This window comes from Megascapheus bottae, chromosome 19, assembly GCF_031878675.1.
Source record: "Megascapheus bottae isolate mThoBot1 chromosome 19, mThoBot2.hap1, whole genome shotgun sequence".
NCBI classification, from domain to species: domain Eukaryota; kingdom Metazoa; phylum Chordata; class Mammalia; order Rodentia; family Geomyidae; genus Megascapheus; species Megascapheus bottae.
In genome coordinates this window covers 35,303,715-35,592,072 of record NC_143527.1, presented here as the reverse complement: position 1 = coordinate 35,592,072, position 288,358 = coordinate 35,303,715, and the positions used below count along the sequence as shown (strand labels likewise).

Here is a 288,358-nt window from a genome sequence, read left to right as displayed (position 1 = left end):
AAAAGCCAGAAATGACACTGGTTTAGGTGGCAGAGCACTAACCTTGTACAAAAAGTGTCCAAGGACAACGCCCAGGCCCTGAGTTCAGCCCCAAGACTGGCAAAAAATAAAAAAATAAAAAAATTTAAAAAGAAGGTGCATTACTTCTCACAAGATTAGTTTCTTAATGTCTTAGGCCTGTCAGCAGACACTGTTCATGTTTGAAGCTAACATTACTTCAAATCAAAGGGTGTTTAGATAAAAAAGCAGCATCAATTTGTGGAATGCATGATTCCTACATTCCAAGGGATTGTTTTCTTTTTCATAAGTGGAAGAAGCATTCATTTTCTTTTCTGGTTTCAATTTGTGGCTTAAGATGTCCTCAAGAATTAGCATTGTTTTGTCATAGCTGCATACAGTAGCTGCTGAAGTGGCATGTAATTCCTTGATACTTGGGAGGCTACTGCAGGAGGGAGACTTGAGCCCAGAAGTTTGAAACCATCCTGGAAAACAGTAAGACCTCCTATTAAAAAAGCCAAAGGATGACATCAGTTCTTGTTGCTCATAAACATGTATAAGTTAATGTTAGAAATAATATGTTGTTTAGATAATCTTGGTGAAGAATGGAATGCAGCACAGCATTTTTATAAACTTTTATACTTTGCAGTTACTTTATGTGCTAATTTATCCTAAGGAGTCTCATTATAATCGCGGATATAATATTTAAAATTCATGGCTATCTACACCCAAATACTTAATGTTGGAGAACAATTCTTCGTAAATAACAGAATTCTCCAACTCTGTAACTCGTTAGGCAAAGTGATCTAATTTGGTATTACAAACAATCTGTTGTAAAAAAAAAATAATTTTAATGGTTTTGCTAAACCAAGAGAAAAATGTATGGGAAAGTCAGAAAGGTGATTTATGAATTGTCTCTACATAATGTATTCAGGCATTTCCAGCCCATCACCAGAACAGCGAGACCCATGTAATGATGAGTAAATGATCACTGTCATCTTGCTGACATTTGCTCTTAATACAAACTATATCTTTTATGGGTTGACTGGTATGGAAGAATAAAACAATACAGGAAAAATAGAGCACCACTTAACAGCTTAATGTACAACTTTTTAAATATTTAGGTGTGGTATATGAGCCCGTTTCTCGATTGCGTAAAAATGAGAAGCGGATCTGGAAGCTCTTTCCTCAGTCCCCCAGTGCCCAGCTCTGGGGGAAGGGGTCTGGCAGGTGCACGCAGGCCCCGCCCCTCGCCGCCCTGCTCCTCTGGGATTGGCTGCTTCGGTCCTAGTGGGCGGCTCTGGGGTCGGGATGAGGTCTGGGGCGCGGGCAGCCTAGGATTTCAGGCTCTCGAGGTCAAAGCCACATCCCCTGGTCTTCAGCCGGGCGCGCGCTCGCTGTGGGCCAGGTGCAGCTCCCAGTCTTGTGGTCAGGCCGGCAGGCCCTCCCACTGCGCCCCTCGGGGGGGGGGGGGGGGCGGGGAGGGGGAGCGATCCGGGGTAGGTGGAAGGTGAGGACCCCGGGGCCTCCGGGGCGTGGGGACAGCCTGGGAGTGTAGTGGAGAGGCGCAGTGTGAGGACCCCGGCTGGGGCTGCTGGAAGCGGCAGTGGCAGTCGCCGGGGGACCGGCTTAGTGGGGTTGGAGATACCCGGAAACGCTTTCGGCTCCGGTGCCCGCGTGCGAGCTGCTGTCTCAGAGCGAGCGGTGCCGGCGCGCGGGTGGGGCTGAGCGATCCCGGAGGCGGGCGGCGGCGGCGGCCGAGCGCCCACGTCCCCCGCGCGCGCCGCAGCCGGGCGGCGGCTCCTCCCTCGCCCCGGCCCCTCCCGCCCCCGCCGCACTGCTCAGCCGGCTCGGCGGGGCTCGGCGCCAGTGGAGCCAGGCTCCGGGCGCGCGCGGGGGACCGCCACCGCAGCTACCTCCCGGAACTCGCCTCGGCCCAGCGCGGGGCCTCACGCGCCCATGGCCGGCTCGGAGCAGCAGCGGCCGCGGCGGCGGGACGATCGAGACTCGGACGCGGCTGCCGCGCCCCTGCAGGACGCGGAGCTGGCCCTGGCGGGCATCAACATGCTGCTCAACAACGGTTTTCGGGAGTCGGATCAGCTTTTCAAACAATACAGGTACCGGCGCGCCCCTCGCCCCCGACTCCTCCAGCCCAGGCGCGCGCCGGCCGCGGGGCCGGTTCACGCGCCCTGCCCGAGATCGCTGCCGGGTCGCCAACCCCGCTTCATCTGCAGCCTGGTGCTTCTGCGCCTTGGCCACAGTGTAGTCCCCCCGCTTTGCGGTTGTTCTTTCCTGGGGTCTCCCCTCACTTTATCCCAGTCTCTTCCCCCCCCTAGGTGTCCCCCCGTGCGCGCGCTCCCCCTCCCGGTCTCCTCTCCTCTCTCCTCTTTCTCTCGCTCTCTTTTGCTTTCTCTCTCGCTCTCTCTTGCTTTTCTCTTGCTCTCTTCTCTCGCCGCTCAGTCCTAAGTCGGTTTTCTTTGGAAAGGATATATTTGAGGTGGCCACACGAGGCTGCGACTCCAGCTCTGGGGCGGCCCGGGTGGCCTTTGTGACACGGAGCACACCAGCCGCAGAGTGTGGGTTTCTTGAGCCTGACATTGCTTTGCAGAGTTGTGCATTCCAGACGCTTTTATTGTTAGAAAACAGCTAAGCCCTATAGGAATTTTCAGCCCCTCTCTGCCGGCCCATCTCACTGCTTGCTGGGCATCGCTCCCCCCCGCCCCCCCAAAAAAGGAAAACGTCCCCAGATCTCTTGCTAAGTTTTAATGTCATCCACGCAAGGGGTATTTATTAGGATATTCTCTAAGGTAAAGAGAGGAAAGAAAAAAAAATGGAGGGATGCGTTAAGAATGGAAAAGGAAGCACGCGAGTTCCGTTATTTGTATGTGTGCATGTGTGTTAAATAAAGTGAAAGAACTGAAGCCCCTTTCGTGTGGGAGGAGCTTTCATCTCACTGGGGATTCAGATGGTCCTTGTTCTGGTTTTGGAAGCCAGTTTGTATTTGGACAGGACATAAGGACGCTGAGTAGGGGCCAGGAGCTTCACACTTTTTAGACCCCCAAGAGTTGGGATGAAATGAGTGTACCCTAGTGTACTTGTAGTGGACCGCCACCCAGTATAAGAAGAGACCGGAAAGATGCTGGCTATAAACTCCCAAGAAGCGGTTACATTCTTAAAACTGTGACCTTTTCACTAAAGACATTGTACTGTTTTTTTGGCTGATGGTTTTGAGATGGTATGGAATCCCCAAGGTTGGCCTCATACTCTGACATTCTACTCTGTACACTGGGGGAGGAGGGGCGCGAGGGGAACTACATCCAACTCTAATGTCTTTAAGTCAGTTTCCTCTCAACCCTCCACCCTTTCCCCTCCCTTCTCTTGATCTGAAAATGAAAATGTTTTCCTGTTACTCAGAATCTTTTTAAACATACAGGTCTGGTTTCAACCTATAGCTTCATTGAATTTTTCTTGTCTTTCTGTCTTGTCTTGGTCTATATCTCTCTATCTCTGTCTGTTTCTCCCCCCCCATTCCCTTCAAGTCATGAATCATTTTCAAGTCATGAATCATCTCAGTGATACTATTTAGGCTGCCAGTTTGTGTCCTATGAGAAGTGAGTTGAGAAAGTCTTAATCAAATTTACTGTTTCCTTGCCCAGTGCTTGCCTATTTTAGTTCTTGCTTTGAAATCTTATGCAGTACTTACAGACAAACAATCTTACTCCCATTTCTTTCCTGCATTTAGTGTTTTAATATTGCCTCATGGTCCTATTGCCATTACCTTGAAAGCACAGAAATTTTGCCTTATCTAGATAGTTTCAGTCAGATGCTCTGGTGTCCATAGGACACCAGGTATTTTTCTCTTGATAAATACCTTGGATGGTATTTGTCTGCTGGGGAGAGAGGGAGGGAGGGAGAAATACGTGCCCAGACAGGATTTACTGTGTAGCTAAAGAGTCATGGCTTTTAAAATGGGAAAGGAAAGTGAAGAAGAAAAAATACTGTAAAAAATACTATTCTCTGTCAAATAGAACTTCCAGACACATTCCTTTATATATAGGCTTCTTTTTTAAAAAAAAAAAAAAGACAACAGAAGAGTGAGGCATAACAGATCATGGCAGTTTGTCATGAGGGACAAACTCCATATTTGACCTGGACTTGGATAGAAGACTTGTAGTACTAAAAGTCTTGAATTTTACATTTCTTCCTTCACTAAGTTTATTAAATAGGTGTAATCCTGCCACCTTACTTTGTGACACTGTTTAAAAGCTTTTTTTAGGAGTGGCAAGAAAGGAGACAAACGGAATGATCCTGTCAGCTTTTCCTTGCTCCATCTGCTATGTTTGTGGCATGGAAAATGATTCTTTCCCACCTCTACACTGTGCTTCTCGTCTACATTTGGGAAGTACAGTTGTACAGAGGTATAGGTAGGTAGTGTCCAAACACCAGGATTCCAGTTTTGCCACTTTTGTAGCTGCTGACTTTGTTCAAGATCCACTTGTTTGCCTGTAATGTAAGAGTAGTGACAATATTCCTGCAGTCCTATGGGTGGTTGCTCAATGGAAGAATCCATGGTTTGGGGCACAGTATAAACACTCAGCACACACCAGCCAGCTTTGTGTTGTTGCTTCACCACTAATACTGGGTTGTGTTTGTGACTGTGTTGTTTTTGTGTACGACAAATTATCCTATGTGTGGGGGAGGGGAGTATCCTTTATGTTTAAAGCTCACTGCATGTATTACATTGACAAAACTGAAGCTCCTATTCTCTGTTGGGAAATGTCTCTTCCTGTCCTAGGCGTGAGTAGCCTTCTGGAAACTCAGCACCAGGCTTCATGAAAAGTGTCTGAGGAACACTCTAGATGTGGTTATCCACAAAGAGAGACCACTCATTTACCAGTCTCCTTCAATGCCGTTTAGTTACAGGGTGCCTCTCTCCCCTTTTGGTGAACCTTCCAGAGTTGAACAAAGACACATTTTGTATCTGTCATAATAGTAACATTTGTATTAAAGCTAGAAGGTCATGTTCTCATGCCACCTTACTGGGATAAGTTACCCCAACAGCTCCCTAATGAGAAACAGAAGAGCTTGATATGGAGGTCATTACAAATTCTGAATTGTACAATTCAGATATTATCCCTAGAAGAATTAGAAGTATATATGCAGGAGAGACTTTTTCAGATGTTGAGTGGGGATTTTAAAATGGAGTGGCCACTTGTGATGATGATGATAGCACAAAACCAGGCTACCTGTTGGTGGGTGAGGAGCAAGGCTATTAGATTTTTCTTGTTGCACTGTGAGTGAGATGGATAGTAGCAGGAAATCTGGGAGACACATTCTCCTGACTCTCTAGCCTATAGGCTTGGAGAAAACCAACATTTAGCTGAGACCGGACATTTTGCAGAGAGAGTGATGCCTGGGCTTCATGATAGGCTAGGAGTGAGTCTATTGAAGCAGGAGTCGGAGGTGTGGAGTAAGGAGAGGAGGAGGTGGTAAGGCTCAAGCTACTTAGGTGAGGAAGTGGTAGAAAAAAAATCACACAGTTTATATGAGCTGGCAAATTGCGAAGCGGGGTAAGGACTGAACGTTGACCAGTAGTACTAGGTTGTTGCTCTGGAAAGTGTTTTCCATACCTGTTGTTTCCTCCTCATTGGTTGGCCCAAGTCCTCTGTGAGTCAGTGCTATTATTTCTAGGGTTATTTGGCTATTAGGCATCGAGTGAACTCATTTTGGACCATTGCCATTGGCGAGAGTATGGCTGCCTCTAACCTAACCATAACATCCGTAACAGTTGACTCCGAGAGGGTCTCTGGGTCCTGTTATTATCTTTTTTCCCTTGTGACCTGACGTATTTCTTTGTTTTTAAATCTGACTGGTAGCAGAGGGGAAGCACATGGAACTCTGAGGAAGACCAGAGATGTTTGGAGGTCCTGGCTTTTACTGGGGCATCTTTCTTGATCCTAAAACATTACTAGTTCTTACCCTGACATTCCCACTACTGATTTCTGGCTGGCTATGGATGTTCTTAAAAGATCATTTGAAATTAAAATAATAAGCACGTTAGAGCATATGCCTAGTGTAAGTGAAACCTTGGGTTCAACTCCTGATAATGTAAAACAAAAGGGTAGAATGATTATGAAATAGTCACAGCTACATGCAATTAATATTTGATATGAAAGTAACACATGGTTGGTATAACAAATTACGTTTTTTCTCATTTTGTTTTAGATTATAAATGTAAAAGTATATTAAAAATAATAAAGAGGATCCGGGAATTTAGCCTACTGGTAGAGTGCTTGCCTAACTTGCACGAAGACCTAGGTTCAATTCCTCGGTACCACATACATAGAAAAAAAGCCAGAAATGGTGCTGTGGCTCAAGTGATAGAACCCTAGCCTTGCAAAAACCCAAGGACAGTGCCGAGGCCCTGAGTTCAAGGGCCAGGCCTGGCCAAAAATAAAAATAAATAAAAAATAAGAACAATTTATGCTAAGGTGTATGTGTTTATATGTCTGTGTGTGTGCATGTATATGAATGATTGGATAGATGGGTCGATGGAAGGAAGGATCCTAGATTTCTCATTATAGTTAACATACAACAAAGCCATATAACTTGTGGCCTTATTTTAACATCATACTCATTGTGCAGTTAGGATTGCTATGAAGAGAGTTCAGTATAGTCCAGAAACTTAGTCATCAGTGGTCCACAGCCAAATCTAACCCAATGCCTGGTTTTGTAAACAACTTTTATTGGGACACAGACACACTTACTTGATTTTATATGGCTGATGGCTCCTTGGGCTTTACACCTGCAGAAATAAGTGGTGGTGACATTATGATCTGAACAGCTTGAAATATTTCCTCCCTGGTCTTTTGCAAGTTTTTTGGCCCATAACAAACTATGGACCTTCCTGTTAAACCTCAAAGGTCTGAGGAAGACGGAGTTGGGTGGGAATCCAGCAGCATTTACATTTCTAATTCTTCCTCCCAACCAAGTCACATACTTGGGAGAATGGAAGCACTTTCAGATCCACTGGCATTTTCTGGATGCTTTGGCTGCTCCTCCGGGACAGCCAAAGTAGTTCTGCCTTGCTGTTGGACTGTGGGTGACTCTGTAGATGCAGAATGCAAGCAAAGGAGAAGCTGTGAAAAGCAGAAATGATTTGAAGGAACTGATGGGAAAGACAGGCAACTCACTTGTTCACTTTTTCCAACCTCAACACAATGTTTCTAAATGTTTAAATAATGTTTATTACTATTATTATTATTAATGTTATCATTATTGGGGCTGATACTGGGGCTTGAACCCTGGCTTGAGTGCTGGCTGTTGAGTGAAAAAGCTAAAGCTGGCGCTCTGCCACTTGAGCCATACTTCCATTTCTAACTTTCTGGCAATTAATTGGAGATAAAACTCTCAAGAGTTTCCTTCCTCAGGCTGGCTTTGAACTATAATTCCCAGGCCTCAGTCTCCTGAGTTAGTTATGGTTACGGTGTGAGCCTCCAGCACCCAACTAAGATTCATCTTGTAACACCAATAATTGTACTATATGAAAAGGTCCCCATTAAATAGCCATTAAATATTCATGTAGCTTAACTCAGATTCTTAAAAAAAAATGCAGCTCCCTGCAACAGAATGGAAGGCTTTGGAGAAAATAATCAGCCAAAAAAGAATACTTAATGCCATAGTATGTGTATATATACTCTTGAATAAAAAGAGAGCCAAAGATGAAAGAAGCAGTGTGGTGAGTCACTTCTGTGTTAATAGCTAGTTGGGTGAGGTTACCTTTCTTGAAATTTGCTGAGAGTACTAATAAAAAGGGAAATAAAATATCAATGAGGCAGAGGTCCTTTTAAATTTTTATTTTTTAAAAGGACAAGTAATATTGGCCCATGGAACAATTTCTCTTCTAGATACACAAAGCCACTTGTGCATCCCAAACATCTCCTGGTATTTCAGGAGTGTGTACCTTCACACAGGCTGTTCCAGCCTTTAAAATGTGGTTTTCACAACCAGTCTCCTTGGTCAAGGTGACCCTCCTACTTACTTGACAGCAGCAGTGTGACTTAGAAGAGGCTGATGCTCAGAAGGATTCAAGAAGAGTGAAAAAAGCAGCACAGATGAACTGGTGGCTGCCCTGAGGAAGGGATGGGTGTTTGAGGGGGAGGAGGAATCGGTTTCTCTCTATGCTGTAGCCCCTCCTTCTCTGTGGTTTCACTTGGTACAGTTTCAATTACCCACAGTCATGCATGGCTTGAAAATACTGTGTGGAAATTCTAAACCACTTATATTCTGTTTAATTCTTGTATTTATTGATATTAATCCCCTACTGTGCCTGGTTAATAGTATTATACAGGTGTTTAGAGGCAGGAAAACATGGTCTATACACAGGGTTCAGTTCCTGTCTGTTGTAGGCATCACTGTGGCTCTTAAAGGAATGCATGACCAGGTAAAGGTACTGCAGAACCTCTTTTCAGCATTTCCCAGCATCCTGAATTTTCAGATACACTACTCATGGTCTGTCCTGGGTCCAGTTTGAGATTGAATAGGCCTATGTACAGAAAACTATGGGAAAATGCATTCCAGTCACTAAACAAGTGACAGTGAAGGCATTTTTGCAGAAAAGTATCCATAAAGTGGCTGTAAGAAGAGCAAGTCATGACTTCACAGCGATTTGAAGCTCAAGATGGGGCTTCTCTTCTTGTGTAAAGAGAGTTGGTGGTTTGCCAGCCTTTCCCTGTGGCTACAGTTGTTTTCTCCTCCTCCTCTTCTTGTCAGTAATTTCAGAATATCAAAAATACATGTAAGCACCAGGTGGTACTCCTGCCTTGCAGAAAGACATAAAGTTTATCCCCACAAAGCATCTAGGAAATAGGAAGGATGTTTCTGTTAGTCCACAGGTGTTTGTGACAAGTCAGTAGGGTAGACAGGACAGAGGAGAGAAGCTGGCTTTTCTTTGAAGAGCTGCTATTCACTCACTGTCTTACATTCTGAAATCCAGCTCAAGAAGAGTCATTCCAGTACTTGCTCTTGTCCCAAGCTGTCAACCTGTAGAGCCATTGGTTGAGGTGGCTTTCCTTCACGTACATGAAAATTAACAATCCTAAATCAAGATGGGGATTACTGGATACCAGGTCATGCCACACGTCTTTGGGCATTGTGTTCTACAAGTAGCTCTGTTCTCCTGCTCTGTTGGAGGGTGCTGCATTTATCTCACTTAGTACAGAGCCAGTCTTTTGTTCAGTGATCCGAAGTGCCTGTCCAAGGTCCCACAGCAGTGTGGGAGTGCTGGGTAGAAAACAAGTCTTCCGGTTCCAGAGAGGGTGTCACCTCTCTTTTCTAACTTGGAGGACTTTCCATGGGCGCTGTCAATGCTGTTTTGTGGCCAGTTCCCCTGGCAGTATGCAAATAAAACAAACCTAGAGACTCTTCCATCAAGCCACCAGACAGATCTGTCTTGAGATCTTGTGGCTTCCAGTCTTCTTGTGGCTCTGTCGTTCTAGCCCCCCTCCCTCCTGGTGCTGTTCTTGCCCCTTTGGCGTCCAGCCATTTATCTCTTGTTCTTCCAGACACTGCTCAGCTTGCTGAGGAAAGGCTGTTGACTCTCTGTGCTCCTGTCATCCTCTCCCCACCACTCTCTGGGACTGTGCGCAGTGTCATGGATTCCATCTGATCAGTACCTGGTCTTCCACTGCAGCTGTTCTGGCCTTTCTGAGGTTGCCTGAGGTTGGTGGGGTCTGCGACAAATTAAAAGTAGAGCAGCTCTCCCTTATTTTCCAAGAAGGGCAGTGTTTCTTATGAACTCATGGACATGTCTCATAACCGAACTAGCGGTGTCTACAGAGGCCCCCAAAATGATGCTCATACTCTCATCAGCAGACTTGCAGAACTTCTGTGTGGGCCCTTAGCTCTTTCTCATGGTGTCTCCCAGGCTTCCCTGCGCTGAGGAGAGCAAAGGCTCTGCTGAGTATCTCTGAGACTGGACAGGTGCCGCTATGGGATGACTGAAATTCTAGTGAGGCCATTATGAGTGGCAGCTGAGCAGGGCCAGACAGATGTAATTGGGATCATAGCTGGCCTTTTCTTGGTGATGTGTCCAGTGATAAGGAATTCAATGTCACTGGTGGGCTTTTACTTTTTCAATCTAGCTGCTATGGCGGCTCATTCTTCCTGCTATTAAAAATCCTGCGATGCTTTGCCTCTCTGACTAAAGAAGTCAGAAGCTTAAGTATCTCCAAGAGAGTGAAGAACTGTCCTGAGTCTCAGGAAGAACTGGTTTCTGAAAGATGCCTGGTAGCTGGGAGGTAACGTTTTTCCAGAGCAGTAATTATTAGACTCAATGGTGACAAACATTTTGTAACTCCTTTGTGATCCTAATGTGAAATTGATAGATTAAAAAACTGCCCACATAAATGTCTGAAATCCATAAGATGCCTAAATAGTATAGAGATGTAAAAATTTTCCTGTTACAGGTTGTATAATTTTTAAATGCAAATGCTCAGCATATCTTCATCATTAGAGCATAGACAGTTGTAACTGTGTGTGTGTAATGAATGAATTTGAATTGACAATGAGAAGGGCAACGTACTTTAATACAAAGGAAGCAGGAGCAAATATATCTATGTTAAGGGTGAGGAGGAGTCCCTACGGAAAGGGAGTAGCTCTCAAGGACAAACACTAACAGTTTAAGTGAAGAAAAAAACTCTGATATGTGTGCAGTGAGCCAGACCATCTCTGTCAGAGTGTCCTGTATTAGGACATGGGAAACATGGTGCCAAAGTGTCTCAGAAAGCATAGCTTACATCTTGAAATTCTTGCACAAACTAAGAACTTTAGGGACATTGACTTTTTTTTTTTATTTTTGCCAGTCCTGGGCTTGAGCTCAGGGCCTGAGCACTGTCCTTGGACTTTCTCAAGGCTAGAGCTCTACCACTTGAGCCACAGCACCACCTCTAGCTTTTTGTATGTATGTGGTACCAAGGAATCGAACCTGGGTCTTCATGCATGCTAGGCAAGCACTTTAACCACTAGGCCAAACTCCTGGCCCCGACATTGACTTTTTTTAATTTATTTTTTTTGTGCTGATACTGGGATGTGAACTCAGGGTCTGGGTACTGTCCTTAAACTTTTTCACTCAAGCTGGAAGCCACACTTGAATTTTCTCCTCCTCCTCTTCCTCCTCCTCTTCCTCCTCTTCCTCCTCCTCCTCTTCCTCCTCTTCCTCCTCCTCCTCCATCTTCTTGTTAAGTGAAGACGAGAATCTCAAGGACTTTCATACTTGGGCTGGCTGTAAACTTTGATCCTCAGATCTCAGCCTGCTTAGCAGCTAGAATTACAGGTGTAAACCACTGGTACTCAGCTTGTAATATAAAAAAAATTGTGCTGAACTGAAATTTTTGTCATGAAAACTACATATTGAAATTATTTCATGTTTGATTCTTTTTTTTTAACTTCAATGTTAACCGTACTTTTTTATTTTGTCAATCCTAGGGCTTGAACTCAGGGCCTGGGCTCTGTCCCTAAGGCTCTCTGTGCTCAAAGCTATCGCTTTACCACTTGAGCTACAACATCACCTCTGGCTTTTTTCTGTTTATGTGGTACTGAGGAATTGAACCCAGAGATTCATACATGCTAAGCCACATTCCAAGCCCTTAACTATATACTTACACTACATAATTCACAGAAAATTATTTTTAAGTCACCCATGTAGTTCCACCCTCAAGCATAACATCTGTAGCAGGCCATGATACGTGTTCAGCCTGCTCTTACATGCTGATGCAAAATAGTATTCCTTGTTGGGTGGGGCTTTTCTAGAAAAAAAAATTCCATCTGCTTGGTTAAGTGTTATCTGTTGCTTGTTCCATGCCAGTTTACTTATGATAAAGACAGTTGTTCTTTGCTTTGGTATTGTAGTTTCTGGGCTTATCTTTGCAGCAGTATCCGTTGAGTTTTATTTTATATAGATTATTTATCTGTAGAACAACCATCCAAAGAGAAATTTGTAAAATATTTGTATCATTTTATCTTCATTTTACTGTTCTAAAAGGGTATGTCGAAGTTGGGATTGTGGGGAGTGACATTTTACACCCAAATCCAAGTGGTATTTGCTAAATGATAGGTTCATTCAGAAACAATTGGATCAGTATCACCTCTTCAGGATAGTTCCCAACTGGATGAGTCATTGTCAGATCTTTGAGAGCTTCTTTTGCTCTCTCAATTTGAGCAGTGAATTGCAAAATTTCAAGTTCTGTATTGCCAATGTATCTGTGGAACAAGAAAGAACTTGATACCCTGGTTTCTTGCAAATCAAGGTTATGTCTTCTTTTTTTAAGTGTAAAAGAAACATGCCAAGTTCACCAGCAATGGGTTGGTCAGATATGCTTCTTGAGCCCTCCTAGGCTAAAATGAAGTCATTTGGAGGCCTGAGGTGGTTGAAATGTGACTGGGCTTCTGGCTTTTTCTCCACATCATAGCCAGATTGGCATATGTTTAATTGTTCAGAAAAGAGTTGTGTTTACATTGGAAATGTCATTTGCCTCAGCTGTCAACCATGTGGTTTCAGATGTTTTGGTTGATTCTGTATTGTCATTTGATGAGATAGAGATAAATATTCAGTAATTTGGGTTGTCAGAATTACAAATAGAGCTAGAAGTGACTCCTCTGGAATACCAAAGGGAAGGGGCTGGTTGGGAAAGGAGTCATGGATGGGGAAAATGACCACCCATAGCAGTGGGCAGAAGTGTGTGGATGTGTGATAGTGCACTTCTCAGAAAGTCTTACTCTGGAGAAATGACTGATTATAATTGCAGAAATGCTAAGAAAGGAGAGGATGCTTGGCTGTGTTTCTGTAGTACTGTGAGGAAGCCTGGATCTGAATTTTGGACTTCTAGAAGTTCAAGTGAAGATGAGCTTAAAACTGGGAGCTTTTGTCTTGATAGAAGAGGATTGAATTATGAAGCAACAAAATATTATCAAACAGTTCTTTTATATAAACTATAAAGTTTACAAAAAATGAAGTATCCTGATATGAATCTGTCTGGAGCTTGCTCTACTAAAAATAAAAGAAAAAATTTAGCTGCCTTGGGGGATAGCAAACATTTAAAAAATTTCATCAGTCTAGTAACCAGATTTAGTTTACTCACTTTTTATTTTTTAATCACGAAGACTATATTTCCTGCCGGGAGCATGGTAGAGTGTTTACCTAGCCTGCGTGAAGCTCTGGGTTGATTCCTCGTTACCATATACACAGAAAAAGCCAGAAGTGGTGGCTTATGTGGTAGAGTGCTAGTCTTGAGAAAGTTCAAGGAGAGTGCCCAGGCCCTGAGTTCAAGCCCCAGACCTGGAAAAAATAAAATAAAATGCATTTCTAACTTTTTTTAAAAATGTATTTTAGTTCTAAAATAGTGACATTTCCTAAAGGTCTGAAATATTACTTAAATTACTGTTTGGATTGCTTTTATGAATAGATGAATATGTTTAATCCTCAAAGTATTGGTGCAATTTTCAGATGACTGCCACCTATAATAGAGACCACTTCACATCTTAAAGATGAGAAAACAGTGAAATACCCGGATCAGCTTTGTTACTTTAAAAATATTCCTTGTTGAAAGGTAGGTTAGAAAGACTTTGCAGTGAGGTGATAGGATGTGCTCTGGATCTTCTCTTTGTAAGTTGCTTTTCAGTCCTGTCTTCATGTAGTATTGAGTGGATGTGACTGTTTCTCCAGGCCTCTGGAGAAACACACACCTGGTCTTTCAGTGCCTTCTAGATTTATGAATGGTACAATTTAAAACATACAATCTAGAAGGCAGTCCTGGTTTGTCTGTGTTACCTACCAAGTGTTCAATTCATGTGCTTCATTTTCAACATTTCCATCTAGTCTAAGCCACTATTCCTTCTCACCTGGACACTGGCTCTCACCCAGCCAACTTCCTCTAACCTTCTGCCTCTCCCCTCCCTCCAGCAGAATGATCTTTTCAATAGGGAAGTCTGGTAATATGCCTTGCCACTAAAAACCTCAATTCAGCAAAGAGTCCAACAAAGGATATCCACATCTTGAACCTTGGCTCCTTTGTTACATGGAGACCTTAAAATTGTAATTCAGACTGGAAAAATGATCTGGGATTATCCAGACCAGCTCTAATTGCAATCATCTACTCCTTAAAAGAGGGTAGTAAGAGCGATTTTATTTGCCACCGGACAGTTGAGCAGAGAGATTGAAAACAATGATCTCAGCAGTTGGCAGGGTGGTGGCTGTAGTTGTGGATTGTGGGGCGGTGGTCGGAAAATGGAAGAGAAAGGCAATGGCTTCTCTCCTAAAACCTGGAAGGTGTGCATGAGCCTTGCCATCACCAGTTTCATCCTAGGGAAACCATATGCCAGAGACTTCGGACCTCCCAAACTGTTAGAGCATAAGTTGTGGTTGTTGCCCGGCGCCATGGCGCTTTGTTGACTTATTCCAGTAGCAACAGAAAACTAATGCAGCTCCTGTTACTCTTATGAGTAGTGTCTCATCCTTGGTGGGATCTGTCTGGCATAGCATGGTCCTGCTTGGTCTGCCCCTTGACGATCTATAGTTTTTATCCTTTTTTCCCCTTAAATTTAAGCACAATGTCTCTATCTTACCAGGTTGTGGCGCTACAAAGAAAACCAAGTAATCTCAGGCTGTCAAATAAGTCCATGGTAACTTTTTATAAAGTTGACTCAAGACTATTTTTAATAGTGGTTTACCCCAAAATGGAAAAGTAATAGGGCTTTGAATGGACAATGATTTTAGTTTTAACCAGGCTAGATTGTATATCGGCTTTCATTTTTATAATATGAATCCTTTTGTCTAGAGATAGCATTCATTTTTATCGATATATTTTTTTTTTGCCAGTCCTGGGCTTGAGCTCAGGGCCTGAGCACTATCCTTGGACTTTCTCAAGGCTAGAGCTCTACCACTTGAGCCTCAGCACCACTTCCGGCTTTTTTTTCTATGTATGTGGTATCGAGGAATCGAACCCAGGTCATCGTGCATGCTAGGCAAGCATTCTACCACTAGGCCAAACTTGCGGCCCCCTTTTCCATATTTTTTACAGCATATTTTTTAAATTGTATTTTATTATCAGGGTGATGTATAGAGGGGTTACAGTTATATTTGTAAGGGAGTGAGTACATTACTTCATGAACATTGTTACTCCATCCCATGTTTTTCTCTCACTTTCCCTCCCCCAAACCCTTCCTAAGTTGTAAAGGTCATTTCCAACATACTGCTTTGTGAATATCACTGTTAAACTGATTCATCCTTTGGTTTCAGTCTCATCTTGTTTTCCCCCTTCCCTGATTCAAATAAGCAAGTAAATGTATATAAAATACACCAGGTACCAAAGTCAGATGCAGCAACAGCAGAGGATAAATCATAAGAGGAGGGAAAAAAGTGAAAAAAAAATGAGTAAAGAAATAATGAACTTCAGGGTAGGGAAACAAGAGATTTGGCTTTGTGGTTGTTGCTTTTAATATAGTATGTGAAATTATTATTTTCTCCTTTTTGCTTGAATTTTAAAAATTTCATGTCCAAATACCATTTTCAAAGCCAATGTCAAACTTTTTCATGTTTTGTGACTATTGCAGTGGGTGTGTTTTTTGGTCATTTGTTTGTCTTGAATTTGAAGCCTGGGTACTCTGTACATGAGCTCTCTTGCTAAAGTCTAGTGCTCTACCATTTTGAGCCACAGTATCACTTCTGAATTTTGAGTAGTTAGTTAATTGGAGATTGAGTCTCACAGAAAATTTTGGGCCCCAGGCTGGTTTCAAACTGCAATCCTCACATCTCAGCCTCCTGAGTAGCTAGGATTACAGGCATGAGCTACCAGCACCTGACTGATTGTTGTAGTTTTTTTTAATATTTTTTATTGTAATTAATAAAAGGGTTACATGATATTTGCCAGATAGAAGGTGCATTAATTCACATACATTGATACCCTTTCACATGTCTTGGTACCCATTACCCTCCCTCCCACCCCCCCCCCCCCCCGTCTTGGTTTTCCCCCCTTCCCTATCAAATTTCAAATAACCAAATACAAATAAATTCAGTATATCAGACAACAAAGTGAGATACTGTAACAATATGAGATACCCAAGGGACAGCAAAGGAGATGAGAGATAACATAGTACATTAAGGACAACAATCATTCGTTATATGGCTTTTGTTTCAATATCCTGGAGGTCCTTTCAGTTAGCTTCATACTATATGGCCTTATGTATCAAGGTTTTGCTCTATTGCAGATCTCTGCTAGTAGAGCCCAAGCTTTCTACTGATTATGACAAATGAGGGAAACCATTGAGCCTAAGTTCCTTTGAGTCTGGCTTACTTCACTTAATATGATTTTTTCTAAGTCTTTCCATTTCCTAACAAATGGGGCGATGTCATTCTTTCTGACAGCAGCATAGAATTCCATTGTGTACAAATACCACAACTTGTTGATCCACTCATCAACTGAGGGACATCTAGGTTGGTTCCATATCTTTGCTATGGTGAATAATGCTGCAACGAACATTGTTGTGCTAGTGGATTTAGTATGCCCTAGATTCTGGATGGTTGGGTAAATGCCAAGTAGTGGAATTGCTGGGTCATAGGGGAGTTCTATGTTTAGCCTTTTGAGGCACTGCCATACTGCCTTCCATAGTGGTTGAACGAGTTTGCACTCCCACCAACAGTGTAGTAGTGATCCCTCCTGGCCACATCCTCTCCAGCATCTGTTATTATTCGTTTTCCTGATCCTGGCCATTCTAAATACCTTTTTGATGAAAACTTTAAAACCCTGAAAAAGGAAATTAAAGCAGAACTAAGGAAATGGAAAAACCTCCCATGCTCCTGGATTGGAAGAATCAACATTGTGAAAATGGCAATCCTGCCAAGGGCTATCTACAAATTCAATACAACACCCATCAATATCCCAATGGCATTCTTTAAAGAAATAGAAGAGGCAATTCAAAATTTCATATGGAATAATAAAAGACCCCATATAGCAAAAACACTTCTTAGCAGAAAGAACAGCGCTGGAGGAATTTCAATTCCAAACTTTAGACTCTATTACAGGGCTATAATTCTCAAAACAGCTTGGTACTGGCACAAGAACAGGCCTGAAGACCAATGGAATAGAACTGAGGATCCAGATATTAAACCACAGACCTATGGCCACCTAATCTTTGACAAGGGAGCCAAAAATATAGAATGGAAGAAAGACAGCCTCTTCAACAAGTTGTGCTGGCAGAACTGGTTAAGCACCTGCAGAAAACTAAAGTTAGATCCTTCTTTGTCACCCTGCACTAGAATTAACTCCAAATGGATCAAAGACCTGGAGGTAAAAGCTGACACACTGAAAACTTTACAAGAAGGAATCGGAGATACACTAGGCCTCCTTGGCACAGGTCGAAACTTTCTTAGTAAGGACCAAGAATCACAACAAATCAGAGAAAGGCTGGATAAGTGGGACTGCATTAAACTGCAGAGCTTTTGTATGGCAAAAGACATAGCTAGTAAATTAATTAGGAAGCCTACAGAGTGGGAGAAGATCTTCACCAACCAAACAACGGACAAAGGCCTCATATCTAAAATATATCAACAACTCAAAAAATTGAATCACTCCAAAAGTAATCTCCAAAGTAACAACCATCCCATTAAAAAATGGGCCAAAGACTTAAAGAGAGTCTTCTCTGAAGAAGAAACAAAGATGGCCTATAGACACATGAAGAAATGCTCAACATTTCTGGTCATAAAAGAAATGCAAATCAAAACAATTCTATGATTGTTGTAGTTTTAACTCGTATGTTTAGTCTTTGATATTTTTTTTTTGGCAGTACCGCGGTTTGAACTTAGGATCTTGCACTTGTTCAGCTGGTGCTTGTTGCCACTCGAACCATTCCTGAAGCCCAGCTTTTTGCTGGTTAATTTTGGAGAATGGAGTCTCATGTTTCTGCCTTAGCTACCTTTGAAACTCAAAATTGTGAATCTCTGCCTCTCAAGTAGCTGAGATTGGCACTGCTGGTGCTTGGCTCTTTGATCCATTTTGAGTTTTTTTCTTTTTGTTTGTGATGTATCATGAGGATCCATTTGTTCCTATTCCAATATCTAGTTTTCTCCAAACTCTTGTTTGTGTTTTGCAGTATTGTGGATTGAACCTAGTACCTAGAGAATGATGGCAAGCACTTTTTTCCTTAAGCCACACCCCACACCTCTAGGCCTTCAACGTGTGTTTGTTGAAAAGATGTACCTGTCTCCATTGAATGAATAATACTGGTGCTCTTGCTGAGTGAGCCTCATTTGACAATGCATGTGAAAGTTTATTTCTGGGCTCTCTCTTCAGTCCCATTGTATACCTGTCTTTATGCTTGTGCACGATGTCTTGCCACAGATTTATAGAAAGTTTTGAATTCAGAAAGTCTGGAAGTATACCTTATTTTTTTAAACATCACTAGGGACCCTTTGAGATTTCATGTGAACTTCAAGACATCTTTTTACAGCAATAGAAAATTATTGGTATTTTGACATGGATTATGTAGAATCTGTGGATCATGTTGGGAAACACTGACATCTCAACATCAAATTTTCCAGTCTATGATTATGGGATATCTTCCCATTTATCGGTGCCTCTTTTAAATTCTTCCAGCTGTGTCATTATGTGAGCTTTTCATTTCTTTGGTTAAATTAATTCCTATGTATTCTTTTTGGATGCTATTATAAATGGCTGCCTTTCCTACTTTCTCGTGTATATGTGTATGCACATATATGCTTGTAGTAAGTGGTTATTGTAGCACTTTAATGTTATCACTATTATTTGGACACTGGATACAAACCCATTTGAGTAGCAAATGCCATGATGCATATGAAGTGGTAGATGACATGCTGCTATTGTGAGCTCAGTGCTTCAGAGACAGCAGAAAGGAAGTTGGTACTTTAGCTGGATGGGACTGTGGCAGGCATATGCTATTGGTCTTTTCAGGAGAGAAGGACATTTGAATGTTTTCAGGCTGCATAGTTTTTATGAGTTGGGATTTCATCATATTCAAAACCATAGAGTTTTAGCCTTGAACCTGGGGATAGTTAAGGACTCACAGGTGGCTTCTGAGCAGAGGAGCAGCATAAAACTTTTGTTTTGGAAGGGTTATTCTGGGTATAGTGTAGTCTGAAGTCAAGAGAACAAGTTATGGAGTAATTGTCATAGCTCAGGTGGGCACCCAGGAGGGCAGAGACGACACCTGAGAAGATTTCAGGAGGTGGAATCAACAGGACTCTGCTTTGGTTTTGATTTTGGGGTTGTCAGGGAAGGAAGAAGGATGACCTAAGTATTCTGGGCATCACTAGTAGATGATGCTGGCTCCTCAGGGAAAGAGAAGAAATACAAGTATTCACAAATGCCAAGGGTTAATTAGTGTAGCAGCTTAGCCATTTGTCATCAATTGGGGAATGCTATCGCAAGTATTTGTTACTGTCAAGGAAGAAAAGTAAAAAAAGAAAAGTGTATGTCACACTGAATTTCAGAAAAGGATTGAAGTAGTGGAGTGCATGAAAGCCCTTAGAGCTACCACGATTGCATCATTAGTGATGAATTTCAAATGTTGGTTAAAGCAAAAGGTTACCAAAATGATCTAAGATCCAATAAATGTTCAGTTGTACTTCTGACATGGCTTCTGTTTCACTCTGAGTTGGCTGGTGGATTTCAAGTTGGCCTTGGCTCATGTGCCAGGTCTAAAACATTCCTGTGGCACTTTGTATTGGGCTTCTTGGGGTGCAGCAAAAGGGTCAAGACCTTTGCAAAGTAACTTAAAAGTCATCTTCCCTCCTCAAATCTTTCCTAAAGCATTTAAATTTTTTCATATAGCTAATACTGTTTCTCCTCTTAAGACCATATATGTACACAATAAACAACGGGTCATATAACTGTAGCCATAAGGACAAATTGGGAATTATCTCTAGGCTTAGGATAGTCCACTCACTCAGTATTCAGTAGGTGAAGGGCATCTATTTCCCTCCCTCTAATGTTGGCTAATCTGGAGATTTAAGTGGAGATTGTCTAAGTGAATTTCTACTGAGTGCGTGTGTGTGGGGGGGGGGTCATGTAGATGTACAAAAAGCAAAGACAATTACAGACATCTGTGTGAAATGATAGAATATAACCCTGAAAACTACAATACTAAGTTCCTGATTGTGGCAGTTGTAGAAAGAGGAAATGTAGGATGTAGGGGGAACCATTAAGCAATGGCAATTTTAAATGTAACTGGTAGTGAAATTTGTCTTCAGATGTAATTATGAAATGGATTAAATTCAAAACAAAGTGGAAGATCTGCAGGGTTATCAGAGACAGATAAACTCAAGTATTTCTTCTTGAAAGATCTACATATACCAGTTCATAATTTATGACTTCTCAGACTCCTAATGGCATCAGTTGAGATGGTCATTGCTTTAAAGTAAGCCACCACCAGCTGCAGGCTGAGCTAAAAGCACAGCTAATTAGAGCTTCAGAAATAGCATGCACATCTAGTCCATTATAGGAGAAACTCACTCATTTTCCCTTGGTGATGGGATTAGAATTGATCAGGTAACACAGGAAAGAGGGCTGGTGGATTTTGAGAGTGTGTGGCTCCACTTGGAATGAGCATATGTCTGACAGCTGTGGTGGACACCTGGCAGTGGAGGCCACACACAGCCAGTGGCATGTTCATGGCACAAGAGGAGACACAGTAGAGAAATTTTACAGTTTCAAGATTGAGACCGATGCAGCAAGTTGTCTGGTGTGTGGGCTAGCATGTGTATTATCCTGGATCATTAGTGTTAGGCATAGTAATAGAGTTGGAATATCATAGGGACCTTTTCCTTCTGTTTCCTTATTTGCTTTTTGTTACTTCAATAATAGAGAGAAATTGAGATTATCAGTCCTTCAACAGGCATATGATACTGTTGGAACATTTTTAAATTATCTGAAGCATAGAGAGAATATGGTACATCTGAATGAATGAAAGTTCTTCATACTTGGAATGAACAAATGCTAGCCCCTGAGGTTCCCTTCATATTTGTCTCAGAGAAAGCAACCCAGATACAGACAGCAGATAGAGTTCAGTTTCCTCTCTTTTTTCATATATTTTATTGTAATTAATAGAAGGGTAATTGCATTTGCTAGATAGAAGGTGCATTAGTTCACACACATTATACCCCTTTTCATGATTTTGACCCCCTCCCCTCATCTTGTTTCCCACTTCCTTTTCCTATTTCAAATAAAAAAATAAATGTATATATAATATACCAGATGACAAGGTAGGATACCATAACAATATGAGGATAACCAAGGGACAACAAAAGAGATGAGAAATAGCATAGTACATTAAAAATAACCATCACACATTACATAGCTTCCATATCCTGGAGGTCCTTTCATTTAGTCTCATGCTATATAGCCTATGTATCTAGGTTTTGAGCTATTGTAATCCTCTGCTAGGAGAGTCCAAGGTTTGTACTAATTATTACAAATGAGGGAAACCATTGAGCCTATGTTCCTTTGGGTCTGGCTTACTTCACTTACGAATGGGGTGATGCCATTCTTTTTGATGGCAGCATAGAATTCCATTGTGTATAAATACCACATCTTTGTGATCCATTCATCTACTGAGGGGCATCTGGGTTGGTTTTACATCTTCGCTATGGTAAATAGTGCTGCAATGAACATCATTGTGTTAGTGGATTTAGTATGTCCTTGTTTCTGGACGAATGGGTAAATGCCAAGTAGTGGAATTGCTGGGTTATAGGGAGCTCTATGTTTAGCCCTTTTGAGGAACTGCCATACTGCTTTCCATAGTGGTTGAATGAGTTTACACTCCCACCAACAGTGTAATAGTGATCCCTGCTAGCCACATCACTGCCAGCATCTGTTGTTATTAGATTTCTTGATTATGGCCATTCTAACTGGAGTGAGGTGGAATCTCAGAGTTGTTTTGATTTGCATTTCTTCATGTGTCCATAGGCCATTCTTATTTGTTCTTCAGAGAAGATTCTCTGCAAGTCTTTGACCCTTCTTTTAATGGGATGGTTGTTTCTTTGGACATTAGTTTTGGAGTGATTCAATTTTTTGAGCTGTTGCTATATTTTAGATATGAGGCCTTTAACTGTTATATGGTTAGTGAAGATCTTCTCCAACTCTGGTCTTTCTATTTAGCTTGCTAGCTATGTCCTTTGCCATACAGAAACTCTGTAGTTTAATGCAGTCCATTTGTTCAAACTTTCTTTAATTTGTTGTGTTTCTGGGTCTTTATTAAGAAATTTTCAGCCTTTACCAAGGAGACCTAGTGTGTATCTCCAATTCCTTCTTGTAAAGTTTTCAGTGTATATGCTTTTACCTCTAGGTCTTTGATCCATGTGGAGTTAGTCCTGGTGTAGGGTGACATAGAATGATCCAACTTTCGTTTTCTGCAGGTGCTTAACCAGTTTTGCCAACACCACTGAAGAGGCTGTCTTTCTTCCATTCTATTTTTTTTTTTTGCTCCCTTATCAAAGATTAGGTGGCCATAGATCTGAGGGTTGATTTCTGGGTCTTCACTTCTATTCCATTGTTCCTCAGGCCAGTTCTTGTGTCAGTACCGATCTATTTTGGTTACTATAGCTTTGTCATAGGGTCTAAAGTTTGGTATTCAAATTCTTCCTGCACTGTTCTTCCTACTAAGAATTGTTTTTGCTATATGGGGTCTTTTATTATTCCATATGAAATTTTCGATTGCTTCTTGTTTCTTTAGAAAATGACATTGGCATATTGCTGGGTATTGCGTTGAATTTGTAGATAGCCATTGGAAAGATTGCCATTTTCATGATGTTAATTCTTCCAATCCAGAAGCATGGGAGGTTTTTTTCCATTTCCTCAGTTCTGCTTTAACTTTTTCAGGATTTTAAAGTTTTTATCATAAAGGTCCTTTATATTCTTTTTTTCATATATTTTATTGTAATTAATAGAAGGGTTACATTATATTCACCAGATAGAAGGTGCATTACTTCACATACATTGATACCCTTTCTCATGTCTTGGTCCCCATTTCCCTTCCCCCCACCCCCACCCCTCATCTTGATTTCCCCCCTTCCCTATACAATTTCAAATAACCAAATACAAATATATCCGATATATCAGATAACAAAGTGAGATACTGTAACAATATGAGATACCCAAGGGACAGCAAAAGAGATGAGAGATAACATAGTACATTAAGAACAATAGTCACTCATTATATGGCTTTTGTTTTTATATCCTAGAGGTCCTTTCATTTAGTGTCATACTATATGGCCTTATGTATCTAGGTTTTGCTCTATTGCAAATCTCTGCTAGGAGAGCCCAAGGTTTCTACTGATTATGACAAATGAGGGAAACCATTGAGCCTGTGTTCCTTTGAGTCGAGCTTACTTCACTTAATATGATTTTTTCTAAGTCTTTCCATTTCCTTACAAATGGGGCAATGTCATTCTTTCTGACAGCAGCATAGAATTCCATTGTGTACAAATGCCACATCTTGTTGATCCACTCATCAACGGAGGGACATCTGGGTTGGTTCCACATCTTTGCTATGGTGAATAGTGCTGCAATGAACATCATTGTGCTAGTGGATTTAGTATGCCCTTGTTCCTGGACGGTTGGGTAAATGGCAAGTAGTGGAATTGCTGGGTCATAGGGGAGCTCTATGTTTAGTCTTTTGAGGAACTGCTATACTGCTTTCCATAGTGGTTGAACGAGTTTGCACTCCCACCAACAGTGTAGTAGTGATCCCTCCTGGCCACATCCCCTCCAGCATCTGTTGTCATTCCTTTTCCTGATCCTGGCCATTCTAGCTGGAGTGAGGTGGAATCTTAGAGTTGTTTTGATTTGCATTTCTTTTATGACCAAAGATGTCAAGCATTTCTTCATGTGTCTATAGGCCATTTTTGTTTCTTCTTCAGAGAAGACTCTCTTTAAGTCTTTGGTTGTTACTTTTTAGATTAGTTTTGGAATGATTCAATTTTTTGAGCTGTTGATATATTTTAGATATGAGGCCTTTGTCCGTTGTATGGTTAGTGAAGATCTTCTCCCATTCTGTAGGAATCCTATTTAATTTACTAGCTATGTCCTTTGGCCTACAGAAGCTCTGCAGTTTAATGCAGTCCCACTTATCCAGCCTTTCTCTTGATTTGTTGTGTTTCTTGGTCCTTACTGAGAAAGTTTCGACCAGTGCCAAGGAGGCCTAGTATGTCTCCTATTCCTTCTTGTGAAGTTTTCAGTGTGTCAGCTTTTATCTCCAGGTCTTTGATCCATTTGGAGTTAATTCTAGTGCAGGGTGACAAAGAAGGATCCAACTTTAGTTTTCTGCAGGTGCTTAACCAGTTCTGCCAGCACAACTTGTTGAAGAGACTGTCTTTCTTCCGTTCTGTTTTTTTGGCTCCCTTGTCAAAGATTAGGTGGCCATAGGTCTGTGGTTTAATATCTGGGTCCACAGTTCTATTCCATTGGTCTTCAGGCCTGTTCTTGTGCCAGTACCAAGCTGTTTTGATTATTATAGCTTTGTAATAGAGTCTAAAGTTTGGAATTGAAATTCCTCCTGGCTGTTTTTCCTACGAAGTGTATTTGCTATACGGGGTCTTTTACTATTCCATATGAAATTTTGGATTGCCTCTTGTATTTCTTTAAAGAATGACATTGGGATATTGATGGGTATTGCGTTGAATTTGTAGATAGCCCTTGGCAAGATTGTCTTTTTCACGATGTTGATTCTTCCAACCCAGGAGCATGGGAGGTTTTTCCTTTTCCTCAGTTCTGCTTTAATTTCCTTTTTCAGGGGTTTTAAATTTTCATCAAAAAGGTCCATTACATTCTTAGTTAAGATAATTCCTAGGTACTTTATTTTTTGCGGGGCTATTGCAAAAGGAGTTGCTTTCCAAGGCAGTTGATTTTCAGAATTAATTTTATACCCGGCTACCTTGCCAAAGTTTTGAATCAGTTTAAGCAGCTTGGGAGTGGAGTCTATAGGGTTCTTTAAATACAGAATCATGTTTTCTGCAAAGAGGGATAGTTTTATTTCCTCTTTCCCTACTTGGATCCCCTTTATGCTTGCTTCTTGCCTTATTGCACTGGCTAGGAATTCTAGTACTATGTTAAAGAGGAGTGGAGAGAGTGGGCATCCTTGTCTCGTTCCTGATTTTAGAGGGAATGGCTTTAGCTTTTTGCCATTAAGTATAATGATACAGCCTTTATTATACTGAGGAATGTTCTGTGGATTCCTAGATTCTCCAGAGCTTTTAGCATAAAGGGGTATTGGATCTTGTCAAATGCCTTTTCTGCATATATGAGATAATCATGTCATTCTTGTCCTTGCTCCTATTGATGTGAATTATAATTTTCAGTCATTTATTAATTGATTTGCATATATTGAACCAGCTTTGCATCCCTGTGATGAATCCTGTTTGATCATAGTGTACTATTTTTTTTTGATTAGTTGCTGAAGAGTGTTGGCCAGTATTTTGTTGAGAAGTTTTGCATCAATATTCGTCAACGAAATGGGTCTATAGTTTTCTTTCTTTGATGTGTCTCTGTCTGGTTTTGGGATGAGGGTTATGGTGGCTTCGTAGAATGAGTTTGACAAAGTGCCTTCACTTTGAGCTTCATTGAAGAGCTTAAGTAGTATTGGTGTGAGCTCTGCTTTGAAAGGCCTTATAGAATTCAGCTGTGAATCCATCTGCTGCTGGGCTTTTCTTGAATGGGAGGTCTCTTATTGCCATTTCAGTGCTTGAAATAGGTCTGTTTAGGTGGATTAGGTCTTTTTGGGTTCAGTTTGGGTACATTAATATTGGCTAGAAATCCATCCATCTCTTCTAAATTGTCAAATTTGTTGGCATAAAGGTTTGAAAAGTATTCCTTTATGATGCTCTGGGTCTTGGTAATTTCTGTCATGATATTTCCATTTTCATCTGTGATTTTGTTCATTTGGGTGTGCTCTCTTTTTTTGGTAACATTTGCTAAGGGTCTGAATTTTGTTAATTTTTTCAAAAAAACAAGCTCCTTGTTTTGTTGATTCTTTCTATGGTTTTTTTTTTTGGTCTCCCATTCATTTAATTCTGCTTTGTTTATTTGGAGTCTTTTTTTCCATATATTTTTTATTGTAATTAATAGAAGGGTTACATGATATTTGCCAGATAGATGGTGCATTAATTCACATACATTGATACCCTTTCTCATGTCTTGGTCCCCATTTCCCTCCCCCACCCCCACCCCTCACCTTGTTTTCCCCCCTTCCCTATACAGTTTCAAATAACCAAATACAAATATATCCGATATATCAGATAACAAAGTGAGATACTGTAACAATATGAGATAACCAAGGGACAGCAAAAGAGATGAGAGGTAACATAGTACCTTAAGAACAACATTCATTATATGGCTTAGTTTCTATATCCTAGAGATCCTTTCTATCCTTTAGCGTCACACTATATGGCCTTTTGTATTGAGGTTTTGCTCTATTGCAAATCTCTGTTAGGAGAGCCCAAGGTTTCTACTGATTATGACAAATGAGGGAAACCATTGAGCCTAAGTTCCTTTGAGTCGAGCTTACTTCACTTAATATGATTTTTTCTAAGTCTTTCCATTTCCTTACAAATGGGTCGATGTCGTTCTTTCTGACAGCAGCATGGAATTCCATTGTGTATAAATACCACATCTTGTTGATCCACTCATCAACTGAGGGACATCTGGGTTGGTTTCATATCTTTGCTATAGTAAATAGTGCTGCAATGAACATCATTGTGCTAGTGGATTTAGTATGCCCTTGTTCCTGGACGGTTGGGTAAATGGCAAGTAGTGGAATTGCTGGGTCATAGGGGAGCTCTATATTTAGTCTTTTGAGGAACTGCCATACTGCTTTCCATAGTGGTTGAACGAGTTTGCACTCCCACCAACAGTGTAGTAGTGATCCCTCCTGGCCACATCCCCTCCAGCATCTGTTGTTATTAGTTTTCTTGCTCCTGGCCATTCTAGCTGGAGTGAGGTGGAATCTTAGAGTTGTTTTGATTTGCATTTCTTTTATGACCAGAGATGTTGATCATTTCTGCTTTGGTTTTAATAATTTGCTTCCTTCTACTTGAATTGGGATTGGTTTGTTGCTCTTTTTCCAAGAACTTAAGGTATGCCATTAAATTGTTCATTTGCAATTTTTCCAATTTGTTAATGTAGGCACTCAGAGCTATAAATTTTGCTCTGAGTACTGCCTTTGCTGTGTCCCAAAGGAGCCAGTATTTTGTATGCTCCTTTTTGTTAAATTTCATAAACTGTTGAGTTTCTGTTCTGAGCTCCTCGATGACCCATTGGTAATTCAACAATGTGTTGTTCAACCTCCATGAGTTACAGGGTTTTCGTTGGTAGAGATTGTTGTTCAGTTCCAATTTGATGCCCTTGTGATCTGAGAGAATGCAGGGAATAATTTCAGTATTTCTGAATCTGCACAAGTTTGCTTTATGCCCTTAGATGTGATCTATTTTAGAAAGTGTTCCATGTGCTGATGGAAAAAAAAGTATATTCCGATGTTTCTGGGTAGGTCTAGTTGGTCTATACAGTTGTTGAAGTCTGAGGTTTCTCTGTTGAGTTTTTGCCTGGTTGATCTGTCCATAGGTAAAAGTGGTGTGTTAAAGTGACCAACAGTCACTATGTTTGGATCTGTGTGTGGTTTTAGTGTAAGTAAAGTTTGCTTGATGAAGTTCAGTGCTTCGGCAGCAGATGTGTAGATATTTTGTATAGTTATATCCTCTTGGAGGGGAGATCCCTTTATTAGTATGTACTAACCTTCTTTGTCTTTTCTCAGTAATTTTAGTTTGAAGTCTATTTTATCTGATATGAGGATGGCAACTCCCGCCTGTTTATGGGGACCCGTTCAGTTTTCTTTCACAGCAAAGTTCAGTGTCATTTCTGTTTGCTTTCTCAGAGGCACTACTGTCTTCAAATTTGATGTGCCTTTTTCATCAGCATTTTGTACATTCATTGAATGTTTCTAACTACAAACATCATACAAGTTTCTGTTCCTTAAAAACACATGAATGGCCTTTGTAGCCTGGATTTTTTCACTTATTAAAAAATGTAAAGTCTACTCGTGTAAATTATGTAATCATTTTAATAGTCAGGTGAGGTATCTTGCCTGATTTATGTGAAATAAACTTATTACTCTATTAATAACCATTTATGTAGGTTCCATTTTCTTAGGAAGCCTAACAGTGCTTTGGTGAACATCTTTATGCATACTTTTTACAACCTGTAGAAAATGTATATGTCTAGATATATACATGCATGTACATATACCTACATGCATTTTCCCCTCTCATATGTGGAATCCAGATTCTTTTCTTTTTAAAACTTCAAATAGTTTTTACCAGGAGCGGGGGCTACAACTTAAAATGTTCATTTGCAGTGAGCCCATCTTGATCAAATCTCCCCTGTTTTTCTCCCCAGAGCCATGTCACATTTCATTTCCACTTATGTACATTGAGCATCTTGAATATTGGTCACATTTCATTTCCCATTCATCTTCTCCCTCCCCATTAACACTCCCCTCACTCAAGCTTGATATTCTTGATATGCATTTTGTGAAACTAAGGCTTATTCTATGAAATTTCACAGTTGTGTGTGCTATATTTGATCACATTTACACATGTATATACACACATCTGTACATATATGCACATATGCTTACATGTATACACATGTGCATATATGCATGTGTATGCAAGCATGTGTACATGTGTGTACATAGTTGTATTCATGGATAAATGTGAGAAAGGTAAGCATATAGATAGGTGAACAGGTGAAGGTTCCAGGACAGTTAGCACCCTGGGAGCAGGTCTAGGAGTGAGCTCCTCCTCCTTGGATGCTGCCCAGAGCAGGTCTGCTTAATACAAAGGCAATAATATTAACCAGACTGGTTAACACCTTCAAACCCAATGCCTGCCGTCCTGCTCTAAGTTCTGGCCCACAAACAAGAACCATGAAAGATGTTCATCAAGGATGCTTTGCTCATCAAAGATGCTGAGTGCCTGTCACAAATCCATTTAGTAAATTGGTAATGGGTCTGCTCCTGAGAACTGCTCAGTTTGACACTGGGATAGCTCAGCAGTCTTAGCTGACGTATGGATATTTTCCCGGTGGACTGACTCATTGTTGAGAATGGGACAGTCTGTCCTCAGCCTGGATGATCAGAATTGTGTCATCACAAGGAGAGGATTCAATGGGCTGTTGGGTTTATTGTACATAGAAGCATTTTAATATTTAATTCAAACTGATTATTATAGGTACTAGAACAGAGTTCTGCCATAAGTATTGTTGTGCCTTGTTCAGTGCATTGTCAGTTAAAACAGTATATAACTATAAAAAGAACTCCACAGAAAAAAGCTAGTGCTTGGAACCTAGCTATATGTGCTCAGAAAATATTTGTGATACTTAGAGTGAATAGATGAGATTAACTTAGATCTTCCGTATTTTGAGTACTTCTCCTTCCCTCCCTCCCTTCCCTTTCTGCCTTAGCCTCCTCAGTGCTGAGATTCTAGGCATGCACAACTATGCATGACTAAGTCTTATTTCTTTTTAAAAAAATTCTTATCTTGAATACTTGTTAAACATGTCATTTGAAATACTATGTAAAAATCAATGTTAATAAATTCTTTAATAAAAATTCTATTATAAAGGTGATGAGCAGAAAACTTATAAAAGTAAAGAGTACATATTGAATAATGCCACTCCTTATTTCTTGATTCTAAATATAACACTGTGAATATTTTTAGATTTTTTTCTGCATTTCCGTATTCATAGGGTAGGTACTTTTTTGTATTACCACATTTTAAAAAATTGTATTTTATTGTCCGGGTAATGTATAGAGGGTTACAGTTACATTTGTCAGGTAATGGGTACATTACTTCTAGAACCTTGATCCCCTTCTCATGTTCTTGCCCCCCTTCCATTCCACCACCCCTCCCAGTCATCTTGTTTTCCCTCTTCCCTTCCTATTTCAAATAAATAGGTGTATATACAATATGCCAGGTAACAAAGTCAGATACATGAGATTAACCGTAAGTAGAAAAAGAGAGAAAATAGCTTCATATAGTACATGAAGAACAACAATCAGAGATAAACCTCTTGTTTCCATAACTTAGAGATCATTTCCTTTAGTCTCATCTATATGTACACATGTTCATAGCTTTTGAGATATTGTGATCCTCTGCTAGGAGAATTCTAGATGTGTACCAATTTTTACAAATGAGGAAAGCCATGGAGCCTTGGGGTCTGGCTTACTTCACTTAATATGATTTTTTCCGAGTCTTTCCATTTCCTTACGAATAAGGCAATGTCATTGTTTCTGACTCCCATTGTGTATAAATACCACATCATCCTGATCCACTCATCAACTGAAGGGCGTCTGGGTTGGCTCCATATCTTCGTTATGGTAAATAGTGCTGCAGTGAACATCATTGTGCTAATGGCTTTAATATGTCCTTGTTTCTGGACAATTGGCTAAATGCCAAGGAATGGGATTGCTGAGTTATAGGGGTGCTCTCTGTTTAGTCTTTTGAGGAACCACCATACTGCTTTCCATAGTGGTTGAACGAGTTTGCACTCCCACCAACAGTGTAGTAGTGATCCCTCCTGGCCACATCCCCTCCAGCATCTGTTGTTATTAGTTTTCCTGATCCTGGCCATTCTAACTGGAGTGAGGTGGAATCTTAGAGTGGTTTTGATTTGTATTTCTTTTATGACCAGAGATGTTGAGCATTTCTTCATGTGTCTATAGGCTATCCTTATTTCCTCTTCAGAGAAGTTTCTAAGTCTTTAGCCCACCTCAGAATGGGATTTTTTTTGAGGATTTGTTTTTGAAAGATTCAATTTCTTGAGCTGTAGGTTTATTGTATATATTTGATCCTTGTCTGTTGTATGGCTAGTGAAGATTTTCTCCCACTCTGTTTAACTTGCTAGCTATGTCCTTTGCCATACAGAAGCTCTTCAGTTTAATGCAGTCCCATTTGTCCAAACTTTCTTTAATTTGCCCTGTTTCTGGACCTTTATTAACAAAGTTTCATGGGGGGAGGGAAATGGGGACAAAAACATGAGAAGGCGTATCATTGTATGAGAAGTAATACACCTACTATCTGGCGAATGTAACTGTAATCCCTTTATACATTACCCCGACAATAAAAGATAAAAAAAATTTTAAAAAGAAAGTTTCAGCCTGTATCAAGGAGTCGTAGTGTATCTCCTATTCCTTCCTGTAAAGTTTTGAGGGTATCTGCTTTTACCTCAAGGTCTTTGTTCCATTTGGAATTAATTGTGGTGCAGGGTGACATATAACGATCCAGCTTTAGTTTTCTACAGGTGCTTAAACAATTTTGCCAGCACCATTTATTAAAGAGGCTGTCTTTCTTCCATGTTAGAAAAAAATGTAAGTTTCTTGAAGAGATGGATGGATGCTTTTTCTAGTTCTCAACAGTCACTCTAAATGTTACAGTATGTATTTAGCATGTGCTGCTCATGCTTTGGCAGGGGAAAGGCCAAGCCCATTAAGTGTTTTCTTTTTGCTACAAATATTTTATATAATTTTTTTACTGAATTGTCGAGCTGTCACTGAATATTAGCTTCAATAATACACTGAATTTCAGCATGATATTCATGTTGCACAGTTTAAAACTGGAGTTTATTAAAAACTCACAGTTAAGATCTACATTTTACTAAAGTATTGTCTTAATTTTGGAGTTCTTAAGTTCTGAAATTTTCAAATGAATGTGCACCTTATTAAACTTGAAAGTATGTTATAACCTTATTCTCAAAAACTTTTACATCCATATTATTCTTAGATTAGTGTTTTTTCCTCCCTCCCTTCTCCCCCACTTTGCTCTCCCCCTCCTCTCCCTTTCCTCCCCCCTCCCCTTCCCTCTCCCCCTCCTCTCCCCCTCCCCTCCCCCTTCTCCCCCTCCCCTCCCCCTTCTCTCTTCGACCTCCCCTTCTCTCCTCCACCTCCCCCTTTCCCCTCCACCTCCACCTCCCCTTCTCTCCTCTTCCTCCTCTTCTCTCCTCCTCCCCTCCTCCTCCTCTTCCTCCCCTCCTCCTCCCCTCCTCCTCCTTGTCCTCCCCCTCCCCCTCCCCTTCTCTCCTCCTCCACCCCATTCTCTCCTCCTCCCCCCTCTTTCCTAGTCCTTCCACTTCTCTCCTTTCCCTTCCCCCCTTTCCTCCCTCCTCTTGGTGATGCTGCTGTTTGTCCCTTCTTATGGTGGAAAGATGGTACAGTGAGGAAAACCTAGATGCTTTCAAAGTGAAAGCAGCCCTTGCATAGAGGTAACTTAATTTGATACTTTAATAAAATTATCAAAAGAAGCCACCCCCTGCTGCTAGTGTTACAGAGTCTAGACTAATTATCACAGAATGGAATAGCTGCAGTCAACAGGAAGCTGGTGGAGTGGAATGAGGCAAGTAAACGGAAGAAGACACACCACTACCTTGCTCAGCCATGCTTTCTCATGCTTTTATTTTTATCTATACCAAAGCTTTTGCAGAATATCACAGCAAGCTCTGTTCTAGAAGAAGTATTTTTATTATCAAATAAATGGCTTGGTAGGTTTCATTGGTGTATGTTGTGGTCTGATAATGTACCTACTAAGTTAGAAAAGAATACTGTACTTTAACAATTTTGTCAACACCAGTTAACCAGTGAACTTGGAAAAGTGATATGTGCTTGCCAAGGTGTATTACAAATGTTTGAATACTTGATAAGCTAAGATGTACAAGCAGGAGCTAGAATAGAATTCGTGTCAGAATAACTTAGAGTAAATATTTTTTTGGGTACTATACCCTAGTTAAAACTTTAATGAGCTTTCTCAGTGTTGCCACTTTCATAAGAAGTATCTGTTTTGAGATTGTTATATTTACCCTTTAACGTGAGTTTTCCAAATTCAGGAGTTCTCTTTAAGATAGGGTTGACTATCTGCATATAGGTAGAAAATGGCCTTTTTTGTGTGTAGTACTGGGGTTTGAACTGAAGGCTTCATTCTTGCTAGACATGTCCTTTATCCTTTAAATTTTTTTCATAGACCACAGTTATTCTATTGATACTTCCCACATAGCTGAGACTACAAGCAGGGACTGCTAGGCTCATCTTCTTTGTTGAAATGGAACTCTTCCTGACTGGCCTTGAATTATGATCCCCTGTTCTCCATCTTCTGAGTAGCTAGGATTACAGGTATATACATAGCATCATGCTTGGTCCTAAAACTCTTCTGTTCTGGGATATACATATATATATATATATATATATATATATTGTGTGTGTGTGTGTGTGTAACTGCCTATTCCTTTACATTGTAAGTCATTACAGTTGAAAAATAGTTATAGAATGAAGGCATCAATACATGATTATATAGTTGAGATGTGTTTGCTAACTCCAGAAAAGTTCACAATTATACCATGAAATGAATCCTGTTTCATGAAACTGCCTTTATAATTACCAGAACCCAACAGGTAAACAACTTAAGAACTGAATGTGCAAAGTACTGGCTGACAGAACTATTAGCAAAGGCAGGAAATCACTTGAAGCATTTTGTGTACTCCAGGGACCCACCAAGTATTAATCTTGTCAGGAGGAGCTTCTTAGGCATGAAAAGGCTTTTCCTTATTTAGGGCAATTCATTATTTATTATCTTCCCTCAGTAAATACTTACAGTAGAACTGCTATGTCCCAGGCACTGTTTTAGTCAATTCTTTTACTCAGTAAAATAGGTTTACAACATAGAAAGAAATACAAACAATTGTACCTATCACAGAGCTGCCACAAATAGCATATACTTTTTATTTGTTAAGCCATTCATTCACTCCTCTGTGTATCTATTCATCCCTCTCTCCACCCATCTCCCCTCCCTCCTTGAGGACAGTTAAAGCTGCTTGGACCATCTGACCCAGAGCCCTGGGGCAGGACAGCTCTCTCTATGTAAACAGCTATTTTATATTTATTCACAAATACTCTGTTGCCCAAATAATCACAACATTTAGATATGTAGTTCTAACTTGAAGTTGACCGTGATTCTCCAAGTCTTTGAGACTCAATAGGGACAGTGCTCAGCTCTGAGCTGCCTCACACCTGGCCAAACTTTCCAGTCCCCGTCTAGGGTCTTGGTCCTGTCCTTCCAAGTTCTAAATGGTTCTCCTATGCCAGCCATCTTTTCCTTTGCTGGATAGGAGACAAGCCACAAGGGAATGTCTTCGTGATCTGATCGTACAACGTGTCTTTTAAAAATCCTTAGTCACTTCTGAGAACTCATCTTGCCGTAGCCAGGAATATCAAAATAAGCCTGTTATTTTTAATGTTTTTCACATTTTTCAGTGGATGCCTATCTATGTGTCAAGATAATTCAGTATAGTGTATCGAGATCAGGTCAGGGTAATTGGCAGTCTTAATTATAGACATCCTAGAAATTCAGCAACCAGACCTTTGTCCACAGGAAGCCAAGGTCTTGGTCTAGTCCACACTTTTTCAGGGTGCTTAGTAACGGTGACCACAAAGCTGTAGGAATTGGCTGTGGAAAATTCTGTTTGGCCCCTCTGTGGGGGAGAGGAGGCCGTTCCTGTTCTATCCCCGACTTACTCCATGTTCAGTCTGCTACATACAAACTGTTTCCTTGCTCTGGGTTAACCATTTCCTGGCTTTTTAGTATTAATTGGTGAATGACAACATTTTTCTCATCAGATGCAAGGCCACAAACCAGGCAGTTCCTGTAGGAAAAAGAAATGTTAGGAAAATACTGTGGCCGTGAGTGAAGACAGAGCCACACATGCAGGGCTTGCGCTGTGGGAACTGGTACCCTTCCTGCCTAGTTGCTCCTCATCTACGGGGGCCCTGGGAAATTGGGTGGAGACTAGACTCCCTAAGAAAAGCAGTTGCTGGGGCCGGGAGTTTGGCCTAGTGGTAGAGTGCTTGCTTAGCATGATGAAGACTGGGGTTCAATTCTTTGATACCACATACATAGAAAAAGCCGGAAGTGGTGCTGTGGCCAAGTGGCAGAGCACTAGCCTTGAGCAAAGAGTGTCCAAGGACCATGCCCAGGCCCTGAGTTAAAGCCCAGGACTGGAAAAAAAAAAAAGGAAGGAAAGGTAAGTAGGTAGGTAGGTAGGTAGGTAGGTAGGTAGGTAGGTGCTGTGTACAAACCAGCCTGAAGGGAAGGCTTGATCCGATTCAAACACTTAATAAGCCAAATAATTCAGAGTCAATGACTGTGAAGATCCATTATTTTAGAGACACTTTCCCTCAGATAACGCTTCCTCCAGGATCATGTTTTGAGTTGTGTCTGAAATGTTAATGGAGCCTTTGCATGGATTCCCCACCTCCCCCAACCCATGAAATTTTTGTTCTCTTAACGAACATGTGTGGATGGAGAGTTCACATCTGATCTTTTCCTTTGACCTTGTGGAGGAAACAGTTCACCAGCTGAAGTTCCATAGCACAAAGTTGGTGGGTTCATTACACAGCAAAGATGAGAGCCGCAGTTTTGGGGACTTTACTGTCAAGTACACTTAGTGCTCCAGAAATGGAATGTGGACATCGCAGTGACCGGGGGTGTCCTTTAAAAAGATAGAATAGCTTTATCTGTGAAGAATACTGTGATGGTGGGATGTCATTTGTCAGTGTGACAGCCATTACCCCATCTCCAGCTCCATTCATGAGAAGGGTTATTTGGCATGTTGCTTTCTGGTTGTTAAACCATGCTGTATAGACCCCTGAAGAACACAGTGTCCTCATCCATCTTTGCCTCTCCAGTGCATAGCACGGTGCCTGCTTGTATATGTGCGGTTTAGTGAAGTTATAGATGTAGTGAATATAGTTTCGTACCATTTCTTTAACTTTTCTCTAGTCCTCTGGCAAGAAGTCACTTACTGTTGAAACCAAGGAACATTATCGGAGTCACATTATCTAAGTCACAATTTGTGTGTGTGATTTTAAGAACCCTGTTGCAAGTATTCTTCTGTTGTCTTTGCGAGGATAAATATGTATAAAATGCTTATATGTGCATACATATGCATAGAGATACACATATACGTATGTGTATATATGCATATACATATATACATATGTATACACATATGTATATGCATATATATTTGTATTCAAAACTTGGATGTGTGATTTTTTTTTTGCCAGTCCTGGGCTTGAGCTCAGGGCCTGAGCACTGTCCTTGGACTTTCTTAAGGCTAGAGCTCTACCACGTGAGCCTCAGCACCACTTCCGGCTTTTTTCTGTATATGTGATACCGAGGAATCAAACCTGGGTCTTCGTGCATTCTAGGCAAGCACTCTACCACTAGGCCAAACTCCCAGCCTGGATGTGTGATTTTAAAAACCCTGTTGCAAGTGTGCTTCTGTTGTCTTTGAGAGAACATATATGTATAAAATGCTTATACATGCATATATAGAGACATATACACATATGTGTGTATGTGTGTGTATATATGCATATGTATCAACATGTATTTGTATATATGCGTTTATATGCATATATATTTTTTCTTCTATAGCTTTGTCGATGGAGGCCAGGAGCAGCCTAGAGAACCATAAATCACTTCTTTGACAGTGAAACATGTTGCTTTGGTTTTGTACCATTGACCCGTGGGAGGGGCCAATGGTACATTTGCCGTTGAAAGAGTTGATTTTTTACTCCTTCATTAGAAATGGCCCTGAGTGCTTAGAGGATGGGCAATGGATCACCTAGGCTTTGGAGCTGGACTGGGCTGAATCTGTCTCTGGGAGTTCTTGAGAAGATGACCTAGTGAGTGGATGAGAGCTGCTGGGATTTCGCCCCAAGAGATACTTAACTAGGCAAACTACCCACAGTGGCTTTGATTGCTGTAGCCACATTCAAAAGGGAGCATTCTTCAGATGTGCTCGCCACACACATCTGAGTCTCAAAGGATAACACGTGCAGTGTGTAAAGGAAGCATTAGAATACTTTTTAAAGAAGGTGCTTTGAGAATAAATGAGATTTTTTTTTCACTCTTTGGAGAAATTTTCCTCTTACTAAGAAAATTTCTTTTAAATGAAACTAATCAGTTTATTTTTCATAGCTACCACGCTGGAGGGTGGTCTTCTCAGACCTTTGGGCCTAGAGTTTTAGCTTATGACTTCCTTTATTGCCTATGGTAAATGCTTTTTTTTTCTTCTTCTTCAAATTGTTCATTGGATGAGTACTGCCTGAAGGAGGTGCTGTTTTTCCCGTTGCCATAATACAAATAAGCATAAGTCCAGTGGTGTCATTAGCAGGGGTATGATTGTAAGAGCATCTTCACTCTTTGACATAAACAGCCTAGATGTGCCTCCCCATTCGTTAGCATAGCACGTTCTTCAGGTTAAGATGGAAACCTCCAAGCAGCTCACCATAAACTTCTCCATAACCAAGTGGTGTGGGAAAGTAACTTCAATATATTTATAAACATATAGCTGCCTAAGTAATCTTGTCTGTGGATTATTACCATAGTGCACTGAAGTTGGAGAACATGAGATACAGAACAATACAAATACAATCCAGCAACCACAGTGCTGGCTAAGTAGGGGCTACACTCAGCCCCTCATAGTCCTGTGAAATTGAGCACTTTCAGGGTTTTGTTGAGTCTGGATGTGCACACACATGGTTAGGGAACATATGTGTAATTAGCTTTTAACTCTGAATTAATCATATTTGTTACTATAAAGCCCTTAATTTGTTTTTTTTAACAGAGGAGAGTAGAGTCAGCCAGGTGGAGGGAAATTTTCACTGTTAGAAATGGAAAAAAAAAGTTAGGAAGAGAATTAGTGAGCTGGGAGGGAGCCATGATTCAACAGGAGAGCACTTTCCTGAAAGAAAACCTAAAACCTCAGTACTACCAAAGAGAGGTAGGAGAAAATATTACTTCAATGACAAGAACGTGTCTGATCCTATTTGATGACCTAATTGCCTTTTAGTCTTGCAGAGGGCATATAAAACTGATTATTTTGAGGGGTATGGAAAATGATCCTTGGGCTTCCAGTTTGCTCATCAAGCCCTCTACAAGTGGAACAATGTCCCCCAGCACTTTTGCTTTTTAAATCCGGCCTCTTGCTTTTGCCTAGGCTGGTCTTGGGTTGTAATTCTTCTACCTCACCCTTGCAAGAAGCTGAGATTACAGGCATGCAATATGGAACTGGGCCCCAAATTTTATTTATACTGCATACATGGATAATATAAGAAGCCATCCCCAAGTCATTTTTTAGTTTTGAGGGAAAGTAGGGAGCAACCTGACATGTGCTTTTCTTTTCATTTGTGTTCAGTTCCATGCTGGCCTGGGCACACTGGGGCCTCAGCTTTGAATCTGCTCATTATTCTGCTTGGTTGACTGTATGATATATTCTACTGAGAAATTGTACAGTAATAACAGCTGAGTCACAGAGTATTTGGAGCAAGGCTAGACTCCAGTCACACTGATGGGGGAAGCCAGAGGTGATGAAAGCAGGTTAGTCATGGATCTTTATCCATCTCACACATGCACCCTTTTCATTGGAGAAAACATCCTTCATCTTATTGTTGACTTCCATTGCCACCTGTGTGTTGCAGTAGTATTCAGAGCTTGTGTTTGTGTATCACATTCTACTAAAAATACTTATTAATCCCAATATCCCATCTGGTTATTTTATGAAGCATTTATTCTATTGAGGAAAGTTTTGGCTGCTGGTGGTGTTTTCCTGTGAAGAACATTTTAAACTCCTGCTATAACATGTAGCTGTGTTATTATGTTTTTATAGCATAAAATTTCTTAGCTATGTGTTAAGTACATGGTTTGGTGGTAAAAGCATTTACAGTATTCTGTAACAACCTCCAGAAATTTTGATCTTGTAAAACTCAACTTTTATTCTCATTAAACAACCACTCCTCATTCTTCCTCCTTCTCTAGCTCCAGCTCTTATATTTTTAATATCTGTGAATTTGTCTATCTTGTGTAAATAGAATCATACTGTATTGGTCTTTTTTTTGCCAGTCCTGGGTCTTGAACTCAGGGCCTGAGCACTGTCCTTGGACTTTCTCAAGGCTAGTGTTGTACTACTTGAGCCTCAGCACCACTTCTGGCTTTTTTTTCCTATTTATGTGGTCCTGAGGAATCAAACCTGGGTCTTCGTGCATGCTAGGCAAGCACTCTACCACTAGGCCAAACTCCCGGCCCTGTATTTGTCTTTTTAAGTTGGTTTATTTCACATTGCTTATATCCTTAACATTCATCAATTTCCTTTTTTAAATCAATAATTTTTGCATGGATATAAATGCTGGGACTGCTCTTACTTTTTGGCCATTGTGACTTACTGCATCATATGGTACTATTATTCCTTGTTTTTAAAAAAGGTACAAAAAGGTTCCAGTGTCTCCATCTTTTCTAGTATTTGTTATTTAGTTAGTGGGCATGCTAGCAGCTGGCTCATTGTGGTCTTCGTTTGCATTTCCTGTGATTAGTGACATTAGTATTTGCTTAAGTGCTAATTGGTTATTTGTGTGTCTCTGAGAAAATGTCAGGGTTAGCTATTTTAAAATTTGTTGTTGTTGGGCCACAAGTTTGGCCTAGTGGTAGAGTGCTTGCCTAGCATTCACGAAGACCCAGGTTCGATTTCTTGGTACCACATACTTAGAAAAAGCCAGAAGTAGTGCTGAGGCTCAAGTGGTAGAGTTCTAGCCTTGCGAAAAATCCAAGGACAGTGCTCAGGCTCTGAGCTTAAGCCCAAGACTGGCAGAAGAAAAAAAAAAAGTTGTTGTTGTGGAATTGTTGGGAATTCTTTATATATTCTGGATATGCCAATAAAATTCTCCTGTTCCATAGGCTGGTTACCTTTCAACTCTGTTGATTGTCCTATGTGTTGTGTTACAAGATACAGATTGTGTCCTATGATACATAGATGTTTTAAATTTTAAAGTATGGCTCGTCTATTTTTACTTTTATCATCTGTGCTTTTGGTGTCATAGCTTTGAAACATTGCTAAGTCCAAGGTCATGAAGCTTTCCCCTGTGTAATTTATTAAAACTCAGTGTTTTTCTTCTGGCTAATGTTGCAGTAGATGGCTTCTTGCACATAGCTGCTTTCTTACTCTTTCAGAGGAAAAGAGAAAGATGAAAGTAGTCTTGTCAAAAGTCATTTTTGATAGTACCAGGCAGAACAGAGGCCACCTCTTGTCCTGCTGGCAGAAACTGTGTTTCTGAAGGCCAGGTCAGGCATGCTGGAGAGGTATTCCATACTGCCTTTTTTTTAACAAAAAATTAATTATATGATGGTAACTCCAGTGGTTTTTTTGTGGCTATGATTTTAAAACATGTGGGTCAAAGAAAAGATAGCTTCTATTAGGAGCAGCAGGGGTGAAGTCATTTGATTTTTTTTCTTCAATCTTTGGATGTGAACTGTCATACCTGCAGGGAAAGAGACAGGCCATGGCTGTCAGCCGACGAGGGTCACCTGACTCTCAGTAATCCACAGGGCATGTACTCTCCACACATTTGGAGGAGAGAAAAATCATTCTGGAGAAATGTTTTTCTAAAAACTCGGCATATAAACCCAAAATATTTTCAGAAAAAGCAAACAGAAGCTCATAAACTTCTAACCATTGACTGTTTGTGGCAGAATTGCATTTGAAAAAAAAGTCTTCCATTAGAGCCTGTCTTATAATGATGCACAGTTATCTGGTGGAGAAATTTTGTTCCCTTAAGAATGAAAGGTATGTATTTCTTTCCCCTGTATTCAGCAAAGTAATCTTCATCAGTCTAAATTAAACTATCTGGGAGGAACTTTAAAAATTTCCACAGCAATGTTGGTGTAGGAATAAATGATAAATTCCTTATATCCTGAACAAGTTTTCTATACTTAGGTGACTCATACAGACTGAACAAAATGTAGAGACAATGTATTACTGATGGTTCATTTTAACAAAGCAAAATAGGGAGGCAAAATAAGCCTCCTAGAAAGATGCCAGTGACGCCTGCCTATAGCTCTATCTACTCAGGGAACTGAAATTTTTGGATTGCAGTTTGAAGCCAGACTGAGAAGGAAAGTTTTTGAGATTTTTCTCTAGTAATCCACTCAACAGCCAGAAGCAGTGGTAGAGCCCTGAGTTCAAGCCTCAGTACTCTCTCTCACACACACACAGACGCCTCATCATTAACGGATTTCCTAAGAATACCTTATCTTTTGGGGACTATTGAAAAAAAATCTTTTTAAGTAGTTATACAAGGTTTCGTTTCAGCTTGTTAATTTATGAGCACAGTATATTTTGACTAGTGTAATCTCTTCCATCATTCTCTCTTGGTGAATATATTTATTTGTATTTTGTAGGTTTTTATTTTTGAAATTTTTATACCTCTTGAAATAACCAAGTTAACTCACAAAACAGAGCTCATAGTTTTGGGGACCTGCGGTTGGCAGAAACTCAGATCTGGTAAGGCCATCTTGACTTCCTCACTATATGGAGGTGGCCATGACAGGAACACGTGATTATTTGGCAAAGCAAGCAAGAGCAGAGTGCATCTGTGTGGGGCTGGGTAAGGCTTCTAGAACAATTCTTTGCAGAAACGAACTAGTATCCCACAAGAACTAACCAGATTCTGTGAGAAATACCCTAATACTTGTGAAGAACAAGTGTGCCATTGGCCTAGGTTCCACACTTCCTCTACCTCACTACACTGGGGATCAAGCTTAAAGCATGGAGCTTTGGGAGGCCAAACCACATCCAAACTGTAGCATACCTTCTAGATAAACTAGCTTAATGGATGTTTAATACATGGTTGCAAAGTCAAACCTAGGAAGATTCTCAAAGTCAAATCTACCAATGTGGGGCCAGGAGTTTGACCTAGTGGTAGAGTGCTTGCCTAGCATGCACGAAGACCCAGGTTCAATTCCTCGGTACCACATATACATAGAAAAAGCCAGACGTGCTGCTGTGGTTCAAGTAGCAGAGCTCTAGCCTTGAGAAAGCCCAAGGACAGTGCTCAGGCCTTGAGTTCAAGGCCCAGGACTAGCAGAAAAATAATAATAAATTTTCTTTAAATCTACCAATGCTGCACCTTTTGTTTCTTTCCTGCTCCCTCCTTCCCTCACCTTACAGATATGAGCCTTTAAAATTTGTGGTTTGAATGCTGTGGATTCTCCATTGTAGGCTCCTGAGATAAGCCAGGCTGTTCCTTCTCCCCCTCTAGTGTTGGTTGTCAGTAACCTTCCTCGTACTCTTAAGGAATCTTTTCAAAAATCTCTAAAACCTAAAGTTTCACATAGGGACACATGTGTGTCAAAAGTAAGGTACAGTGAGTTATACGCAATCAATCACCTCAAGTACGCTCAGTTAAAACCCCTAGTGAACCAAATGAGCCAAAGCAGGCCGTATCCAGCCCTCTCAGCAGCCAAAACCAGTGGTATACATTGGGCAATGCTTTTAAATGATGATAAGATGGCATGTGAAATAATAAGGGCAAGGCTGGGAACCATGAATAATTAAGTACCATCCTCTCAGCAAGCTAATTTTAGTCAAGAACCAGAAGCAAAAGTGGCAGCAGTTAGGCCTCCGATTCTGCTTCTCTCTTCTCTCCTTGGTCCTGTGGGGCAGGGGAAGGCTCTGGTCTTGGATGGTGGGTCTGTCTCTGCCTCCTCAGGACTTTGTACCTGGAGCTCCCACTGTGTGAAGGGCACTGGGTGCAGAGCTTGGAACATGGGAGCTAGTGCTGTGAGGCCCCAGCAGTATATCAGTACAGCATGTGTTTAAAAGTGGACTCCATTGCAGTGTCTTGTGTGGTTGGGGGTTTGAGTGTTTGTTTGGGATTCTTCACCACTGAGTAGACCCTCCTATTTTTTATAGTTGCTTTAAGTATCCTATTATGTAGGGTAAACAAATTGTTAATAACTATAGAATTTAGGTAGGTACTAACGCACTCAAAGTTGATGAAAAAGGTGGTGGCATAAGATTTGCATTAGAAATCAACCCAGTCCCAACCTCCTAAACTCCACTATTCCCAAGAGCAAAAGATGTGCTCACCTTCAACTCTCATGTCACCTTCACTGGTTACCTGTTACCTCAGCAGTAGATTTGGTATTGCCTGCAAAAAAAAAAAGTATTTGCATTATGTTCATCAAGCCTGCATATGTGTGTATGTAGAAGGTCACATTTTTTTTCTCCTTCTTATACATACATGCATTTCCATAGACCAGTCTAAATGTCTGGTGGGAGATTGACTAAATCACTTTTAGATTGGCCATATATTTTAAAATAGTTAATGATGTTTTTCAATTAAGAAAGCAGTGGCAACTATGTTTTTCTTCAAGATTTATAGAGATCTTAGAAAAATTAAAGTTTGTATTCTTTAAATTTTTTATTATAAACGAGAAATAAGGGTCATGAAGGGGGAAATAGGAGAAAATGAAGGAGGGGGTAACACTATTCAGAAAGAAATGTAGGGCTGGGAATGTGACTTAGTGGTAGAGTGCTTGCCTAGCATGCATGAAGCTCTGGGTTTGATCCCTCAGTACCACAGAAACAGGAAAAGCTGGAAGTGACGCTGTGGCTCAAATGGTAGAGTGCTAGCCTCAAGCAAAAGAGGCTCAGGGACAGTACCAGTCCCTGAGTTTAAGCCCCAGGACTGGCAAAGACAAAAAGGAAATGTATTCATTACCTGACATATAAATGTAACCCCTTTGTGCATCCCCTTTACAATAAAATTTAGCAGGTGATAGATGGAGGGATTACAGCTATGTAAGATGAGTATACCCTTTCCCTCACTCTTTCCCTGTTTCCCTCCCATCCCCATCCACAAGCTGTATAATCTTTCTCTCTCTCCCTCTCTCTCTCTCTCTCTCGTATGCATATATGTATGTAGTATGTATATGAATGTATGTATGTATTTGTGGGTCATGGGGCTTGAACCTTGGGCCTGGGCATTGTCCCTGAGCTCTTAGCTCTTTAGCTAGCGCTCAACTACTAGAGCCACAATGCCACTTCCATATAGTTCATTTTCAACATAGTATCTAGTGAATACCACTGGATGCATTTGTTCACCCTTTCAAAGTTTGGATTCTAATGTGTGATCAGTTTATTTGCTGCTGGTCTGGTCTGATCTTTGGTTGACTACAAAACTTGGTAGTGACTGTGCTGTGGTGGGATTGACTAGCCTTTCGGGAGGCATTCATCTCATTGGACTTAGTGTTAAACCCTGTGGTACACTCTGGAAAAAAATACTAGTTTTGAACAAGTTTTGTAAAATTGAATAAGTTCAAACATGATGGTATGTGCCTGTAATCCTAGATACTCAGGAAGCTGAGATGGAACATGGTTTGAGACCAACCTGGGCAAAAGTGAGATCCTGTCTGAAGAAAATAAGTGGGGCCTGGTGGTATTTACGTATGTTCTCAGCTACTTCAAAGGATTGGAGTTTGAGGCTGGCTCAGGGAGAAAGCATGAGAGTTTGTTTGAAAACAGGGCTGAAAACAAAAGGGCTAGGAACATGGCTCAAATGACAGAGCACTTGTCCAGTAACTGTGAGCTGTGAGTATGAGGACAGTGTGAATGGACTAGACTAAAATAATACCACTTGCTTCTGGCCAGGTTGAGGGATGTCAGATTGTTTCTACCATCTTTCTATTCACTGTCAAACTTTTTAAATTAAAGAATTATAATGATAGTTTATGCCAGGTGCTAGCTATAATTGTAGCTACTCAGGATGCTGAGATATGAGAATTGAGGTTCAAAGCTAGCCAGTCTGGAAAGTCATCTCAGTTAACCAAGTCACTCTACCATTGTGACTCAAGTGGGTAGAATACTAGCCTTGAGCAAAAACAAAAAACAAAACCCTCAGAGATAATGCCCAGGCCTTGAGTTGAGGCTCTAGACAGGCACCCCCCCCCCCCACACCCACGTGCACATCCATATACATGCAGTTTACTGAGGCAATCCTTGTTGCAATTTGGCCTGTGTTGTACTTTACCCTGAAGAATCAGGGGCGGCATTCATCCTGGCAGGTAGGATTATGAACCATCGTGTTTAACTTTTTTTAAAATATAGTAATTTAGTCTCCCTGATGCCCTCATTCATAGGGTTGTGTTGAGATCCTGATATAATTGTGTTTAAAATAAAAGTTGATAATTAAAATAATTTTACTTTGTTTCCTTGGCAGAAATCACAGCCCTTTAATGAGTTTTGGAGCCAGTTTTGTCAGTTTTTTGGTAAGTATATATCGAAGGAGAAGAAAATTCCTGTTACTGGATATAGGCTGTATAAGCACATTATTGTAGAAAAAAATTTTAGTGCTTAAAATTGAAATGAAGTTTATACCCATTAACCAGTGCTATGAAATAACCCTTTTTCTTTTTGTGGAGGAGGGGTGTCATGGGTCTTGAAATAGGCCTGAGTGCTGTCCCTGAGCTCTTCAGCTCAAGGCTACTGACCAACCCTTGAGCCAAGCCCCACTTCCCATTCTAGAGGTTAATTGGAGATAAAAGTCTCAGGTCCTTTTGTGCCAGGGCTGGCTTTGAACCTTGATCCTCAGATCTCAGCCTCTTGAGTAGCTAGAATTACAGGTATGAGCCATCTTACCTGACAATAAAACTTTTTCTGAGCATTACAAATAAAATCTTTTTCTAAAAGTTACAAATCAGACAGTTATATCTTGTTGGAATAAAACTTACTGAGAGAACTTGAAAAGGTTAAAACTATAATATACTATGTGGAAAAAGAACTTTGCGACTTGTAGGCAGAGATAGGAGGGGGTGACATTGTCCAAAAAAAATTGTACTTACTACCTGACTTCTGAAATGGCAGTCCTTTGTGCAACATCTTCATAATAATAAAATTATATTAAAAAATAAAACTGTCATTAATAAAGGCTTGCTTGAAAATTACTAAGTAATGGTATAGGAGAAGACAAGTTAAGCCAAGTGAAAATTGGTGGGTTAGTATTTCATTTCCAAATAGTTGTATCCGACAGTTGAAGGCTAGGGTTTAGTTGTGTTTCAAATGCAAATGGGAATGCAGAAAATTGCACGCTTTCATTTTGCAGAAATGCAAAGCACTTAGAAACATATACAAAAATGATTATATACCTGGGGGAAAAGTATTGAGTAGAAGAACAAAACGGAAAATGCATTTAGAATTGAGATTTAGAACGAAACCAGCCAGTGGACATGTTGTACCCAACCTGCCTTAGGCCTCTCTGAAGTGTGCTGTGATTTCCTTGAAGCTGCTTATTTCTTTGTTTCAGAAATTTAAAGGCCCATTTTCTCCATTCCCCCCACTCCAAAACTATGTATAGTATAGTTCCATATACCAGGAAAAATGACTACTGCTTGTCAGGAAGACAGACCAAGGTTGTCTAGGTAGTGAGGAGGGATAGAGAGGCAGGTTATAGAAGGGCTCTTGGACTAGGTGACTTGTACATGGTACAATTCACAAATGCTCAGTGGATACTTAAGAATGTCTACTCAGCTACCAGGACAAAAGCTACCAGGATCCAGTGCCTAAAAACAATCTGTTAATGGAATTTTTCATTTCAAACAGTAGAAAATGAATCCAACAAAAGTTCTCCACAGGAATTGCCCACCTGATTAGCCCCTTCACTAGCAGTATTTGATGGAGCCAGGGGATCTATTGATAGGTGAATTTGGATTGAGATACTATTAAATATAAAACTGAATTGAGCAGACAATCAGAACTGATGCAGAAGTTTTGTTACTAACCTTTTTTTTTTTGCCAGCCCTGGGGTTTTGAACTCAGAGTTTGAGCACTGTCCTTGGGCTTTCTGAAGGCTAGAGCTCTACCACTTGAACCACAGTACCACTTCCAGCCTTTTCTGTGGATGTGGTACTGAGGAATTGAACCTGAGTGTTCATACATGCTACGCAAGCATTCTTCCACTAGATTGAACTCCATGCCCCTATTAACTAACCTTAATAGCAACAAAATACTGTAGAACCATACAACACTTGTTTCTGTGTTTTTATTTGCTGATGTAATAGAAGTATATTCTTGTTTCATATTGAGATTGTAGGGTTTTTTTTTAGTATATTGTCACATTTGAATGCTTTTGACTTTCAACACATCATGAAAATTACTTTCTACTTGGGAATTTTGTTCCAATAGTAGGTCAGAGGTTCCAGTCACTAACAGATTCATTCATGTTTTCCTTGTTTCTTGGAAGAATGCCATGATGACATTTGAAGAAGAAAAAATGCAGTTGGCATGTGATGACTTAAAAACTACGGAGAAGCTGTGTGAAAGTGAGGAGGCTGGAGTCATTGAAACGATCAAAAATAAGATTAAGAAGAATGTAAGTAGTTCAGCCTTGGACTTACTGTGCCATTCATTTGCTTGGATTTTGGTATGCAGAGTATGGTGAGAAACAAACTAAATGTTGCTCTCAAAGCAGTAGAAGCAGAAAGGTTAGGGAATTCTTTTGGTGTTTTAGAGTGATCTTGCATCATGGTCTTGTCATGAGCAATATACATACATATATATATATATCGTCTCTATATAAATATATACTTAGTGCTCTCTGTCTATATATTTATATATTATATATATGTTAACATACATGATAGAAACTGAAGAATAATTAAACCATTAAATTTTCTCAGACCATCATCCTCCTTTTAAGAACTTTGCCTTCACCTTTCTGCCCAAAGCTTCTATGGAGAATGTAGTCTTACCTTGACATTTCATGGGCTGCCCAGGGATCTCACAGATGTAACTAACACATTGGTTTCAGTGTGTTTGATAACATCATCAAGCTGTCTCCCCTTCCTGTAAAATAGCCATATCTAGCCTTGCCTCTTTTGCTCATGGCACCTTTGCTGCCTTTCCCCTCCTTCCCCATGGAGAAGCCGCTGATGGGCCAAAAACAACCGTCTCCCAATGCTCTAGACGTGCAGGGGTTGTGTCTGCTTCCTCTTTGTCCAGACGAAGTGTTTAATCAATGTCCAGAGGCAATATTGGGACCAGTTTGAACTCAAGGCCTGATCTTGCTAAGGCAGGTGCTCTGCGGTTGGGTCACACATTCAGCCACTTACGGTGCTGTTTATTTCCAAGATAAGGCCTTGCCTGCCCCAGCCAGTGTTCTTTTTTACCGCTTCCTACTCACTTTTTCTTTTTGTGCCTGTACTGAGGCTTGAACTTAAGGCATGTGGCTCTTGCTTGGCTTTTTTGCTTTGGGCTGGTGCTCTACTACTGAAACTACAGCTCTCCTAACTTTTTACTACTTAATTGTACATAAGAATCTCTCAGATTTTTCTGCCCAGGCTGACTTCAAACCGCTATTATCGGATCTCAGACTCTTCAGTGGTGGGATTACAGGTGTGACCCACTGGTGTTTATAGTTTCCTACTCAGTTTTTAGTCCTTCCTGGATGTCATTTTTCCCAAGAACTTTTGCTGAGGCTCCAACCTTGCTGAGTGTGTCTCACAGGTTCTGGTCATTGCCTGTAGTTTGCCCTTGAGCACTAATTATTACATGGCAGTAAGATCCGTATTTCTTTATTAATTCTAAGCTAATTTACATGTCCTTCTGCAGCATCTACCCTGCCTGACACAGAAGTTAATAACATTTGAAATGGTCCCTGTGATTTATAAAGAATTTTCAAATGCAAGACCTCATTAACCCTCGTGACCATGGCTGTTTCTAAACTCAAGAAAGGAAAACACTGCCGTGTAGATATTTCACCTGAACTAACAGGGAAGTGACTTCAGGGCAAGATACGAATCAACAGCAACCATGAAAGACATGCTGAAATAAAAAAAAAAAAGTGAAATGTCATATTACTCTACCATGTATACTGTGTCTACAGTTATCATATTTGCAAAAAATATGCAAAAGCATAGAAAAGTTATTGAACTTCTTTCATTTATGTTAGCCTTGTGATAAGAATGCAGTGGTCACTTGTGATGGAGCCCCCCCTATAATTCCAGCATTGGAATTAGGAATGAACAAGATTGAGAGCTCAAGGTCCAGGCTGCATGACACGTCCCTATCTTAAAAACAAAAACAAGTGGTTCAAATGTTAGAGTGCCTGTCTAGCAAGCGTGAGGCCATGAGTTCAAACCCCAGTATGCCAAGAGAATGAACCAAAATGGCAATTAAAAATAGGCAGTGTTGTCTGTCAGAGTGATTTTTTATTCATCTTGAACATTTTTTTCCAAGATGATGAATGATTTTCTGCTTATTTGAGTTAAATTTCAAATCTGAATTGTGATTTTTTCCGAAGGGATGGTTAAATTCCAAGGCATTTTCTCTTCAGGGCACATGCCATCAATTTCCACTCTCACCTCTCAGTCACATGCATAGAAGATTGCTCATTACATGCCTGAAGACATGGAGCTGTACAGCTACTTCTCAGGCCTTCTCAAGAATAAGTTGTATCTTCAGTGATGTTTATTCTGGATCAGTAAAAACTTGAATTATTTATATAGCTCTAAAGTTTATGTTGCCCATACATTCCATTTTATTAGAAGATTGTTTTTGAATGATAGTGTTTTTAGCATCATATTGTCAGCCAACCTAGAGCTGAAGAGAATATGGCTGCCAGCCTTCTAGGTGAGTTTGGTCTTGGCATTCTCTGACTGCCATGAGTCTCATGTGCTATGGGAAACTATTTTGTATCATAAAGTAGTGATTGGTGTAAGAGTGTGTGGATTATTGGTGTAATATTTCCTGCTTTCTACATAGGTTGATGCTCGAAAATCTGCCCCCTCTATGGTTGACCGGCTTCAGAGACAGATAATCATAGCTGACTGTCAAGTTTATCTGGCTGTGCTGTCGTTTGTAAAACAAGAATTGTCAGGTATGCCAGAATATTATTTTTAATGACATTTGCCATTCAGTGGACACATCAGTAACATGCTTTTTTTTTCCTTTTGCAAAAAAGTTCTCATGTGTTGCCATTTTGGGGAATGTTGATAATTTTTAGCTTGGAAAGTCGAAACTTCAAGAGCTTAGTTGTATTTAATAAAGTAGTTTGCCCAAATCTGTCTTTAATCCCCTTATCTCAAAATAATAATTCTGTCTTACATGGTAAGTTACTACTGCTTTTTATATATAGGTAGATGTATAATACTTATTCTTCACAAACATCATGTTTTGGTAGTCATTTTTAGAGGGAAATCCAAGTGGTTGAGGTTTTAAGTTTTTCAGGAAATAGTTACTGAAGTGGTGAGCCCCTTCAGAAACTATTTCTGAAATATATTAAAAAATCATTGAAGATCATTAAACATTTCCTAATGGACTTGGATGACTGACCAACCTTTAGAGAGGAATAGCAGGTAATTTGTAATTTATCCAAGTCAAAGTAGTGGTGATGAGGGACTTGAGATGGCTCAAGTCAAAAGTAGAATTTAACTTTATTTTGACTTCATTTATTTTTACGTTTTTGGTGGTACTGGAGTTTGAACACCAGGTCTATACTAGCTAGGCAGGCATTTTACCACTTGTACTACGTGTGCCTTCAGCCCTGTTTTGCTTTCACTTATTTTTCAGATAGGGCTTCCCATGTTTGCCTAAGGCTAATCTTGATCCTCTTAACCAATGCCTCAAACATAGCTGGGACTGGAATTGTATATGTATCCAATTCTATTTAGCTTATTTGTTGAGATGGGGATTTCACTAATTTTTTAAGTCTCAACTCTACCTTCCTGGTAGCTGGAATTGTTAGACATGTGCCACTGCTGCCACCCCTGTCCCCTGCTTTTAGGCTTAATACAAACTTTTTTTCAGAGAGTCTGTTGATAGTTATGATTCCTTCCTTCCTTCCTTCCTTCCTTCCTTCCTTCCTTCCTTCCTTCCTTCCTTCCTTCCTTCCTTCCTTCCCTTTCTTTTCTTTCTTTCTATTGGTTGTGGGACTTGAACTCTGGGCCTGGGCATTGTCCCTGTGCTCTTCAGCTCAAGGCTACCACTTTGAGCCACAGGGCCAATTCCAGTTTTCTGGTGATTAGAGATAAAAGTCTCACAGACTTCTTAGTCCCCATGCTGGCTTTGAACCTCGATCCTCAGATCTCAGCCCCCTGAGTAGCTAGGATTACAGGCGTGAGCCGACAAACCCAGCTCTATTTGTTTTTTAAATATAATTTTATGTCTTCAAGTACTTGTACATAGGAGTCATCATTCAACAAAGCACTTTCTGAATACAGTGCATCTTGATGAACTCCTTTCAACGTTTTCATTTATTTTTCTCAACCCACCGTTCTTACTTTTCTTCTCTTAATTTTATAGGATGTACTTTATAAAAGTCAAGGTTGAACTCTTCACTGCATCCTCCCCTGCCTTCTTTTCTTCATTTGCTTGTCCTTCTCCCTTTGACCACATCCCTCTTTTTTGAAGTGCCTGTTTCCTGTTTATTTTGTTGGACTTTGCCTTTGCCTTTCTAAGGACTTACATTACTGAATCCACTGCGTTTTAGTTAATACAGTTGGATGTAGTTGCATACCATCCAACAATGTATTTATATATTTATAAACTGATTCTAAGTGGGGGTGGGGTAGGGGAGGTAAACTTAGTCTCTGTGGGCCTGACGAACTTAACATAACTTTTGGCTCCTTTTCTTCTAAAACACATCCTGTGATGTATTTACACCATTTTCTCTGGTTCATCATCTCCATGCCTGATTTACCTAATGGAGAGCGCCTAGTGCTATGAATTCCCTATAATGTAACAGTTTGAGATCCCTGATTGGAGCTCACACTGGCTCTGTGTAAGCTTTGGAGAAGCTAAGAAAGCTGAGCTCATCACAGAAGAAACAGTTCTTGGGTCAAGACTGGAGCTCTGGGTATTCTGAGATTTTTATGCAATCATATCCTGGTGCTCAAAGACTTCTGAGAAGCTCATTTTAGTTGCTAAGAAAATGTTGAGAGAAAAGTCTAGCCATATATGATGGAACCTGCTTGAACCTTCATTGGCTGCTTTACTAAACAGTTACAGAGTATACACTTTGTTACACATTGTCTGGGAAGCAAATACAGGCTGTGGTCCCTACCTACATGAAGTAGTGAGTAATGAGACTGTTACTTCTAAAACTATTCCAGATGTACATCCATTAAATATTCTGGAACATTTTGTGATGATGAAGAAGTGCATATTAAAGCAGGTTACTGGATTAAATCATGCTTTCTCATTAATCATTTGTTTTATGTGTTTCTCTTGTTTATTTTGGTACTACTAGGGTATAAATCATTGCCTGTGTCTCCTGCTCTGGTTATTGTTGAGATAAGGTCTTGCTTCCTGAATATCTGAGCCTCAGGCTGCCTACTTTAGGCTAGTTGCTGGGATCACAGGCGTGTGCCATTGTGTCTTGCTTTCCTTTCTAGAGATGGAGTATGGAGAGTTTTCTTTCCAGGATGTGCTGGAATGTCAGTCCCCCCAGTCTCAGCCTCCCATGTAGTTCAGAAAAGCAAGCACAGGCTACTGTGTCGCTCCATGGATTGAAAAGTGGGTCTCATAATTTTCTTCCTGGCCTGATGTTCAGCTTGGATCTTTGTACTCTCAGCCTCTTCAGTAGCTAGGCTTACAGGCATGAGACACTGGTGCCTGCCATTCAGCCTGTTAATTTTAAGTAATACTTTATAGTGCTGGATTTGAAACCATGACTTCATGTTTACTTAATAGGGGCTACACTACAGTTCTGTTTACTACTACTACTACTACTATTACTATTATTATTTATTTGTAGTAGTAGCAGTTGTAATTTTTTTTTTCAAGTCCTGAACTTGAACTCCGGGTCTAGGCACTGTCCCTAAGCTTCTTTTGCTCAAGGCCTAGTGGTTTACTACTTGAGCTACAGCTCCACTTCCCTGTTGTTTTGTTTTCACCTAAAACTCACTTTTTCAGTCTGCTTTTGTGGCCTTTGCCTTTTCTTCTCACAGTTTGATGTTAATCGGTTACTTAATTCTGTTAGTTGGAGATTTCTTGACAGTATTCTTGTTTTTGTTTTGTTTTTTTGTTTTTTTCTTTGTTCTGAAGCCCTGTAAAGATTGAGTGTGATAAAGACATGGAAGTGAAATTCTTGTAGGCATAAATGTCTCATCTCCTCAAGTGTGTGTCATGGTGGTTTGCTCTATGAATAGCACCATATTTGTTTCAAATGAACAAAAAAATAGCCAATAATGTGCTTTGTTTACCTGTCAGGCACCCAATGGATATTAAACTATGAATTCCTTTATGGTTGTGAATCTCAGATAGATGGGAGGCAGAGGTTAGGAAGATAGCTGTGTGGGGCTGTCCCCAGACAAAAATCATGAGACCTATCTAAACAAAAAATAACAACCTAACTCACAAAGCCTGGGAGCATGGCTCAAGGGGAACATGCTTGTCTAACAGGCATAGGGCTTTGAGATCAAATCTCATTGTTGCCCAAAAGAAAAAGAGTGAAGGTCTGCTTTCCATTTTGTGTCCTTGAGCCTTGATTTGGTATCTCTTCCTTGCACGTGGTGGGTGCGTGGATTTTGTGATTTCAAAGGATGAAGGAAGGATGATGTCATTCAGGAAAGGAAGAAATTGAAGTATAACAGAACACCTATTCCAAGTCGGCTGACTGGGAGTGGAGATAATGAGGAAGGCTGTGGGTAGAAACTGAATCACCTTTTGTCCTTCATGCTCTGTCATTTCCATCACTCCAATGGCAGGCCTGAGCCGACTCTATTGTACAATTAACTGGGTCTCAGAGCTGGGCAAGTTAACAGACACAGTGCTTGCTACATCACATGCTGCCATAGATACAAATGACAAAATTCACTTCAAAATAATGTTTGTGTAACTGGATACTTTCATACTAGAATGTAGAAGTTCTTCCTTCTTAGGAAAGACTCTACCCACCTATGAGTTGGGATCCCTGTCTTCCCTCCATCTCCCTTTGGATTAATGCATGTCCCTAATAGGATTGGGTGAATGGTCTTTGATCTCCTGCTTTCTCTGTCTTCCTGCATAGGCAGAGAGAAGGGAAAAGGGAGGGGGGGGGCGGAAGAGAGCAGTATGGCTGAATGATTTATATCTGACCTTCTAGAGGCATGGCAGAAGGCACTGCAGTGCACAGCTCTTGAATACTGTGTGTTCTGTGTGTTGGGAAGATGTACACTCCTTGTGGACATGGCTAGGTTGGACGACTGCACAGCTCTGCTGGCTTGAGCAAGCCAAGTCCTGAGCTGTAATCCATATGACCCTCACTTCCTCCAAGGCGGTCCAACCTCACAGCATTCTTCCTTGTGGTGGATGTAGGAGGACACTTCAGCATACAGAAATCCTCCTCCTTCAAACGTGGTGATGACGTTAGATGATCGTAGATGTATTTTCCATGAGAAGGTGGAAATATTTGCAGAGAAAAGGCAGGCAGCCGGATGTGAAAGCCTGGTAGAGGATGCTAACTCCCATGCCGTCCTACCCTTAAAGTCTTCTCATTTTATGTGGTCTTTGTTTTTAAGAGGGCTCTACTAAGAAAAATGGACCCAAATGAGCCAAGAGTAGAAGTGATTTTTGAAAATAACGGAAGGGGGGGTAACTTGTTCTGTGTCCTCTTGTCACCCTGGCTGCCTGTAGAAGAGGGGAGTAAGTGAGCAGATCTAACAGGACCGTACTAGTCAGGTGTAGTAAGCCATCCAGCAGACACCATATACAGGTATTTTATATTTTTTTGTACTTTTGCACTTAGCATGAACAGCTGCTTTGATAATAAACTGGCCATTGTTTACCAAGTCAAAGTGAAGGCATCCTCTGTATTATTTGCTTGTATTATTTTTTTTTTTGGTAAGTTGCCTTACTTGGTAGCTGGAAATAAACTTAGTGGTGGAGAATTTCCTCTGGAGGACTGAAAGTACAGGATAGACAAATGCAAGAGTTGTTTAAAAAAAAAAAAAAGACCTGAAAAACATTTGGACTTAAGTTATGTATCTCTTCTTTCATTCCTCCCTACATTCTATAGCAGGCCTTAGGAACTGGCACGAGAGAGATACTGCTTCAACAACCAATAAGAAAAGCCCATGTGCTTCTTGTCACATGCTCATAACGATAGAGAAAGGATATCAGCAACAAACAAGAAAATTAAGCACTGTGAAGAAAGCAGGGTGCAATGATAGCAAATAATGTTGATGTTTTGATTGGTTTTCCTTTTCAGATTGTTTCCTAATATTTTCCATTACTCAAATGCGAAGACTTCTTTGAAGTCCTGTTCTTGACTGCTTCTCTCCTTTCTCTTCCTAGCATACATAAAAGGTGGGTGGATTCTTAGGAAGGCCTGGAAGATTTACAATAAGTGCTATGTGGACATCAACACCCTTCAGGAACTGTATCAGAAGAAGTTAACAGAAGAGCCCTTGACTTCTGACGCTGCAAATGATAATCACATTGTGGCTGAAGGGGTGACTGAGGAGTCCCTAAACAGACTGAAAGGTGCTGTTAGCTTTGGATATGGCCTTTTTCACCTTTGCATATCCATGGTGCCCCCAAACCTGCTCAAAATCATCAACCTGCTGGGGTTTCCTGGAGACCGCCTACAGGGGCTTTCTTCACTGACGTATGCAAGCGAAAGTAAGGACATGAAGGCCCCTTTAGCTACGTGAGTAGCTATATTGCAATGCTTTGGTAGATAATATAGTGATGAAAGTAAGTAAACGACAATCAGACTTTAAAAGGAAGCTTCAGGGAAAATGCTTGGTTAGCTGGCACCATACTGTGCCTTTAATAGAACACCAAGGACTGTGTTCTGTGGTGGAGGAGGGAGTTAAAAGCTGACTTTACTCAGAGAGCAAGGCACTGGGCATTGTTAAGACTTAGGACTCCTGTGTTTTAAACAGGTAAGATGACCTCATTATTTATCCTTTATTGGTTTCATAAGCAGTTTTTGTGATTTTGACCACAGTCCACAAGATGCATGATCGTGATTCTTAAACTTGTAAGACAGAAATTTGATAAGTCTCTGTCTTTCTGATTTTTATTCATAGTAAACATCCCCATGTTGGATCCTTTTCCTGGATTATATTTGGTTGCATGTGGCTTGGCTGTGTCATGCAAATACACTGTCAGGATTCTAGGCTCAGTGTGAACTTACAAGGCAGTTACTTAAACTAGGAGAGTGAAGTGAAGCTGATGTCCTGTTTCAAAACAGGGACTCATGTATTTGCATATCAATTCAAAGTGATATGCTTTTTAAAAAATTTAGTCTTTGTTGGGCAGCACTTGTAAAGTCTTCTGAAAAAAAAAACTTTGCTGTTACAGAAGGCTTTGTAAGATATACTTGGATATTAATTCTTAACCTGTAAAAAAAGTTACATAAAATAATTAATTTTCATCTGGAAAATATTTGCCTCAACTCACTAATATCAATAGTCATCCTATATTTTGCATTAATAGTTGTGTAACTTCTGATTATTTTGTTTGCGTCTTAATAGTATTTTTGTACTTGCCTCTAATAAAGGAGTGAATGGGAATTAATATGTAAATTAGTTCAATCTCTGTAAAAGAATCAAATTTATGGTAGATATTAACATTGATAGAAAGTATTGACATGCTGGCTAATTGTTTTTATTTGTTCATTAAAGCACATTTCAGTGACTTTTCTCTGTTCACCTAAGTTAAGTATGACATTTTTCTCCAGTAAGTTTTCAAGTAAATTTTAAGTAACTTACTTTGTTTCTGGGCCAGTACTAGGATTTAAACTCAAAGCCTTGTGCTCTCACTTGGCTTTTTTCACTCAAGACTAGTTACCTACCACTTCAGTTATCCTTCCTGGGTTGTTTGTTTATTTGTTTGTCCTGGGGCTTGAACTCAGGGCCTGAGCACTGTCCCTAAGCACTTTTGCTCAAGGTTAGTGCTCTACCACTTTGAGCCATAGTTCCACTTTCAGGTTCTTCGTGGTTAATTGAAAATTGTTCTGCCCAGGCTGCCTGTGAACTAGGATCCTCAGATCTCAGCTTCCTGAGTAGGTAGGATTATAGATGTGAGCCACTGGCCCCTGACTGTGAAGTTGAGCATCTTCCAAGGCTAGAGAAAATGCCCCTAATATGTTCCATTAATTTATTTTAATTTATGGCTTTAAAGTGGGCTTTTGTGAATCCATGAGAAAGCCACATTTTTGTTGCATAGAAAGTGAAGGCTGGTATTACGAGGGGCCAGTAAATGTCTGCCGCTTGGTTACTGCTCCTAATCGGTGCACTGGAACAGAGGGATGTTAACCTTGAGCATGTTCCCAGCAGTCCATCTAGAAGCTTCAGAAAGCTAGATGCCTCTTCTCTGATAAAACTGAGTATGTTGATTTATTCCTTGTGCTCAAGTAGCAGTTTTCAGCACTGACGAAATTAAAGCAGGGAAACACACTGACGTGGCTTCTTTGAAGCTGCGTAATAAGGTTTCTGGAAAGAATGTGGGGAAGAATAGCACATAGGAACAATCTCTGGAACTCAATGGCGCCATGTCTCTCTTCTTGCAGGTTAGCTCTACTCTGGTATCATACCGTTGTCCGCCCATTTTTCGCCTTGGATGGCAGTGATAACAAAGCAGGGCTTGAGGAAGCTAAGGAAATTCTCCTCAAAAAAGAGGCTGCCTATCCAAATTCTTCCCTCTTTATGTTTTTCAAGGGACGGATCCAGCGACTAGAGGTAAGGCACCTTTTTTTCTTTTTCCTCCAGGAAAGCCTGTGATGATCAGATCTTGGATCGCTGCTTGGGAGCTAATGTTGATGAGCCAGAGTGTTGTGCTCTGGAACACTCTGTTCTTGTGCCTGTCACTGCATCATTGCAGAGGAATACTCTTCCAGGAAGCCAGGATGTTAGTCAGTTACCTTCTGTTCAGGCATGTGGGCGAAGCTGGGTGAGAGTCCTCATTCAGAATGAGAATGATTGGCGTACTTACCATGTAAAAGCAAGGGAGCATTACTAAAGTCCTTAGGTGGAAAACAAAAACACAGCTTACCCTTCTATAAGCTGCTAGTAATTGATCCCTAAATTTTGATCTTAGCTAGCAGCTGATTCATGCCAAAGTTGTTGTAAATGTCAGGACAGCATCAGCTTCAAAATAATAGTAGCTTTTTTTCTATTTGTCTTTGCGTGTATTTAATTTGGCTAGATACTGTGTAAGAACTTCATACATAAAATCCCATCTGATTCTCAGATAGGCATAGATATAAAGTGGTATTTCAGGAGCCTGTGGCTCACACCTGTAAGCCTAGCTGCTCAGGAGACTGAGATCTCTGAGGATCAAGTCTGAAGCCCAGCAGAAAGCCTGTAAGACTCTAATCTCCACTAAACTACCCAAAACCCTGCTGAAAGTAGAGCTGTGACTCAAGTGGTAGAGAACTAGCCTTTAGCAAAAGAATCTCAGGGATAATGCCTAGACCCTGAGTTCAAGTCCCAGGAACCACATACACCCCAAGAGTGTAAGAAAAACCAAAACAGCCAGGCACTGGTGACTCAGACTTATAACCCTACCTACTTGGGAGGCTGTGATTGTTGTAATGGCAGTTCAAGGTCAGCCTAGTCAGAAAAAAGTTTGGGAGACACTTTCTCAATGAAGACTACAAGCAAGAGCCTTGGCAAATGCCTGGAATACTATCAGAAAGCCTAACAGGCAGGCATGAACCTAGGCAGGAAATTAGAGCATATCTCAAAATAGGGCCAGAGGATAGCTCAGTTGTAAGAGCACCTGCTTGGGAAGTACCAAGCCCTGAGTTCAAATCTCATACTGACTAAAGAAAACAGGGCTTCTAATAAATTCCTGAGCTATCCCAGCCCTGAGCCCAGCCTCCCAATCCAAAACCAGGTCATGTCCTGGCTCATGGAGGCTTACCTCCTGGCATCTTTGCTCAGAGGGTCAGAGCTGTGTAAGAAGATTAAAGAGAAGAGAGAAATCATACATATGAAAGAAGGTATCTATGAGGCCATGCATTTTCTTCCCAATAGTTATCAGTGAGTCAATGCAAGGCCTTAACATAAGATATCCCCCAGCGACCCCTCTCTCCTCACCCCTAAAAAATACTCTTGAGTATTTGGAAGATTTCCATAATGCATTTTTGGCATCTATATTCTCTAATTTATTTTTCCTTCATGAATAATACCTTGCAACATGAAGGCTCCCCAGCTTTAATTCTCTAGGACAGATAAATGTGAAGGCTTATTTTTTGGCAGCTAAAATTGATACATTTATAAGTACAACATAGTTCATAAAGTTGATTAGGATCTGACTTGCTTAAATTCATGTTCAAGTGTTTTTTTTGTTGTTTCTGCTTGGACTGTTTTCTTTGCCCTTGGACTCATGGGAAATTGGTTGTATTTCTTTTTTCTGTTATTAAAAATACAGGTCTGATCATCTCTTGTTCATTCAGGGTAGTTAATATTCTTTTTTCAAAGTTGGGGTCTCAACCCTGCTTGCAGGAAAAGTTTCTCTCCTATCTTGGGTTTATATAGTAGGGAGTAAAACTGAAATTAAGTTGGTACAGAATGAGTTGTTTCTTAGACCTAACTTTCTTAAAAGTACTACATGTCAGATTTTTTTTTCTTTTTTTTTTTTGCCAGTCCTAGGCCTTGAACTCAAGGCCTTAGCACTGTTCTTGGTATTTCTCAAGGCTAGAGCACTACCACTTGAGCCACAACACTATTTCTAGCTTTTTTTTTTTCTATGTATGTGGTACCAAGGAATCGAACCCAGGTCTTCATGCATGCCAGGCAAGCACTCAACCACTAGGCCAAACTCCCGGCCTACATGTCAGATATTTCTATACATTGATACTGGTGATGCCTATATCAGTAATCTAGAACCTGAGATACTCTAAAATGTGAAACTTTTTGAGCACTATCACAATGCCAGAAGTAGCAAAGTCTTTACCTGACCTCATAGGAGGGTTGTAGTCAACCCACAGAAGCAGTAAAATGTTGTTTAGAATTACCTTTGGATGAACTAGGTGCTGATGGCTTACACATATAATCCTAACTACCCACAAGACTGAGATCTGAGGATCACAGTTCAAAGCCAGCTCAGGCACGAAAGACTTTGAGACTATCTTCAGTTGACTACAACGAAACCAGAAGCGTGCTATGGCTCAAAGTGGTAGAGCAAGTGATAAAAGCTCAGGGACAGCACCCAGGCCCTGTGTTGAAGCCCCACAACCTAAAAGAAAAATTGGGCCAGGAGTTTGGCCTAGTGGTAAGAGTGCTGGCCTAGCATGAACGAAGACCTGGGTTCAATTCCTTGGTACCAGATACGTAGAAAAAGCTGGAAATGGTGCTGTTGTTCAAGTGGTAGAGCTCTAGCCTTGAGAAAAGCCCAAGGACAGTGCTCAGGCCCTGAGTTCAAGCCCTAAGACTGGAAAAAAAATTACCCTTGGATCACACAAGTGAATTTCATGATTAAATTTGGGTTGTGTACCAAGATATCTATAGATATAGGTCAGTATTCCAAAATCTGATAAAAGAAAATCAAAATATATCCCCAAACATTTCAGAAATGAATACTTAGTCTGTATTATGTTCAGTAGCTTTGGGCTGATTGGAGGGGTATGAGCACCTGAAATTTAATGTGTGTGCAGCCCAGCCACAAGGTACCAGTGTTAGAATTTTCACCCCTGCCTTCCTTGATGAATGAATGTGTACTCTAAATTGTGTTTTGAAAATGCTGAACAGAAATCTAAAAGTCTGATTTATATTTTGTTATGCTTGACACTGTTAATTTTTCTTTTTAAAACCTTCCTTCCCTACCACTGCCCCCCCCCAAAAAAAAAATCTTGGGGAGAACTCAAGTAATGCTAAATGTAAGTGGTCATTTGTGATTGGGTGGTTGTAGAAATAATGGGATGATAGCGCTACAAAGATTCTCCTACAGGTGGCTTTTGGAAGTGCATAGTGGATTTTTGTGATTAGAGTGTAGATGGCAGGTCATAGAGCCTTCATGGTACAGCCCCTTGCTTCCTTCCCTCGTATTTGATGTGAAATGGAAGGATATAAGATCTCTTGATATTCTTCATTTAGTTGTTGTCTTGTAGCTAAGCAGATTAAGTGTGTGTGGGGGGGGGTTGTTGTTGTTGTTTGATTTTGTTATTTTTCTTCCTGAAGCTTAAACTCAGGATATGTGCAACTCTCTACCATTTGACCCATACCTCCTCTTGTGGCTTCTTGGGGTTGAATTGAATATAAGAATCATTAGTATTTATCTTTCTCTGGCTGGCTTTGAACCAGGATCCTTAGATCATAGCCTACTAAGTAGGTTGGATTACAGGCATGTGCCAGTGTCATCCACCTAATGAGGAGTGATTTTGTTTGGTTCTTTGCAAAGGCTCAGAGGATGAAAGAATCTTAAGGCTTTCTTGAAATAGGATTGTTGCTATCTTCAAAGTGCACAGACACTGCAGTTCCCCCAAGTATTGCACTTGCCAAAGGTGGGATGGAGACTTTCACAGGTGCCCCAAGTTTTCATGGAAGACACAGGCTCAGTCATTGACTTGCTTACAAAAGAGCTTTCTTTCTTGTCAGTGAGCATTTATTTAGTGAATATAAGAGCCCCTTAGATCCTTTTATAGCCATCCATGGCACTTGGTAACTCCAAATTAGGTAGGTGCATTTCTTTTATCACTTTTTTTATCTTCAAGGATGCAGAATCCTCCATACTGTTTGGACAGCTGCTTTGGTGTAAACTTGCTCTCATGTAACATAACCAGATTAGTAGGTGACCGCCAATTCCATTTTGGTATACTTATTCTTTATGAGTCATATGCAGTCGCCGGCTTTCTCTTTGTATTTGATTACTCGCTTTCTACAAGCTTTACCCTTCATTGTTTGGGACAGGGAAGCAAGTTTTCTTGAGCAGATCTGCAGTTGCCACTTATACAAACGTTTCAGGCAAAGCTGTGTGCTTAGACTGTGTGCTTGTAGCCCTGCTTTTATCTGACTGCACAATTTTTTTTTCCCTCACTGCCCCTCTGGTCTCAGCAGCAAATCTGTGCCACCTACCTCCTGCCTCCTTACCCTGCTGGTGGTATTATCTTACAATTTATACTGTCTTCTGTGTGACTGAGCTCATCATAAGGAATAACTGCACCAGTGCCTACCTAGCACATGGTGACCTCGGGCTACGTGATGGTGAGTGAGATCATGGCTGCTGATCTTGCTGAGTGGGAATTAGGGTGTGATGGCCTATTTTGATTGTCAACTTGATTGGATGACGGAATGCAAATCGTAGATTATTTCACCTCCTTGCGTCTGTGAAGATGTTTTTTGGAGAGAAGAGGACTGGACCTAAGCGATACTTGCATCCATTGATGGTTTCAAAATCTGAATATACATTTGAGAGGTGGTAGGACTGTGGAAATTGTTCAGAGCAAGTAGACTGCTGATGGCATGTCCTTTGTGGTTGTATCCTGCCCTATTCCACGCCCCCCACCACACCCATTGCCGCTGCACTCTACTTCCTGTCAGGCCTGATTGGAAGCTGGTCTGCCTCAGCTTCCCTCTCTCCACCCACTTACACACCATTCCAGATGGACTGAAGCCTCTGAAGCCATGGGCAAAGAAATTCTCCCATAAGCCAATTATGACAGGTAATTATGGTCTTACCCAAACCTAAGTACTGACTATTCTTTTTCTACTGGGGAAGAAACTTACTTGGTTATTCGGGGCTGGCAATGAAGCTGGGACAACGATTGGCAGGTAGATGTGTGTGTAGCCACTGGAGCATATTGGTACCATCCAGGCATTTCCTTTTTCCTGAGCTTCCATAATGCAAATGAAGAAGTTGACCTACGGGTGGATTATCTAGCAGTGTTATTGAAGCTGTGGCTAAAGAGTAGAACAACAAAAAAAAGGAAATAAAACCATCAGGGACAAGGACAGCATTCAGGTCCTGAGTTCAAGGCGCTGAGTGGACTTGGCCCTGGGGGGCGGGGAATTCACTGATATACGTGTGATTAATGATTATTTTTCTCCTTTGATAGGGTTTAGAACTCTGGTCTTTTGAGCTTGCTAGGAAAGTGCAGTAAGATTTGAACCATACCTTTTACTTTAGTGGGTTTTATCCACCCCCCCATTCAGGTAAGGTCTTGAACTTTTTGCCTGGGCTGGTCTAGAACCAGAAGCCTCCTCTTTCTCCCTTCTACCTTTTAAACAGATGGAATTACAGGCATATACTAGCAAGCCTGTTTTTTTTTTTTTTTGTTTTTTTTTTTTTGCCAGTCCTTGGGGCTTGAACTCAGGGCCTGAGCCCTCTCCTTGGGCTTTTTTTTCCACAAGGCTGGCACTCTGCCATTCGAGCCAGAGCACCATTTCTGGCTTTTTCTATGTATATGATACCAAGGAATTGAACCTGGGTCTTCGTGCATGCTAGGCAAGCATTTTACCACTAGGCCAAACTCCTGGCCTCCTAGTTCGTTTCTTTTTTTGAGATAGAGATTCACTATTTTGTTTGTTTTAATTTTTGACTAGGCCTAGCTTTGACCTATGATCCTTCTCTCTACCTTTTAAGTGGCTGGGATTACAAATGTGCACCAGCACATCTGGTCATCTCTTGACTATTTTTGTAGTCTCACATTTACATTTGAACAAAAGATCTTAATTTCTCTCATGTTTTTCCTGTAAACAGTTTTGATTTACACATGTTTTTTTATTTTGTCAGTAATGGGGCTTGAACTCTGAGCCTAAGTATTGTACCTGAGCTCTTCATCTCAAGGCTAGCACTCTACCACTGGAGCCACAGCACTACTACACGTATTTTATTTCATTCAGTTTTAATCTACTTTGTAACATATGTTTGCACGTGTCTGGCACACAGTTTCATGTCTTATGTGATGTGACTAGCAAATACAACTAATTTCTTTTGCCAGTCCTGGGGCTTGAACTCAGTGCCTGAGTATTGTCCTTGAGCTTTCTCAAGGCTAGTGCTCTGCTACTTGAGCCACAGCACTATTTCTGGCTTTTTCTGTATATGTGGTATCAAGGAATCAAACCCAGGGCTTCATGCATGCTAGGTAAGCACTCTAACTCTAAGCCATATTCCGGCCTATGCACACATTTTTTAAGGAAATTACTTAATTGCTATTATGCAAAGTCTTGAGGACTCTTTACTTTGAAGCTGTCTCCTGAGCTTGAGCCCATATTTTGTGAGTATTCTGCATACTTGCCGTTTTAAAACCTTGTGATTGAGTTTGGAAACAGGTCTGAACCTAGCCCAGAAATGACCTGCTATGTATATTTGCTAAACAACTAAGAGTCATCTCTTGGCAGCAGATCTGTTGAACTGTGAATATTGTCATTGCCAGCTATAAGTGTTACTTCTTTAAGAAGAGAAGTTGGTTATCAGAGACCATCTTTTTCTTTTGTGGGGCATGAGAGAAAAGCCTGTATCTGAGGCTAGTTCCAAAAGAGAAGGTGTGTGTAAGTGTGTGTGTAATTTGTCTCAACACTGGGGATTGAATTTAGGTCCTTAGTTTGGCAGGCAAGTGCTCTATCATTTGAGCTAGGATCCCAGCTTGAGAAATGTCTGGACAATTGGGAGAAGAATGGCCTTCTCATTAGGTCCTGAATCAGATACAGTGATCCTTCAGTACCTATGGGAGGTCAGTTCCAGGATCATTTGCCAAAAAGCGATGGATGCTCAAGGTCTCTAAATAGAATAGGGCAGGCTTTGCATATGATCTATAGCCACACATTCTCACATATAACTTAAATAATCTCTATTAGTCTCTAGATTAAATACACAGGGTAAATAGGGGATGTGGGGGTTTTCCACTATTTAAGATATGACAAAAAAAGTCTATACTGAGGGGCCGGAAAAAAAGTCTATACTGAAAATGTTTTCAATCTGCATTTGCTTGACCCTGCAGATGGAAAACCAGAGGTAAGATTTGTGTTTAAATTCTGAGGTGCTGGCTAAAGAAACAACTTCATTTCTTTAGAGTTACATTTTATTTCAGAAGTGCTACTCTAAAGAATTGACTTAAATACATGTAAATGAGGTCAAACGAATGCATCCATGCAAAGCTCTGCTGTGGTGTCTGGGTAGACTTGAAAGCCCTTTCCACAGCTGGGGAAGGTCTCACGGGTCTAGTGGTACTTATCCCAGAGGGCCTAGAGGCCACGGGAAGAAGTGTGTTTGTGTGTGTCTGTCTCAGTCTATCTGAAGTGTGTATGTGTCTATGTGTTTGTGTGTATGTGTGTGTGTGTCTGTCTTCCTTTCCATCTTCCCATCTTCTTGTCTTCTGGCCTGCCTCCTTGCAGCCGTCAGTGTTGAGCCTGCATACCCAGGCCATTCAGGCTGTCAGGAGTAAGCATTGAGGGATGAGTAAAGATGGGTACCTTCTCCTATTTGAAATGATAGACATGGCCCTGTTTCTGGAGCCCTCAGTGCCATAATTGTCCTCTTGTTAGCAATTGCCTCATGTGTCTGTTTTTCTTAAAAGTTGTGTCATTCTTTAAGTATGACATAGACTCCAAACCAAATTTGAAGGTAGTAAAAGGATATTATATGACAAACCCTCCTTTCTGTAGTTTGAGGAAAGGGAAACATGAAAGTTGAAACAAATTTAAAAAGGCTGTGTCACTCTATGTGTGGCCTGCCGCTGTTCTGGGCCCTGCCTTCCCCTTGCCCTAGCCTTCCCTCCCCACGACCATATGACACCTTGGAGGACTGATCTTGACTTTATATTATCTGGCGTCCCACTTGCAGGGAAGTCTTCTGACCCCACAAAGCCCCATATGGCAGTTCCAGGGGTGCCTCTGAGTCTTGTTGAGGTTTGCTGGGAGAGATCCTTTTAAAATTGGCTATAGTGCTTTCGTGCTGTATTTTTTGTTGTTGTTGCGATCAAATTGTAATTTTATCTGGGCATGGTGGTGCCTGCCTCAAATTTGGGAGGCAGTGTCAGGAGGATTGAGTTTAAGCTAGCCCCAACAAAAGTAGCAAGCTCTTAGACAACATGCTGACTCAAAAAGGACTGAGGGTTCAGCTCAAATGATAGAGCACTTGCCTCACAAATACTAAGGCCCTGTCTTCAAGCCACAACACAGGAAAAATGAAAGCACTATGCTTTCTTTTCATCGCTTCCCCTCACCCTTTAGCCCACCCATTCATGATTCTAGAGGGACAGACAGTAGGGGAGGGTGGCTCCCTGATGATATTAGTTTTTCAGATGGAGAAAGGGAACCAGGCTTATAAGGAAGGGTCTTAGCTAGCAGAGCCCAGTGCAGGACCACACACAGAGGGCCCAGCCCTGCCCCCAACTCTGGACATGCTGCCATTGTCAGAGTTGTCCAGTGGTAGAGCTGTTCTGACCAACCTTGTCAGCATGATGTAATGTTGTTATTTATAGGATCAGGAAACAGGCCATGCAGGAAGAGAAATCACCCTGGGAGGTTCTGTTAATTGTAGTCTTCAATTTCTTCATCCTACAGTTCCCTTAATTACTTTAGGCACCAAAATACATAAATAAATAAATAATAGGGGAGGTTGCCATTTATTCTTAGAAGTACAGAAAAGGAGAGATTGATTTCATCTGCTGTAGGAGAAGATGGAGGGTGTATTTATTTTCTAGTGAGATAAATTCCACTTTTTGTGGTTTAATGACTGTTCGCTGGAATGAGAGGGTAATAGCAGCTCAAATTGATGAGGAAAATGCCCCATTCTCCTCCCAGCCCATCTTTCAGGCTGTGAGGTTGAAAAGTGAGTGGAAGACTGATATTGATTCCCCCCCCCATGCATCCACATCCCTAAGCGGATGAGCTTTCTCTTCCCTCTGTCAGCTGTGGTCCTAAGGGTGAAAGTCAAGTGCATAATCCATTGCCAGATGCCCTTGGGGAAACCATTGCTAAAGCCATTTTGCAGCTCAGCAGTGTGTTGTGCAGCAGTCCATGGAAGTGGGTTTTACCTCATGGCTTTCCTAAAGGTCACAAGCAGACCCTCTCACTTAAAAACGTGTGTGTGAGTTATATTTTAAAGATGTTAAGCAGCTTCAGAAAATAACCCAGTTATTACATCCTAAGCTTTCTTTTGTTACTTCAATTTAATTTGAAACCTTTCATCTGCATGAGTGTAAATGTAGTGTATGTATTTTGGTTACAAATCACAAATGTTCATGTGCATTTAAATAGTCTCTATGAATAACAGGTGTATAGGTGGAAGTGTTTAGATTTCCATTGTGTTGGTAACTTGGTATTTTCTTGGGTAAGAAATTATTGCTGGGATTACTGATTATTGCTTCCCAGTATTTCACTGTGGTAGCAGCGGAATCTGTCATATCTTTCATAATGATATAACCATAGATAGTAAGGCTAAAAGAACATGAACAGCCCTGTAATGCTTCTTAAATGTTAAGTGTTGTACTAAAAAAAATCAGGCTAGAGTATAGCAATTAAGTCTTTTGTACCTGATACTGGATTAAAGCAGTCTAAAGATAGTAATATTTTAGAAACTAAAAGGACACTCAAGTTCTTACATCAAAAACCTTGATATTAAGATGGTAATTCTTCCCTCACTGAATTATAGATCCCTATCAAGTTTCAGGGTGTTCTCTATTAGAATTGCAGTGTGGGCTAGATGCTCTTGGCTCGTGTGTACAACCTTTGCTACTAAGGAAGCAGAGACCTGAGACTGCAATCAGGATTTAAAGCCAGACTGGTTAGACATAACTGAAAGACTCTTTAATAAACCACCAAGATAGCTGTAAGTGGAAGACTGGCTCAACTAGTAGAGCATCAGCTTTGAGTTAAAAAATCCAAGGTTCTGATTTCAAACCCTAGAACTGGCACACACGTAGAAAACTGCAACTTGGATACTTGAGATACAATTCAGTGGTAGAGCACTTACCATTCATGAAGCCCTAAGTTTGATTCTAAGGACTGCCAAAAACAAAACCAAACCACAGCTTACTTTGTAGAAACTAGCCATTTCAAGGGACCCAGAATAGCTTTAAAATAGTCTTGAAAGGGCCGGGAGTTTGACCTAGTGGTTAAAGTGCTTGCCTAGCATGCATGAAGACCCGGGTTCAATTCCTTGGTACCACATACATAGAAAAAAAGCCAGAAGTGGTGCTGAGGCTCAAGTGGTAGAGCTCTAACCTTGAGAAAGTCCAAGGACAGTGCTCAGGCCCTGAGCTCAAGCCCAGGACAGGCAAAAATCAAAAAAAAAATAGTCTTGAAAAAGCAAAGTTGGAAGATTGATGATTCCAATCTTAAAAATGTACTGCATAGGGGCCAGGAGTTTGGCCTAGTGGTAGAGTGCATGCCTAGCATGCATGAAGACCCGGGTTCGATTCCTCAGTACCACATACATAGAAAAAAAGCCAGAAGTGGTGCTGAGGCTCAAGTGGTAGAGCTCTAACCTTGAGAAAGTCCAAGGACAGTGCTCAGGCCCTGAGCTCAAGCCCATGACTGGCAAAAAAAAATGTACTGCATAATAATCAAGATAGTGTGGTATATTGGCACAAGAATAAGCATAGCTCGACGAGAGCCAAGAAAGAAACCTTACACTTGAGGCTAAACAACTTTGAGCAAGGGCACCAAAATAAATCAATGATTAAAAAAATATTTTCAACAGATAGACAAATAGTACTGAAATGGCTAAATATCCACAGGAAAAATAATGTAGTTGAGCCCTTTGTTTTATTTCTTAACTCAGAGCACAGCCCTAAATGTAGAGTCTAATACCATAAAACTCTTGGGTTAGGCGGCAGTTTCCTACACATGTTTCTTAAATGTAGAGACAAAAGGGAAAGTAGGTAGGAGTTCCATTAAAATGGAACACGGGTTTTAAACAAAACTATTTAAGGACGGAAAGAGAAGTTAGTAGGAGAGGTTATTTGCTTGTGTTATATCTGATAAAGGGCTTGTACAGAGAATATGTAAACAACTGTAACAATTCATTGATTAAAAAAGACAATGCAATTTCAAATTGAACAAAAGATCTGAATAGATATTTCTCCAGAGAAAATATGCTACTGGATAATCTACCACCATATCCAGATATCCATAAACCTTTAAAAAATGCAACTTTAAAGCACGTGTGAAGCTGACCCCCAGTGGCTCGCACTTACAAACCTAGCTAATCAGGTGTCTGGCTCTTCAGTTAAGCACCCAAAAGCCACAAGAAAAGATGTTGCTCAAGTGGTAGAGCCCTAATTTTGAGCAAAAAGTGCGTAGAGATGACATTCAGGTCCTGAGTTCAAGCCTTAGGCGCAGCACAGAAAAGAAGCCTGTAAGATATTACTCTAACCCCCAGTCTAACTGTAATAATGGCAATAAAGACAATAACAAGTGTAGGCCAAAATGCAGAGATACAAGAGCCGCAATCCATGGCTGGTGAGAAGGTAATGTGGTATCGATACTTGGAAAGCGCTCTGGTTCTCTTCAAGATCTTAAATGACCTGGCAGTTCTACTCCCTGCAAATCCTCATGTGCAGTGAGTATTGCTCAGAGCCAGTACTCAGGTGTTGATTGTAATGATAGTGGGCAATTAATACCAGTTGACTGCTGTTACAGTTTCACTACTAGAGATAAACAAGGAGAGAGTGGGTCAATAGGTGGACAGACTGAAGAAGGTGCAGCTAAGCTTAGAAATAGAGGTGCCAGAATGTAATGGAATCTTTCGTCAATGGTTCAACTCCCACAGCTAGGTAAGACCACCCAGGAGTGAGGGTATTTTCATGAATTCTTGGAAGTGAAAGAAACAGCTACCCACACCAGGAGCCCTTAGCTCAATGGCTGGGGAGGTCATGTGAAGTAGGGTGACACAGAACAACTGAGCTATTTGGACTGTTGGGGTCTTCAGTCTAGTCAGTGTATTTCCCTTCTTTTAGGTTTGAACTGCTTTTTTCATGTTTGACTGTGGATGTGATGCATGTGAATTGTTCTTGCAACTCTGCTCACACATTTTGGGCTAGACTTTCCCCTGCATCAGACCATCTTTCTGTTCCATTTATTTATCTGTTAGGGACATTATTCGCACACATTGCACAGTTGTAATTTGTTCTTATTCCTGTTGTTTCTTGCTTTCCTGATGTGAAGTCCTAAGGAAGAGTGACATGTGGTGTGCGTTGTTTTTGTTTTTTTTCCTGGTACTGGGCCTGAACTCAAGACTTGGGCTCTGTACCTGAGCTGTTTGGCTCAAGGCCAGCGCTCTTCTACTTGAGCCACAGCTTCATTTTTTACTGGTTAATTATATGTAAGAGTCTCATAGACTTTCCTATCCAGGATTGCTTAAAACTTCGATCCTCAGATCTCAGCCTCCTGACGAGCTAGGATTACAGGCATGAATTATTGGCACTTGGGTTTTTTTTTTTTTTTTGCCAGTCCTGGGCCTTGAACACAGGGCCTGAGCACTGTTCTTGGACTTTCTCAAGGCTAGAGCTCTACCACTTGAGCCTCAGCACCACTTCCGGCTTTTTTCTATGTATGTGGTACTGAGGAATCGAACCCGGGTCTTCATGCATGCTAGGCAAGCACTTTAACCACTAGGCCAAACTCCCGGCCCCTACTTGGTTTGGTTTTATGAAATAGTTTTCTTCACATTCATCTTCACTGTCACTAGTGCTTCTGTGACCATTTTCGTAGTATATTTTTGTCACGTATTTTTAATGATTGTGGATTTTCCATGCTGAAGCACATCGTTGTGAATTCTGTGCATTTCACTTTTGTTACTGTGGGAAGTCCTCATTACTCTGGATTTTTTTCCTTTTCTGTTTCAGTTTTGAGATGGGAGAGTGGTAACTTTTAGGTATTTTGAACTTTTAGGCATGATTTGAGCCATGCCCCAGTCTTTTTGCTTGTCATCTGTTCTTTTCAGATGGCATATTACACTTCTTCCTGGGGCTAGCCTGGCATCGTAGCCCCTCCTACCTTCACCGGCCTCCTAAGTAGTTGGTATTACAGATATGAGCCACCAGTTTTCACCTCTGATTTTCTTTTTGTTTTTAGAAAACATGTTTGTTGTGAGAACTTGCCCACATACAGCTTCTGACTTTATTTATTTATTTATTTATTTACTTTTGCCAGTCCTGGGCTTGGGCTCAGGGCCTGAGCACTGTCCTTGGGACTTTCTCAAGGCTAGCACTCTACTACTTGAGCCTCAGCACCACTTCTGGCTTTTTTCTATGTATGTGATACCGAGGAATCGAACATGGGTCTTCGTGCATGCAAGGCAAGCACTCTACCACTAGGCCAAATTCCTGGCCCCTGAGTTTTATTTATTTATTTTATTTTATTTTATTTATTTATTTATTTATTTTTTTGCCAGGCCTGAGCTCTGTCCTTGGACTTTCTCAAGGCTAGAGCTCTACCACTTGAGCCTCAGCACCACTTCCGGCTTTTTCTATATATGTGGTACCAAGGAATCGAACCAGGGTCTTTGTGCATGCTAGGCAAGCACTTTAACCACTAGGCCAAACTCCCAGCCCCTGAGTTTTATTTTTAATGTATATTTTAAGAAGAATGTTGGAATAGAAGTCTGTAAATGTGGCTTTAGCTTTGTTATAAAAAAGTTTTTAAGATATACTTCCAAATGGTTGCTGTCTCACAGGTCTAACCTTTTTAATGTGACAAATCACGGCTATCAACTCTGCTGTGGAGTAGAGTTTTCTTCCCCAGATTACTGATTTGATAGACTACTACTGCATGTCCCATGAAAAGGGGCTTCATGTCAATTTAGGGGGGAAGTCCTGGGGCTTTGTGGGAACTTTAAGGGATGTTATTAAATTGTGTAGGAATGCCATGTTCCGTTTATCTGTTACGGGAAAAGTGTTATACCACAGATTGTAAAACTAATAGGACATTCTTTAAGAAGTGGTAGATCAATTTTATTTCTTCTTCAAATGGTATAGCTTTATGAACAAATGAAAGACTGCTAAATCAAGTACTTTAAAGGGATGTATTTTCTAGTTTGTGAATTATATCTCAATCTGTTACCAAAAGAATTCTGGTTATTTTAAGAATATGTATACGTACACATACTCACTCACACACACACTTAAAAAAAGAAAACAACAAGAAAAAAACCCTGACAGAGGAGCTTGCCTGTTCGACATCCCTTCAGAGGAGACTTTCTAAGGTCAGCTTTCTGGTTATGACTTCTGTCTGTTTCTCTCCTAGGAGCCTCTGTGCACATTCGATTGTGTCTCCATCCCCAGTTTGCCTATTTCCCTGGAATTACAGCCTTCTTTTGAATAATGTAGGCGTGTTTCTAGACTACTAGATTCACTACTTTTTTGGATTTCGGTTTTTCTGCGCTCGTTCTTTGTATTAGCCTCTTGAATATTGTTTTCATTTTTTCTTACAACATCTTTAATATGAGTGCATTTCTTTTAAATTTCCTGTTTTTTTCCCAAATTCCCATGTGATGGTGAAAGGTATTTTGGTGCAGTGGTACACATTGATCAGGCTTTACCTTATCACCAACTCTTGGGCTGTAGGTGTAGCTCACAGGTAGAGCACTAGTCTGGCATTATCAAGGCCTGGGGTTTGATTCTTAGCACTGAAAAGAGAAAAAGGAGCTGTTCTTTCTGGCTGGACTGAGCTACTGAGCCTGAACCCTCCTCTATAGAAAGAGGACAGCAATTGCCATCCAGAGTGGAAGCTAGCCTTCAAGAAAGTCATTTGATTTCCCTCCTTGGAATGATTAGTACGCGTCTAGGGTTTTCCTAGCAGAGGAATCCAAAAGTTCAAAAACTATGTGCATATGACCATATAGGATGAGGCTAAGCAAAATGGGAAACAAGGGATTTATCCTTGTGGTGGTGGTTTTTAATGTACTATGTGAAGTTTAAAAAAAAATGGAGCCAGGTGAGGTGGTTCAGGCCTGTAATTCTAGCTACTCAGGCGGTTGAGATCTGAGGATCACGGTTCAAAGTCAGCCTGGGCAGTAAAGTCTGTGAGACTCTTATCTCCAATTAATCACCAGAAAATCAGAAGGGGTGCTATGGTTCAAGGGGTAGTGTGGTAGCCTTGAGCTGAAGCGCTCAAGAACAATGTCCAGATCCAGAGTACCTGGACTGACAAAAGTACCATGACTGACAAAAAAAAATGCAGCCTGAGAATATAAACCCACTAAAGGCATGGAGACAGGTAGGGTTGCCTGCATTTAGACAGAACAGGCTGTCAACTCAGTGGCCTTCAACAAAGCCTTCAGGTGGTCTCTGACCCAGCAGCACTGCTTGGCCACCTTTTCAGGGGCTCAGCTAAGAGCAGCACACATTGACACTTTCACCATGCCAAGGAGGGAAGACCAGCTAGGTAAAGAAGCAGCATTGTTCCCAGGCTGTTGAATCACCTCCCTGTAATCCATATCAGAAGGCAAACTTTCAGTGACTATGTCCCATTAAAGTTGATACTGAGAAGAGCAAGGCGGAGTAACTACTTACTAGAATTGTCTGTAGGAGATCTGTATCTTCTAACAGCCAATGTAAGGACTCAGAAAGGCCTTACATCAGAAATTTGCACAGAGCAGGATAAGCAAGTGAAGACCCCCAGATTGTCCCCGTGGCATAAATGACGGAGTGTAATTCACCAATCTGCTTTCATGTGTGTAGTCAGCAGCAACAAACCATACTCCTGGTCCCCTTCTTTGGTGTGCACTGAAATGCACTACTCTTCCTAGAATATTGATCTCAAAGTCAGTAGCACTTTAGTGTCTCTTGAGTCCCTTTCCTGTTTCATGTTCATGTTGAATAGTCACTTTTGCTGCTTCTCTTGTTTTTCCTTTGGTACTCAAAGGTTGAACTCAGGGCTTCACCCTGGCAAGGCGAGTAGTCTTAGCCCTTAAGTCACACCTCCAGGCTTCTTTTGATCAAATTTTCCAATAGAGCATCATATTTTTATCCTAGCTGGCATGACCCCGTGCTCTCCTCTTTATCTCCTCAGTAACTAGGATGGCAGGCATACTCAGAGCACTTAGCTGTTGGTCAAGATAGGATTTCACTAACTTTTTGCCTGAGATGGCTGAGAGCCAGAATCTCTTTAGTCTCCGCCTCCCATGTATCTGGGATTATAGGTGAGTAGTCAGCTTTCTTGTAAATGAATTTGTATTAAGTAGTGATGAGTTCAGTGCCTCTTCTTTCTGCCCTTCTCACATGCTGTATTCCCTTCCCTGTCTTGAACCCACAACCATGTTCTCTCCCAAGAAATACTGTATCTCCAACTGGACTTCTGTTTTTGCTCTTTGTGTCTTAGTCTCTGTTCTTGCCACTCTTAAGTGGCCCTGTAAGCACAATTAAATTTAAATAAAGTTTAAGCCTCATTATCAAAGCCCTAATTCTTTTAGTGGCCTCCAAGACCCTAGAAGAACTGACTCCTGGTACCTCTGCAACTATTGTCCTCCCCTGTGTCCATCTCTGCTGTCCTCCTGCCTCATAGCTGCCTTCTTACCTCAAATACATAGGGCACACTGCTGCCTCTGGGCCTTTGTACCTCTGCGCCCCCTGCCTAGGACATTTTTTTTTCCTCCTACATCGGTTTCTGTTATGGACTCAACTTCGAGGGCTGGATGTCATCTTTGGGGAACCCTCTCCTGAGCCTTCCCTCGAGTCTGGCCAGTCTCATTGCTCTCCATATTTCCTGCCCGCTTCATGACCAATTCCAATCCTCGTGGAGTACACCTGTGTGAAATCCTTATTGTGCATTGTCTGTCCCCGTTAGAATGAGAGTGTACATTCCAGGAGACCAACTCTGACTTTTCTTCAGCACCTATAAATCTTTACTTCTTTTTCAAATGCCTGTGCCTGGCGCAGAGTTGTGTGTATGAAAACTTAAGTCTCTTGTACTTCCTCTTTCACATGTACAGTAATGATGTCTCTATAGTTACAGGATCCCAGAAATTTGTAGCATATTGAATGTGTCCCTAATTATCAAAAATTCAAGGATTCCACATCCATGGAACTATCAAAAGGTCTCTCTGAAGGACATTCTAAACATAACTTTAAACCTAAGCATATCCAGGAAGACAGAATTGATCAAAACACTTAAATAGATAAGCAGCAATCTAAGATACACACATGGTCAATAACACCAAGCTCACGGTAACAAAGAAAATGCAAACTAAAACAATACGAGAAAAATGATTGGTTTACATTAAAAGCATTTGGTATTAAAAGGCACAGGAAAGCCTGCCCCCAGACACTGCTGACTCAGATAATTTGTTCCAATCTTTGCAGCCTAGGATCTAGTCTTTGGTTTTCTATGTGGTCTGAGTGACTTAGATGGCCCTGTAGAGACACATACCTAGAAATAAGTATGTTCACAGAGTGGCAGACACGGCACATGTCCATCTTTGCTGCCTGAAAGAACAGCCCTGGGGTTGGTTTGCAGTGGGGCTGTCACTACAAATGTGCCTTGCTCAGATTGGGCCCTCACCACTCTTACACCCAAGAAGGGTGCTTCTCGGCTGGCACCGTGTTCCATATGGCAGTATAGGCCTATATATTCCCCAGTGCCACCATTGCCCCCCCAAAAACAATATTCCTGCAGGATGGGGTTAGCTTCTACATGTATCTTAATCACAGAAGGTGCTGGGCTACAAGTTCAAGCCAGGGAGCTGACATGCTGCTTCCTTCTAAGGCTAGAGGCTCATGTCTGCTCCTGGCTTTTCTCTCTATCCATGGTTTGCTGCCCCCCTTTGCCATTCCTTGGCATGCAGAGTCCTCACTCTGACCTCTGCCTTCAATTGCTTGTCCTCTGTGTGCCTGCGCTAGAGTCCAAAGGCTCTGTTGAATGAGGACACAGGCCATAATGAATTAGGCCCCGTTACCTCATGTAACCTTAGCTGACCACACCTGCATGGTTTCATGTTGTGAGGTCTGGGGCGGGGAGGACTTTACCCCGTGCATATGAACGATCCATATGAGTTGGCAGTCCCTGCCAGGGAGTCTTTCCACCAGTGTGGATCCCCTCTCCCCTCCTTCTTTCCCTTCTCTTCCTTTTCATAGAGATGCCACTGATGCTCTAGTCGCCTACGAACATGACCTGCAGATTCTCCCAGCCCTGAAGACAGTGCACTTGAGCCACACAGGGAAAGTGGCCAGGCACTTAGGAGAGGGTGTGTTGGGGTTGAGGGCCTTGTGAGCCTTCCCTCCCTCCCTCCTCTCTTCCTTCCTTTTTATCCCTCCCCCTCTCCTACTTCTGCTCCCCTCTTCCCCTTCCTCCTCCCTCCTCCTTCCCTTCTTCCCCCCCCCACATGCTCTTTTCTCTTTTGCTCTCTCACACTTTCACAACCCCAAGCTGATCTAAAATGTGTGATCGTTCTGTCTCCACTTCCCAAGTACCAGAATGACTGGTGTATACCACTGTATTTGGCCTTATTTTGTTCTTTTTTCATATATTTTTTATTGTAATTAATAGAAGGGTTACATGATATTTGGCAGATAGAAGGTGCATTAATTCCCATATATTGATACCCTTTCACATGTCTTGGTCCCCATTTCCCTCCCCCCATCCCCACCCCTCATCTTGTTTTCCCCCCTTCCCTATCCAATTTCAAATAACCAAATACAAATATATCCAATATATCAGGTAACAAAGTGAGATACTGTAACAATATGAGATAACCGAGGGACAGCAAAAGAGATAAGAGATAACATAGTACCTTAAGATTCAACGCAATACCCATCAATATCCCAATGTCATTCTTTAAAGAAATAGAAGAGGCAATCCAAAATTTCATATGGAATAATAAAAGACCCCGTATAGCAAAAACACTTCTTAGCAGAAAGAACAGCACAGTAGGAATTTCAATTCCAAACTTTAGACTCTATTACAGAGCTATAATTATCAAAACAGCTTGGTACTGGCACAAGAACAGGCCTGAAGACCAATGGAATAGAACTGAGGACCCAGATATTAAACCACAGACCTATGGCCACCTAATCTTTGACAAGGGAGCCAAAAAAATAGACTGGAAGAAAGCCTCTTCAACAAGTTGTGCTGGCAGAACTGGCTAAGCACCTGCAGAAAACTAAAGTTGGATCCTTCTTTGTCACCCTGCACTAGAATTAACTCCAAATGGATCAAAGACCTGGAGGTAAAAGCCGACACTCTGAAAACTTATTTTGTTCTTAACTCATAAATTCTGCTTTGTGTCTTACGTTTTGGCTTTCTTGTTACTGCTTGAAATTTCTTTAAAAGAAGCCTGAGTTCCCAAGCCAGGAACTCCTCCTGTGGCAGCACTGACACTTCTTGGGAGATGTGTGTGAGAAGGGCATGGTGTCAAGGCCTCACCCCCCTGCCTTGAGAAGGCCCAGATGGGGGTCTCTCCCTCAAGGCCAGCCAGATGAGGGGACAGCGGGATGATCGTGCTCCCAGGCTAACTCCTGACAGACCGTGTGCACCTTATCATTTCACCTCATGTGCATTTAGAGGACTGCTTGCTTCTAGGAGTGAAGCCTTGCCTTGACAGATTCAGTCTAGACCAAGTCCCCCAAAGAACTGACCTTACCTCTGCTTCTACTTAATTTTTTCCCTGCAGTTCAGTGATGGAAGGAGCTTCAGGCTGTGGCATCTAGAGAGAAAAACTTGAGTGGAGCAAAGTGTAACATTGGTAGACTTGAGTCATGCTGACATTGAACATTATGCAGATTTTTTCTTGTTTCTTTTTTGTCTTTATTTTCTAAGGGCCTGGTACTGCAGTTTAAGGCCAGGGTGTTCTCTCTCTATTTTTCTGCACAAGGCTGGTGTTCAACCACTGGAGTCACCCTTGTCTTTCTGCTGGTTGATTGGAGAGAAGAATCTGTCCAGGGTGACTTAATAGGATTTGTCTTTCCCAACTGGCTTTGAACTTTGATCCTCAGATCTTAGACTCTGGAGAAGCTAGATGTAAGTTACTGGTGCCTGTCCAAAAAAATACTTGTGTGGGAACATTTTCATAAAATTATCATACCCTTAGGGAGCCGGGATTTGGCCTAGGGTAGGGTGCTTGCCTGGCATGAATGAAGACCTGGATTCAATTCCTCAGTACCACATACATAGAAAAGCCAGAAGTGGTGGAGTGGCTCAGGTGATAGAGCTCTAGCCTTGAGAATGCCCAAGGACAGTGCTCAGGCCCTGAGTTCAAGACCCAGGACTGGCCAAAAAAGTTATCATACACTTGGAAAATATTGGCTATGATCACTCAACCCTTCATGTTTTTTTTCTCCTTGTTTTATGTCTTCCTAAAGGACACCCCATGTATGTGTTTGTATTGAAAGCAGAATATGTCATTTCAGGTAGAATAAACACCTCTTAACTATGCCTGATGGACAAAAATCTGGAATTTTCCTATTAAGGAAGAAGGCTGACTAACTGGAAAAACTTGCTCCATGTCATAGCCACATGCAGTCACTTGATTATGTTCATTTCAATTTGACAATGAATATGCTCCATTTAGTTTGGCCAGCACTTGTGCTTTTTGTTCCTCATGGTTTGTTTTAGAAGCAAGCAAACATTTGCTCTGTTTACCTGTGAGGCTTCTACTGGTTTTGTGATCGGATTTGTCACCAGACAAAAGCCATTATGGTACCAACTCATGACTTAAATATTTCTTCTCTCTAGTTCTGTGTGTATGTGTGTGTATCAGATTATGCGTATTTCTCTAAAAATCAAACTGTAAATTAAGTGTTGGATTTGGAATAATCCGTCCTTTTCTTCAGTAAATATTTTAATTTGTAACCATTAAAAAACTCCTATAGATTATTTTTAATCTGAAATTTTTGGTGGAATATAAGGGAAAAGGTTTCCATCATTTTAATTAATCACGGTAATTTTAATAATTGTAATTACTCAAGCAATGAGTACAATAGAGTTAGAATTAATTTTCGTAGTTGTTCATTGGTATAAAATCATTCAGCTACATAACACTGTCGGTACTTTGCTTACAGCTTAAGTTTATATGTGTGTGCCAGCATGAGGGCTGGAACTCTGGGCCTGGGAACTGTCCCCAGACTCTTTGGCTCAAAGCTGATGCTCTACCACTTGAGCTACAACTCCATTTCAGCTTTTTGGTGGTTAATTGGCAATCAGAAACTTGTGGACTTTCCTGCTTGGACTGGCCTTGCACTGAGATCCTCAGATGACAGCTTCTTGAGTAGCTAGAATTTCAAGTGTAAGCCACTAGGGCCTGGTGTCACGCTTTTATGTTTAAAGAAATAAACTATATTCTTTTCCTAAGGTTATATAAGAGTTAGCCACAAACAGAGCAGCTTAACACAACAGAAATGTATTCCTTCACGTGTGACTTTGGTCTGATGAACACCCACCCATTATGGAATCTGTTTCTTGACAATTGATATGTTAGTAGTAGTATCTTATTAATAAATATTAATTATTATTAATTATTAATAATTATTAATTATTAATGAACTGATGAGTTCATTATGTCATTTTCATACATGTAGATAGTGTACTTTGATCCTATGTATTGTTTTTATTTTTTTGCTGTTACCAGTCCTGGGGCTTGAACTCGGGGACTGGTTAGTACAGTCCTTAGGCTTTCTCAAGGCTAGCACTCTACCACCTGAGGCGGAGCATGATTTCTGGCTTTTTTTTCCCTATGTAGTACACCGAAAAATTGAACCCTGGTCTTTGTGCATGCTAGGCAAGCACTCTACTATTAGGCAAAACTGCCAGCTTCAGTCTTTAATTTTTTTGTTGTTTGTTTTTTACCAGTCCAGGTGTGCTTTCATTGGCTGCAGGTCACTTTGTCTAACTCTGTACAGACGTCTTTCTTTCACCTCAGAGCACAGCCACAACCTTCCAACACTGTTGGTGCCTAAAACACATAACTGTTTTTTTTATTTTAAAATTTTTGTTGAACAGGTGATGTAGAGCGGGGTCGCAATCACATCCGTCGGGTAATGAGAACATTTCTTTCTGAACAGCGTCACCTCTTCCCAGTTTCCTCCCAGCTTTTCCTTCCTGACCCCTTCCCCACAAGCTGGAGGGTTCATGTTCAGCATAGTGAGAATCGCTCCTGCTATACTCGCCCTCTGTTCCACCATTTCTGTGCTTCCTCTTCGCCTCCCCAAAGCAGAGCGACTTACATACAAGACAGAAGGTGTAGAAATAAAAAAGAGACAGGGGCGGGGGCCTCTTGTCCCATTTCTTGGAGTTCTACAAGTCTTTTAAACAGCATGTTATGCGTTCCTGGTTTGCAGCCCCCAGGTCTCACATGTGTATCTTCCCAAATACTGGCGGCAGTAAGATGCACTCTCTTCCTCCTTCCAGCCTCTGTTGGTTATGGAGTTTTCTGTACATGTGGCTGAATTCATCTCTTCCTCTGGTCACTGTGCCTCTCCTCCTTCCTGGATCTCTTTGTTTTCTAAAGATTACATTTGTAGCCCATCCATCCAATCTCCTTTACCTCAAGATCTTTATCTGGGTCTCTCCTGCCTATACATCTCCCTAGAGAAAGCATACTTTGGAGACAAAGTTTATGCCTTAGCCTATTGGCCTTGACCATGTTCCTTAGGCTCACTGAACTACGCTTTATCTGAGAACAGGATTCCTGCATGCCTGTCCAGAGAGTGTTTGAAAGGCTTAAGAGAAATGGTGTCACTTCCGATAGTATTTCTTTTCCTTTTTCTTTACGTGCATTCAGAACCATGTCCGGACTTGTCTTCCTGTCTCCAGAGCCTAACCCCTCCTGGGGCCTGTGGTGGTACAGGGAGTGCTAGGTTGGGCACATTTCTGTCCCTTGAAGGATGGTGTGGCATTGCAGGGCTGTACACTGAACCCACTGAGGACAGCGTGCCGCCATGACCTTCCCAAGTAGCGTGCAGCAGTGCGTCATAAACTTGGCTGCCAGAAGGTGTGTGAGGGCAAACCCCCGATGCGGTGGTTAACAAAGTGTGATGATAAATATCACAGCCAGTGTGCCTGGGGGTGGGGGTAGAGGGAAGGAAGCCTCCCTGGTGCAGAAGAGAGATGCTAGATGAGTAATGATGTCAGATGTCTGCACCCTCCCGTGTGCATTGTCACCGGCTGATTTCTCACATCGTTTGCATCTTGGCTGGGTGCTGTCACATTGGCATGCACGTGGTGGACCCTTGTCTCATGGTGGTCGGGTGAGGACTCCTCCCCCTGCCTGACATTTGCTTGAACAGGAATTAAATGACCTGAGACGAATCTCCTGGTGGCTGCCTAACTAGCACTGGTGTCTGGCGACAGAGGAGCATAGGTGGACATTTGAACCTTCCTGATGTGCAGCTCGGTGGCATCCATTGGTCTGGCCTGGGCCTTGGTTCAGGAGTCATTTGGCTTCCACCATCAGTCCTGAGTCACAACCGGCCTGGAGATGACCTTGACTTAGTGGCAATAGTGTCCCCAAGTTCCAAGGCCTCCAGGGAGCGGGGACAAAGCTTTGTGAATGAATGCGGCAATGGTTCTCGAGAGACACTGTTGAAAATGAACTACACAAGTTGTGGGCGGGGTTGGGAGGAAACAACTGGGAAGGGCCCCACACATGCACACGCACGCATGCACGCGTGCGCATGCACACACACGCACACACGCACATGCACATGCACACACAGCCATTGGGAGGCTTGGGGAAGATGAGGATGGAGCAGCATTTGGAGGCACAGAGACAGAAGCCTGTGGTTCAGGGAGCACTGGGTGGTGAGTCATCCACACATGATGTCATGTGTACTCAAATCTTCTGGCTGTGAGGGGCTTTTTACTGTTTCAAATGTGTGATATCAAACACCTAGCAAAGCCTTTTCTCTGAGCCAGCAATCCCTTTTAATCTCAGTGATCTTCTGAAGTGCTCTTCTCAGGTGCTTTTGACATGTGTGTTTCCAACTTAGAAGTCTTTAGTGGAAAGAAAAACTCAATTTACAGCTATCACCCTTGCCTGTGAAGGGCACACTGCAAGTCTGGTGTCTCCGTATGCTTGTCAAGCATGAGGCTGAGCAATCATTGAACACAACAAGTCCTCTCAGTGAATGCGCCCTCCCTGGCAGAATCTACTGCCAAGTAAAAGAGCTCTCTAGCCAGGCAGAGTGATTCCTTCCTGTAAGCCCAGCTGTGTGGGCGGCTGAGGCAGGGAGATAGTTAGAACCCACTGGTTTGAAAACAGGATTAAGAACATAGGTCCCATGGCAAAGAAAACCAAAAAGAGATAACTGCATATACAGAGATCGAAATGATAACTATATATATATATGAACTATATATCCATATACATGTATCAAGATAACTAGGAAAAAGGTACCATGTCAATGGCAGGCCAGAGTAACCATTCTGTGTTTCTTCCCCAGTGTCAAATCAACAGTGCCTTGACGTCCTTCCATACGGCTCTGGAGCTTGCAGTAGAGCAGAGGGAGATTCAGCACGTGTGTCTGTATGAGATTGGTAAATACAAAGCGTCCATCCGCCTTTCTGCGAGTGCTGTGGGGAGGGTTTCTTGGTGTGTAATGATGTTCAGTGTGTCTTGCACAATGCTGCTTTGCCTCACGTGGACTTTGGCTTCTGCCCTCGCACCTGTCCTGAGACTTGGCCCTTATTCCTTCCTAATGAACATTTCGATTGGGAGCAAAGGGTAATGTGGATGGAATGGACAGTGTCACTGTTTGTCAAGTAACTCACTGGACTGCTCCTCATCACTGAGTGCTCTCTTCCTCTTTTAAATGAATGCATACTTACAGAGGAAAAGCAGAGATCTGCTCCCTCTACCAACCTTTCCTGAGACCTGCCTGGACAAGTTGTTTAAGGTTTTCTTGATCCTGGAATTTGAACTCGGGGCCTTGCACTTTGTAGACAGGAGCTCTTCACATGAGCCTCCTTTTGGTTTAGTTCATTTCTGAACAGCCTTTTTGCTCTGGCCAGCCTTGGACTGAGCTCTTCCTCCTCGCCCATAGCTGGGGTTACAGTTGTGCAGCACTGCTCAGAGGCAGTATTGGGAAAGGAAATGACAATTGGACTTGGGTCCACAAGGTTTCTCCGTTAGTAGCTGGCCTTCAAGTCACCAGCTTGTTGATAAGCCAGGCTCGTGTTCTTTGCAAGGTTGCAGTAAGAATGAGAAGGAATTAGGCCTCAGTAGCGGGGCAGATACCATCACGACCAATGAGAATAAAATTCTTCCATGTTAGTGGCTTTATCCCTTACCAGAATACCAGATGGACAGCGCAGGTCCATTCCCATTACTCACAAGAGGGGGCGGAAGGGAGGGGTGGGAGTGCTTAATTTCTGCCCCATTGGCTTCCTACTTCTTTTCCCCAGGGGCCTGAGAATTCACAATGGTAACAGGGTAACTGTGCAGGCCTAAAGGCTTTCTGAGGTATTTGCTACATGCATCATCTAATAGTTGATGCCAATGCTACTTTTTCTGTCTGTGCCTACTCTTGGAGAAATACTACTGAGTTTGGGTTAATCACACAGTGGGATAAGGCAAATTGGAGTATCTTTTCCGAAATCTCTGTACTATTCTCTTCTCTACCAATGAATTGGTTGTGAAACCCAAATTGCCTCGTCCTGCTCAAACTTTGCAGGACTAACACCACCTCAGGAAGACAGCATGTAGCTGACAGATGATCATTTTACAGTATTTGCTAGAAGATTTACAGAGACAAGTCGGCAGGCAAATGTGCTCCAGAGAGCCCTCTGCCTTAGGGTCGTATTTCTTTTATAGGTTGGTGCAGCATGATTGAGCTCAATTTCAAGGATGCATTTGATTCCTTCGAGAGGCTGAAGAATGAGTCCAGGTGGTCACAGTGCTACTACGCGTATTTGACGGCAGGTGAGTGGATGTCTAGGTGAGATGGGGGTCGTGATGGGCACCTCTGTGGTCAGTCAGCCCCATGGGGAGCCATGGAAGAGGCTGCAGAAGTGAATGTCCCTCCATCTTTCCCAGCATGCTAACCCTTGACCCAGCTGATGCCCAGAAATACGGCACTGTACCCCAGCAATGCCCACTCACCCACCTACACCCCCCCACCATGACCTGTTGATCCTTCTCTGTCTTGGAGATAATGATGGTGAGGATTTCCCAGTTCTGCACATTCTCCCTGTACAAATTCAATCTGACTTTACTCCCTTTCTTTGCTGTAGTTATTTATTAGGATTTTAATTGTTTTAAGGATTGGACCTGTCTTTTTTCATTATGTTAATACATTGGTTTGGTGCCCTGATTATACAAAGATGCATAGGTTCAGTGATTTGCTCAAACTTTGAATCTGATTGTGCAATGTTACAGAATTTGAGATGCAACATTTCAGTATTATCACAGAAAAATTAGTAATTTCTGATCTGTGGGTTGCACATGTGCCTTTGTATGAGATAATTGGAAATGTGCTGCCACCTGGTGGTCAGAAGTGTTCCCTGCCCTTGTGGTCAATACAGTACCACATGGTTTAACATTGCAGAAGAGTGGAATTGGAGAGACCCAAGTTCTGCCGCCTGGTGGACAAATGTATTCGCTGCTCTTGTAATATGCACAGTGCCATGCAGCTTCTAAATTGCAGAGTTGTGGGGTGACATTGATCAAGCTATATTGTATTCACAGACTTCTTTGTTAAATGAAAACTACTTAAAGATAATATTTTTTTTAAGTTAACAGTGCAGAGGTGTGGAAAAATTACAAGTGCTGCCACCTGGTGTACAAGTGTTTCCTGCCTTTGTGAGATATGCAGGACTATGTAGTTTAAAATTGCAGTGTTGTGAGCCAGGTGCTCGTGGGTCACATTTATAATCTTAACTGCTCAGGAAGCTGCTGAGATCTGAGGGAGGATCACAGTTCAAAGCCAGCTCAACTAGAAAATCTGAGAGACTCTATCTCCAATTATCCATTATAAATCTGGAAGTAGAGCTGTGTCTCAAAGTGGTAGAGCACTAACCGTGAGTGATAAAGCTCAGGGACAGTGCCCAGGCCTAGAGATCAAGCCCCAGGACTAATCCCCCCCCACAACAAAAGATAAGGTAATGTTAGCACTAGCTAATAGGTATATCCTGAACTTCTTACAAACTTGTATCACACAAGTAGCAACCAGTATGAAACTATATATATATCTTGTATCTTTGCCCCCTTCCTGGCAGCCTCTGTAAGGCACCCTTTTTCTTATGCCTCCCTGGATCTGATATTTGAATAAACTTTTTTGTATGTATGCTCCAGTCCTGGGGCTTGAATCTAGGGCCTGGGCTCTATCTTTGACTTTCTTGCTCAAGGCTAGCATTCTAACACTTGAACCACAGTTCTACTTCCAGCTTTTTTGGTAATTTATTGGAGATCAGAGTCTTAAAGACTTTCCTGCCCCAGCTGGCTTCAAATCATGCTCCTCAGATCTCAACCTCCTGAGTAGCTAAGATTACAAACTTGAGCCTCCAGTGCCCAGCTGACTATGCTTTCTTTTTATTTTTGAAAATAAGACTTAGTGTAACTGTGTCTCATACTTAAACGGTTGTTTCACAGAATTTCCAGGCATGTCAGATAAAAGTGGGAGCTATCAATGGAATGGTTTTGGTGTGCCAGCACACTGGTCATTAGCTGAGCCTGGTCACAGAGTCATCGACAGGCAGCTGTTTCTTCTTCTCATCTTTGTTGAGCATAGAAGAAATTAATTACCTAAGCAGCCAGTAGAGACACATTCAGTGTCCCAATACCATCCTGATCTGTCTCAGCAAGGGGATTGTGTGGACGGGATAAGCTGGGTGTGAGTAGCTCCACTACAGCGTGGAAAGAGGGGAAAGGATCAGTACAGCCATCAAGGAAGGTCCTGCAGCAGCTGCCCAAGAAGGACAGTACAGATTGATAGGCAGGCCAGAGGGGATGGCAAGGGTGACCACATACCCCTGTGCCAGTGCTTTCTCTGCAACACCACAGCTCAGGGACCAGGGGCAGTGAGGCAGTAGTGTCCTGACCTCCTTTGATGACAGCCTTCAACTGTCGTCACCTCGTGTCTGTTAGTGACATTTCCACAAACGTGATAGAAATACTATTCTGATTTCTTGCAGTGTGTCAGGGAGCTACTGGTGACGTGGAGGGGGCACAGATCGTCTTTAGAGAGGTTCAGAAACTGTTCAAAAGGAAGAACAATCAGATTGAACAGTTCTCGGTGAAGAAGGTATGGCGAGGCGTGTTGATCTGGGGTCATGTCTAGCACACAGTACCTTGGGCAGGCTTCAAGATATCATCTTCGCTCAAATGCAAGACATTGCTGCGAAGAGAGTTTCCTCCTGTGATCACACTTCTGCTCTGAGAACATGTGCTTGTGATGCTATAAATAAAGACTTTTAAAAATGGAATAATGATATTACAGACTTTGTAGAGATAATGAGCATTTGGGGGAAGGGGAAGCATTTGTCTAAAGAGCCAGACACAGTGTCTCATGCCTGTAATCCTCAGGAGGCTGAGATCTGAGGATTGTGATTCAAAGCCAACCTGGGCACTAAAGATCATGAGACTCGTATCTCCAATTAACCACTAGATAACTGGAAGTGGCACTATGGCTCAAGGGGCAGGGTGGTAGTCCTGAGCTGAAAAGCTCAGGGACCGTGCCCAGGCCCAGAGTTCAAGCCCCACAACCGACCCAAAAATAAATAAAGATCATGTCTGGAGGAATACAAATGGAGAGAGCCCAGGAAGATGTGCAGAAGGGTCTGGTGTTCACATCCAACATCACAAAACCAGAATGGCGCATGAGAACTGTCAGTAGAAAGCTACAGGTCCCATGTTCCAAATGCATTCAGCATCTTATTTGGAGAGTAAGATTTTGCTTACTACCTTTTACTTACATAATCCTAACCCTAGCTTGAACTTCGCATGATTTTAGTTTTCCTAGAATGAAATTTACAGCTATATATAACTAAGATGTACAGCTGTCTTCTATAAGCAGGTTTTGTGTGTAGTTTTATTGGCTGTACATTTCAGGAGTGAATTTGACTATAGATTAGATCATATTATGAAATGTGGCTGAGAAGCATGGGGCAAAGTAGAAAATGTTTAAATTGAGTCCAGGACTAAAGTGCTTCAGGCGTGACATCTCCATGCAGGCCCATGAGTGATGCTTTGTCACACAGCGTTCGTGAGTTCCTTGCCTTAGATAAAAATGAATCTCTCCTCATTTTCAGAACTCTCTTAACAGTGAGAATGCCTAGTTATGAATGAGTTTATGAGTATATAAGAAACTAGACAAAGACATTAATGTAAATGAATAGCCATTTTTAGTTTTGTTAAGAGGGGTCATCCATTCACACTGAATATGTACTGAGCACTTTATATGTCTCCAAAGTCTGTTTTTGTATTTGAATTTGTCCTTGGACACAGGCTCATTGTTCTGTCTGCTTACAGGCAGAGCGGTTTCGGAAACAAACCCCAACCAAAGCGCTGTGTGTGCTGGCATCCATCGAGGTGCTATACTTGTGGAAAGCTCTTCCCAACTGCTCCTTCCCCAACCTGCAGAGGATGAGTCAAGGTAAAGGCAAGAACCATGCCCATGCCTGCTTCAGGCCTCCCCACACAGGTTTTCTCCTGAATATCACTGGATTCAGAGCATGGATGTGGTCTAGTGGGGTTGAGGGGAGAGAGGCAGGCTGCTGTCACATAGCTGGTCCAGCCACACTGGTCTTAGGATACGTGCTTGGTGATGGAGGCTCTTATGAATGTGATTAGTTCTACAGCAGTGAGAGCATTTTTTTCCCACGTGCCCTGTACCCATTGGTCTCAAGGCACGCTCCCCTGGTTTCTGTGTCCATAGATGAGCTTTTTCTGGTTCTTGCACTCCATAGGTGTAGAATCCTACAGGATGTGTGATGTGTGTACAATAGTTACTTAGCCCAGTACTGTTCAGGAGATTAAGCAAATGTCTTTCCTTCCTTCCACTCCCCTTCCCTCTAAGCTTGCCATGAGGCGGATGATTCATCTGTTGCTGGATTAAAGTATCTGCTTCTCGGTGCCATACACAAATGTCTAGGAAACTCAGAGGATGCTCTTCAGGTAAACTGTTAACATTGCTGGGTGAAGCAGACAAATCGTGACCACCTACATCTGTGCCTGTGACTGAGAACAGGAAAAGGCGCTAAACCAAACGAAACCTCCCACTTTGGTAGGAGCTTTATCCATCTGATTCAGTGAATGCCATCTTTTCAGACGCTGGAAGTTGAAGGTGGTTGATGGGGATGTTTTAAACCTAACTGCAGAGTCTTGGAGAGCCTCTTCTTTATGTATGGGCTTCTGTTCTGTAGATGGCTGTGTACCCAAGATGGCAGCCTCTGCTGGAGAGGAAGCAGAGCATTAGAAGTGACGAGAGTTGAGCCTCAGAAAGAAACAGAAGTGATCAGACACGTTGATGGGCAACTATGCTTCTTCTCTCCACAGGACAGGTTACCATGCAGAACTAGAGATGAGGGGTGGAAAGTTGTCGGCGTAGGCAGTGTGTTAGCCAGCTGTTCACCACTGTGACAATACCTTGAGGAAACAGGAGAGGTTTATTTTGGCTCCTGGTTTCAGAGGTTTCAGTCGGAGGTTGGATGCTCCCTTGGGACTGTGGTAAGGTAGAGCCTCCTTGGAGAGAGAGCAGGACACGATAGAGTTGCTCACCTCACAGGGGCCAGGAACCAGAGAGAATGACAGGAAGAAGACAGGCCCTCGTGAACACGTCCCCAGTACCTTCCTCTTCCACCCACTATTTGTGTCCTAATACTCCTTTGTGCTGTGAATTTATTGGTGGATTAATCCAATCCCCTCTCCATATTACCATCACAGCTTTTGGGAGACATTTCGTATCCAAGCCATGACAGCTAGTATAATATAGCAAGGTGGAAAGGAATCCTTGATTGTTTTCAGATGTCGTTGGAAGAATGGTGTTTTGCCAATTTGAATGTGCATGTGTGTGTACACTGGTGATTACACGTGTGAGATAAGCACTCTACTACCATGTCCAGCCTGGATAGTTTTTGAAGAAGGATATCTCAGCATTGCTTTAGCTACTTTTCCAAACAGTTTATATATGCTAATATAGCTGTTTTGAAATTTTAAAAGTTTGAGTGTGTGATATCATAGTTATTACATAGCTCTAAATAGATTAGAAAGCATGATTAGTTTCAGGCAAGACAGTAAGACACAGGTTTGTCAAGAGATGGTTCGTGGCTTATGTGTGGTGCGGTTTGGTTAGTTTTAGTACTGAGGCTTGACGCCTGCATGTGAGGCATCCCACTAACACTTCCTTTCTGTGTTGTATTTGAGACAACAACTAGATAATGTAGTATGGTCTGACCTCCAACTTGGAATCTTCCAGCTACCTCTTCTTCTAGTAGGTGGAATTAGAAGAGTTCACCACCCACTCGCCTATTTATAGATTTTTCTGTTTAAAAATAAGCAATGGTATAGACTTTTAGATGCAGGTAGTTTTTTTTTTTTCTTAGCAGTAGGATTAGTAGTAGAGGTTGTTGGTGTGTCCACTGGGAAAATGAGATGCACAAGTTGAGCCAATGGATAAAGGTCTCTGAAGGAACTGCTCTGGACAGCTATGCAGAGGACGACTTGAGAGATGTTGATGAAGCTGGAGCTGAAGGAATGGGAAGGAGGAGAGACACATGTAATTTAGAAAACAAAAGGGAAACGTGTCTTCTTCCTTTGTCTGATACCAAGTTTGGGAAATGAATTCATTCCGATGTTTGTATTACTTTCAGTTCTTTCAGCGAGCAGCCAAAGATGAGTTATGTCGTCAGAATAACTTGTATGTTCAGCCATATGCTTGCTATGAACTTGGCTGCCTTCTACTAGATAAACCAGAGGTAAGGTTTAGCGCGCGCGCGTGTGTGTGTGTGTGTGTGTACATATATGCAATCCACACACCAGTGTCTTTATTAATGCACATTAGCAAATTGCTATTCATAAGCAGGTGTGAAGCATCCTTCACATGAATTCAGTTGACTGAACATGGTAGTGTTTACTTTTCCTTGGTTGTGTGTATGGGATGGGTCAAGAAGCTAGAATTGCTGTCTTCCCATCTCCCAGGAGATAATATCTTCTCAGGCATGAATTTTCCAAGATTCTCTCCAAGATCCATTCAAGGCAAGAACCATTGTCACTGCCACAGATGGTGTGATACGTTGTAGTGTACTGCATGGAGAAAGAAACTGTGTTCTAGTTCTAGCCCTTCCCTTTATTTGGGTGTCTGCCACTGGTTAAGTTACAGAATCACAAAGCTTCTTCCTGATCTATGAAACAGGATTAAAAAAATGACCACCTTTGGCAATTTAATAAAAATCATGGGGAGAAGAAATCAAGGTTAGATGCATAATACGTTAGAAATTTTAGAATACCATACAAATATAAGTTGGTAGGTTCTATTTAAACAAAATGGAAGTTAGTGAAATGAATCAGTGGGCTGTGTTTTGCTCATTTTCTTTAAAGGGATTTCAGTAGTGCCTACATGTAGTTGGTAACCTTCTTTGAGAAACGTAATTATAAAAGTTGCATATATTTAATACATTTGATTCAGCTTTCAAATATATGGGCTTTCTAAACACTCAGCTAAGTCCATAGAAATAGAACTCTAATTTTAAATGGATAACTTGCTAACACAGGCATTGCACTGGAAAATCTTGTAATTTGAAGCTCTAATTTTATCAAAGGAGAAAACTACAACTTATACAAATTTGGACAGAGGCCTCTATGCTCTTAGTTTAATTAAATATGTACTCTTCCCGTGTTGTTAATATAAGTATGTTATCTTTCTGCTTTCTGAAAAATGCAGTTGATACTCTCCACCTACCAGTGCCTTCAAAAGGAGATTGATATGTCTCCATACCAGTAATTTTGTAAGTACCATCTGCAGTATGGTACTTGACAAATAGTAAAGACTGAACAATTATCAAGGAATGCCTTAGTGTAAACCATAAATATGTTCATAGTAAAGAAAAATTGAGTGCTTATACTTGAACAGTTGACTCTGCTGTCTCTCTGCTGTCATGGATTGCTTTCAGTGACATGTCCTTTCATTACATGTTCTGCTCGAGCCTATGAATGTAGGTATAATGTGTTTTTCTTATATTCATAGACTGTAGGAAGAGGCAGAACTCTCCTGCTTCAAGCAAAGGTAAACATCTCACCATTGCATTCTCCCTGTGGTCTTTCTTACCCTGCTCTCTGTCCATCTGCATTCAGAAGAATTTGCCAAATATTCTAACATGTGGTTTTTTAAGTGGATGTTAAACTTGTTTAGAAGTTGCTATGAAAATGGCCAGATGGTTTTATAAATGACCTCCTATTAGTGTTTAGGTAGAAAGGTTATATTGCCCAGGGGAATCTGAATTTCCTGGTTTCATGTGTTCCTCCTGCCTTCGCCTCCTAAGTAGATGGAGCTACAGATGTGCATAGTCACACACAGCTCCCAACATGTAACCCTTTGATTTCAGACAACGTTCTTGAATTACATGTGTAATAGGGACTTACTTTGAACACAGTTTAAGACAATTCTTTTAAGAATCACCTGAGGAAATCATCCCAAAGAGAAGATGATAGAACCCAGTTTGGCTTGCTTATTTGTTGCCATGGGCTGTCATGGCCACCTGGCCCCACCTGATCTTAAACTTGTCCTCCTGTCTCTGCGTCCTGAGTATGGATATTACAAATGTGAACCACTATGAACAGCTACATGTTAGAAAACCAAGTGTGAGGTTTGGGGAGCAAGAAAAATGGAACAAACATAGAGCAGTGTAGGGCATTTCAGTGTGGGAGTGTAAAATGCAGCATGCTGGATCCAAGCAAGATGACCTAACTGCACACACCTCTGTCTCTGGTCTTACAGGAGGATTTCTCGGGCTATGATTTTGAGAATAGATTGCACGTCCGCATCCACGCTGCTCTGGCATCCCTGAGGGAACTAGTTCCCCAGTGACAGACCCTGCTGGCTGCCTTGATGCTCCTCTTCTCCCAGGGTCCTCACTTGAAAAATAAAAGCTTAGGACCAACCCGTTGTGAAGATGAGCTTTTCTTCTGACAAGCCACCTGTGCAGGGACACATTCTTCTGGTGACACATTGACAGTCTCCTCTTTTCTGCCGGTAGCTAAGGTTTAACGATGGTGGTGGTGGTGGTGATGATGATGATGATGATGATGATGATGATGATTAAGTTAATAATGAACCACCACCAGATTGTGGGGGTGGGGGGGAGAGGCTAAGTGACCTTGTTTATTTTGGTTTGTGACTTATTATTTTTAAAATAAAATCAGAGTCCCTATTAACCCTGGAGTCCTTGTAGGAACGCACATCTGAAGCACAGATTGAATGGCTGACCTGAAGCTGTAACCTGTAAAACGATGACCAGTATACCATGACAGAACGTTTATATCGTGTTTTGAAAAACATGATAATAATAAAAGTGCTTTCTATTGTTTTACTTTAGCCTCAAAATATTTCTATGAATAACGTTGCACAGATATTGCTATCCCCATTTTCTAGGCAGTGACATTCAGGCACAAAAAGATGATTTATTCTGGTTAAATCTTCATGTTCTCCATGTAGCCATTAATAGAAACTCAATAGATTGCCCAGTTTTTCATTGTTTTGTACGCTCTTTGTGTCATCCTCAGTTACTGCAAAAGGTTTCAAACTGATGAACATTTCTTTTTCCTCTGAAAGCCAATCAAATAGGAGCAGGTTGATGGTGGGTGGGCTGTGTTGCTAATCTACCTAAAAACCTGGTCTTTAGATAAAGCATACCACCCATTGTTTATGAGTTTTCCAATGTTTAGGACTCTTTTGACAAATTACTTGAAAATAGTTAAAGTTGAAGGAATCTAAAATTTGTGCCTCATACTATTTGATGGTAAAATACTTTCTGGGCTATATATTGCCAAGTTATTTTCCCCTTTGCTCAGGTTCTTTGCTGTCCTAAAAGGAATTCAAAGGTATTTTTTAAATTCTCCATTGCTAATTGTTACTGATTTACCTCCATACCCAATACCTCACACCTGTGGTGTTGAATAATCTAAATACCTCAGTCACTTTTAAGAATCTGTGCTATCATTTGGCTCAATCATTAGGCTAGAGGTTTGCTTTCTTTTGTATTTGAACTAAGTGGTATTGTTTAGGGTAATACTTTTTTTGGGGGTGGGGTAGGGTAATACTTTTTTTTGGTGCCAGTCCTGGGGCGTGAACTCAGGGCCTCGGCACTGTTCTTGGACTTTCTCAAGGCTAGTGCTCTACCACTTCAGCCACAGCTTTTCTATGTATGTATGTGGTACCAAGGAATTGAACCTGGCTCTTTGTGCATGCTAGGCAAGCATTCTACCACTCCTGGCCCCTAGGGTAATACCTTTACATATCCTATTTGCTGAAGCATGATCTTATGTGATTTAATATTTAAATATTTATAAAAATAAAATGTGGGACCTGTAGTATGCAAATTTTAACAATTGGACTTTGTTTTTAGGGTAGAGTTTCACTCAGTGTTAGATCACTTACTTAATCTCCCTAAACCCTAAACCATTTTAACCTTGTTTTGAGGAAATCATTTCTTTGAAAGAAGCAGCCAGCCCTCAATGACTTCAATCAAACTACCTTTACATTTTCCTCCTCTGTTAATGATAACTCTTTTTGAGTATTTTGGACTGTTTTCAAAGCCACTGTTGTCATACTGGCCTTTCATGTGAATTCCATGTTGATTTTTTTTTGGCCAGTCCTGGGGACTGAACTCAGGGCCTGAACACTGTCCTTGGGCTTTCCTCAATGTTAGTGCTCTACCACTTGAGCCACAGCACCAGTTCTGGCTTTTCTATATATGTGGTACTGAGGAATCGAACCCAGCTCTTCATGAATGGTAGGCAAGCACTCTACCACTAGGCCAAACTCCCAGCCCCCCATGTTGATTTTTTTTAACACTAGCAAGAGAGAAAAAATAGGTGTCCTACATGTGGTGTGCATGCATCCAGAAGCCAAAAGAAGAGGAACTCATGAGCAAAAACAAGAAGCCTGATGACTGAAGAACATGAGAAATCTTCACAGTAGGATCATCACTGTTTTAAAATTACTAATTTTTAAAAATTACGACTTAAAAAATCTGAAAGAAGGTTTGCATAGTTGCTTTAAAAATAGCTTTTATTTCTTCATAGAGATGTCAGGATTTCAAATAATTATTTGTTCAGCTCTTGTAACTACACAGGCAACATTGCAGTACCATTCCTTTACTTTTCAAACATATGACTATGGGAAAACAGTCTCTCTCAGCCTTAGTTCGGATAGTCCCTGTTGGATGTCTGTGTTAGTATGGCAGTAGAACATCAAGAGTGGGGACAGACAGATTTTTAAAGACCCCCACATAAGAAAACCACAGCGTGAACACTGGATATGGTCGGGCCAGCTGAAACCTGGTATTCTTTGAGTTGAGTACTTGCTAGGTTATCTGGCCTGTGTGCTGTGACTCAAGCAACCTGTGAGGTCATTTGTTATCTGCCTGGTAATTGGTGTGTTGTAAACTGTTCTTGTCCCCTTGCTGATGATGAAAATCATTTAAGTAGAACCATTCGCATAGATGTGTGCTTTTCCCCCCCCTACGACATTATTACTCTTACCCTTTTCCCTCTTGTGAAACTCTCAAGTGGATCTATTGATTTATAATGTCAAATATATTTTTGTATTAGATTGTGCCTATGATGAGAGGGCTTTGTCATGTGTATTTTATGTATGTTGAACACATTGTTATAATTTGGCAGTCTTGAAGACATGGTTAAAAATATGTACCTTGCGGTTAATGCAATTAAGATTTTGCATTTATGAAGCTATCTTATTTTTAGGGCATGATAGCTGAGCAATCTTCTGAGTAAAGAATTAAAACTTTCAGGTGTCAGCACATGAGAATATATTGCAGATTATATAAGTTAATTATTTACTGAATTTTCATTTTTATATTTCTTCCAACTAAGATTAAAGAACAATACATATCAGATACTTGAAAATGCACACATTTTTCTTTGCTGTGTGAACTCCAGTTGATTGCTCAAATTGTGATGGCAAATATTCAAATATGGCTTGATATGTAGAAAGATAGGCATTGATGATGTCATGAAGTACTGGTTTGGTTTCTATGGGCAGTGTATTTTGTAGAAAGAAAAATTTAAGAAACTAGGCAGTGGCGAGAAAGATAGGAAGAGGAAATGCAGAAAATAAAGGGAACCAAGAGAATGGACATAGGGCTCAGCACAGATGTGGACTTGCTGGTCATATGTGCAGAAGTCACTAGCAGTAAGTGTCACCTCACTCTTGTGACCCATGGGAAGGATCTGAACTCTATCTCATAGTTGACTGGGGAATGGGGTACAGATACTTGCCATGCAGGTGACCTATGGATCACACTAAATTGTTCTTTCACAAGCCAGTGGTCTGAATTTTTGTTTAGCAGATTTGTCCTCTCATGAGAACCTGAAGCAGCAAGTTTTAAGTAAAGCTTTGGAAAGTGTTTTAAACAAGGTTCTGGATGATTCCAATATAGGTAGTCTGCACCAGAGAAATAATCTTTATGCCATTATTTTTGTTGTTGTATTCTTAGTGAATTTGGAAGAAGAAACAAAACCTAAGGGGATTATATAGCAAGGATGGGCCTTGCAATAAGAAACAACACTAAGGAAATGCTTCTAAACCATTGGCTTCTAAGGAAGACTTCTGATCTTAGTTTTAAAGGATAAGATGGTTGCAGTTGTGTAGTGGCTGGAGGGGACGTGAGCGGGGAGAATGGAGAGGAATGCACAAATTCCAATGGGTTCCACAGAATGAGAATTGGGGATCTGGTGTGGGGGAAGTGATTAAGAAGGTAGGCTTGCATTTTAGATGACTGGTGACGAGAGAAACACAGAAGGCAGGAAGGCTGAAGCCACATCACATCACATCATCACAAGGCTGGGAAAGCAAAGCAGTGGTTTAAAAGTTCTTTATCCTATATTTTCACTGTAACATTTTGCATTTCAGAGTGACTTGAAGAGTCCTTGAAGAGGTGAAAAAGTAAAGGCCACCCTTCTCCTTACAGGTATTTCTCCTCAGTACCTCACATTCATCAAGAATTCACATGGTTTAAGCTGTACAGCCATAAAGGAGATCTCTAGTGTACTCAGGGTCTCCACCAGCCAGTGCATTACACCTTTGGTAAAGATAAGCTGAGCCTATCAGCAATCACAATAGCTCTGATTTTAACATGACAAGAGCCAGATAGAGTACATCGTCTTTAAACCTGCCGGAATGTCTCCTTTATATAGGTAATCATTCCAAGAAGGAGTAACTCAGAAAAAAAAAAAATCAGAAAATGCAGTCTGTAGCCCAGATGAGGATGCAGCCTTACTTGTTCCTGAATTCTAATAGGTGTTTTGGGACACATAATTTGGCCCATGATGCTCTTTCACGGCTGAAGTCTGCTTGCAGTCAGTCATGATTGACATTCAGTGCTTGGCATATAGGAGGCTGAGCAGCCCAGTGGGTATTTTTAAAAAGGGCAACGTTGATATGGAATATTCCTGGACTTGCCATCTGTGGATGACAGTTAAAATGGGGGGCGGGAGAAGGGAGGCTGTGTCCAGTGATAATTGTGAACAAACCTAAGGTTCAGGATGAGTGTCAACCTAATCATCCCACAGGCGAGTTTCCGCAGCAGCAGAGTGTCCTGTGGCAGTCAGGCACCCGCCCTCCATTCTTTCTAAAAGTGACCCAAGAGAGTAATTTAGGGCCAAAGGGTAAGAAAACGACAGGCGGGAGATGTCAGGATAAGACCGCCATAAATATATTACTCTTTTCTTCCAAACTAGCTTGTGTTTTAGGTGGCAGGGGAGTCACCAGACCTACCCCTGGCAGTTTGGAAATGCCAGTTTCCCTGCGCGCGAGGTCAGTCTGCTGGTGGAAAGATGGAAGCACGTCTCGCTCCTCCCTAGGAGTCCCCACCTATGTCCCTTTCGGTTCCCGATTGGCTGGGACAGCAATCGCCCCGCCTCCTCCGCTGTAAGAGGGCGGAGCTTTGTGACGTGGGCAGTGATGCAACCGAAGGTATAAATAGCCCCGCGGGTGGCGCAGTCTCACAGGAGCCGCCGGTGAGGGGGCAACGAGGAAGCCCTATTAGAGGTAGCTGGAGAGCCGGAAGTGGGCGGGGCGGCCCAGCCTGCGCCAGGGGCAGTTAAGACTGGGGAGGGTGGAGCCTTTAGTGCGGGGAGACAGAGGGTCCCCTGTGTGGGGCTGACACTGAGGGAGCAGGGTAGGCGTCAGGATGGTGGAGGTCGGGGTTGGGAGAGGCCGCCGCTTGCCATCTGGAGTGGAAGCCAAAGGGCGCACTCACCTCCACCCCGGATTTCACCGTCGTTCTAGCAAACATAACCAGGGACGAAAGGAGCAGCCCCCAGGGTACCCACAGCCCCTGCCAGGGGGCATCGTGAGGCTGGGCGATGCTCGCGGGGGCTCCAGGGTCCCCGGGTCGCCCTGGCAGCCGGCCGGGGTGGAGCGTTGTCCCCGCGGGCAAGGACTGGTTCCCAACGGGCGGGAGGCGGGGCTTCGCGCGGAGACTTAGGGACACCCAGGAAGCCAGACATTGGGGCTGTTAGCTCAGCTGTCATCCTCCAACAGCCCTGGGTGTCACAACCATGCATGGCTCAGTGTGGGGGCACAGGTGGTGCTGCCACATTTCTCCAGAAAGAGCTATCACGAACAAACTGAGAAATGGGGCACCCTGACATGGGTGGTGCCAGGGCAAGTGACAACTAGTGAGGGACACAGCATTTCATGGCTTTCACTACAGTTGGTGGCATTAACTGCCTACAGAAAGGGTGTTTTGTTAGCTCCATTGTGCCTGATAGCTGTTAGCTGACACCGAAGACTTTAAAACTTTTATAGATTCAATCTACACTACCTCCACATTATCAATGCCTGTGTCCTTTAGCATTTAACAAGTGGGCCTGCCAAAGCTGCACTGTTGTGTGATGCTCAGAAGAACAGATTGTAGTCTCTTCGTTAAGGGTTTCACACACCTAATTATATTCTCAAAAGGTTCACTTCAGCCAGTAGTTTTGTTCTGAACTCTGGTAAGGTGAAATGAGCTTTAAGATAGTCACCTTTTTGCTATGACACTTGTTTTTCATTAGATGTTGGCCACTGGTATAATTGCTGTAACCAAACTGTGCCACTTAGCCCCATGAAACTTGTTACTTTCTGTACTGAAGGGAGGTTCATTATGTCATCACATTCTGCTCTTTAGAAGGACCTATGGGAGAAAATTTCTCCTGGGTCTCAGTGTCCAGAAGAGCTCTTATTCCCTTAACAGATTTGTTTACCTTAAAAAAAAACCCATGTACCCACTTATTCCCTATTTCATAGTGATTGTATGATATCTCAGGAATGGATCTGGATACCCACGTCTGTCAAAATGAAGGACTTCATCTTATGTGCATGTCCAAGCCCTTGTAAACACTTAAGAATCAGACAAAGACATACTGCCATACTGGACTGAAACCTCTAAATTATGAGCTAGACAGTATAATACCTTTGGTATCACTCCAGAGTCATACAGGAGGGGGGAAAGATAGGTGAAAATGAGGGTAGAGAGAGGGCCGGGAATTTGGCCTAGTGGTAAGAGTGCTTGCTTAGCATGCACAAAGACCCAGGTTCAATTCCTTGGTACCACATACACAGAAAAAAAGCTGGAAGTGGTACTGTGGCTCAAGTAGTAGTGCTCTAGCCATGAGAAAGTCCAAGGACAGTGTTCAGGCCCTGAGTTCAGTCCCCACATTGGCAAAAAAAAAAAAAAAAGGCAGAAAGGAAGGCTATGAGAAAAGAAAAAGGTATGTATGGTGGCATGTGTCTAAAACCACAAGTAAATTATAATTATTGTTAAAAACAAAATGAATAGGTCAAAAGTTCATATACAGGGGCCAGGAGTTTGGCCTAGTGGTAAAGTGCTTTCTGGCATGCATGAAGACCTGGGTTCGATTCCTCAGCACCACATACATAGAAAAAGCCAGAAATGGTACGTAGGCTCAAGTGGTAGAGCTCTAGCCTTGAGAAAGCCCAAGGGCAGTGCTCAGGCCCTGAGTTCAAGCCCTGGGACTGGCAAAAACAAAAAGATAAAAGTTAAAAAAAAGTTCATATACAAGCATGAGCAATGTGTTGAGATATATTTAAAGAAAAATGTTATTTTTCTGGCTGAAATGCTCCCACCTTGAAAATACAGAAAAGCCAATGCCTATGTGGATGTTCTTTGTGGAAACATCTATCATGAGTTTAATTTGTATTTCATGAAATGTTACATCACTGGATTTTACAGAAGCAAGTTTTTGTTTGATATTTTGGTTCTTTATTTTTAATCTCCTGAGTGTCCTGGCAGGAATTTCAACTTTTTTTGTTATTATAAAGATGATGCACAGGGGTTATAGATGCATAAATTGGGTAAAGAGTACAGTGGACAGTGCCATCCCCTATGTATTTTTTTAGTAATACTTGATTGCTCATCCATACCTAAAACTGGTAGTGGGTTTTTAGGATTGTTATCAGTAATTATCTAGAGATTAAATAATGGAGATTAGAATTTAACACTAGTGATTTAATACAGATTTACCCTTGGAAAAAATACTCAATAGAAAAAGTATTTCAATAGAAAATATACTATGGATGACTTTGTTTTTCTTCATTATAGTTGAAATTACAGACATCCTGCCAAAATGATTTCTTCAAAGCCCAGACTTGTCGTACCCTATGGCCTCAAGACTCTGCTTGAAGGAGTTAGCAGAGCCATTCTCAAAACCAACCCACCGAACATCACCCAGTTTGCAGCAATTTATTTCAAAGAACTTATTGTGTTTAGAGAAGGTTTGTTACTGCTTAACATTATATACATATATACATACATATCACATGTATACACACATATACACCCACACAAACATATATACATACACAGGTGTGTATGTATATTTGCAAAAAGCATTTTAAGATGGGAATTTATGTATCTGTGTATAATTTTCTGTCTTTATTCCTTCAGGAAATACTTCTCTGGATATAAGAGATCTGGTTAAACAATTTCATCAGATTAAAGGTAAGGGCCACAAGTGGCTATAGTTTTGTTGACGTTGGTTCTAAGTTACTGCATCACTGCTAACTTACATTCAAGCTTGGGAGGTGGAGATAAGATCATGCATGGTTCAAGGACAGCTCTGAAAAACTTAGCAATACTGCCTGAAAGAACAAGCAGGGAACGGTGTTACAGGCCTGGTATTCAGGAGGTATAGATAGGGAGGAGGTAGAGCGCCTGCTTAAAATTTGAGGCCCTATGTTATGTCCCTGAACTACCAAAAATAGTCTTGAAGACAGTAACAGGTATTCATAGCTGGTGAGGTACTCAAGAGCTAACTGTCCTTCCCAGTGCACCAGTGCCCATTCCAGGTACAACCCTGTATTCGTAAGAATGCCAATTCAGACTCTCCAAAGCGTTTGCCATTGGTTGGTTTGCTGCCTAACAGCATGAAAAATATGGATGTAAAAACATGCCTGAACACGTCATTTTTAGTTACATACTTTCTGACATTTTCCTCCCCTACAAATATCATTTTTGCTAGTGCTCTATACAGAAACTGAAATATTTATCTCAGTAGTAGCGCTAACCTTCATGGATGGTCAAGTTATGGAGAGAGTAGAAAAAGATCTAGACATGGGAGTTAACTGCATTCTTACTTTTTTCCAGAGACTACTATCTTTAAGATGGTTCCTGATTTCTCTAGGGCCATCAATGTGCCATTTCACCCACATATGCTCATTTCCAAAATACCTCTTCTGTGTGATCAGATTGTTGCTTTAAGTCTTCTCAGGAGAATATAATTTATGCATCATATGTATAAGAGGTGTGCCTGTATACATTCTTAAGAGCTAAGGGACAGTTCCTAGGAAAGTTTTGTGTGGTTTTTTGTTTGTTTGTTTAGTTGTGGAACCTGAACTCTAGGCCTGGGTGCTGTGCCTGACCTCTTCAGTTCAAGGCTGCCATCCTACCCCTTTAGCCAAAGCACCACTTCTGGTTTTCTGGTGATTAAATGGACATAAGAGTCTCATGGGTTTTGTAGTACCAGGCTGGCTTTGAACCTTGATCCTCAGATCTCAGCCTAGAATTACAGGCATGAGCCACCATGCCAGGGTATCATAACATTCTATGATTCTTGAAATTTCTGGCTTTCTTTCCTATATTAATTTGACATTTATCACTTCACTGTCTCTATTGTCATCTGCAGTGAAAGCGTTACCCCAGGAGTTCCAAATTCTGACTTTTCACTTCTTGGTGAAGAGCTGTCTCCTTCAGAGTGGCAATTAATAGCTTACCACCACTTATAATGCCACCCATCAAAAAAAGCTTAATCACGCCCAATTTCTAGTGTCAGCCTTTAACAGAGAATCAAAATAACCAAGTCCTGGGCTGAAAGTTTGGCCTGGTAATAATGTTTGCCTAGCATGCATGAAGACCTGGGTTCAATTCTTTGCTACCACATATATAAAAAAGCCAGAAGTGGTGTCATGGACCAAGTGGTAGAGCATTAGTCTTGAGAAAACCCAAGGAAAATGCCCAGTCCCCAGGACTCGCACAAAAAAAAGCTAACCAAGCCCTGTGGCTAGGTATATATAGTTCAGTAGTGGACCACCTGCCTAACATACATACATGAGACTTTATGTTCTGTCCCCAGAACCACCAAACACAAGCATAAAATCGCAAAGACAAGCCCATCTAGATTTACCTCAACTGAGTTATATTCTTGGGTGACTGACTTGGACATACGATAGTGATTACAGTTGTGAATTGCTGCTGGTCACTAGGCCCAATTTCAAGTTGTTTGTAGCACTATAGCAATTATAACGTGTATTAAGTACTACTTCAACTATGTATTCACATCAAATGTTCACAGTAAACACTGAATTCAATATATAACAATTGTCTGGTGCCTTTTAGAGTTATACACTCTTGGCAACTAAATGTATTTTAGGTTATCATACTAAAAGTTTTGAAGGCTCTACCATTGATCTGGCACTTTCCTGTGCATCTTTTCAATCTTTCATGGTCATGCTTTCCTAAGGAAATTGAACTGTGTGTCTTCAGTAGAAAAGAACAGTTTAGCTACCCACACTAAATCAAAGATATTGGAAAATAAATCACATCTTTGTATATTGAATGCTTTAAAATACTTAAAGGAATATCTGCTGACTGGTCCATTTGGGTGTTTTTAGTAGAGAAATGGTCAGAAGGAATGGCAATGGATGAGAAACTAGAATGTGTAAAACAACCAGAAGTAACATCTATTTTCCAAGAACCTACACGGATGGAAAAATCTACAGACACAGAGGAGGACAATATAGCTGGACAACAATTTAGCAACAAGACCACTCAATTTCCAGCAGTTCACGCTGAGAACCCACAGCCTGGGGAGACAACTGAAGGAGTTTGGTGTCCTCCTTCCAAACCAACCACACCTAAGACTACTACCCCATCCTCATCACCACCGCCAGCACCTGTCTCAGCAGAGTTTGCCTATGTCCCAGCTGACCCAGCTCAGTTTGCCGCTCAGATGTTAGGTAATATTCCATCTCCTCATTCTGATTCATCTGAAGTTTTAATGGTGGACGTGGCAACAAGTATGCCTACTGTTATCAAGGAGGTGCTGAGCAGAGAGATGGCTGAAGAAGTTGAGGTGCCCACTCATTATGTGTGCGCCGGAGAGGTGGTAGAAGTGCAGTTTAAGAGCCAAACATCTGTGCAGGTAGATGTGTGTCCTAAAGACCAAATGGCTGAAACAACAACGGCTTCCTCAGCTCCCTTGCAGGTTGAACAAGAACCTCCTGCTAATGATCAAGCTCATGATGCCCCTTTGCAGGCTGTCCATGTATCATCTATATATAATGATGCGCCTGTCATTGAAGGAGTTGTCTATGTTGAGCAGGTACCAGAATACATAGTTCTCCCTTTTACTCATGAAGTTGCTTGTCTTAAAGAAAGTGAGCAGTCACCACCAGTTAGTCCCAAACCTGTAGTACACCAGACAGCCTCAGGCATGTATAAAAAATTTGTAAATTCTGTAGCTCTTATGCAGGATACATAGTCTCAGTACACATGGAAGCGGAAGCTAAAGTTCTGCTCTCCAATACTGCTGTAGATGTTCAGTCTGAGGCACCTGCAGACTCCCTGGATGCAGAGGACTTTATCAAAGTAGCCTCTGAACAATCTGCACATTGAAGTGGCAGTCCTTACTATAGACCCTGACAATACTGGGCAGGAGGAGTCTCCACTCCCGGAAACAGAGGGCATACCTGTTGCAGTGTATCCAGGGGACTCTACAGTCATCTCATGACCCCTCCCTGCATCAGAAGGTCTTACTAAACCAGAATCGGACCAGAAGGGGAAGCAGCACCTGAGAAGGTTTGATGAACTCAGGTAACTACACATTTATACACTGTGTTTCAGGTGACATCTGTATTTCAGGTAAACATGTAGGTAGTCTCAGTGCAGACTGACTGTGGTTGATCTTGGTATTCAATAGTCCTTTTAAATGCCAAACCTATTTAAAGGCTTTGTTGTATGAAACTTTGAATGTTTTTAAAAACTACTCCTAAATCTTTATGACAGGCTGTTAATACATTTACATAATCTGAATATTTCTATTGCACAACTATATAAGATGTAGCTCAATTTTACATTCACAGGAAGTTTTGAAGCAGCAACACTGCACTTGTATGGGTCATGGCATTTAAAATGCAAAGGTAATGGTGGTGTGTCTGACTGCTTTCTCACTGAGTCAGGAGAGTTCTGCAATAGGTGTGGGGTGGTGGTAGCAGGTTAATCAGAGCTGGATAGAGAGAGGAAAGGCCAAGGTTGAGCTGTCACACAGGGTAATAGGGAGGTGGCAGCAGTGGGAGGGATGGCTTGAACAGTGGATGCAGTTTGCATAAGTACCAAACTCAAGCAGTTTCTTGACTGACCCGCCACTCGCATTTTCCTGTAACGTAGACTTGACCTCCATATAATTATGGCACTTGGTCTGCCTTCCCTCCTTGCCACATCTGGACACTTGCAAGAGTCCTACATTCTTCAGAGGTAAAAGGGTTATATCTGAACCAGAGCCTTCCCATTCCTTTTGCAGAAACAATTCTGACTCAAACTAGAATAATACAGAATTGACACCAAAGTGCTTAGCAAAGATAAAATTTTGTTTGGTAGTGTGAGAGAGCTTTGGCACAGCAGAACAGGCAGAGGACAGCCTGTGGAGCTGGCATTATCCTTGTGGCTAAAGTAGCAAGCGCTTTCAGGCCAAGTGCTGAACTGTTACTCAAGTGAAATCGCTATATCCTAGTCACTAGGATAGATAACCAAGAAAACTAAGACTGAGTTCCCAAGCTCTCTTATTTGAAAGGACTGAAGATGTGGCTTATATCTATTTTTTAAAAATAAGCTTGAAAAAAGATTAATTGAAACTTCCTGAAGCTATTGAAAACAAATCAACTTAATCACATATGTGCATAGTGTCCTTTCTTGGAGGCTGTGAAGGACAGAAGGTGAACTTGGCACAGTTGTGCTCCTGGGTTACATCTTCTAGTACTTGCCTTTCCAAGGCAAGTACCAGATTTGGCAAGTCACACAGGCATTATAGATTTAAGTGTGCGTTGATAGCTTGGCATTATCTCAAGAGGACCAACTAGTCTAGGGCATATGATTTTAAGTCTTGCCTAAAAGATGTTGTCCCCTGGAGTTTTGAGATCTAAGGATGGTGATTTTTGTGCCAAGGAAGGCCCAGGACATTTTGATCAAGATGACAGCTAATGTCTGATTTGTTTTCTCGACTTTTTCAGTGGCTTCACATCCACACTGGTTTCTATAAAGACAAATGTTTTACTGAGTCCCTCTTTCTTGGCATCCTGTAGAAGCAACGTCTAAAGTTTAAGAATCTGGAAACAGCTATATTAATAAAAATGATTGCTTTTTCAGCCACAACTCTAGTGTCCCTCCACTATCAGTTTTTTTTTTCAACTATACAAAATTGCTCTCCTCTTTCACATTACCAGGCACAATTATCTAGCCCTCTCTATTTAGCATGCTTTATGGCACATTTACGACAGAGGTATTTGTTTAAAATATTTACAAACATTACTGTGCACAGCGCCTGGCACTGAGACCAAACATTTAATGCCTGCAATTTTTTTTTCTTATAGCACTAGCAACAAGTGAAGCAGGACAATCACCACCATATTCTAACATGTGGACCCTTTACTGTCTAACTGATATGAATCAACAAAGTCGCCCATCACCGCCACCTGCATCTGGGCCTTTTCCCCAAGCAACTCTCTATCTATCTAATCCTAAGGATCCACAGTTTCTGCAGAATCCACCAAAAGTTACATCTCCAACTTATGTGATGATGGATGACAGCAAGAAGGCCAGTGCCCCACCTTTCATTTTAGTAGGATCAAATATTCCAGAAGCCCAGGATTGGAAACCTATTCCTGGACATGCTGTCGTCTCACAGTCGGATTCTTTGAAGAGATACGCTGCAGTACAAGTACCCATTGCAGTTCCTGCAGATCAAAAATTCCAGAAACATACCTTAAATCCCCAGAATGTTAGTCCTCCTACAAGTGGACAAGATGGCCCCAGACCACAAAGTCCAGTTTTTCTTTCTGTTGCTTTCCCAGTAGAAGATGTAGCTAAAAAAGGTTCAGGATCTGGTGACAAACGTACTCCCTTTGGAAGTTATGGTATTGCTGGGGAGATTACTGTGACTTCTTCCCATGTTCGCAGAGCAGAAAGTTAACATGGTAAGTGAACCTTACCTACTGTATGTGGACCTTAAGATGCAGTGGCTTTTGATCATTTTGATTAGAACTAGGGATTGGGATATATTTAAAAACTGTTATTGTAATAAATGCTCAATATATATGAACCAGTCAGTCCAGGTCACCTTTGAACACATATGGTACAGCCTAGAATAGGAGGAATTATTTGTTTCAAGAAAAGGATAATCCAGATGGCACATTTAAAATGGGGGGAGGAGGAGAGGAGCTGTGAGTTAAAAATACGGGCCTAATGGGGAGACAGATACAATATATAAAATACTAAAGAAGACAAGGTGCTAGAACTGAAACTGTTGCTTAGTGAGGTACATACAGTACCTAGCATGCATAAGGTCCTTGATTTAAGTCCCAGCAGGTAAGAAAACAACTATGAAAAGACAGTCTGGGTCAGTTAAGTAGGCTTAGAAATACAAGAAATGCTGGAATATTTTTACAAAGCACAGATAGTTGGCAGGGCAGAAGGTTTAAATGTCGAATTTCTGACCTCCAAATTATTTCATGTTAATAATTCAGTATTGGTTATTTTTAACAGATAGAGTCGACATTCAAGTTGTTTGAGTCAAGATTCAAGGTGGAGTCTACCACCCAGTGTAATGTATCAATAAACTTCCTGCAAGCATAGAATATTGGTATTCTTGTTAAGTCTGTTCACAGACTTGAATTTTTTTTTTCCAGTCAGGCATTCCACTTGATTCCACACATGGCAAAAACAGTAACATTTCTTCACAACCCAGTATTAGCCACAGATTGAGTACTAAACTACCTGTGTCACACTGCATGTTCTAGACATTAGCTTACCTCTTTCATCATCTGATGTATAATATAGTGAGTATATTTGAAAGGAAAAATCACACTTTTAGGGAACATTCTAAAGCCTTTATTTAGCATCAGTTAGATTTCATTATAACACTTGTTAACTTCAAGATAGCAATTTACTGGCAGCAGCTTCCTACATAAGTAAGGCTCCTTGAGCACTACTTCAGTCTGGGTGGATAAATACTATAAGATTATTGATCCCCAATTATAGGGGCAAAGCTACTGTACAGTAGGTCTCCATATATATTTTTAAGTACTCAGGTACCTTGAAATGTGCAAGACCTCCTTTTGATATAATACATGAGTTAATTTCTATGGCATTTGCCACTGTAAGATGACACATTTTAAAAGGTTTGCCATTATGTAATAATGATAACCACTAAAATATTTCTAGAACATATTTGTGAACTGCTAGATTTTATGTATTTTCACTTAAAAATAAACGTTTTAATCCTAATGCCAGCTGCAGTAAATGGTTATAGTAAATTCTTAACAGCGTGAAAACAAAATACCTTTTCCACTTTAATTTTTAAGGATTTTCAAATTGGGAAAACTAGAATACTCAAGTGGTTTTCTTTTGAAGGGGTAAACTTGAGATTAAGATGAATAAAGCCATCTTATTCACTTTGTAAATGACAACCTTTACATTTGAGCATATCAATCATACAGGAGAACTAGAAACATTTCAAAGTTACTTCTAAAACATAAGCATGACAGTATGAAGTACTTGCTAATGTTAAATTGACAGTAAATAATGGCAATTGCAACCAGAAAAGGGATCTTTTCTCTTACCTCTGTAAAAGAGTATTATTCCAAATGTATGTGGACAATTTTCCTGAGACTTTCATGATTAAAATCACCATATATCCTATCTTACAGGGAGAATACAAGTGAACTTGTTCATGAGAAACTAAGGGAAAAAATTTTTAAACAAATTTAAGACTTATTTGTAGATTAGCCAAACACGCTGACTTGTCTGTGTTTTAATAAATGTCAGGCAAATTGAAGTAGTTTCTGTCCCAGTAGCTGCCAGAGTAAATCCAGTCTTGGGCTCCATTGTAGGGATTAGGACCTTGATGGAACCACCTGTTGAAACATCAATGTTGGAGTCAATATTGTCCACATGTATAGAAATTTCCTAATGGTACCCCTTGGTGTGTACAATTAGGATACACTAATAGAGAGAACAAGATGCATGGGGAAAATATTGCAAAATCAAAAGATCCTGAATAAAATTTAAACTGCTTGGTAGAAGTATACACAGAGCCCTGTTGTAAAAGAGATGCTAACTGTTGTGGATTATGAATTTTGAAGGGTATCAACACTGCCACCTAAGATGGCTGGGTTAGGTCCCAGGCCATTTGATTTCTTGCACAGAAAATGGGCAGGAGGGAGGGCTGGTCAAAGTTGGCAGGAAACATTTTATAGAATGCTGTATTAACAGCAAATGGTGTTCTTGCTCATATGTAAACTGCTCTTGGGCCTTTCTGCTAATCTACCTTTGAAGAAGACCTATTTTTGGACACAGTTGAGTCAAGGACAAGGACACCAGATATGAGTCTGCTGAGATAGCCTACTATAAGGTCAGGAGCTCTTCCAACTTCTAATTCTGAGCACTAATGTCCAGGAAAGCCCTCTGTTATTATTTCCCCCTCGCCCAAACATCTAGTCAATTGTCTTTCTACACTCTCAACATAGCAAAAGAGGGGTGTGTGTGTGTTTTCCAGTCCTGAAGCTTTAACTCAGAGCATGGCCACTGTCCCTGAGGTGCTTTTGATTAAGGCTGGGACTCTACCACTTGAGCTACAGTGCCATTTCTGGCTTTTCGGTATATGTGGTACTGAGAAATTGAACCTGGAGCTTCATGCATGGTAGGCAAGCAATCTACCACTAAGCCACATTCCCAGCCTCTTATGTTTTTTCTTTTAAAACTATCTTTTATTTAGTGCTTTAGTTTGAATTCAGTGGTCTACAATAGCAAAATAACACTTCCCCAAAGTATTTATGCACCAGGCTCAAACTATGAAAAGACTAAATGCCCCTTCACTCGATGCCAACTCTGTCTCATTCTCCTATGCCCTGCTTACTGATGTCTTTAGGCTGCTCAAGATCACAACAGCTATCCTCCTAAGGAGAACTCAGCCTGAAAAGCTTCACAGCCTGAACGTTCCTCAAGTGAGTAAAACTACTAAGCAGAAACACAAGCTTTTTGTATGGAGAAACCAGGGCCCCATTAAAATAAGTTTCTGGATTTGATTTCCGTGAAGGCTGGTGAGCCTTACGCAGAAGAAAATGCTCTTGGGCAAAACTGACTACCTCTACCCTTACTCAATCTGAATCAAATTATTAAGAAATACATCAATCCTGAGAACCAAGTCAATGTGCACCTTATTACCACAGCAGGAAAAATAAAGGAGTTAAAAATTGGGAGCATGGCACAAAGGCAGGGCTTTCTGCAGAAGAAACAAATGATAAAAACGGATAAGCTAGGCACTAGTTTTAGGTTCTCTCTTAGGATTTTCCTGGGTAAAAGAAAACCTTGCTTAAATGACCTGTGAAAACCATGTGGAAGTATGCTAGCCTCAATTTCTAATACTCACTTTCCACTGCCATGTACACAATTCTTTTAGCTTCAAAACTAAGAGTCATTGAAACTAACTTTTCTTAGGCCTGGAAAGGCTGTTGGCAGGCTTATGTTAGAGAAGCTTTGCCATCCACAGTGTCTGACATCTGGGCCTTTTCTCCACACAACAGCCCACCTTAGAGCCCAGCTGTATAATGAAAGAGACAGGTACCTTGTCTTCCAGTCCTCTTCTGACTTGGACCTGTTTTTGCGAGCTGCTCTTTGTTTTTCCTCAAGTCGTTTTTTTTCTTCACTAGCTTGATCTAAATAAAACATGAATATCAATAGAAAACATTTATTCTGTATGCAGAGTATGCCAGCAACAGTACTAAGCACAGTAACTTTGTGGAGAATCACTGTCCATATGTATTAGCATAAAGTTAAAAGTTTCAGTATATGTAAGGGGTACTTGAGATACCATCTCTTGAGAGCTGATGTTCTTAAAAACAATTGAAAAAACTATTAATAAAGTTCTTCAAAAAAGGTTAAAATACTCCAGCAAAACAGGTGGAAAAACTGCCTAAATTATTCTAAATGCTTGCTGATACCTCACTGAACTACTTCTAGCACTAGGTGTAAGAAATTCAAGCCACCTTCCAGAATACTGTAGTACTGATTCACAGGAGAGAATCAAAGTATTATTTTTAAGAGTCTTTCAACTGTAGTATTATCAACATGCTGAATGATCTGATTATTACTGGCTGTTCTGGCATTTAAGCAGCAGCAATGGCCTTTAAACTGCCCTGACCCTGAGATGTGGCATCCAAATTCTTCAGATTACATCATGTATTTCCTAGAAGGAAAAGTCAAACCCTACTTGAGAACCACAGAGTTAAAAGAAATTTGAACCTTCCAAGATTAAAAATGTTACAATTAATCAAGAGGAAGCCTCATTTTCTATGAGACTCACAAGGTGACATATGAATTCAGAAATTCATATACCAAGGTCAGAAGAACATGGTTTAAAGTTAACAAAGATGCTACATTTGACATTTATGGTGTTCCTCTGGCCATATGCAGTATGCTAAATTATCAGGGAGTACTATTGAAGTAATAAATTTAAGCTAAATAAAGTCAACTTCAGATTTCCAAGTTTAAAACAAATTTTATTAAGCTCAACTTAAAAACCTCTAAAAGGGACTAAAATTAGCAATGACCAGGAATGAAACAAGCTACCAGCCCCAAAAGAACCATGAAGACATAGCTGCTCCTCACCTATCTCCCCATTCTCCATGGCTCTGATGTCTGGCCGCAATCTGCAGTCTGTCTTAGGAATCACACTTTCCATTTCCTTGTCTACTTCATTCAAAACCATTGCAAAGCTAGTAAAATTATACATCTGCAAACAACAAAAGTGACCAGATGAATACCTGATGAGCATTGATGACTGACATTTTTAATGTTAAAATGGAAGCCCTGAATTCAAGCAGAAGTTTGTCACTGAGCTTCATTTTCATAACAGTAATAGTCTTTCTCAAGCCCCATGTCTAACAAATGTGTGTATCTTCATCTCAGAATAATCTCAAAGCAGGCATCAAAAAATATTCTTGGTAACTCTAGAAGTAAAAAAAAAATATATAGTTTCTTTTTTTTTTCTTTCTTTAAAAGCATTCCTTCCTATGTCTGGAGTGCTGCTGCTCATTCAGTTGTACCTTATGGGGCTGGTCTGATCCCCGAAGTAACTTTCAAGCCCTAGTGAAGCATGTTTCCCATCGAGACATCAGAAAAAACAGATGGCAGCCTGGGTCTCTAGGAAAGCAGCACAATGATCCAACCGAGGCTGGCTGTGTCCCAGGGTCACCTGGGAAAGAATGCAATACTGTCACATTCAGCAGGCTGAACTCACCTGGGCAGAATTGGGAGGCCGTGGCGCTATTCGCCACAGGAGAACACTTCCAGGGATAACGAACACACTTTCAGAATCTGGCATTGGCATTTCATCAGACTCCTCAGAGTTGCTCATCTAGAAGAACAAGGGATAAATAATTTAACTGAAATGCTTTAAAATATTTTCTTACAATATGTAAGTAAATAAGTACCACAATGTACAAAAGGGCAAAGACACTATAAACTTTTTTTTTTTCCCCCACAGAAAAAGTGGTCTTCTCACATTCTCTAAAGTTTGGGCAAGAACTCCAAAGGGTAACATGCTACCTAGGGTTCCTAAGAGAAGATGTTCAGGAGATGTTCAGAGGCCTTCAAAGGCACTCTTGGTCCTGCTTGATGGTCTTTAGAAGAGCCACTTGCCTGGCCCAGCCTGTGGCTCAGGTCAGGCAGGGGGCCATTCATCTTTGTGGTGAGCTGCACTTCCTGTCTTCCAGGAAGTGGAGAGTCAGGGGTATGCAGTGACAGAGCCTAAGGAGTAATAATTTTTAGACCATGTGGGCTTCTATGACATGCTGGGTTCTGCCCCATTCATCCTGAGATGGCTTCTGCATGCCCCAGAAAAGGAGGTGGTTATCACATTTGTTGTGAACCATCAAAAGATGTTAGACACCCCAGAAGCCACTGGCCACTCATAAAAGAAGTCAACAGTACGCTTCCTTCAAATCCATGTTTTCAGAAGTCAAAGAAGGGCAAGTGTAGGAGGCCTGCAGATGCAAATGGTTCAGGCTGTTGAAGCCTTGACCTTGGAGGGATAATACTTGAGGAATCTGGGAGGTCATAGTTCACTGATAATAAGAGCTAATCACAAACAACAGTTCTGACTGGTTTCTGGAGCCAAAAGCTAGGTAAAATGGTGTTAGCAGTTGTGGCTAGAGGAAATTGGAAGGAGCTTAGATACTGGAATGGGGTGGGCCTACTTTGTCCCAACATGGCTGAATCAAGACACAGACTACACAGACTTCCAGTGTGCTCCATATAATGACTTTCTAACTCTTACCTCCTTTCCTTCTCATGTTACAAAATACATGCTGGAGTCTCTAGAGCATGTTGGATAGTGGATAGTTACTAGCATTTCTATTCAATGCAGCATCATCTTTATCACCATCCTCCATTACACTTTAGGGGTTTATGTTAAGTTTTTGGTTAAAAATAATCCTCTTGAATTATTTAGGACTGAGAAAAGTCCTAAATACTCAGAACCAGAGGAGGATAGAAACTGCCCAACTCAAGAGCATAGCCACACATAACAGTAACAACAGCATATTACTTAAATTCATCAGTGATTTAAAAAAAAAACCCAGCAGGCTCCCCAATGCAGCTGACATAAAAAGAATTGAGAAGCTGGTTGTCATTACCATGGCTATATACATTTAGAACCCAAGGCTTTGAAAATTAGCAGATCTAGAACTACAGATTGGAACACTGTCAGTGAATAGACGGTTTAACAAACATAAAGAGAAAACAACACCGGTAATGATAGTTTCCACCTCAGAGGACTATGCTCAGAAATCCTTGTGAGGAAGAGGCACACAGGGATGAGTGACAGACAAGGAGTCTGTGATGACAGGAAGGGCATTTTACTGCAAAGACTGAGGGATTTGGAGAACATAATGAACACCTCCTGGAATTTTGCCAATGTCTTTTGCTGTCTCTGTTCAGTAGAAGAGGGTGGGATGATAAATGAGCTCATTTGGTTGCTTTTGCCAAGTTGCCTCCTGCCTTCTCTGAGGATTCGTGCACATTTCCTTCTCCAGCCCCATCAGTTTCTGGACTGCTGTAGAAAATAGCACACCTCACAGAATGAGGGAAAGCAAACAGTAGCATAGGCTGTAAGAAGCAAAGCTGAGTTGAGCAAATGAAGCTGAAGGGAAATAGAAATAAAAATAAAGGCTAAAGCACAGGAAAGCTGCCATGCTCCAGCCACTTAACACTCTTCACCTCAGAAGGGTGAAGAGTAGCACAACTGACAAAGGTCACTTATGAAAATAACCTGGGTTTTTGTTGAAAATGAGGGCTTAAAATTTTGCATGCATAAGGATCACTTAAAAGCACAGTATGGGCCTGGAGTTTGGCCTAGTGGTACAGTGCTTGCCTAGCATGCACGAAGACCTGGGTTCAACTCCTCGATACCACATACATAAAAAAAGCTGGAAGTGGTGCTATGACTCAAGTGGCAGAGTGATAGCTCTGAGGAAAAAGCCCAAGGACAGTGCTCAGGCCCTGAGTTCAAGTCCCAGGAAAAGAAAAAGAACAAAAAAACCAAAAACAGTATGTCTGAGGTAAGGGTTAGGACAACAGATGAATTATCAGTCAAGAAGGCAAACTTGCAGAAGACAATTCGTTTAAGAGACAGAGATTGCTCTGAATCTTTTATATGTGTCAACTCATCAAACAAATGGGTATCATTAAAAACCTCAGTGTACAAATGATGGCACTGAGGTCAGAGGGCTGGGGACCCAGGTCTACTTTGTACTGCTCACAAATGGTGGAGTCAGAATTCTAGAGTTTTTACTCCTACCATTTTGCTAGCTACTAGTCCGAGTCAGTCTTTAAATATCTCCTGTCAACAGGTGCACTCTTTCTTTAGCTCTCAAGAGTTCTGCCGAGGGGAAAGGAGATTGCTGAATAACTGAGCCTTCCTGTAGCCATTCAGCAAGCTCTGTGACTGTCCCACAAAGAAGAATGTTTAGCATCAAGATAATAGTCCAAGGACAACATCTTTAACTATGATGGCCTACTGTCAGTCAATTCATAGGAACAAGCCAACAGGATAGATAACCATGAAAATGTGAGAGACAATTCCAGAGAAATTTTACCAACTCAAACCATTTCTATGTACAACAGTAGGAAATTTGCCTAAGATGAATTTCAAATTTTTCAAACATAGGTGAATTTAATAAAAATCCTACCTGGATCAAAGATAGGTGAATTTAATAAAAACCCTACCTAGAATTATTCCACAGCTCCATCCTATAAAAAAATTGTCACTTTTTTTTAAAACACTAAGGCAAATAATCTGCTTACTAAAAGACACAAGAAGAATTGCATATATTTAGCAAAACCAAAAAAGAAATGTTGTGACCTCAAGGTAATTTACAAAATGATTTGCATAAATGCAAAAGCCCAGTTATTCCTTCTACCACCATAGGGAACAGTCACCTGTTTGCTGTTCTTCTTCTCTTCAGTGTTTCTCTTATCATTTTTTTTGTAAGCCTCAAAAGTGGCAGGGTCAACACTATATAAACACTCAGTCCACTTCCCATAGAGGGCACATAGCTTCTTTTTGCTGTCAAGGGAAACTTATGGTTAGCCAACAATCGAACCAATGCCTTGTTCTAATCAAATATTAACATAAAAATCAAATTCTTTACAAAAAATAGGTACTTCTTTACAGAATAGAGCTTTCAACTTATTAAAATGATAACCTCATTAGGGTATGACAGATTTCATACCGACATCCTAGTGACCATCTAAATTATTCAACATTTACAGTGGCAACTTTACCTTTTATCTTGTATGTAGCCTTCAACTTTGTGTAATTCCTTACCAAAAAGGCCACATGGCTTAAAATTTAACACACATTTGTCCCCTGTCCTATAAAGGAAATAAGCTCACATTAGTATTCAGTAGGCATGATATGGAAGAGAAATATAACCATTATTAGCTTCCTGCTAGCAGCTGCTATTCCTTGATTTTCTTCACATATCGAGGTCCACACAGGAGTTGGCAAGACTCAACTAATGTGCCAACCTATAAGGAAAGATACAGGATGCTGACAAGGAATAAGTGTACTGCCTAAGCTCATTGGGACTTGAACTTAGTTATTTAAAAAAAATTAGTATGGAGCTTGAACTCTGGGCCTAGGCACAGAACCTTGAGCTCTTCAGCTCAAGGCTTCCACCCTACCCCTTGAGCCACAGCACCACTTATTAACTCTTATACCCTCCTCCCACCTCAACTACCCAAGCTCATGTTAATAACACAAAGTAAGCAGTTACTACTGGAAATGGGCTGAAGCTAGAATTAAGATACACATGAACCAGGGAAGCTCAGTCTTCATTAATTAGAAATGTTAATGTTACTATTAATTAAAAGGAAGCTTTTATGCATTCTCAATTTTTAGTGCTCAGAATTTTAGTGTCTTAAATTGGCATCAGGTTCTATTATAGCTTAATTTTCCTTTTTAATAAAATGCACTGTCACTGATAAAACTGAGAGAAAATGGGTAAGCATGCCTTACCTGTGGTTTGTGATTTCCACATTGCCATACTGCTCAATCCAGAGTTTACCCACAATGATATTATGCACACAGCAAGTGGGGTTGGTCCATGTATATGCTTCGTTGTGTCTAAAAGCAAACCCCAAACCCACAAAAGTGAGAAGGCATTTTATTTGAAAATGTTATGTGATTCAAGACATTAAAAATATCATGGCTCAGGCTTAGGTATCAGCATCCTGTTCTTAAAATGTTTTGTTTTTGTTTTGATGCTGGTACTGAGGCAAGGCCTGGCCACTATCCCTTAGCTTTTTTGCTCAAGGCTGGTATTCTGTTACCTGAGGCATACCTCTAGGTTTTTGGTGACTAATTAGAGATAGATTCTGATAGACTTTTCTCCCTGAGCTAGCTTCAAACTGCAATCCTCATATCTCAGACTCCTGAGTCTACTGGATTACAGAAAGTCAGCCAACTACATTCTTATGGTTTTAAAATGAAAACAAAAGCTTAAGAAAAAGCTGCACTGAATTCCAAATAAACTATATACATGTTGGTGATCACTAAGCCCCCCCCCAAAAAAATTTGAAATCCAAAATTCTTGAGTGAGGATATAGCACTCAATGAGTTTCAGATTTGGGATCTTGGACTTTCAGATTCCCTATGCTCAACTGGTAGTCTATTAAAAATTCCAAAATCAAGTAAGACTGATTCCAAAACACTCTGCATTATTCACAATCTGTTTCCTCCCATTAACCAATTTAAAAATGTACATGTGAATAAACTCTAATTTTATATATCCTGTGCTTTGAAAAAGTTTCTTTGCATAATTATCCTTAGCTACATGTTTTAACATTGAAGACTTTCAAATAACAAAATTCACTTTTGCTAGCATTCTATTCTGTTTTTAATGCATATATAGATCTGCATAAGCACCACTGACATAATAAGAATAGAAAACATTCTCAACCTCCAAAAATTTCTTCTACTTCCCCTAGTAATTCCATTTTTCATCACTAATCCCTAAGTCACTCATCTCTTCTTTTACCTTCTCCAGAATGTCAACTCAATGCAATGATATGTTAGACAGCTTCTGAGATTAGCTTTTTCAGTTTACATAGGAGCTTGAAATTCATTCATGATCTCAGTTCTGTATATCACCATCCTTTTTTTGGCCATAAGTTAACAATTCAGTCAATGAAGGTCACTGGGTTTTTAAATGCTTAATTATGAAAAGAGTACTAGTGTAAACACTTATACATACATTTTTGTGTGACTCATGCTTTTTATTTCTCTACATTGGCAGTATGATACTTTTTTTAAAAAAAATACTGGTATCTTATTAAGGGTTTTATTTACTTCTCAAATAATTAGTATCATTGAGTATTTTTCATGTATTTGGTTTGCCATCGATAGATAGCTACTAATGAAATATCCTTTGCTTAATTGATATATCAAGTTTTTCTTACAAATTTCAAGAGCTCTTTATATATTCTGGAGCCCATCAGGTCTTTTTTGGATAAATCATTTGTACATAAATTCTACTAGTTATAATTTATCTTTTTGTATCATAAAGAGTATACTTTACAAAGCAAATGTTTTCAATTTCAATAAAACCTACTTTGATGCTCAATGGTAGAGTGCTTGCTTACCACGCCCCAGGCCCTAGTTTCAATCACCAATACCAGGATATCAATCAAACAAAACACCTAGTTTATTTTAGTCTTTGATGTATTGTGCTTTCATATTATAAACATAAGAGGTCTTTGCCTGATCCATAGTATACTTTTGCCACTTATCCCCAAACCATTTGTGGAAAAGACTATATCTTAGCTGTGTTGTCTCTGTGCTTTTGTCAAAAACAACATAATGGGCCGGGAGTTTGGCCTAGTGGTAGAGTGCTTGCCTAGCATGCATGAAGACCCAGGTTTGATTCCTCAGTACCACATACATAGAAAAAAAGCCACAAGTGGTGCTGAAGCTCAAGTAGTAGAGCTCTAGCCCAGGACTGACAAAAAAAATAACAAAACAAAAAAACAACATAACTATTTCTGTGGGGTCAATTTCTGAAGTTTCTGCTATTTCAGCAAAATTTGTGTCTGCCCTTTGCCTGGTAATACAAAAGATTTAGAGATAAATCTTCAAAGTAGGCATGCATAATATATCAATTGTGTTTACTTAAAATGAGTAGATTTTACTGTCTTACTCAATTTTCTTTTTCAGATAAACTTAGAATCAGCTTCTGTATCAAATATTATCTAGGGTCAGATATAGTTGTTCACATCTGCAATCCTAATTATTCAGAAGGTTAAGATCAAGAGCATCATGGTTTGAGGCCAACTTAGGTGAGTTCAAGGCCCAGAACAGGCCAAAAAAAAAGTTTGTGAGACCCTTTTCCAATCAACGAAAAGCAGTATAAGGGAATGCAACTCACCATCCCAACTACATAGAAAGCATAATCAGGAGGATCATAATCCACAGTGGCCTGAGAAAAAAGCAAAATTCTACAAGAAAAGTAACAAAACCAGAAAAGGCTAGGGTATGACTCAATAGTAGGATACCTGCCTGGCAAGTACATAGCCTAGGTTCAAACACCAGTATTATCCACTTCTACCCCCCCAAAAAAAATCAGCTGGATATTTTTGTGTTAATATAGATTGTTTATAAATACATTGGGAGAGAATCACCATCTTAACTAATACTTCCAAACATACTTATACATATTAAGTCATATGCTATCTTTAATTGCTTTCTTCAGTATTTTGTATTTTAGCATACAGATCTCATACAGTTATATCATCTTCATTCTATTCCAATTCTGCAGGATATTGTATCACTACATTTTTAGCAGTAAAATTTCTGCCTCTGTGTATTTCTTACTCATGTAAGGTTGTTTCTCAGGGAGCACAGTTAATACAACTGCTCCAATATTTCTGAACCAATTTTGGTATCTAGGTCATCTGTTAATTGCCTTTTCTTACTGTGAGTCAAATTTTCTATTTCTTAGTATAAGCAAAGTAATTATGGATTGCATTCTTAGTACTTGAAGTTCGTGTGTGTATGTGTGTGTGTGTGTGTGTGTGTGTGTGTGTGTGTGTGTGTGTGTGTGTGTGTGTGTGTGTGTGTGTATTTGTGCACTCATACCTGCGTTAGTCCTGCAATTTGAACTTGGGGTCTGGGTGCTGTCCCTGAGTTTTTGTGCTCAAGGCTAGAGCTCTACCACTTAACCACAAAAGAAAGCCAGAAGTGGACTTGTGGTCCATCTGGAGATAAGAGTCTCAGGGACTTTCCTGCCTAGGGTGGCTTCAAATTGCAGTATTCAGATCTTGGCCTCCTAAGAAGCAAGGATTAGGATTCAAGACATAAACCACTGCACCCAGTGACATTTCAACTTTTATGAAACTATGTGCTCTCTTTTTTCAAAGAATACTCTGACTTTTGTCAATAAATAAAGTTTCAGGGCACACATCTTGACATTTTTCTTACATGCCAGTCAGATTTTCAAAGCCTGTAATGTTACTTAGATCCACCTCAACAGCCATGCAGGGACTTGGGTATGAGGTTACGCCATGGTCCATCTCAAAGCTTTGGGTACCATATGGGGTCATTTAGGTGAGTGTAGGGGTACCCTTAGGTTACCATGTACACATAATCTTCTTCCACTCTTAGATAACAGGGGTCCCCCTTTATACCTTCTGTCTGGCAAGCTTGTTCGGTACTTACTACAGAGCCTTCCTTAGGGGAGCAAAGTAGGAAAAAAAGAAGTTAACAGAGTTGTTTTGCTTTGTTTAAATATTCTTAGGGCAACTGTGATCCTTTTGTTCAGTTCCTATAGTCAAGGAGAAAAAACTTTTCTGAGTTTCAGGCACTTGTGTAGCTGCTGCCACTACTACTGCCAGGCTGGAGGGGGTGGGGGGAAGCAGGATTTCTGCAACTCTTTTCATCTACAAGGGAATCTTTCCAGTTCTACTCTGAAAGGAGAGAGTTTCTCTGGAAACAACTTCTGTCTGCTTCTATTGTCAGTTCTGTAGCTCATTAAACCAGAAGAAATGGTGGGGGTGGAGGCGGAGAATCAAACTAGAAATCTCACTTCTGAGATTCACCAGTTCTACCTATCTTTATTTACTGCCTAGGGTTTCTAAGTGAAATCAGTATGTGGGAGAGGCGGAGTTCAGTATTCTGTCTTAACTAGAAGAGCCTTTGAATTTGTAACTAATTTTGTGAAAGAACTTATTATCTACATGTCTAACATATGCCACACAAATGTCATTTTAACATTTTCCAAGATGCATTTGTTTTGAAAGCTCTTTAAGTATACTGACAGGTAGTTTCATGAGAATTTCCATGGAGCTAATAACGGTGATTATCCAAAATAGATCCAAACACCATAATCAAACACCAACTTCTTACATGATACTGGACTGATCAACAGTTTCTACTGCCATCCTTCTCAAAATTTTTTACACATAGGTAGATGATTTACACTGAATAAATGCTGATCTTTTTGTGCTCACAAATGTCTATGAAAAGAGCTGAATGGATTAACAATAACTTACTCAAGGAGCTCCAAGGTGATAGTTCCTTTGGGTTCTGCTTCTACACTCTTCCCCCAAAACTTCAGTTTTGGATAGATTGAGCCATGAAAGATAAAGTCATTGTTCAGTCCTTCAGCATGAAATGCACTGATTGGTGGGTGATGGCTGACCTGTTCCGAAATGAGTCTGAATCCAAGGTCATCTCTTAATATTAAAAAACAACAACAACAATATTGCAGTTAATTCTATCACTGATTGTCATTTCAGTCAAAAAAAAGGTATTAAATAAGTAAGTTCAACAAAGTCAGCAATTATTTATTATGATCTCAACAGAAGAACTTATAAGAAACCGTACAAATGCAACTCAAACTACTTGATACAGCATAATTATGTCAGCTGCTTGAATATATTAAAACAAAAAACACTCATAAATTTGGGTGATTTACATGAAATTATATTAATTGTGTAAGTTTTAAGCTTAACTTCATTTTATATCAAGACAAATGCTAGGCACAGTGACTCACACCTGTAATGCCAAATGCAGGAAGTGGAAAAGGAGGGGCAGATGATTAGAGTTCAAGCCCTGCTTGGACAAGAGTAAGATCTTACCTCAAAATAAAAGTTGTAAAAAAAGATTATGAAAGTACAGCTGACTGGTATAGCACTCACCTAACACAAATGACACTGGATTCATATTATTTAAAAGAGAGAGAAAGAGGGGTAAGGAAGACACAATGTGTCCACATGCCAAAATGCAGGAGATAGGGTCAGAACTTACAGAGGAAGAGTAGGAAGATACAGATCTACCTAGCTAACTAGTTATATAAAAACCTTGATCTTCTGAAATGATCAACATTAAAAGGACACCAATTAATCCTACCTGATCAGACATGCTGTGATCTTCCAAATACATTTTGTCACTATTTCAATATTTTTGACATAGCTTCTATTTTAAAATAAATGATCAAAACATCAAAATGACTACTATTTGGTGATACTCAAAATGTGTATTTTTCCTCTTCATTGTTATCCCAATCATAAAAATTCAACTGTCCATCTGCAAGGGGACCTCACCTGACCAATTCGTAAGTTTCTCCCAGAAGTGGGTTGAATGGCTTTCCAGTGCGTTCCCACTGAGAAGCAACTGCAGACACAGCAAAAGCAGCTACACACTGCAGGACAGAGCATTGCACAAATCAGTAACAGCCCAGCTTGTTCCTCACTCTCTCCAGATATGTGACTGGGCTAAAATAGTAACTGATAAAATTATTCTTAAGAGTTGAATGACTTTTGATTTTATTTATTTATTTATTTTTGCCAGTCCTGGGCTTGAGCTCAGGGCCTGAGCACTGTCCTTGGACTTTCTCAAGGCTAGAGTTCTACCACTTGAGCCTCAGCACCACTTCTGGCTTTTTTTCTATGTATGTGGTTCCGAGGAATCGAACCCGGGTCTTCATGCATGCTAGGCAAGCACTTTAACCACAAGGCCAAACTCCTGGCCCTACTTTTGATTTTAATATGGCTCTAGAAATTAATATGGAAACTTGGGTATTCACAGAATGAAAATTATTGTCTGCCCATTGTGTTATCCTCCAAGATGGCTTGTACAATATGCTAAAAGTGCTATAAATTTAAGAAATCTTTAGAATCTCTTAAACCCAGTTATTTTTCTTAATTTTTTACTGTAATTAATAGGAGGGTTACATGATATTCACCAGATAGAAGGTGCATGACTTCACAAACATTGATACCCTTTCTCATGTTTTGGTCCCTATTTCCCTTCCCCCACCCCTGCCTCTCATCTTGTTTTCCCCCCTTCCCTATCCTATTTTCAATACATTAAAAAATTAAGTACAGTCACCCTTCAGTATCTGGAATATTGATTCCAGGCCCTTCCTTCCCAATGCCAAAATCTGTGGATGCTCGAATTTCATACAAAAATGATGGGATATTTAAAAACAACCTATCCACATCTTCCTGATACATTAAACCATCTCTAGACTATTCATAGTAGCTAATAAAATGTGAATAGTTATACTCTATTATGTATGGAATGACAAAAAAATTATTCATATTCAGAACAGATATTTTTTTTCTACTCTGGACCTAAGGTTGGTTGAGTCTGAATGTGGAATCCAGGATACACATGTTTAGAATTATGGAAAACAGATATAAACCTAAAAATTGGAGATATAGAACTAAAAAGCTAGTGAGATTACATAAGACTTTATTCATACAAATAAAAAAACAGATTCAGATTTTAAATGCTATTGCTTTGTTCAGTGGAGAACAGTGTCATATAAATAGCAATTTTATGTAAAATTTCTTGTGTCTGGTTTAAATATTTAATATTATGGATATGTTGGTATACACATATATCATAAACAAGTATTTATATGTGCATATATTCTTCTTAGAAACAAATCTGAAAGAAGCTATATTGTATTTTCCCCTAACACAATGCTACCTTCTAAAATGAATAATTTAATAAGTGTGTTTATGACCACTTTATGCTTTTCTTAAATTTTTCATCAGTTCTGTACTATTGTAGGGGAATAATGTACAACAAAGCACACTTATTGAAAACTTTTCCTATCCTCTCCCATAGGATTTCAGCGTAATTTCCTTTCCATGTTTGAGAGTGAAATTCAGAAAGTAGTGAGAGAAAGTCCAAAATTTATCCCTCACTCTGTGCTTGACACCTACCTGCATCCTTTCCACAGGATCAGATAAGGAACTAGCCTTGTGGATGAGGTAAGTATGCTCCATGTACTCAGTTAGCCTCTGTAGGAAGCTCAAAGGCTCATTAAATATAACTGGCATGGTGATCTTGGAGAGTTCCTATTTAAGAAGAAAAGAAACTTATGTTCAGTATATCTTTACGTAACACATTCCTGAAAAGACTATCCCAAGACAACATTAATATCAGTTCAATATTACCAATCTTGCCAGAACATGCTATATTGAATAGTGTAAGGACATACAAAATCATCTAAACATAACAAACAAATGTAATGGTGACCATGAGCTGATGACTTGCTTGTAAATCTGCCTTAGGTCAGATTTAGGAAATATGGTATGGAAAGATGATGATGACACATAAAGCAAAAGTCTTTAAAATGGTGTCAAAACTTGGAGCTACAAGGGTTCTAGTGCCTTGGGGTCCTACAGAATCAAACAAAACAATCGAACTGATCACTAATCACAAACTGCCAAACTAACCTCTACTTGAGTGAGGTTAAAATATTGTCTTTGTCTTGATCCCTTTGTAGAGTACCTCACAAATGTTTTCCCTTCTTTACTCTCCATGAAGCGTTGAATCACTTGAGATCTGGGTCTGACTAATTTATGAATGCTTGCTCAAATAAATTCTAAGTTCATCTTGTAACGGTTGCTAAAGATTAACCACATGTACCATCTTCACAAAAATATGAGATTTTTTTTGGCTTATAACAGTGGGCCTTTTTGAACATAACCACTGAGGACAAATTGGAGACTGAGAGTAAATATTATAGTATGTTTTAAAGTTCTGCTTGCTAGTTAAAAATTGCTCTGGGGGTCCAAGGATCATTACATTACACCAACATGCTATGAGGTCCTTTAAAATTGTCATTAAAAATGGAGAAGTGTCCTGACCATCTTTTCAAGTGTCTACCTACAATTATCTACTTTTTCTTTGGGAATCAGATGTTTCATGAAGCTGGGTGGCTGAAGTCATTTGGTTAGATAAATAATACTGAGGTGCAATTCAGGCTTGGACTCCTCCCTCCCCACAGATGTCTACGTTCTTTATGATCTGAGCAAACTAAAAACAATGTGGCTTTCGCAACTAAATGGCATTAAAAATAAAAATAAAACAACTCTCACATTCATTACCATAGAATATTACAGAATACAGACCGACAATTTCAAGCTATTTAAACTTTTTGCTTCCTTAGTAGAGAGATGAGGTAGAAAAAGGAATATATAAACAGAATAAAAAGGCTTGCTATATTCATCTCAAGATCTTATTAAACCAACAGATTCATTGATGGAAACAAGAATGCTGGTATCACCAAGTTTCGTGTAAATTAAGATGTCCAGTCTCTCTCTTCGCTATTTAAAAAGTATTTTTGGGGGGGGAGGGGGGGTCCTGGGGCTTGAACTCAGCCTAGGTGTTGTCCCTGAGTTCTTCAGCTCAAGTTTACCACCCTACCCAAGCCACGTTCCACTTCCCATTTTCTAGAGGTGAATTGGAGATAAGACTCTCAGGTCCTTTTTTGCCTCCCTGGTTTAAAGGCATTTGGGAGGGGTGGCTCAGCCTGTGAGACTCATCTCCAATTAACCAGAAAGCCAGAAGTGGCACTGTGGCTTAAGGGGTAGGGAGGTAGCCTTGAGATGAAGAGCTCAGGGACAGCACCCAGGGCCAGAGTTCAAGTCCCACAACCAGCAAAAAATAAAATTTAAAAATTCTCTTATTCTCCTACTCCTCCATTTCCATTCCCCCTTCTCTGCTGCACCCAGGCCTTGAGGCCTGGGAACTGTTTCTAAGCTTTGTTTTTGTTCAAGGCTGGTCTTTATCACTTGAGTCACAGCTCCACTTCTGGTTTTGCTGGTTAACTGAAGAGTCCCATGGACTTCCCTGCCCAGACTGGCTTTGGATCACTGTGGTGGCTGAGATGGCAGGTATATACCACTACACCAACATTTTTCTGTTAAGAGTCTTGTGTTTTTCTACTAGGGCTGACCTGAATCAAAGATTCTTTTAGGCTGAGAGTATGGCCTAGTGGTAGAATATCCATGTATTATGCATGAAGACCCAGGTTCAATTCCTTGGTGCCACATACACAGAAAAGGCCAGAAGTGGTGCTGTGTCTCAAGTGATAGAGTATGAGCCTTGAAATAGTCCAAAGACAGTGCCCAGGCCCTGAGTTCGATCCCCATGACTGACAAAAAAATAAATCTTGTACATAGCTAGTTTGACAAGCCTGAGCCACAGGTACCCATAGACAACACAAAAAGAAAAATGTTTTGAGAAACAAAATCTGAAATATTTTTATTAATCATACTTGAGGAAATCATTTAAGTTTACTATTTAAAATACCACAGTCATTATCACAGGGTAAGAGTATACAGCCTGAAAATGTTAAGAAAAAACTTATTGTAAATAATGGTAAGAATAAAATCTTATTGATATTTTATATTGTTTTTTGTATTTACCAGTTATTTAAATTTCAAAAATCATTTTCTTTTCTGTTCTAGGCCAACTTTTACATCTGAGAAAAATACATGACAAAGCACATGTTCAAAAAGCATTATTAGGGGCCAGAAGTTTGGCCTAGTGGAACAGTGCTTGACTAGCAAGCAAACACACCCAGGTTTGATTCCTTAGTACCACATACATAGAAATAGCTGGAAGTGGTTCTCTAGCTCCAGTGGTAGAGCTATAGCCTTGAGAAAGCCCAAGGACAGTGCTTAAGCCCTGAGTTCAAACCCCGGGACTTGCAAAAAAAAAAGAACAACACCAAGAACAAAACACTATTTAAAAAGCAATATAGCCATGCGTGGTGGCTCACACTTGTAATCCTAGCTACTCAGGAGGCTGAGATCTAAGGATCGTGGTTCAAAAAGCCAGCCTGGGCACTAGAATCCATGAGACTCTTATCTCTAATTAACCACTAGAAAACCAGAAGTAGTTCTGTGGCTCAAGGGGTAGGGAAGTAGCCTTGAGCTGAAGAGCTCTGGGACAGTGCTCAGACCCAGCATTCAAGGTCTGAGTGCGGAGGGAGCGGTGGGGAGAAGCAATATAGTTGGGTGCTGGTGACTCATGCCTGTCATCTTACCTACTCAGGGGTCTGAGATCTGAGGATTACAGTTCAAACTCCATCAGAAGTCAAGTCTGTGAGACTCTCATCTCTTCTCAACTACCAAAAAATCACATCCTTCTTTTCCCATGTACTATACAAACAACTAGAAAACAAGGTTATGCTTGAGCTCAACTAAAACAGGGCAGACAGACTCATCCTGATATAAGTTGACTCTTGACAACCATATCCTAGGCAGTTACACATTTTTGACATTGAAATGGTAGAATTCTTATTTAGAAAATAATTTCTGTTTTAGTTGAGCTCAAACATAATCCAATCTCTGAATGGACTCCTGCTGAAAAAAGGCTTATAACAAAGTATGTGGAGAAGGAAGAAAATTGGGAAAAAAGAAGGGAGCAGAAATGAGGAACAAAGCTTCAAACAATAAAGCAATCTTAGTATTAGTTCTAAGAGACTGTGAATTTACTAAAAGCTTTAATCACACAGATATTTAGGATTGAGTTTCAATTATATAAAGTATTTGTTCTGTGAAGCATTTGGGTAACATGACCTAGTCCAAAACAGATTAGAGAAGAAAAGAAGGGATATCACTAGTCTGGAAATCTAACACTCCGTATGTCTTTTGGAAGCAAGCAAAGCAAAATGTGTTGTGGAAGAGGAGGAGACAGAGTCTGACTGGAGGAGCATGTCTAGAGAAAGGGTCACAGGCAGGAGGGGTCCAAGGCATCGAATATCTGAATAGAGAGTTTCCTCCCTGATGAAGATAAAATCAGATCCGGACTATACCTATAAGATAAGCACCTACTTTGAGTTTTAAAAGTCATATATTAGCTGGGTGCTAGTGGCTCATGCCTATAAGCCCAGCTACTCAGGAGGCTGAGATCTGAAGATCCCTATTCAAAACCAGCCTGGACAGGAAAGTCTGTGAGACTCTTACCTCCAAATAACTATCAGAAGGCCAGAAGAGGAGCTGTGGCTCAAAGGGGTAGGGCAGTAGCCTTTCACAGAAGAGCTCAGGGACAGTACCTAGTTCCTGAGTTCAATCTGCACAACAATGACTCCAAAAAATGTCATATATTGTAGGGTATTGGCAACTCCCATCTGTAATCCTAACTATTAAGGAGGTTGAGATCTGAAGATTGGGTTCTAACCATTATCTCTAATCTAACCATTATCTCTAATCAACCAGCTAACCCCCTACCCCAAAAGAAGTAAAAAATGAGTGTGTCACTCAAGTGATTGCTAACCTTTAGGGAGAAAGCTAAGGGACAGTGCCTAGGCTCTAAATGTCACATATCTTGAAGGACACTACATTACGAGAGAATACAATAAACCATGGGCACTGTTTTAGAAACAGCTGGGACTGAGTTCCAATTCGATGCTGAATGATGAGAATGCACCTGAGGGATCCTCTTACCTCCACTCTGACATGGCACACTCCTTTCTAACAGGCACAGTGCAAACATAATGAATTAAAAAGAAATCACATTTCTTCTGCTACTTCTGTCTTATTACCAAATCTAGAAAATAAAACAATGCCAATAGAAATAGCCAATAGCTGAATAGTTTGTCCTTTGTTTCTGTAACTGAGACTTACTCCTGTAGAAAACACTAAAAGAAAATATCCTGATTACTGATTTTAGTAGAATCATAAACATGAAATTGAGAATTTGAAAATAAATCACTTTCCTTTAAGTTAAGCATCTTGGTTGTTTCTGCTACCTAAAGAGGGAATCTTATCATAAGACAGTACCCAAAGAACAATACTTCCAAATGCTGAGTGATTTCCTTTTAGCCCACACTAATAAATTTTCTTTTAGAACTTTACAACCGCAGCAGATAGCTCTTTCCCCTGAAGCTCCCACTCCACACTTTTGATCAGTAAGTTCTCTAGATAGAGGTTTCAAAACATTCCACCCTTTCAACTCCACAGCTGTTTCTATTTCCTTTATATATGATTTGCTGTAAGTGCTTATTTGTATAAGTAGTTCTGTATCTAAAAATCCAACACAAACTAGCAGTGGTGGGGAATTTTTTTCTGCCAAGGACAATTTGAGATATTTGTAACATTACTTTTGAGGTCACATAAAATTATCAATACAGACATATAGCTGTGGGCAGTCCAAGAGAAGCATGTAAGAAGCAAGTAAAAAGCAAATGTGTCTACTCCAGTAAAAATAAATATCTTTCAAGAATGATAGGTGTAATCCAAGGTAACATTGATTCTTAACTTTTAAAAGTGATTAAAGCTAGGTATTGATAGTTTACATCTATAATCCTATCTACTCTGGAAGCTCAAATCTGAGGATCACAGTTCAAAGCCAGCCAGAGCTTTAAATTCCATTAGACTCTTCTTTTTGACCAATAAAAAAGCAGAAGTGGAACTGTGACTTAAGTGGTATATCATACATAGCTTTGTGCAAAAAAGCTAGAGGGCAGCACCCAAACTCTGAGTTCAAGTCCTAGAACTAGTGCATACGCTCAAGTGTACACATGTGCACGCATGCACACACACACACACACACATGCATACACACATAAATGGTTAGTTTCAACAAAGGTAGAATGCTTGTTCAAGATATGAGCTAGATAGACTCTGAGTCACCTGAAGAACAAATTCATGACACCACTAATAAAGCTAATACCTAATGCGAACAGACAGCAAAATACAGACTTGGATAAGACTCATACAGAAAACTGTATTTTCCAGAATGGTATCTCCTTTGCCCATAGACTTAGACAAATGTTATGAATTCTATAGGAATTTAGAACAATGATTTTCAAAAATGCACCTGGGCTCATTAGCAAGTTATGAAATAATTAAAGGTATGAAAATAGCATTACTTTAACGTAACAGGAAATACCACTTCAGAATGGATGTATATCCTATTTGAATCTTTTTAGACATACATACATATACTTAACTTCAGGCTGCATCACAATGGCAAACATATTTCTAGAAGGCTGAAAAACACTTGAAAGAATGTAATTTTTGTCTTATAAATTTCAGTTTCAAGGGAACTGATAAAATATATAATAAACTTTACTATTACAGGCCATTAAGTGTGGCCTGGTGGTAGAGTGTTTGCCTAGCATGCATGAAGCCTGGGTTTAATTCCTCAGTACCACATACACAGAAAAAGACTGAAGTGGTGCTGTGGCTCAAGTGGCAGAGTGCTAGCCTTGAGCAAAATATGTCTAAGGACAGTGTCTAGGGTTCCAGGATGGGCAAATACACAAACTTTACTATTAAGCCTTAGTAAAAACTGAATAATAAGAGACTGCATTAACTATCAACTTATTTAGGTATACAATTGTTTATATACATTTAGTTTGCCATGAATCCTAGTGTAGTTAAAGTAGATTTGAGCCCATTTTCTGACACTCATTGTGGTTAATAATGGTAGTATTATGTTAAGATATCTAGGATGTTATCTAATTTATGAAAATTGTCTCTCAGTTCATCTCTAAGATATAAATTATTATCCAACTCTTACATGGAGATCATGCTATTCAGGGAGGCACAACACCTGGCAAGGGCACCACAGTGAGAAAGAGGCAGAGCTGAGGCTAAGCAATACATTACTCTATGACATTGAGTTGTAATGCTTTCTATATCAGACTCAATGTATTTGTTTACTGAGTGTTTCTAAAGAACTAGTTCCTTGGAAACGACACTTAGGAAGTACTGGGTGACATTACACTAACACAGAACAGAGACATTATGAATGTGCTGAAGTTCAAACAGAAAGGAGATATCCAGTAGGCAACTTTACTCAGTGACGGGCAAGTTCCTATGCTGCACTCTAAATCTCACCAATTAGCAAGGCAATGTTCAGATAGATTTCTTGGTACCTTAGGACTTGTATTGCAAGTTTTCATCATTCTTGATGGTCAGAAATTGCACTCAGCATTTAAGCCTGACACTAGGCCGAAGTATTGACCACTACCTTAAAGGGAATCCAGAGAGCTAGCTATATGATAGGTCCTCCCTGCATCACATTCATGCAAATTGTTGAAGATTCACTTCCAACGGGTGTGCAATTAAGACACAAATCTGCTTGATTCCACATAAGACAATTAATTTACCATTCCAATACATTTCCTGAGGATGCTCCAGATACTGAAGTCATTTCTGGAAAACATAGGAGAGGGCAAACTTGTTCTGAAAAAAGGAAAGAAAAACAATTACTGATACTGGAAAGGGAAACTTGTCATTAATATGCAAGTACAGACACATGTATGAATACACTTTAAAATGTGCATTAAACAGACAAGGCAAAACAGAGGTGGTCAGCACTTGTTGACTGATACTCTGGCCCCTGAAAATTTTCAGAGCAAATCAATAGGCCCTCTGCCTTCAGTTCTGACTGAGGTGATCTCAAGTCCCCTAATCTTTCCCAGGCCTTAACCTAGGTCCTATCATGGAGGTATGTTTTCTGATTCAAAACACATCTGCCAAATGCTGGTATCTATCAAATCATTATACTCTGGCTGCCAAATGCTAGAAGCAAATGTTATCACAGAGCTGAAATGTTTTTGTGAATTAAACAGGAAAATTCAGACAAACTGACCAAGCCATAGTAAAATATAGGTTCTTTATGATGTATCAGTACTTCCTCAAGAAGATGGATATCAAGGAAACTTGAGGAAGAATAAATATAATCAAAAACCCTTTACAGATAAAATCTCCACAGGAAAAGCATCTTCAAAGCCTTTTTAAGAGGCCAAGAAACAACCAGCACAGTGATAGCTGTCAGTGGTAGAGGGATAAGCAGTTCATCAGAGTCCAGCATAGTTTTGTGTTATTGTTGGTCATGGGACTTGAACTATAGGCCTGGGCTCTTCAGCTCAAGGAAAGCACTCTACCTTTTGAGCCACAGCACCACTTCTGGTTTTCTGTTGGTTAATAGGAAATGAGTTTCACAGATTTTAATGCCTGGGCTGGCTTTGAACTGTGATCTTCAGACCTCAGCCTCCTGAATAGCTAGGATTACAGAGGCGTGAGCCACAGGCAAGAGTCCAGCATTCTAATGACAGGCTGGGTGGGCAGGAAGCCAAGCTGTTCCCACAGAAGCAGAACAACCAGGCAACTTTCTAAAGCACTGTGATAATAGTAATTCACTCTTCACAGTTATCTGAGGTTACAGCAAGGGATGCCAGTACTCTGGTTGCTTTCTGAAATAACCCACATAACTAAAATATTAAAATAAAAACACTTATCTTCTAAAGAACTACTACATTAAACTTAATTTCAATTATAAGGGTTAATGAATTTTGAAGTTTTGAAAGAAATATTTTTAATTCCTCCATGATGAAATCCTGCATTGTCAGGAACACTGCTCTTTTGGCAGATTTGTTATCTAACCAATCTGCTGGATAAGTGGCCACAGATGGTATTTAAATCCCCATTCTCAAAACACTATTGATCTTTGTTACATGAACAATAGATGCCACAATATGAATCTCTGTCACAATCTACTGTGTCCATGTATAATACAGTTTGAGAGAGTGGGAAGGAGGAAGGGAGGGAGAAAAAACAGGTGGGAGGAAAGGGTAGGCTAAAATTTCCATTTCCTAGCTATGTTTTTTAAAAAAACTATAAACATATGAAATGCAGTATCACAAAATGCTGAAAGATGATATGCAGTTATATTTTTGAAGATCTGCAAAGATGGCTAAAATATATAGTCCATGTGCAGGTCAAATTACACAATAAAAGTATAATCAGAAACAAAACTCAGAAATGTAGCATAACTCAGAATTTATAAAGCCAAAATGAGCTTCACAGAATCTGAATGAGGGCTGCAATTTCCAACAAATGTTTACATGAAGTATATAGGCATTTTCTAAACAATTCTGATTAAAAACAAGGAGACAGGGCTAGAAAAAACAATAAGTATCTTGGAGACATTTCTTGAAGGCAAAAAATTAGACACCACCTGCTTTGTAATTACTTTAGGAACTTTTACACTGTGTCACCAAGAATCCTATCTTTGTCTAGTGCTCATTTTTACGCACATAATTTTTGTGCTATCTTATGAAAATGCAGTAATTACTCACTTATAAGGCCAGATAATCTATGTCTATTTTAAACATAACCAGAAAGCAGAGATGAAAGAGATTTTGAAAGTGGCTATTATAAAGCACAAGTTTTCTTGTGTAGGACATGTAGAGTTAACATAAACCCTCAGACTACATTGTACTCCACTCCATAAGTGAGCACTCTATATATGGGATATGTGTATCATGCAGAAGTTGTAGTTTTAACATTCAATGACCTCAGGGTTAATGGACGTGATTCTAAGTCAACAGCCTGATGTACCAGCCAGAAAAACAAGTGCCACTGCAGACTGCCAAATGGGAGGACAGCACCAAAAGTAACTCAAACGGATTCAGATCCACCAAAAGCCATTTCTAGGAAGAATCTTAACACTGCCACTTAGGAGGACTTAGCAGAGAAAAGTCAGGCAAAAGCACCTAGAAAACTTCCATGTGAAGGAAATAGGTAGGAGATTACATCAAAATAGAGGTCTGGGTATATGCAGACATGACAGAGGTCCTATAATATTAAGAAGTTGGGGTTTGAGTGACAGGAGAAGCAATGTCCTTTTAACAGTACCCATGCCCCACCCCCTATGCATTTCTGTCTACCTCTGTTAATAGCACAGATTACCATGTGATATGCTTACTTATATGACTATACACAAATCACAGCTAGATTCCCAAGAGAACTCATGTTTTATTTGCTACCACAGCCTGGCTGGCAGGGACCATATCTAGTATTTGTTGAATAAACTTTGGAATTTATGAGCATTTTTAGCAGCCATTATCTCTTTTTATAAAGAATTTGGTTTACTCAGTGATACCCAAGAGAGTAAGGACAAGTACTACTGCTGATAGCTGATGTTTAGTTTGGCTGTGTGGCTGATGCACTATAGTGTCTTATAAGTAATTTCAATAATGGCCAACAGAGTCCACCCTTGGAAGGATTTCAGGCAGAGGTTGAATCTGGCATGGCATGGAAAGACATTCCTGTGTGGGGTGGACTAGCCAGGAAGCTATGTTACTGGACATCTTTTGGAGAACAATACAGACTCCACAACAAAGAGTTTTTCAACATGAATGTTAACAGTGCCAAAGTTGAGCCCTGCCAGAGGAATATTGCTAGCATTGTACTATCACTAGAAATGTAGCAATCACATTGAAAAGTAAATGAAGCTAATTGTAGTATTTCATTTAATCCAATATATTTAGAATATTAGCATTTAACATGTATCTAGAATATCATTTAACCTTTTCTCACACTATCTTCAGAATTCACTATATATTTTACAGTTATAGCACATCTTAATCTGTCTGCTATTTCCAACAGTTAAAGTGAAATTTAGTGATAGCAAAATAAAGCTGTGCTCAGTGGAAGTATATTTTTTTCTTCACTTGACAACTTATATTCAGTTTATAGGTCAGATACTAGTGGTTCACAGTGGTAATCTTAGGTACTCAGGAGACTGAGATTTAAAGCTTGCAGTTCTACCCCAGTTTAAACATTCAAATCCAGTGTGGGTAAAAAAAAATTCAGCGAAACTCCATCAAAAAGCTAAAAGTTGTAGGTATGGTTTGAGTGGTAGAGTACCAGTCTTGAACATAAAAGCCGAGTGAAAGGATGCATTCAAGCACGCACACGCGCGCACGCGCACACACACACACACACACACACACACACACACACACAAAACAAATACAACTAAACTTCAGTTTCTCAGTCATCTTAGCAACATTCTAGTACTGTAAAGCAATATGTAGACGTAAGTGGAGAATACTGGCTAAAGTCTGTGGAGGAGTAAAAGACTCCATTACAGGAGTTCAAAGTCACTGAGACAAAAATTGCTTACAATCTAATCAAGAAATCTATATCTTCTGCAACACTGTAGAACAAGAGTAATAAGTAGAATAAATTTAATTTGAACTTCAAATTATTTTCCTACATTTTTTACTAGGAAAAATGATGGAGGCAGTGTTATTCCAGGCAGAATCCTGGGGCTGAAAGCATAGATCAGTGATTCTCTTCCTTTGGAGTGGATCTGAGGGCCATTATCCTGTGTTCTATGCTTCCTTTTTCCTTCACACAGAAAGAAAACACCCTGTACCAGGGACTGACAGTGCTACGCCTGGTTCTATTTTTGCCTCTACAGATGACATTATGACTATCAACACAACAACACAGTAGCTGGTTTTTATTTTTTTAAGTGAGAATTCTCACAGTCGTTTTATCTCTGTGACAGAAATGACTACTTGCTATCCCACCATTATTTCTCTGCCCACTGTGGAAAGCAAAGCCCAAGTGGAGCCAAATCAATGTATGAAGTGCAACAAATTAATGCAGGACTCAAATTCAACTTAAGAGAAAAGCTGGTCTAGACTAGGAGATCCCTACCCTCCTTTCCAACTCAGGTTTTAAGTGATACAATGGAAGCTGAAACCCTAGGAAAGTCTCCTCTGAACAAATTTTGCAAATTCACAGTAATTGTATAGGATCACCCATCCACATCCCATACTCCTGTTCCTACTCCATGTATCACTAAATTGAAGACAACATTGCTTGCACTCAAAGTCCATTGGAAAACAGTGGATGGATAAAACACAGGTAGGCAAAACTAAACTTTGACTGGACCTAGTTACCAGGTGTTATTTTTATTTATTATTATTTTTTTGCCAGTCCTGGGCTTAAGCTCAGGGCCTGAGCACTGTCCTTGGGCTTTCCTCAAGGCTAGTGTTCTACCCTGAGCCACAGCACCACTTCTGGCTTTTTTCTATGTATGTGGTATTGAGGAATCGAACCTGGGTCTTCGTGCATGCTAGGCAAGCTAGGCCAAACTCCCAGCCCCCAGGTGTTATTTTACTATTCAGGTTTGCCTCTTAATTCTCAGGAGGAACATGTAAACTCTTCTAGATCTTGAGTAAAGACATGTACATATTTTACTCAAGTATCATTATAGTGGGGTGAAGGAGTAATTTTGAAATGTGGGTAGAAATCAGCAATAGTGTGGTCTTTCTATATCTTATCACAGAGCCTAGGGCAAATCTGCCAAGTCAAGGCTGCATTTACCTATTGGCAGCTAGAATGATCTTTATTAAAATAACAACAACGACAACAACAATGCTCAGGGCAATTAGAATCTCCTGGAAAAGAGGTTTCAGCTCCTGACCTACACTGAAGTCTTTTTAATCATTGTTATTTTTATAAAGTACAAACATACTAGGATAAAAACATTCACAGTCGGGAGGGAAATAGGGACAAAAACATGAGAAAGGGCATCAATGTGTGATAAATTATGTACCTACTATCTGAAGGATGTAACTGTAACCCCTCTATACATTAGCCCAACAATAAAAGTAAATAAGTATTCACAGTCATTAGTATCATCTGCCCACCAATTGCTCCAGTACTTTCTTTGTGAATAGTGTTCACTAACTACATGGTAGTGAACATTTTTCCCCCAGTCTAGTTTTAGTCTTGTGATTCAATTGAAAGTATGACTCACCAAACTAAATTCATGTGCCAGCACTACCATCTATACTTGAAACATAATGAGCTCTTTCTTTATTGTCCCATTGGACAAGAAAAAACAAAATCACTGCAATGATGGCCACTTCCCGAAGAAAACTCAATCTCTTATATTTTACAGAATTTGGTAATTTCATTCTTATATTTTAAAGGAATTCAAGTTCTATATCAAAATGAAAACATATACAACAAGAATAATGCTAAATATATACCAACTGGTAGTAAATGTAATTAAACAAGCAAAGTAATGACACTATTTTCCCAACTATTAAATACATTGTTATATAAGAAAGGAAATAACCTACAGATAAAGTTCAGTGTGGCTATCCACTTTCCCTTCTAATGCCAACATTAGAGCTGGAGGCTCATTTCCACTTTCTCTGTATCAAGAGTGGTGGACAAAAATAAATGTTCTTGCTGAACAATTACTCTACAGTCCACTTTTTAAAAAAATGTTTTTAATGGTGCTGGGGTTTGAACTCCTTATGTTTCTTAGGCAGGCAGTCTACCACTTGTGTCATACACACAATTGTATTTGCTTTCAGTATATGTCCTGTAGGATTCTTCCCCCTCACCACCCCACCCCAGGTCAGCCTTGAACCACTTTCCTATCTACTACGTCTCCTAGTGACTGGAACCAAAGTTGTGAAGTGCCACACTTGACTTGTTTGTTCATATTGGATCTTGGTAACTTTTTGCCGATGCTGGCTTCAAACTTTAATCAGTCCCTCCAAGTAGATGGGATTACAGATATGAGCCACTGTACTCAGCCTACATTATTTTTTCACTAAATAATTTATCAATGATACTTCTTCTGATAGATATAAGATATACCTATCTTTTTTTCTACTATCATTAGGCAAATGTACAAGTATACTTTGTAACTTTATGTGAGCACTATATAATTTATGCTGGGTTTTGTTGTTGCTGAGGACCAAATTTAGGGCTACACATATGCCAAGCAAGTGCTCTACCACTGGGCTTTATTCTCAACCCTTCAGTTTTATTTTTAATGTAGTTTTTTTCCTATTTTGTTTTTATTGCTTGCCACTCAGTAAACTATGTTGAAAAATCACTTTTTCAATACTTCTCCATGTTTCCAGGTAGTTACAAATATAGAATGCACATATACACACAAAAGGGGCTTTCTAATTTTAATATTCCAAAATAGAGTTTCATTATAAATATTTCACTATAGAAATGTCAGACTGCTAGAAAGTGATACAGCACCGGTTTACTTAGCTTCTCCTTGACAACTATTGCATCATAGCACTTTTTCACATTTAAGTTACTTATTTTTATTTACCTCACTTTTTGGTGTGTGTCACTTTACAAGGTATTTGTTTATATATACACACATATAGGGTTAAAACCTTTGTAACATTTACAGGTTTTAATTTTTTTTTTGGTTGGTAAAATTTGCTTTTATTTTTAAAGAAAAGTATTAATAATTTTTCAGACTCCCAAAACAAAAGAAGAAAGAATACCTTTAAGATGAATTTTGAAGTTAGAATTCTCCTACATTAAGACCAAGGTTTTAATTTTTTAATTAAAGCTAATTTGTGTGTTTGTGTACACTGTGACCACAAGCTCTCAGGCCCTTTGTGCCTTTCCTGTTGCCTTTCTTACAAGCCAGAACTCTTCCTTGAACATTGCTTTAATCCATGCTTCCAAGAATCAAAGTCTCTATTTGGATTTAGCTTCTGTCTCATTTCACAAATACCATTGATCACTGATTCCCTTAGAGAGGGTAAGAAAAGATGAGTTTTTAAAAACAGCACTTTCAAAAAGCTGTGATACCAAAATCTCCTTGACTCTAAATAAGTTCTACCAGGATAAAGTATTTGAATACTAATGGCTAATGCTCAGTGAGTGCTTGCTCCCTTCCAAACCTGGAGTTAATCCCTCACATGAATCCTCTGATTTACTTCTCAGAGCACTGGTGTATACTTACTGAATATGGTGGGTGGTCACACATGTAGAGGCACACAAATTACTAACCTGAAGAATCTTCTCTGCTGTATTGAGACCCAAGATGAGATTCACCAACTACAGCATTCTTGGTATAAAGCCTTTTCAGAAAGACAGAGCAGGACTATGGAGAATTCTTTTTCTACCTCCTTTTCTCTCTCAGTACAACTGTGATTCTTTCAATCAGAGCCTTAGCTCCTATTTTTCTGTGCTTTGACTGCCACTGAAAAGTTTATATGAATTTGAACTAGTAACTGTTTATCTACTGTCAGTGTTTCTACTTTGAAAAAGGAGAATATTAGTATTTCATATGGCCATGATTAATGTCCAATAAGACTTCACACCCAGCAGTATTTTTTAACTTTTGTGTCTCATTCATTATGGTCTGTATACTTAGTTAATGGTTAATATAATTACCATTCCAAAAATGATCAGAATATCTAAGTATAAGTATTTTTCATGGAAATTTTGTTCTAACACACATCTCTATGGGCATGTTATATGATTATATATGTGTATGTACACATACTGACTAAATAATTTTCTTAACTGTAGAAAAATTTTCACAAAGAGAGAGACAGAGACAAGGCAAAACACACAAATTTTCCCTTGCATGTAAGTAAACACTTATTTGTAATACGAAATACACTACAGAAATCATAATTTTAAGCAGCAGCATACTCATTTAGGTATTTAGAAAAGTAAAAGAGAAACCCATAATTCTTGTTTCTGATTAAAGATCAAAGAAATGAATTAAAAATCTAAGAAGTTTACAGAGAAACAGATTCCACACTAAAAATGTATACATGTCAATATGTATCATGGTTTGTACATATGTGTATATATACTTACACAACTTTTCACATTCTGTCAGGATTTTCCTCTCTCCTAAAAACACTAGCTTAAACTCCTAGCTTAATAAACACAACTTACATCTTAATTTCTATTGCCCTATTAATGTTTAATAAGTACCCAACTGAAACAGTCTTTCAAATTAAGAAAGCATAGGCAAATTTATAGTCACAAAATAGAAGATGAGCTTTTCAGAGTAAATTATTACAGTTAGAGTCTTACTTTATTGTTATGCCACAAATCATTTAAAATGCTTCTTTAAAAATAATCTTTATATAGTTAATTTGGAATATAGTGCATAAATCTATTTTTCAAATAAGACAAAATGAATGTATGCATGGAAAAGTTTACTACACACATTATTAGAGAAATGGTGCTATTACTTCCAAATCATTTGAAAAGTATTAAATGTGAAGTTTAGAAATTTGCCATTCTTCTTTATCTCCCTTCCTTGTCCTGGTTAAACATAAAGAATCATTTAGAATGCAACTTACCTGCTACACTCAGGCTGTTGTAAGCATATGTACTGAACTTTTAACTACTACTAGAGTAATTTTAGTTGATTTCTGGGCTAATTTTAGTTGATTTCTAGGAAAGTGATAAATACTCTGCTGGTGAGGTTATTCCCACCTTCCGATCTGGCGAGCCATTCTTAAGTTAGAATACTGGTTTGTATTAGAGTTCAAAGTAGCATTCTGAGCATGCAGAGAGAACTGTTTTCCCCCTATATTTTTTCTAAATTCAGACCTACAATGTGCTTATCTATATTCACCTACAGGATGGATATTTGATTGTTTCCATTTTGAATTATGAATGAAATTGCTATAATTGTCCCTGAAAATGTAGAAATAGTTACTTTTTAAAGAGTACTACTTAAGTTTAAATTTTATATTGAAAGGAACTTTCAGAGGTACAAGTGACTTCTCAGAGATCAAGAACAATCCTCACATTTACCTCAGCAAGTGTTTAGAGACTTGAAATGTTGAGTTCCTGCCTAAGACCAGCTTACAGAGAGTGATTAACATGAAAGTTTGTGAAAAAATTATGACCTGGCTGAAGAATCACTGCACATGCAAGTATCCATGACCATCTAAGAAGAATGAACAGTGAGGAGGGATAATTTAGCCCAGTGACTTAGAAGTCAGCACAAGTCCAAGATGAGAATCGAAGACTAGTCATATGCCTTTTATAGTTTCTCATTTTTTAAAAATTTCTATGACTCGCTTTCCTATTTCAATAATATATTTTATGTAACTGAGATTTACTATTTGGTTTTTTATTGCTAAGTATTTTGGTAATTTGAGATTCCATTTTTTATCATTTAAGTTATATATAATCTGATATGTACGTGTGCACTCATATGCTCACACTTAAAAATCTGGCTCTGCAAGCTAAAAGCATGGCCAAGTGGTAGAGTGCTTTCCTTGCATGCACGAAGCCTTGGGTTCAATTCTTCAGTACCACATACACAGAAAAAGCTGGAAGTGGTGCTGTTATTCAAGTGGCAGAGCACTAGACTTGAGCAAAAAGTACCCAAGTATAGTGCCTAGGCCCTGAGTTCAAGCCCCCAGGACTAGCCAAAACAAAACAACAAAAAAAATCTGGCTCTGCAAAACAAAGATTGGATTGTATTACTGATTTATAGACAGTTTTACTTGTTTTAAGTTAAAATTGTACGTATAAAATCTGTTTATTTTCATAGCATAATTCATTGTCAAACTTCAACAACACAGGGAATTCACTTCTTTCGTTAGTTTATCATAACTACATTGACAGAAAAGCCATCATATTTTAAAGGCAAAAAGTACCAAAGAAAGATAACTGAACCAATGGAAGTTTCTTAAATTATATTTTAATATTTTTCCAGTCTGGAAGCCTGAACTCAGGGCCTGGGCACTGTTCCTCAGTTTCTTTTTGCACAAGGCTAGCACTCTACCACTTGAGCCACAGCACTACTTCCAGCTTTTTCTGTGTATGAGGTACTGAGGAATCATACCCAGGGCTTTGTACTAAGCAAGCACTCTACCACTAAGCCACAGTCCTAGCACCAATGTTTTTGTGTGTTTTGTTTTTTTGAGGAAGGGACACAACTTTGTGGAGCTCAACAGCCTCACTGTAGGCCTACTGCATTGTGCTCAGCAGAGCTGGAAGAAGGAAGAGTGCCACATTAAAGAGGGCCTAACTTAGGGTCAAGGATGACTACTCTTTGGTCATCCTTTTCCCTGAGGTAATTAGGGCTTTATGCAATGGATGCTGGAATGGATATGACTTCACTGATGAGTGTATTTCATTATCACTTGAACTTAAAGGAAGAAGGGTCAGAGAATGCTAGTAACACTCATGATGTTTGATGTGAAGATCACATATAACACAGACCCTATTTCACATTAAAACTTACCTAGGCCTCCTGATCATGCACAGAGAGGGAACAAGATGGACAGCATAAATTTCCAAGTCCTTCTCTGTGACTGTTTTATTTTGGGGAAGGGAGGGAGGGAGGGAGGGAAAGAGAGTCAGTCTGTCATAGGGCTTGAATTCTGGGCTTGTTGTCCCTGAGCTCTTCAGCTCAAAGTTAGCAATATAAGCCTTGAGCCACAGTGTCACTTTGGGTTCTGGTAGTTAAATAAGAGTCTCACATACTTTTCTGCCTGGGTTGGCTTTGAACAGCAATACTCAGATCTCAGTCTCCTGAGTAGCTAGGATTACAAGCGTGAGCCAATGGCACCTGGCATTTATTAATAGTAATTTTGTGAGTATGGAAGGAGAAACTCTTCCTGGGTACCTAGAAATGTCTTGGGCTCCATATTTAGAATCTGAATATACTCCAGTTACTTTACTAGTCTTAACAGCAGTGAGAGGTATGACAATGAGGAGTAAGTGCTTGACCAAGATGGTTGATCTGAATGCAATTCTGGATTAAGATGTTTTTGAGTGAACTGTGTCTTTCCTGGATCACTGAAGACAAGACTTTCAGATCCCCTAAATAAGAGTTTAAGCCAGCGGTGGCTCATACCTGTAATCCTACTCAGGAGGCTGAGATCTGAGGATCAAGGTTCAAAGCCAGCCCAGGCTGGCTTATCTCCAATTAACCTCTAGAAAATGAGAAGTGGGACTTGGCTCAAGAGTAGCTTAGAGCTGAAGAGCTCAGGGACAACACCCAGACCCAAGGTAGGGCGCTAGCCTTGAGCTGAAGAGCTCAGGGACAGCGCCCAGGCTGAGTTCAACCCCCATGACCCACCAAAAAAAAAAAAAGTTTAAGGAATATACAGAAATCATTTATGGCCAGAAAGAAACAGAAATATTATCTAGTACTAGAAGTACTTATCTGCATATAATAAAAGTACTTATCATGTGCCTCTTTCTGTAGCTCTAAACTAACTTCTCTTTAAGTTATTGTGACCTGTTCAATATCTTTTTTTGGTTGGTGGTGGGGCTCAAACTCTGGGCCTAGGTGTTGTTTCTCTGAGCTCTTCAACTCAAGGCTAGGCTCTATCACTTGAGTCACAGTGCCACTTGCTCAATATCTTGATTTAATTTCCTTTTCTTGCCTTTCTAATGATGTGGGATGCTAACCAGCAGAGATAGGATTTCTAAGGACACAGCTGAGTTTCTGTTCCTTCAGGTGCTGTGACATATTATATCCTCCCAGTGTTCTCTAACTATTGTGCCAGTTTCCCTTGTGATTCCTTTCTGAATTCTTTGGGCACAGTGAAGTACCTATATGTCACTAGTATTCTTTCCTAAAGAATGTTTCTTCTACCTAAAGTACACAATGAGGTCCAAAGGTATAATCGCATGGTTTTTATTTCCATTATTTCCATTAAGACAGGTTATGTCAAATATATCCTGAAGGTAAATAGCCAAAATGATTCATTGGTATTAACAAAATCCACTGGTACTAAAAAAAAAATACCAATTTCAATGAAAATAAAATAAATTTAATTATTCTTGTATTATTTGAAATATTCTACTTTGGTAGAAAGAGTATTTTTAAGATGCTCATGGAGAAAATATATATATATATATATATTTTTTAATCTCAGAGTAACTTTGAAAGTACTAAAATTTTCAGTGGTTTCATGTATTATTTTAAAAGTTCTGTATGAAAAGCTACATGGTCACTTTAACTTGTAGATTCAACACTGAGCCGCTAACAAATGGGTGCTTATCAACCATTTTAGTACTGTGATTCTAATTCTTTATGAATTATTACACAAAAGCAGCCAACAAAATCTATTAAAAACCAGACATATTACTTTAAATTTCAGATTATGTAACTTCGTCCTTATATCTTTTTTTTCTTGCCATTCCTGGGGCTTGAACCCAGGGCCTTGGCACTACCCTTGAACTTTCTCAAAGCCAGTGCTCTACCACTTGAGCTTTTTCTGTGTATGTGGTCTGAGCAATCAAACCCAGGGCTTTGTGCATGCTAGAAGCACTCTACCACTAGGCCACACTTCAGGTCCTTCCTTATTTAAAGTATCTATTAAAAATCTACATTTAAAATGCAGAATTGTCTCTGAAGTCAGAAAAATCTACGGTGAATATACACCTTGCTATGAATATACTGGCTCTATAGAGACACTGTCTGCATTTTTTCAACTGTATTACTGAGGACATATATTAATACATAACCTAGCTATAACTCAAAAGATATTTGGATAATCAGAAAGTAACAGCTTGTAAAAGTACTTCAGAAATACCCATATATAATAATCCCAGTCAGCCTGAGTCATCATTACTACACACTCTCTTGCACAGAATAGAAAGGTAAGAACAGAGTAGGCTTTGTGACAGTATCTTTGTATGAACTTTGCAATATGGGGTCCTATTCAGCTTCTAGCAAAAGCAGCCAAGGGCTTGGTTAATGCTTACCCAAGTCAATTAAGTATCCTGACCCCAAGAGCCCCAGCTATTCTTAAAAGGAAGTACATTAAGCCAACAGATCTCATGATCAGGGTGTACTTCATCTTAACTCTAAAGTTTTGGCACTGTGCTCAGATGTGGTAAGATTCTACAGACCAAAGGACAGAAGTAAACCGACAGAACCCACAGTTATGTCCTACCTACTTTGGTCATCTACAGAAATTTATTTTGTGGAGAATGCTGAATGCTTCCTGGTAATCCCTACCATAGGGCTGTTGACACTGGTAAGACATTACACACTATCTCTTACTTCTTAGTAAAAGCTGTTTGGAGCTCTTTCTACCTAAACCACATTGTCTGTTGGCAAATGCTTCATCATATATCATTATGGTATACTTTTTGAGTTTTAGTCTTTTTTATATTTTCCAAATTTCTCCCAGGTGGTAGCACTGCCTCCTTGTTGGAAGATAGTATGTATTTCTAATATGAGGTTCTTCCATTTTAACAGGGAAAAGCCTTTGAGAATACATAGCATGGTAAAATAGAAACTTCATTCTTACATTTCCACTTATGGCTCCACAATGTACTGTAAGTGACATATTAGCAGACTGAATGCTAGACTGTGGGTATGTATACTATGTATTTTGAAAAGAGCTGTGTATCAAGCAAATTTTTCATAAGATTTTAAAAGCACAGGCCAAAACAAGTTAATAAATGTTAAAAGGACATCTGAGATTTTTTCCCTTTAAACAATCACTCTCTTAATATGATGTTTTCAGAAAGAAAAAAATTCTACCAGAGCTAACAAGCAAAGAAAACAATACTAAAGAAAAACAGGTCCCTTGAGGCAGTCTTCTCCTGGAGGCAAAATTTTGATTGGCACAGTTCCAAAAGGAAAGAGACAATCTACTCGGGAAGGCCAAATCCTAAAGATCATTCAAAAATCAGATATGCCCAGTCCTTAACTTATTATAAGCTGGGGTCAAAGTAAGCAAGGTAAGACAAACCATTAAAAGGTATTTCTAGAAGTTCACAATCTATTCCTCAAAGGTTTTGAAAGCCTGTGGCTTGTGAAAGCTAGGATGGAGGAGGAAATACCTTCAAAGAGTGTAAAGATACTAAGAATAAATTTGACACTCTGAGGGTTTTAAAGAGTTTATAAAACAAGATTGAAATAGAAATGGGTTATTTAACTAAGAGATCAATGAAGTCTAAGAATAAAAAGATGAAAATAATGAGACCTCAGCACAAAGCAAAGTAATGTCGAGGGACCAAGGAATGAGTAACAGAGCTTAATGCCTTGCCTCTCATCACCTCTTGTTTACACTTCTGACAGAGTAACTTCATAACCAGCCTTTGGAGCCCAGCCACACTTTTACCCTCAACACAAAGAAAACCAAATTTCAACTTAACCATCCTATAAAACAGCCTTAAAAATATCATGGAACACAAGAACTATAGACTTCTAAATGTAGAGACAATTTTCATTTCATACTTACAAAAAGAAGAAAAAAAGTGTTATTCTAAGATCATTTCATTTCAGCTACCTTTCCCAAAGTCCAGTTTCAAAGGACAAAAGTAACTTCATATATCTCTCTATCCATATATACATGTATGCGCATATATATATGTATCAAAAGCAAATAGCTTTTTTTATTTGTTTGAAATTTTTTGGCCATACTAGAGTTTTAACCCAGGACCTCAAAGTTGTTAGGCAGATACTCTACCTCAGGCTTTTTCGTTGAAGTTTTTTTGTATAGAGTCTCCTAGGGCTTTTTTGTTTTGTTTTGTCTTGATTTTGTGGGTCATGGAGCTTGAACTCCGCCTGGGCGTTGTCCCTGAGCTCTTCAGCTCAAGAGTACCACCCTGCCCTTGAGCCAACCCCCACTTCCCAGCTTTCTCTGTTTCTGTGGTACTGAGGAATTGAACTCTGGTCTTAGTGCATGGTAGGCCAAACTCCCGGCCCCGCACACTTTTTTTTTTTTAATTAATTTTTTTAAAAACAAACAGTTGGGGTGAGATCAGTTTTCTTTCATTTGAAGAATGAAATAACTGACCAACACTCTGGTACTGAGCTCACTTACCACTCAGATATTTACTTCTAAATATGCATTCTCATTGAAATGAAACAGGCTTCTTTATGGACAAAGCTGTTTCTAGGTCTGAAGCAGAAAACAAGGTGCACTTAAAACACTTCTTCCTATTAGAGACTAAGATAGTTCTCTAGGACAGTGTAAGAATTCTATATACAAATTATCCTTAAAACAAAAGCCCCAAAAAACCAATTCAGATCCTGTCAAGCAGACACAGAAACTAACAAAGCGGGGAGAAGATTCCCTTTGATCAAAGGGAAATAGTTAACAGATTTAAACAACCTTATCTTCCAAGCATGTTTAGGAAACCAATATACATATTGTTTTGTAGAGAAACCCAAAGGCTTCTCTTTATAGAAGAATTCCAGATAATAAATGGAGAAGTTTAAGGGAATTGAATGAAGTATCATGATTCTGTAGCTTCTAAAGAGTAAGGATATAAAGCTGCTAAGTCATTAAGTGAAATACTGTCAGACAAATCAAACTCTGAAAGTGCCAGATACCTATATCTAGGAATCAATCTTGATACAAGAAATATAAAACAGATAGCAACTGCCTTCTGATTAACAAAGCCAGGATACATTTTTGATATGGCTTTCTATGAAATCTAATATGCCAAAAAAATTCGAACCTAAATTTTGTCAAGCTACTTATTTATAGTGTTAAGTTTAAAAGAAATTAAGAGGTAAAAGATGATGTTAAGTAACATCCAGGAATTCAAGGTAGCCATATCTAGACTGTAGAAGATTTTGCAGGACAGATAATCCAATTTCTTTAAAAATGACAAGAAAAAACAAAGTAATAAATAGTGAAACAGGGAGTTCAGGTCTGGCCAGTGCCATCTTAGCCACGTGGTGGATGGTAGGGTCTGGCATCTTGTCTTCATAGTGGGGCACTGGGGAGACAGGTTACTAAACCTGACAGTCTGGTGTCTGGGACTGGGAGTTTCCTGTGACCCTGCCCCCTGACCTGACTCAATTTAGGCCTGGACCAGCTCAGGTGTCATTAAGCCATGCCATGTGTCTCCCTAATTCACGTGCTGTCTCCTGGCCCTTCTCCAGTCACCATGGCATTCCGCAGCTCTCCATTGGAGCTGAATTGGGTTGTTATTGCCGTTTTTGTTTTTTCTTTCCTCTCCAGTCTCCAAGGCTCAGTTTCCTAACAGTGTTGGTTGCTGGTCTTTAAGATAGGAGTCCATCATGTAGTCATCGGCCTTCTAATAAAGATTCCAAGACTCAATCTCTCAAAATATGGCTTCTCCACTTTCTCACCTTTTAACAACAGAATATATAAGAGTTCTGGATCCTAATTATTAAAAGACATATTAGTTCTAATTACTGAGACACATTTATAAGACAAGCAAAAAAATATTTGAATACTGACCATTTGAGGTACCCAAAAACTATTATTTATTTTGGGGAGCAGTTAAGTCTCATTATTTTAGAAATATATAGTAAATTTAATGTAAATTTAGGGATAAGACCTGATGTACTCACTTGGCAAAAATAACTAGAATAATACAAAGAAGTCTAGTACAGTTCTAATGTGCTTATGGATGACATACAAATCCATAAAGCACTTTACATTTTAGGAGGACTAAGTTGAAGAGCTCTATTATACAACACGATGACTGTAGTATATTGTAATATGCTGCAAGTTTGAAAAATCACTTAGGAGATTCCAGTGCTTTAGGATAGGAATATAAGTATGTGGGGTAATATATATGATAATTTAGCTCTATTAACTCACATATATAAATTTAGCTTTTATCAATTGAAAAGCTTTGATTCCAGTAGGGCTCTGGTGACTCATGCCTGTAATACCATCTACTCAGGAGGATGAGATCTGAGGATCATGGTTGGAAGCCAGTCTGTGAGACTCAATTAACCACCAAAAAGGAAGTGGAGCAGCTCTGGCACAAGTGGTAGAGTACTAGCCTTAAGCAAAAAAAATCTCAGGGTCAGCTTCTAGACCCTAAATTCGAGCCTTAATAGTGGCACAAAAAAATAAGAAGCTTGATTCAGGTGTTGGTAGCTCATAACTGTAATACTAGCTACTTCGGAAGTTGAGATCTGAAGGATCATGGTTCTAGGCCAGCCAAGGCAAAAAGTCTGAAACGTTCATCTCTACAACAAATAGCAAAAACTCAAATAAGCAAGCAAGCTAGCAAGTATGAAACCCTAAATTCAAACCTTGGTAACAGGAATAATGGAAAGTGGGATGTGAGGGGAGATAGCCATGTCTTTAAAAACACATAAATACATCAATTTGTTTTTAAATTATAGGAAAGAGATGAGGTTTATACATAAAACAAGGTTGGTCACATAGTAAATGCTGAAGCTGAATGAATCGTTATAAAAGGTTCATTGTATTATTTTTTTTCTTATAGGCATGTTTGACATTTTCCCATCATAAACTTGAAAAAAAATGCCATAAACAAGAAAACATTTTTTTTTTTTTACAGACTGTGTTTAAAAGAGTCTTAGGGCTGCTAAGAGGTGATGGGGAAGGGAGCGTGAGAAGAGTAGACTATGATGAAGGAAATAAGCCTGTGAGATTCTGAGCTCTTGCTTCCAATGGAGCAATTCCTTTTCTGTCAGACGAGTCACAGTTCTAAGGAAAAATATCCCAGTTTCCCTAGAGTCACTCCTGGTAGCAAATGACCTGGGCTTATAAAATTTTCATTTCTAGAAACCATGAAATACCCTTATTTTTGCTTCTTCCTAATATACTCAAGGTGATCCTATCGTCTGCCAGTTAATAGTTTAAGAAAAAAAAATAATGATACTTGGTCATATTGGTAGTATGCTTGCTTAGCTTGCTTATTAGCTGATACTCTACCACTTGAACCATACCTCTAGTATGGCTTTTTTTCTGGTTATTCTAGAGACAATGATCCACAAAATTTTCTTCCTAAGCTAGCTTTGAATCCCAGTCCTCCAGATTATCTGCCCACTGAGTAGATAAAAGACACGAGCCACAGATTTCCAGCAGTCTTTAAATCTGAATTCTTTTTACTAGAGGACTAGCCTCTTCTGTCAGGTGGAGCTCTGTATTTGTGGAAAGCTTTCTTAGGATAAGTCTGTAGGAAACATAAGTGTCCTATTATCTGAGCAGCTTGCTAAATTTTAGTCCTTAGCTCTTGCCATCCAATTTGCCAGTCTTTTCTAGGTACCCAATCTGTACTGGCCTTTGAGGCTAGGTTCCAGTTTCCTGACTGGCAACTATCTGCCCACACCCCCGTTCCAAAGTCCACATCTGTTAAAGGATCTTCTTTCTCTGCTGCTCCTATTCACTCTGCCTATTTCTGGTTCTCCTCTCTTGGGCTGGTGAAACAGGATTATTTTTTAAGTATTTTTATTGTAATTTATAGAAGGGTTACATTATATTCAGCAGATAGAAGGTGCATTACTTCACATACATTGATACCCTTTCTCATGTCTTGGTCCCCATTTCCCTCCCCCCCACCCTCACCCCTCATTTATCCAATGTATCAGATAAAGTGAAATATGAGATAACCAAGGGACAGTAAAAGAGATGAGAGATAACATAGTACCTTGAGGACAACAATCACTCATTATATGGCTTTTTGTTTCTATATCCAAGAGGTCCTTTCATTTAGCGTCATACTGTATGGCCTTATGTATCTAGGTTTTGCTCTATTGCAAATCTCTGCTAGGAGAGCCCACTGTTTCTACTGATTATGACAAATGAGGGAGACTATTGGGCCTATGTTCCTTTGAGTCTGGCTTACTTCACTTAATATGATCTTTTCTAAGTCTTTCCATTTCCTTACAAATGGGGCGATGTCATTCTTTCTGACAGCAGCATAGAGTTCCATTGTGTACAAATACCACATCTTGTTGATCCACTCATCAACTGAGGGACATCTAGGTTGGTTCCATATCTTTGCTATGGTGAATAGTGCTGCAATGAACATTGTTGTGCCAGTGGATTTAGTATGCCCTTGTTCCTGTACGGTTGGGTAAATACCAAGTAGTGGAATTGCTGGGTCATAGGGGAGGTCTATGTTTAGTCTTTTGAGGAACTGCCATACTGCTTTCCATAGTGGTTGAACGAGTCTGCACTCCCACCAACAGTGTAGTAGTGATCCCTCCTGGCCACATCCCCTCCAGCATCTGTTGTTATTAGATTTTTTGATCCTGGCCATTCTAACTGGAGTGAGGTGGAATCTTAAGTGTTGTTTTGATTTGCATTTCTTTTGTGACCAGAGATGTCGAGCATTTCTTCATGTGTCTATAGGCCAATCTTGTTTCTTCTTCAGAGAAGACTCTCTTTAAGTCTTTGGCCCATCTTTTAATGGGATGGTTGTTACTTTGGAGATTAGTTTTGAAGTGATTCAATTCTTTGTGCTGTTGATATATTTTAGATATGAGGCCTTTGTCCGTTGTATGGTTAGTGAAGATCTCCCATTCTGTAGGCTTCCTATTTAATTTACTAGCTATATCCTTTGCCCTGTAGAAGCTCTGCAGTTTAATGCAGTCCCACTTATCCAGCCTTTCTCTGATTTGTTGTGTTTCTTGGTCCTTATTGAGAAAGTTTCGACCTGTGCCAAGGAGGCCTAGTGTGTCTCCTATTCCTTCTTGTAAAGCAGGATTTTGTCCAGCTTATTAAGAGGCAGACCCTAAGTCTCAGCTGTGTGAGCACCTAACAATAGTCTTCCTTTTCACTGCAACCTTCTGCCTTCAAAGCATGTTATATACTTGAGAAATGGGTAGGGTACATGAGGACATGGACTTGGTGCCTTTAGAACCACTGCTCCCTGTAGGGAACTTAGAAGCCTTTATTCAAATCTGGCTGTGAGCCCTTATAACTCCTGAGTCCCCCAGCAATCAGAAATGTAGTGTCCTGGGTTATTACATGATAGAGAGTCACTGAGTATCTCTGGTGGGGTGTTATAATTCTATTTCCTGATCTTAGCAGTCTGAGTTCAGAACATTTTCCCACATGCATAGAAAAGGAATTTCAAAACAAAAGTGATTAAACACATTCAGATTTGAATAATTTATTTACACTAGTAACACTTCATCAATATATTTATCCTTCTTCAAAGATACTGCCTAAGCCTACATTTTCAAGCTCTTTGACTTCATTTGTCTATATATTCCTTGCATTAATTTACATGGAATACAACTATTATTACAGTCCCTTTAGATACCTAGGAATTCAAATCTATAGCAGTTATAAAAGGGTGAATAAAGCTAAGCAAGTAGCTATAATCCACTATTTTAGCCTAACAAAGTTTTGATGGACTCCCAGCCACATTTGCTATTGAACACTTTATTGAAGTCAATATATCAAATGCAAGTTAATTCAAATCAGATGATAAAAGTTTCTATCTTAGTTCTATTGTAAGAATTCTTTCAAAATTCAAAATTGTGTCAAAATTATGAAGATATATTTTCTTCTAAAAGAATTGAATATTGAAGTTTCACATTTTCATACATAGGTGGTGTTTGATTCATTTTTATTTGGGAACTATGCATACTCATTTGTCCCTGGTCTTCAGGGGACTGGTTCTAAGACCCTCACTCCAAATTTCAGGATGCTTAAGTCATTTATATAAAATAGTGTATCATTTGCATATAAACTATACACATTGTCCTATGTACTTTAAATTATGTTATTGCCTATATTACCTAATATAATGCAAATGCCAAGTAAAAATAAATGCTGACTTTTTTCATTTACTTTCAATTTGTGTAGCCTGGATCCAAGGGTTCAGACCTACAAATATGGATGAAGCACTGTATATAAAATGGTTGTCTATTTCCATCTTTTTTTGACATAGTAAAAAATGATTTAAACATTATTTACCAAACAGTCCATTCTGTCTCTCACTAATCTGCCATTTAGTATCTTGCATGTACCAGATTTTTCTTTCATGTGTGAGTTTTTGTGGGCTTTTTTCCAAGAAAAACTTGGAAGCAAAGATTTGTCATCAACCTTGACATTTGGTAGGAAAAACATCACCCTTTGATTTGATCTGGTTCCTGGTCTCAACTTTTCAAAGCCCTTTGTACTTCAGAATCCCTTTTTCAGCATCCAAGGAGAAGGACATTATAACTTAAACTAAAAGTACAATGAATCTAGTGATCAATGTGGTAAGAACGTCTTTATGAAAATAAGTTTCCTTTCTAGTAAGGTTTATTATGACCCTTTTTCCTCTATATTTGGTTTGTTTACTTTTGCTGGTTTTTTTTTTTGACTGAGATTTATATGTGGTTTTAAGTCATTCTAATCATTCCTATCTCTCATTTAAATTAAAATTTCTGTATGCTGATGGTATATAGAAATGTAATTCTGTTCAAAGTTTGTCAAACATTCTTACTAAGTCTTGTAATTTTTCTAGGTATATAATAGGCTTTCTATATAGACAAAAATTTGTGGAGGGTGACAATTTTGGTTATTTCTAAATGATAGACCTTTTGGTATTGGTGATTTTATTACTGGGCTCACCAGAACTGTGATCCTGTTTATGCTTCCCCAGGTTGCTGAGTTGAGAGGTACATAGAGTCTTGAAAATGTTTTGTTTGTTGAGGAAGGCCTCAACTTTAATCCTTCAATTTCTGCCTCCCAAACATCATTTGGATCTTATGACTTTTTGATTGGGCTAGCCTTGTTCTTTCTGATCTCTGCCACCTAAGTAGCTATTACAAATGGGAGCCACTACACCCAGAATATCTCATTTTAGAAACTTTCTTGGGTAGGTCATTATCTACTTGTATTTTTTGTAGTCTTTCTTAGTGACTTTTTTTGATTTTATGCATGAAACCATTTCAAATATCCCACTTATGTGTTTGATAAAGACAAAATATTATGTATGACTATGGTATGGAATGCCAGGCCTTGAAAAGCTACAGAGAAATCTTCCCAGCCATAGCCTATGACAGTTTTTCTTCCAGTCATAGTGTACATTTTGGTATTTCACTATTTGGGGGGGAGGGGTCAGTCATAGGACTTGAACTCTGGGCCTGGGCACTGTCCCTGAGCTTTTTAGCTCAAGGAAAGGACTCTACCCATTGAGCCACAGCACTACTTCAGTTTTCTATTGGATAACTGGATATAAGAGTCTCATGGACTTTAGTGCCTGGACTGGCTCTGAACTGTGATCCTCAGATCTTAGCTTCCTGAGTAGCTAGGATTACAGGCCTGAGCCACGGGTGCCCAGTGGTATTTCAATAATTTTATCAAACCTTTGTACACTTCTTTCAGCTTTCCTATGTTCAGACTTTCATCTATGCTCTCAATGGATGACAAAATATGTACTAAATACTTAAAATACTTCTCTTTACAGATTGGTGACTGCCTGATTTACTGTTAGGTATTTCACATTCTGGACAAAATTTACTCCTGGACTCAAGGGAATTGATGGTAATTGCAGAAAGGAATTAGGAAAGATACTCACTGCTAGCCACATCATTTGTAATACCAAGCAAGCAAAAAGTCAACTTCTAATGCAACAAAATTGCTTAAGTAGTTTCTAAAATTCATTAATCTCAAAATTCATTAATCTTTAAAGGAAAAAAATGTAAATTATGTTTGTTAAGAAGATAACGTACACTTATCAGAAGTGATTTCTATTTTTTCCCCAAAATACTTGTGATCAGTGTGTTATATAATCTATACATATGAAACAAAAAGACTTTTATGGAAATTAATGCTTAAAAACACTTTAAAGAAAACATGATTTTCACAAAGACAAAATGGTATCATTTTATAAAATATTTTTCTATGTTAATACCATTATGTATATAGGCTTCTGTGTCTTTAAACTTGTGCTGAAACCAAAGAACTGTGGTATCCCTTAACGTCTCATTCATTTGGGACACTCTCTAGCATGTTAAGCTGTCAAGGGAATAAAAACCTACTAATGCTTTTACACAGTATAAAATAAATGTGCTCAGCAAACCACGGGCCTTAAGAGTCTTTGTTTAAATTTAACTAAATTATGTCAACCATTCATTTTTAAACCAACAAGATCAAATGACTAGAAACTAAAATAGCACTGGGAGCCAGTCATAAAAGATGCATGATGAAAAGAGACACAGCATCAGTTTCAATAGGTAGTTCTACATAACCTTTCTATACTGCCAATATACATTCCCCTGAAAATATAGGTGCTAAATTCAGGCTACATGATCCATTCCTACACTTACAAATGACAAAGAAACAAGTGGTCAAAGAAACAGTAGTTACATTAAATCTCATTTAGGAGGTAGTACATCAATATAAATACTCAACCCAAGGAAGAAAATAGAAAGGAGGTGCACATTTCTTCATGAACCCAAATTTTCTGTACACCAAGACAGCAACAAATACTAATAAAGGCCATCCTACCTGTGCTTTTTGATGCCATTGGAGAGCGCATCACCACCACCACAATCTTTTCCTTCAGACATTCTGTGTTTTCCACTGTTCAAGTGTTCTTCCTCTTCAAAGGAGTGGGCTGTCACTGCTTCCAGTCGACTCAGGGACCTCTCTGACTCAGAATCTGAGAAAGAACAGGTTCATGGTGAATGAACTAAACTTTGGTATGATGATTCTACAACAATGGGTATCTACCTTAATGTATTAGGGCTTTGAAACTCTAGCAGCCTTGCTTTGTCCTTCAATAATCAACCCATTACAGACTTCTTCAGGGATTTTAGAAAACCTGTACCTCTCCTAAGGATCAAATGGATTTCTGAGACAGGTGTACACTATATAAAGTTATAATTAAACTAGTTTTACATACTGAAAGATGTTTACAAAGACTATATAATTCATGAAGAAACCATGCTGGGTGTTGGAGGCTTATGCCAAAATCCTAGCTACTAAGAGGCTAAGCTGAGGATTGAGGCTCCAAACAAGCCCAGGCAGGAGACATCTGCAAGACTGTTATCTCCACTTAACTACCAAAAGGCTGAAAGTGGAACTGTAGCAAGTGGTAGAGCACTAGCCTTGAGCACAAAAGCTCAATGACAGCACCCAGGCCCTGTTCAAGCCCCAGGACTGGTACAAAAAAAAGAAAGAAAGAAAAGAAAGGGGAAGGAGGAAGAAGAAAAAAGAGAGAAAGAAGGGAAAAGGAGGAGAACAAGAAAAAATCATATTTAGTGGTTTCCTCAAATTTTCTATTACTGTCCCACTCGAATTTTAAGAATAACCTACAAAAACTAAAAAATTTAAAATTCGTGTATAATAGAAAACCTGAAGGAATGTTTATATTTAAGGTTAAATTATATTCAATGCTGTAGAGATAAAAGTATAATTTAATATATGCTAAAGCATTTTTACAGTATGACATTATTCAAATCTTTAAACGTCAAAGACTGAATAAACTGCGTATCAATTATCAGGCAGGCATTCTTAGGAGAAAATGCCATATTCCCAGTTGGCTATGTATTCAGAATGGAGCCATCTGCCTATTGGAGAATAATTAAGTAACTTATTTTTCTACAATTCTTGACAGATTTTACTTTCTTCATCTCTTTTGAGCACCCCTAGATGCTTCTCTGTAACTGAAGAAGGACAATGAGGACATGTATGCCAATAGTCTCGTGGCTTGTAGTCTCAAACTAGTATCTAAACTCTGTTTTCTGAGTCCTTATTTAACACTTCATTTCAGCTCAAAATTGTAACTGCTGAATCTCCCTAAAACATTATGTGAAGCCCTCAGTTTTTACTAAAACGGAAATTCAAGATAAGCCAGTTTCCCACTTGGAATATCTACTCATCTGTCTTAAATTCTAGGAAAGACCTGTCTACCCATTCAAGCAAACTTCTTTAAATGAATTTGCTAATAATCTACTATAGCTGATTTTTTTCAAGAAAGCAAGTATTTGGGACTTTCTTTTCTCCTTCCTTCGTTCCTTAATTCAGAGAACAGCGTGGCGCTTTATTGTTAGCACATTAAGTTGACCCAGAAAAATAACTGGTGGATCATAATGTTGGCTGTAAAGCCATAGGTTGAACAGCATAGCATACCTTGAATTCTGATGTCAGGCCCTCTGAATGATCTAAGTTACTTGCAGAAAGATGGTAGCTTTGTTTTCCCAGACTCCCCATAATAAACATACTAGTAATCCCCCTATATCCAGTTTTGCTTTCTGTGGTTTCATTTGCTTCCAGATAGTAACTTCAAAATTCAAAAACATAAGTAAAAAATTTCAGAAAAAGGGGCTGGGAGTTTGGCCCAGTGGTAGAGTGCTTGCCTAGCATGCATAAAGACCCAGGTTCAATTCCTCAGTACCACATACATAGAAAAGGCCAGAAGTGGTACTGTGGCTCAAGTAGTAGAGCTGTAGCCTTGAAAAAACCCAAGGACAGTGCTCAAGCCCTGAGTTCAAGACCTAGGACTGGCAAAAAAAATTCAGAAAAAAATTTAAACTTTAAACTATTAACTATTCTGAGTAGCATAAGATCTGCCTTTATCTATTTTGTCTAGCCTGGACCCAGGGCAGAGAAAGAACCAATTCATTATCCTCAAGTTGTAGGAAAGGATATCAATAGAGGTAGAGTAGTACTTAAAAAAAAAAAAAACACAAAAGCAGGCCAGAAACTGAGAGGAATATGGTTCAAAACCAGCCTGAAATTAGGAATTTCAGATCTAGGCCAGCCCAGGAAAATTAGTGCACTAAACCCCCACTTTAACAAAAAAGGCTGGTAGATGGCAGAATCCATCTAGTATCTCAGCTATGGTAGGAAGTTTAAGTAAGAATCACCATCCAGGTCAGAAGAGTAAAAAATTTGATACTATCTCAACAATAACCTGAGCAGAAAGGTTTGGAACTGTAGTTCAAGCAACAGCATGTCTGCCTATCAGGTGTGAAGCCCTGAATTGAAACCTAAGTACCACCACAAAAAAGGGAGAAACGAAGGGATGGAAGGAAAAAGAGGGGAGGAGAAAGAGGGGAGGAAGGGATGGGCGCTGGTTGGATATAATGGAGGAAATAATGGAGGAAAAATGGAGGAAATAATGGAGGAAATAATGGAGGAAAAACCTAAACCTGAAGATGGTAACAGCACTCTTGGGAAGTAACCATCCACGCATAATTTTTTTAATTTCCATATTTTAAAACTTGCAGGGAAAGTATTAAGACTTCAGAAACAACTTTATCTGCATCAGTATTAAACTGCCTTCTTAGTTTATAATTTAGATGTCAGAAAATCAAAAAGCAATCAAGCAAAAAAACTCAGGCATTGGGGGGGGAGGGAAATGGGTACCAAGACATGTGAAAGGGTATCCATGTATGTGAATTAATGCACCTTCTATCTGGCAAATATCATGTAACCCTTTTACTAATTACAATAAAAAAATTTAAAAAAAACTCAGGCATTTATATAGCTTATGAGATACAAATTATAAGGCAAGGATGAGCCCATGTAAAAAGACATTTTCTGTGTAAGTATTCAACCAAAAAGCAGATAGACAGTAAACAATAAGAAGCTATATGAGTTTCTATGAAACAAAGACAGATTTTTCCTTCAAATAAGCTAGAATTAGCCTATTTGGGTGGCATGAAAGTGGTTAACTGAAATAAGGTATATTCACGGGAGAACTCAAATAGTGTTATTCCTGAAAAAGACAGAGTAAAAACCTAACAATAAACACCAGGAAATGGGTACTTGTTAAGAGGAGAGGTGGGGCCAAGGGGTAGAGAAATGAAGAGGAAAAGATGGGGAGAATATAGTCAAGAAATTAACATATATATTACAAAATTCAAAAAAACAAAAGGGAAAGGGTAGGGGGAAGGAGAGGGGTGACACTAATTAAGATGCTTTGTATTCATAAACTGCTTTGTTAAATAATATACAACTACTTAAAGATAATTAAGAGCCAGCATAGATGGTTCAGACCTGTAATCCTACCTACTCAGGAGGCTGATATCTGGGGCTTATGGTTCAAAGCCATGCAGGGAAGTCTGTGAGATTCATCTCCAAGTGGCACTGTGGTTCAAAGTGGTGGAGCGCTAGCCTGGAGTGGAAAAAGCTCATGGATAGGGCCCAGGCCCTGAGCTGTTCTTCAATTTTACTTCTTCAAGTTTATGTTGTTTCATTATTTTTTAAATATATTTTTTATTAAAGAATTTATTAACGTTGTTTTTACATCATATTTTAAATGACAAGTTTAACAAACTTGTTCAAGGAGGGAATCTCTATTGTTTCATTATTTTTAAGTAGTTGTTCAATATGTCAGTTTATGAGTACACTACATTTTGATCAGTGACACCACTTTTATCTATCTCAGCTCTACCCTTTCACTCAAGTTACCTGAGTCTACTTTCACATTTGGTACATTGAACATTATGAATGTATTCACACATCCTTCATTTTCACTCATCTACCAAATCTGATGATGCTTAATTCATTTCTCCCTTCCTTATGTCATGCACAAGGCAAGTAACATTGAAAGAACTATATCTTGGTCCCTGCCCAAGGTCCAGCAGAAGTAAACTGGAGCTCAGCATATTTTTCTAGGAACAATCACAGAAGTCAGAATAGGGTCAGTGGGCCACAAGGGAAGCATCAGTTAATTCTAGAGTGGAAAAATGTAAGGAAAGAGTTGTAGCTACAGACTGAGTCAAGGAAAATGACAAGGAGTTAAGAGTGGGATGGGAGGACAGAATTACAACACAGGAACTGCTTTAGGCAAAGGAAACAGCAAGATCCAGTGCTGGGAGCAATGAAGTACTCAATAAGACAGCAGACAACACAGAACAGGCAGTAACATAACAAGAATATAAAATGAAGCTAGGAATGAGTTAGTATATTACTACATGCCATTAAGGTTCTATACTTGCTAGATCAAGTAAATCAATGTGAGTGTTTAAATCTCAACAGCAAAGGAAACATCAGATAAAAGCTGGTAGCTTAAAAATACGAGATAACCACAAAAACAGAATTTAAATTTAAAAACAGAAGTTCAGGTATTTGTTACAATAAGAGAGACATCTGAAGCAGGCTACAAACTTCTTTTCCTGGCAATAGTGAACCATTCTTTGTAGATTCTACCTTATTAGCATTAATCACATCCATTTCTAGTATTGCTTTGTTCCATAGACATTCTTAAAACAGCAGTCTTACCCAGATGCCAGAAGCTTATGTCTATAATCCTAGCTACTCAGGAGGCTGGGATCTAAAGATTGTAGACTGAAAACAGCTTGGGTAGGAAAGTCCATAAGACTTTTATCTTCAATTTAACTACCAAAAAGCCAGAAATAGAGCTATGTCTCAAGTGGTAGAGCACTAGGCCTTAAACAATCAATTTAACCCCAGGAATGGCATTGAAAAAAAAAGCAACAACAATGACAACACAAAAACTAGCAGGCTTTTCCATTTGTCCCATGCACACAATTATTAAATAGGCCATATCTTATTTACTATCTACTGTTACTGGGCAATATATTCATACTTTAGAAGAAAAAGTATGGAGAAGAGTATGGCTCATGCCTCAAATGTGCTAGCAACAGAGTTGTCATATAGCAATATAAGATACAACACAAATGCTTTACTAACAAAAGCCAAAAACAGTAACAACAAACCACAGTGGTGGGAGTGAGGGGGACTAGTTCTTAATGGCCTTTCAGTGTGTGATATTGAAATAGTCTTACAGATGGGTGGTGTTAGAGCTTGCCTCATGTCTAGAAAGGCTCAAGTAGGCCTAGTGCCCAGCTCTTCCTCTGGGAGGTAGAAGAAATAAAGAGGTGGGGCCTAGTGGGAGGTCCTCTGATTATTGGGAATGTGTACTTGAAGGGTATTGTGAAACTCTTGTTCCTTTCACTTCCTGGCTATGAACAATTGGCTTTACTACATGCTCCTACTATATGTATCATTTTTTTCATAAGCCTAAAAGCCATGGGAGCCATTGATAATGACTAAAATCTCCAAAACTGTAAGCCAAAATGAATCTTTTCTGTGAAGTTGATTAACTCAAGTCTTTGCTATAGTGGCAGAAAGCTGACATACATTTGGTGATGATGGTAATGTAACGATGTGTAAAAATGATTAAGAAAGTTGGGTAACAAGGAAGTTACACCTTTAATCCTAATTACTGATCTGGAGGATCATGGTTTGTAGCCAGATTGAGCAGTAAAAGACTGAAATAGAGTCTAAGCTTGAGGACAAGTTCAAATCTCAATACCACCAGAGAGAAAAAAGAAAGGATAATCTCACAGAAGTAAAATGGATGTGTGTGTGTGTGTGTGTGTGTGTGTGTGTGTGTGTGTGTGTGTGTGTGTGTGAGAGAGGGACCTGGGCACTGTCCTTGAGCTCAAGGCTTCCGCCCTACGCCTTGAGCCACAGCACCACTTCCTGTTTTCTGGTGGTTAACTGGAGATAAGTGTCTCAGGGACTTCAGTGCCTATGCTGGCTTTGAACTGTGACCCTCAGATCTCAGCCTCCTAAGTAGCTAAGATTACAGGCAGCAGAAACTTATTTTAACAATCTATGTAGCTCAATATCAGATGTTAGCCTTTCACTATTATTTCCTCTTATAAGCACATGTTTCTATAATAAGCAAAGTCAAGTTAAAAAATTTCAGGATACTTTATTGATCCCTGAAAAGCAAAGTAAGGGATTTTATAAAACAGACTGACATCATTTACTGAACTTTTCATAGGAAAAATTTCATTTATCAGTATCAGGGTTTTCTAGCCTTAATGCCGGGCAATATACAGACAGTTCCAAAAGAGTTCAGATAACTTAAAACAGTAGATGAGTGACTGGAAACCTGTCTCTCCAGGATATATCTTGTCTCCAGTCTCTTCCTTTCTTCTGTCCAACATGAGGTAAGCAGCCTCTTCTGCCCATTGTCCTTGTTACCATGATGCTCTGCCTCATAACAGAACCCTTGCAATGTAGCCACCCAACTGTGAATTGAAACCTCTGAAACCATAGGCCAAAATATATCAGTCCTCTGTTAAATTGATTTACTAAGGCATTTTATCACAGTGACAAAACATGATTAACACAACCCCATTTCTCATCAAAATGGCACTGAAATTGGTAGCCCATAACTGATTACTGTGAATTCAAAAGATACTGTGTTCACTGTTCCTTCCAGAGTAAAGGAGTTTTCAGGTGCTGATTTAAATTTATCCAACTATAGTGAAAACCTGAAAGAGGTCAGAGAGTTTGCAGTAAATATACCAACAATTCTTACAAGCCCTTTTTCCCCTAGCATGACCTTTCAAAAGTATCCTGAGAACAAACAGTACAACGGAGTAAAATGTGGAGGAACTATGGATATTGTTCAAATTATGCTTCTTCCTGTTACTCAAGGTAACAGGAAATGTCCAGAAACCTGATAGGCTCAATTTAATACCTTTATTGTTTATGGTTTTCCATGAACAAAGTATATTCTAAAAATGCCCAGAGCAACCCAAGGTACAGCTTAAAATGTCAGTGTCAACTTTTATTTAGTCTTTAAGTTAAATGCATAAACTTAAAAAGTCATATAGCAGCTGGGCACTGGTGGCTCACACTTGTAATTTTAGCTACACAGGAGGCTGAGATCTGAGGATTGCAGTTCAAATCCAGCCTGAGCAAGAAAGGCCATGATACTCAAGTTCAAGTAACTACCAAAAAGCCAGAAATAAAGCTATGACTCAAGCAGTACAGTGCTAGCCTGGAGCACAAAAGCTCAGGATAAAGCCCAGGCTCCAAATTCAAGCTCCAGGACATCAAAACAACAAACAGAAAAACAAAAAAAAAACCATCAAATATAAGGAGCCCCCCAAAAGCTCACAAAATAATAAACTTAAAATCAAGATGACCTAAAAGTGGTTGCCAACACACTACCATAATAGTTTACCAAGAAGAGTCAGAAGGGAAAGTCCTAGTTAAAGGCTGGGTATTAAACTGGGTCATATCAGTTAGACTGGATTTCAAACTGGCTGTTTGTGGAGAGAGTGATTAAGAGTTCTTTTAGATTTACACATAGCCTTGATGTATCATTGCCTATTTCCACTATAATGTAATTGCCACAGGTATGATGGCATAAAAGTCAATTTCACTGGGTCAAAACAAAAGTGTTGACAGGGATAAATGTTGGACAGCAGAGGACAGTCTCTTTGTACCTCTTTTAGCTCTGTCATTTTTCCTGGACATATGGCCATGTCACTTCAATCTTCACTACCATCTTCTTATCAACTCTTGTCTAATCCTTTACTACCATCCTAAGGATACTTACTATGATTTAGATGCAAACTGGGTAACTTGCAATCTGTAAAAATCTTTTTTAGCAAATAGGATAAGATTTACAAGTTCCAGAGAGTAGAACATGAGCCTTTGTCTGGGGGCACAGTTTTCCAGCATACCTATTTATAGACAATGTGGAAGAAGATTTGCAATTTGGACAAATGAAAACAGATGAGTGGCTATGTCCGGGCCAGAAGGTCTACAAGGCATGTGGATCAGATTACTTAGCATAGTTAGAAAGGAAAGCAAGGCAGCATCATACTTGTGGAGTGTAAGAAAAGGGAGACTGTGGGCACCAGCAATCACTATCATGGCAGGAAACTGGAAGGTAGAAAAGCTAACTAAATTTTCAGGAGGGAAGGAATGAGAGGATCATATACAAATGTGTAGTTTTCACAGTGAATATAGTGGTCTGACAACAGGATGACAGTCCAGTTCCTACGACAGAGCATAGAATTTGAGATCCTCTGGACTATATGGAAATTTTCAATAAATAGAAAGGTATAGGGGTAAAATAAACTTAACAACAGAAAAAGTCTATGGATATTACCTATCAAGCAACTAGTCTTCAATTCTACACAATTTAGCCTTGAAAATGTATCTTGGAATTGCACTTGTCCAAACACTGGAGCATGGAGCAGGTGCTTGATTCACTGCTAGATGTTAGGGATGCAAAGCTGCAATTTTAGCCAAGGTGACAAAATCAGTTACAGAAGCATAAACAAAATTTCAACTAGCTTCTGAGATCCCTAAGAAAAAGTCGAAAGGATAATGTCTACTAAATTGACAGAAAGTGAAGAGAAACTTTTTCTTTTTTGATTTTTGTCCAACTTTCCCATTTAACTGTTTCTCCTCTGAAATGCTTTAATCAGAGCACTGATTCATTTACTATGACCAACTGGTATTTGTTGAGCTGCCCCCAAAGAACCTCTTCCTCCCACCCCACTCACATTGAGAAGTTACATTCTAGTTGTAACAGATCAACAAGTGAAGGCTTACTACATGAAAGGTACCACTGGAGAAGGAAGTAGTAGGTAAGAAAAGGAAATAGAAAATGACTGGTAACAATTTCTCTGAACAGACAAATGTAGGAATTAGGAGATCTAACACCATAAATATCTGGGAAAGGAGATTGCAGGCAGATGACACAATGAACAAAGGCCTGAGAGAACGCATGCTTGGCAAATTCAAGGACTCGTAGTCAAGTCAGTGTGACTGGAGAGAGCAAGTAAGAAACAGAGGCAGGTCTAGAAGACAGATGCTGGGATGTAAAGCTGTGGAGTTAATTGAATATGGTTAGCATGTGAGGCATAGGTCTACCTGATGTCGTCTAAAGAGATATTGCTCAGGCTTTGATGTGTATCTGACTCTCCTAGGGATTTGCAAAACTGAACATTTGTATTCCCTTACATACAGAAAGCTCTCAGTTGAAATCTCTAATATGGGTGCAGAGATAGCAATGTCTAAGCACAAAGAAAATGGAACATGCAGAAAGAGAGAAAAGGTTGGGTGATTACACACTGAGCTCAAGAAGAGTACTGAGAAAGATGACTTTTAGGCAGAGTACAATGCTGGCCTAGCTGAAAACAGCTACAGCTCCATGGTAGGAGGTGTAAAAATTCAAGAAAAATGACCTAAGATGAATGGGATCAAGAAGGTTTTTGTTGTTTTTTAAGATGAGGAGCCAGGGGCTCATGCCTGTAATCCTAGCTACTCAGGAGGCTGAGATCTGAAGATCAAGGTTCAAATGACCTAAGACTCTTATTTCCAATTAACCCCCAGAAAATGGGAAGTGGGGCTTGGCTCAAGGGTAGGGCAGTAGCCTTGAGCTGAACAGCTCAGGGAGAACACCCAGGCCCAGGGGTAGGGTGGTAGCGTTGAGCCAAAGAGCTTAGGGACAGGGCCCAGGCCAAATTCAAGCCCCATGACCCACAAAAAAAAAAAAAAAAGAAAGAAAGAAAGAAAAGAAAAAAAAGAAACGATGAGGACATGGAATAACCGATTACCAAGGAGAGATGGGACAGCATAATGATCTTTAGGTAAGTGGCAGGACCTGGGATTTCAGATGCAAATGGAAGAGTTGGCAGCTTCAGTTAGGGGCATAACTTCCTCCATTGTACGATGCCAGTGTGTTGATGGCTTTGGTAGCAGAGATGAGGAATTTCCCAATGATATAGACAATTTTTAAATATAGAGTAAAATGAAGTAATTTTAGGTAAGAGTGGAAGCATGATATAATCATGTACAGATAACAGATTAGTGTAAAAGAACTCCTGGGGAGAAAAACACCAGGAAATCAGACATGAACAGATATGGATTTAAAGCAAAAAGACCATGAACATGAACTTATACTTGTTACCTGTGGAATGAAGTGAGGAAATAGAGAAATGGTTTGGACTTTGGTCAGCCCAGCAGACAGGAGTATGACCATATAATATTTCATGCAATCTAAGCTTGATTAGGAAGGAGGTGAAAATACAGGGACAATGAACAAGTGGAGTAGATGCTTTGGTATGATCAAAAAATGCCAGATATGGGTTTCAGAGAGGAGCTGTTACATTGTCTCATATTTAAGTCTCTCTTGGACTACCCACAAACCCACTGGTTTCAGGAAATGGATCTTTCTTTTTGTTGGGGTGAAGGATGGGGGTACTAGGGTTTCAACTTAGGGCTTTATGTTTACAAGACAAGAGCTCTACCAATAGAACTATGCCTTGGTCCTTTTTGCTTTAGTTATCTTAAAACGGTGTCTTGTGCTTTTGCCCAGGGCCAGCCTCTTTTTATTTTTTGATGCCATAGAGCTAGGATTACAGGCACATACCACCACATCCTACCTGGATCTTTCATATATTGTTATCTATTCCTAACAAATCAATTAGCAGGTAAGAAGCTTTCACTATGTTTGGTTAACAAATCCTCTCAAAACAGTTCAGTGCAACATGTACATGCTTTCCTAATAAATGCTAATGATGACACTAGTCAATTAACATTTCTAAAAAAATCCAGAGGGGCCCAGAGTTTGGCCTAGTGATAGAGTGCTTGCCTAGTATGCACGAATACCTGGGTTCGATTCCTCCGTACCATATACATAGAAAAAAGCTGGAAGTGGTGCTGAGGCTCAAGTGGTAGAGCTCTAGCCTTGAGAAAGTCCAAGGACAGTGCTCAGGCCCTGAGCCCAAGCCCAAGACTGGCAAAAAAAAAAAAAAAAATCCAGAAAGCCTAAAGTTTAATGATAAGTACCAGCTGTACCTATAACATATTTAGCATGAGTAATTTGCTGTATCTCTTTTAATGTTGTAGTCCTAAAAATATGATATAATCCTAAAAATATTTCATTTATAGCATATATATATATATATATAAAATATGAAAATGTAATTATCTGTTATATATGCAGCATCACCCAAATAACCTACTTTGTAATAAGAAATCGGCAAAAAATTAAATTAGCAAAATGTCTCTGCCCTTAGGAACATACTTATTTTGGGAGGGAAGTAAGCAGTATGACTACAGAGGTGACTGAGATCATAATGCACTTCAGAGTTCTTATCAAAACATTGATGATCATCCTCAAATTCTGTATCTTCTGTGTATAAAAATTTATGGTGTAGATGATGCTACTTTTTATCAACTATTGTCAGTTGTAGTTACTGAATTAAGTTTTATTTGATATAGGTCATTACTAATTCCATGTTACTACTTTCTGTTTTCAAAGTTCTGACTTGAAAAGAAATAAATTTAACAATGACTTGCCCTTTCAACTGCTGAAAAATGCTAAAACTTACTTCAGTCTCATTATATAACCATCTATTGGTTTTGTCAGTCTAAAGTTTCAAGTTTTATGCATTATTCATGAACATCAACCAAAATAGCATTAAGAAAATATAGCAAGAAAGCCTTTCTTGAGCAACTTATCTCAACATGTTTCCAAAAAGAAAGTGAACACACTAAGAAAAACATTTTTAACTTGTAATATTCATACGGCAGGAATTTTCCATGAAATGGATACCTCAGACTAATACTAGTAGTAAGAATAACAACAATGACATTTAACTGATAATAAACACAAACAATTTCCTACAGCTGAGTGCTAGTACCTCACACTTGTTAGCCTAGCTACTCAGGAGAGTGAAATCTGAGTATTGAAGTTCTATGCCAGTTTGGGTGGGAAAGTACAGGATACTCTCATCTCTAATTAACTACCAAAAAGTCAGGAGTGGAGCTGTGGCTCAAGTGGTAGAGCACCAGTCTTTGGCAAAAATGCTCAGGGAATTATACACCTTTTGTTTTTATACCCTTAGCTACTTTTTTCTCCAGCTCTCCCTGTGCAGATCTCACAGGTCCAACTTTAAGATCCTTGAGTACAAGTTTCATTTCTTTGACATTATCTCATTCCTTCTTCCTCCTTTACAATACTTTATCAGTAAGTACAACTAAGAATCTTAGGCTCTGTACTGATTACCAATATATCTTTAAAAAGAACAGAAATACCAAAAACACTCATTTAAGAGCTTGATGAGCTCAGGTTGTTAAGAGGGTGCTTCTTTGTTAAGCACTTCAGAAAAGCAAATAGTTATGACCCCTTCCATCCATCCAAAAGAGACAAGTACAGAACAAACCTATAAAACAAGTATGTAAGTTGAAGGAAGAAAGTAACAAAATAAGTTTGCCTAGAAGAGCAATAAAGAATACCAAAAGAGGCCAAGAGTTTGGCCTAGTAGTAGAGGGCTTGCCTAGCATGCACGAAGAGCTGGGTTCAATTCTTCCCTACCTCATACATAGGGGAAAAAAGCTGGAAGTGGTGCTAAGGTCCTGAGCTCAAGCCCAGGACTGGCAAAAAAAAAAAAAAAAAAAAGAATACCAAAAGAGAGTCAATAACTGAAAATTTTGTGAGAACTTTGACAGAGGTAAGGTAAATTAAAATTTTAAAAAGTAGCACTAGACTCCAGTTGCTCATGCCTATAATCCTAGCTACTCAGGATGCTGAAATCTAAGGATCACAGTACGAAGCCAGCATGGGCAGAAAAGTCTTGGTGAGATTCTTCAGTTAACTACTCAAAAACTGGAATTGGTACTGTTGCTCAAAGTGGTAGAGCCCTAGCTTTGAACAAAAGAGTTCAGGGATAGCACTCAGGTCTTGAGTTGAAGCCCCACAACTAAAAAAAAAAAAAATCTATCAATCAATAAAACAAAATATAGTAGTAGAAAAATATGAAATCATTTTCTTTTTCCACACAGTATTTCTACAACTTTGCTAACAGGATCAAGTTTTCCCACAAAACAAGCAAGTTTAGGTATTTCTTACTTCAATAACACATGGTTAGCTCTTTATCTGGAAGTGTTCATCTTAACTGTATTTGAAATTTTCCTTTATATAGCCACATTATATTCCACATATATACTCAACACACAATCAAAACAAAAGGTGATATTCATTCAATTTAACTCCTTTTAAATAAGTCTACCCATGAAGTTCATCCAAATTCTGAGAAAAAAGATGTCTACTTCATAAATTTTATGAAAACTTTATAGTCACTAAGCACACCAGAAAAATAATTTTCTCCAGATCCCTCAGGGATAGAAAAATTATTATACTACAATTGCTGGCTCTTTATCAAGGTTTGTCTGGCCTACCCTCTCAGTAGATTTCCACTAATTCTGCCTATCTGAAAAGCTTAATAGGTCATGATATAAGGAAATAGGAAATCACATGGACTTCCACAGGAAATCCCTAGATTCCATTTCCATCCTTAAAGGAAGTGACATAGACTAGCAACATCTTTAAAAAAAAAAAAAAGATTAAACATTTAGTGAAGGAAACTTTAAAATGCCTAAACAAATAATCTTTAAAGGTATTTCCCTCGGGGGCCGGGAGTTTGGCCTATTGCTGAGAGTGCTTGCCTAGCATACATGAAGACCTGGGCTCCATTCCTTGGTACCACATACATAGAAAAGCCAGAAGTGGTGCTGTGGATCAAGTGGTAGAACTCTAGCCTTGAGAAAGCCCAAGGACAGTGTTCAGGCTCTGAGTTCTAGACCCAGGACTGGCAAAAAAATTCCTCATCTTGATATTAGGATAGGCTTAATTTAAAATGTTACTATGATTTAGGAATTAAAATTAAGCTTCAAACAAGTAGACTGTTACTTGCTCTTGTTTATCTGTATATTCAACTATATGACACGTGACTACATTAGAGGCCTGGATAGAAAATATTGTGGCCAGCGTGCAGCAAATAAGAGGAAAAAAAAGTGAAGAGATGGGTGCAGAAAGGTAACCAGACAGGTGTGAAAAGACAAACAAGATCTGGGTTATGGCTTAAGGGTGACCTGCTAAGGTGGTTTGAATCAGTTAAGCATTCAGCAGAAGAGCACTTGTCTCACAAGTCACTGAGTTCAAACCTCAAAACCAAAATATGACCAGCAAAAAGGTGATTAGAGCTGCTAAATGACAGAAGAAAATGGTTAATTGTAGTTCAAATTTACTGAATCAAAAACTTTCACATAAGTTTCAAAAAGAGTAAGTTAGAGTTCTAGTAATGAAGGAAAAAATTTGTACGAGAAGTTGTTCAATGTAAAAGCTGCTGCATAATAGCTATAATGCTACTTTATTTTTTGGGGGGGTGGGGGTGGGGGTGGAATGCAGTAGCCGTGCTTGAACTAAAGGCCTAGAACTCTTGTTTGCCTTTTCACTCATAACAAACTCTAACTTGAAGCACACCCCCAGTTCAGTTTTAAAGAATGTGTGTGCACGTGTGCATGAGAGACAGAGACAGAGACAGAGACAGAGACAGAGAATATGCCTTAAAAGCATGTCAATGTATCAGACCATTACCATTTTCTGAAGAGGAAAAGGGAGGTGTGGCTCAAGTAACAGCGCACTAGCCAAGTAAGTAAGGCCAAGGAAATGGACAGTTTTGAGTTTAAACCCCAGTAAAACCCCAATCCCCTGAAAAAAAGTTCTCAAATCTCAGCCAGGCAAATGCTTATAATTTCACCCCGTGAAAGGCAAAGGCTTGTTTAAGTCAGGGTTACACAGTGAGACTGTATCTTCAAACAAACAAACAAAATATTCCTTAGCAATTCCACCAACATGTACCAATTCAAAGACACTATCCTAAGCAATAATTAAACATATTAACTCTTACTCCTCATGCAACCTACTGCTAAAATGAGTAATTGTCTCATTTTTCAGTATGCAGGAATTAAGGATAACAGAGCCAAGTCCCTGGGTCTGAAGTCCATGTTCATTAAAGATGCTGCATCGTCCGTTAGCACACATTTCTGAGACGAAGTTATGGACATCCTTTTCTCTGATCCAGTTATACCCTGGTCTCACTTCTACTTAGGCACTAAATGTACTGAGCAGTAAGCAAGTGTTATTCATCAGTATCCTTCACTCTAAGATCCTATGAATGCAGAAACTTACTCACCTCTCTGTCCTTAACAACATATACTAACACCTGGCACTAGAAGGTAGTTAATAAATGGTTACTGAAGAAATAAATCAAGTGTCTGAACTTTTTAGTGGTATGCTAATCCTAACACAGCTTACATACTCAAAATAGGCAGACTCACTAATGAATTTTCATCCTAAACCGCCAAACACCAGCCTTGATAGATAACCACAGACACACACAAACAGATACACACATACCTTTGGGGAACTTTACTGAAACTTCTGTTTTTTTCTGAGAAACTCTAGGTAATAATCTACTCTTTAAGACATCCAGAGGGTGCATTCTACATCCTCAATAATGCAGAATGAAGGATTCTAGAGTTACCTGACAGCGCATCATAGAACTCGTCCTCACTAAGGATGCTGGGAGGTGGGGATCCTTCAACCAGAGATTGCTCTAATTCATGATGCTCAGTGGCTAGAGTTTCCAGTGCTTCTGACAAAATTTTGTTTTTTTCTTGTTCCTGTTCCAATTTTAAATTCCTCACCTAGAAGAAAAGACATATTCCAATGTTTATAATGACAAGAGATGTAAAAGTTACTAGCTTTTGATCTAATTTTACTGCAACATCAGAAATGAAAACAGTGGTGTTATATTCACATGGGTGAATGAGCAAAATTGCCAATCTAATTTTGTTCTTCCCATGGGGCTTTTTCTCACAACAACTTAGCTATAATGAAAATAGATTAAAAACTAGAAACTGAATTCAAACAATCAGGATCTTGGTATAAGAGATGCATTAGTCAATATAGAAATCATACATTTTAATTTAGGAAATATTTCTTTCCAAACACTAATCAGGAAATCAAAGAACCATCTTTAGCAAACTGCTTAACAAAACAATAAGTATAAAATGTATACCAGACAAAAGCTTAAGATATAATTGCCTAGTTTATTTTCAAACAGTTGGCATATAAAATGAATGGAAATAAATTTCCTAAAAATAACTATAGACATTTTTACAGTTTTCAAAGGTATCAGGCTTCAAGTCCACATTTTATCTTAAATTTAGTACATGCCAAAAAAAAGTTATAGATAAGCTAAAGCCGTATTTGATATTTTTTACCCTTTAAAGATGCCATCTAATTGGGCTATATACTCTATAGACAAGTTTTATTACATACATTAATATGTACTTATGACATACAAACCCTCAGCATAATTTCAATTATGTTCTAAAATCTAGGTGCCAGTGATTGTATACAGAGATTACTTTCTTGAATACTTGTTTGTTAAACATGACATCTGAAGTATGATATAAAAAGCAATGTTAATAATTTCTTTCATTTAAAAAAAGACACCATCTATTTTAAGCATATGATTTATTTGAGGGTTTCTGAACCTTTACAGTTAACCGAAACCTTCAAGTTCAAGTGACCCAAACCTTGTAAGATATATTGAATTTGGTATGGACAGTTTCATTTATTTTTATATCAAGAAATCCAGAAATCTCTAGTAGTCCTTTGTGTTCAATTAATAACCAAAGAGGAACTATTTACCAATGTCAGTTAAACTGGGAACTAGGTTTACTATGTATTCTCGTAAATCTCTTCTCCCTTAGTTTTCCTCTTATAGAGTCTATTATCATAAAAACAACTATCTAATTTAGCAGTGTGTTCAGCTTAGTGGCCTTCAAACTTGTTTTTCCAACTTATCAGCTAAATCTATTTCTCAACTCTAAAGCATAAAACATATGCATTAGAAAGCAGAACCATGCTGGCGAGTTTGAGGATCAGGAGCCTTACTTCTTTCCTTATCTTCTTCCTTCCTTATAGACCCTAGGCCCCAAACTCAATGTGCTCTAATAGATTGAGAAGCACTATACATTTAATTCCTACTCATTGCTTTCGGTCAAATCTTCCCGCTCTAGGTCCTAACAGCTGCCATACTCTTTCATAATGACTTTGTGCTGAATTTACCCCTTAACTCCCTGACATTCCATTCTCTATCCATGGCCTCCTAGGTTAAAGCATCTCCCTCTCTTGACTCAGGGCCTTTTTGTAGCCCCAACAGCCACATATTAAGGCACAGTGCTCTGAGATATAACTTAAAATACAGTTTTACTGAGGGGCTCTATGCATAGCAGAAACAGGGTTAATTAAATCTTTATTATCTTGGGAATAGCTTCACTCCTCAGGCACCTTAGTGTTCATCATTATAATTATTACAGCTGTGGTAATACAACAAGAACAACAATGAATGGTAAGCAATAATGAACAGACAAGTCATTGAACTAAAAAACTTTTATAAAACTGAAATGCTTGCAAATATTCGTAAAACAAATGGCCTCTTCAAAGGAGTAAGTAAATAATTTTAAAAAACCTGTATTTTCTCCATCTTATTGGTTACACAGTTCATTTATCTATAAAAACAGATTAAATACAATGTCTAAAATGAGCCTTTATTTGCCAGTACTCTGTAGATTCCAAAAACAACACTGCAAGAAGATTTACTTCTTTCATCTCTGCCTACTCTCTCCTTTCAAATTTATCTTTTTAACTTTTCAAAGATCAAAATACAAATGTACTGTGGGTATTCTATCTTTAAATGAAACTAGGAGAATTTAGGGGATTCACAGGACTGGGGAAGATAGGGGAAAATATGAAAAGGGACATTTCACAGCATGCATTGTACTCTCAAACTGACATGTTGAATTAAAAACCCTTTGTACAACAACTTAAGGCATGTATCAACTGAATTGCCTACCCACACTATCTGACAAATGTTCACATATTAATGACTACATTTATATACTGAATTTCATACAAGTGGAAAATAAACCATCAAGGATCTTAAATACTTGACCTACTAAACAAAATCTTTTTCAAAACGAATCTATCTTTTACCAATTTAAAGATCACTTTACCAATTAAAATCACTGCCACATTTACATCTGTTCTCACTTGTTATAAAGAGAGTGAGCAGGGTGTGAAGCAATGTGGGAAGTTAAGGGAGGAAGAGGCTCCAGCCTTCTATTTCTAACCTTGTTTTTAATCTTCAGTGGATCTGAGGGTACTTTTATTAGTCTCAAGTCTATGAAGATTTATTGCATTGAAAAAAACTTCGTATAAAAGCTACCCACAAAATGGCAATCTCTTCCATTATGTAAGTGATATACCTAGGAAAGCAATATACAGCCCAGAAATGGGCTATATATAATAATGAGCTCTCCTTGCTTTACAGAAGCCTCTAAGAGCACACTTAAATGGTCATTACTATTGTTTAATTAGAGGGACCGTGGGAACATTGTCATTTCAAATCCTCTATAACAACAATATTTCAGAAACACTTAAGAAAAATCTTGTACTAAAACTAGGATGAAATTGCTAATATACTACAGATTGCAACTCCATAAAACATTCACCTTACTTTTATACTGTTTATAAATTTTCATTTACTAGCCAAGAAACTATATTGTAACACTTATTTCCATATAGTATCTCTAATTCCAGATGGAACGGTTTCTTCATTTACATTATGTATCAACACATTGATACTGATTATGCCTTTTAAATTCTCAAGCAATAAGTATTCGAGTTATTAGTAGAAATTTTTCTTTATAGAATTAGATGTCAACATGTTTATAGTTATAGTAGCACATTCTAGACTAAAGCTATTGACAACTGTCAATAGCATCTTGAAGATTTAAGCCTTTCTAGTAGATAGGCTTTTTTAAACCACTTTCATTTTATTTAATTTTCATGCTGGAAAGTGAAATTCAGTTTTCAAAATTGATGGGATATGAAAAAAAAATTCAGAGGGCTTTTTTTTTTTTTTTTGGTCATTCATGGGTCTTGAATTCTGGGCTTGAGTGCTGTCCCGGAGTTCTTCAGCTCAAGGCTAGCACTCTAAAACTTGAGCCATACATAGCACCACTTCTGGTTTCCTGGTGATGAACTGGTGGTAAGAATCTCACAGACTTTCAATCGTGGCTTTGAATCATGATTCTCAGATTTCAGCCTCCTGAGTAGCTAGGATTACAGTTGTGAGCCTCTGGCACCTGGCAGAATCCAGAGTTTTAAAAACAGTCTTACAGGCCAGGAATGTGGCCTCATGGTAGAATGCTCACCTAGCATGCACAAAGCCCTAGATTTAATTTCTTGAAACCACATACACAAAAAAGCCACAAGTGGTGCTATGGCTCAAGTAGTAGAGTGCTAGCCTTGAGAAAGCTCAAAGACATTGCCCAGGCCCTGAATTCAAGCCCTAGGGTCGTGAAAACAAAACACCCAAAGTCTTATGCTTGTCCTCTTAGACACATTTTATCTTCTCTATCATTCTAGAAAGTGCTATATTTACCTATGCTATGTTTCATAAGCAAATCCCTTATGGTTAAATGGGTATAATATAATAAATCATTTAGAAAAGATAGAATAACTAGGCAAGAACTTGGTAACTGGTATTCAGAATATGATATCAATTACCAAATGCAAGACAAATGAAATTTTGACCTTTTCTGGCAGCCTCATGTAGCTCTTTCAAGTGGCCATACTATGGTCTGTTAAATTACACAAGACTTACGCATTTCTTCTTTGTTCTTAATGGGTACTATAATAACAAAGATGTATTACAAACTGTAATACTAGATCTACAATTAAAAACTTGTCTAATTTTCTTTGTGAAAGAACATGCCTATTTCTGTGTATTCCCATTCTGAAACTTTCCTCATACAGGGAGCTGATAAAAAGCATCAATCTGATCAATTACAGCTAATAAGAGCTCTTTTGCTCACAAGACAATGACCATGCTATGGTTTGGATGTGTCCCCCAAATGTCTTGATCACCAGTATATGATACTTGTATTTACAAGTGGTGCCTTGGGGAATTAGGATTAGATGCAGTCATTTAAGTGGGGCACATGACATTTGTAGCTATGTACGAAAAGGGAAACTCCAGCTAGCAATTCTGCTCTATTTTCTTCGACCATGCTATGCTCTAACAGGAAGGTCTTCAGCAGATACTAAGTGATGATAATGTCATGTAATTAAGACTTCCCAGCCTCTGGAATCATGAGAATACATAAATCTTTATTGGTAATAAAGTCTGTGGTGTTGATTTATAGTCACAGAAGGGAATGCCTGAGTAAAATGCAAATAGTCACCATCTCTCCTTTAAAAAAAAAATCCACACCAAAGCCCAATCAGATGCTCACTTCTAGAGGCCAAGGCTATTACATTCTGATTCTACACCTAAGGCATGATGAAGTATGAAGACATCCTTGTAATAGGATGGTATACAATTTTGTGTTTTATGAAGTCTAAATGCAGTCATTAACTGTGATGCCCTTCTTCTATGCTATCATTCACTACTCTCTCAAGGAAAATAAACTTGCTTACACTCTTGCTAAGCAGAGATATTAGAAGAAATCAAAAGTAAAATAAAAAAGGCCTTTTAAGATGTTTCTATAACAACTAGGGAAAAAAAAGATGTGTACTAGCAATGGAAGTATTGAGAAGTAGATCTTAGATCTACCTAAATTGCTGACAAACTATGTGATGTGCAAGTAAGGAAAAACAATGATGACTCCATAGTTTGAGGATGGGCAACTGGACAAAGTTGCACTTAGCTAATATGGGAAAGATAGGAGGAGGCTAAGGACAATGGGGACTCAGTAAATGTAAGACATATTTAAGTACAGAAGTAAATTCATATTTGCAGGAGAATCAGATACCAAATCAGAAGAGATTATATGTTATATAGTTTATATTGTAAGGCACAAGACTAAACAGAATCACTAAAGAGAATGTGAGATAGAAATGAGAAGAAATCCTAGAATAAAGCTCAGTGGGTAAAAGTGAAAAAACTAGCAAAGGAAACAAGAACACAATGACAAAAGAAAAAGAGGACTGGAACAGGATGGGGAACATAGCAATAAAAGGAAAAGTAGGGGTAGATGCCTAAAAAAGTATATTAAAGAGGAAAAACTGATAAGATAGTGTAAAAGACTCATGGCAGATCAAACAATATGAGAACTGAGAGTACTGAAATTATAAGGATTGGTAATGAATTTGAAAAGGGTAGTTTGCTAATGAACGAGTCAGCAGAGAGAGAACTACAGCCATTCTTAAATTCCTACTAAAAAGGCAAGAAAAGAGCTGGACAGTTGCCTTTAATAGTTCAGCAAGGTTTTGCTATTGAAGAAAATGGGCCTACTTTTCAACTGATGGAGACAAATTGTCAATAAAGACAAATTGGAAATTAAGATAGACTACAAAACATTGTATATATGTGTGTGTGAATATCACAATGAATCCTCTTACATAACTAATGGATGATATTGGGGTGGGGAGAGATAAAAACTGGTTGGTGATATAGGAATAAAAGACAATCACTGGAATGATGCTCTTGAATCTGAAAAGGAATAGAACTAACCCACAGTCCATTGTTGGTCTCTTCCAAGGATGTGGGTAGTGACGGACATGTATGTGCAGAGATTAAAATAGGTAGGTATGTGCAATTTCAAGTTTTCTTGCAAATGCTTTAGTTGTCTCAGAAAACATAAAGAATATAGAGAATAGAAATCAGACTCAAACTACTTACTGGTCCCAGGAAATTATGTGTAGGATACCTGTTGACGTTTATATATGGTCTTGGGATAAAAAGAAGGAACACACAATCCTACAAAGCCTCATGCATACCAACCTGGTCACCTTTTTGCTAGAGACACTGTCATCTTCCTCAATTTGGGTCAAGTCAAGAGAAAAGGAAACCCCATTCAAAGTCACCACAACACAGGCTCTCCCATGTCCACGGGAGAGAGAACAAGGACTGGGTTGCTAAATACAATGGGGCTAATTAAACAGATGTTTCTGCTAGTAATCTGCTAATTTGATTACTTCCAAAGTGTATCCTCAGACATAATAAGTCAAGGTAGAACTTGGGGTCAACTTGGCATCTAGGACAAAGTCCAATAAGCAAGCATTTAGAAATACAGGAAGTTGGGCACAATGGCTTCACACCTGTAATCCTAGCTACTCAGGAGTCTGAGATCTGAGGATTACAGTTCAAAGCCAGCCCAGGCACTAAAGAAAATGAGACTCATATCACCAATTAATCACAAGAAAATGGGAAATGGAGCTATGGCTCCAGAGATAGGATGCTAGCTTTGAGCTGAAGAGCTCAAAGGCCCAGAGTTCAAAATACTTATAGGAGGAGATATGTGGTAAATAACTGCAGAAGAGGGGTCAAAACAAGGTGATAGTGATATTTGGAAAAATCAATATAAACCCTAAAATGTCAAAATGATTTAAAAATAATATACAAAAGTAAAACCTGTGGGCTGGGAATGTGGTTTAGTGGTAAAGTGCTTGTCTATCATGCATAAAGCCCTGGATTTGATTCCTTGGCACATTAAAAACAAAAAAAAAACATTAAATAAACCATAGTTAAAACAAAAAAAAGTAAAGCAATGGGAAACTAGTGCTTTAAAAATGACAACTGTAAGAAGTTTTTCACATTTTAAAAACTAATAAACAAAAGAAAATAACAAAAAAGATTTTAAAAATGATAAAAAAGTATAAAAAATAAGAAAATAACAAAAGAAAGAAAGCAAAGTGCTAGTGGCTCATACCTGTAATCCTAGCTACTTAGGAGGCTAGATCTGACCATCATGGTGCAAAGCAAGCCTGGGCAAAAAAGTCCAGGTGACTCTTATCTTCAATTAACCATCAGAAATCCAGAAATTACTCTATGGGTTAAAGTGGTAGAGTGCTAGCTTTGAACAAAACTGCTCAGCAACAGTGTCCAGGCCCTGAGTTTAAGAACTATGATTGACGTGGTACAAGGAATATAATAATTTATTCTTCAACTCACAAGTTGAACTATTTGATACTGACTCTAGTATTCACATAAGAAATGTACTACATTTTATATTTCCTTTATTATGTACTTCCAAAATTCAAAAGCAGTATTGACGGACAGGATTGATCTCCTAAATGCACTAAGCACTTCAGTATATAATTTACAAATTATTTTAATTATAATATAATAACATAAAAAAGACTTACGTATCATCAGGTAATTATTCAGCAATGCTAAATCATCATATGATGGTTGGTGTTAAGCGTACTGCACAATGCAAAGTAATAAATCACTGATGACTATATAAAAAAGGTAAAATTGTAAGTTTAAGTCTTTTTGAAATCATACTTGCTAACTGTCCAAATTATATAACTAGTCCCGGAATAATGACTAAAATGTGCTTTGAGGTAAATGTAGCACTTTTTTTGGTGGGGGGGGGGCTGGAACACAGGGCCTCGGCACTGTCCTTGGGCTTTCTCAAGGCTAGAGCTCTACCACTTGAACCATAGCACCACTTCTGGCTTTTTCTTCATATGTGGTAATAAGAAATTGAACCCAGGGCTTCACACATGTGAGGAAAGTGCAGTACCACTAGGCCATGGTCCTGGCCCCAGGCATTTGTTTTAAAATGAATATAAGGTGCACAGGAACAGCAAGAAAGCAATACACTACTTTCTTAGTAAGAGCACTTTAACCCATATAATTATATCCAACTCTATGAAGAAAAATGTAAGTGCTGGGCCTTTAGCATAAATAACTCTACAGTTATTATTCCTAACATCAGTATGAGAGTTTATTTATAAACACACACAAAAAAAAAGGAAGATGAGAAAGAGGAGAAGGGGTGGGGGAGGATGAGGAGTATATTTTATGAACACTGTCTAAAAATGGCTCTACATACCCAAAATTGCTTCTGTAGCTTCTAGTGCTAGGGCAGATGCACAGCATCTTACTGTTTCAAAAACAACTTTCACAGACTATTAGTTCATTAAATCCTTAACAACTCTATGAAAAATATATGTTTAAAAACAGAAGAGCAAAATATTTAAGCGCTGGGTGTTGGTGGCGCTTATCTATAATCCTAGCTGCTCAAGAGGCCAAGATCTGAGAATCAAGGTTTAAAGCCAGCCCAGGCAGAAAAGTCTGTTTGACTCTTATCTCCAGTTAACTAACAAAAGGCCCTGAATTCAAAGCCCCATACCAGCACCACAAAAAAAAAAAAAAAGTATAAGAGAGGTGACCCAAATTTCTAACATCTTTGATTATGAAATCCAACAAGTTTTCCAACCCATGGTAACATCAATAATCAGTTATACAGTCCAGTAACAATGCTGAAGGAAATATATAATGAGTGTTTTAAATGCACAGGGTCTTGATATGTTAGTTAATCTGATGTATCAACTTGGCTTGATCATGATATCTAGATCTGCAGTTAAACATTCCTCTAGATGGGCTGGCAATGTGGTTAGTAGAATGTTTGCCTAGCATGCATGAAGTCCTAGGCTCGATTCCTCAGTACCACATAAACAGAAAAAGCTAGAAGTGGTGCTGTGACTCAGTGATAGAGTGCTAGCCTTGAGCAAAAGAAGTGTAGGGACAGTGTCCAGGCCCTGAGTTTAAGCTCCAGGACTGACAAAAAAAAAAAATTACTCTAGATGTTTACTCTAGATGCTTCTTGTAAAGTCATTTTTAGGTAAGATGAATGTCTAAATTATGAGTGTTGAGTAAAGCAGCGTACCCAGTCTACGGCCATAGAACCAACATGGACCTCTTTAAGAAGGAACTCTCCCAATTTTGGTACTTGAACTGCAGCAATTCTCCAGACTTCTCTGCAAATTTGGACTTGTGCTTATAACCATATAAGTTATTTCCTTAAAATATCCACCTCTCTCAAACAAACAAAAAAAGCATCCAGCCTTTTGTGGATAGGAGTTCCCGGGCCAGCCAAATGAAATGGAGGGGACTAGAGTGAAGATTCACCAAAACCATTTAGAATTCCCATCAGGGTTCACAGTACTCTAAAATAACAGATTAGTTTGAAGATTTGAATCCATATCACTAAGAGAAGTTTCTCCTTCCAAGGACTGGCAGATGTGCTGTTGAAAACCTGGCTAAGAGATGAAATTCCAATTATGAAGAGGAGTCTAATGGAATCAGCTACATATATATATATACATACATACATATATATGGTTCATTATTTTCTAAATCAGAAGGCTCAGTTCCAAAACTATTGAATTAGGATTTCTAAGAATGAACAATGCCTGAGTATTGTGTCAGATTATTAATTTTTGCCAATATAGATCTCTCCTTCCCCTTTTCCTTATTAAGAGTTTCTATGACAGGGCCACATTACCTTCCAGCAAGATTTGATTTCTCACATTCTGGCAACTATGGCTGTATGAGTAAGTTCTGGCCAAGAACAGAGAATTTACTATATCTACTTAAAGAGGTACCTAGAATTTAATACTTACAACATTCTAACTCCAAGTGTCATTCCAGGCCCATACTATTCATTCTCCAGTCTTTTTTTTTTTTTTTTTGGGTGGGTCAAGGGGCTTGAACTCGGCCTGAGGGCTATCCCTGAGCTCTTCAGCTCAAGGCTACCACCTTATCCCTGGGCCTGGGCATTGTCCCAGAGCTCTACAGCTCAAGGCTACTACCCTACCCTGGAGGCAAGCCCCACTTCCTGCTTTCTAGAGGTTAATTGGAGATAAGAGTCTCAGGTGCTCCACTGGGAGTTTAGCCTAGCCGTAGAGTGCTTGCCTAGCATGCACAAAGACCCAGGTTCGATTCCTTGTTACTACATACATAGACAAAAGCCAGAAGTGGTGCTGAGGCCAAGTGGTAGAGCTCTAGCCTTGAGAAAGTCCAAGGACAGTGCTCGGGCCCTGAGCTCAAGCCCAGGACTGGCACAAAAAAAAAGTCTCAGGTCCTTTTTGTGTGTGGGCTGGCTTTGAACCTTGATTCTCAGATCTCAGCGGTGAGCCACTTGTGCCCTGCTCCAGTCTTCTTTAAGGTGAAAGGAACGTGAAATTGCCAAACTAACTTAAGCTAATATTCTTTGGAGATTTTTATTTGTAACATGCTAACTCTTAACACTAATACATGTAATGTTTATAAAGTGACTTACAAGTATCTCAGTTTAACTTTTTAAAACTATACTGGAGGGTGCCATTACACAGGATAGAAGGACCCTTCTAAACATCTTTATCACAGTATGGCATAAGTATAGTTAGCAACAATTATGTATTTCAAAATAACCAGTAGAGAGGCTGTCAAATGTTCCAACACAATGAGCTTGGGGTAGTGAATACTCCAAGCATTCTTATCTGATCATGCACATCATATAGATATATTATATATATATAATGTAAATATGGAGCTACCACACCGTATCTATAAATATGTACAATTATTGTGACCCAATTTAAAAAGTACACCAAAAAGCACAGCAATAAAAATTAAAAACTTTGGCACCACAAAGAACATTATCAACAAATTAAAAAGGTAATACACATGTGAATCTGTATCTGATAAGAATTTAGTATCTAGAATACGTAACACAATTACATAAAGAACTATTACAACTGGAGCATAACCCACTCAATTAAAAACAGACAAAAGCTTCAAACAGACTTTTCTCCAAATAAGGTATGTAAGGTGAATGAAAATTCTAACTACAATGAGGTTCAATTCTTAAGGAGTCATTGTTTATAATTATTGGATATGGTGAAATTGGAAACCTTGTCTGATTTACCAGAATGCAAAATGTTTTACCCATCATAGAAAACAATTTAGTGGTTTTTTTTTTGGAATGCTAAACATAGAATGAACCTATGATCCAGAAAAGCCACTGAGATATATATCCAACAATAATTAAAAACAAATGTTCATTCTTGTAAAAGATACATACAGCAGCACTATTCACAATAGCCAAAAGGTAGAATGTCTGTGAATGTACAAATAAAATAAAATGTGCTATATAATATCACAGAATACTCAGCCACAAAAGGAATAAAATACTGATACACACTATAATGCACATGAACTTCAAAAACAATATAAAGCAAGACATAAGATCTTACCAGCAGGTCCAGAATTCTAATTTTTATATTCTCTATACTTTGTAGAAAACAGTTTTCTGTATACTCAAATGTCTTCCATGTAAGTCTCTCATAATTTCATATTTAGCAAAATATTTTAAAATGTCTGCTTCAAGGATTGATATTTGCATCATCAAATTTCTGCCTCAATTTCTCAATGTATTAAATATAAGTGATGTTAGTAAGGTCCTCTAATAGTGAAGAGTACATAGCTTTCTCAGAAGTCTGGTATAGGAGCTCCATCTGAGAATTTGTTAAGCACACTTCTGTCTTCCAACAATTGCAAAGCTATGGCTAAAAATAGCTTGCTATTATATAACCACAGATTTGTACATTTTATATAGCATTGACATAAAGTTCTCTTTAAAAATATGCCACACTAGAAAAAATCATTTTTAAAGGCAGAGACATTTAATTGTAATCTAAATAAATCCCTGTTTTCAGAAGCTATTCCGAGGCACCAAAGTTCAAGTGTTTAGGGGAAAAAAAACTAAAAAATTTATAACAAGCAACACCATAGCAACTGTCTTTAATTTTAATGAATTTGCTGAAATAAGGCATAGTATCCATTTAAGCGTGGAGTTCAGTGAAGTTTTACCTCATATTCCCAGTGAACTGGCATCATCACACCAAGACACAGCACATTCCTATCACCCCACCCCCCTTCATAGACTCATGTGCTTAGTCACATTATTCTCCTTGGTCCCTCTAGTCCAGGATTCCTACAGCCTTGATTAGGTCTGATTTTCTTTTGTACTTATTGTGCCTAACTTTTTTCATTCAATACAAGACTTTTTTCAGATTCATACAAGTTTTTGCCAGAAATGTCATATGATAACTATTTCATAGTATGGCTATACCATGACTCCCAGATTTACTTTTCATTACCTTTGTCTCTAATTCAGAAAATAGGTCTTTCCATGTAGTGATTATTGTTAAGTAGCCAAAGACTAGCTTTCCTTACACAAAGTATTTGTTTTATTTTGTTCAGGCAATGTATTTCCAAGTTTCTCACACTAAGAGAAAAATAAAATTATGTTGCAGTTACAATAAGTTAAACTCCTTCTGAAGGGGCAACTTTCAATGGTTATAGAGTTTTGCCAGTTATAATACAGACAGAAAATAGTATTTTCTGCTTCAACACTGGGGATACTAAGCAATTGCCTTTGGATTCTGGCCACTCTAAGATCATTTAGCTTAAGCCTTCTCCTTGGAAAATTTTGTTATGATAAATTGCAAGAATAGTCTTGTTTTAATAACCTATGTTTTTATAAAACCAATTTTATGAGCAAAGAAAGTATTTGTGTAAAATATTAACCAACCAAAATGATTAGAAAATTCCCAAAGTCCTAAACAATAAGCATGTCTTTTTATTTTCCCTTCTACAGATAGACTTAATTTTTTATCATTTCGAAAGAAAAACAAGTTGACAATGATTAAACCAGTATACTCTAGTGTTCATCCCAAGCACAATATTGGGTAACTTACAAACCAGAAAGAATCACTCATTCATTGCATTTGCTCTTTACCTAGGAAACATATACCAACCACCCACACTATGCCAGATATTCCAGATGCCAGGGAATTCCTAGTACATAAAACATTTGATCATCCCTGCACTCAAAATACTTATATCCACCATGGGAAAAGAAAGTAGGTAGATCTATGGGATATTTAGAGTACTAGATAGTGGAAAACAAAGATAAAAACAAATGAACTAAGGGGAAAAGGAGTCCTGGGAGATAGGAGGAGTCACAGAGGAGGCACTGACAAAGCAGCACTTGAACAAAGGCTGGTGAAGGGGAGAGAACAAAGCAGGTAGAGGAACAGCAAAAGGTCTAAAACAGAAATGAGTTCCCAAGATTTTGTGGAACAGGAGGCAACTGTTCTCAGGACACAGCAAGCCCCACGAATGACCAAAAAATAGTAATGAAAGATATAAAAAAAAGAAAGATATAATTTTAATTCAAGTCTGAAATCTAGGAAAATTCTAAAAACCGTTCCAGTCCATAATTTTTCAGCTAACTGAAAAAGGGTACAATGAGGTGTAGCCTCAGCCACGCTTCAACTGAATTTTTTGATAATAAATTCATGTCAAAATATATGTATTTTTACATACATATAATGGCTCATACCTATAATCATAGATATTTGGGAAGATGAATCCTGAGGATCAAGGCCAGTTGGGGCAGCCAAATATGTGAGACACTTGTCTTTAATTAGCCAGCAAAAACTGAGAGCTGGAGGCATAGCTCAAGTGATAGAGTGCCAACCATGAGAAAAAAAAAATCTAAGTAAAAACAGGCCTGGAGTTGAAGCAGGCAAGTACTGGCATGCATGTTCCACACAAAATATATATTGTTATTATTAAGTGGCAACTCAAAGCGGTTATAATTCCTCAAGTGAGGTACAATTCTTTTTGGTCAGTGTCACCCCTTCCTTTGTTCTACCCCATATTCCCTCTCCTGTCCCTATCCTCAAGTTACACAGTTCAGTTTTTACAAAATGTATACGCAGAATAAAAAGACTACATTTGTACACCCTACTTCCTTCCATTCCTGTTTCCCTGAAAGTCATATGTTCTTGACAAAAACAGAACCATAGTATAAAGTAAAAATGTGTGTCTAATAGCCTATTTACTTACTACTGTTTGTAGTAAAGTCCAAAAATATAATCATCATACATAATTGTACTCTGGGACACAGTAACTAATTCATGAGAGAATGCTGTAATTGGAATCCAGTGATTGCCAAACTATGAGGCTATGAAAATATTCAAGAATTTCCAATATGGTATTGAGGTAGGTAGGGCCCCTAAATGATAGGGCCAATGTGGACATGCCTCAAATATGGCTCTCAATTCTCTTAAGGCTGAAACAGAAAGAGAAATATAATCAATTATGCCCTTTAAATTGTCTACAAGGAAAAAAAGCATACAAAGTACAGTTCTTTAGGGAAAACAAAATCCCTCCTTACTTTGAGCTCTAATTTCTCATCTAGGTTAATATATGTAGGAGAATAATCATAGATCATGTCATTAAACCAACTTTTTAAATGCCTCCTCAGCAGAAAACAAGGGTGTAACTCCAACTTACAACTCAGTTGAAGCCAGTTTTGGGAAACACAGTCTAGTCTAGAAGCATCAGCAATGCAAAACATTTTGAGTAAGTAGAAAAATGGATATTTTATATCCTTTCAAAATGAAACTTTTGGGCTGGGAGTGTAGCCTAGTGGTAGAGTGATCACCTAGCATGCACGAAGCACCTAGCATGCACGAAGCCCTGGGTTCCATTCCTTGGTACCACATACTCAGAAAAAGTCAGAAGTGGCATGGTGCTAGCCTTGAGCAAAAAGTGTCCAAGGACAGTGCCCAGGACCTGAGTTCAAGCCCCAAGAGTGTCAAAAAAAAAAAAAGAAGAAAAAGAAAGAAAAAAGAAAAATGAAGCTTTTACCAATCTCACAAACAATGGACAGAAATTTCCTCTGAAGATTTTGAAAGCTAAGTATTCTATGCAAAATCTGTTCATATGTCAGTATTCTAAGCCATCTGTTAATCTTATTTCTAAACTTAGTATTTTTTTTTTGTCTAGTTGGGAAACTAGCTTAAATTAACAGCCAAATCAGCTTTCAATAACAGGTAGACTGTCCTATCTAATGGATGACCTTTTCCCAATTCAAACCATGCTTGTTACAGTTGGGATGTTCTTTTGCAATAAAGGTAGAGGCTAGCTCTGTTTTGTCCTCCTACCTATATAAGTTTGGGCAAGTAAATAATCCTGGGACCAGACCCTAATATCCTTCTTTGTAAGACAAAGAGTAGATTCACGATTTTCAAACTATGGTCTGTGGAATTGCTTCAGTTGATGAGAGGGTGTTTCTATTTTTATATATGCCCTATATTGGCATCTTTCCCAAATAAAGACTTGAAAATCCAGACTAGAGGCTGTAACTCTAACATTTGAAACAATTCCTTAATATATACATACACACAAAAATAAAATATTAAAAATTAAATCATAGTTCCACTAAAAGTTGTACTTAAAAATATCACTTCTAATTCAACTATTTTAGAACACAGAATAACAATAAAATCTCCACTATAAGAACATTATTAAAAGTTAAATTTTGATTTCTCAGAGAAAAGAAGCTCAAAAAAAGCCCAGTGTGGAGAATGTAGCCAATACTAACTCGGTAAACTGAAGAACAGCTGGGAGCTACCCTGTGTATATATGTCTGAAGCCTGGAGAGTCTAAGCTCCCTTCTGCCTGGGGACGTTTCTCATTCAACCACTGAGCACAAATCTCATGCTTGCTGTCATTCCTATAACCACCTACTGCTTCCCATTAGGGTTCTTTTCATTCAAAACACTATGCTACAAATCATTCCATTCTCATTCTGAATAATACAGCATACATACAAATACTGCCTTAATATAAAACCAGAGTATTTATTTACCTTTATCTCCTTTGTGTCTCATAAATACTAAGTACTTGGGAGGCAGAGAACTACAGATCATGGATTTCAGCAGGCCTGGATATAAAAATTCACACAAAACTCCATTTTAACCAAGTGTTAGGTATAAGGCATATACCTGCCATCTAAATGACAAAGAGTGGCACGAATAAGAGGATCGCATTTTGGCCAGCACATGTATAAAATAATACCTTGTTTTAAAAATAATGCGGAAAAAGGAGCCAGGAGTGTGGCCTACTGGTAGAGTGCTCGCCTAGTATGCACAAAGACCTGGGTTTGAATCCTCGGTACCCTATACACAGAAAAAAAGCTAGAAGTGGTGCTCAAGTGGTAGAGCTCTAGCCTTGAGGAAAAAGTCCAAGGACAGTGCTCAGGCCCTGAGTTCAAGCCCCAGGACTAGCAAATAATTATTATTAATAATAATAATAATATAATGTGAAAAGGGGGCTTGCAGAATAATTCATGAGGTACAGTGAGTACACTAAGCAAGCACCATGCCCTGAGTTCAAACCCCAAGACCAAACAAAACTCCTGTGTTGCACAGGAGGACTATGACCTTTGAAATAAAGCTTGCCCAGAGTTAAAGACCAAGAATAGAATCTTGACTACTGAAACACATGCTTAAGAGTGGCTGGTACATTTTCTGTCTTTCATGCTGTCTCTCAGGATTTCAACATGTTGGATTGTGTAAAAAATAACCAACACCTCATAGTATACAATAATGGTAAACCTCTGAGATTTAGAGAAAAATAAGACACAGATCATCCTGACTTGACTCTTTGATGCTGATATCAAGGCTATGAGAGTATGACAGAGTATGTTGAGCAGCTGATTGAAAATACAGTAAGATTAAAAACTAGGAGGAGGTAAATATGAGGAAAAGGGGAAATGGTAGGCTGGCCCAAGTAGCAGAGTACTGGTAAGTATGAATCATGGGCTCAATTACCATTACCAGTGTGCACACACACACATGCACATGTATGCACGCGCACGCATGCGCACACACACACACACAATTCCATGAAGGAACAAGAAAATAATCATTCTTCTTTCATTACTCAGACTACCAAGAAATAGAAAAAATGTGAAGTGAGGAAAAAAGAAAAGAGAATGCAGTATAATACAAATAAAAAGAGGTGTGTAACTGAAAGACATTCCATACAAATGTTAAGTTTATTTAAGTCTCAACAGGGTAGTAGTACTCAGACTGTAAACATTTGCAAGTTTGGTCCTTCAAGATGAAATATAAAAAATATTATAGCATATACAGTAATGAATAGAGTCACACTGACCTATTTTCTAAGTTACAAAATAGCTAACTTAAAATCTAGAAAGAAAATATTTAGATACACGTAACTTAGAATTCATCTATCTTTCCAAGGACAGAAATAAATGTAGAAATGGTAAAGGAAGGGGTGCCGGAAGTTTGGCCTAGTGGTAGAGTGCTTGCCTAGCATGCATGAAGACTGGGGTTTGATTCCTCGGTACCCCACATACATAGCAAAAAGCCAGAAGTGGTGCTGAGGCTCAAGTGGTAGAGTGCTAGCCTTGAGAAAGTCCAAGGACACTGCTCAAGCCCTGAGCCCAAGCCCAGGACTGGCAAAAAAAAAAAAAAAGAAGAAATGGTAAAGGAAAATGAATTCAGAGGCATAAAGATAATTACTGCCAAAAAATTGACATAAAAACTTAAGATTTGAGGCCAAGTGCTTGTGGCTTATGTCCATAATCCTAGCTACTTAAGGAAGCCGAGATATGAGGACTGCCTGCAGTTCAAAGCCAGCCCAGACAAAGTCTGTTAAACTCTTACCTCCAACCAGAAAACTGGAAGTGGTGCTGTAGCTAAAAGTGGTAGAGTGTGGGGCTGAGAGTTTGGCCTAGTGGTAGAATGCTTGTCTAGCATGCACAAAGACCCAGGTTTGATTCCTTGGAACCGCATATATAGAAAAAAGCTAGAAGTGGTGTTGAGGCTCAAGTGGTAGAGCTCTGGCCTTGAGAAAGCCCAAGAACAGTGCTCAGCCCTGAGCCCCAGGTCTGGCAAAAAATAAATAAATAAAAATAAAGGGGGGGGGGCGGGAGTTTGGCCTAGTGGTAGACTGCTTGTCTAGCATACACAAAGACCCGGGTTTGATTCTTTGGCACCACATATACACAGAAAAAGCCAGAAATGGTGCTATGACTCAAGTGATAGAGCTCTAGCCTTGAGAAAGTCTAAAGACAGTGCTTAGGCCCTGAGTTCAAGGCCCAGAACTGGCAAAAAAAAATATGGTAGCTTGCTAAGCATTGAGAGAAAAGGCTCAGAGACAGTGCCCAGGCCATGAGTTCAAATCCCACAACTGACCAAAAAAAGAGTAATTTAATCAAGATTTACAGGTAGTTCTTTAAACCATATACAATATCCTAATAAGACTTATTTGACAGGGTCAAGCATTCATTTCAAGGGAGAAAAAGATATTCGGAGATATCCAATGGGAAAAAGGAGAAATTCAATATGAAATCATAGATCCAAATCAAATACCAGTGGCTCAAACTTAAAAACTTAATCTAAGTAGAATGCTGATATCTGAGGACTGTAGTTCAAAGCCAGCCCAGGTAGGAAGGTCCATGAGACTCTCATCTCCAATTAACCAAGGAAAAGTTAAGGGAAGCATAGCTCAAGTGGTAGAGCATTAGCATTTGATCAGAAGAGGGTAAAGGACAGTGCCCCGGCCCTGAGTTTAATCCCTGGTACCAGTGTACACATATATAGCACACACATACATATATACACACAATGTGCGTGCACATGTACACATATGTAAATAAAAGACCGCTATGGACTTCTATAATTATTTTATAATCCTCAGTTTGCCAAAACTGCCCCCCCACACAAAAAAGGAACCAGGTGCTAGTGGTTATGCTTATAAACCTAGCAACAAAGGAAGCTCAGACCCAGAAGATGTGGTTCAAAACCAGTCAGAGCAGAAGTCCACAAGAATCTACCTCTTAATTAAACTAGCCAAAAGTTGGGAGTGCCAGGTATAAGCAAACAAGCTAAGTAAGTTTGAGGTCCTGAGTTAAAGCCCCAGTATTGGGAAAGAAAGGAAGAAAGGGGAAAAAAGCCTGAAATAGTCTCATAAGCATTAGTTATTGTTTTTTTTAACTACGATGGTTTATTAAAAAAAAGAAAAGTTGGCCGGGAGTTTGGCCTAGTGGTAGAGTGCTTGCCTAGCATGCACGAAGACCGGGTTCAATTCCTTGGTACCACATACATAGCAAAAAGCCAGAAGTGGTGCTGAGGCTCAAGTGGTAGACTCCTAGCCTTGAGAAAGTCCAAGGACAGTGCTCAAGCCCTGAGCCCAAGCTCAGGACTAGCAAAAAAAAAAAAAAAAAAAAAAAAAAGTTCTAGCAAGTTTCCAAGGAACAGATCATTTCAATTTTATAGAGGTTCTTCCAGAGAACAGCAAAAGAGAAGATACTATCAAATTTACTTTATGAGGTCAGTATAACCTTGACATGGAATCTCAAATGAAAACAGAATAAAAAGAGAAATTACAAGCCAATCCCACTTATAAACAGAGATACAAATATCCAAAAGAAATTCAATTCAGAGTATTTGAATATAACATGACCAAAAGAGGCTTTTGTAACAATAGCTTATTAGAAAAACATAATCCTCTTAATAAAGGCATATAGACCATTTGGTAAAATCCAACACTTTCATTATTTAAAACAATACAATGTAAGAATGATCATTAGGACTGGTAATGTGGCTTAGTGGGAAAGTCTTGCCTAGCATGCACAGGATACCAAATAAACAGAAAAATCTGGAAGTGGAGCTGTGGCTCAAGTGGCAGAGTACTAGCCTTGAGCAAAAGAAGGTCAGGAACAGTGTTTCAGCGCTGACTTCAAGCCCCATGACAAGCCAAAAAGAAAGAGAGAGAATGATCATTAATCTGGTAAATAGTAGTTTTAAATGTCATTCCAAACAGTGAAAATCTGGTAAACAGTAGTTTTAAAATGTCATTCCAAACAGTGAATCAGTAAAAAATAAAAATGTGTCTTTTGGAGTAGGTGGGGTAAGGATGTAGCTCAATGTGCCTGGCTCAAAGACATAGTAGCGTTCCATTTCCAGCAAAACAAATATACATATCTTTTAAAAATCAGGCATAAATCTGGGTTATCATCATCTCAACATTATCCTTGCCAGTAAATAAACAAGGAAGAACTAAGAAAACTAAGGATTGGAAGAGAACAAAACTGTAATTATAGATTATGAAAGTTCACAGAGACTGAACCAGTGTACTTTGAGTATTTCTACTTCCTCACTCACACGTCCTCCTCTACTCACTGCAATCACACATCTTCCTAGGCCGTAAGTCTAAAACTTATCAAAGACTCCAGTGATCATCTGGCTCTAAGACACAGTTCCCATCTGCATTTCATGGCATGGTCAGCTCCCCTTTGCCTTCCTCATTCTAAGGCTTCTCCTGCCTCCTTGCTATTTTTCCATGTTTTTTGCTGGCATCCTTTCTCATTTACACTTGTCTTTCAAGTATCAGTAGTCACTCTTTGTCTCAGTCTTTTCCAAACTATACTTCTTCCTACCTGGCATTATTCACTCTTTGACCTGTGATTACCACTTTTATTTAGGTGACTCACTATACTAATGGTTCCCAAATTTTCCAGACAAGTAAACACAAGTCAACCTCTGGAACAGAAAACCCATCTTCTTACATTCTAAGTATTCCTTACCATAGTCACCTTCTAGCGATGATTTATGCCAGGAAGCTGAGAGTCAGCTATAACTCTACCTTCAATATACTATCAGCTCCTATCTATAGCTCATTTTGGAAGTAGTAGTTCTCTACTTACTTTTCCTTTTCTCTCAATGACTGACTTGATTGAGGGTAAATAATCTCCCCTGAATTCCTATACCTAGTTGTCCTGCTTTCAGGCTTCTCCTATAATCATTTTCTTAATGAGCAAATCTGATTAAAGTTCTCTAGATTAAAACCTTTCAGTGATTTTATTTATTTATTTATTTATTTATTTATTTATTTATTTATTTATTTATTTATTGCCAGTCCTGGGCTTGAGCTCTGGGCCTAAGCACTGTCCTTGGACTTTCTCAAGGCTAGATCTCTAACCACTTGAGCCTCAGCATCACTTCCAGCTTTTTTTTTCTATGTATGTGGTACTGAGGAATTGAAACCAGGTCTTCCTGCATGCTAGACAAGCACTCTACCACTAGGCCAAACTCCCAGCCCCCTTTCAGTGATTTTTAACTGCCTAGGCTAAATTTTAAATACTTTAAGAACAATTTTTAAAGTCCTGCAAAAGACCCTGCTTCTATCCATTTAGATTTAACCTCTCCACCATCTCCAGTCTTAAGATATGAATTGCATCCTTCTGTTGCTTTTGGGTTGTACCTTCTACAAGAATTTATTTAGTCATCTGGCTCCTAGAGCAAACACCATGCTTTTGAAAAACAGATGGGTCTGTCAAAGTAGACATTCTGTAAATATCTATTGAATTAATCAAGGGGAAAAAAAAACAAGACCAAGTATTAAGTGTCAAATCTGCAATGAACCACTGTAACAATGTAGAGAGGTTATATCTGAAATTAAAGTGCAAGAAAAATTAAGCCTGACTATACAATTTATTGAAAACTTAACAGTTATAAGCCTGACATTAAACTACATACTAGTAGGAAACAAAACATAACTTCATGAAGGTTGGTGTGAACCACTGTAAGATAGAAAAAGTAACCGAATAGATCTTAGCTCATATTACACATAACAAGCCTCACATATATACACATACACATACACACACACACACACAGACACACACACACACACACACACACACACACACACATATATATATCATGCTACTAAAGACCTTATATTTTGCAGAAAAATGCCCCAAAGTTACCAAAATAAATAGCTTAAACTTCATTTTCTTTGTATATAATGTATGACCTAGTCTTTCAAAATTTAATGTGTAGCAGATTTCTAGCTTTTAAATCAAGTTAGTGAAATGTTTAATATACATTAAACTAAAGGAAGCAAATACTCTACTTTTTTTTCTTTTTATTTTCCAGTCCTAGGGTTTGTACTCAGGGCCTGAACAATGTCCTTGGGCTTTCTTAAGGCTAGTGCTCTACCACTTGGGTCACAGTGCCACTTCCGGCTTTTTCTATTTATATGGTATCAACAAATCGAACCTGGGTCTTCGTGCATGCTAGGCAAGCATTCTACCACTAGGCCACACTCCTGGGGCTTCTAAACTACTTTTTAAAGCAATTAAAATTTTCTTAGAATCCTTGAATCAGAAAAAAAAAAAAGAATCCTTGAATCAGATATAGGTAAATGGTGATGACAGAAATATTAATCAAAACCTTTTAAAATAAAACATGCAGCTTAGACTATGATGTTGCATGATTGTTCTGCTTTACTTAATTCTTAAAAGTATGTGTGTACTGTATAAACTATTCTGAACATGAAAACATTTGCTTTTAGTATGGAAAAATCTTAAGCTTTTTTATTTTCCCATATTCTTCAAGAGGCACAACTGTAGGTAAGTGACAGGAATCACTTTTACCACTACCAAAATAAAAATTATATATGTGCATATATTATAAATGTTTAATAATTTCTGAAGAGGAAACCAAAGCCCAGCAACTACATTCACACTGATACAAGTTTAAATTCCAGTCTAGGAAAAATAGGCTGGACAGTGGCTGACTCCTCTGACAATCCAGTTCAGATTAAATATCTAACAAATCTAGACAACGTGCCAAGTCATTGGCTTCAGTGCTAATATCAAACATTATGTGGAAGAGAGATTAACCTTGTATCAAAAAGAAATCAAACTTTATATTTAGATCCTGATACTCTAGCCTGCACATCAACTCCAAGTATTTTCCTTCTTTGAGAAAGCTTCCTGCACATACAATGCCAAGACTTCCCAATGAAATGCCTTAATTTAAAAAAAAAAATTAAACTTTTCATAACTGTAATACTCTGAAAATCTCTATCAGGGCCATCCTTCTCTCCTGAACATCCTCCCTTTAAATCCAGAAGGAAAACAAAACAACAATAACAATCACCAGCATAACTAAAAACATGAAACAACCAGCCACATGCTCTGAATGCTAGGGAAATGTGATTCCCCACTGGCTTAGGCTACAAAGAAAGCCTATGAGTAATCAAAAACACTTAATGAAAACATGAAAGTTGGAAGCCCCCCCACAACACACATACATTATTATTTCCCGGTCCAGTCATGCTTTTCCACCTGCAATTTTTCATATTTCAGTCGTGCTAAGTTCATCTCAATGTCAGCAAGTGCAGAAGCACTCAAATAATCAGTAACCTGGAAGGTTATTTAGGACAATAATGTCTTTTGCTCTCTTACTCCTCCCATTCCAGCTCCAATTGACCTAATACTAATATTTAGCGGAAAGAAAAAAAAAATCAGTCAATAGGAATTTCCCCTGGGACTCTTCCTGGAACCCAAAGCAAAACTATACAAACTATACCCAGCAGGGAGACAGCAAAGTGGAAACAGGGAGCTGGGTCTTTCCCTGGCACACCCCTCCCCAAGCACCTATGGCCACATTGGATTCAGCATACCCGTCCAACTATTCGTGGATAGATTCACATCTGGTCAGCCCCCTCCCCCTCTCCCTCTCCCCCATTCCCCCTCTGTCCTCAGCCGCTCCTGAGGCTGTCTCACAAAGCCAAAGGAGACGGACACACACACACACACACACACACACACACACACACACACACACACACACACACACACACACACACACACACACACACACACACACACACACACACACACACACACACACACACACACACACACACACACACACACACACACACACACACACACACACACACACACACACACACACACACACACACACACACACACACACACACACCCCTACCTACCTACCTACCTACCTACCTACCTGGGCAGGGTGTGAAGCCCCTGGCAGAAGCGCTCCACTCCTTATTCCTCTGTAAGCTCCAATACCAACGTGTTCGGCCTGTTCCTCCTTGTCCTCCCCTTCAGCCAGGCCGATCCAGGAGGTTAGACCCAGGGCGGCACAAGGTCTCCTAAAGTCACCTTTGGAGCCCGCCCCCGGCTCCAGCAAGGCAGCAGTGCCCGCCTCCCTCTGGGAGATCCGGAGGAGGTCGATTGCCCGGCCGACTCCAGCCGCGCCCTGGCCCTGGCCGCAGAGGTCCGTGCAGAGCCTGTCTCCACCTGCAGCTGCACAGCCACCCTCCGGGGGGCTCTGCTAGCAGAGTGCAGTGCAGCCGGGAGCGGAATGCTGTGGCCTGCAGCAGCAGCCAGTGGCTCTACCCGGCAGCCACAGTCGTTCTATACTCCCGACTCCCTTCCCTGACGGTAGGGATGGACCCCAGGGCGCAGGCGGGCGGGGAGATCCAACCCCAGCCTGGAGAGAAGAGGGAGCAGAGCTGAGCCCAGGGAACTGAGCCGGAATTCTCCGAGGAAAGCAAGCTAATGCTACTTGCTTTTGGCTCGGCAAGGTCCTGGCGTTAGCCCAGTGCTCAACTCTGTCCTAGAGACTCCAGGCCTGATAACTTTTAAAGGGCAACTCACCCCTCAGGAAACCCGAGAAAGCAAAGGAGTCAGCTTCTCTTCAACCTTGCCTGCAACACTAAATTCTTCACTGAAGAGATCACTATGGATCAGTTTTTACCGATTTATTTTATATCCTAGTTACAGGCTATTTAAGCAGTAAAGGCAAACAACAGTGTTTGCCCTATTTAAGTGAAAGAAATGATTTCCTGTAACAGCCAGGCTTGGAGGGTACACAGGACTCCAAGGTAAGGAAACCCCAACAAATAAATAGTGTATAAAATATAAATATGTAAATAAGAGATATATAATCAAGTCAAGTTAATGAGACTTCTAGTTAACTATAATGCTTAAGGTTTTTTGTCTGTTTTAAAGCTAGGATTGTTCGAATATAAAGTTGTTTAAACCTTTCAAAAAACTTCAAAAATCTGTTTTCTTATCTTGATGAATCTCAAATAATAAACTGAATATCAAGTTACTAAAGTACTTTACAATCAGTGGCAGTGAGATTTACACTACAAATGTAAAATTCATGCAAGACATTCAAGGCATACTGGGGAAATGTGGAATGTCTGTGAAATTTGAGGTTTCTCTGTGTCTTTGAAAAGGCACTTTGTTTCCCCTCCTACCCCCATTCTAAACTGATAACTAAGCATTCTTATGCTTGGAAAAATCACATTTATCTCCAAAGGAAAGCCCCTGCCACAGTATCTTTCTCTAGGCCCCCAAACTGAAAAATGAATTCAGTTTATAGAAGCAGAACTGACAATACAGCAAAAACAAGATTTTGCTTTACAAGGCGATTTACAGGACATCTAAAACTTGTCTGACATTGTACAGACACTGATTTGTGTTCTCACTTTCAGACTTAGAAATTGCATTCCTGAACATATTTTAATTTGCTCTAGGTTGAAGTCCCTGAGTTTAGATTGAGATTAGTCTAATTCCAAGGTTTGTGTTCTTTCCTTTGTACATTCATTATTCATTCACTCAAGTATTTATTAACAACCTACTATAAGCCAAGAACTATGTTACAAAAAATAAGATACAGGGCCATGAGTTTGGCCTAGTGGTAGAGTGCTTGCCTAGCATGCAGGAAGACTGGGATTTGATTCCTTGGTACCACCACATAGAAAAAAGCCAGAGGTGGTGGTAGAGTTCTAGCCTTGAGAAAAAATCGAAGGACAGTGCTCAGGCCCTGAGCTTAAGCCCAGGACTGGCAAATAAATAAATAATAATAATAATAAAATTAAAAAATAAGATAGTTATTTCCTTAAGGAGCTCTTGTTTAGTGAACATATATGGATACAACACGACCAATGTTAAGATAACAAATAACTCCTGGAACAACAGAAGGAACACCTAACCTAGTTTTTAAGGGTGGAGCCTGGAATTGGGAAGTGGCGGCAGTCTTTGTCAGTGTAATCCAGGGAACTTTATCCTGAGGAACACCAATTAAGAATGTGTCTACTGGGATGGGGGGGGCAGTGGGAAGTGAAGTAAAGATACATAAGCAACTGAGATATAGGACACCAGATAGAAAGGAATTGATAAAAGGTTAGATGATCGCTTATAATATATATATTACATATATATATATATTATAAAGGGTAACCAAAGACAACCGCTATGATCACAGCTTGAGTTACTTACCAGCCAGTAGTTGTTTATTGTAAAGATGATATTCAGAATATTTACATAAATGAGTACATCTCTTTTCAAAGTGTCCCCCTTCCTCATCTTCTCCCACTTTCCCTCCCTCAACCCTCCTAAGTTGTAAAGTTCATTTCACTGTTGCATTGGCTCACTTTTTTTTGTTGTTTGTTTGTTTGTTTGTTTTTTTGCCAGTACTGGGGCTTGGCTTGTACTCAGGGCCTAAGGACTATCCTTGGACTTTCTCAACGCTAGAGCTCTACCACTTGAGCCATAGTACCACCTCTGGCTTTTTTCTATTTAGTGGTACCAAGGAATCAAATCTGGGTCTTTGTGCATGCTAGGCCAGCATTCTATCACTAGGCCAAACTCCTGGCCCCTGTCTCACCATCTTCTTATTCTCCTTCCCTTCCTCAAATCAGATAAATGTATATAGAAGACACAGGATACTAAAATCAAAACCAGTGACAACAGGGGATAATCCAAAGGGGGTGGGGGAACCATGAAAGAAAACTGCCTGATCTTATCTGATTTCAGAAAAAAACATTGCTTTTGAAATCCTTCTGATATAACAATATATTTTGCAAAAAGCAGCTGGCTATACTGGTTCACTGGAAGGAGAGATGTAAATAATATTTCTAGTTCACAAAAGTGTGAGATTATCTAGGGAGATAAGGTCTAAGAAAAGGTCTACTACAGAAACCTAGGGGATGCTGATATTTAAGGCACAGGCAGAAGAAAGTATGCCCAAGAAGATGACTGTGCAAGGAACTGAGAAACTATAAAAGATAGAGAGGAGGAAGGAAGGTGCCATGGAAGCCAGAGAAATCCAAAAGACAGGAAATAATCAAGTGTCAAGTATTTAAAGATAACCGAAAAGCAACCAATGATTTAGCACTAAGGAGATATTGGCAAAAATAATTTCAGTGGACTAGCTGGGAAATTAAACAGAAAGCATTGTATTAAAAAAACTGGAAAGGTTTGTATGAAAACAGATAAAAGTTACAAAGGAGTAGAGAATTAAAGAGAAGAGAGGAGTTACTTTAAAAAAAAAGCTAAATAGAAGACAGAAACCTCTAACAAAAGGAGGATAGGGAGTGAAACAGATACAGTGGTGAAGGTATATTAGGGAGTTGGTGGCCTTATCAATGGTTGTCTATGGCTCTTCTGAGAAGAAAGCTTTGGAGGAACGAAGGCCTATGGGACCACTGTGTACAATAATAGGAAATAAGAGCAGAGGAATTAAAATATTCTAGTACAGGAAGCTAAACATCAAGACCATGACTTGGATAGTCGTGAGTCCACAAATGACTACCCTTTAATAGTTCTATCCAGGAAAGCAGTACAAATTCAGATGGCTCCAGTTTACAGTCTGGATCTTTCCAGTCGACCACACACAACACCATCATTATTGACTCACATATCTAGGTCACATCTCTTCAGCAGGCAGGGAGTTTAACATCAAAGTATAAAATGTTTTATAAGTGAGCTTAACCAGCTTCAAATAGTTCCTAAGTTAGAAAAACCGGTTTGACTAAGACCATGGGGAGTTCTATGATGCAAAGAACAAAAAAACACCAGCAATGGCTTCCACATGACAATTTAGCCACATTTGAAATCATCCTTTGTCTATATTGGGGAAAATAAAAGATACAGAAGTAACTCATGAAGAAGCGTTTAACCTTTTGAATGAAATTCTCAGATAAGGTTAAACATTAATATACTGTACTACTGTATTTCCAAGGTTTCTGCCCTAAAAACAGTCTAACGAAGTTTTCACTTATTTTATATATTGTACTTTTTCTCAACTATGTAAGTAGCTCTGTTTACAAATAAAGTCTAAATAAAGTCGAAGCTCATTTCACTCACCTGTAAGTCATAATGAGCATTTAACTCATGTGGGTTGTATCAGAGCACCCCCTTTCAAAACAAAAATCACTAACAAGTCACAAAGAAAAGGCAGGCACAAACACCAATACCCACTGAAATCCTCAAGCTTTCCATCCAGAACTAGTCTATTCTTCTTGTAGATAATTATACCAAGTATCACTCTCTGGTTTTCTTGTTAGTAAGCAAGGGATTAAAACAGTAAATCAGAAGGATTCAGTATTCCACTTAGAAGAGCAAGCACAATTAATATAAAAATCAGGAATGTTTAAAGGCCTATAGATACAATCAAGAATTCAAAAAGTAATAGACCCAGACCATTTAGTTGAAAAAACATACATATCCATTCACATTATTCTCTGATTTGTCTGATAAACTGACACAGAATAATTATGAACAAGAAGAAGAAGATAATCCAAGATGTCTAGCAACTGTAAATTTTAAAGTTTTATGTTATGTAGGATGTTTAGCTCCATGGTAAGCATAAGGCCCTAAGTTTCATCCTCTGAATTACCCAAAGTGGGGGAAAAAAAGGTGATTGTTTACATCATAAATAAATGCCAAGAGAGGAGTGCTGTGTGCCAAACCTACAATCTCATCTCCTCAGAAGCCATAGAATTAAAGAAGGAATGAGATCCAAGGCTAACCAAGGCAAAATGTTAGCTAGATTCTTTCTCTCTCTCTCTCTATCCCCACTCCCCACTTCTCCCTCTCCTTCCCCCTTCCATTCTGGGCTTGAACTCAGAGCCTGGGCACTGTTCTTTAGCTTTCTCAAGGCCAGCACTCTACCACTTGAGCCATAGCACCACTTCCAGCTTTTTTCTGTGTATGTTTTACCAAGGAATGGAATCTAGGGCTTAGTGTATGCTAGGCAAGCACTCTATCACTAGGCCATGCTCCTGGCCTAGATCCTGTCTACAAGCAAGCACAGAGGGTGGCACATGTAATCTTAGATACATGGAAGACTTAAGTAGGAGGTCCCATGGCCCTATAGACGAAAAGCATATGATCCTCTCTGAAAAATAACTAAAATAAAATGGGTGAGGATGGTTCAAGTGGTAGAATGCTTGCCGAGCAGATATAAAGCCCTGAGTACAAACCTCAGTACCACTAAAAAAACAACAACAAAAACATCAAGAAAAATAATTCGAATATTTACTGCCTTAGGAAAGTTGCTTATATCTTTCTAATCTGCATCTTATAACAGGTACAACAAAGGTGCTTGGCTAGTATGATTTCATTTACTCTTCAAAACAATTTTTAATCATTTTACCCCACTTTTAAAAAGGATAGTACTGAAAAACTTAGTGACTGAAAAAAAATAAAGATTAAGGTTTGGAGCCAGGAACCAAAGTTGTCTGTGTGACTTCAAAGGTTATGACTACTCTTAAATAGTTCTAGATATTAGAAATGTTAACTGATAATGTCAGATAAATACAGCACTATAGGTAATTAGGCCATGCTGACCTCAATTAAACTATTAATTCCAATGTTGTAATACTTGGGCATGTGAAAGACAAACTTCAACCTGGGTGTGGTACTGCATGCCTTTAATCACAGCACTCATGACACTGAGGTAGGATCAGTGTGAATTCCAGGCCAGCTGAGGATACTTAACAAAATGGGAGTGAGGGAGGGAGGCAGGGAAGGAGGCAGGCAGGACAAATTTCAGGATGCCACTTTTCTTTCAAAATAAGTCAAGTCCAGAGAGACAAAGGATGCATAATTACCCTTATATGTGAAGCTAGATTCAACTTATGAACTTATAATTAAATACATTGAGTAGCATGCAAGTATATACAAACGTATTGATTGATGTACGATAGATTCTAGGGAGATTTCAAATAGTGTAAATCCTTAGAATGCCAAAATGAGAGTTCAGCAAAATAAAACACCAGGAAGCAGGTACTAGAAAGGGTGGAGTAGAGGTAAAGGAGTTGAGGAAAGAAGAAGCAAAGAGGGGAGGAATGCAGTCTCTCTCTCTCCACACACACTTAAAAAAATGTCAGTCATGGGCTTGAACTCAGAGAGCCTGGTCACATTCCCTGAGCTTTTTCACTCAAAATTAGAGCTCTACCACTTTGAACCACAGTGCCACTTTCATTTTTCTGGTGGTTAACTGGAAATAAGAGTCTCACAGAATTTCCTGCCCAGATTTACCTTTGAACTGTGTGAACCACAGGTGCCCAGCAATGCATTTAAATTTTTGAGGAACCTTTATACTGCTTTCCATCATGGTTGAACAATTTAATATTCCTACAAACAATGAATGAGGGTTCACTTTTGACTACATCTTCACCAGCATTTTTTTATTAGGCCTGAAGACCAATGGAACAGAAGACTAGAAATAAACCCACAGACATAAACCATTTAGTATCTAGTAAGGAAGCCAAAAGCATAGGCTAGAAGAAAGACTTTTCAAGAAATGGTGATGGAAAAACTAGATATCCACATGCAGGAATCAAACTAGATCCTTATATATCACCTTGCATCAGCATCAATTAAAAATGGATTTCTAAAGACATCAAGAAAAGATCTTAAACCATGAAACTGTTATAGTAAAGACTAGGAAAAACATTAGGGCTACTGGGCACAGGCTGAAACATTGTCAATACAGAGCCAGAAAATCAAATAGGACTGCATCAAACTAGAAAGTTTCTGCACAGCAAAAGAACATAGACAACAAACTAAAAAGGCAGCCAATAGAATGGAAGACTTTGGCTAGCTATGTATCAGACAATGGCCTAATATCTAGAATACACCAAGAATTAAAAAAAAAATTAAACCCTCAAAAAACAAACAATTCAGAGGAGGAAAGCAAAAGAAGGGATGACATTACCCAAAAAAAGAAAGAAATTCATTACTTCACTTAGGAAATGGTAACCCCTCTATACCTTAGTAACAATAAAAATAAACCAACAACCCAATTAATAAATGGGCTAATGAGCTAAAGAGTATTCTCAGAAGTAGTAGTAATAATGGTCAATCACATACAAACAAATGCTCAACACCGCTGGCCATAAAAGAAATATAAATCAAAACATTGAGATTTTACCTCAGTTAGAATGGCAGTATTAAGAAAGATTCCTACAGTTGGAAATATGAAATGCCAGTTGCTAAACGAACACTGTGCTCTATGCAGTATGCTATATAGTTCATATACACATTATTCACTTGTGTACAATGCATCCCCACTTTCAACTCTGAAGCTTTTATACTTTCATTGTATACAAACAATGTTGCTCCTAACAACATTCTCTATACTTTTATTTGAAAAATGAAGAAAAATAATGCCAAGTATTCCACTGTTAATAAAATAATAAGGATTAGACAGCACCATCTCAAAAACACAATGATAAAGATACAAAAGTTGTAGGATACCATCAGAGAAGAGGGATTACACACCTTAATTACATAAGATCCTACAGTAATAATATTAACTTTTAATCATAGGTACTATATGTTACACAGTAGAGCATTTTGGCCTTATTACTGAAGTTAATCCTCATGATCAAGAGGCTAAAAAATGAGTTTAGTAGTCTTCAGGCTAGTAGTCTTGCAAATCTAGTTCTAGATGGTCTGTAAGCAGCTTTAAAACAGTTGTACATTCTCTTGAAATTACACATACCAGTATGAATGACACTTTCACTATAATCTATTATTCAGCCCTAATATCATATATCCCTGAATAAAATAGTTATCAGTACATCTATTAGTACCAATAAAAAAAAATGAGAGATCAGCCTGGGAGTTTGGTCTAGTTGTAGAGTGCTTGCCTATCATGCATCAAGACTCAGGTTCAATTCCTAGGTACCACCTGCATAGAAGAAAGCTGGAAGTGGTGCTCTGAGCTCAAGTGGTAGAGCTCTAGCCTTGAGAAAGTCCAAGGACAGTGCTCAGGCCCTGAGTTCAAGCCCCAGGATTGGCCCCCAAAAAATTAAATGAGAGATCTGTTTTCACAATGTGATAATTATCATGTGAATTAGTGATAGCATAATTCATTAATTACAAAAACATCCTACAGGCCAGGAATTTGGCCTAGGGGTAGAATGCTTGCCAACCATACGAACAGTGCTCAGACCCTGAGCTCAAGCCCAGGACTGGCAAAAAAAAAAAAAAAAAAAAAAATCCTACAATGCTGCCACACTATTCAGATGTATGTACAACACTGAAATCATCCATCATTTAAACACACTAGTATAGGAAGTCCACAAGTCACCAGAACTAGAAATGCTAGAGGATTTTAAACAGTCTTAAAAGAATCAAGTACTTAAAATGCTTAATGAACAAAGTTTTCCTATAACAAGCTCAAGATATAGAGGCAAGTATAAAAATATTTTACTTTCTAAATGTAGGCATTAGATGTTTATCACATAAAGCCCTCTGTTTCTAGGATGTTTTCACATCTATTGAATTGTTACAACTACCTTGAGTAAGTCAGTGGTAAATTGTTAAATGACCTTGCTAAATATGGCTGCATCAATAAGCTGAAAGAGGTGAGTATACCTGTAGTCACAGGCATCTTTCTTAATAAAACTACATCTCCTCTCAGTTCTGTCAAGAAATAAAGTCTGGGGTTTTTTTTTTGTCAGTAGGGGGGCTTGAACTCTAGGCCTGGGTGCTGCCTGAGCTCTTCAAGGCTAATGTAGATACCACTTGAGCCACAGTGCCATTTCTGGTTTTCTGTTGGTTAATTGAAGATAAGAGTCTCACAGACTTTTGTGCTTGGAATGGCTTTGAACCCCAATCCACAGATCAGAGCTTCCCGAATAGAATTACAGGTGTGAGCCACCAGCGCATTGATATTTTTTTCTACTTTCAACTACTGGGAAAAAAAATGACTTAGATGAACAAGCATGTAACACCCATAATTAAAAATTGAATTAAAAACAACCTACCCCTTCTTGCTTAGTGAAGATATTAAGGCAATCACTCAAAGCTACACAAGTCTCTCTAGAAGCTTCAGAGGCAACTTCAACTTTCTGAAGAAATGATGGAGGCATTTCTATAAATAAGAACAAAACATATAATGAGTGGGATTTTAATGAATTTTCAAGACCACAAAAACATTTTACTCTTTTATATTTACTTATATTTTTCTGTTTATGTATGTATATATGTTATATATGCATGCATGCATGTGATAGAAGTTTGAGCTTCAAGGCCTCACAGTCTCATAAAGGATATTTTACCCTCTTTTAAAGCCATAATCCCAGGCCTGACACACAAATATTTTTTATCTATTAAATTCATGTTTTAAGTAAAGGATATAAATAGTATGTTTCTTTATAAGTATAATCAGGGCACAAGAGGCAGTACAAAGGATGAAGCTTGTTCCTACAACAAGTTACACCCCACAGTGAAAAAAGCTAAGACTAAAAGCAGTTTGTAGTAATTAAACAATTGTAATGTTTGAGAAAAGCAGTTAAGGAAGACTTACAGTCCTACTTAAAGACATTAACTTTTCCTTTCTTGATGTTTGATGCTCCTTAAATAAACTTATTCAAAAGCAAAATGCTAAAAGGGGAGAAAAAATTCTAAACTTGACATAGGACTAACATATCTGATAGTGGCATTTAATTTAACCTTCTCTAGTTTTTGACATATGTAGTTCTTTTCACTTTCAAAACTGTGCCCCTGTGGAGGTCCAGGTCCTTTTGTCCACACTTAAATTAACAACAAAGAAAAGGTAGTATTCTCCAGTTAGAATGGCCAGGATCAAGAAAACTAATAACAACAGATGCTGGAGGGGATGTGGCCAGGAGGGATCACTACTACACTGTTGGTGGGAGTGCAAACTTGTTCAACCACTATGGAAAGCAGTATGGCAGTGCCTCAAAAGACTAAACATAGACCTCCCCTATGACCCAACAATTCCACTACTTGGCATTTACCCAACCATCCAGAAACAAGGACATACTAAATCCACCAGCACAACAATGTTCATTGCAGCACTATTTACCATAGCAAAGATATGGAACCAACCTAGAGGTCCTTCAGTTGATGAATGGATCAACAAGATGTGGTATTTGTACACAATGGAATTCTATGCTGCTGTCAGAAAGAATGACATTGCCCCATTTGTTAGGAAATGGAAAGACTTAGAAAAAATCATATTAAGTGAAGTAAGCCAGACTCAAAGGAACTTAGGCTCAATGGTTTCCCTCATTTGTCATAATCAGTAGAAACCTTGGGCTCTCATAGCAGAGATTTGCAATAGAGCAAAACCTTGATACAAAAGGCCATATAGTATGACGCTAAATGAAAGGATCTCTAGGATATAGAAACATAAGCCATATAATGATTGTTGTTCTTAAGGTACTATGTTATCTCTCATCTCTTTTGCTGTCCCTTGGTTATCTCATATTGTTACAGTATCTCACTTTGTTACCTGATATATCGGATATATTTGTATTTGGTTATTTGAAATTGGACAGTGAAGGGGGGAAAATAAGATGAGGGGTGGGGGGGGAGGGAAATGGGGACCAAGACATGTGAAAGGGTATCAATGTATGGGAATTACTGCACCATCTATCTTGGCAAATATCATGTAACCCTTCCATTAATTACAATAAAAAATATATGAAAAAAGGTAGTATTCTTAACTGCTCCTTCAAAATTAAAGTCTTAAACCATTTACACATTAAAAAAAAACAACTTTACATCTCCATCAACAATGTGGTACTATTCCCTTTTGTCCATATTACTGCCAGCATCAACTGTTAGTTTTCTTTATAATGGCTATTCTAACTGGGGTAAGGTGGAATCTCAGTGTTATTTTAATTTCCATTTCTTTTATGGCCAGAGGTATTGAACATTTGTTCATGTGTCTATTAGCCATTCTTATTTCTTCTTCAGAGAAGTCTCTCTAAGTCTTTAGCCTACTTATTGACTGCTGTTTCCTTAAGGACTTGTTTTGGGGGAAGGTAGTTTTTTGAGCTCCAAGTATACTTTAGGATGAGGCCTTGGTGTCATGTATAGAATAAAGATCTCCCAATCTGTGGACTTTCTTTTTATCCTGCTAGCTGTATCTTTGGCCATGCAGTGATATTCAGAACACATTATGTTGGAAATGAACTTTACAACTTGGGATGGCAGGGGAGAAAATGGAGGGGGTAACACTGTTCAAAAAGAAATGTACTCATTACCTTACTTATGTAAGTATAAACCCTGTATATGTCACCTTTACAATAAAATGCAATTTAAAAAAAAAAAAACAAGGAAAAAGTTGTGGTTGTTTATATAGGCCTGCAATCCCAGCTACCTAGGGGGTATAAGAATAGCTGCTCAAGGCTAACTCAGGCAAAAACTGGACCATAACTTAAAAAAAAAAATTAAACCAAAAAAGGCTTGGACTGATAACTCAGTCCAAGTGATAACAGCACAAGCACAAAAGTGGTAAGACAAGTACAAAAGCTCTGAATTCAAATCCTTGTACTACAAAAATAGAATAAAACACAAAATGCATGTGTCACTCAAAAACGAGAAAAATGCTAGATTCATAAAAGAGAAATGTACTTGATTCAATAGCTTGACTTGTTAATTCCACATTAAGATCATTTAATTTGTCCCTCCATCAAACAAAAATCTTGACAGTCAAGAAAGTACTCCTTCAAAATATAACTGTAAAGGAGAAAGACAAATCTATAGCGTTCTTTGTATTTTAAATAACTTAATTTACTTAAAACAATGTTCTGATAACATTAAGCAAGGTCAATAAATATAGGCAATCAAGTACCAATACCAAATACCAATAATTTGCAAATATTTAGAAGCAGTACACATGATCATATCAAGATGCAGAGATTTTCAGGTGAGAAAGGCAATGATGGTATAAAAGAAAAAATATACAAGCTCTCTAGCAAATCTACCAAAAACACATACCAAGTGATTTACCTTTAATCTTTTAAAGAGATAAACTATTAGCCTTTAGTCTTTTTTTCAAAGTTTCTATATTAACGTGATTTAAGCAAATAAAAGTCCTCTTGGCCTAGCAGAGGATTACAATAGCTCAAAAACCTAGGTACATAAGGTCATATAGGATAAGACTAAATGAAAGGAACTTTAGGATATGGAAACAATAGCTTTATCTTAGGTGATTGTTGTTCTTAAAGTACTATGTTATTTCTCTTCTCTTTTGTTGCCCTTTGGCTAATCGCATATTGTTACTGTATCTGATTTTGTTACCTGGTATATTGTATACACATTTGTTTATTTGAAATAGGAAAGGGAAGGGGGAAAATAAGATGATTGAGATGGGATGGGGGAGGGAAATGGGAACAAAAACATGACAAGGGCTATCAATGTGTGAGAAGTAATGTACCTACTATCTGGTGAATGTAACTATAACTCCTCTATACATTACCCTGACAATAAAAACATGTTTTTAATTTAAAAAATAACATTAAAGTGAAAGTAGCATATTCTTTAAAAAAAAAAAGTCCTCTTGGGAAATTTTATTTCTCAAAACATGAGCTGGGTGCTGGTGGCTCATGTGTGTAATCCTAGCTGTTCAGGAGGCTGAGATCTGAGGATCAGGGTGCAAAGCCAACCCAGGCAGGAAAGTCTGTAAGAGTCATCTCCAATAAATTACTCAGAAAAAGCCGTAAGTGGCACTGTGGCTCAAGTGGTAGATTGCTATCCTTTAGCACCAAGAGGCTCAAGGACTGTGTCCAAGTTCAAGCCCTGAGTTCAAGCAACAGGACAGGTGAAAAAAGAAAAGAAAAACTCATTAAAAGCAAGAAAAAGAAAAATGTCTATGAAGGAATAAATGATCTTTCCTCAATATCAAGATATGAAGAGAGTGCCAGTTGTGATTCCTAGTAAAGACAAATAATTGAAAAGTACTAAAATTTGACTTTATATACTTCATCTTCTGAGTTTTGGATACACATTATGAAGATTTATTCGCTACTTGCTTCCTAACTTGGAGAAGAGAGTACCATATGGTAGATGCCATGTGATTTAAATAGTACCTCAACAGATGTCACACAGAGCTGTGGACTGAACACTGTGAGGAAGTTTACAAAGAAGAACAGACATAGTCTCTGTCTTCCATAATTTTTCTGAGTAATCTAGTAATTTTCCACAAGATTTATTTCTTTTATTAAATATTATAACTCTGCAATAGTATCTATTTCAGGTAAGTTATACTTCATATAAATTAAACAGTAACTGTCCAAACACATTGATAGGAATACTTAGTTGTGCTTAAGGAAAACTGATTCTTTTTTTTTTTTTTTGCCAGTCCTTGGCTTGAGTACAGGGCCTGAGCACTGTCCTTGGACTTTCTCAAGGCTAGAGTTCTACCACTTGAGCCTCAGCACCACTTCTGGCTTTTTTCTATGTATGTGGTACTGAGGAATTGAACCTGGGTCTTCATGCATGCTAGGCAAGCACTCTACCACTAGGCAAAACTTCCAGCTAAGGAAAACTGATTCCATGGGCTTTCATATAAGTGCAAGAATATGTTTAATTTCTTCATCAGTATTAACTATGTTTTCTATTTATCTGAAGCATGGTAAAAAATAATTGGCATACTTTGGAATTCTTTGACAGACACAAGGTACACTGCACCATTAACATGAGGAACATAATACATTTTTTTTTTTTTTGCCAGTCCTGGGCTTAAGCTCAGGACCTGAGCACTGTCCTTGGACTTTATCAAGGCTAGAGCTCTACCACTTGAGCCTCAGCACCACTTCCAGCTTTTTTCTATGTATGTGGTACCAAGGAATCGAACCCTGGTGTTCATGCATGCTAGGCAAGCACTTTAACCACTAGGCCAAACTCCCGGCCACATAATATATTTTTAAGAATTTTATTAATATGGATTTTTACATTATATTTCAAATGACATGTTTAACAAACAAGTATTCAAGAAGGGAATCTCTATATACAATCACTGGCACTTAGTTTTTAGAATATAATCAAAATTGTGCTAAGGGCTTGTATATAATAGATACATATTAATTAATGTAATGAATCATTATGTCTATAGAGTCATAAGTTTTTATTTCTATGTAGTTGCATTTATATTTCCCATACCATATCCATACCGTTGGGTATGCAAATATTGAGTCCTCACTCTTGCACTATTTGGATCTAATAGCCACATATTAAGGATAGCATTCGCCTTTTGGTCTTGACTTGTCTCACTCAACATGATTTGCTCTAGATTAATCCACTTCCCTGCAAATGCCATTAATTTATCTTGTCCTTTGGCTATGTAGAATTCCATTGTATATATATACTGCATTATATATATATATATATATACACACACATCACATTTTCTGTATGCATTCATCTGCAGTGTTTTGAATGCTGAATTGTGTAATTTTACCTGCCTAGTCCTGGCCTTAATATGTGTAATTTCTATGACAATGTATATATTTAATTTTATAAGATTTAATTTGTATGATAATCAAAGGTTAAAACAAGACCTTTGAAGTGTTAATACTTGCACAATGGCATGGCTTAGGAACTGATAAACCTTGGCAATTGACATTGTAGTTCAGTACAGGAAGGCTGTTATGATTATGGTTATATTATGGTTAACTGGTTAATACTAAGAGACTAAACTTGTATGAATAAATGCAGAAAGACCAACATGTTACCTTACTTGGCTTACTATAAAAATCTGTTCATTTCGAGGGAAAAAAAGTTTTTATGTACTAAAAATATTTTTGAAGTCATAAAAGCTGCTAGATAAAATTGTAAAATTTAACTTTAGAGATATATAAAAAGCTCACAATCTGTCACCTTTCATGATTACACAGTACAATTTTTAATTGGATAAGTTTAAGACCAGTGGAAAAGCACTTGTGTGCATATGCACGTGCACACATGCCAGTAGTGGAAGGCTTCAACTCTACCACTTGAGCTATTGCTCCACTTTCCATATTTTGAAGATATGTCTTGTGAATTTTTCCTACTGGAGGTGTCTTCAACCTGTGATCCAGAGAACTCAGCCTCCTGAATAGCTAGAATTACAGGTATGAGCCAACATGACATGAGCCACTTATTTCTTTTCGTGCCAACAAACTAAACCCTAATATCAACAACCTCTGTTGTCCTCCTAATACAGAAAAAAAGTCATAATTCTCAGTCTAAAATAAGATGGAATTAGTTTCAGGAAGACTGTTTTTCCTGGATATATTTGTTTGCCTATAAATAGCCTCCTACTTTACTTCTTTTAAATTTTTGTTCGAAGTATTCCTTCTTCCCTAGATACTGGAAATAATTATATTCAAAAGTTTCCCTTATTTAACAAACAAGTATCTATTTTCTTTCAAGGCCTAGATAGGTTCAATTGCTATCTTTCCTATGTGATCTTCTTTAAATATCACTGTGGGATATGGCCACTGTCCTGCATTCCAACAAAGTCAATTCTTTTGTAGCCAAGAACATGGGGCATTTTTGTGTCAACAAGAGGGATCAAAAAACCAGTTTGCCTACAAAAACAACATATTCAGAATATCAGATGTCAGAAGGATGTGGGCTATTTTTTAAAAACAGTAATACAACTATAAACCAATGAAGCTACACATAGGTATTCCTCCAATCCTCCCTTCCACAAGTTCTGACACAAGGTTTCCAATTTGCTCCTACAGTTTGGACCTGGGGTCTTAAAACTCTGGTTTGTAACCCACCAGAAATACAAAGGTAAGAAGTACTACTAATGCAGTCTGCAGTGCACAAAGCATGACAGAGAGAAAAACAGTTTACATGGAAAAAGATAGCCTCTTTCCAAAGGGACCTTCTGAAGAAAGATCTTAGGCAGGTAAGGAAGTGAGAGACTCCCAAGGAAAAGAAACCTTTCAAGAAGAGCGATCAGTGTATTAGGGGACCTGAGGCAGAGGTATTCCATTATGTTTGGAAAACAGCAGGAAGGCCTTCAGGGGCTGGAGAGGAGCAAGCCAGGACAACTAGGAAATGAGAACACAGAGGTCCAGGGTTTCGGAGCTTCTGCAAGTCATTAGGTGGTACTTTATCTCTGCAAAGGAAGTGAGATGATTTGGAAACCCCTGAATAGTTTAAGCATAGGTCAACAACCACAGTTGTCTCAGAAGGCTCTGGGGCAAGGGCTATCGAGGCAAGGGTGGAATCTGACACCTAGGTAAAGGGTTCTTTACTTGTCTATATAGGAGACTATGGTGACTTATGCCAGTGTGGAAAGAATAAGTAAAATTCAGGCTTTTGAGTAAACAGTTTTGAGGAATTTTTTGTGTTTTTTTTTTTTAAGTTCTCCATTAAGGTATTTTTCTTTCTTGGTAATTTGCTGTTTTTGCTTTGTTTTCTGAGACAATGTCTCAATTTGTAACCCAAACTAGCCATGAAACATGAGATCTTTCTACTTCATCCTCCAGAAAACTGAAATTAGAGCTCTGTACTAACAGATAAACCTAGAAACAATTTTCCTAATTTCTTTCACTAGGGATTCACAATACACATTTTAAAATATTTAGTAAAGTATATATACATATATATTAAAATACCATGTAGCTAGAAGCAATGGTTCATGCTTGTCACTCCAGGTACTCAGGGGGCAGTGATTAAGAGGGAAAGGTCAGCCTAGGCACAAAAAAAAAAAAAAAAAAAAAAAGAATACAAAAGACCTCTTCTCAACAAATCAGGCATGGTGGTATATATGTATCTTGAATCCCAAAACTGTGGTTTGAAGCCAGCCTTAGGCAGAAAGCAGTAAGTTATGAGCCAGGAACAAAGGCACTTTTTTTTTTTTGGCCAGTCCTGAGACTTGAACTCAGGGTCTATTTTTGAGATTTCTCAAAGTTAGCGCTCTACCACTTGAGCTACAGCACCACTTACCGCTTTTTTCTGTGTACATGGTACCAAACATTCACACCCAGGGCCTCATGTATGCTAGGCAAGCTACTCTTATTACCAGGCCATACTTTAGGCCCAAAGTCACATTCTTATAGTAATGGATTCTAGAAGGCTAAGATGGCTTGACTCTGAGGAGTCTGAAGCTAGTTTGGGAAATATAGTAAGACCTTGTCTCAAAAAAATAACAATGGAGGCCAGGAATTTGGCCTAGTGGTGGAGAGCTTGCCTAGCATGCATGAAGACCTGGGTTCAATTTCTTGGTACCACGTACATAGAAAAAAGCCGGAATTGGTGCTGAGACTCAAGTGGTAGAACTCTAGCCTTGAGAAAGTCTAAGGACAGTGCCCAGCACAGGACTGACAAAAAAAAATTAATAATAATAACAATGAACAGCTGGGCATAGTGGCTTCACCTGTAATCCTAGCTACTCAGGAGGCTAAGATTTGAGGATTGTGGCTCAAAGCCAGTCCAGGTGCTAATAAATTAACCTGGCAATAATGCAGTACTTCAAAAAAACATAGATGAGAGAGTTCCTTAAAGTTTCTGATTCAAATCCCTCCAAAGACAAAAACATAGAGTACCAGGATACAGGAAAACTAGAAGGCAGACTCCAGCCATAAATCAGAATTGATACAGAATGGAACAAATACAAAAGAAATTTGAGTAAGAAGAAAAAAAGATCTGGATCTTAATATTAATGTGATTTTGCTAACAAATACAATCAGATTTGATATATTCCACAAACATTTTGTTCTTTCATCCTTCTCAAGATGAGTCATCAGCAAACTATATAAGGCACTTTGGAACAGGGCATGATTCTATCAGTTTCCTTCAAGGGAACTCAGCTGTAAGATTATTTAATACAGGCCCTTACATTAAACTTCAATGCTTTCAACACCCCAATTCCATTCTTGAAATTTAACTATACTTACTACTTACACAAAATGCTATTTTTATTTATGCTGATAATAACAGTAAGAACCCTTTTCTTATGCTCAGGGCCATTTGGATATTTACAACATTGCTCATGAGCTACACAAAATTATCATAACAAGAAGATGGCCACTGTCAGCTGATGAGAAGCATATGAACATAACATGACTGATCTGTCATGTACCAAATGATTCTTTGGGACTTATGTGGCTCATAGGTCATATGCTTCCCACCCCTGATACACAGATCTTTCTAAAAATAAACTTGATAGTGTTTGTGAAATAACTCCATTGAATATTTTAACTCATCCATCAAACATTAACTGAGTAGCTAAATTCCACGGAGTAAGAATCAAGATTTTTTATTTTTGTTTACTTCTTATTCTTTATTTGCTATAGATATATAAAGTGGGTTTGTTATATCAAAGTAAAACATCTTGAAGCTTCCTGAAGAGCATGTACCAAAATGAAAAACCTTTTGTGATGCTATAATGCTTATCTCTAAGCTAGACTGATTTATTACTAATCCTTTCAAACTAAGGCTCAGAATTAGGGGTACTACTCAAATAACAGCTTGTAAATGCCAGAGCAAGGATTCAGTCTGACTCCCCGCCTTATAAAACCACAAGGAGAATTCCCATTATGTAGAACAAATGAAGTTACAACAACCAAATACATCATTTTCTTAAAAGAATAAAAGCATAAATCAATAAAGCAGGCATCTCTAAGGAAAAGGAAATTGTTAGTAGCCTTTTACAAATTTCAAACCTGTTTCATCCACTGTAATTACTAAGCAAAAGCCAAAAATTATCTAGAATATACAAATAAAATGACACAGGGTCTACCACACACAGAGAAGGATTGTATTAAAAGATTGGGTTTTATTTTCCATTACCTTTAGCCATGTCACATTCCTTTATCATTTTAAGAAAGCTGGAAATTTCCCTGTCTAGTCTCTGTTGACATGTTTGTGCTTTCTGAAAGGAAAAAAAAGAGAAAATTGAGACAAACCGAGGACTTTTACATTATTATGCTTTAATGCACGTAAAAAATTTGAATTGAGACTGATACACATAATACTTATTCCTTGCAGAGATAAAATATGTGAGATCATCATTAGAAATTTAGTAACATTTGAATTAATGAAATAAGATGAATAAAAGCATTTAACTCTGAATATATCCATTATTGTCATGTAGCGATCACACAAATGCACTGATTAGCACCAGTATCCTGTATGCTATATGTTCATGAAGAGTTAAAATTTCTTGGACTTAGTCAGATTAAATTCTTTCAAAGGGGCCAGGAGGTTAGCCTAGGGATAGAGTACTTGCCTAGCATGCACAAAAACCCTGGTTCTATTCCTCAGTACCCCATACAGAAAAAAAAAAAAAACAGAAGTGGTGCTGTGGCTCAAGTGGTGGAGCACTAACCTTGAGAAACCCAAGGACAGTGCTCATACCCTGAGTTCAAGACCAAGGCTGGCAAAAAAAATTATTTTGGGGAATTGTATGTATTTTTGACACTGAATTAAAGGTATGAGCTATCATGCTTGACTAGAGACACTGTCTTTATAAGTCAAAGCTGATGAAAATAAAAGTGAACTATAAATATCTTTCCTTGCAAAGTTCTATAGTTAAATTCCAAGAAGCAAAGAATTCTAAGGTGCAAGTTAACATAGTAACTCAGTGTAATTATGGAAATATAGGATGAAAATCAATAAATGTCATCCTGAAGTTACAGTTTGCCATCAGTAGAAGTGGAAAGCATAAACCAGAATATCTAATTGTGAATTTGCTGGACTATAGAATTCAAAAATAACTTCTGAGGATCATGAGTCCTAATAAATGTCAGAAATACATTGTTGTAGATAGAATAATAGATTTTGTCTTAAGAAGCTTTCCAGTTTTTACTCTTAACCTCCCAGTTCGTCAGAAAACATTTTGCCCACCTTCTATATTAAACCTGCTTCACCCCTACTGTACCAAGGTAGCACAGGTAAGCAATCCTCTCCTATTTCACCTTATACATTTTTTAGTACTTATGAAGCTCAGATCAACCACAGCAAAATTATTCATGGTCTCACATTAGTGACAAACATTGTTCTCTTTTAATTTTGCTGAGCTTTTTGAAAATCTAATCCATGCTTATTTACTGGAGGGGGGAAATACCTATACTGTGCATTTAAAATACCATAAAGAAAATAGATGTTTGTTTTTTTTTAAGATACAGCCCATGAACACTGACAGAAGTCAGGGGAAAAAGCCTATCTGGAAATAAGCACTGTAACCAAATGCATCATTCATGACTTATTCATAGGAAATCATTATTCCCATTCCATACATACTTAATATTCCTACTCATGTACAGAACAACATTACTGTTCTCTTTGCCTTCCTAGAGTAGAAATCCACTAAATATAAAAGCAAGATGACTTCATTTGCAGATCTTGGATCTGAAATACAGAAAAGAACTCTTGCAGTTATCAAAGGCAACAAAAGCATCTTAATGATCATTCTCAGATACACAAATCGATAACACTCACTTATCTTCGTGACACATGTTCATCTTTTAGCAAAAAAAAAAAAAAGAGGGCTGGGAGTTTGGCCTAGTGGTAGAGTGCTTGCCTAGCATGCACAAAGACCCTGGTTTAATTCCTCAGAACCAAATACATAGAAAAAAAGCTGGAAGTGGTGTTGTGGCTCAAGAGGCAGAGCTCCAGGCATAAGAAAGCCCAAGAACAGTGCTCAGGCCCTGAATTCAAGGCCCAGGACTGGCAAAGAAAAAAAAAAAAAAAGCTTTCCTGGTACTTGACAATCGAGGTACAGTGGCTCATGCCTGTAACCTGAGCAAATGGAAACTCTAACTTGAGCTAGTTAGGGAAGCAGATAAAGATTACCATTCAATGCCAAACTAAACAAAAAGTTAGCAAGATCTCATCTCAGTCAGTAAGCCCATCATCCCACTATGTACCTATAATCTTAGCTACATGGAAGGCTAGTTCTGGGCAAAAAGACACTAACTAAAAACAAAACACAAAACACACACAAAAAAACTAAGCCTAAGCAAATAAGACTGAAGGTATTCTGATGAGAGGTCCCAAGATCAAATTCCAATGCCACCAAAATATATATGTATGTGTGTGTGTGTGTGTGTGTGTGTGTGTGTGTGTGTGTGTGTGTGTGTGTGTATACATAAGGTGAAGTAAGCCAGACTCAAAGGAACATAGGCTCAATGGTTTTCCTCATTTGTTACAATTAGTGTAAACCTTGGACTCTCCTAGCTGAGATTTACAATAGGGAAAAACCTAGACACATTAAGGCCAGATAGGATGAGGCTAAATGAAAGGACCTCCAAGATATAGAAACAAGAGCCATATAATGTGTGACTGTTGTTCTTAATGTACTATGTTATTTCTCATCTTTTTTGTTGTCCCTTGGTTATCTCATATTGTTACAGTATCCTACCTTATTATCCGATATATTGTACATATGCTTAATTATTTGAAATATGATAAGGAAAGGAGGAAAACAAGATGAGGGAAGGAGGAGGTGGAGGAGGGAAATGGGGACAAAAACATGAGAAGGGGTAGCAATGATTGTTAAGTAATGTACCTTCTATCTGACAAATATAATGTAACACCTTCTATTAATTACAATATATATATATATATATCTCCAGTCCTGGGCTTTAGCTCAGGGTCTGAGCACTGTTCTTAGATTTTCTCAAGGCTAGATCTCTACCACTTGAGCCTCAGCACCACTTCCAGCCTTTTTCTATGTATGTGGTACCGAGGAATTGAACCGGGTTTTTGTGCATGCACTCTAACACTAGGCTAAACTCCCGGCCCCCTGAAAATATATTTTTAAGTTACCTAAAAGGTCAGCTGCAGAGGAGTCAATCTATACATAGCTTTAAGTCAGGTACAATATGTGGCACTAAACATTTAGTGCCATTTAACTGCCAATAAAAAGAACAGAAAATGATTGCTCATGGTAAATTAAGCCCTTTTCAGCCCAAATGCACCGAGGCTGAACAGGTAAGCATTTTTTCCCTATTTCCCCTTATAAATTTTTAGTTCTTATGAAGCTCAGCTCAACATTTTGGGGGTGAGGGAGACTATGGAGGAGGCACAAAAATGGAGGAAGGGTGAGAAAATTGTGGTCATTATAGTCAAAGTACTTCATAGTCAAAGTACTTTATGTAAAAATTGAACTATGTGACTAGAAAATAAGGACGAGTGGGAAAAAATGAGAAAGAACAATGAAAGAGGTGACGATGATCAAGAACCATTATACTCAGATCCTGACTTATGAAATTATAATAAAAAGGGGATAAAAACAAGTTATAAAATACAGTAAAACAGAACACTGTCCTAATTTGCTATACTATTTCTTTAGTGGTTACTAGATATATGATGAAAACCCAATCATCTATTTATAAAGTTGATGGTGGGTTAGATGTGTTGGTTCATTGTTATAATCCCATCATTCAAGCTGAGGCAAAAGGATCTTGAGTTTCATACAAGCCTGGACAATATAACCAAATTTAATTCCTAATCCCCAAAAAGGCAAAGGACTGACTGGGGTAGCTCAAGCCTGTAATCTACCAAGTAAGTGCAGCTCAGGAGGGTAAAGATTTTTAATTAGTCTGGACTAGAAGTTAAAGAAACCCTATTTCAATAACCAAGCCCAGATTGTTGACAACTGCCTCATAATACCAGTTATACAGGAGTCTTGGGTAGCAAGATTATAATCTATAGCCAGCCTGAAGCAAAAATGCAAGCTTATCTGGGAGATAAAAAAAAAAAAAACAAGAAGAGTGCCTGATTAGCCAAAAAGGAACAAACAAAGGAACCAAGGAATAAACACAAAAGGAACCAAGGAAGGAAGAGAGGAAAAGGAAAAGGAAATGAAGAAAAATGAAAAGGTAGGAAGAAAGGAATAAAAAGTAAAAGTGAAAAAAGAAGAGCAAATTTTTTATGGATTCTCAGTAGAATCCACATGGTATATCATTCTTGACTTCTATGCCATTCATATTATGTCAGGGCCTCAACTTATTTTTTCATGCTATATAAATGAGATCCCACTATATGTAGTGTTCTATTCCTAATGACTGACAGTATTTTAAATGTCTAACTTATCTGGACAAAGCACACAACAAGGATACTATTACTAATACAGAAGATGCTTAGTCCCAGAAGAAACTACAAGCAAAAAGTAGACAGCACAGGTTTCATGGCCCAACCAACTTCAGACTTGAAAGGATTGCTGGTATGATGCCCTGAGCTACAGGGCAGCTCAAACTGTATTGGGGGATAAACAGCTAAAGATGAACAGAAGTAAGTAATCCCGAGCTATTGGAAAAATCCACATATGATTATCTTAAAACAGAAGCAAATTAAACAAAATTCAGCAATAAAAAGAATAATACATACAGTAACATTATAGGGAGTAGAAGACAGACCCAGAAAAGTGGAATCATACAGGGGATGATTCCATTGCTTCAAAATTCTAGAACAGGCAAATTGACAATGTCATAGATCAACCGTTGCTAGACACAGAGGAAGGAAGAAGCACTGTCAGAGAACAGGGGCCAAGGACCTTTTTTAAGGTGATAAAGATGTTCTGTGTCTTGATAATAATGGTTACATAGGTGCAGTGTGTGTGTGTGTGTGTGCGTTGCCAAAATACATCAAATTAAACATGAAAGTGTTTTTGTTTTTGCCAGTCCTGGGGCTGAACTCAGAGCCTGGGCATGGTCCATGAGCTTCTTTTGCTCAAGGCTAGCACTCTACCTCTTGAGCCACAATGCCACTGATGGCTTTTTTTGTGTATCTGGTATGGAGGAATCAACCCAGGGCTTCATGCATAATAGACAAGCACTCTACCATTAAGTTACACTCCTAGCCCAGAGGAAATAAATTCTATTGTATAATAATTACACCTTAAAATATTACTTTCAGCTTTTAAAATGATAGACTATAGAGCCTGACAATTTTTTTTCTTTGTAGAAAGTATTCAATATGGCAAGCAATGGTATCTTGTATTCATTTCTAAGTCTTCCTAACATATCCAAACTCATTCTATGCCATCCCCATCCATTTCATCTTCCTTTTCTCTAGGTCAAGCCCTAACATATTCACTCTTCAGAGGACCTGGTGATTACTGTGGCCCTGCTTTCCATTTCTCTTACTGTTTTATTTTACAATGCATGTTTACACAAAATAAGAGATCTAGAGACAACATTCTTTCACATATCTGACTGGCTCTTGATTTGCCCTGTCCTTAACCCCAAACTTCTAATCTTTGTCTTTCCAAGTACGCTCGACATGTGTGTGCATCTGCCTATTTTCTTTCAAGTAGCAACATATCTGATTCACATTTTATCCTTTGTGCTTTCAGCTTGAACATATCAAGAACTTGTTTAGATGCATGTTGATGCATATACATCTTTCTGCATACTCATTTAAGCTAGGAAACACTCATAAAGGGCTTGTATTTTGGGGTTTTCTTTTTTGGTGAAAATTTAACAACATCATCGACTCATTACTCTTCTTTACTCTTCTTAACCCACAGTCTAAACTCTATAGAATCAAGTCATATTCAATAAAAGTCTCAAGTTTTTTGTACTACCTAAAGTTAAAGCTTATCCTGGTGTTCAGTCCATTAAGAGCTCTGGTAATAGAAACACTCATTGTGTGTTTTCTGTGGTAGCCGTATGAAACTACTGAGTACCTGAAATGTAGATAGCAAAGCAACTCTGCCTGATGAACTGGCACACACCTCTAACCCCAGCTCTCAAAAGTCTCAGGCAATATCATGAGTTCAAGGTCAGCCTTGATGACTTATCAAGATCCTAGTTCAAAACACACAATAAAATGAAAATAAAAAATATGAGAAACTGAATTTTTATCTTAATTAAATCGAATGTCAACTACCACATGTATCCACATGTATCACACTTAATAGCTGAGTACCAATATAATGTAACTTTTGCTTCTATTTTTTTTTCTATAGCATTTTCAAGGTGACAATAAGGGAACACAATGAGGCCAGTATTTTTGAGATTCATCAATTTTCTCCCTTAAGGCCTAATCTCAAGGCAATGAGAGAACACCATAAAAAGGGTTTTAAGTTTATAATTATCCTTAGTTTGGGGAGGAGATAAAATGAGACTGAAAGTATAAAAGATTGGTACTCTTTTCAGTATGGACACACACCTACAAACACATACACTCACACTCACAAAAATTAACTTCGAAGTCTGTATTACTGACCCAAATGCATGTTGAGAAATGAGATTATAGTTAATTCAAAACCATAGACTATGTGAGTACTAGGATACCTAGTTTCCTTTAGAAGGTCTATAAATACCAAGAATGAATTTGTGCTACAAATGAACTCCAGGTTTTCCTTCTAACTTAATTCAAAGGAACAAGAACATCCTTGAACTAGCCTACCACAAGCTATGAAATTCAACACATTTCACCTCTTCTGCATCAGACTCTGTTTCAGTTGTTGAGACAGAATCAAACTCTCAGAATTCAAACACTGTGAACAGAAATAATGTCTATAGCCTACAAACCTGAAAGAGCTGAATACCACTAAAACTCTGAATTCAAGGCAACTTCAAGGCTTTAAAGTTAACATATGAACTAAGTGTCAAAAAATAAAAGCAAAGTTTAGTTGAATTTGATACTTAAAAATTCAAAAATTAATGCCAGAGAAATATCTTTTTAAAAATGTGTTTGAGGGGCTGGTGGTATATGATAAGGCTTAGTGGTAGAGTACTTTCTTAGCCTTTGTAAGGCTCCACCCTAAGCGAAAGCTTATGCAAACACACACACATCAAAATAAAAACTTGTTATGTAAGTTTGTTAGCATGCTTTTACCTTAAAATTAACATAATCCTAGCAAAGTTATTAGTAAGCCTTGTAAATCATTCCAGCTTTTATCATTCATCTCCTACTGAAAAAAGGTAATTATTGTCTACTTAGTAAGTAGATTTTAAAGTATTTAGCATAGTTTTCCTTTTTTGTATTTAATGTGACTCTGACTAGATGGACTTAAACCTCTCTTCACCCATTTTAGTATTACTCTAAGTGCTCTACAATTCTACTGATCTGAGAATTATTTTATGGTTCTTACATTTCACATCAGGCTTTCACAGTAGTGATTCTGAACAAATTCAGAAGAACTCAGATTCTCTAACATTCCATCATAAATTAAGAAATTGAAAGAAGTCAAAATCTCGTTTAAGATTATAGGTCCTTATGAAGATTCCAAGTCCTTATAAAGTAACACTATAACAGCAAACTTACATGGCAAACGTACAATTTGCCAATGCATACTCAGAAACATTAAAATTCCACAATAATCCATTTAAATTTACAGTTAGGTAAGAAGGGAGGGATGGAAGGAGGGGAAGAGTGTGGGGAAGGAGACTGGATTTAGTAGAAAACAATGTTTTATTTAGTCTGAAACTCATCATTCTTTTGCAGTTTTAGTTCTTCCAAATTCAATTCCCATTCTAAAAGGTGTATTTAAAAAATAGAGTCAGTGAAAAAAAGGAAAAAACAAAAGTGACAGAAAACTGATGCTCCCTACCCCCCAAAATACCTATTTCGCGTCAATTATGGATAAGGCATTGATGTCACTTCAGATGAGGGTGCTTCCATTCATTACTGACGTTTTACCTTACCTCTAAGCAATGAAGTTAGATTACACATGGTTTTAAATGAAACTACTGGCTGAGTAATGTGTCACTATGGTTGTATTATTTAAACTCTGAAATATGCTGTGAAGTCATAAAGGACAGCAAGTCAAGCTCTGCATGCTCCCCCTACTGGAGGCCACATACAAACACAATAACAATCTTATTATAGCCATGTAAAGAGTTTATCAAGCTGGGAACATAGTTCATGGCTGTAATCCTAGCTTCTCAGGAGGCTGAGATTTGATCATCCCAGTTCACAGCCAGCTTGGGCACTAAAGTCTGTGAGGCTCTTACCTCTAATTAACCACTAGAAAACCAGAAGTGGCACTGTGGCTCAAGGAGTAGGGGGGTAGCCTTGAGCTGAAGAGCTCAGGGACAACGCCCAGGCCCAGAGTTCAAGCCCAATGACCAACAAAGAAAAAAAAAAAGTTTATCATGAAATGGTACAGCACCAGGTCTGGGTGCTGGGCAAAGAGAACATAACTTCCAATGTTATCAGACTCATAATGTCAAAACCTCACCTTTTAATAACTTGATTAAACCCTATATCACAGAATTTGCTATGAAGGTTAGATTATGTCTTAAATTTACCTGTAAGGATTGCTTGAAGTCTACAGCAGAAACCCCATCATCTTCTTCATCATCAGTCAACTGCTCTTGAGAACAGTAATGAGTACTATATGCAGAATGTTCTTCAATTGCTTCCAGCCACTTCTGAAATAATCCAATGATTTATATCAAAGTGAAAACCTTTTTTTTAAAAAAAAAGATTAGTAGTGGGTGTGGTGGCTCAGGGGTGTGGTGGCTCATGTCTGTAATCCTAGCTACTCAGGAGGCTGAGATCTGAGGATCAAGGTTCAAAGCCAGCCCAGGCACAAAAGGACCTGAAACTCTTATCTTCAAATAACCTCTAGAAAACAAGGAAGTAGGGCTTGGCGCAAGGGTAGGGCAGTAGTCTTGAGCTGAAGAGCTCAAGGACATTGCTCAGGCCCAGGAATAGGGTGGTAGCCTTGAGCTGAAGAGCTCAGGGATAGCACCAGGGCCAAGTTCAAGCCCCATGACACACAAATAAATAAATAAATAAATAAATAAATAAATAAATAAATAAATAAATAAATAAATAAATGATTAGTATGCCAATAACTGTAAAAGCATAAGGTTTACATGGAATAAATACTGTCTACTTCCCCGACAAAAACGCAAGCAACCATAATGAAATATCAGTCTCTTATCTGTCATATATCTGAAAAAACATTCTCAGTATTAAAAAATATCATTTTAGTGTACATATTAATATTCAAACACACTGAAAAATTAAATATGCAAAGAAAAGATTTTACTTAAGATTCTCAGCACTGTTGAATAATTTATCAAATAGTAATGGATCCAAACATATAATTTAGTAACATATAATCAAATGATAATCACAGAAATTTAGATAATTTAAAGACAGTCAAAATTTTCCTAATCCTTTAACTTGCTCAGTTTTTTTTTTGTTGTTGTTTCGTGCCATTCCTAGGGCTTGGATGCTGTCCTTGAGCTTTTTAACTCAAGGCTAGCACTCTACCACTTGAGCCATAGCTATACTTCTGACTTTTTGAAGGTTAACTGGGGATAAGGATCTCATACAGATTTTCCTGCATAGGCTGGCTTCAAACCTCCCACCATCAGACCTTAGCCTTCTGAGTTTCTAAGATTATAAGTATCAGTTAACAGAGAGCCTATTTCTTTGTCAAGGTTGAAAAAGAAAAAAAAATCTGCTCTTTCACAAAAAGACTGTAACTATCTTCTTCCTTACAAAAAATATTATTAAGGTGTTGTACAGAGGTAATGAGCAATGGTCAGGTAGACAATGTTACCTCTTCCTTTGCTTTATCTCAATTTCCTTCCCCCATCCCTGCCCAAGTTACATGGTCATTTCATACACAGTATATACTGAATAGCCGAACTGCATTTGTTTATCTTTCCTTCCTTTATGCATCTCCTTAAACTCCTACTTTAAAAAATAAATACATAGTAACAAGACCAACAAAAACACATTTCCATTTCCTGGAGTTCATTTCAATAAATAGTATTTTAACTGTTCAGAGAAGCTACACCTTTGTGTTCTTCCTCTAAGGGATATCCTCTTTTAATTCATGTGTGAATGGCTAGAGTTCTGAATAGATGATCATATTTTAGCTCTAGCTTTGACATATGAGAGAAAATAGGTACTATTCGCCTCTGATCTTGGCTTAGTATGACTTGTTCTTGGTTCATCCATTTCCCTGCAAATGACATCTTATTCTTTCCAATAAAAGAGTAAAATTGTATTGTGTATACCGTAATTCCTTTATCTATTCATCTGTTGTAGGATATCTGGAATGTTTCCACAATGTAGCAGGGCATCTAGGATGTTTCCATAATTTAGCTATTTTACAGTTTTATGAAAATGCTGGTCATCACTGGGATTGCTTAAGGCTCTTTGCTGAAAGCCAACCACTTTGGAGAACAGATTATGTTATAATCCCCTTTAAAAGAAATAAACAGAATCCAAGTCTATGAATATTGCTTTGATTGAAAGTAATAATGGATTCTCCATAAAATCACTATAATCAGAATTTTCATCAAGTACATACCAACTTTCTTGGAAAATCTGTACTGTGACTAGCACCAGAATATCTAGATGGTTCTGTGACTTACAAACTACATGTCTTGAAAACTCAGCTTTACAGGTTTCCTGTTTACAAAATAAAGGGTAAAATAATTTGGCTTTTTTTCTAAAGCCAAAATAGGTCCCTCACATTCAAAGAATCAAAACAAAACATTGAAAACAGAAAATAAGTACAGATACATGTCGATAAAGATGTACTTGAACTAATTCATAAGCTAAATTTGAAAAGTTTTGTATCATTACCCCATTTAAGAAGTACATACAATCAATGGGCTGGGAATATGGCTTAGTGGTAGAGTGTTTGCCTCGCATGCATGAAGTCCTGTGTTTGATTCCTCAGTACCACAACAACATAAAAAGCCAGAACTGGCCCTGTGGCTCACGTGGTAGAGTGCTAACCTTGAGCAAAAAGAAGCTCAGGGACAGTGCCCTGAGTTTAAGCCCCAAGACTGATCCCAAAACAAACAGGTAAAATCAAGAAGATCTTAGAGGTTAATACTGAACCTATATTTTAAAGTCTGATGAAAGATAAGTAAGATTACCTCTCTTGACTGTTGAAGTGCATTCTTAGGAACTCGAAAGCCATGAATGGTGTCATCAAAGCATTTGATAAAGAAGAGGCAGCTATCAGTGGACTTCACCTTAGATATAAAGTCAGCAAGACATTAATTCACATAAAAAGGTTGATCCTCACCAATGATATTCAAAGTTATACGGTAAGTCATATTCAATATAGTAAAGCAAGAATAAAGAAGAGGCATATTGATTAGGAAGAAATATACAGTCCTTACTTGCAGCAATATAGACTTTGAGGAACACATAAAATAGAAATGAATTTAGCAAGGGTGCAGAACAGTAGGTCAATTATAGCTGGGCACCAGTTGCTCATACTTCTTAATCCTAGCTACTCGAGAAGAAGAGATCTGAGGACTAGGCAAGAAAGTCTATGACACTTTTACCTCCAGTTAACCAGCAAAAAAAAAAAAAAAACCAGAAATGGAGCTTTACTCAAATGGCATAGCACTAGCTTTCAGCAAAGAAGCTCAAAGACAGTACCCAGGACTTGAATTCAAGCCTCTGGACTGGAACCAACACAATGACATATGAAAAAATTATATATACTAACTGCAAGAAAATTATAGAAAGGAAAAATGCCTGACCATTTACAAAAGATTCAAAAATAATTAAAATATGCAATATTGGGGCCGGGAGTTTGACCTAGTAGTAGAGTGCTTGCCTAGCATTCACAATGCTCTGGGTTCGATTCCTCAGTACCAAATAGACTGAAAAAAAGCAGGAAGTGGTGCTGTGGCTCAAGTGGTAGAGCGCTGGCCTTGAGGAAAGCCCAAGGACAGTGCTCAGGCCCTGAGTTCAAGACTGGCAAAAAATTTTAAAAAATGTAATCTTAAATTTTATAAAATACTTAAAAAATATTATAAAAAGAAGCAGGGCATGGTGGCTCACGCCTGAAATCCTAGCTACTCAGGAGGCTGAGATCTGAGGATCAAGGTTCAAAGCCATCCCCGGCACAGGCATGCACAGGCACACACAGACCAAAAGGACCAGAGACTCTTATCCCCAATTAACCTCTAGAAAAATAGGAAGTGGGGCTTAGCTCCAGGGTAGGGCAGTAGTGTTGAGCTGAAGAGCTCAGGGATAACACCCAGGCCCAGGGGTAGGGCAGTAGTCTTGAGCTGAAGAGCACAGGGATAGTTCCCAGGCCAAGTTCAAGCCCCATAACCCACACACACAAAAAAAACCAAAAAACAAAAAACACGGGTTCAGAACACTGAAAACTGACCAGATACATGAACTGCAATTGAATTAAATTAGAAACCAACAAAATGTGAAGCTTACAAATAGAGGCATGTCATTTCCATGTAAACTAAGTCCAATGGTTACAGAAAAATAAAAAGGAAATCACAAAATATTTTGAGCTGAAATAAAAGCACTAAATATAAAATTTTATGGGCTGGGAGTTTAGCTTCGTGATAGAGTGCTTTACTGTCATGCACTAAGACCTGGGTTCGATTCCTCGGTACCACATACATAGAACAAAAATGAAAGTGGTGCTGTGGCTCAAGTGGTAGAGCTCTAGCCTTGTGAAAGCCCAAGGACAGTACTTAGGCCCTGAGTTCAAGCCCCAGGACTGGCAAAAAAAAAAATTATGATATGGCTATGCCTAAAATCTACATGTATATTCTGTAGGACCCACAAACAACAGAAATAATGTTGAAAATGAAGAATAAAACTGAAGGTCTCACATTTCCTGATTTAAATTTACTACAAAGCTATAGGTAATGAAAACTGTGAAGAAAAATATACAGATCAATGTGGGGAGGGGAAGAAAGTTCAATAAACTCTTTGTAAATATGGCCAAATAAAGTATATCAAGAATAACAGGCTCTTCCAAAATTGATTTTCAGAAAACAGGATATTCATATGAACCTATGCTATGTAACATGAACAAAAACTTACTCAATACATCACAGCACAGTGTCAGAATTAAACCTAATTTTGTCAAAGAAAACCTAAGTTCATGACTTTAGATTTGGAAATCATTTTCTAAAAAACCAAATCAAAGTGACAGTGACAAAAATTAAATTTTGAAATTCCATTAAAATTTAAAAACTTCTATATATCAGAATAATTTATATACAAAGAAAAAACAAAAAAATTTAATTTAAATATCCAATAAGGGGTTAATAGCTAAAATATATAAAGAATTCCTACAAAGATATTAACAAGGTCAGACTAATTAAAAAATGGGCAAAGGGCTAGGCACCAATGGCTCATGCCTATAATCCTAGCTACTCAGGATGCTAAAATCTAAGACTAACCCAGGCAGAAAAGTTGTGAGACTTACCTCCAAATGAAAACCAAAACAAAACAAAAAGAACAGGAAGTGGAAATGTGGCTCAAATATTAGAGCAGTAGCCTTGAGCGCAAAAGCTCAGAGACAGTGCCCAGGCCCTGAGTTCAACCTACAAAACTGGCACGTGTGTGCATCCGCACGCGCACACACATACACACACACTAGGGAAATGAGGGGCAAAGGATTTAAGACATTTCCCCAAGGATGATATATAAATGGCCAATAAAAACATTCTCATTCTAATTCTCTGATTTCCTCTTCCCTTCTGTCTTTCCCCTCCTCCACACACACAACATATATACCTAGAATGTCAGAAGCTCTGTATATATGTTTTTGGAATGATTCATTTCTCATGCCACAATATGTGGAGATAAATGTTCATTTACATATAGTATGTGTATGTGTACACACATTTACATATACATACACATATAAAAATGAATATTCTGTATTTGTTTTTGAATGTTAAGTGTGCTTTCTATACCATTTTAAAAATAGAATTTTTTCTACACAATTTGGGTGTAATCACTTGTACAACTGATTTCCCAGTTTGCATAAATATATGTCTCATCTTACCGTGCACACTGCTTGAGTCAGGTGTTTGCATCCCTGGCGATAAACATTATGGATTGCATCAGGCCTTTAAATAGTAAGTTATTAAGACAAAAGAAATGAGGTAAGTACAATTTTTTCTTTTATTTTTATTTTATTGTCAGAGTGATGTATAGAGAGGTTGCAATTACGTACATAAGTGAGTGCATTACTTCTTGAACAGTTACCCCTTCCTATGTTTTTCTCCCATTTTTTCTTGCCCCACCACCTCCCAAGTTGTAAAGTTGTCTTGTGAGTATCACTGTTACACTGGCTCACCCTTTGTTACATAATTTTGTTTTTCCCTTTGCCTTCCCTGGTTCAAATAACATTACCCGGGTACCAAAGTCAGATACAACAACAACAGAGGATAAACTGTACGGTGGAAAAAATAACAGGAAAAAGAAAAGAAATATTTATCCTTATGGTTGTTTTCAAAGTACTAATTACAACTTTTAATGTTTCAAAATTAAGATACTGAAATTTAATAAGGATAATACTTACTGTTTTCTATACCATGAAAGGACTCCTTGTTCTAACACTACCCAGAATAGTCTCCAGCCAAAAAATCTTGAACTCTAAAAGAAAAATGATTTCCAAAGCTGATACAACTAAATTCATATGATTGATTAAAAAAGTAAATTCCGAAAATTACATCTGAGTCCTTTTCATCTATACAGCAGTAGTCCATTTCTAAACTTATGTTTAGACAGTATTTAATGACATTAAAAAATGTCCACACTTAAGTTTTGGTAGCGGGTACAATAATAAAATTACATCACTCACTACAGAGTGACAGAAATAGAAGAAATATATATATAAATATAGTGGTTGTGGACTTCAAAGACAATTTCCCCCAAGTGATGAAATAAAATTGCCCTAAGGTTTAAACAAAAAACTGCATGTGTCATAAATACATGGAGGGACTGCTTATAAATACAAAACAAGTTATCTAAAATGGCTAATTCTAAAAAATAATTCAAGCTCAAAATTTTAAAAATTATATTGGAACTAGATCTTTATGTATATATCCTAGTTTGATGTTTATCACCAAAACAAACAAACAAAAAAACTATGATCCTATGGGTTGGCGTGGGAAAAAGAAAGTATCCATATTCTTTAAAAAATGTAGTCAGCTAAATTATTAGATTATTAATACAAAATAAAATGATTACTATAAGGAAAAGCCTTTTGGAAGTCCAGTAGTATAAAAATGACTTCCATTTTAAGATCCATGAATTATTAAATTACTTATACAGATCCTCTTCAGATATCATTGAGTTATATCCCAGTAAACTCATTATGAATTGTAAATATAAGTAAAAAACACAAGAGCTCTAGATGTAGCTCACTGGTAGAACATTTGCTTAGCATGTATGAAGGCCTAGGTTCAATCCCAGAACCAGGATTGGGGAGGGGGGCAGAAAAAGCAATTATACATAGCTTACCCTTACCTACCTTAAATATGATTAGGATCCTTGCATTAGCCTACAGTTGGCAGAACTATTTTATGAAGTCTAGTTTATAATATGTAAGTATCTCATACACAAACAGCTAGGTGTAGTCACAATGGGATGCCACAACATGGAGTGGAAGGCTGCTCAGTGGTAGAGTGCCTACTTAGCATGTACAGTCTTGAATTAAAATTCCTAGCAATTTTCAATACAAAATAGAAAACATAAAAAATAGAAAACATAAAACCCACTATCTGAAAAACGCTGGCAACTCAGTATCCTTAGTCTTGGTATCACATGCTCACACAAAAATGACTGGGAGCTGCAGTTCATCACCACTATCTGGCATCACATCTCGTATCACTAGCCCACAAAAAGATCAGAATTCAGTGTGTCTCTACTGAACCCATGTCCCTTTTGACTATTATAAACTCAAACATTAAACTGAACCACCTTACATGTCAAAGGCTGGCTGTACTTCAAAAATGACTAAAATATTTGACAGAATTGCTGCTCCTAAAAATTCTAGTACAATCATGTTATTGTAGCACTATTCACCATAGTTAAGGTACGAATCAGCCCAGATGCCCTTCAGTGGATGAATGGATCAACAAAATGTGGTATACACATACAATGGAATTTTAATCATCTGTCACAAAGAATGATAGTATAACAAAGAAAAAAAAGAGCAATTAAGTGAAGTAAGTGAGGCTCAGAGAGACAAAGGAGCCATGCTTTTCCTCATATGTGGAAGCTAGATTTGGCTTATAAACTTTTAAGTAAATACATTGGGTGTTATGCAAGCATATTCAAATGTATTTACTGATATATGGACGATTCAAGGAAAAATCTCAGTGTAATTCCTTAGACAGCCAAACTGAGAGTTCAGCAAAATAAAACACCAAGAAACAGGTACTCAAAAGTGGAGTGGTGTCAAGGTGTAAAGAGTTGAAGTTGAAGAAGAGGGGGAGAAAGCAGTCAAGATTACAAAGTATATGCTACAAAATTAAGAAAAAGGGAAGCAGGAAGTAGAGGAGAGGGATGGATGAGAATGCTAAAAAGGGTTGATCAAGATCTATGATCTTTGTAAACTACTTTGTTAAATGACAGCTTTGTACAACTACCTAAAGATAATGATAAAAAGAAAAATCATCTCAACCTACCTTCCAGAGAGGTCCTTCGTATCGTTTCAGGGCTTTGTAAACAACCTATTGAAATAAATTTCATGAAAAATGTAGGTACACATTTCAAGCATTTTAAATTTTTTTCTAGAAAATACTTGAAGTTTAATTCATTACTACATACCTTATTACCAACAAGAACATGTTTCATTTCAGCACCCTGGGCAAGATCAAGAGGTTTTTTATCTGTGTGAAATACAAGAGAAAAAGCATAATGTCCTATACTGTTCTATACAAGTGATTCTGTAATTACACCATATTATATCCCTTCATTCTTCCATCAATTATTCCTTTTTCCCCTAACCACCAAAAGGCTGCTTATCAGAAGCTGCCTTCTCCATTGTTTTTCTGACAGTCCTGAGGCTTGAATTCAGGCCCTGGGCACTGTCCTTGAGCACTTTTGCTGAAGGCTAACATTCTGCCACAGCACTGCTTCTGGCTTTTTCTGCATATGTGATAATAAGAAATCAAACGCAGGGTTTCCCACAAGTCAGGCAAGCATTCTACCACTAAGCTACACTCATGGCTCAGCCATCTCCATTTTTTTTCCACCATTAAAACCAAAAAACAATTTTTCATTTAAAAAAGTTATTTGGGACACATATAACAAGGCAACATCTATTCTTTCTTCTCGTCCTCTGGGATGGGGTCTGTGAGTGGCTCCTCCACCTTAGCGCTGTTGCTCTCAGAGCCAGTGTTGCTATTGCTGGTTCCTTCCTAGGCCATGCTGTCCACCATCTCCTGCCCGCTCTCCTTGTCCTCAGGAGTGGACATACCTTCTTCACCACTGGCTCTCTGTTGTTTCTTTGAGGCATGTCTCCTGTCTCCATTGGAATGCTCTCATCGTCATTCTTCTCCTTGGCTTTGCTGACTGCTGGCTCTTCCGCGGGAGCCATGCCACTCTGGCTATGCTCGCGGTCTCCTTCTCCCTCTCCTCCTGCCCTTTGCGGGCTGCTCAACTGCCTAGGCAATTTCAGCTGCAATCTTCTCCATATCCACTTCTAACTTCAGGCCACACAACCTTTTCAGCTCATTATTAAAGGAGTCTGTGCTTTCCAGGAACTTCCTCTTCTTTTCCTGATGTTGTTCTTCTATTTGAAGAAGCTCAGCTTCTAGAGTTTACTGATGTGCCATTACAGACTGGACCCATCGCTTAAGGACCCACATTCTGGCTGTGGTGACAACTGATGGAACATCTGGCACCACACTCTCACTGAGGATCTCGCTGATGTGGAGGTGGTTCCTCTGGAAATGGGCAGTGGCTGTATGCTTCGTTGAGAAGTCATCATCATAATCATCCGGGTCTTCAGCAGGCTGAATACTCATGTAAAGGTTCCCCTTTCTCCATGCAAGACTCTGTCCACTTTCTTCTTCTAATGCAGCTTCTGCAAGGCTTTTTGCATTGATATAGGCAAGGTATGCAGGGGAATTGTGATAAGCCTTCATATATTCATTGTACTCTATCTTTTCTGCTTTGTATTCATTTAAATATTCTTATTTCTCTTCATCAGTGAGATGTTGCCATATGCCACCAATAATCTTGCCAATCCCCCACAACTTTAGGTCGGGGTTGGAAGCTTTTACTTGGTCCCAGACCTTTCTGTGTACCTCATGTAGGGCATCAGCAGCTTATCTGGTGGCTTTGGGGTTTTGGAATCATAATACCAGTGGATGCTGTGGCCTGGCTGTTGGTGCCCAGGTTCCCTCTCAGCTTATAGTTTTTGTAGATGAGATGGCTGTACGGTTTATACCCACAAACCCTGGTGTGCTGGGTATTTGTGTTGCAGGAGCTGGGGTGGGAGGTGGGGCATAAGATGGTCTTTTTGACATTTTGGAAGATTACGTTCTCAGTTCCTTAAGAATGAATCTGAGATGCTGCGGGCCAAGAAGGCGGCCACAGCTCCAGCTTCACTTCCCTTTGCCCCCGACCATCTCCGTTTTTATGTTCTCCTTTGATAGCTATTAATACAGCAACCCACTTTAATTTCAGAACAGTAACTAATTTAGTTCTTGCGACTAGTTTTCCATGACTAATAAAAGAAATTGCCACAAATTTAGCCATTTTAAAAAAAGTTAAATTTGTAGTTTATGTTACTTCAACTTTATATGAATTTATTATATTCCAGGTAATTAACCCTTTTATCTGATACTAAAAAGGGTTAACATTATAACTGGCATATACTAGTAAGTTTTTTAACTTCTAAGACTCAATCATCATATTTCACACTTATGGATTCAGCAATGAAGAGGACAGGGAAAATAAAAATGTGGAAAGGCAGAAAGAATAAAAAATAAGGGCATAGCAGCAGGTCCCAGTGGTTGATGCCTATAATCTTAGCTACTCATGAAGCTTAGATCTGAGGATCATGGCTCAAAATCAGCACAGGCAGGGTATGAGTATCTTACTTCTGATAAATCACCAAAAAGCAGAAGTAGAGCTATGGCTCAAGTGGTAGAGTGCTAGCTTGAACAAGAAAGCTAAGAAACAATGCCCAGGCCCTGAATTCAAGCCCCAGTACTATACATTCAGAGCAAATAATCATGGTATGCTGGGAGTTTTACATGAAAGATTACAAAAAACCTGAGAAGGAACTGATCTGGAAAGCAAGGGATGTTTATGTAATGGGGAAAGGCATTCCAGCACAGAACAACTAACATAAAAGCCTGAGATATCAACAAGTTAATAGGCAAGAGACAAAGTCAGGGAGAACATAATTATGTAAGGGCTTTGTAAGGATCAGGTGTTTGTAAGCTAATATAAGAAGTTTAGGTTTTATTCTAAACATGACAAAAAGTCACTGAAGGGTTTTACTAGAGGCTTAAGACCTGACTTACAATTAAGTGTGTTGCAGTGATTAAAAAGTTCTGTAATTAGGGGCTGGGAGTTTGGCCTAGTGGTTGAGTGCTTGCCTAGCATGCACGAAGACCGGGGTTCAATTCCTCGGTACCACATACATAGAAAAAAAGCCAGAAGTGGTGCTGAGGCTCAAGCGGTAGAGCTCTAGCCTTGAGAAAGTCCAAGGACAGTGCTCAGGCCCAGAGCTCAAGCCCAGGACTGGCAAAAAAAAAAAAGTTCTGTAATTAACCAAATTCGTTAACTTCGTGGTTTGGGGAAATCATACAGTATTAACAAAATAATACCACTGTGCTTACATTTTTTAATTGTTCAACTGTGATACAAATTAACACGCCGTGCAATTCGCTAACTTGCACAATTAGTTTAGAATATGTTCACATGTGCCCAGTTTACATGGTTATTTTTAAAGAAGCCTTTATCTATGCATCAGTTTCTCATGCCTGTAATCCTAGCTACTCAGGAAGGCTGAGATGTGAGGATTATGGTTCAATACCAGCTCAGGCAGGAAAGTTCATGAGACTCTCATCTCCAAAAAAGTTAACAAAAAAGGCCAAAAGTGGAGCTACAAATCAAGTGACAGATACTTGCCTTGAGAAAAAAAATTCAGTACCAGTGCCCACACCCTGAGTTCAAGGCCTACAACTGGCACACACACATGTGCATGTGTGCATGAGGGCGCTCTCCCCCTGCCCCAGGAGCCCTTTATCTCCGATTCATAAACTCAGTTATTTACAGATGAGCAACATGCTAGTTGTATAACTGTGAACATACTCAAAACTAACCTTGAAATTTAAATAAATTGCATGGTATAACTTGTTCAGCCACTCTGGAAAGCAGTGTGGAGGCTTCTCAAATGACTAAACATAGAGCTCCTCTACAACCCAGCAATCCCATTCCCGGGCATTTACCCCAATATTCAGAAACAAGGCCATACTAAACCTATCAGCACAATCATGTTCATTGCAGCATTATTCACTACAGATAAAATATAGAACCAACCCAGATGTCTCTCAGTAGATGAATGGATCATGAAGATGTGGTATACATACACTTGTTGACATCAGAAAAAAATAACATCGCCCCCTTTGTAAGGAAATGGAAAGACTTGGGGGAAAAAATCTTATTAAGTGAAGCCAGACCCAAAGAAACGTAAGCTATATAGTTTCCCTTGTTTATAACAATTAATACACATCTAGGATTCTCCTAGCAGATGATTATAATAGCTGAAAATCTAAGTACATATGGCTATATAGGATGAGGCTAAGGGAAATGAACTCCAAGATATAGAAACAAGAGGTTTATCTTTGTGATTGTCGTTCTTAATATACTATATAAAGCTATTTATTTTCCCTGTTTTCCCTTATAGTTTATCTCATGTTGTTACTGCATCTGACTTTGGTATTTGGTATACTATATATACATTTATTTACTTGAAAAAGGGAAAAACAAGATGAATGGGAGGAGGTGAGGCAAAGTGGGAGAAGGGTAACAATGTTCAATAATTAATGTATCACTACCCGATAAGTGTAAATGTAACCCCTCTGCATCACATCAACAATAAAGTAAAATAAAATATTTACTTACAAAAAAATAAACTGCATGGTGTGTAAATGTGTGTCTCATTTGTGCAACTGGAAAACATAAGCAAGGAGCCGGGAGTTTGGCCTAGTAGTAGAGTGCTTGCCTGGCATGCACAAAGACCTGGGTTCAACTCCTCAGTACCATATACATAGAAAAAAGCCGGAAATGGTGCTGAGGCTCCAGTGGTAGAGCTGTAGACTTGAGAAAGTCCAAGGACAGTGTTCATGCCCTGAGCTCAAGCCCAGGACTGGCACAAAAAAAAAGTCTAAATGTGGAGGTGGGAATTTGGCCTTGTGGTAGAGTGCTTGCCTTGCATGCACAAAGACCCAGGTTCGATTCGTTGGTACCACATACATAGAAAAGCCAAAGTGCTGCTGTGGCTCAAGTGGTAGAGCACTAGCCTAATTATAAGTCAGGTCTTACTCTTCTACTTTAAATCCTTCAGTTCTTTCATCATGATTAGTATAAAACCTAAACTCCTTGAACTAACTTATTCTATTTTTTAGCTTTAATAATTTTCACAATGGTATCTTTTTTAGAAGGTCATTGTGGCTGTTGGTGAAATGTGGCTTGTAAATGTGAGCAGATATTAGTAAGCAGCAGCAACAGTGTAGGCCAAGGACAACGATGATTTAGTCTAAAGGTTCGGTATTAAAGAAGCTAGTTTTAATATGGAGAAAGGTACATAGGGTTGAGATTTAGATTTATAGAACTGCTATATGATGATTTATTAGTTAATGAGAATAGAACTATTTTTTATGTTAACTGAGAAATTGATAAGCAGTTGAGGTGTTTTGTTTTTTGCCTAGCACACAAGATCATAGAAAGATCTGCCAATTCTGTTTTTTAAATTCTATTTCACACACTACTTGTGACAAACAATTGAAGTCAGAGAAAAAGATATGATTTTCCCTAATACTAAAAATCAATTCTGACCTCTTGCCAACTTGATGAAATCTAAGAATACAGCTTCATTTCTGGACTCATGTCTAAAGTGTCTGGCATACAATAAGAATTCAGTAAAAAGCTAAATAGCTTTTCCTATATAAACTTCATTACAATTTAAAAATTGTTCTACATTTCTTGTCAACCATAACAAGTAAAATGATGGTAATAATGAAACATGTTAAACAGTATATGATACATATTTGCTGGCTAATTGGAAAAACTCATTAACAAGAGCGCCATTTCTCTTCAAGTTATTTTATATATGATGTGGTTTCAACTAAATCCCAACAGTATTTTTCCAAGAACCTAAGAAAAAATTATCTTAAATGCTATCTGGAAGAATAAACACTTACGATGTGAAAATCCTAAAAAGTAGAGTAGCTTGGAAAACCTTACCAGATAGTAAAACAATCATTAAAATGTGATACTGGAAATGAGACAGATGAGGCTATTAAAAGTGCAGGCTGAGAGTTTGGTCTAGTGGTAGAGTGCTTGCCTAGCATGCACGAAGACCCGGATTCAATTCCTAGGTACCACATATTTAGAAAAAAAAAAAAAAAAAAAAAAAAAGCCAGAAGTGGTGCTGAGGCTCAAGTGGTAGAGCTCTAGCCTTGAGAAAAGTCCAAGGACAGTGCTCAGACTCTGAGCTCAAACCCAGGACTGGCCAAAAAAAAATATGCAGAACAAAAAAAAAATATATATATATATACATATATATATATATATTAGACTATACAAGAGCCAGGACAGACAAAAAGGAAAAACACGTCTTTGATTAATAAGTGTCAATTGGGGCCGGGAGTGTGGTCTAGTGGTAGAATGCTTGCCTAGCATGTACAAAGACCCGGGTTCAATTCCTTGGTACCACATACGTAGAAAAAAGCTGGAAGTGGTGCTGAGGCTCAAATGGTAGAGCTCTAGCCTTGAGAAAGTCCAAGGACAGTGCTCAGGCCCTGAGTTCAAGCCCAGGACTGGCAAAAAAAAAAAAGTGTCAATTGGAACTCATCGATTTTCCTGCTCAAAACACTATGGCTACAGTGACAATGGACCAAGCAAGTCATCTCTCCCCCAACTTGTCCAACTCCGTCTAGGCAGCTTTTTTCTTTCTCTAATATGCAAAGCACTCTGAACTCAGACCTTTTACCCTATCTTACCTTGAATGTTCTTTTGCCAGATCATCAGGGCTTATTCTCAGTTCAGCTCACTCAATTCAGCTCTTATTCAAAGCCACTTCAGGAGGCCTTTCTGTTATATCCTTTCTAATGCAAGAGGCCTCCTCCAGCTTTTATCACTATCGTTCATCCCATTTTACTTGTCTGAACTTCAATGCCTAAGAATATATATATATATATTCATTTTTGTTTAATTCATCATGAGCACCTGTGCACATGAATTAGGAGGATCAGCTGAGCCCAGTATAAGCAATGTAGTAAGACGATCATCTAAGCACATATACATAGACATACTCATATGTGTTTTTATGTATATGTATACACATACGCATATATAAGTTACAAGAGTGTGAGGTCTGTTGGGCTATTAGCTGTTGAGTTTCCAGCTTTTAAGACAGTTATCATAACAGAGCATTTGCTGAATGAATGTGATTAGAGGTAATAGCAGAAAATTAAATGGACTGATTCTCTACCTAAAGTTAGGGGAAAAAATCAGAAGAGGAAGACAAAGTTTTGGGTTTTTTTTAACGATAGGAAATAATCACTATCTTATTACTAAGTGATTTTCTGAGTGAGAAAATCTTCTATCTATATGAAGTACTATCCAGAAGATGAAGCCATGAAAACTACAGACAAAAATGAATGAGTTACTATTTCAACTCTACTTACAACTTACAAACTAAATGAAGTGCACACTTTTAAAGTGACTGCCTACACCTCACTCACAATTCCTTTAGCACTGCCCTCTCTAATCCCCAGCAATCCCAGTAGACATATTCGTCTCTGATGTTATAGCCCCTAGAGAACCTAGTAACTCTGCCAGCGACAGACACAAATACAAGTGAATGCTGTCAGAGTGCCTTCTTCTGAAATTTAATACTGAGGTGAAGAGACTGTAGTCTACTTAGTGGAGTTATAGTATACTCATATTCTGGAAAAACTGGTATGCTAAGAGATATGGTCTGTTCTTAGACTTAGAGAAAGATACAAGTAGAATGAGGGGCAGATATCTTGGCTCCTAAGTCCCTCCCATTTGATTTCCTGGTGTGGAGTATCATGAGACATCTGTAGTGTCTTTTTTTTTTAACCTCATTTGTTTTGGTATTGAGATAATGTCCTTTGCCTTACACATGCTGGCAAGCATTCCACCACCAACCTAACATCCCCAGCCCTCTATTCTTAATTTTTTATATTTCAGCTTTATATTCTTTTTTCTTAAATGTTTTTGGGGCCCAGGACTGGTGGAAAAAAATACAAATGAGAAGAAAATCAGTACAGAGATAAGAAAGTGAAAAGGTAGAGAGGTGTATTGTGTTTTATTAGAGCTTATACAACAGTTTAGAACACAACAATATGTTACAAAAGAACTTTACAACTTGAGATGGGGTAGAGGGAGGGAAAGTGACAGAAAAACATGGGAAGGGTTAATGTTTAAGAAATGCAAATCAAAACAACTCTAAGATTCCACCTCACTCCAGTTAGAATGGCCAGGATCAAGAAAACTAATAACAGATGCTGGAGGGGATGTGGCCAGGAGGGATCACTACTACACTGTTGGTGGGAGTGCAAACTCGTTCAACCACTATGGAAAGCAGTATGGCAGTGCCTCAAAAGACTAAACATAGACCTCCCCTATGACCCAGCAATTCCACTACTTGGCATTTATCCAACCATCCAGAAACAAGGACATACTAAATCCACCAGCACAACAATGTTCATTGCAGCACTATTTACCATAGCAAAGATATTGAACCAACCTAGATGTCCCTCAGTTGATGAGTGGATCAATAAGATGTGGTATTCGTACACAATGGAATTCTATGCTGCTGTCAGAAAGAATGACATTGCCCCATTTGTTAGGAAATGGAAAGACTTAGAAAAGATCATATTAAGTGAAGTAAGACAGACTCAATGGAACTCATTTGTCATAATCAGTAGAAACCTTGGGCTCTCCTAGCAGAGATTTGCAATAGAGCAAAACCTTGATACAAAAGGCCATATAGTAGGACGCTGAATGAAAGGATCTCTAGGATATAGAAACATAAGCCATATAATGAATGATTGTTGTTCTTAAGGTACTATGTTATCTCTCATCTCTTTTGCTGTCCCTTGGTTATCTCATATTGTTACAGTATCTCACTTTGTTACTTGATATATCGGATATATTTGTATTTGGTTATTCGAAATTGAATAGTGAAGGGGGGAAAACAAGATGGGGGGGTGGGGAGGAGGGAAGTGAGGACCAAGACATGTGAAAGGGTATCAGTGTATGGGAATTAATGCACCATCTATCTGGCAAGTATCATGTAACCCTTCTATCAATTACAATAAAAAATATATGAAAAAAAGAAGTAATGTACTTGCTATCTTATGAACATAACTGTACATAACCCTTACAATACATCACTCTTACAATAAAATTTTTTAAAAAATATTTTTTGGCAGAACTGAGGTTTGAACACAGGTCTTTGTTCTTGGTAGCAAGCATTCTGCCACTTGAGCCGTAATTGTATTCTTTTATTAATAATGCATACTTTCTTTTATCTATATTCTTTTAGTTGATATCTACTGCTTAGAACATTTTTTGTCTTATTTTACAGCTAGAAATTTAGGTCAGTGGTAACAGACTAGGTGAATATGAGGTCTAAGTTTAATTCCTAGCTTCTTACACAAAAAAGTTCGATTTTATTATTAAATATTAACACTAAAAACTAAGTCTTAGAAGTGACACTGTGGCTTAAAGTGGTAGAGTGCTAGCCTTGAAGTGCTCAGAGACAACCCCAGGCCCAGAGTTCAAGCCGCAAAACCAACAACAAAAAGTCTTTGGATGTTTGGGTTATACAGTTTTTGTTGACTTTGCTTCTCTAATTTCAACTGCAAAAGAGAGTTTTGCAAATAAATATGTTCTTAAAGGCTGAGTACAAGTAGCTCATGTCCATTATTGTAGCTACTCAGGAGGCTGAGACCTGAAGATCATGGTTCAAAGCCAGTCCAGAAAAGTCCCTGTGAGACTCTCATTTCCAACTACTTAAAAAACAAAAGTAGAACTGTGGCTCATAGTAGTAGAGTGCTAACTAGCCCTGAGCAAAAGAGCTCAGGGACAGTGCCCAGTCACTGAGTTCAAGTCCCAATACTGACCAAAACAGAAAAATGTTCTTGAGAAAGAAAAAACTATTTATTTGAAAATAGGTAAGAACATACAATATTCCAAAGTTAATGGTAGTTATGTTTGGATAATTTTGTGGGGTATTTTTTCTATTTTTAAAGCTTTCTATAATGCAGGCATTACTATTGCAATTCTTTTTAATTATACCTTTTCAGAAAGTGCTATATTAACATTTATCAAGAATACTGTAATAAGCAGTAATCCTAGCTTGCCTGTAATCCTAGCTACACAGAATCTAGAGATCAGGAAGAGTGCAGTTCAAGACTATGCAAAAAATTCATCTCAATAAAAACTGCACAGGGTGGCATATGCCTGTCAGTTCAACTATTTAAAAAACAAACAAACAAACAAAAAAACCCAGGAGATTTGCCATTCAGGCTGGCCTTATCCCAAAAATTACCCAAAGAGGCTGTGGGTTGTGGCTGAAGCATCTGCCTAGAAAGTGCAAAACACTGAGTTCAAATCTCAGTACAAGCTGGGTACCAGTAGCTCATACCAGTAATAGCTACTCAGGAGGTTGAGATCTGAGGATCATGGTTCAAATCATAGTTCAAATCCAAACACGACAGCTAAGTCCTTGAAACTCTTATCTCCCATTAACCACCAAAAAACAAGAAGCCAGATCTGTGGCTCAAAGTACTAGTCTCCAGTGAAAAAGCTCAGGGACAGTGCCCAGACAACAACCAACAAAAGGGGGGGGGGAAGGGGAAGGGAGAGGAGGAGGGGGGAAAAGGGGGAGAAGGGGAAGGAGGGAGGGGGAGGAGGAGGAGAACAAAGAAAAGGAAAACAAAGTTTTATTTTTTCCATTAACTTTTGTCACTTTTATCTTCTGTCTGTTACTGGTTTGAACTTCCAACACAATGTTTATTGGAGAGGAAAGGAAAATATAGTTCCGTTACTTCCACTGCAACCAAAACTAGATGCCACTGAATGTTTTAAAGTTTATATTGCACAGTTAGGTCTTTATGAAAAAGGGCACTAAGACAGGTGTGGTTCATGTTGGCAATTCTAGTTGCTTAGGAGGCTGAGATCTGAGAGTTGTGACTTGAACCCAGCCAGGGCAGGAGAGTCATTGAGACTCTTGTCTCCAATTAAATATCAAAAAAAAAAAAAAAAAAAAAAAAAAAGCAGAAGTGCTGGTGAGGCTCATGTGTCTTCCTCAGCAAAAAAAGCTCAGGGACAGTTCCAAGGCCCCAAGTTCAAGCCCTAAGACTGGCATCAAAAAAAATAAAAAGAGAGAAAAAAAGAAAAAGGAAATACTCATTTCTAATGAGTAGAAAATTATCACAGAATAACTTAATGCTTTTGCCATTTATGAAGGTTCTGGGTGTATATAGTTTAATTTCTAAACTGTTCTGTTCATATACTCAGAACACCAACAATAAGATCTTGATGAGAGATCTTATCCAGGTTAATTTTAACTCTGCTAATTTCCAAATTATTGTGTCAACTTAAGATTTTTCTATTAGCTTCAAACTTCTATTCTTGACTGTCTCACTAGATTTGTAAAACAGATAATGCAAATTCTAAAAGTTTTAAAAAACATTCTCAGCAACTGCTACCCAAATATCTTTCCTTCTTCAGGAACTGGAAACTGTTCAGATGCTAAAGTCAAACCCTGTCATCCTTGACTATATCACATCCAAACCATCAGAAAATTCCTATCACTGTATTTAAAATTTTTTTAAACCAATGCCTTTATCATCTTAACTGCCACCATTGTGACCCAAGTTAATATTGCCTCTGACTTGGTTATTCAAATAGCCTATTATTGCTATCTTTCCGTCTTCCCCAACCTCCTGTAGTCTGTTCAACCCAAAACCAGAGATGGAATTCTGTAATTGAAATCAGGTCTTATCAGAGCTGTGTTCTCAATTCCCCTTCAGATAAGCTCTATCTGAACATAAGCTCTATACAATAGGTGACATGTGTCTGCTATGTTTTGTTTTCTACATTCTTGTAGATCCCCAGTTTATGGAATATTACTCAGTACATAAATGGTATTTGTTGGATTGCTATAAATTCATAGTAAGTCCCTTTATCTAGCAGAGAAAGATCACAAATTCTGAGACTTGACTTACCTAGCTAAATTGTAGTCAGCTAGCCCAGTTCTCTAGAGATGTTGAATATTCCAGATTAGAATGCTTTGTATTTACAAAATGATTTGAGAAGACCTGTTATTCAATGATTGATTTCTCTCAAAACAAACATGGGAACTTTCTCTACTTTTCAGGGTTTTTGTTTTGTTGTCAGTTGTGGGGCTTGAACTCAAGGTGATGTCCCTGAGCTATTTTGCTCAAAGTTAGCATTCTGCCACTTTGAGCCATAGCCCCACTTTGTTTTTGAGTGATTAATTGGAGATAAAAGTCTCTTTTGCCTAGGCTGGCTTCCAACTGTGATCCTCAGATCGGAGCCCCTCAACTAGGTAGGAGGAAAAGTGCAAACCACCAGTACCTGGCTTCAGGTCTCTTCCGCTGAAGTTCCTCTAAATTCCAGCATTGCTTATCTAATATTACTTGTTTTGTCAGAAACTTACTTTATTCTGTTACTATAAATTTTTTGTTACAATTAAATCATCAAAATTGTGCCATTATCTTGCTCCTCTTTAAATGCTTGAATTTACCTCTGTCTAAAAATACTCCACTGCAGAGCTAGGATGTAACCCAGTGGTACAGGACTTGCCTAACATATACAAGGCCTAAAGTAGTTTAATCTCCAGTGCCATGAAATGGGATAATTTAAAAAATATATGAAAAAGAACCTTTTCTTCTCCCTTGGACTCTGGAACCAACCTTTCTGTTCCTAAATGAAAATAATTGTGTGACCTCAGCTTCTTCATTTCCTACACAATCCTTATCCCAATCCTATTACTCAGTGGAAGCTACTCTTTCAGAAATGACCACTGGGCATTAAGTCGCCAAATTAATTCCACAGCCTTTCTCAGTGTTACATTGTCCAATCTGAATTATATATGATACCAATAATATCCTACCCCTTTATTCTGCATGTTCTCTCTTCTTTTGGCTTCCACAAAACTGGTGTTATGCTCCCTTCTCCTGAATGTTTCCCTTCTCCATCCTTCAATTTCTCTTCTAACTTTTATTCCGGGAAGAATCTGAATCTGTCTCGGGGATACAGAGAAAGTCTCTGTGGGCAAGCAGAGTTTGAGCCAGCTCTTGAAGTGAGACGAGTGTTTAGCAGACGGACAAGCAGGAAAGAAGTATTTCTGGTAGAAAGAAGAGATATGCAAAGTCAGGACAGTGTTGTTAACCAGAGTCCTGAACAGACTAGTATATCTAAAGGTATACTGTCCAACATGGCAGAAACTAATCAAATGTGGCTATTCAGTACCTAAAATGTGGCTAGTCAATATTGAAATATGCTCTAAGTATAAAATACTAAATAGATTTAAAAAAGTACCAGAAGAGAAATTTTAAATCTCACTTGCATTTTTCACTTATTGCATTGTTGAAATGGTAACATGGATATATTGCACTCAATAAAAACGTAAGAAAATTAATCTTATCTGCTTTTCACTATGAAAATTCACAATTTCTTATGTGACTCTTACTATATTTCTAATGAATAACAATTCAGGGCATAAGGGCCCATCAAAGGAAAGGGGAAGCAAGAAAATCTGTTTTGTGGGGGATTTTCTGTGCTGTTTCTTAGTCTTGAACTCAGGGCTTGGTCCCTTAGTTCTTTTTCACCCAAAGCTGGTGCTGTATCATTTGAGCCACAGCTCCTCCACTTCCAGCTTTATGATGGTTAATTGGAGATAAGACTCTTAGGAACCTTTTGACCCATAATGGTTTCAAACGTGACCCTCAGATCTCAGCCACCTGAGTAGCTAGGATTACAGGTATAAGTCACTGGCACTTAACCAGAATCTGCACTTTTTTGCTCATTGCCACTCCTATTGATGTCCTGAATGAACAGAGCTGTGTGACCCAAGTACAGTGCCTTGTACCTATAATCCCAGCTACTTGAAAGTATCAGTAAGATAACAGACTTGCATTAAATTGATAAGTATCTCCTGTTGAAACATAGTCTTGTAAACTTTCCTGCTAAGGCTGTCCAGGATCCAAAATCCTCTCAATCTTGGCCTCCCACTATCTGAGTTGACAAACATGTAACACTGTGCCCAAATATGGGTTTAGTAGGTAATTTTACAAAATCTTACAAATTTTCTGCCTGAACTAACCGCAGTCTTCCAGTAAACTAGGATACAGGTTTTATCCACTAGGACCTGGCTGATAATTGCTTTTACTGGAAAAAATGAAAAAGATAAAGCACATAAATGGAGCCTTGTAGGGACGCAAATTGAAGCCTTTAAAAATTTATCTAATGAAAACTCAACTTGGATTTCAGGGTGAATGTCAAAGACCTATTGCTTTATGGAACATGTTCTAGTTATACTAAATCTTCAACTAACACAAAATCTTTACAAGGTGCTATATGTTATGTACTACTCTAGATGCTGGGGAAACAAGATAATATGATTTAGAGTCTGATGACATTGAACACAAGGCCCTGTGGGAATGCTGTAAATCCTAATCTAGGCTATTGATAAACATCAGGAAACCTTCTAAAAAGGGACATGTAAAAGCCCTATTGGGATGCTCTCCCTTTAAATCTCCAGGACACCTTTTTGCAACTTCTCTTGTGATTATATAATTCTGTCTATAATATTCTGCTTTTATAGTTGACACTTTTTGTGGGCTCCATACTTCAAGTATTTCTATTAAAAAATGTCATCTGTAACTCCAAAATTAATACATGTGGAAATTTCTTGGTCATTCACAGATATGCCAAGAATGATGACAAGAAGAAGAAGGAGGAGGAGGAGGAGGAGGAGGAGGAGGAAGAAGAAGAAGAAAAAAAGCAGTCTGTTTGGTATGTTCCCAATGCATTCTATAAGCTAAGGCAGAACAAAGTAATACTCACCACTGATGGTAAAAAAAAATGTGAGAATAAAGACTACTGCAATAGGGACAATTATTGTTACCTTTGTGTTCCTTTTGTTGATTTCACTGCTTAAAATGAAAAAAAAAACACAATGTTGAAGTGCTACCTAATGTTCTCAAGTGTAAGACTGAAAATAGATACACTTTATTCAGGCATGAGTTGCCATTTGCAGGCTATAGATGCTGGTGAAGATATGTATTCAGTCTATAAAACAAGGGTACATATAAGTGGATGAAAATACTACAAAAATACAGACTCACACAAACTTAAAGAACTTAGCCTTAATACCAGCACCAAAAAACAAAACCAAAACAAAATTGTTATAACTATTGCAAATAATGAGAATCATAATATGGTTCCCTTGATGGCTATCTTAGTCTTCATTGTTACCTTCTATAGCGTTGGAAGACATCACTAAATTGTTAAGTATAACTGACAAAAAATTGGTAAGTTCACTTTTTGTGGATGTTTGTGTACATGTGTGTATGTACATATATGCTGGTACCAGGACTTGAATTCAAGGCCCTGCATTTTGTCTTGGCTTTTTCACTCAGGGATGGCTCTCTACCACTTAAGTCACAGTTTTCCTTTGGCCTTTTGCTGGTTAAGTGGAGATAAAAGTCTCTCCCATTTGTCTACCCGAGCTACTTTTGAACCTCAGTCAATAGACTGCAGCCTCCTGTGTAGCTAGGACTACAGGCATGAGCCACCAGTACCCAGCTAGTTTTTATTTTGTGAATACTTCCACTTCAAAATTCTAGGTTAGGCCAGGAGTTTGGCCTAGTGATAGAGTGCTTGCCTAGCATGTACAAAGACCCAGGTTCGATTCCTCGGTACCACATACATAGAAAAAAGCTGGAAGTGGTGCTGTGGCTCAAGTGGTAGAGCTCTGGCCTTGAGAAGGTCCAAGGACAGTGCTCAGGTCCTGAGCTCAAACCTAGGACTGGCAAAAAAATTAGAGGCTATTCAGTCTAACAAAGACTAGATACTAAAATATTTTTAGATAGCACCAATTTTATTTATAGTATCAAAAGACCAACAATGAGATGGGCATTAATGGCTTATGCCTACAGTCATAGCTATTCAGGAGACTGACATCAGAGGATCATAATTCAAAGCCAGCCCAGGTAGAATAGTCTCCATAAAACTCATGTCTAACAACTCAAAGACCAGAAGTGAAGCTGTGGCTCAAACTGGTAGAATATTATCGCCAGCCTTGAGCAAGTATAGTGCACAGGCCCTGCATTCAAACCCCCAAATTGACTGTCCCCCCAAAAAATGACCAACAATAATTTTCATCAATATGCTTACCATTTTTGTTCCTTAGGTTAGGGTCAGCTCCACTTTTCAGAAGCTTTATGGCACACTGCTTATGGGCCCGGTAAGCTGCACAATGCAAAGGCGTATTCCCTAACTGATCCGAACAGTTAACATCAGGAGGATTGGGTCTGCAGAGCTAACAATTAAAGAAACAATATAGTTATCTGTCAAAGACAGACTTTCTCCCACAATAAGCAGGTGTTTCAAGTAGAATGTAAATAATAGCAAAGTATTTTGGCCTTTAGAGTACCTGTAGCTTCTTGCTTACCAAATCAATCAGCACTGGCATTCTCATGCTAATCCTCAGGTGCCAGGGGACTGTGTTAAGGTCCCACACTCCTCTGATGACAAACATCACACCATGCCAGCAAAACCCCATCTAACCCTGATACAAAGATTTCACTAAGCACTGCATTTCACACTCAGGACAGCAAAACTACAAATCAAACTCTCACAAAGAGTCCGCAAAGAGAGTTAGAAAGAGATGTTAAATGTGTAAATGTCAAAGTTCTACTGAGTTTATTGTTGCCACCTAACTGCTTTAGAAATTTCTTTATATAGTCTCCATTTCACAAAATGTAAAAGATGCTGTAGGGACTATACTTAGAAGCCAACGAAGCCTTTAAAATGAGCTAAAATAACTTTAAAGCAAATGGCAATGTTCACTTTTGAGTTCAGAACAAATTCAGAGTTTTATTTAATGAGATTTTGTAGGAAATAAAAACTGGAAAGTTAATCTCCTAGGAAGAAAAATTAAAGTGGGCTTTCAGTCTACTCTAATGTGATATAAATGCTACAAAATATTGGCCCCTCTTGTTACTTTTTAGCACTCCTGTCAGAAATTGCTCATCAAAATTAGAAAAAAACATGTGTTTGCTTAAAGGTTCTTATATATTGTTTTGATTTTAAATTGGCTAAAACTGAAAAAAATCCTTAAGAATTTACCCTTAAAGCAACTCTTTGCTATGGAAAATTGAGTTCTTATTCATTAAGCTTTCCATAGAGGAAGGGGACATAAATCAGTTAAAATGCATCGTACTTAAACTATTTACTTACTAAGGCCTTTTTTTCCTTTTCTCCTTTCCCCTCCTCCATTATCCTCATACTCATTATCAGCATATAAAATAAAAATACATAAACAAAAAATAACAGTATATATGTTTTTACCAGTGCTGTGATTTCTGCTGTTTTGCCTTCTCTTGCTGCTGCTAAAAGTAATTCTTCAAGCTTTCTTTGTTGAGTTCTTTCTACAGCTGCAAAAGAAAAAATGTTCTACTACTAGCCAGAACCTTAAAACATAAGGAGACATAATATACACAAAAATTACATATATAAGACATATAAAGAAAAAGATGATCCTCATAAAAAAATGAAAGTGCCTTGAACTATAATTCAAATGCATTAAGAGTTTGCAGTTTTCAGTGCCTTCTAGTTCAGATGAGTTCAATATCCTTTCAGTTTGGTAAAAATGTTTTCAATTCAGAGAGCATTAGGTATTTTACTTACTATAAAACTCTTCACAGTAATCATAAACTCCTATTAAGTAGTAAAATGCTAATATGTATATGCCCTAGGAAAGAAGATAAATATTGTTGATATCTTTCAGAATCTTATAATGGGAAAAGAGTACCAGTAAGAAAAAGAAATTAGTAAGAAAATGTACAAACTATATAAAAATATGCAGATGGGTATCAACTTACTTATACATATCAACATAATGTAAAATATATTTAGGCTCATATATGTAATACAAGTGACTTAAGAGGCAGATTATGACAATCAAAGTTGAGGCCATTCTAGGCAAAATGGTGGCTAGAGTATCTCAACTAAATAGCTATGCTTGGTGGTCCTAGTTATGTGGGAAACAGGTTAAAGGCTTTAGGTCCAAGCTAGTGTCTTGCATAAATATGATACTGGTTTAGATTTAAAAACCAGCAAGGCTCAAAAAAGACAAAGCACTTGTCCAGCAAGGACAAGTCTTAGGGAGCTCACACTCTTATATCATATTTAACTAATACTGTAGCATTTATATGTGCCAAGTGCTATTGAAAACATCTTTTTTAAAAAGTATAACTTAGGCAGGAGTTTGGCCAAGTGGTAGAGTGCTTGCCTCGCATGCACAAAGACCTGGGTTCAGTTCCTTGGTATCTCATAAATAGAAAAAGCCAAAAGTGGTGCTGTGGCTCAAGTGGTAGAGCTCTAGCCTTGAGAAAGTGCAAGAACAGTGCTCAGGCCCTGAGATCAAGCCAGGAACTGGAAAAAAAAAAGTTATTAACGGTTCTGTAACTACTCTGAAGTAGGTATTATCCTCATTTTCTGAACAAAGAAAACAAAGGCATCAGGAGGTTAAAGAACTTAACGGAATTCATACAGTGAAGGTGCTGAGATTTGAACTGGAGCAGGCTGTTTTCAAAGCCCACAGAGAGTTGGAGCTTTTTCACTACCACTGTTTCTAAAATCTTGTTAAGAACAACCCTATTATGCTAAAAGCTCTGGAGAAACTAGGAATCCATGGAACATTTCTCAGTATAATAAAGGCTGTGTATGAAAAACCCACAGCTAGCATTGTACTTAATGGCAAAAAGCTAAAGTCATTCCCTCTAAAATCAGGAACAAGACAAGGATGCCTACTCTCTCCACTCCTCTTTAACATAGTATTAGAATTCCTCGCCAGAGCAATAAGGCAAGAAGCAAGCATAAAGTGGATCCAAATAGGGAGAGAGGAAGTGAAACTTTCTCTCTTTGCAGATGACATGATTCTGTACTTAAAGAACCCTGTAGACTCCACTCCCAAACTCCTTGAGTTGATTGAAAACTTTGGCAAGTTATCAGGGTATAAAATTAACCCTCAAAAATCAACTGCCTTCTTATATGCCAACAGTGAGAGGAACAGGCAACAATTAGGAAAGCAATAGCCTCAAAGAAAATAAATTAACTAGGAATTAACTAAGAATGTAAAGGACCTTTTTGATGAAAACTTTAAAACCCTGAAAAAGGAAAGTAAAGCAGAACTGAGGAAATGGAAAAACCTCCCATGCTCCTGGATTGGAAGAATCAACATCATGAAAAATGGCAATCTTGCCAAGGGCTATCTACAAATTAAAGGCAATACCCATCAATATCCCAATGTCATTCTTTAAAGAAATAGAAGAAGCAATCCAAAATTTCATATGGAACAATATAGCAAAAACACTTCTTAGCAGAAAGAACAGCACAGGAGGAATTTCAATACCAAACTTTAGACTCTATTATAGAGCTATAGTGACCAAAACAGCTAGGTACTGGCACAAGAACAGGCCTGAAGACCAATGGAATAGAACTGAAGACCCAGATATTAACTCACAGATCTATGGTCACCAAATCTTGATAAGGGAGCCAAAAAAAATAGAATGGAAGAAAGCCTCTTCAACAAGTGGTGCTGGCAGAACTGGTTAAGCACCTGTAGAAAACTAAAATTGGATCCTTCTTTGTCACCCTGCTCTAGGATTAACTCCAAATGGATCAAAGACCTCGAAGTAAAAGCCCATACACTGAAAACTTTACAAGAAGGAATTGTAGATACTCTAGGTCTCTTTGGCACAGGTCAAAACTTTCTTAATAAGGACCAAGAAACACAAAAAAATTAGAGAAAGTCTGGGTAAGTGGGACTGCATTAAACTGCAGAGCTTCTGTATGGCAAAGGACATAGCTAGCAAGTTAACTAGAAAGCCTACAGACAACAGACAAAGGCCTCATATCTAAAATATATCAACAGATCAAAAAATTGAATCACTCCAAAACTAATCTCCAAAGAAACAACCATACCATGAAAAGATGGGCCAAAGACTTAAAGAGAGTCTTCTCTGAAGAAATTAGAATGGCCTATATACACATGAAGAAATGCTCGACATCTCTGGTCATAAAGGAAATGAAATCAAAACAACTCTAAGATTCCACCTCACTCCAATTAGAATGGCCAGGATCTGGAAAACTAATAACAACAGATGCTGGAGGGGATGTGGCCAGGAGGGATCACTACTACACTGTTGGTGGGAGTGCAAACTTGTCCAACCACTATGGAAAGCAGTATGGCAGTGCCTCAAAAGACTAAACATAGAGCTCCCCTATGATCCAGCAATTCCACTACTTGGCATTTACCCAACCATCCAGAAACTAGGGCATACTAAATCCACTAGCACAACAATGTTCATTGCAGCATTATTCACCATAGCAAAGATATGGAACCAACCTAGATGTCCCTCAGTTGATGAATGGATCAACAAGATGTGGTATTCGTACACAATGGAATTCTATGCTGCTGTCAGAAAGAATGACATCACCCCATTTGTTAGGAAATGGAAAGACTTAGAAAAGATCATATTAAGTGAAGTAAGCCAGACTCAAAGGAACTTAGGCTCAATGGTTTCCCTCATTTGTCATAATCAGTAGGAACCTTGGGCTCTCTTAGCAGAGATTCACAATAGAACAAAATCTAGAGACGTAAGGCCATATAATACGACGCTAAATGTAAGGATCTCCAGGATATAGAAACAAAAGCCATATAATGAGTGATTGTTGTCCTTGATGTACTATGTTATCTCTCATTTCTTTTACTGTCCCTTGGTTATCTCATATTGTTACAATTTTTCACCTTGCTATCTGATATATTTTATATATGCTTAAGTGGTTGTTTGAAATAGGAGAGGGAAGGGGAGAAATCAAGTTGTGAGGGGAGAAGGGGAGAGGGAAATGGGAAACAGGATATGAGAGAGGATATCAATATTTGTGAAGTAATGTACCTTCTATCTGATGAATATAATGTAACCCTTCTATTAATTACAATAAGAATATATGAAAAAATCTTGCTAAAAGCAGCTTGCAATCTAAGAATGGGATAACAAAAGCCATATAATGAGTGATTGTTGTCCTTAACGTACTAAGTTATCTCTCATCTCTTTTGCTGTCCCTTGGCTATCTCATATTGTACTAAGTTATCTCTCATCTCTTTTGCTGTCCCTTGGCTATCTCATATTGTTACAGTATTTCACCTTGTTATCTGATATATTGTATATATGCGCATTTGGTTATTTGAAATAGGATAAGGAAGGGGGAAAAACAAGATGAGGGGCGGGGAGGGAAATAGGGACCAAGATATGAGAAAGGGTATCAATGTATGTGAAGTGATGCACCTTCTATCTGGTAAATATAATGCAACCCTTCTATTAATTACAATAAAAAATATGAAAAAAAAAGAGTGGGATATATCAGGGGCTGGGAGTTTTGCCTAGTGGTAGAGTGCTTGCCTAGCATGCACTAAGACCAGGGTTTGATTCCTTGGTACCACATGCATAGAAAAATCCAGAAGTGGTGCTGTGGCTCAAGTGGTTGGTAGAGCTCCAGCCTCGAGAAAGCCCAAGGATAGTGCTCAGGCTCTGAGTTCAAGCAGAGGGACTTCCCCCTCCCCCCCCCCCAAAATGGGATATACATCAATAAAATTTCAGCTCTGCTAGACTTGAATTCTGATTTAGTTTTTAAAAAAAACCAAAAACCAAAAAACGACAATTTAGTAATCCAGGTTAAAACGCATGTACAATAGCCCATGCAAAGCTACATGAAAACATTCTCTCTGGCCTAAGTCATGATCAAAGAAGCAAGTTGGGGAGCCAGGTTAGCGAGGAAGCAGATGAACAGTAACTACAGTTAGTAATTATTGTGTTCCAATTCAAATGGAAACATTATGCAAACCATCACATTGCAACTACATGGAGCCCATCCACTGAATATAGGAATAGCTGGAACTAGTTTAGCTTTATCTTAAGAAGTGACTAATCTTGCTACATTTAATCTTCTGTTCTCACATTTTATTTCCATTCTCAGATACACTCTCTCCTCTACATGGGCTCAGTGTACTTCTGTTGCTAGGAATCACTCTAAAATTCTTCCTTTCACTGGACTCCATGGCTCTGAACTGTTATAGTCTATATCTTATTACACTCATCTCTATATATGTATTAAGCTGTAATTTACTCCCCCACCATTCTTGAAGTTGGGTATCCTTACCACAGACATTTATGACAATGCCCAACACAACGCATATTTGATAAAAAATATCAAATAATATGTAACACTATTTGTCCCAGACTTCATGGAATGCAAGTAAATAACATTAATTCTCAGAGCTTTCAGGCGCATGAAATGAGGACAACTGAACAGAAATTTTTGAAACTTGTATATGCTCTTGAAACTGTGCTGTGTGTGTTCATTCAGGTCACTGAAAGAAGACTGCTGATTAGCCAGTGAAAAATAAATATTCCAACATAGGATGACAGACATTTTGATACAAGTGTTAGTTATATGGTGTTTTCAATTTGTGAAAACTGTCAACTGCACAATAGTATACTTTTCTGCATAGTTTTTTTTTCCTCCTGGATGTTTCTTAAAGCAAATGCTCCAAATCCCAAGAATCATTCAATTTTAAATGACTCTCATTTCTTTCAGAATCAATAGTTAGTTGGGATCTCAAGGTTATGACATCTCCTGCATATTGACAGATGCTTATATGCCTTCACAGAATATGTTAAATAACAGTAGCCTTGACATGCAGAAGAGTAGTTGAGAAATGTACTTCATTTATGATAGAAAATTACTGCTTTGCAATCACCATAGGAATAAATGGCTTGAACAGAGAGTGCTACACCACTTGTAAAGAAGCCATTTATGTGGCCTCAAATTCTCCCTACTATCATTACCCAGTTTACTGACTAAAAGGGGAAAAGCTATCTTTCTCACAGACTACCCAGAAATTAAAATTTCAGTGATGTTTGGGTGTTGATGGCTCACACATGTAATCCTAGCTACTCAGAAGATTTGAGTATGGCAGTTCAAAGCTAGCCTGGAGCAGCAAAGTCTATGAGTTATACCTCTAATAAAGTTCTCAGAAAAAAGCTTTAAGTAGCACAATGGCTCAAGTGGTAGAGTGCTACTCTTGAGCCAAAAAAGCTCTAGGACAACACCATGCCCTGAGTTTAAGCCCCAGAACCAGCATCAAAAACAACAAAGTGACATCATATGATCTTATGTTTCCTGCTGTAACACAGTAGGATACAACCTTACCTACATTAACATTCCTATTCCGATGCATAGCATAGCCAAGATATTGAATCAACACAGTTGCCCCTCAGTGGAAGAATAGATCAAGAAAATGTGTATATATACACAATGGAATTATATGCTTTCATTAGAATGAATGGCATTGCCCCTTTGTAAATGAGGTAAGCCAGACCTAAAGAAACATAGCTGCATGGTTTTACTCCTTCGTAATAACCAGAATATATCTATAAATCTAGAAGTTAATCAATAGTAAAAGACAAAGAATTACACTAGGACATAATTACACTAGGATATGATTAATTACACAGTACTCTAAGCATTCCACAGTGAGAACAAAGGAGGATATTCTTAGAAGAGGATCACAATGGCTCAATAGCTATGTGCATATGACCACGTAAAATAATGCTTATTATGAAAATGAACTCCAAGAAATGGAAACAAAGAGTAAGCCTCTTTTATTGTACTGTTCACCATTATTTCTCCCCCCTCCTTTGGTTTATCCCCTGCTGTCAGTATTATTTCTGTACCCTTTGTCGTATATAAGTTTATCTGATTTGGGAAAGGGAAGAGAAGTCATAGAAATTGTGAGACAAAGGGTGAACTAATTCAACAGTAATACTCACTAGATACTATGTTATAAATCAAGTTTACAACTGGGGAGAGGGAGAGTTAGGAGGGAAAAAGTGGGAGAAAGTGAGGTTAACACTGTTCAAAAGGAAATATACTCATAACTAACTGTACCAACTCTGTACATAATCCTTACAATAACATTCAAATTTTTAAAATCCTTACAATAACATTTAATTTTTTTAAAAAGTGCATATACTAAACCTAATCATATGAAAACAAAAACCTTACTTAAGGAACATTTTACAAACAATTCCAAGAATTTCCTTCTTCTTCAAAATGTCAATACTATTTTTTTTAAGCTAAAGAATTATTTCAAATAAAAGCAGAGATTTTTTTTTCTCTGTGCCAATTCTAGGGCTTGAACTCGGGGCCTGGGCACTAGTCCCAGAGTTTCTTTTGTTCAAGGCTAGCACTCTGTCACTTGAACTCTACTTTCAGCTTTTTGGTGGTTAGTTTGCAGAAGTCTCACAAACTTTCCTATCTGAGCTAACTCTGAACAACAATCCTAAAATCTTAGCCTTCTGAGTAGTTAGGATTATAGGCATGAGCCATCAGTGCCTGGCATAAGCAGAAACTTTATAAAAGCCTAAAGAGATGTGGTGATACAACATGGGATTCTGGATTAGATACAGATGGGATAAAAAATGCTACAAGGACATTATTTGGACAGCTGGCAATCATTATACCCAAAATGTGCATTATATAACATAATAGGTTGTCTATCATGTATTCAAGATGCTTGGAGTCATAAGTGTTTCAAGTTTCACATGTTTGGATACTAGCATATTTGCATAGACTAGCATATTTGCATTACTGATAAAGTACTCCTAGTTTTTAAAAAGTGCAAAATTGGAAAGGTTCAAAAGCCATAGCATTTACTGAGCCTGATAGTTACACAGAAGCCTGAGATCTGAGGACCAGGGTTCAAAAACAACTCAGGAAGGAAATTTCATGGGACAGACTCTTACCTGTAACAACAAAAAAAGCCAGAAGTAGAGTTGTGGCTCAAGTGGCAGAATGTTGGCCTTGAGGACAAAAACACAGGGACAACCCTTAGGTTTGGAGTTCAAGCTCCAGGAATGGCACCAAGAAAAAAAAGTCATGGCACTAAAAAGATTGTGAATTTGAGCAGTTCAAACTTCAGATTAGAGATAATCTGTAGACTAATGTTAAATACTCTAATAATCATTATACAGTCAGCCTTATTATCCGTGGGTTTCACTTCTGTGGTTTGTATCCAACCACAGACTGGAAATATATTTTAAAATGGTATTTGTACTAAACATTGTAGTCTTATGTATCTATCATTCCTTTTACAACACAGCATGACAATTATTTATATAGCATTTACATTCTACTAGTTAAGTCATCTAGAGATGATTTAAAGTATATAAGAAGGTGTGTACAGGTTACTAGTGTGCTATTTTATATCAGGGACTTCAGCACAAAAAAACTTAGATATCCACAGGTGTCCTAGAACGAATGTTCACAGACACTGAGCAGAGACATTGTTATTATGTAAGAAAGTATCCTTGCTCTTAAACATGTAATTCAGTATTTATGGTTAAGAGATTACTATATCTACAAATTACCTCCAAATGGTTCAACATGTACATGCACATGCACATACACACATATACATACATAAAAACATAAAATGAAGTAATAGTTTAAAGGATAATCCAGATGTAGCAAAATATTAATTACTGGTTAATATAAGTGAAGAGAAGGGCATACAAGTATTTATTGCAATATTCTTTAAAATTTTCTAAGCTGGGTGTCAGTGGCTCATGCTTATAATCCTAGCTACTCAGGAGGCTCAGAACTGAGGATTCCGGTTCAAAGCCAGCCCAGGCACATACTTTTATCTCCACTTAACCACCAGAATACCAATCAAGAGATTCAATGTGTCCCCTTTAAGTCACCATTATGTCCGCACACTATATCCAAAGATAAAGTCTATGGTATTCCACAAACTAAACCATTGATCGCTGTGATTATACCCCAAATAAAACCATCCCTTTTCCCAAATACCATTTCTTTAGATATGATTGTGATTTTTGTTGTATGTATCTATGCCTGAGGTAAAGTATTGCCTACTTCTTTGTGCATTATCTCTATAATCTAGTTTTTGAACTATCTGTGGTCATGGTGGGTTGTTCAATGCACTTCCTATAGTCTACTAACAAGTTAATGCTCTATCCACAAATGATACTGCATCTGGCTAAAGTGTTCTCATTAGAAAGAACTACCAATGAAGTCTATTTCCCAGACTAAGACCACATGAGCCATAAAGTATGCCCTACTCTTCTGAGAGTAGGGTAGCTTGGGTTCTGGAAGAGCCTCAGAGCATTTCTTTGCAGTTTCCCTTATTAAATGGCAACCTGTCAAACTAACCTAACATTCTAGTTTGTCAGAACATCTCAGTTCTGAGTTCTCATTTAGATACATTAAAATGATAGGACAAGCCAGTGCCAGTGGCTCATGCTTGTAATCCTACCTGTTAAGGAGAGTGAGAACTGAGAATCCCAGTTCAGAGTCAGCCAGGAATAGGAAAGTCTGTGAAGACTCTTTATCCCCAATTAAATCACAGAAGAAGCTACAAGTGGCACTGTGGCTCAAGTAGCAGAGTACTAGCCTTGGGTAAAAGGATCTCAGGAGAGTATGCAGGCCAAGAGTTCAAGCCTCAAGACTGACAAAAAATTAAAAAAAGATACAACAGAATCAAAGAAAATTACTGCATCCTCTCAATTTAGACCACAATATACTAAATTTTTATATGTCTTGAAATACAATGAGTGCCTAATAAAATATACTGTGTTTTGTATGGTACCTTGACAATAAATTTATCTCAAATTAACTCCTTTTAAAATGTCAAAATATGTGGCCGGAGTTTGGCCTAGTGGTAGAGAGCTTGCCTAGCATGCACAAAGACCGGGTTGGATTCCTCAGTACCACATACATAGAAAAAAGCCGGAAGTGGGGCTGAGGCTCCAGTGGTAGAGCTCTAGCCTTGACAAAGTCCAAGGACAGTGTTCAGGCCCTGAGCTCAAGCCCAGGACTGGCACAAAAAAAAAAGTCTAATTGTGGAGGTGGTAGAGTGCTTGCCTTGCATGCACGAAGACCCAGGTTCGATTTGTTGGTACCACATACATAGAAAAGCCAAAGTGCTGCTGTGGCTCAAGTGGTAAAGCATTAGCCTTGAGTAAAGCCCAAAGACAGTGCTTAGGCCCTCAGTTCAGAATCCAGGACTGAAAAAAAAAAAGTCTAAATATAAAATGTAAAGCCCTAGTCTTGAGCACAAGAGCTCAGAGACAGCATCCAGGCCCTGAATTCAAGCCCCAGGGCCTGCAAAAAAAAAAAAAAGTAAAAATTTTTTTAAAAAGGAATTTTCAGTTCTCAAGATAAATTGAAAAATAGTCAAAATTAGGACCTTAAGTTTTTACATGGACAAAAATACTAGTTAAAATTACAAAATCAACACCCTTTAAATATAAAACTATGCTGTCATAATCAACATAAAATATAGTAAAAATATTGTAAAATCAACATGTAATCATATCAATAACATCAACATATAGGAACCCATTGTATATCCTAAAACATTAAGAAATGTAAGAGGTGTTGAGTTGGGAGGGATGGGTGAAAATGTTAAAAGGCATGACACTGATCAAGATGCATTATATTCATAAACTGCTTTGCTAAATGGCAACTTCTTTGTACATCTACTTAAAGATAACAAGTAAAATCAATTGTCAATAAAAATGATAAGGAAAATAAAATACCACATATATGTGAAGCTGTAGAATTTTTATTCATAAAGTAATTTAGGATCCAACATTCTGTTAGAAATATTACACAAAAATAATTAAATTAACTCCCTAGTCATTTAGAAAGTGATCATAATAAAAAGGATCCTATAGTAAAAAGATTTCCAATAGAAATGGTTTAAATTATTTTAGAAAAATTCGTGAGTCACTATAGACTTGTCTTCATAAATGAAATATAAACTTTAATGTTCACAAAAATGAAACTCATTGATCCAGAAATTGATGCTGCCTGTTATCTATGAAGTCTTCAACAGTCAGCTTGAGATACCTTCTAAGCTATTGTATGATGTCTAATCACTACATCTTTCAAATAGTCTCTGTCTTGCATTTCTGTATTCCTTCATATCACACTTATCAGTTTAGCCACATTTCCTCCTATCTTTAAATTTCTGCTGGACCTTGGATATAATTAACCAGTATTTAGATGAAGATCTGTAATATTTACCTTCAAGCATGTTTCTGATTTCTTTGTCATGAGAAGCTCCTTTTGCTGTCTGTCCATTTCCATTTACCACGGTAGTATCAGCATTATATTCTAAGAGAAGCATTACCAACTCCTAAACAGAGACAAATCATTTTTAGCTATTAGGCTAAGATTTATAACATGACACAATTTTCCATATACCTAACTGCTAGTATCTATACTGAAAAAAAGAACTATGCAAGAATCTTTACAGCATAGCCATTATGTCTATAATATATGATTCAACTAATTTGGTTAGTAATAACAGCCTAAACAGCCAATTCATGACCAGTCCACAGCCAACTTCTGTAGTTGACTTTAAATTATCTAGCTGGGCACCAGCAGTTCATAAACCTGTAATTCTAGCTACTTAGGAAGGTGAGATCTCGAAGATCACAGTTCAAGGCCATCATTGGCAGAAAAGTTCACTAGACTCCATCTCTAAAATAACTACCTGATGAATGTAACTGTAACCCTTTTGTATAACACCCCAACAATAAAAGAACAAGACAGGTTCGGGTATTTTCCTGCATATGCAAAATCTAAATGCAAATGATTAACACATATATACATAAATATACATATACATCATACATGTAGAGAACATGACTGCATATGTAAAACTGGGAAAGGGGAAAAGAAAGAATAATGGAGAAAAGAATGATGGATAAAGAGTATCAAAATACATTGCATCTATGTAAGAGGATGGCATAAGAAACATGGAAAGATATTCAATAATATTCAATATTAGAGAAGACAAAGTTTGAGTGGGAATTAAACTGATTAATATATAGTGTGAAATACAATATAATCCCTTTTTACAGTTCATATAAACTTAAATGAATGGTAGGAATGTAAAAGGTTCTACTGAGAGGTGGTACCAACTGAAATGGAGGAGGAGAGTAGAAAGGGTAAAGTGGTAAGAACATCTTCACAGTGCTTCATATACATGAGAACAGCACATACTATACTCAAACCCAAAGGTAAGAGGTCTTTGCAGACATATGAATTCTAAAAACAGAATCAATTTTGAAAGCAACCTTTCCAGAAAGATTGAAGACTGCACAAGACAGATGTGGAACCCAGAAAATAGGAAACTCAATGTAGTCAAGTGAATAGAATCATAGCTCCAGAAAGACAACCATGTGCACAGTTTTAGAGGAAAACCAATGAGAGCAAGAAGACACAGATGACCAGGAGAGATGCCCCAAGAAGTGATTCTTGCATGTTATATTTGTCTGTAGTGAAAGAACTTAGGAGCACTTATAAAGAGTTAAATATTAACTAAGTAATGAGAAAAAATAAAGCCCATGAAATTACTAACTCCAGAAAAAATGAAGTCTACAAAAAGGAAAACAAATACAAGGCTCAGTATATCTCACACTAGTATGGACACAATAATAAAAAGATATTACTTAACTATGTTCCTGTTGTAGGTGAATTTTTTTTTATAAAAGCAAAATTTTGAAGCAGACATCTCAATATGCTCACAATGGTAGTTTTAGCTCAATAAATATTTGGGATGCTTTCAGTTACAGAAGTCTTAAAGGCAGTTATGTATTCTTTCTTGTTCTATCTCTACTCCTGCCTCATTCCTCAAGTAAGAATTCAAGATATCTTTACAGCTCCAGGCAAAGTCATCACACTTCTCTCCTAATCTTACTCACCACAGGAGTTAAAGACCATTCAGGACAGCAAAGAAAATAACTCTGGAATTGTTCTTAATGTACTGTATTATTCCTCTTCTCTTTTGTTGTCCTTTGGTTAATTTTATATTATAACTATATCTGACTTTGTCACCTGGTATATTTTATATACATTTATTTATCTGAAATAGGAAAGGGAAGGGGGGAAAACAAGATAATAGGACAGGTGGGGAAAGAAATGGAGCAAAACATGAGAAGGGGGATCAATGTGTGAGAAGTAATGCACCTACTACTTGTAACCCCTCTATACATTACCCTGACAATAAAAAATAAAATAAAAATGTTATTTAAAAAAGAATACAACTCTGGGACTAAGGACAACACATTAATAAGTGAGTCCAACGCCATGCCTGCCATGTCGTTCCTCAGTAGTATATCTGGGAGCCTAAGTTACCCAGCTCTCTGTAAAAACTGTCATCGTCTCTCCTTCCACTAACTATGATTGTAAACTATCATTCTTGCTGCTTCCACAAATTATGATGGTGCTTCTTTTTGATATTTTAGCTCAAGGAGTCTCATTTTCCCTGGCAAAATTAAGTATTTTCTTTTCTCCAAAACCTTTTATTTCATTATTTGCAAATTCACATTGAGTTCAGGGGAATGGATTTCCATCTAGTAACAGTTTGAGCAAGGAGTAAGACAGAGAGTGACAACAATAACAGTGAATTCAGATTGATGAACAGAAAAAAAACAACCTACATTTAGGGCAAGAGAAGGGGAGAGTAGATCAAACAGCACAGGACTTTTTTTTCAATTGCAATTATTTTATTTTTTCTATTTTATATAACACCAATATCAATAGTATTTCACTCTTTCAAATTCTTGAAAGTTGAGTAAGACTATATCTTTATCTTGAATTTTTTATGGTAATGTATAGAGGAGTTACAGACAGTAGGTTAAAAAAATGAAGGCTGGGGATATTTCTCAGTGCTAAAGAGTTTGTCTAGCATACACAATGTTTGAGTTTAATCCATAGCACTGCAAAAAAAAAATATTATCAAGTGGTTGTTGCTATCAAGTGTGAACAAGAATGAGCAGACAAGGGCCAGGAACATAGCCTAGTGGTAGAGTGCTCACATAGCAAGCATGAAGCCCTGGGTTTGATTCCTTGTTACCACATACTCAGAAAAAGCCACAAGTGGTACTGTGGCTCAAGTGGCAGAGTGGTAGCCTTGAGCAAAAAGTGTCCCAAGAACAGTGCCCAGGACCTAAATTCAAGCCCCAGGACTGGCCAAAAAAAAGAAGGAATGAGCAGACAAAAAACAAGGCTCATCAGTTTTTAATTTCAAAGCTTCATAATGTAGTATATAACATTTTAAATATACATGCTCCCACACAAATTTTATTTTTTAAGAGACAAATCACAAAGAAATTGCTAAATATTAATTGCTGAATGTACATGTAGGTACATGATCAACACTTAGTAATGTCTATGAACTTACCACAAAAAAGCCTATTTCCTATGTTCTGACCTTTTTGTGTGTGTGTGAGTCATGGGGCTTGAACTTGGCCTGGGAGCTGTTAGCTCAAGGCTACTGCCCTACCCCTGGACCTGTGTTTTGTCCCTGAACTCTTCAGCTCAAAGCTACCGCCCTACTCTTGAGCCAAGTCCGACTTCCCATTTTCTAGAAGTTAATTGGACATTAGACTCCCAGGTCCTTTAGTGCCCAAGCTGGCTCTGAACCTTGATCCTCAGATCTCAGCCTCAGGAGTAGCTAGGATTACAAGTGTAAGCCACCAGCTGGGCTCTATGTTCCTGACTTCTAAACTCCACCTTGGATTTAGACCTAAAACATGTCCCCTTACTCTAATAACAAAAGATAATAACACTACCATCTTGAGTCCTTTGGAGAACTAATGGCAACCACAGAGGCTGTACCACAAGCAAAGTGCTGCAAAGTGAGTACCAGCTCACCTGTGGCAGTTTGACAGGCATGAGATTAGTTAGCCAATTCCCAGATGCTGATGAAAACAATAATTTCTTATAGTTTAAAGATATGGTACAGTGCCACCAAAAAAGTGCCACTATTTTCCCTGGCTAAAGTCAATCACAGTGGCTTTCATTATGATTAAGGTAAGATCAGTAAGAGCTAGTGAGGTTGATATCAGAAAGATTAAAGTTTGAAATCAGCCAGGGAAAATAGTTTATCTAAAAAGTAAGCCGAGTTTTTTTTTTTTTTTTTTAAAAAAGTAAGGAGAGCAAGCTCAGCATCAGTGGTTCACGACTATAATCCTAGCTATGTAGAAGCCTGAGATCTAGGATCATGGTTCAAAGTCATCCAGGGCAGACAAATCTGTGAGACTCTTATCACTCAACTCACCAGGAAAATTAGAAGCAACTGGTAGAGTGCCAGACTTGAGAAGAAAAAAATCTAAGAGCATAAGGTACTAAGTTCAAGCCCAGTCCTGCAAAAATTAAAAGAAAGAAAAAAAAAACTTAGTGGAGTGTCTGTGGTTCGTTGGGCCTACCATATACAAGGCTCTTGGTTTAATACACAGCACCACCACCAGAAAAAAAATTCTATCATATTTATATATAATTTACCCACAAATATAAAAACCAGGTGGAAAGCAGAGGATGACAGGAGACTTCTACAAGCAACCTCAAAATACAGCCATTTTGTCAAATGCAGTGGCTTTATCTTAAATATAGTAATGTGATGAGACTCCATTGTATCCTGTGTGAATAAAATGTCAAGGAGAGTTCAAATTTACATGGCCAACAGTATTCCTTCAGGTTTGCCTCATACCATCTGGCCTTCTTACAGAACATCGTGCTAGTCCACTTTATTAATGACTTGCTGGCAGAACCAGGTAAACCAGAAGAGGCTAGAATGTTGAAAGCTTCATTGGGACACATGAATCAGGGTGTGAGAAGCTTAGAAAGCCAGGTTAATAATTTTTAGTTCAGTGGCCTGAACAATGCCAGCACATTCTCAAAAACAGAGAGTGCTGTAGGTTTAAGCTCAGTGGACAAGTGCTTGTCTAGCATACATGAAACTGTAGGTTCAATCCCTAGCACCAACAAGAAACAAAAAAAAGCAAAGATTTCAGAAAAGAGAAACACAATACTTGGCTAGTTTTGTGAGGTTCTGGATAATCTTGTTTCCCAACTTAAGAGAATACTCTAAGTCACATATTAGGAGGCACAAAGGCTGCCTAAATAGGATCATTGTGCCAAAGAACCAGTAAGCAAGCAAGAGCATGTTAGCAGAGATAACTGATGACAAAGCTACATGTCTTGTCCAAATATGACAATAAATGGACAATTATAGCACCCTGAACTTAAGAAGTAGATAGCAAACAGTGGCTCAGAATTCAAGAGAAATCATAGCAAACATGAATAATAAGGAGAATCTAGAAATGGATAGTAGAGTATGAAGAAAATGATTTGGTTAAAGCAAAAGGGGTTATTTATTTTCTCATCTAAGCATCTCCAAGGATACACTAATATCCTAAGAGCTGCTCCTAGAGATGTATTAAGAAGGGAATCTGAATGCACCAAGGGTAAGCTATGTTAAAATATGTAATATTATTGCCTAGACACCACTGTAGAAATTAAACACTTATTATTGCAGGTGCTGACAGTGGCCAAGAGGCAGCTTTCAGCTAGGAACCTTCAAGGGTGGTCTTCTAAAGAAATCACAGGAGCCGGGTATGGTGGGTTACACCTGTAATTCTAGCTTCTCAGGAGGCTGTGATCCGAGGATCAAGGTTCAAAGCCAGGGCACAAAACAACCTCTCCAATTAACCTCTAGAAAATGGGAAGTGGGGCTTGGCTCAAGGGTAGGGTGATAGCCTTGAGCTGAAGAGCTCAGGGACAGGGCCCAGGCCGAGTTCAAGCTCCATGACCCACAAAAAAAAAAAAAAAGAAAAAGAAAAAAAATCAGGAGGAACAAAAAGTCCTAGTCTCTCACTCCATGTGGGAGACAGCTTTCAGAGTCATCTCTTCTGCAAACTCTTTACAGAAAGGCAATGTCCCTGTCCATCTTTTTATAGGGCAATTGTTTACCAGCAAATAATATGACACATGTCAAATTACTTATACACACATAGCATAAATCCTGAAAAACTGTGCAAATATCAGAACTATGCATAACTTCTGTATTTTAGGTGAGAGAAAGAGGTCAGTGCTGCAGTCCATTTATTTACTCCTCTTTCAATTTGATTATGAATAACAGAAACTTGAAAACTAATTGTATCTGAAAAAATGAATTCTAAATGTAACATCTTAAACTTCTGGTATACTAATTTTCAGCAAGAACACAAGGGGTCGCTAATGTACCAAGAAAAATCCAAAATTCCCCTCAAAAATTTGGGGTTGTATGTGACATATTTCAAAGGATAAAATTTTTAAGTGCTTTGTAGATAATCATTCTTTACAAATTCCTTTCAACTCAAAAGCATATTTGTCAAATCACAAAATCTTACTATTATCAGGTATATAAACTGATCTTCATGGTAAAGGACTACCTTTCATGACAAAGATTAGAAATTAAACTTCTTGCAGATGGGCATGTGATATATACCTTCTGTAACCAAGTACTAGTGAAGGTAAAGGAGAAGATAACAGAATTGAGGTCAGCCTTGGCTATATAGTGAGTTTGAACCAATCTGAATATCATACAAAGGAGAGTATCTTAACTATACCCTCTTCTCCTTCAAAAAAAATTCTTCTGCATAATTATAGGTATTTTCTTGGAGTAGTTTTTGGTCCAGTCCTGGAGCTTGAACTTTGAGCCTGGGTGCTATCCTTGAGCTTCTTTTGAGTGTTCTACCACTTGAGGCACAGCGCCACTTCTGGCTTTTATGAGTAGGTTATTGGAGGTAAGAGTCTTAAGGAGTTCCCTGCCCAGGCTTCGAACTGGGATCATCAGATCTCAGCCTCTGGAATAGCTAGATTGCAGGTGTGAGCTACCAGCACTTGGCTAATTATACTTGGTTTTAATCATAAAAAAATGTTTATGTGATGCAATCATTTAGCCTCAGCTAAATATTATTTTGTAATACACCAGAAGTATATATTTGCAAAATATCAAAATCAAAGCCCAACTAAGCACAAGTATTCAAGAAAATAACAATACCCAAATCTGAAAAGAGGTGAATAAAGGTAATAAATTGATTTGATATAGGTCATCAGAGACAGAGAGTAAAGTCTGTATTATCCTTGTGGACAATACAAGCATAATTCCTTGAATGTAAAAATAATGAAACCTTGCAGGAGATTAAAGATACATGAAACAGTAACTCTAATACAAAGTATAGAGAGGATGAAGGGAATGCTGCGATGTGCCTGGAGACATCTGGAAAGGCAGCTTTCTTCTACCTGCAAGAATTCAAGAAAAAAGAACTTAAGAGAGTGTGCTTGAGCTGCATTTTCAAGAGTGGGTATATCTGGGCTATAAGAAAACAGATGGCAATAGAACTTTCTGAGTTTCACAGAAAGAAAGAAAAGTACAGGGCTATATAGTAGGTAGTTTATATATGGCTTAGGCAATGCAAATCATTGGCAGTTTTTGTTGTTGTTTTGGCTGGTTCTGGGCTTAAACTCTGGGCTTGGGTGCTGTCCTTGAGCTTTTGTGCTCAAGGCTCATCACTCTTCCAGTGGCCTCACAGCTACACTACAGATTTTTGTGGTTAATTGGAGATAAGAAGCTCATAGACCTTTCTGCCCTGGCTGGCTTCAAATCAGGATCCTCAGATCTCAGCCCCCTGTGTAGCTAGGATTACAGGTATGAGCGACTAGCATCCAGCAGCTATTCCTTTTTGAACCTAGTCCAACAAAGAATTAATCCACTATGTTACCTGCTCATTGTTTTAGTGAGACTTCACATCTGGATCACAAGTACCAATTTAGGAATAAATAAGCAGAAACAAGAAATATACTTTAGTATATATATATGTATATATATATATATATATATATACACCGTATATACTTATAATTCCAGCACTTACAAAACCAAGGCAAAAGACTCAAAGTTTAAGGCCAGCCTGGGGCTACACACATAGAAAGACTGCCTTAAAACATCATGAGGCCAGGATCGTGGCCTACTGGTAGAGTGCATGCCTAGCATGCATGTAGCCCTAGATTCAATTCCTCAGTACCATGTACAGAGAAAAAGCCAGAAGTGGTGGTATGGACAGTGCCCAGACCCTGAATTCAAGCTCCAGAACTGGCAAAACACACACACACACACACACACACACACACACACACACACACACACACACCATGAAAATGGGTGGAACAAGTTTTGGCTCTTGTGGCATTACAAACCAAAAGAACTGTGATCCTTAAAAGTAAATGTAAGTCATGCACCAGTGGATTACACTTATAATCCTGGCTATTCAGGAGGCGAGATCTGAGGATCACAGTTCAAAGCCAGCTCAGGCATGAAAATCCATGAAACTCTTACCTCTGATTAACTACTAAAAAGCTGGAAGTGTAGCTGTGATAAAGTACTAGCTTTGAATTTAAAAAAAAGCTCACAGACATCACATAAACTGAGTTCAAGCTCAGGACTGGCATAAAAACACAAACAACCAAAAAACAGTGAGTATAAAAACTGGACAAAATTGTCAACTATAACCATTTTTTGGTGGATATCCACTAAAGAAGCATAAAAAGAAACATTCAATAGGAGGTACCAGAATATCAAGTAACACATCAATCAAGTGACTCAGCCTGCTAGCTACAGGCAGTTAATAGCCATTTCCTTACACTGGCTAAGAAGATTGACCAGGGCAAAGCTGGCAATGATAGCTAGTAGCTATCCTGCCAGAGGGAACCTACTCAATTTAGAACAAAAGGAAAAACTCAGATCTTGAGACATTGTCAGTTAAAAGTACCAAATTCAGTGGTAAAGAAATGGGAAAATCCATGTAGCTGTTATCATGAGGTGACTGCTATTAAAAAATTGTGGTTTCCCAGATGAATTTATCATCTGACAGTTTGTATTTCAGAAGTCTGGGTAAAATCATGATGTTGTAGGTTTGGTTCCTTCCAGATGTTCTGAGGGAGAATATTTCCTTACTTTCTAGATTCTAAAGCCATCACGGCTGCTTGTCTCATGGCCTTTCTTTCAATTTACAAGCTGAAAGTATTCAATCTAACTAGGCACATCTCCCTCTGGTTCTGACTTTCCTTCTTCCTCTCATCTTTGTAAGGACTCTTGTGATCATACTAGATACCCCCAAACTATTTGCCTATCTATGCTCAGCTGACTACCAATCTCAATTCCATCTGCAACTTTTCATTTCCACTTGTTATGAAACCAGAGATAGGCACAGATTTCAGAGATTAGGATGTAGTCAACTTTGGGGCCATTATTCTGCCTAACACATAAGGCAAATGACTAAACAGCTGGCAGATCACAAAAATGAAAGAAAAGTAGATTTTCATCTCCAGGAAACATAAGTGATAGACAGGAAAATAAGAGAAGGCCTTTGAGCAAAGGCAGATGGAAGTGAGATATACCTGACTACTAAGCTGTCTCGACACAAACTTGCTAGAAGAGTTTGTTTGTATGCTTAATACATATATGCATTTTTTCAAGTCAGCAGAGATAGCAAATGGCCAGCCTTATTTAAGATTCCACATATTAAGGACAGACAAGTCAATAAAAAGCACAAAACTTTTAGTTAAACGCTGAAAACACCCACATAATACTAAAGAATATCTAAGAGCCAGGCACCAGTGGCTCACCCATGAGGCTCATACCTAAGGATCACAGTTCGAAGTCAGCCCAAGCAGGAAAGTCTATGAGAGTCTAATCTCCAATAAACTATCAAAAAAGCTGAAGTATTACAGTACTACCCGTGAGCAAAGGAAGCTCAGGGACAGATGACACATGTTTTCTCTCATGTATGGATATTAAATCTGAAATACAACCTCCCATAAAAAAAAAACAACAACAACAACAACAACAAGTGTCCAAGTTGAGTTCATTCCCAGGACCAACGACATGATCAGTAGATAGATAAAACAGAGTTAAGTTAGAGAAAAATAGATGCATCTCATGTTCATAAATTATAAGATTCAAAATTACTAATACTGCTATATTCTTCCCAAACTGAGGCAGAGATATAAAGCCAAACAAATTGTATTAAAATTCAAATAGGCACTGGGGATGTAGCTCGGAGGTAGAGTGCTTGCCCAATATACATAAGGCAATGAATTTAATCCCCATTATACATACATACACACGCACAGACGAATAGACATTTTTACAGACATTGAAAGGATGAGTTTAAAATTTCTTATGAGCTGGGCACTGGAAGCTCAAGTCTGTACTCCTATCTACTCAGAAGGCTGAGATCTGAGGATTGCGGTTTCAAGCTAGCCCAGGCGGAAAAGTGTCAAACTCAAATCTCCAATAATCTACTCAAAAAAGCTGGAAGTAGCATTGTGGCTTTAGTGGTAAGAGTGCTTGCCTTAAGCAAAAGGAACTCAGGGACAACAACCAGGCCCAGAGTTCAAACCCCAGGACCAGGAAAAAAAATATGAAAATACAAAAGTTCTGAGACTACTCAAAGTATTTTTTTCGTATATTTTTTATTAAAGAATTTATTAACGTTGATTTTTACATCATATTTTAAATGACAAGTTTAACAAGTTTTCAAGAAGGGAATCTCGGGGCCAGGAGTTTGGCCTAGTGGTAGAGTGCTTGCCTAGCATGCACGGAGATCCGGGTTCGATTCTTTGGTACCATATACTTAGAAAAAGCCGGAAGTGGTGCTGAGGCTCAAGTGGTAAAGCTCTAGTCTTGAGAAAAATCCAAGGACAGTGCTCAGGCTGAGCTTAAGCCCAGGACTGGGGAAAAAAAAAAAGAAGGGAATCTCTATTTACAATCCCTGAGACTTAGTATCAAAATATTTTTTAAAGACCATGTATAATTGGGGGCTGGGAGCTCACATCTATAATTCTAGCTACTCAGGTGACTGAGATCTGAGAATCACATTTTGAAGCCAGCCCAGGCAGGAAAGCCCACAAGACTTTTACCTCCAATTAACCACCAAAAACCTGGAAGTGGAGCTGTGACTCAAAGTTGTAGAGCACTAGCAAAAGAAGTTCAGAGATAGGACCCAGGCCCTGAGTTCAAGTCCCAGCACAAGTACAAAAAATTTTTACGAGGACCATGTATAGAGAACTCATTAATTACTAATACAGAACTGCTCAACATCCAAAGTTAAATTTTGGCCTATCTACTCAACTGCTATAATGAAGAACAAATTACTGACCCATGTTACAATACAGACGAATGCAATAACATCATGCTCAATTAAAGAAGCCAGGCAAAGTTGGTAGAATTCTATTATAAGATCTACCTAGGCATTGGTGGCTACACCTGTAATCCTAACTACATAGCAAAGATATGGAACCAACCCAGATGCCCCTCAGTAGATGACTGGATAAACAAGATGTACTTATACGCAAGGGAATTCTATGCAGCCATCAAAAAGAATGACGTCGCCCCATTTGTAAGGAAATGGAAAGACTTGGATAAAATCATATTAAGTAAAGTAAGCCAGATCCAAAGGAACATAGGCTCCATGGTTTCCGTCATTTGTAATAGTACACATCTAGGACTCTCCTAGCATAGGATTACAATACCTCAAAACCTAGGTACATATATGGTCATATAGGATGAGACTAAATGAAAGGACCTCCAGGATATGGAAACAAGAGCTTTATCTTGTGTGATTGCCGTTCTTAATGTACTATGTTATTTCTCTTCTTTTTTGTTTCCCATTGGTTAATCTCATATTGTTACTATATCTGACTTTGTTACCTGGTATATTGTATATAGATATATTTGTTTATTTGAAATAGGAAAGGGAAGGGGGAAAAGAAGATGATTGGGAGGGGGTAGAGGGAGGAAAATGGGAACAAAAACATGAGAAGGGGTATCAATGTACCTTCTATCTGATGAATATAACTGTAACCCTTCTATACATTATCCTGACAATAAAAAAATAAAATAAAAAGCCCAACAACATTGCCAAGATGCTGAGTTCAAGACCCAGCACTGGCAAAATAATAACAATAATAATAACAATAAAGAATCTAGGAAAGATACCTTTCAGGAAACAAATGGACAGCTTCCTAGACCTGGGACAGACATGAGGTTAAATAGAGTGCAGAAACTTTCCAGGGCAATAGAAATGTTCAAAAGCTGGATTATATGGTCACAGAAATATAGAAGAATACTACAAATACTACAATGTACAGTAGGTAAATTTTATGTAATGCAAATTATACCTCAAAATGCATTTTTTTCATAAAGCAGTATAATTCTTTATTGCTGGGGCACATAAGCAGAAGCTGCAATGGGTAGTCTCAGAAAATACTTGGCATCATTGTGTAGTCCTAGGATCTTGTGCACTTTTCAACCATATTTTTTTTACAGCTTTTATGACTTTTCTTCTAAATATTTCACTTGCAACAACAAAAATGTTCTTCACCTTTCGTCCTGTGAAGGCAGCTCGATGAAGTGGTGTATCTCCCATGTCATTTAACACATTCACATCCGCACCAGCCTATAAACATAAAAACTTTACGCATCTTCCATATATCAAGAAATATGAAAAAGAATAGACTTCCTTACAAATACATCAAATGCTTCAAAAGTTAGCATCATTAGTATTGCTTAGTTGTTACTACTAAGAATAAATTCAATTCATGGTAAAAGCAAAATAGGTTTCCTAAAGGCAAAAAAAAAAAAACTACTAGATAAGAAAAATGAACAGCTGCTTTTCTTTAAAATGTATACATCCTCATTCTACCTCAGTGGTCATACTGAGGTATAAGGTCTCTGGTCTCTTAAAAGGTATAAGAGTCTTTGAATTCTAATAAGTTTTCAGGCTAAAAATAAATACCACCACCATTTCAACATACAGATAATTTTAAGAGGCAACCAATTTCAAAACTTTCTTTTTTTGGCGAGGGGGTGGGGATGGTAATGGGGCTTCTACTCAGCCTGAACACTGTCCCTGAGCTCTTCAGCTCAAGACTGCCACCCTACCCTCGAGCCAAGCCCCACTTCTCGTTTTCTAGAGGTTAATTGGGGATAAGAGTTTCAGGTCCTTTTGTGCCCAGGCTGGCTTTGAACCTTGATCTTTAGATCTCAGCCTCCTGCGTAGTTAGGATTATAGGCGTGAGCCACCGTGTGGCTTTCAAAAGTTTCTTATGGGAAAAATAATACATATTGAGAAATACATGGTTTCCATTCTCATTAAGAATAGTGCTAAGATTTTTACTTTTTTAAATTATGCAGGATTTACTTAAGTTTTTGTAATTGTTATGTACATCTTCATTGACTAGCATGCCATTTTAAAAAGCTAGGATCATAGGGCCAGGAGTTTGGCCTAGTTGTAGAGTGCTTGCCTAGCATGCACAAAGACCTGGGTTCAATTCCTCCATACCACATACATAGAAAAAGCCAGAAGTGGTGCTGTGGCTCAAGTGGTAGAGCTCTAGCCTTGAGAAAGCCCAAGGACAGTGCTCAGGCCCTGAATTCAAGGCCAGGACTGGAAAAAAAAAAAGTGCAATGTCACACCTATAATCCTAGCTGTTTAGGAGGCTTATATTTGAAAAACACAGTTTGAAGCTAGCCCAGGAAAGAAATTATGAGACTTTTATCTTCAATTAAGCACCAAAAAAGCCACAAGTGGGGTGGTGGCTCAAGTGGTACAGTGCTAGCCTTGAGCAAAGAAAGCCTAGTGATAGTGTCCAGGCCCTGAGTTCAAGCCCCAACACCAGCACACACACACAAAAAGGCAATCTTGTAAAAAGTAATGTGAAAAAAATTGAATTAAAAATAGAATTTTAATAAAGCTAACCTAGTTCATGTGGTTATTAAAGAAATAGTGTTTTCATGAGTTATTGCTTTAAATAAAAAGAAGCTAACATAGCTCAGTTGGCTTTTCTAAGACTTAAACCTTTAATTTCCACAGTATATCTTTTTTTTTTAACTATTTTTTTTGTCTTTTCTTTTTTGGCACTGGGGATCGAACCCAGGAGGTTGTACTTCCTAGCAAGCGCTTTGCCACTGAGCTACATCCCAGCCCATCCACAGTGTATCTTTAAAAAAAAAAAATTAAAGCCATAAACAGACCTTCAACAGATCATGAACAACTTGTTTATGTCCAAAATAGGATGCCAGATGAAGAGGTGTCCATCCCAAGTTAGACTTACTTCTTCCTAAAAATAAAAAAAGTAAAGCACCTTTAGGCATTATTCTATAGCTTTATAGTAAACTGAACTTCTCCCTATAAGCTACATGAATAATCAGCCAATGGCTCTTCATGGCAAGAGACATGACACAGTATAACAAGTATAAGACATATAACAAGTACAATGAATTAGGGATTAACACAATAGATTACATACAACTTTGATGCTGCTCCATTTTGGAGGTACTGGGGTTTGAACTAAGGATCACCTTTTTGACACAATATCCTTATCCCTATAGAGCAGAAGGACTGGGTTATATCAAACTACATGATTCCTAGCAGTCTGCTGCCTTCAAGCTTCTGAATCTTTTACCATCTTACCATTGTCTAGTAAAACATTGCCATTCTCTTGTAGTAACCTTTAATGACAAGCAACTCTTTACTTGTAGTATTAAGAATCAAACCAGGGATAGGAAAATACTATGTTCACAGCCCTACCAACTCTCTTTGAAAACCTGCATTACTTAAGGCGAGTGAACTAAGGAGCCAAAGCAATCAATATTTCCTGAAACATTTGGAACCCTGTTAGCTCTACAGATAGTGACTGAAAATTGACTTAGATAAAAATCTCAATTAATGAAGGATATTGGCTTTCCAGAGCAGTAAAATCCAACTATATAACCAGAAATAGTAAAATACATTGAAATGTCAGATCTTGGAAAAAGAACTAACGTTATGGACATGGTCTTGGAGATAAACATAACTACATAGACATAAAAATCTATGATGGGCTATATACTCTATAGACATAATGTTTTATTATATAGATTAATATGTATCTATGACAAACACTCAGCTTAATTTTAATTATGCTCTAAAACCTAAGTGCCAGTGCTTGTATATAGATTCCCTTCTTGAATACTTGTTTGTTAACATGACATTTGAAATATGATGAAAAATCAATGTTAATAAATTCCTTAATAAAAAAAAATTTAAAAGAAAAAGAGCTAAGGACAAAACCTGGGTACATAAGGTCATACAGGATGAGACTAAATGAAAGGAACTCCAGGATATGAAAACAAGAGCTTTATCTTTGTGAATGTAGTTCTTAACATATGATGTTATTTCTCTTCTCTTTTGTTGCCCTTTGGTTAATCTCATATTGTTACTGTATCTGACTTTGTTACCCAGTTTATTGTATATATGTTTATTTGAAATAGGAAAGGGAAAGGGGGAAAACAAGATGATTGGGGGGAGGGAAATGGAGACAAAAACATGAGAAGGGATCTCAATGTGTGAGCAATAATGCACCAACTATCTGGTGAATGTAACTGTAATCCCTCTATACATTATCAAGACAAAAAAGAAAAAGAGCTAAGGATAGGAATAGTATAATTGACTGTCTGGGGTGGGGGGAAGCTATACAATTCAATTTAGAAATAAAATAACCTTACAAAAATTTTAATCAAACTTCAATGAATAACAATACATCTCCATCAAATACCCAATCTCATCATCCTGGAGGATCCATCAAAGGCCAGGAGCTCATTCTCCAGGAGAAGCTGAATGGCTAAAATGGACTACAGAATCTCAGATGCTCCCTGGATTTCAGGTTCTGAACAATATTTTTCAGGTCACCCACCTCTGAGAACCAACCATAGGCTTAGAAAATTTACCTCAGAAATCCATGAGACTGCAGCTGCCAATGATTTACCCAAACCACTCCATCTATTTCTTCTCCAGAGTGTCCTATAGAACCCCAGTGGCTCTCTTTCACATCTACTTAACTGTTACTTGTGTCTTTTGCTCTGAAAAGAAACCTAGTTTCCCTGATAATCAACCCTGCCTCCATTCCCACATACCCACTGCACCTAACTGAACAGAGGCTATAGGAAGAACCTCTTTATCAAAACTATCTTGGTCGATCGTTTTTCTTTTGAGCCACAGCTCCCACAACACCACTTCTGTCGCCTCTGGCAGCTCCTAGTGGCTGACATTCACCAAATAACTTTAAATAACAAACTCTTTCTCCCCACAACAAGTCCTGCCACCATCCGAGAGCTGTCTATTGGTGCTCCCAGTCTATTTCCTAACTTCCCTTGTTTCTCAAAAATTGTTCTCCTGACTAATGTGGGCTGCCCACTGACGCCTTCAATCTACATGTATATAAATATTCATTCAAAAACTACCCTTCCCCAATTCACAACTGACTGCTCCATTATTCACCTACTTTTCCAGCCTTCTCCTTTTACCAAGGATAAAAAGTTTGTGCTGGTTCTGATAGCTCACACCTATAATCCTAAAATTAGAGGATTACACTTTGAAGTCAGCCAGGCAGAAAAGACCAAGAGACTCCATCTCCAAAATAATTAGACAGAAGGATGACTAAAGTGGTTGAATGCCAGTAGAACAAGCAAGCAAGTACAAGACCTTGTATTCAAACACCTAGCAATGGCAGAAGGAAAAAAAAAAGATTTATTGCATGCAAGATTAAGGTTGAATATTGTAAGTAGTTTAGACACATGAAATTTTAAAAAAAATTCAAAGCTCACCTTTGCAATTAATGTCAGCAATTACTTCATTCTTCTTCATGGTTTCTAATAGCTGTCTTACCTCTTCAACATTGCCATTTCTGGCATGATGAAGAAGCTGCTGCTCTGTTTCTGTGTTCATTTCTAGATTAATGATGATGACATTGGTTTTATCTAGATACTACCTACGAATAAAGAAAGGAAAACAAAACATCTTTTTGCAACTACTAAGACAGACACAGTAAATTGTTTTGCAGAGCCAAAATTCAAATGAGACTCCTTGCTTTGTGTAATTTTACCAAAGTAAGTACATTAGACTTAAGTGCAAGTTTAGTTTCCTTATCTACAAAATACAACCAACCTCCAGGCACTAGGGGCACATACCTGTATCCCTAGCTACTTGGGAGGCTGCTAAGGGAAAGTTCACAGCTGTAAGTTCAGCCCAAGCAGTAAACTCTTCAAAACTCCATCTCTATGAAAGAAAATGAACGTGGTGATGTATCCTTATTATCACAGCTCTAAGGAGAAGCCTATAGTAGGTAATCAAAGCCCAAGCCTGTGCCTGAGCAGGAAGTGTGACTGTATCTCAAAAATAAGCCAAGTACAAATAAGGGTTGGACATGTGACCCAGCAGCATAACAAAAGCAACAAGAATGAGGCCCTGAGTATAAACTCTAATACCTGAGGGGGGGGGGGGTGGAAAAACTCCTGAGCACTTGTGAGATTCTATAGAAGTATTTTGTTAAGCACATGGTATTATACAAATAGAACTAAAATGTGACCAGTTATATAGAAATATTATGACAATAAAAATATAAGTTAATATATTCAAAAGCTGTCCAAAAATATGAATAGATTTTTAGATAACAAGTCTTTCTGGAGTCTATTTTTATCTTATGCTATTACCAAGCACAAACTAAATGCTAAAAATTACAACTAAATTTGAAGTATGTCAACATGAGCAATATAAATTGCTATTTATATTTTATATTATACATCCCAGAAGTACATATTTCAGTTTAATCAAGTTAAACAAAGCAAACATTTGCCCATTAGATAAGCAAAAGTAAAAGATTGCACACATATAGCACAAGCATGAGTAGAAAATGTACACTGATGAACTGATAATAAATATGAATCTATGTCGGGGTCCTTCATCCCCAGTCCCTCTCGACTAGTCAGAGGGATGGGAAAAACACACCCCGACCAGTCCAAACCACAAGAGGAGAGACCCACTGTCCTCCCACACTCAGCCTTCCTTCCCCGGAGCATGAACAGAGACACCACACAGCGTCATCAAGGCAGAAAAATCTCTCTCTCCAGAAAAACGCCCTCCTGAGGAAGTCCCTCCAGTTAATAGACCCTCACTCTAGGTCCCAGCAGAGAGTGATCAACAATAACACATATGTAACCAATCATAATCAAGTCTTGCGCCCTGCCTCTTGTGCCTTGCCTTGTCTCAGCAGAAAGTTATTAGACATGGCATTACTCGGCCCCCAACAAATATAAATGCATACAATCATTCATAAGTTATACTGAAAATATAATGATGAATGGTGAACAAATGAAGCAGTGGTATTCACTAGAAACTCTGTTGAAAATTAACTATGTGTCTTGTGGGTGGGAATGGGAGGGAAAAACTGGAAGTGAGGGAAGGGGTGACATGGTTCAAAAAGAAATGTACTCATTATCTGACTTATGTAACTATAATACCTCTGTATATCTTTATAATAACAATAGAAAAAGAAAAGAGCTGTAATCCTAGGTACTCAGGAAACTGAGATCTAAGGATTACAGTTCAAAGCCAATCATGGCAGAAAAGTCTGAGACTCTTCTCTACAATTAACCCACAGAAAATCAGAAGCGGCACTGTAGCTCAAGGTGGCAGAGCACTAGTGTTGAGCAAAAAAGCTCAGGGACAGTACCCAGGCTCTGGGTTCAAGCCCCAGGACAAAAAGGGGGGGGTAGTGGGAGCAGAAGGGAGGGAAGAAAGAGAAAGAAGAAAGAACAAGAGGAAAGAAAAGGTAATGATTTAACGATTTTGCAATCCCAAATAAGCTTCAAAGGCTACACATGCCACTAGATGTCAGTAGCTCACAGCTATACTCCTAGCTACTTGGGAATCTGGAGGATCACATTTTGAAGCCAGCACAGACAGAAAGGTCCACTAAACTTCATCTCCAAAATAACCAACAAAGGAAAGGACTAGAAGCATAGCTTAAGAGGTAGTCAGTTGAATAAACAAACCAAGGAAGTGAGAGGTCCTGAGTTTATGTTCCAATACTGGAGGGAAAAAAAATTACTTTGCTTGACAACTCTATTTCTAGAAATACATTTTATAGAAACACAGAGGATAGGGGGGTTTTGGTTTCTGACAGTCCCAGGACTTGAACTCAGGGCCTGAGTACTGTCCTTGAGTTATCTGAAGGCCAGCACTCTCCACATGAGCTACAGTACCACTTCTAGCTTTTTGTGTGTCTGTGGTACTGAAGAATTTGGACCCCATGCATGCTAGGCAAGCACTCTACCATTAGGCCATACTCCCAGCCCCACAAGATTGTTTTATAAGCATGTTCATAAGGATTCTACTACTTGAAATAGTGAAAAAGTTAGAAACTCCTTATCTATCACCAAAAAAAAAAAATCCTCTAGATTGGAGAATGAACAGAACATGTTTCAAAAACTAGCTGACCATGCAGTGAATGCCAGTCTCCACCCCTACTGCACTAATCAGCATTTCTAATTTTAGCAAAGCTAAGTTCTACCTTCCAGGAGACTACGTTACTTATATTCCCCCATGGAAAAGCACATTCCAAAAAGAAAAACACCAGGAGCTCCTGGCAATAGCTAGGATAGATGGGCCTTACAGTGAAGCTTTTTTTTTTTTTCAGGTGACAGCTTTTCCATTCTTATGTAAGAGCCAACTTATTGACAAGACATGTGAACAAAGACTCTAAAATATGTAAGACAGAGATCAAAACCAAATAAAAGGAGAAAAATGATACAAAGAAAAAGTTCAAATAAGAAAACAAGACATTATTCTATGCTTTTAAGAATGACAGGCTGGGGGCCAGGAGTCTGACCTATTGGTAGAGTGCTTGCCTAGCATGCATGAAGACCTGAGTTCAACTCCTTGGTACCACATACCTAGCAAAAGGCTTGAAGTGATGCTGTGGCTCACGTGGTAGAGCTCTAGCTTTAAGAAAAGCCCAAGGACGGTGTTCAGGCCCTGAGTTCAAGCCTCACAACTGGCAAAAAAGAAAAAAAGAATGACAGACTCACACCTACAATCCTAGGTACTCTGAAGACTATGATCTAAGGATTGCAGCTCCAACTGAGCCAGGACAGGAAAAATCCCTGAGACGCTTATCTCCAATTAATTACCAGAAAATAGAAAATGGAGCAGAGGCTCAACCAGGTAGAGCACTACCCTTGAGCAAAAGAGCTCAGAGACAGCTCTTACACTCTTTCTGCCCACAACCAACAAGAATAAAAAGAATGTTAACAAGCTTAGTCAGGAGCAGGTAACTCACACCTGTAATCTTAAGTACTCAGGAAGTTGAAATCTGAGGATCATAGTTCAAAGCCAGCTTAGGCAGGAAGTTTATTTTGGGGGGGCTGAGGGCAGGCCTGTGGCTTAAACTCATGGCCTGACACTGTCCTTGGGATTTCTAAAGCTAGTACTCTACCACTTGAGCCACAGTACCACTTGCAGCTTTTTCTATGTATATGGTACTGAGGAATCGAACCCAGGGCTTCATGCATGCTAGGCAAGCACTCTACCACTAGACCACATTCCTGGCCCTCTGTGAGAGACTTATCCCAATTATCTACCAGAAAACTGGAAGTAGAGTTATGGTTCAAAGTGGTAGAGTGCTAGTTTTGAGCAAAACCACTTAGGGACTGGGCCCAGACCCGAATTCAAGCCCCACAACCAACAAAAAAAAATTTAACAAGTTGGTTGGAAAGGAGTGGGGGGGGGGGAATGTTAAAAGTGACTTTGATCAAGATTCATCACACTCAAACTGCTTTGATGAATGGCAACTCCTTTGTTCAACTATATGAATGTTAAAATGGGGGGGGGACCCGCACTGGTGGGGCTCAGACCTATAATCCTAACAATGCAGGAGGATGAAATATGAGGATTGCAGTTCAAAGTCAGCCTGAGCAGCAAAGTCTGTGAGACTCATATCTCCAATTAATCACCAAAAATCCAGAAGTGGAACTGTGGCTCAAGTGGTAGAGTGCCAGCCTTACCCAGACCCCAAGTTCATGCCCTAGGACCTGTACCAAAAATGAAAACAAAAGGCAAGTATCCAAAACCTCGCAATGTAAGGAAAGCAACAACAATGTATGTTATTTTAGGAAGTATTCACTTGTTGTTCAGATACAAAATCACTTAACTTCTAACTCCATAAAACTTTCATATTCAGTAAGTCTATGTGCTCGTTTTAAAAGAGTCACTCTTCTAGGGGAGAAAGAGCTGACTAAAAGTTATGTCATTTAAGAAAACCATAGAAATAACTATAAAAATATTCATATCAAGTTAACACTAATATTTGATATTTACACTAATAATATTTGATATTAGTCTTTTGTTTATTCTTAATATTTATATAACATATAGACATAGGAACACCAACACTATTTACTTGATATTGTTTTATCTATTTTCAATTGGAAGGTATTCATAAATTATGTATTTAGATACATACATATGGTGTGAAAATTGGTGAAAGTAAATTTCATTGTTGTTTTGCTTTATGAAACTTTTTTTTTGGTCAGTCACAAGGCTTGAATTCTGGGTCTGGGTACTCTCCCTGAGCTCTTCAGCTCAAGGCTAGCACTCCACCACTTTGAGCCACAGGGCCACTTTAGGTTTTCTGGTGGTTAATTGGAGATAGTCTCTCAGACTTTTGTGCCCCAGCTGGCTTTGAACCACGATCCTTAGATCTCAGCCTCCTGAATAACTAGGGATTACAGGTGTGAGCCACCAGCACCTGGCTTTTATGAAACTTTGTAACTTCAGGTGTTATAATTTATTTGTTCCAAATATCAAAAAGTAACCCTAGCTTCACCCCTGCTTTTTTTAAACTTATTTTTTAATTTTATTATCAGAGTAATGTATAGAGAGTTTAGTTACATTTGTAAGGTAGTGAGTACATTACTTCTTGAACATTTTTACCCCTCCCCATGTATTTCTCCCTCCACTCCCTCTGAAGTGGCAGAGTTCCAGCGTATTGTCTTGTGAATATCGCTGTTACACTAATTCATACTTTGTCTCATCATCTTGTTTTTCCCCTTCCCTTCCCTGACTCAAATAAACATATATACAATACATCAGGTACTTAAGATAGATACAGAAAAACAGTGAATAAACCATAAAGGAAAGGAAAATTTAAAAAAAAAAAAGAATAATCACCATAAGGATAAATCTCTTGTGTCCCTATCCTGGATTTCATGTTGCTTAGCCTCTTCCTATATGTACATAGCTTTTGAGCTATCGCACTACTCTGCTAGGAAAATCCGAGACCCATATATAAACCATGGAGCCTATGTTCTTTTGGGTCTGACTTAAGATTTTTTTTCCAAGTCTTTCCATTTCTTTACTAATGGGGCGATGTCATTCTTTCCTCATCTTCGACAAGGTAGCCAAAAACCACAGGGTCTTCAACAAATGCTGCTGGCAGAATGAGCTAAACACCTGTAGAAAACTAAAATTGGATCCTTATTTGTCACCCTGGACCAGAATCAACTTGAAATGGATCAAAGTCCTTGAGATAAAAGCAGATACCCCGAAAATTTTAAAGGAAGAAATAGGAGACACAGGGATCCTCAGCATGTGTTCAAACTTTCTTAATAAACGCCCAGAAAAACAAATCAAAGAAAGGCTGGACAAATGGACTGCATTAAACTGCCAAGCTTCTGTATGGCAAAGAACATAGCCAGCAAGATAAACAGAATGCCTGAGTGGGATATCTTTATAACAGGCAAGCACCTCATATCTAAAATATAACTACAGCTCAAAAATTAAATCTCTCAAAAGCAAATCTGCAAAGAAACAACTATCCCATTAAAATGAGGGATAAAGCTTAGATTTTTTTTTTTACTCCGGCTTTGAATTTTAGCTTTCTGCTTCAAAACAATTGAGTTGATAGGGCTCTGGTGGCTTGCACCACAATTCTAGCTACTCAGAAGGCTGAGATCTGAGGATCATAATTGAAGCCAGACCAGTGAGATACTTACCTCCAATTAACTACCCCCCCAAAATACAGATGTGGAGCTGTGACTCAAGTGGTAGAGCACTAGCCTTGGCAAAACAAAAGAACAACAACAAAAACAGAACAAAAAAAACCCTCAGGAACAGTGCCTAGGCCCTGAATTCAAAACAAAACTGAGTCTACAGAAAAAGAAGAGGTTCCTAAAACAAATATTTTGGTAATAATACAAGGAGTTTCATGGAAAATTACCACTTAATGATAAAATTCCTAAAACTTCAGACAAAATGACTTAAGTTTTCTAATTTTATTTTACATTTGAAAATCATCTTGAAAACTAAACTCACTGTATAATACTAAGCAGTTATGCATTGTGCAAAGTTTGGGGGGGGTGATTTTTTTTTTATGCTGGTCTTAAGGCTTGAACTCATGGCCTGAGCTCTTTTGCTCAAGACTAGCACTCTACCACTTGAACCAAATGTAGCGTTTTTGATAATTTACTTGAGATAAAGTGTTTCACAGACTTTCCTCCTGGACCAGCTTAGAACTGAAGTTCTCAGATCTTAGCCTCTGGAGTAGCTAGAATTACAGACCTAAGCCACAGGCTCTTGTAAGAGAAATATTTCCCCCCTCAATGCTGTTGATAAAAGCGGACATGCATTTTCCACTGTACTACTGTTACACTCCTATTCAAAAAAATTTTTTTAAAAAAGCTATGCCTATGTTGTGCAGGCTGGCCTCTAACACCTATGACTTCAGGGATGCAAGGATCCTCTTCCCTGAGATGTCCAGATACCTGGGACTGGAAGCCAGGACTACTGGCATACGCCACTATACCAGCTTAAAAGGGGAAGCTAAATGGGAAGTTCACAAGTGATTTACTTTCCATTGTCACATGATGGAGAAACAAGGACTGCTTTCACTATACAGGAGCTTCCTACTTGGTAGATTTATAAAGGAATTCAGATAACCAAGTGACCCAATGTATCCTTTCTTACACTTACCCATCCGCTGCCCATCTTAAAAACTGACAGTACTAATACAGTATCAGTGGAAGAAATCATGTAAGGAAAAAACTAGGGGAAGCATTTATATAATATATTGACACCAGAACAATATACACTGCACACAGGAAAGTGTATTTTCTGAAACTGTACTATTGAATTGTTGGCACTGGTAAAACCTGCGTTCTTTCTAGGAACTGAAGGAATTACAAGGCCATCAACAAATTCTGATTGCCATCAGACTGAACTAGAAGGAAGTGGCCAAATACCAAACCATTTAAAGTATCTCAGGTGCTTGTGCTACCTTATCTCTCTCAAGAATATATTACTTTCAGGAATCTTTTTTTCAGTGGGCTTTTTTCAGTACTTAGGAAACTTAGCTTCTAGAAATATCAACAGGTAAGAATTTGCGTAACAAAATTCGAACTGTATATTTGAAAAAGAAAGATGTAACCAATACCCAGCTCTCTCTAAAGCCAGCAGAAGAATAACTGTAATATATTTATTAGACATCAAACCACATTATTCTCAGAAAAGTTTTTTAGGAGCTGGGAGTTTGGCCTAGTGGTAGAATGCTTGCCTAGCATGCACAAAGACCAGGGTCGACTTCTCAGTACCACAAATATAGAAAAGCTGAAGTGGTGCTGTGGTTTCAGTGGTAAAGTGCTAGCCTTGAAGAATGCTCAAGGACAATGCTCATGCCCTGAGTTCAAGTCCCAGGACTGGCACAAAAAAAGGGTTTTGTTTTTTTTTTTTTTAAAAAAAAAAGGACTGTGGGGCACTGCCCTTGAGCTCTTCAGCTTAAGGCTAACGCTCTACCACTTGAGCCAGTGTCACTTCCAGTTATTTTTGGTGGTTAATTGAAGACTGGAGTTAAAGAGCCTCAAAGACTTTTAGTGCCTGGGCTGGCTTTGAACGGCGGTCCTCAGATCTCAGCCTCCTGAGCAGGTAGGATTACAGGGGAGGAGCCACTAGCACCCAGCTTTTTAATAATAAAAAAAAAACTTGAATTGTTCTTTCAATCACAGTGTCACTTGCCTTTAAGAGATTACTAGAGAAGAACTATTATGGAACCATTAGCATATGAAGTCTAAGTGGGTACTACTTGAAAAGTATCTGCAAAAATGAGCCTCCAAAGACAGGGATTAGCCACCATGCAGTTTCACAATGAAATAGTTATCAAGTGTCATCTGATTAAAAAAAAAAATTAAAGCCTTATCTAGAGGGGCAACTCTTTCTGATAAGTGAGACCGTTATCTACGTTGAATAGCTATTGCTCAGCCACAGGGAAATTGGGGGCGGAGGAGTGGAGGGATTAATGTTACTGACCATTCGTTGAAAATACAGCTTCCCTAGTAATTTAGAATTAGCAGAGAGGGGTTTGTAGCCATTCTGTAGTTAATATAGAGGTACTTACAATCTCATCTGAGTGGCCTATAATTTAAGGTTAGTTACTACACAATAATAAAAACCTACCAGACCAGGGTTCGAATGCAAACAACAATAACCCCCAAAATAAATCAAACTAATTTCCAAACGCTGAGTAGAGACAAGAACGTTCCAAACTCTATATTCAGAATGCCATCTAATGCGGACGAACAAGCAACTGCAGAGGGAAACGTCATTGTCTTAATGATCAACCGCCCTTAAAACCTCACAGATGCACGGGCAACAACACGGAAGCAGCCTTACTGACCACCACGCCGCCGACATTTCAATTGCACAACAGCGTTGGCCTAAGGAGGGGCACCTGAGAATGGAACCGGGCTAGCCCCTTCCAACGCCTCGGGCCCCTCCGCAGGGCCGGGGGAGGCGGGTGGTTACAGCTGGGGTCCCTCACAGGGCTCTGCGATCTCCTTTCACTGCTTTCCCGGTGCGTGGCGCGCGCCGCGCGGGACCTGGTCAGGTCACATGAACGCCGTGTGACTCCTATTGCGTGTCAGTCCGCCTGGGGCTGGGAGGAAAAGTGCAGTCAGGACGCCCCCCAGACACCGGCGGGAAAGGGTTGCAAGAGGGGACTCCGTGGGTGAGGCAAGCGGCCCCGGCGCGGGACAGCAACAAGTGCCCACGGCGTGTGGCTTCTAACAACTTCCCGAAGCGCTGGAGAAGCCGCTGACGGCCGCCCGGGAGGCCATGCTCCGCGACCCCCGACCGACCTCCCACGCGCAGGAAGGAGACCACGGCCTGCCCGCCACACAGCCCACTCCGGGCCTCCAGGCTCCCAGCGGCCAGGAACGCCCGGGGTCGGCCGCGAGAAACTGACCTCGGTGGTCACCCGGGTTCCGGAGACGAGGGCCGCCGGGAGCGCAGGCCTTCCGCCTGTCCACCTTACGGCGGTGGAGCGGCGTCACCAACTCGGGCTGGCGCTGGCCTCCCAGCGCGGGGAGCCGCGGATGGCGCGGCTTCGCGGGTGACGCCGCTGCTTCCCGCGACCCGCGGACGAGCGCGCGCGCTCCAGAACAGCTGGAGCTCTGCAAGACACGTGACCCGGGGCGTAGCCAGGCCACGCCCCCGGCTGCTCCAGAGTGGGCGGGGCGAGCGTGGAGAAGGCTTGGCTGTAACTCCCATCTAGGGTCAGGGGTTGGACCTTGGTGCTCCTACCCACCGAATTCCTACCTGAAATCTGGGGACCACCCCTACCTAGAGCTAACAGGTGACCAGAGAAATCTCTGAATTAAAGCAAAATGTAAATACTGGGTTAATACTCTGAACGGTATATACTAAACCTATCCGTCATCCAGCTTTCCAGATGTTTTACCCCCTTGGGTGGTGACTTGACTTGGGAACTTATTTGGCAGTGTAAATGAGCTATGGCTCTTTCTTTCACAAGTCAAAAGATGGCCTTAAAGTGAAATAACATAACTATTAGAAAATACGTGAGACATAAAATAGAAATAAAGATGTATGAAATTTCATGTCCTCGTCCCCTAATCTTTCAAGAATAGCACCCTTTCCAGATTGGAAGGTTCAAAACCCATGTACAATTTCAGCTTAAAAACTATTTATGCGGCCCCCGGAAGTGGCGCATGCCTGTAATCCTAGCTATTCAGGAGGCTGAGATCTGAGGATCGAGGTTCAAAGCCAGCACGCGGAACTAAAGTCCATGAGACTCTTCCCTCCAATTAACTGCCAGGAAATCGGAAGTACTGCTGTGGCTCAAGGGGTAGGACGGTAGCCTTGAGCTGAACAGTGCCCAGGCTCAGAGTTCAAGCCACATGACATACATATATATATATATGCATAGCTAAAATAACAGGAAGTTATAAGTTTTTCTACTTTTTTAATTTTATAAGTGTATTAAGTGAACATATACTTTTACAATGAAAACCAATAGGTATCATTAAGGAGTGTAGTTCTTTTAAGTCAAATGAAGTCTAGAAATGTGCTGAAAAACTATGATGGGCCAGTTACTCATTGGGCTACATATGATATGTCATGTGGCAGGTCTTTTTCAGTATCTTTGGAGAAATCAGCCTTGCTTGTGTATAACAAGTTGCCAGCATCATTTATTAATAAGATGAACACTTCGGGCTGGGAGTTTAGCCTAGTGGTAGAGTGCTTGCCTAGCATGCACAAAGACCCGAGTTCACCACATACACAGAAAGAAAAGCCAGAATGGTGCTGTGGCTCAAGTGGTAGAACTCTAGCCTTGAGAAAGCCCAAGGACAGTGCTCAGGCCCTGAGTTCAAGGCCCAGGACTGCCAAAAATAAAATAGAATAAAATGAGCACTTCTCCGGGAAAATATTTCCATTGCAAAATGTGCAGTTAAGTAATGCAGCCAAATTTGATTCAGAAAGAAAAAAAAACCCTCAGTGCTTATTTTCTAATGATAATGAACTGTTGTTGAAATAAAAGTCAACCATTAAAGTAACTTTCCACAGGATTCCACAGAAGTCTTTATTTATACTGTGGTTATTTAATTGCCTAAATTCACAAGTCTTACTGTTACCTTTTCTTCAATTTGCAAATTAAAAATAGTTCCTAGCCAATATGAAGAGAAAGAATTAAACTGGAGCATTGGTAATCCTAGCTAGGCAGCAGAGATCTGAAGAGCTCAGAAGTGAGCCCCAGCAGCAAAGTCAGAAATACTCTTCTCTCCAATCAACCAGCAAAAATCCCAAGTTGGAGACATGGCTAAAGTAGTAGAGCATTGGCCATTGATCTAAAGCTGAGCCAGCATGAGGTCCTGAGTTCAAGTCCTGCTATCCATGTGCATGCATATCCAGCTCCCACACGCACACGTGCCCACAAAGATGGAATACTAATCATTACAATTACCCATAAGAAGTTTTAGTCTTAGCAGGATTATTAGTTGTTCTGTGTTTTAACAGGACCAATACAGAAATTTCAAAAACACACAAGAATGATACAATAAAATTCATTATTCCAGGACACTGCTACCCTATGGAACCTTTGGAAGTGATGGAAAGATTCTATAATTCTAGACCATCCATTCAGGAGCAATTAGCCAGCCACATATGGCTGCTGAGTGCTCCAAACACATGTGACTAAAGATTTTAATTTTAAATTTAAATATTAAAACTTAAATAGATATATAAGGCTGGCATTTGCAATACTGAACTGTACTCTTCTAGAATAACAAAGCAATCCCTACACTGTCAACAATCATCCTTTATTTTGAAAAACATTTGGCAAACATGGGCCTCTGGAATCAATTACTATTTCCCTCAGTACTCCTGAGCAGAGGAGCAGGTACACACTTGAACTTCTGCAGTTGGATCACATTAAAGTAATTATAATACCTAGCTACAATGTGTGTATATATATATATATACACACACAGAGAAATAGAAGCTCTGGAGCAATGGAATTTCAGATTAACCCTAGGCCCTGCCATTCCAGTGATTATCAAATGCAGACTGAAAAGTTCACCAGATGAATTGGACCAGGGTGGGCTTCATCAGAACCACCTATTGCTTTGGTTCACACAAGATTCATCTAGGATTCTTTTGTTTGTATCAGAACCCCTTAGGAGATCATGACTCTCCACAACTATCTCACTCCCCACATCCCATTGCCCCTCCAAATACGAAATATAATACCTAATGTTTGTCCCAACACTTTTGTATCAAACCTGAGACACCCCAGATTCTACTTTATGTGTTACATGCCTTACAAACACTCCCCTGATGCCAGTGTGGCTTTGAAGTGCCACAGGAGCATGCTGAAGGCTTTTTATACCTTATTAAAAGAAGCATTTTATGGACTGAGACATTGGGTAATTACTGAAAAGTAGGTCAGATGTCATCCAGATAAAATTGCTCTGGGGTAAATTAACCATCCTTACACCTACATATTAAACATATTGTACTTATTAATTTCAGATCATCGAGGCTATGAGTTCATTGGAGGCTTTTCTCTCTTAAAAGTTGTCTACTTTATTTACTCTTATTTATTTACATGCTATTTGTGCCATTAGCTTCAGTTCATGTAATAACTGAAAGGAGTTGTTATATTTCCACAGATTAAATTCTAGACTTAATTCTCTTTTCCAGAGTTGTAACACACTAATATTTAAACAACTGCCTTCCACCAAGGACTGATTTCATTGGCTCTCCACACAAAAAGTTTAGGAAGACCCTCTAAGTTCATAGAGTTACTTGGTTGTAATCAACAAGAACTGGCTAACTTTAATAGGGAGGATACTTCAGGAATACCAACACAAAACAAGTAGCTGAAACGTTGGCCTGCAGGAACTTGAGGCAATTTTAGGGATCAGGACAGGAGAAATTAGAAATTAAAGTTTTGGGGTCTACTGCCGAGAGAACACATTTCAATTATTTTTATTCCCTATCTGTGTGTGTGTGTGTGTGTGTGTGTGTGTGTGTGTGTGAAAGAGAGACGGGGGGGGGAGAGGGGAGAGACATAGGGGGGTGGGTAAGAGAGAAAAAGAGAGTGAGAGAGAGAGAAGGCTTTATGTTCTTGCTCAGCTTGTGACTGTCATTCTACCACTTGAGTTGAGCCATACCTGCTGTCCAACATTTGCTGATTTATTAGAGATAGAGACTTTTCTCTCTGAGCTGGCTCCAAACCATGATCCCCTACTCACAACCTCCTAAATCATGAGGGTTACATGCTTGAGTTGCCAAAGCCCAGCTTTATTCATATCTTTTTGTCCTTCTTTAGAAGAAGCAAAGGAGGTGGGGAAAATCCATGGATTTTTTCATAAGGCAGGAACTCTTTAGACAGTATTTCCAGCGCAACCTTATCCCTTAGTGCTTTTTTGTTTGTTTTTGTTTTGTTTCAGTTATGGGGTCTTGAAGTCTGGGCCTGGGCACTGTCCCTGAACTCTTCTTCTCAAGGCTAGTAATCTACCACTTTGAACCACAGCAGCACCACTTCTGGGTATGGAGTGGTTAATTAGAGATGAAAGTTTCACCGGAACTTTTCTGCCCCGGCTAACTTTGAACAAAAATCCTCACATCTAGCCTCCTGAGTAGCTAGGATTACAGATGTGAGCCACCAGCAGCACCCTGCAATCCTTTCATTTTAGAAAGCCTGCCCTAAGCAGGTCACTCATGCCGGTAATCCTGGCTGCTTGGGAGACTAAGACTGGGTAGATAATTTTTCAAGGACAGCACAGGTAAAAGTTTCCGAGACCACATACCAGCTGCTCAACCTATACCTAGATGACGTGATACCCACTTCTGTGAAAAACAGATTGGAAATATCAGAGTTCCAGATGAGCTCAGGCAGAAAAGTCATGAGATTATCTCCTCAGAGGAAAGCTGGATATGGTGGCATGAGTTTGTGATTCCCACAAACTACTAGAAGTCTAAAGTGAGCCTTGCATCTGAGTAGGAAGAGAGACCCTATCCTAAAAATAACCAGCAAAAAACAAGAGTGCCCAACAGAAAACATACTGCATACTGTGATAAGTAAAAATGAGCCATTTAGATTTCTTTCTCGGAAGAAAATGTATATACTGTTGTATATATTGCTTGAACTCAGGGCCTGGGGGCTTTCCCTGAGCTGTTGTGCTCAAGGCTAGTGCGCTCTACCTCCCGCTCTACCTCCTGAGCCACAGCTCCATTTCTCACTTATTCCTGGTTAATTGGAGATAAGAGTGTCACAGATTTTCCTACATAGGGTGACTTTAAACCTTGATCCTCAGTTCTCAGCCTCCTGTATGCCCTTTCGCACGTGCACACACACACACATATAATATGTATATGTAACACACATATATATACATATTTGAACATAAAATACAGTCTTTATATAGGGTGGATACACAAAGGCATAGAGAGAAAAATGAGAGCAGAAAGAAAACAGAATCCCTGGGCCACAATAACACAATAAGAACAGTAGAAAAATTATGATCAGGGACTAGAGAAGCAAGAGCAGAAAAAGGATGATTAAGACACCAGAGTGTAGAAGGGAAGGAAGGAGTGCTATTCTCTGCCAAAAGAGTCATACATGGTAGCTGAAGCCACATTTTCAACATGACAACATAGCTGTCACTCCTTTTAGTTCTCTGTATCATTACAAGACAATTCCTACTTTTTACTTGAGCCCAGAAATAGCCTAACATCACCATCACCACTGGCCTCTCTCTGTCTCTCTGTCTCTGCCTCTGTCTCTGTCTGTCCGTCTGTCTCTCTCTCTCTGTCTCTCTCTCTGTCTCTCTCTCTCTGTCTCTCTCTCTGTCTCTCTCTCTCTCTCTCTCTCTCTCTCTCTCTCTCTCTCTCTCTCTCTCTGTGTGTGTGTGTGTGTGTGTGTGTGTGTGTGTGTGTGTGTGTGTGTGTACCACATCTAGAGTCTGAACTCAGGGCTTGGTATTGTCCTTTGACATTTGTGCTTAAGGCTGGCACTTTCCCACCTTTCCTGTCTACGCTGGCTTCAAACCATGACCCTCAGATCTCAGTCTCCTAGGAAGGTAGGATTAGAGCCATGAACCACCAGTGCCTAGCTTGCTTTCATCTTTAACAACATGTCAAGAACTTTCTTTTCATCCATACACTAGTGGCTCATACCTGTAATCCTAGCTAGTCAAGAGGCTGAGATCTGAGGAATGCTGTTCTAAGCCAGTCTGGGCAAGAAAGCCCGAAAGACACTAATCTCCAATTAGCCATCAGAAAACCGAGGTGCTGCTATAGCTCAAGTGTTAGAGTGCTAGCTTTGAGCAAAGGGAGCTCCAGGGCAGTGCCTAGGACCAAAGTTCAGACTTGGAGAAAAAAGGATTTCATTTCAGTAGCCACCTTTTTCTTCAGGGTCTTTGCTGTTCTTTGCTCTACTGTGGCTTCCAAAATACTTTTCCAGATACCTGCAAGCTCCACCATCTATTCCTGTCAGCACCTGAGTT

The 288,358-nt window shown here is 38.9% G+C and overlaps 3 protein-coding genes and 1 pseudogene across 11 annotated transcripts; 2 read left to right on the top strand and 2 right to left on the bottom strand.

Moving 5' to 3' along the window:
* Nucleotides 1-1,827: 1,827 nt before the first annotated feature.
* Ttc39c (tetratricopeptide repeat domain 39C) lies at nt 1,828-92,264 on the top strand. The gene is made up of 14 exons (XM_090353328.1): nt 1,828-2,114; nt 45,169-45,217; nt 47,188-47,316; nt 49,707-49,821; nt 55,218-55,572; nt 57,442-57,610; nt 82,189-82,282; nt 83,559-83,666; nt 85,877-85,986; nt 87,213-87,336; nt 87,760-87,857; nt 89,552-89,656; nt 90,925-90,963; nt 91,675-92,264. Exons 1-14 carry the CDS (start codon nt 1,957-1,959, stop codon nt 91,762-91,764), a joined length of 1,743 nt encoding a protein of 580 aa, XP_090209454.1. The 5' UTR covers nt 1,828-1,956; the 3' UTR covers nt 91,765-92,264.
* Nucleotides 92,265-96,867: 4,603 nt separating this feature from the next.
* On the top strand, nt 96,868-106,326 carry Cabyr (calcium binding tyrosine phosphorylation regulated). Its single transcript, XM_090353329.1, has 6 exons — nt 96,868-96,966; nt 99,524-99,696; nt 99,869-99,922; nt 102,091-102,435; nt 105,064-105,666; nt 106,235-106,326. Exons 2-5 carry the CDS (start codon nt 99,549-99,551, stop codon nt 105,660-105,662), a joined length of 1,146 nt encoding a protein of 381 aa, XP_090209455.1. The 5' UTR covers nt 96,868-96,966; nt 99,524-99,548; the 3' UTR covers nt 105,663-105,666; nt 106,235-106,326.
* A 236-nt stretch (nt 106,327-106,562) lies between these two features.
* Nucleotides 106,563-282,398, bottom strand: Osbpl1a (oxysterol binding protein like 1A). 9 transcript variants are annotated; one of them, XM_090353318.1, is made up of 29 exons: nt 282,295-282,398; nt 273,194-273,281; nt 272,831-272,994; nt 270,221-270,306; nt 268,569-268,643; nt 256,378-256,489; nt 245,551-245,636; nt 244,375-244,519; nt 228,496-228,557; nt 228,354-228,398; nt 226,241-226,314; nt 225,722-225,785; nt 222,813-222,911; nt 220,209-220,331; nt 211,795-211,876; nt 202,017-202,123; nt 168,915-169,077; nt 153,295-153,448; nt 129,673-129,748; nt 122,483-122,617; nt 120,851-120,948; nt 119,798-119,980; nt 115,269-115,376; nt 114,533-114,622; nt 114,188-114,314; nt 110,988-111,104; nt 110,357-110,480; nt 109,314-109,404; nt 106,563-107,604 (listed from the first exon to the last, which is right to left on the bottom strand). In XM_090353318.1, exons 3-29 carry the CDS (start codon nt 272,949-272,951, stop codon nt 107,502-107,504), a joined length of 2,850 nt encoding a protein of 949 aa, XP_090209444.1. In that variant the 5' UTR covers nt 272,952-272,994; nt 273,194-273,281; nt 282,295-282,398; the 3' UTR covers nt 106,563-107,501. The 9 variants fall into 9 exon arrangements, with proteins under 9 accessions (XP_090209444.1, XP_090209445.1, XP_090209446.1 ...); XM_090353319.1 differs by lacking the exon at nt 273,194-273,281 and having other exon boundaries at nt 282,295-282,394; XM_090353320.1 differs by lacking the exons at nt 244,375-244,519; nt 245,551-245,636 and having other exon boundaries at nt 282,295-282,397.
* Nucleotides 228,645-230,245, bottom strand: LOC150049829 (SWI/SNF-related matrix-associated actin-dependent regulator of chromatin subfamily E member 1 pseudogene; annotated as a pseudogene).
* Nucleotides 282,399-288,358: the final 5,960 nt, after the last annotated feature.

Coding starts and splice junctions, on each gene's coding strand:
- Ttc39c (XM_090353328.1), top strand. CDS start 1,957: ATGGCCGGCTCGGAGCAGCAGCGGCCGCGGCGGCGGGACGATCGAGAC. Junction 83,667..85,876: donor CTACGCGTATTTGACGGCAG/GTGAGTGGATGT, acceptor GATTTCTTGCAG/TGTGTCAGGGAGCTACTGGT. Junction 90,964..91,674: donor CTCTCCTGCTTCAAGCAAAG/GTAAACATCTCA, acceptor CTGGTCTTACAG/GAGGATTTCTCGGGCTATGA.
- Cabyr (XM_090353329.1), top strand. CDS start 99,549: ATGATTTCTTCAAAGCCCAGACTTGTCGTACCCTATGGCCTCAAGACT. Junction 99,697..99,868: donor ACTTATTGTGTTTAGAGAAG/GTTTGTTACTGC, acceptor TTATTCCTTCAG/GAAATACTTCTCTGGATATA. Junction 102,436..105,063: donor GTTTGCCGCTCAGATGTTAG/GTAATATTCCAT, acceptor TTTTTCTTATAG/CACTAGCAACAAGTGAAGCA.
- Osbpl1a (XM_090353318.1), bottom strand. CDS start 272,951: ATGAACACAGAAACAGAGCAGCAGCTTCTTCATCATGCCAGAAATGGC. Junction 244,520..245,550: donor CAGCAGAAATCACAGCACTG/GTAAAAACATAT, acceptor TTTAATTGTTAG/CTCTGCAGACCCAATCCTCC. Junction 226,315..228,353: donor ACGAAGGACCTCTCTGGAAG/GTAGGTTGAGAT, acceptor TTTTTCTTTTAG/AGTTCAAGATTTTTTGGCTG.